Consider the following 288,358-nt stretch of genomic DNA (forward strand, 5'->3'; position numbering starts at 1 on the left):
ATGATCATTAAATTTTGAACAATAATACTTTATGTAATATCTTAATATTGGTTTATTTAACATTGACCTGGTCGGGAGGCCCTTGAGGGTTACACAGGCTGCTTTAACTAAGGGGATAATGGGCCATCCTTTACCCGCACAGGACACCAGGTATGATACATCAATGGTGACTTTAATTTATCGTAAGAGAGATATATATTTCCAAAATTTGATACTGCATGCATGGTGGGATACCATATTGGATGAAGATCTTTTTGTAATTGTTATTTTTCCATGATTGGGATCAGATAGTCATCACATTGATATATTTATTTTTGATCACACACGGGTTATTTGCCTACTCACTTCTTCATTTACACATTTATTACTCATAATAAACTACACACACACTATTTATTTCCTATCCTTCATTACATATGTAAAATATTCTGCCCTTCTCTTAATTTCATATATACATATATATTTATTGTGTATTATCACTTACCATTTCTTATTTTTCACATTTCATCCACATATATATATATACTATTTATTCCCAATCATCCACATATATATTTCTATATACTTTTATATATTTTATTTTTTTATATATAATGTCAATTATGTTACGGTCTAATTTACTTACCATCATTTGCATGTACAGTACCGCTTTATTATTGAGCTCCATTTGTGTCAATACACATTGCTATGTACTCACCTGGTGTCCTGACATAAGGGGTGCGCATGCGCTAAGGTACAACAAAGTTTTTAACAATATGTGATCACATGACGCCTCACGTGACCTTGCGGTCACGTGAGACGCACTTATTCCCGGACACGGCACTATTGCGCATGACAGCAAATATCTAGGAGAGGAGATCATGTGACCACTTGCTGGTCACATGGTCTGTACTTGTGACGCACGCATAGCGGAAGTGGGTGGCGGAGGCGGAAGTTCACGCCGGCTCCACTATACACAGCGTGGTTGACCCTCGATGGCCTCACCTGACAGGTATTATCTAATACATTATGCTGATATAAAAGACCCCAAGGGCAGGTAGACTACAACACCCCTGAGGAAGTCACAAACGGTGACGGAACGCGTGGGGCTTTAGGGGTCCCGTCCCGCTTTCCATCTTTTCGGCTCCTTTGTTTTGTGGTTGCTGTGCACTGGTGATATGCATTTATATACCTTCTCTTTGTACATCGTGTATTCCTTTTTCATTTGATGTTAGGATTATTTATTCGGTGACATAGTTTGATGCTGTATGTGTATTATCTTATTAGTTAGCACCACTGCCTGAGCCATTGTATTGAATTATAGAGGGACGGGACTTTGGTGAGAAGGGGGTTCATGGCCCCTCTCCCATGTTGTAGAGGTTGCTCAATTAAGAGCCTTTTAACTGATTTTAGCTCTTTCTGTCTTTTTTTCACATTTATATGATATTTAATAAAATAAAACATGTTACTTATATGAATATTGATCCTGCGGTGTGCACTTTTTACAGTAAATCTTTACCCTTGTATAGAAAGTTCTTTGCATACTGAGTAGTAGCACCCACTGCATGATTTGGTGAGCCCCCCTATTTTTGTATTAACTTATTGTCTTCAACGTGACGTCACTCGTCATTGGGCCACGCAGCGCATATCAACGACGCAGGGGATGCAACACCAGAGGCCAGAAGCAGCGCGGACCCGACCCCGACAACAGGTAATTATACAACCGGGGATGGGTGAGGCAACGGGCAGCAGCGGCGGCAGTCTCTGGACCCCAGGACAGGCAGGGGCAGAGAAGCCAGCAGCGACGGCATGTCTCTGGACCTGCAAAAGCCGCTGCAGTTCATTGATTTAAAGCGCCCGCTTTAAATCATTGAACTGCAGCGGCTTATCAGCGTATAACACACAGATAGACTTTAGGCTAAAAATTTTAGCTTAAAAAATGCGTGTTATACGCCGATAAATACGGTACATAACTATATAGAAACTCTGGATTCTGTAAAGGGATGTGCATATAATACACAATTGAAAATTATAGTTAGGAAAATACAAACTGTTTTTCTCAGCAGTAATACATGTCAATGTAAAGGAGCAATAAACAAGGCATAATTTCACTTTTCTATTTGTTTTTACATGTGACTCAACAATATGTGACCTAAATTAGAGGTTTTACTTTTAGTATACATTTTATGTACAGCATATTGGCAAGCAATGTCATGTTATCTTGTAGTTTTTGGCTTTACATGTTTGTGCGAGTTAACTGTGGCTGTGGGAACTGTAGTGTGAGCTATAATAAACATACTGGTTTGCAAATATACGATTAACCATTATTATTATTATTCTCATGGCATATAGAACATATCCTCCTGTTCCAAAACTCACACTGTTTGATCTGACATATGCCACAGTTCAGGTGCTGTTTATTTCTGCTATATATGCACTAAAACTTGTATTCACCATGTAGTATGGTAAAGTGGCCAGCTGTACAATGCTTGCTGGAGTAGACAGTATTTGTATGCTAAAAACACCTGTCTAAACCAGTAGATGGTGATCCTGTAAGAAAATCCCTTTACTCAGTACTTCTTGGGAATGATGCCACAAGGTTTGCACACCTGGATTTGGGAATTTTCTGCCATTTTTCTCTGCAAATCGATCCTCTAAAGCTCTGTCAGGGTGGATATGGATGTTCAGTGGAAGACACTTGCAGGCCTCTCTCGTCTTTTTAACCCCTTAAGGACTCAGCATTTTTCCGTTTTTGCATTTTCGTTTTTCCTCCTTACCTTTAAAAAATCATAACTCTTTCAATGTTGCACCTAAAAATCCATACGCTGGCTTATTTTTTGCGCCACCAATTCTACTTTGTAATTACATCACTCATTTTACCCAACAATCTATGGCGAAACGGAAAAAAAAAATCATTGTGAGACAAAATAAAAAATGCCATTTTGTAACTTTTGGGGGCTTCGGTTTCTACACAGTACATTTTTTGGTAAAAATTACACCTTGTCTTTATTCTGTAGGTCCATACGATTAAAATGATACCCTACTTATATAGCTTTGATTTTGTCGTACTTCTGGAAAAAATCATAACTACATGGAGGAAAATGTATACGTTTAAAATTGTCCTCTTCTGACCCCTATAACTTTTTTATTTTTCCGCGCATGGGGCAGTATGAGGGCTCATTTTTTGTGCAGTGATCTGAAGTTTTTAGCGGTACCATTTTTGCATTGATAGGACTTATATGATTTCTTGATAAAAGGTGACCAAAAATGCACTATTTTGGACTTTGGAATTTTTTTGCGCGCACGCTATTGACCGTGTGGTTTAATTAACTATATATTTTTATAATTCGGACATTTCCGCACACGACGATACCACATATGTTTATTTTTATTTACACTGTTTTATTTTTTTTTTTATGGGAAAAGGGGAGTGATTCAAACTTTTAATAGGGAAGGGGTTAAATGATCTTTATTCACTTTTTTTTTTGCAGTGTTATAGCTCCCATAGGGACCTATAACACTGCACACACTGATCTTTTACATTGATCACTGGTTTCTCATAGGAAACCAGTGATCGATGATTCATGCCTGGATCTCAGGCACTGAGCAGTCATTCGGCGATCGGACAGCAAGGAGGCAGGTAGGGACCCTCCGGCTGTCCTGTAAGCTATTCGGGATGCCACGATTTCACCGCGGCTATCCCAAACAGCTCCCTGAGCTAACCGGCATACTTTCACTTTCACTTTAGATGCGGCATTCAACTTTGAACGCCGCGTCTAAAGGGATAATAGCGTGCGGCAGGGCGATCAATGCCGCCCGCTATTAGCCACGGGTCCCGGCCATTGTTAGAGGCCGGGCCCGACCCGCTATGACGCGGGGCCACGCCGTGGCCCCGCGTTATAGATCGGGAGCGGACTCATGACGTACCGGTACGTCATGAGTCCTTAAGGGGTTAAGTGGGAGAACTTGCACAATTGGTGGCTGACTAAATACTTTTTGGCCCCACTAAATTGCTGATAGATCCCATTGATATAGGTGAATTAATGGAATATGGCCAAGTGTATGCAATCACCAATCGCTAATACGTCAGATTTACTATTAGAAGTAAATGTAAGAGGGGAATATAATCTTTTGAATTTGAAACAAACAAAAACCTGCATCATTGTGTTAGCACAATACAAATAGAGATTTATTTTTGAAGTTTTAGATTCTTTTACACAGTGACACACTCTGGGAAAATGTACTAGCATGCACCGATTAAATATACACTGTAACCTGACATTCTTCATTATTTAACAGTTACAGAGATAAGTTGATTAGTTGAAACATTTTATGCTTTGTTTCACATTCAATCATAGTTTTCATTGAAAGAAAAAAATAGAGTGTGATTGTTTTTAAAATGCCAATTCAATTGCTTTCTACGGGGCAAGCTACTAAACAGTATGCAGACTTGATCATTATCATGATGCTGTAAATTTCCACAACTGAACATCTGAGCAATATCCTTGTCCAATAAATTCCAGAGACATAATGTCCTTACCTCCGAGTAAAACAAAATCAGAAACTATCAAGCATCACTGTGAATGGTAAAAACAGCAAACTTACAAAAAGTAATACAAAATCAACAAAACCAAATCAATGAAAACTCAATCAATAGAATGTCTCAGATATAGAAGTGAATATGAGCGCTTTTTGCAAATGTAAACATGTATGCATCTTCAACACAGCATATATTGAGTATAATAATTTAAACATGTATGCTTTATTATTCTGATATTGCAGTATAGAGCATTCAAAACACACGTATCAGTAATTCACCTGTAAACTGCAATTTCTTTTTTGTCTATTTTTCCAGAAACAAAAGTTACATATGGTCTAGGTGGAAAGAGTACACCCCCTTAGCCAGCCACACCATGATTGCAGGGTTTCAGTGTGTTACTATAGCAGCGTTGAAAGTGCTACTTTTGATTGAAATAAAGAAAATCTCTTTATGGGAGAAGCGTCATGTTTGTAGAAATTTTTCTTTAACTACCAAAATCCAATTCTGCTTGCTGACCCTTTTGGAGGATCGGGTGCTCCAAGGCTGCTCGGTGATATGCTGCTCTAGATGTTATGCTCTGAGCATAACCAACTCCGGTGAGCATAACTTATCTGCAACCCTTGCCCATATGGTAATACACTAGGATTGCACTCCTCTCTCTCTTTTTGTCCCTTCAGTTAATTGTAACTCCGTAACAAAGTCTTCCAAAGGTATCTTGCTATAAGACCATGCTAAAAGCCTAAAAGATTGCATACTTGTATAGCAGTGACAAATAATAAAACTAGTTTTATTGGAATATAAAAAAAAACGTACAATAAAGTGTAATAAAGCCCCCTCCCCCCATTTTTTATTATTTACTGCTTTCATCTTGGACATGTATGGCATATTGACAGTATATGACATTAGTGTCTGGGTATGTTCACACATAGCTAATATGCTAAAGATTTTATGTTGTGTTCAGTTATTTTTAGATTGATTTATTCTTTTATTATGACTAAATACAGAATAAAACCTTTAGCATAAAACCTGTAGTGTATATGCTACCTGTGAACATGCCCTAAAAATAGTAAACATAAATATATATATATATATATATATATATATATATATATATATATATAAAGAAGATGGCAGCAGCAAACATTGGTCAAAAAATTGAGTCTCTTAGCGCACTTTTTTTTAATCAAAAACGTGTCCCCCATCCACCACGGGTAGGTGGCCTCATTTAGGATGGGACCCTAACACACATTCTGAGCCTAACACTCAGATACCAACTCATCTCTGCTGGGCATATAGCCTCTGACTGGGTGACATGCTGGATCCATATACAATTTAAAACACCACCTGAGAGAAAGGGGGAGGGGTGCACAGCTAAAGAGGGTGCCATTCCCCCTGTGTAGTAAATACAAGCAAAAAGAAAAATAGCCAGCACAACAACCTAATACACGGGTGCACACTGCTGTGGCAGATACAGAGTATACAAAAAATAAGATGGCAGCAGCACACATTGGTCAAAAAATTGAGGCTCTTAGCGCACTTTTTGATCAAAAACGTGTCCCCCATCCACTACGGGGAGGTGGCCTCATTTAGGATGGGACCCTAACACACATTCTGAGCCTAACACTCAGATACCAACTCACCTCTGCTGGGCAAATAGCCTCTGACTGGGTGACATGACATATATATATGCTACCACTTGAATTATACCTATAGAATGAATATAGTGGACTCCTGGAATGCAGTAACATTTATTATGTAAATTGTGCAAAAGTAGTGTTGCCCATCAGTTGCAATGTCGTATTCCTTAATACAGTATGTGTGTGCTGTGTTAGGAGAAATAAACTGATCAATAGACTGGAATTATACAGATAAGGTTATGTTCACATTTTCATTAACAACAGAAGCTACAGAATTCTGCAAAAGCCATTCAATGAGAGAAATCAGTGGTGCTAAAAAGGCAGCAGTATATTTTCTTTAAAAACTACGGAATTTGCAATAGAGGCTCTGAATGGATCCTTTTACCATGGTAAAGAGCAGTTCGTGAAGAATGATCATGATATGGTGTCTGAGAATACAATTTCTGATTAAATGTTTCAACAAACAAAGCAGCTTCTTTGCCACATACTTTTCAACAATTGAAAGAGACATTCCAAGTATTTCAGACATTCATGAATCCCAAAGGACAAGGCTGCTACCTGTGGAATTTTCCACCATGTATCTAGATGTGAGCTGGCACACACAGCATCATAGACATCAGAGGCATAATAGTTTTAGTACTAATGACTGATCCTTTCATCTTATTTAATGCCTAAATTAATCCTTGTTTTGTTAGGAATTTTGCGATACTTACATTAGATATCTGATATTTATTGGAGTCATTATTGATTAACTTGATTTTTGGTTTTGATGTCCATTACTGTTTGTAAAATGTAACCCCTTAACCCCTTAAGGACTCAGGGTTTTTCCGTTTTTGCACTTTCATTTTTTCCTCCTTACCTTTTAAAAATCATAACCCTTTCAATTTTCCACCTAAAAATCCATATTATGGCTTATTTTTTGTGTCGCCAATTCTACTTTGCAGTGAAATTAGTCATTTTACCCAAAAATGCACGGCGAAACGGAAAAAAAATCATTGTGCGACAAAATCGAAAAAAAAACGCCATTTTGTAACTTTTGGGGGCTTCTGTTTCTACGCAGTGCATATTTCGGTAAAAATTACACCTTATCATTATTCTGTAGGTCCATACGGTTAAAATGATACCCTACTTATATAGGTTTGATTTTGTCGCACTTCTGGAAAAAATCATAACTACATGCAGGAAAATGTATACGTTTAAAAATGTCATCTTCTGACCCCTATAACTTTTTTATTTTTCCACGTACGGGGCGGTATGAGGACTCATTTTTTTTGCCGTGATCTGAAGTTTTTATTGGTATGATTTTTGTTTTTATCTGACTTTTTGATCACTTTTTATTCATTTTTTAATGTTATAAAAAGTTACCAAAATACGCTTTTTTGGACTTTGGATTTTTTTTGCGCGTACGCCATTGACCGTACGGCTTAATTAATGATATATTTTTATAGTTCGGACATTTACGCACGCGGAGATACCACATATGTTTATTTTTATTTTTTTTTACACTGTTTTATTTTTTTTATGGGAAAAGGGGGGTGATTCAAACTTTTATTAGGGAAGGGGTTAAATGACCTTTATTAACACTTTTATTTTTACTTTTTTTTTGCAGTGTTATAGGTCCCATAGGGACCTATAAAACTGCACACACTGATCTCTCATCCTGATCACAGGCGTGTATTAACACGCCTGTGATCAGCATTATCGCCGCTTGACTGCTCCTGCCTGGATCTCAGGCACGGAGCAGTCATTCGTCGATCGGACACCGAGGAGGTAAGAGCCCTCCCGGTGTCCGATCAGCTGTTCGGGACGCCGCGATTTCACCGCGGCGATCCCGAACAGCCCGACTGAGCAGCCGGGATACTTTCAGTTTCACTTTAGAAGCGGCGGTCAGCTTTGACCGCCGCTTCTAAAGGGTTAATACCGCACATCGCCGCGATCGGCGATGTGTGGTATTAGCCGCAGGTCCCGGCCGTTGATTAGCGTTGACCGACGCGATATGATGCGGGATCGCGGCGCGATCCCGCTTCATATCGCGGGAGCCGGCGCAGGACGTAAATATACGTCCTGCGTCGTTAAGGGGTTAAAGGGGTACTCCGGCGCTAAGACATCTTATCCCCTATCCAAAGCTGTCATGCCCCTTCCCATAGGCTTGCATTGAGGGGGCGGAGCCGTTACTTTAAAACGCTCCATTCCCATGATCGCCAGTAATCAGACCCGGAGCGAGCACGCTCCTAGGACTGATTCTAACAGGGTGTTGCATGTGAGATCACGGGATCCCCTGCGGCAGGACTCCCGCGATCAGGCATGTTTTGCATTTTCATTTTTTCCTCCTCGCCTTCTAAAAATCATAACTCTTTTATATTTTCATCTACAGACCAGTATGGGGGTTTGTCTTTTGCGCGACCAGTGGTCCTTTGTAATGACATCCCTAATTTTACCATAAAATGTATGGGGCAACCAAAAATATACTATTTGTGTGTGAAATTGAAAAGAAAACAGTAATTTTGTACCACTTAAAAAATCTCAAACTTTTTTTATCCAAATTAGTATGTTTAAAATCCCTCTATTTTGACCACCTATAACTTTTTCATTTTTTCTTAGAAGCGATGGTATAAGCAGTGGTGTGAGGGCTCATTTTTTGCGCAGTGATCTGTACTTTTAATTGATATCACATTTGCATATATAAAACTTATAAAAAATGTTATATCATTTTATAAAAAAAATTTGGACTATGATGGGACAAAAAACAGAAATTTTGGACTTTTTTTTTTTTTTTTTACGTTTACACGGTCACCAAATGGGATAATTAACATTATATTTTAATAGTTCGGACATTTACACATGCGGCGATACCGAATATGTTTATTCATTTTTCTTTTTGACGCTTTTTGGGGGTTAAATGGGAAAAACTTACATTTTACCCTTTTTATTTGGGGGAGGGGACTTTTCAAAATGTTTAACTTTTTTTTTGGCGACATTTTTTGAAATTTTTTTTTTTTACATTTATTGCAATCAATTTAATGCTAATACTGTTCAGTGCCATGCATATGGCATAGAACTGATCAGTATTATCAGCTATCTTCTGCTCTGGTCTGCTCGATCTTAGACCAGAGCAGAACACCCCAGAAGGTGGCCGGAGGCAGGTGAGGGAACCTCCGGCCGCCAGTACAGATGATCAGATACCCGCGGCAGCGATAGAGACGATCCGATCATCCATTTTAAGTGGCGGAATGCCGCAAATGTTGTGATCTGTATTGATCATGGCATCTGAGGGGTTAATGGCGGACATCGGCACGATTGCTGATGTCCGCCATTACCAGCGGGTCCCCGGCTGCTGATAGCAGCGGGAGCTGCCGCGTATGAGAAGAAGCAGTCTGATTGGTTGCTATGGGATGGGAAACTGTACCACTCTTCCTTTACACAGTTTTTGATGAATCTTCCCCTATGACCCTAAGCACACAGCCAAGACAACACAGGAGAGGCTTAGGGACAATGCTGTGAATGCTCTTAAATGGCCCAACCAGAGCCCTGATTTAAACCCAATCAAAGTTCTCTTGAGAACAGACCTGTAATTTTCATCATAGGTATACCTCAACTATGAGAGACATAATGAGAAAAAAAAATCCATAAAATCAGAATTTTTAAAGAATTTCTTTGCAAATGATGGTGGAAAGTAAGTATTTGGTCACCTACCAACAAGCAAGATTTCTGGCTCTCACAGACCTGTAATTTCTTCTTTAAGAGTCTTCTTTGTCCTCCACTCGTTACCTGTATTAATGGCACCTGTTTTAACTTGTTATCAGTATAAAAGACACCTGTCCACAACCTCAAACAGTCACACTCCAAACTCCACTATAGCCAAGACCAAAGAACTGTCTAAGGACACCAGAAACTAAATTGTAGACCTGCACCAGGCTGGGAAGACTGAATCTGCAATAGGCAAGCAGCTTGATGTGAAGAAATCAACTGTTGGAGCAATTATTAGAAAATGGAAGACATACAAGACCACTGATAATCTCCCTCGATCTGGGGTTTCATGCAAGATCTCCCCCCGTGGTGTCAAAAGGACCACAAGAATGGTGAGCAAAAATCCCAGAACCACATGGGGGGACCTAGTGAATGACCTGCAGAGAGCTGGGAACAAAGTAACAATGGCTACCATCAGTAACACACTACGCCGCCAGGGACTCAAATCATGCAGTGCCAGATGTGTCCCCCTGCTTAAGCTAGTATATGTCCGGGCCCATCCAAAGTTTTCTTGAGAGCATTTGGATGATCCAGGAGAGGATTGGGAGAATATCATATGGTCAGAGGAAACCAAAATAGAACTTTTGGTAAAAACTCAACTCGCCATGTTTGGAGGAGAAAGAATGCTGAGTTGCATCCAAAGAACACCATACCTACTGTGAAACATGGAGGTGGAAACATCATGCTTTGGGGCTGTTTTTCTACTAAGGGACCAGTACAACTGATCCATTTAAAGGAAAGAATGAATGGGGCCATGTATCATGAGATTTTGAGTGAAAACCTCCTTCCATCAGCAAGGGCATTGAAGATGAAGTGTGGCTGGATCTTTCAGCATGACAACGATCCCAAACACACCGCCTGGGCAACGAAGATGTGTCTTCGTAAGAAGCATTTCAAGTTCATGGAGTGGTCCAGCCAGTTTCCAGATCTCAACCCCAAAGAAAACCTTTAAAGGGAGTTGAAAATCTGTGTTGCCCAGCGACAGCCCCAAAACATCACTGCTCTAGAGGAGATCTGCATGGAGGAATGGACCAAAATATCTGCAACAGTGTGTGAAAACCATGTGAAGACTAACAGAAAACGTTTGGCCTGGGGTCATTTCCCACAATAGCTATATAACAAAGTGTTGAGACAAACTTTTGTTATTGACCAAATACATATTTTCCACCATAATTGCAAATAAATTGCTTAGCCACTTTAGGACCACTTTATTTTCCGACCCCGCCGAACGGGGACCGGACCGGGATGCCTGCTGAAATCATTCAGCAGGCATCCCGTGCAAATGCCTGGCAGGGTCCTGAGACCCCCCACGTCAATTCAGATCAGCGATTTGCGGCGATTCTGGGCTGATTGGGTCTCTGGTGACCCGATCACCTGAAAAATAGGAATGAACGGAGCTGTCAGAGACAGCCCGACCATCCTAAAGGATGGGAGTGAGGTGGCAGGTGTGCCACCTCCTCCTATCCCCTACCATTGGTTGGTTAGGACTGACCAACCAATGGCATTTGGGGGCGGGGGGTTAATGTTAATTTCCCCCGATCTGCCTGGCTCTGGATGTCCGGGCAAAGCAAGGGAAGATGGAGGCAGGTGCCGGAGCACCTCAGGATGGTGAGGGACCAGCGATCGCAGTGGGACCAGCTGCAGTAAGGAGGCGGCGGCGGAGAATGGCGTGAAGGCAGCAGTGAAGGCAATCAGTGGTAAGTGATCTTCCTTTCTGCCTTCTAGGAGTTGTCAAACTACAACTCCCAGCATGCTCAGACCGCCAAAGGCTGTCTGGGCATGCTGGGAGTTGTAGTTTAGCATTATCTGGAGGGCCACAGTTTGGAGACCACTATACAGTAGTGCCCAAGCTGTAGCCCTCCAGATGTTGCAAAACTACAACTCAAAGCATGCCCAGACTGCCCATGCATGCTGGGAGTTGTAGTTCTGTAACATCTGGCCCTTCAGATGTTGCAGAACTACAACTCCCAGCATGCCTGGGCAGTCTGAGCATGCTTGGAGTTGTAGTTTTGCAACATCTGGAGAGCTACAGTTTGGACACCACTACACATGCCCAGCATGCCTGAGACTGTCCAGGCATGCTGGACATGCTGGGAGCTGTAGTTTTGCAACAACTGGAGGCATACTGGTTGGAAAACATTGTCTGTTTCCTAACTCAGTGTTTCCCAACCCGTGTGCCTCCAGCTGTTGTAAACTATAACTCCCAGCATGCCCGTTGGCTGTCCGTACATGCTGGGAGTTGTACTGTAACAAACCCTCAGTGTTTTGCAACCAGTGTGCCTCCAGCTGTCGCATAACTGCAACCCCCAGCATGCACAGACAGCCAAAGGGCATACTGTGAATGTTAGTAGTATACTTTCAGATGTTGCATAACTACAAGTCCCAGCATGAAGGCACACTGGTTGCGAAACACAGAGTTCGTTATCTTACTCAGTGTTTCACAACCAGTGTGCCTCAAGCTGTTGCAAACTACAACTTCCAGCATGCCCTTTGGCTGTCCATACATCCTGGGAGTTGTACTTTTGCAACAACTGGAGGCACACTGGTTGTGAAACTTTGAGTTAAGTAACACACTCTCAGGGTTTTGCAACCAGTGTGCTTCCAGCTGTTGCATAACTACAACCCCCAGCATGCACAAATGGCCAAAGGGCATGTTGGGAGTTGTAGTTTTGCGACAGCTGGAGGTTTACAGTGAGTTTCTTGCTGGAAGTTTGAGATGCAGCATATTTTCTGCTGCAGCTCAAACTCCCAGTGGGAAACTTGCTGTAAACCTGTCCATGTGAATGTACCCTAAAAACACTACACTAAACCTACACAAAATAAAAAGTAAAACACTGCATATACATATACCCCTACAAATTTACCCCCCTCCCACCCAGTAAATATGAGAAACGTCTGGCACGGCACTGTTTCTAAAACGGAGCCTCCAGCTGTTGCAAAACAACAACTCGCAGTGTTGTCAGACAGTCATTGACTGTCCAGGCATGCTGGGAGTTTTGCAACAGCTGGAGGCACCCTGTATGTCTTGCATCTGGGTCCGTCCCTATGCAAATCCCTAATTTAGGCCTCAATTGCGCATGGTGCTCTCTCACTTCGGATCCCTGTCGTATTTCAAGGCAACAGTTTAGGGCCACATGTGGGGTATTTCCGTACTCGGGAGAAATTGCCTAACAATTTTTGGGGCGCTTTTTCTCCTTTTACCCCATATGAAAAGGTAAAGTTGTGGTCTACTCCAGCATGTTATTGTAAAAAAATTATTTTTTTCCACTAATGCTTTTCATTTTCACAAATAGCAAAAGGAAAAAAGGACCACCAAAATTTGTAACGCAATTTCCTCAGAAATACCCCGGAAATACAGAAATACCCCATATGTGGACGTAAAATGCTCTGCGGGCGCACAGCAAGGCTCAGGAGTAATGGAGCACTATATACAATTGAGGTGATTTGCACATTGACAGACTGCTGATTGAAACTACATTCCTCACGAATGTAACAAGGGGTATAGTGAGCCTTAACATCCCATAGGTGTTTGACGACTTTTCATTAAAGTTGTACATGAAAATTAAATGTTTTTATTTTTTTTCCTTAAAATGCTGGTGTTATCCCAAATTTTTCATTTTCACAAGGGGTAATAGGAAAAATGCCCCCCTAATTTGTAACACCATCTCTTCTGAGTAGGGAAATACCCCCTATGTGGATGTAAAGGGCTCTGCTGGTGCACTACAATGCTCTGAAGAGAAGGAGCACCATTGGGCTTTTGGAGAGAGAATGTGTCTGGAATTGAAGGCAATGTGCGTTTACAAAGTCCCCATGGTGCCGGAAAGGTGGACCCCCCACCCACATGTGACCCCATTTTGGAAACTATACCCCTCTCAGAATGTAATAAGGGGTGCAGTGAGCATTTACACCCCACAGGTGTCTGACGTAGCTTCCAAAATAGTATGCCGTGTTTTTTTTTGCTGTTCTGTTACCATAGGGGCTTCCTAAATGCGACATGCCCCCCAAAAACCATTTCAGCAAAATTTGCTTTCCAAAAGCCAAATGTGACTCCTTCTCTTCTGAGCATTGTAGCGCGCCCGCAGTGCACTTGACATCCACACATGGGATATTTCCATACTCAGAAGAGATGGGGTTAGACATTTTGGGGGGGAAACAGGGGGGCAAAAACAGCATTTTAGTGACATTTACACGTCCAAATTTAACGAAAAGTCATCAAACACCTGTGGGGTGTTAAGGCTCACTGTACCCCTTGTTACGTTCCTTGAGGGGTTTAGTTTCCAAAACAGTATGCCATGTGTCTTTTTTTGCTGTTCTGGCACCATAGGGGCTTCCTAAATGTGACATGCCTCCCAAAAACCATTTCAGTAAAACTCACTCTTCAAAATCCCATTGTCATTCCTTCCCTTCTGAGCCCTCTAATGCACCCACAGAGCACTTAACATCCACATATTAGGTATTTCCTTACTCGTGAGAAATTGGGTTACAAATTTTAGGGTGATTTCTTGTTTTCCTTTTACCCCTTTTCAAACACTAGGTCTACAAGAACATGCGAGTGTGAAAAATGAAGATTTAGAATTTTCTCCTTCCTTTTCTGCTGCTATACCTGTGAAACACCTAAAGGGTTAACACACTTTCTGAATGTCACTTTGAATACTTTGAGGGGTGCAGTTTTTATAATGGGATCATTTATGGGGTATTTCTAATATGAAGGCCCTTCAAATACACTTCAAAACTGAACTGGTCCCTGAAAAATTCCAAGTTAGAAAATTACTTTCAAAAGTAAAAGCATGTCAACTTTATGATGCCAACATAAAGTAGACATATTGTATATGTGAATCAATATATAATTTATTTATATCCTTATAAGCAGAGAGTTCCAAAGTAAAAAAATGCAACATTTTCACATTTTTCATAACATTTTTACATTTTTTTTTACAAAGGAATGATGCAAGTATCGACGAAAATTTACCACTAACATAAAATAGAATATGTCACGAAAAAACAATCAGAATGAAATTAAAAAGCTTCCCAGAGTTATTAATGCTTAAAGTGACAGTGGTCAGATTTGCAAAAAAATCAAATTGTCTGATTTTTAACCCCTTAAGGTGAAAATGGGCTAAGTCCTTAAGGGGTTAAAAATCAGACAATTTGATTTTATGGATTTTTTTTTCTCATTATGTCTCTCATAGTAGAGGTACACTTATGATGAAAATTACAGGCCTCTCATCTTTTTAAGTGGGAGAACTTGCACAATTGGTGGCTGACTAAATACTTTTTGGCCCCACTGTAAGTCTCACAGACCAAAACCCAATTATCTATCGTGGACTCAACCCCAACCACTTTAATCTGGAAGTGGTTTATTCTTTAGTTAACTGTGCTTTTAAATGGAGGAATCTGAGCTGGTAACTGTTGGTGAAAACTGAGAATTAACTCCTATCTATGAATATCTTTAGGCTCTATTTATATCATATCCGAGCTACAGAGCTATACATGGAATATATGCATCAGATGTCTTATGTTTACCTTTGATGCATTCTGCTGTATAGCCATATAGTGGCATACCCTGGCCATTGCCTACAATGCTACCATCATATAATACATGTGTTTTTACAGTGGCTTACTGAATAGAAAAGCATAATCTGCTACACTTTCCTATCAAGTAAAAAATAATTGTGCTGCCACATATCACCCTGTCAGAAGCCAATAGGAGACTCTTTTGGTCTTTATTGGGTCACTTAGTACCTATAGTTGTGTTTGGCATTTTGTGCTGGGATCTTTCCTGGCATATTTGCTGAATGTGTTTACGTAACGTGATGTGAACATAGGCTTGGGGTCCTTTTAGGGGATGTTCACACTATGTAATTTGGACAGAATCTCCGCTTGCAGAATTCTGCAAGCGGAGATTCCATCTGGCGGTTGCTGCCAAAATACCTCGGCGGTAGGACCGCACGGCACTGCACCGTCACCATTGATGGCTATGCAGTGCTCACGGGCTTCCGCACAAAGAATGAACATGTTCTTTCTTTGCGCTGATCAATTTCAGCGGCGTAATTGTCTGCCACTGAAATTCCGCAGTGTGAAAGGGTCCACGGAAGACCCATTCACTCTAATGTTAGGAGTTCACACCACGGAATTCTGATGTGCAACTCAGTGTGAACATAGACAGCCCCACCAGAGGCAGCAAATGATATCAGCAAGACTGACACTCATTTGCAGAGTCTTTAAAGGGCTCAATCAATTGTGTGGTCACACAAATGATCGCTCGATCATTCATACTGCCCATTGAAATTTATTGTTATTGGCTGTACATCCACTGTTTAGACAGGGAAATGTGCAGCAGATAATAGTGATTTTATTGGCTGCATAAAAAATTTAGTCAGCCGATGGAAAAGTGTTTGCGATTGGCTAATCGCTGGCCTATTTACTAGGAACCATTATTTGCCCAATGATTGGCCCATGTAAAAGGGCCTTTAGTTACATCAAGGATGTCTGCAAAGTCTTAATATATAAAGAACCTGTAAATAATAAAAAAAGCAGATTTTCTACAAAAAGGATTATTCCCTTTATCACAAAGAAACCTATTCTGCCATCTTCAGCATTTCATTTTTAAATTGCAGGATAATTAATTCTGCAAACTGTTACACGTTATAGCATGTTGTACCATTCATCCCATTTCTGAACTCATTGGGTGGGGTAAGATTCCCACATATTGATGTTATCATTTTATATGACTAATGACTAATTGTTAGGACTTAGTCGACTCAGTGTCTTAATTCAACTACTGCTCTACATGCAAATGCACACATTCACCATTTGTCAACCTCTTTATTTTAATCAGTTAATATTTTTATTAATATTAGTTTTTTTTTCTCCTCAAAAATAATTTTATTTTCAATTTTGCTGAATATTTTATGGAAAAATGAACAAAGACATTAGAAAGTACAATTGTTTCTGTAAAAAAAACAAACCCTTATATGGGCCTGTAGATGAAAAAATAAAAGAGTTATGGCTATTAAAGGTCAAGGAGGAAAAAGGCAAAAGTGCAACAATAATAATTGGTCAGGTCCTTAAGGGGTTAGGGGTAGGCACACACGTATCGCATCCACAGCGTATTACATGCTGCAGATGTGCTGATTACCATCCCTAGAGTGAGCCCCCAGCTGTGCCTGTGTGTCCTGCTAATCTGCCACTATGGGGTGACACACGGAGTCGCGCGCGCATGCGCTGTTTACTCAAGGACATCACGGCTGCTCTCCGGCTAGCTCAGGGAGCAGGGGGAGTGGCCACGATGTCTGTGAGTAAACTGCACATATGCGCGCCACGCAGATCCCTGTGTGTTTGCACACTCTAGGGACGGTCATCAGCACATCTGTAGCGTCAAATACACTGTGGATGTGACCCTACCCTATAACAATATTTTTCTTTAATACATATTGATGGCTTATCTTCAAATCCATTGTGGTAATATTTAGAGATCAAGATATGAAAATTGTGCTACCATCTACTGTATTTATCGGCGTACAACATGCACTGGCGTATAACACGCACCCCAATTTTAACAGGGAAATCTAAGTTAAAAAAAATAAAATTTAAAATAAATGACTTGGACTAAATGCCACATCATCCCCCCAACTTCGTTTTCTTCTGCACCTCAGTTTGGTCCTGTCCCCTCCAGTGCCACATCATTCCTTGCCTTTTATCAGTCCCTGTGCCACATTTACCCCTCTCATCGCCACCCCCAATGTCTCATCATCTCCCCATGTCTCATCATTTCCCCCTGTCATAGACCACCACTAGCCATACAGACATTAAGAATTTAGTGCCTCCCCAACCATCATTTCCCCCTGTCTCATCATCCCCCACCCTGTCTCATCATGTCCCCCATCATTCCCCCCTCATCATTCCCCCACCCTGTCTCATCATCCCCCACCCTGTCTCTTCATGCCCTCGATCATTCCCCCCCTCATCATTTCCCCCTATCTCATCATCCCCCACCCTGTCTTATCATGCCCCTCATCATTCCCCCCCATCATTTCCCCCTGTCTCATCAGGTCCCCCATCATTCCCCCTCATTATCTCCCCACCCTGTCTCATCATGTCCCCCATCATTCCCCCCTCATCATCCCCCCACCCTGTCTCATCATCCCCCCCTCATCATTTCCCCCTGTCTCATCCCCCCGTCATGCAGTGGTCTTTAACCTGCGGACCTCCAGATGTTGCAAAACTACAGCTCCCAGCATGCCCGAACAGCCAACTGCTGGCATGCTGGGAGTTGTAGTTTTGCAACATCTGGAGGTCCGCAGGTTGAAGACCACTCTTCCCCTTTCCTTACTTATCTGCGCTTCGGCTGTCTTGCGGGCTGCGGTCAGTGAAGCCAGGGATGTCACTTTTCGGCGGCGACTACAGGAAATGAAAAGTGACGTCAGTGATGAAAAGTGACGTCAGTGACGTCACTCATCTGCTTCACTGACCGCAGCCCACAAGACCCCCCGCCTGACCTGACCTGCCGAAGTGCAGCCAGGTAAGGAAAATAAAAAACTATGAAAAGCAGGAAAAGGGGGAATGATGAGGGAGGGGGGAGTTAGGGAAAATGAAAAGTGAAACTCACTTGTTTTCTCCCGCACTATACACAGGTACTGGTGTGATGGATAGTGCGGGAGACGCTGATTAAAAGGTAGCGCAGATCCGGACAAGGTAGGTCTCATTTTAATCAGCATCTCCCGCACTATCCACCACATCAGTACCTGTGGATAGTGCGGGAGAAAACAAGTGACAGTGCAGGGAGGAGACGCCGCTGGTCACTGATTTAAAGTGGCCGCGGCCGTGCTGTTAATACTTAAAAAGCAGCCACTGCTGCGGCCGCTTTAAATCAGTGACCAGAAGACTTATCGGCGTATAACACGCAGGCAGGCTTTTTGCCTTAAATTTAAGTTTTAAAAGTGCGTGTTATACGCCGATAAATACGGTAAATAGCTGTAAAATATATGTAAGAATTATGAGACATTTGAAAGATTCTCATTTTTAAGCAGTTCATGGCTTGTATTCTGGCAAGATACTTTACTCTTTTTCAACCAAGTTTGCAAAATACACAGCCAAAGTACACAAAGAAGGGTTCCAAAGTAGCCAATGTGTTAACATTTAGCTATTGCAAAAGATCAAAAAATCAATGTTTGGCAAATGATGCAACTGTACAGTAAGTCCTTAAAAAGTCTCTGTTTTCTGGATTACTGTATACTCAATATAATTCAAAAAACATTATCAACATACATTCTTATATATTCTAAGAGGCTTCTTCCTTTGATTTTGTGCGTTAGAGCTTGTGGACTTGTTAAGGGGTAATTATAAATTGTTAATTGTTTTTATATTCTGCTGGGGACAGGGTAAAAATAAATAATACTTTCCTACTTTGGTCCCCTGCAGTTCCCATTCCAGCTTATTCCATCACCTGATCAGGACCTGTCCACAGCAGTGCTCAGCTTGTGAGTGGTTGAGCTGGCAGGTCCTGCTCTTTTCTTGTCTCAGAGGCAGGAGAGGGAGCAGTTGGGGGCCCGGAAGTTATCAGAAGCAGGTAACTCGAGCGGACCAGGTAAACAGGTATCATTTTTAATGTTTATCCTGTTCCTGGCAGAATGTTCAAAAAAGTAAGATCATGAAATATCCCTTAACCTGTTAAGGACCAAGGACATTCCGGTATATCCTGAGTCCTTTCCCTTTCTATAACGTGGGTCGGGCCTGACCTCTAACAAAGGCCGGGACCCGTGGCTAATTGCGCGCGGCAATGATCGCGGTGCCACGCGCATTTAACCCTTTAGACACGGCGTTCAAAGTTGAACGCCATGTCTAATGTGAAAGTAAATCACTGCCGGTTAGCTCAGGGGGCTGTTCGAGATGTCCGCGACGAAATTGCGGCATCCCGAACAGCTCTAGGACATGAGGGGGGTCTCCTACCTTGCTTCCTGGTGTCCGATCGCTGAATGACTGCTCAATGCCTGAGATCCAGACATGAGCAGTCAAGCGGCAGAATCATCGATCAATGGTTTCCTATCAGAAACCAGTGATCAATGTAAAAGATCAGTGTGTGCAGTGTTATAGCGCCTATGGGAGCTATAACACTGCAAAAAAAAGTGAAAAAAAAAGTGAATAAAGATCATTTAACCCCTCCCCTAATAAAAGTTTGAATCACCCCCTTTTCCCATAAAAAAAACCAAGTGTAAATAAAAATAAATATATGTGTTATCGCCACGTGCGGAAATGTCCGAATTATAAAAATGTATCATTAATTAAACCGCACGGTCAATGGCGTACGCACAAAAAAATTCAAAATTCCAAAAAAGTTACCAAAAATATCATGAAAAAATTAATAAAAAGCGATCAATAAGTCCGATCAATACAAAAGTGGTAAACATCAGATCACGGCACAAAAAAATTATCCCTCATACTTCCCCATATGCAGTAAAATAAAAAAGTTATAGGGGCCAGAAGATGAAAATTTTAAAACGTATAAATTTTCCTGCATGTAGTTATGATTTTATTCAGAAGTACGACAAAATCAAACCTATAAAAGTAGGGTATCATTTTAATTGTATGGACCTACAGAATAAAGAAAATGTGTCATTCTTACCAAATAATTTACGGCGTAGAAACAGAAACCCCGAAAAGTTACAAAAAGGCGTATTTTTTCAATTTTGTCTCACAATGATTTTTTTTCCATTTCACTGTATATTTTTGGGTACAATGACTGATGTCATTACAAAGTAGAATTGGTGGCGCAAAAAATAAGCCATTAAATGCAGTTGCAAAATTTTAAGAGTTATGATTTTTTTAAAGGCAAGGAGGAAAAAATGAAAGTGCAAAAACGGAAAAACCCCTGGTCCTTAAGGGGTTAAAGTGAGGGCTTAGCCAATTTATGTCCACCATTTCCTCTGAGACTATGCTAACTGCTCAGTCTGTCAGCATGTAAAATAAGCTACTTATTGTACTACGAGGGCTGGATGAGTTGGTATCATATAATGAAAATTCATAAATAGCAATTTGATTCAAAAACACACAATTTAGAAAAAATAACTTTAAGTTAAATGAAGAAAATTACCCTACTTATTGCATAATAGGTTTATGACATCATTCTTTCATGGTTTATGTAAAATCTGATTTTGATGAAAAATGCTTTTACGAAGTTTGTCTTCAGTACATTAAATATTATAATTAGAGATGGGTGAATCGAATAAGACGAAGTCGAATTCATTTCATAAAAAATTTGATTTGGACCGAAGGCAAATTTTGACTCGATTCTAAATAACAAATTTCTTCATTAGTGATCCAAAAAAGGGATGGAGATACCCTAAAAAAAAATAAACAGTAGTGATGGAAAAAAATTGTATTTAACGAAATTTATATTTTTATAATGACATTTTTATTAATTTTAAACAGGGATCAATTTATGTGGGCGGGCAGAGAACTAAAAATGTAGCCGACAATAATAACAATGTAGAAAGGGGCCATTTACCATATATACTCGAGTATAAGCCTAGTTTTTCAGCACGATTTTTCGTGCTGAAAACGCCCCCCTCGGCTTATACTCGAGTGAACTCTCTGCCTGTCAATCCCTTCTCAGTGGTCTTCAACCTGCAGACCTCCAGATGTTGCAAAACTACAGCTCCCAGCATGCCCATCGGCATGCTGGGAGTTGTAGTTTTGAAACATCTGGAGGTCCGCAGGTTGTAGACCACTGCGGCCTTCGTCATCATCCAGACCCCCCTTTAGTTTTCTACTCATCTCCCCACGATGGGAAGGAAGGGTGAACTGGTCTGTGACATCCCTGCGCATGAACGTCCCTGTGCGTCGTCGTCAAGGCAACGTCACTAGTCCGGGGCCGGCCCGGAGCGGAGAAGAGGGCATCCTGGTGAAGATGGACAGCCTGGAACGACTCCACCGGATGGTCCCTGCAGCCCGGACCAGCTTACCCTTCCTTCCCACCGAGGGGTGGTGAGTAAAAAACTAAAGGGGGGTCTGGATGATGATGAAGGCAGCAGTGGTCTTCAACCTGCGAACTTCCAGAGGTTTCAAAACTACAACTCCCAGCATGCCCGGACAGCCATCGGCTGTCCGGGCATGCTGGGAGTTGTAGTTTTGCCACATCTGGAGGTCCGCAGATGTTGAAGATCACTGATGAAGGGATTAACAGGCGGTGATGATGTATTTCCCACCCTAGGCTTATAGTCGAGTCAATAACTTCTCCTGGGTTTTCGGGTTGAAATTAGGGGCCTCAGCTTATATTCGGGTCGGCTTATACTCGAGTATATACCGTAAATGTAAAAATAATATATTTTTTAAAATTAATTTTGTTAAAGTTTTTATTAGTAATGTATTTTTTTTTAATAATGTGTTTAATAAAGTGTGTGTGTTTTTTTTTTACTTTTTAAACTTTTTATTTTTTACATTTTTAGGTAGTACTACTGCTCCCATCATGGAACAGACTGTTCCATGATGGGAGAAGGAGTACCTGTACTAATAGACAGATTGCCCCAGGTGTCACTCCTGACATCTGCTGCGATCGTCCTGTATAATGTTTAGATGCGAGTGGCTTTCTGCTGCGCTCGCATCTCTGCAATAGATAGGATGATTGCATTGGGTGTCAGGAGTGACACCCACTGTGATCTGTCTTTAACTGCAGGTACTACTGCTCCCAACATAGAGTACACTCTGCTCCATGCTGGGAGCTGTAGTGCCTGCATTAATAGACAGATCACAACAGGTTTCACTTCTGACACCTGTTGCAATCTGTCTATTAAAGCAGGTGTCAGGAGTGTGTGTCAGGAGTGACACCCGGGGTGATCTGTCTATTAGTACAGGTACTACTTCCATCATGGAACAGTCTGTTCCATGCTGGGAGTAGTAGTGCTACCTAAAAAAGGTAAAAAAATAAAATAAAGAAAAAAAAGTGAAACACACGCACACATACTTTATTAAACACAATATTAAAATACATAGCACATTACAGTATTATTCACTATTACAGCCTGGAAATAGTAGTTTTTAATATCGATTTGCCCCAAATTTATTCAGATTGAATCAAATTTTTTTGAAACGTTCGGCAAATCGGGCCAATCGAATTTTTCAAAAACTTGCTCATCTCTAATTATAATGAAGTATGCAAGCAAACAAGCATTACTATATTTCTGATCTATTTTGTGTCAAATATACAGTATATAGTATCAATATATGCTTCATGTTCTGCTGAATATGGGCAGATAAATGTAAAGTTGCAGTTACTGTTGTACCTGACCTTGATAAACTTGTAACTTTTTTCTAGTGCTAATCTATGTTAACTATGAACCAATGAATTGTGTTGCTTTTGTTTCCTATTACGATGACAGCAAACAATAGTTTCTTCCTTCGTAATAAAAGGTCATTGTGCTCTGGTCCTCTTGCTCATTGTCTTGTTGCACTGGACACAATATATTTGTGATGGGACACAGAGTGTGCCTTCTGTGGTAAAATAATGTAAATATCTTCATACAAGGTCACACAAATAGTTGTGTCTAGTATGAAAGCATTTCAAATATCACACATTTCTTTTCGGCACATATCAATAAACTCCTATACCTTATGTATCTGAGACCTAGTCAGTGTCTAGCTAGATTTTTCACATCTACTTGAAGATTTATCTCTTTCTTTTAAATGAATACATTCATTGTAGAAATTTTTGTTTAGTATAACATGGTTGTATTTTATCATTGCAATGTATGTACGGATCATGCATTCTATTGCACTTTTTTTTCTATCTTGCGGTTCCCTCCCCATCCTTCAGGGAGGGTACGACACGGGAACCAGGTTTTGTGGGTGGGGGGAGGGGAGGTTATGGCTTTGTTTTGTTTTGTTTGTTTGTAAAAAACTAAATGTTCAATAGACCTCTGCTAGACCACATTTGCCAAAAGGGTAACCACTTTACACTGCTTCTCCCTATGATTCCACGTATCCATCTTTGCTTGACTTCTGTTACCAAACTGCACTGCTGCATATTTTACCTTGTTGACAACTGCCTGTTATCTCTCCATGCTGTTACTCCAGATATATTTTAACATGTTTCATTGCTCATGACTATTGTACTTTCAACCACTACTGTTTGGCGTGAACTAGTGTGCATGTGAGACAAGATGCCAACTAAATATGTTACACTAGCCAAAGGGAAAAGGGGTGCTATAGGTAATATTTTCCCATCCTATTGTTAAATTTTTCAGATTGGTATTGCAGAAATCACAATTATAACTTAAATCTTGAATCTACAATGATCTCTATTAATTCTCTTTTTAAGATAACATTTTACTACACTACATATGTGTGTAATAATCACCCTGTAAACAAGAGAGGCCATTAGCTATCAAACACCTCTGAAAAAAAAAATCTTCTTAAGTGTCCACAGGATAGGGGATACGTTTTAGATCGCTGGGGGTCTGACTGCTGGGAACCCCCACAATCTCCTGTACGGAGCCCTGGCTCTCCCCCAGAGTGGCACCTCAAGACCCTTGCCCGAAGAGGGGGCCACCACACACCCTCCAAATATCTCTGTGGGAGAACCGTTTGGCATTCTTCGTCTCTCCCATAGAGATATATAGACGGGGCATGGCGGCCCTTGCTTCAGTCGGGGCTTGTTACACTCCACTCTGGTGGAGAGCCGGGGCTCCATACAGGAGATCACGGGGGTTCTAGCGGTCGGATCCGCCGCAATCTAAAACTTATCCCCTATACTGCAGATACTGGATTCGTTTTTTTGTAATGTTTGGTATGAGATTTTTCCTTTAACTTACTTACTAGAGAACAAAGGTTTCCATCTCCTCCTGGGCTACAGGGGTGGAGTTGCAACAACTATTGTAGTAATTGGGCAGGGGCTTGGACATGGGACCATATTTTGCTCTCTTTATATTTTCTGCAAATGCAATGCACAGTTTAGCAAAACTTTAACCCTCTGCATGCTGTAAGAAACTCAGTTTCTGCAGTTTTTACCAGAGAAATACACTGATCAGTAAAATGAGTGAGGATATGCTCACTGTACTGTAGTGCACTTCACTCCACAGTTTGCAGTCTATGGGGCTGCAGGACAGAGACCTCTGAGAGCCAGGGAGTAAATCGTGCTACTACATGTGCTTCTACATATACATGTGCAAGTAAATGATAAACAAGGAAATGCAATAATGACAAGATAACATAAGATGTTGCCAAATTAAATGTTTAATTCATAGGGCAGGATGAACAGGAATTTGTGAAAATAACAATATATATAATACACTATTTAAAATGGTCTTCAGACCATTTTAAACTGCAGTAACTTTATTGAACCAAATTGAAAAACTTTACAATATTTCTGATATTTGTTCTCACTTCCTTAGGTACAGGTAAATGGGTAATGTCAGCCCTCCCTTGCTCTATATTTCTATAGGTGCATGAAAAACAATGTGTTCTTTTTGTAAAATAAGAACATATTTTTAATAATAGAAAAAAGTTTGGATAGTGCTTACCTTCCCTAAACTACTCAAACATGAAGTTTATCTTGTGAAAAGGTAGGAAAACAATTCTAGATTAATACATTGTTTACAGGTTGGATAGATAAGAATGACCTAAACATGCCATCGATACTTTTACGTGGGTAAACTATTTGTTGCCAATAACAACTTTGTTTTCCCATATTGCTTCCTACACTCACAGAATGCGCAAGTGTATTGACTCAAAATGATTCACTGGCATTGGAGGAAAATGAACACTCCTTTTTACATGTTAGTAACCTGAATTCAGGTCAACACACACAGAAATCTTTCCTGGAATAGATTGCAAAAGCCCCTTTATGCTGTACTGCCAAATATACTTTAGTAACTCCGGTCAATCAGTCTCTCTTTACAAAAAGAGAATATGGGAAATGCTTAAAGGGAATGTGTCACTTCAATTGTTTTTACTGATTAGAGCCGGATACTAAAAAATGTGCTTTTTTGTAATATGTTGCAATTTTCTAATTGTATTTTTTTTTTTATTTCATTTATTTGTATATTATTATGGGGCTGCCATCTTGCATAAACTGTCTTTAACAGCAATTAAAATATGCTTTACTGCAAGCCCCATAAACCATAAACAACAATGACCTGCCAACAATGACAACAGGACATGTCCCATTCGCATGAATTTGAAACATTACTGGTCATGCTCTGTGACCTTTTCAGAGGTCATTTTACAAGAAGGTGGATGTTGATCTCTGCTTTGATTGGTGGTGGATCTAGTGTTATCTGTCTACTGGTGTCATCTTTCACTTTAATCCTGTCTGTGATGAGAAGAAAGGCATTATTGGGAAATGATCCCTGCAGAACAGAAAATGCCTGCTTAGTTTTAGGCCTAGTGGCCAGCATGGAAACTGCAACATTTTATGAATATTTCAAAATATAGATAGTAAAATAAAAAATCGAGAAAAAACATCAACAAAAGTTCATAAATTTCTTTTCAAATCAACTGCTGCCAGAAAGTGAAACAGATTTGTAAATGACTTTAATTAGAAAATCTTAATCCTGCTAGTATTTATTAGCTGCTGTATGCTCCATTGGAAGTTGAGTTGTTATTTTCTGTATGACCACAGTGCTCTCTGCTGACACCTCTGTCCATGTCAGGAACTGTCCAGAGCAGGTTTGCAATGGGGATTTTCTCCTACTCTGGACAGTTCCTGACACAGACACAGGTGTTAAAAGAGAGCACTGTGATCAGACAGAAAAGAACACCTCAACTTCCTCTGTAGTATACTGTAAGTACTTTACAAATCTGTCAGTTACAAATCTGTTTAACTTTCTGGAGCCAGTTGATATGAAAAAAATAGTTTTCCACCGGAGTACTCCTTTAAGAAAAAAACTTAAACAATTGGTCAATTTCTCATGACACATTCCCTGCAAGGCCCTTTTAGATGGTCCGATTATCGGGCAAATCAATGTTTACAGGAATGCTTATTCCCAATAATTGGCCTACGCAAAAGGGCCACCAATCAACTGACGAACAGGGGCATCCATTAATTGACTGATTGGAAAGGCCCTTGAGTTACAAAGATACAAGGAAGTGTAGTGTGATGGGGGACCAACATGGAGATATTAGATCCGGCAGGGGAGTAAGTATAGGTTTTTTTCTATTTATCCATTTATCCAAATGGTAGATGTGTCCGTAGTTTTCTATTTACCTATCCCCGGAGCACAGTAAAACAGTGAAAATATATCTCCAGAATGCCTGTTCTAAAGAGGTCCGAGTCCCTCAGGCAATGTTCCCATTTCAGGACCAGGGGTGGAACACTCAGGGCCCCTGGACCAAAAAAAATAAAGGCCCCCTGCGATGCTCTGATGCTGGTCACACTTCTGCCCCTATTCTACCTAAATCCTTCCAACAGCCCTACACACAAAAGAAACTAAATTTTAAGAAACACTTTAAGGTAGGTAAAATAATTTTCCATGTCCAATAATACCAGTATACAAGGAGTAAATATATACCACCACACAATAACTGGATAATACCTCCATACTGTACTACATAAAACCACTATACACAGACCAGTATACTATACAGGATCTATATACAATACTAGCTGAGTACCTGGCATTGCCCGGTTTTTCCTTCCTAATCCTTGTTAAGAAGGAAAATAAACAAAGGAGGAAGCTTTTGACATCATATCCCGTCCTCATATATTGTTGTCATTTCCCAACCCCCTATCCCGTCCTTCTATCCCGACCTCCTTTTCTGACCTCCTATCCCATCCTCCTATCCCGTCCTACTATACCGTCCTCCTATACCGTCCTCCTATCCCGTCCTCCTATCCTGTGCTCCTATCTCGACCTCCTATCTCGTCCTCCTATCCCGTCCTATCCCGTCCTCCTATCTCGTCCTCCTATCCCGACCTCCTATTCCATCCTCCTATCCCGTCCTCCTATCTCGACCTCCTATCCTGATCTCCTATCCTGTCCTCCTTTCCTGTCCTACTATTTTGACCTCCTATCTCGTCCTCCTATCCCATCCTCCTATCTCGGCCTCCTATTCTGACCTCCTATCCCATCCTCCTATCCCGTCCTCCTATCCCGTCCTTCTATCCCGTCCTTCTATCTCGACCTCCTATCCCTACCTCCTATCCCGTCCTCCTATCCTTATCTCGACCTCCTATCTCGACCTCCTATCCCGACCTCCAATCTCGACCTCCAATCCCGACCTCCTATCCCGCCCTCCTATCCAATCCATCTATTCCAACCTCCTATCTTGACCTCCTATCCTGACCTCCTATCCCATCCTCATATCCCCTGCTCCTATCTCGACCTCCTATCTCGACCTCCTATCCTGACCTTCTATCCCAATCTCCTATCCCAATCTCCTATCCCAATCTCCTATCCCGTCCTCCTATCCAGTCCATCTATCCCAACCTCCCATCTTGACCTCCCATCCCGACCTCCTATCCCAACATCCTATCCCGTCCTCCTATCCCGTCCTCCTATCCCATCCTCCTATCCCGTCCTCCTATCCCGTCCTCCTATCGCGACCTCCTATCGCGACCTCCTATCCCGACCTCCGATCCCGACCTCCTATCCCAACCTCCTATCCCGTCCTCCTATCCCGACCTCCTATCTCGACCTCCTATCCCGACCTCCTATCCCGTCCTCCTATCCCGTCCTCCTATCTCGACCTCCTATCCCTACCTCCTATCCTGTCCTCCTATCCTTATCTCGACCTCCTATCCCGACCTCCTATCCCGACCTCCTATCTTGACCTCCTATCCAGACCTCCTGTAATATGTGTACCAGGTATTGAAATATCTCCAGCTGTACGGAAGTTATGTGGGAACATACATTTCCATGCATGGGACTTTAAACAAAAGGCTTGACCCTCACAAATGGGGGAAATTAAGGGTTAAATTAACTATCCTATATTTTAAGTGGACATATAAGTAACATGTGACCAAGTATTATGGAAATATCTCCAGCCGTTTGGAAGTTATTCAGTAACATATATTTCCCATTGACTTGTATGGGACTTTAAACATAAACCCCGCCCCTGGCAAATCGGGGTGGGTAAGGGTCAAATCACCTATCCTATGTTTATTGTTGACATATAAGTAACATGTGTGCCAAGTTTCATGTTAATATCTTTAGCCGTTTGGACGTGATGCTGGAACATACACGCATACATACACACATACATACACACACACACACACGTTGAGTTTTATATATACAGTGACCCCCCGACCTACGATGGCCCCGACATATGATGAAATCGACATACGATGGCCTCTCAGAGGCCATCGCATGTCGATGTCAGCATCGACATACAATGCTTTTTTATGTCGGGGCCATCGCATTAAGTGCTATCTGACAGCGCCAAATGCTTAAGCTGCTGCCGGATAGCAGCTTAATGTTCCCCGTGTGATGCGGTAAGTATTACTTACCCCTCCACGATGCTCCGGGGTGCCCTCCGGGTCCAGCGCTGGTCTTCCGGTGTCTTCTCGGCCCTCTCCGATGACGTCAATACGCTGCTGCGCACGTCATCCAATAGGAATGGCGTACGCAGCGGCGTAATGACATCGCTATGCAGGCCCAGTAAGGCCTTGTGGAAGAAAGCAGAGGACCGGAGAAGACAGCAGAGGACTGGAGAAGATAGCGGAGGACCGGAGAAGACAGCGGAGAGCCCAGCGGAGGCCTGGGGACACCATCTCGAGCGGCGGAGACAGGTGAGCACAGCTTCCTATACTTTACATTGCACGAATCCCTCAACATACGATGGATTCGACAAACGATGGCTCGTTTGGAACGAATTACCATCGTATGTTGAGGGACCACTGTATATAGATAAGTGATTATATACAGGACCATATGGCGTTAGATATCAGCTGTAGACAGGATATGTATACCATATAAGTGCTTATGGTTACAGCAAGGGACTCACAATTATATCTTTTCTGATTGGCGGCATCCTCTTTACTTTTCTTCTCTATCCGGATCAGACCGCCAAGTCCATCTCTTAACATCTGCAGGACAAACATGTTAGACTTTGCATTTTTCCAGTGCCCCCCCCCCTCCTCTACACAATCTTTCCATCTATAAGCCCCTAACTGTTATAAAGCCATCCTTGGTGTCTTGCACAGTAAAAGGGCTGGTAGGTAGGTAGCCAGGTAAATAGTTAACTAGGTAAGTAGATCAGGAAGCCAGATATATAGGTAGGTGACTAGCCAGGTAGGAGGTAGGTTGCTAGCTAGGTAGTTAGGCAGCCATGTATGAAGGCCAGGTATACACATAGTTAGGTAGCCAGGTATGTTGGTAGGTAGCAAGATATGTATGTAGGTAGTTGGGCAGCCAGGTATGTAGGTAGTTAGATAGCCAGGTATGTAGGTAAGTAGTTAGGCATCCAGGTACAAAGTTAAGTAGCCAGGGAGTTAGTACAGTAGGTAGCCAGCACCCCTTCCACCCAGTGGCAGATCCACAGTCTAGTCTTGGGAGGGGCATTATAAAAAAAACACCTATGTAGTTAGTAAGTAGCCCTCCTATTAGTTTAGTAGTTTCTCCCCATATTAGTTAGGCAGGAACATAGTAGATAGTCCCTCACGTTAGGTGTAGGCAGCAGAGTTCCCCCATAGTGGGTGTAAGCAGCAGAGTCCCGTCCCCCCCATAGTGGGTGTCGGCAGCAGAGTTTCCCCCATAGTGGGTGTAGACAGCAGAGTTCCCCCACAGTAGGTATAGGCAGCAGAGTTCCCCCACAGTAGATGTAGGCAGCAGAGTTCCTCCACAGTAAGTGTAGGCAGCAGAGTTCCCCCACAGTAGGTGTAGGCATCAGGGTCCCCCTATAGTAGGTGTAGGCAGCAGGGTCCCCCAACAGTAGGTGTAGGCATCAGGATCCCCCCACAGTAGGTGTAGGCAGCAGAGTTAGAGTCCCCCCAGTAGGTGTAGGCAGCAGAGCTAGAGTTGTCCCCCCAGTAGGTGTAGACCGCAAAGTTAGAGTCCCACTTTAGGTGTAGGCAGCAGAGTTAGAGTCCCCCCCAATAGGTGTAGGCAGCAGAGTTAGAGCCCCCCCCAGTAGTTGTAGGGAGCAGACTTAAGAGTCCCCCCCAGTAGGTGCAGGCAGCAGAGTTAGAGCCCCACCTCCCCAGTTGGTGCAGGCAGCAGAGTGAGAGTCCCTCCAGTAGGTGTAGGCAGCAGAGTTAGAGTACCCCCAGTAGGTGTAGAAAGCAGAGTTAGAGTCCCCCCAGTAGGTATAGACAGCAGAGTTCGAGTTCCCCCATAGTGGGTGTAGGAAGCAGAGTTCCCACACAGTAGGTATAGGCAGCAGAGTTCCTCCACAGTAGGTGTAGGCAGCAGAGTTAGAGTCCCCCCCAATAGGTGTAGGCAGCAGAGTCAGAGCCCCCCAGTAGGTGTAGGCAGCAGAGTTAAGAGCCCCCAGTAGGTGTAGGCAGCAGAGTTAGAGCCCCCCCTCCCCAGCAGGTGTAGGCAGCAGATTTAGAGTTCCCCCCAGTAGGTGAAGGCAGCAGAGTTGCAGTCCCCCCAGAAGGTGTAGGCAGCAGAGTTCCCCCAGTAGATATAGACAGCAAAGTTAGAATTCCCCCATAGTGGATGTAGGCAGTAGAGTTCCCCTACAGTAGGTATAGACAGCAGAGTTCCCCCACAGTAGGTGTAGGCAGCAGAGTTCCCCCACAGTATGTGTAGGCAGCAGAGTTCCACCACAGTAGATGTAGGCATCAGGGTCCCCCAACAGTAGGGGTAGGCATCAGGATCCCCCCACAGTAGGTGTAGGCAGCAGAGTTAGAGTCCCCCCAGTAGGTGTAGACAGCAGAGCTAGAGTTTCCCCCCCCCCCAGTAGGTGTAGACAGCAGAGTTAGAGTCCTCCCCAATAGGTGTAGGCAGCAGAGTTAAGAGTCCCCCAGTAGGTGTAGGCAGCAGAGTTAGAGTCCCCCCCAATAGGCGTAGGCAGCAGAGTCAGAGCCCCCCAGTAGGTGTAGGCAGCAGAGTTAAGAGCCCCCAGTAGGTGTAGGCAGCAGAGTTAGAGCCCCCCCCTCCCCAGCAGGTGTAGGCAGCAGATTTAGAGTTCCCCCCAGTAGGTGAAGGCAGCAGAGTTGCAGTCCCCCCAGAAGGTGTAGGCAGCAGAGTTCCCCCAGTAGATATAGACAGCAAAGTTAGAATTCCCCCATAGTGGATGTAGGCAGTAGAGTTCCCCTACAGTAGGTATAGACAGCAGAGTTCCCCCACAGTAGGTGTAGGCAGCAGAGTTCCCCCACAGTAGGTGTAGGCAGCAGAGTTCCACCACAGTAGATGTAGGCATCAGGGTCCCCCAACAGTAGGGGTAGGCATCAGGATCTCCCCACAGTAGGTGTAGGCAGCAGAGTTAGAGTCCCCCCAGTAGGTGTAGACAGCAGAGCTAGAGTTTCCCCCCCCCAGTAGGTGTAGACAGCAGAGTTAGAGTCCTTCCCAATAGGTGTAGGCAGCAGAGTTAAGAGTCCCCCAGTAGGTGTAGGCAGCAGAGTTAGAGCCCCCTCCCCTTTCCCAGCAGGTGTAAGCAGCAGAGTTAGAGCTCCCCCCAGTAGGTGTAGACAGCAGAGATAGAGTCCCCCCAGTAGGTGCAGGCAGCAGAGTTAGAGTCCCCCCAGTAGGTGTAGGCAGCAGAGTTAGAGTTCCCCGTAGGTGTAAACAGCAGAGTTAGAGTTCCCCCGTAGGTGTAGGCAGCAGAGTTCCCCCACAGTAGGTATAGGCAGCAGAGTTCCCCCACAGTAGGTGTAGACAGCAGAGATAGAGTCCCCCCAGTAGGTGCAGGCAGCAGAGTTAGAGCTCCCTCCCCCTCCCCAGCATGTGTAGGCAGCAGATTTAGAGCTCCCCCAGTAGGTGTAGACAGCAGAGATAGAGTCCCCCCCAGTAGGTGCAGGCAGCAGAGTTAGAGTCCCCCCAGTAGGTGTAGGCAGCAGAGTTAGAGTTCCCCCATTAGGTGTAAACAGCAGAGTTAGAGTTCCCCCATAGTAGGTGTAGGCAGCAGAGTTCCCCCACAGTAGGTATAGGCAGCAGAGTTCCAACACAGTAGGTGTAGACAGCAGAGTTAGAGTCCCTCCCAGTAGGTGAAGGCAGCAGAGTTAGAGTCCCTACCAGTAGGTGCAGGCAGCAGAGTTAGAGTCCCTCCCAGTAGGTGTAGGCCGCAGAGTTAGAGTTCCCCCAGTAGGTGTAGACAGCAGAGCTAGAGTTGTCGGCCCCCCAGTAGGTGTAGATAGCAGAGTAGAGTCCCCTTTAGGTTTAGGCAGAAGAGTTAGAGTCCCCCCATAGTGGGTGTAGCCAGCAGAGTTGCCCCACAGTAGGTATAGGCAGCAGAGTTCCCCCACAGTAGGTGTAGGCAGCAGAGTTCCACCACAGTATGTGTAGGCATCAGGGTCCCCCCACAGTAGGTGTAGGCAGCAGGGTCCCCCAACAGTAGGTGTAGGCATCAGGATCCCCTCACAGTAGGTGTAGACAGCAGAGTTAAAGTCCCCCTTTAGGTGTAGGCAGCAGAGTTAGTGTCCCTCCCAATCAGTTTAGGCAGCAGAGTTAAGAGTCCCCCCAGTAGGTGTTGGCAGCAGAGCTAGAGCCCCCCTCCCCAACAGGTGTAGGCAACAGATTTAGCGTCCCCCCTGTAGGTGTAGACAGCAGAGATAGAGTCCCCCCCCCAGTAGGTGCAGGCAGCAGAGTTAGAGTCCCCCCAGTAGGTGTAGGCAGCAGAGTTAGAGTTCCCCCAGTAGGTGTAGACAGCAGAGTTAGAGTCCCCCCCAGTAGTTATAGACAGCAGAGTTAGGGTTTCCCCCAGTAGGTGTAGGCAGCAGAGTTAGAGTTCCCCCAGTAGGTGTAGACAGTAGACAGCAGAGTTAGAGTCCCCCCCCCAGTAGTTATAGACAGCAGAGTTAGGGTTTCCCCCCAGTAGGTGTAGGCAGCAGAGTTTTCCCCCTCCCCCAGTAGGTGTAGACAGCAGAGTTAGAGTCCTCCCCCCCCCCAGTAGGTGCAGAAAACCGAGTTAGAGTCCCCCAACCCCCCCCCCCCCCCATAGGTGCAGGTAGCAGAGATTCTCCCCTCCCCAGGTTGAAAATTAAAAAAATTATGATCACGCAGCAGGGGCCCGCGTCTGTCTACCTCCACAGTGCAGGTGCCGATGAGTGACGCCATCGGCGCTTGGGGGTGGAGGTCATGTCTCCTCTGTGTAAGTCGCAGATGCGACTCACACAGAGGGGATGCCTTCTCCTGTATGTGCATGTACCACACATACAGGAGAAGGGAGCGCTGTCTGCTGGGGATCCGGAACGAGGGTCCTGGATTTTCAGGAGTGTCCTGGATTTTCAGGAGTGGCGGCAGCAGGCCCTTTACCTGTCCGGGCTCTCGGACAACATCCGTTCAGGCCGGCACATCAGTCCGCCCCTGTTCAGGATTATTGTTTTGCCATGGAGATGTGCATGTCTGTGTGGAGCGCTGGTTCCACTGTATAATTATTGCAGGGCACTTGTATGCAGTCAGGAGAACCATAAGTAGTGTAAGCACCAGGCAAACAATGTAGTACAAGGTAGAATCATGGTCAAAAACAAGGTTGGGAACCGGATGAAGGTCAATGTACAAATTATGTTGAAATGGACAGAGTCAGGAAAGAGTAAACATAGACCAAAAATCTACATTCAGGAAAATTTGGGTCGGGAATAGGAGCGCATTAAACAATAGGTCATTTTCTGATGACACATTCCGTCTAAAAAGTCACCACAGCTTCCAACACAGAGAAAAAACTTCAGAAAGGCATTAACTTATTGGTTAAATTATTCAGTATTCATAGCTTAAGTGAATGGCCATGCTTAAACACCATGCTGTTTTCTTTAATCCTAAGAGGCTAAATTTCTTTATAGGAGCTGTATTTTTCTGAAACAGAGCTCCAAATTGTACTCGATAATAAACTAGTATGCAGAAAGCTCAAAAGCTCTCTCTTTTGGGGACGCAGGCAGCCAGAATTTGGCTGAGCAGGTCATGACTCCTGCTTGTTTTAGGTGACTGGTAAATATACCAGAGAGTGGGGCCCAGAACAGGACATTGTGGGGAATTCAAGCGGTCAGACCAATCAGACACTTATCCCCCATCCAGTTTATTTCTTTGGAGTACACTTTTAACTAAGAAGAGGATTTGGAGCTCAGATATATATGAAATTAATTAGTACAGAATATCGGATTGAAAAGAATGGTATGGGGAAAAAAGGGGGACATAAGATAAAGAAGTAATTTCAAGTGATGTTAAAAGTAAACTGCAGAATATGGATAGCCACAGCCTGCTTTTTATATGTACAGTAGTTAAAGGGGTAGTCCAGTGGTGAAAAACTTATCCCCTATCCTAAGGATAGGGGATAAGTTTGAGATCGCGGGGGGTCCGACCACTGGAGCCCCCTGCGATATCTCTGTACGAGGGCCAGGCTCTCCGGCCAGATAGCGGGTGTCGACATCCGCACGAAGCGGCTGCTGACATACCCCTTCAATACATCTCTATGGCAGAGCCGGAGATTGCCGAAGGCAGCGCTTCGGCTATGCCATAGAGTTGTATTGAGGGGGCGTGTTGGCTGCCGCTTCGTGCGGAGGTCGGCACGCCCCCTTCCCGCGGGCTGTCGGGGCTCCATACAGGAGATCACAGGGGGCCCCAGCGGTCGGACCCCCCGCGATTTCAAACTTATCCCCTATACTTAGGATAGGGGATAAGTTGTTCACCATTGGGTCCACCACTGAACTACTCCTTTAAAGTTTTGCTGCCTTTCTATAGTGTTCTGTGTTTTCATAGAGACAAGGGAATCAGCAGCCTGAATCCTCTGCTAATAAAAATAATTGTAGTAAAAATGCATTACCAATAAGAACAGCCTTAAATCAGGTCCATCTAGAAAGTCCATAATAAAAAAATATAATAATAATTTAATATGAAACCTGCTTTTACCTATTTATTTCCTCATGGTTTAAGAACCATTTTATTTTACTGCTAGGGACATTATGTGTCATGGCCAAGAAGATAACACTGGTATTTCTGCTGAGTGTCTGCAGAAAATACTTGGCTTAACTGTGCAACAAGAAAAACATACAGTACATACTGTCTTCAGTAAATGTGCATTACTGTGCACTTTACAACAATGACATGAAATAAATGTAAATTTATAAGCCTAAAGCCCCCACAAAAACCTTACCAGTCTAATAAAACCGTTACGTGGTTCATGGATGGAGTTCCCCTGATTTTGTTTTTTTAAAGGTTCATATATTACTTAATGAGGTTATCCAATATAACAAAACGTATCCCTTTTCCACAGGATAGGGAATAAGTGTCATATCTTGGGGCTCCTCATGAATGAAAGCATGTCCCCCACAGCAAAAAGAGGTGACTGACATGCCCCCTCCATGTATCTCTATGGGAGAACCGAAGATACAGTGTTCCCCACAGCAACCAATCAGATTACTTCCGTTATTTCTGAAAAAACCTCTATAAGAAACAATTTCTTTGGTTACTATAGATAACTGGTCATGCCTCTGCACAGGTTCTGATACATTGTTCTCAGTACAACTGTAAGCACAGCCATATAGAGAATCACTAGCACTGCGTAGCTATACTTCCTCACAAATAATATTCAAACACGTATGGCTTCAGAAAGAAACTTTCTTTGAGTTGCAATTGTAAAACGCGACAATAAGAGGAGCAGGATTGAACAGCGACAAGAATAGAATAGGCGGGGAATATGTTCACAGGGGCTACAACTGTTTCACACCGCCTGGAGGCCTGTCAAATGGATTTTTGAGACTTGATAAGAAAAGAATATCTCGACCTATCTCCATATGCTTTATTGGAAGTCTCACAATCAGTGGAAAAATATCAAATTTTCACACTGAAAATAATATAAAAGAATGTACAAAAGATTAAAAAGTATAATGCCAAATATGATACATTAGAAGTCAGCAACCCATCGACTGCAATTGGCTGGCTGTGCATCCAACAGATCCCTCATAGGTCATGGACTGAGAACCAGCAGGTTCAGTAGAAGGGGTAGCAGCAAGATGACACTGTTAGAGCAACAGGATGGAGAGTTTAGATTGAGAAGTCTGATCAATGTTGTATTATTTTGTAGCTCTAAATTTCATTTTTAAAAGTAATATGCATCCACAACTCAGTAATAAATAGATCTGATGTTTAGAAGGCCCTTACAAGTTTCAATACTTTCAGACAAGTTTTTTGAATGTCCAATGTCCTTGTTGTGGGACCAGAGTAGGTGAGTTTCAGGTTTATTTGTTTTATTCACCTACTAGCAGAGTACCCAGCATTGCCATTCTTCCTACCTAAACCTTGAGAAAAAGCAACAATGATGCTCTCGTCTTCTCATATCCAGACCTCATATTCTGTCCTCATATTCTGATCTCATATCCTATCCCCATATGCCATCCTCATATCTCGTCCTCACGTTCCATCCTCATATCTCATCCTCATATCCCGATCTTATATAAGGTCTCCACACTTACTAATTTCTGCACCTGCACCTGGATGTTTAAGGGTCCCGGGCAATCTCTGCAGTGCAGGAGTACCATAATAAGGAGATGTACTTGGAGTCTATAAACTTGCATGAGACTTCAGACAGGAAAAAACCCTGCCTTGCGAAAGGGGTTCAATTTAACTATATTTAGCTGTATTTGTAGTTGACATATAATACTATCACGGAATCTTGGATATAATTAGTGTCAAACCAAAAATTACTAATCCAAAAATAAACACTAAAATTTAACTTTTATTATACCTAAATTTAAAGCAAAAAGAAAATAGGGTCCACTAAGACCAACATGTATTAAAATAGAAGGTCCTGATATATATTCATATTGGCATGATGAATTCCATAATTGACATATTATCAGAAAACCAGTTGCTCCCACCAATCAGGAGACTTACAATTAATGGTCCGTTATATGGTTACTAAAGGAAAGGATGGGGGGTAGGGTGGGGTGATGGCAGCGGGAACACTGGTCATCTTATCCCCATCCCCTACTGACCATCATGGTGGACAACCCTGGTCCTAATTTCATCTAATGCCCTTTATTGTCCCCTGACGATTAGGGCAAGAAACGCGTCGGAACACAGCTGGGGTTTTCACCCCACTACCATTTTCTTCACGTCTTGGTCCAGATAAGTTATATGGTTACATCAACTGCTCTGTCTCATTATTTATGTGCTTGTGTAAGACCCTACTGTCGCCACCGGTATATATCACAGTCTATCTATATAATTGTGATCTTTCTCACTATATGTATGCTATATCACGGTACCAATCATGGTTAATGTGTTGTAGGTTTGTAAACCGAGCATGTATCTATCTGTTTTAGTGATACATAGTATAGATATCCTTGTACTATAAAAAAGATCTGAGACTATGTGATACAAACTAGCTGGGTGAGACAGTACAAGACCCCACCAGCATCACAACCGTATATATAGATCTGCTCAGCTGGATCGATAGCTGACAGTAGTGACAACGGACCGTTGTTGTCGTTTTCCTCCTAATAAGATTTTTCTTAGGTGGTACCCTTATGACAGTGGTGACAACAGGTCATTCCAATCCTTCTCCTACCCAAAGAGATAGATGGGCCTAACAAGTGAGACAGAGAGCCTCCTTGTGGTCTATAGCACAGGGCGAGGCTAGTAACAACAGGGGTAGGTTCCAGTACAGGGCCGCCCTTTCTTGGGCGATCACTCCGTCTAGGCTCAGGGGTAGTGAAGGGACCTAGTGGCCACCATCCATAGGCCAATACATCCCTAGGCCCTCCCCCACACCCCACCCTACCCCCCATCCTTTCCTTTAGTAACCATATAACGGACCATTAATTGTAAGTCTCCTGATTGGTGGGAGCAACTGGTTTTCTGATAATATATCAATTATGGCCTTCATCATGCCAATATGAATATATAGCAAGACCTTCTATTTTAATACATGTTGGTCTGAGTGGACCCTATTTTCTTTTTGCTTTAAATTTAGGTATAATAAAAGTTACATTTTAGTGTTTATTTTTGGATTAGTAGTTGACATATAAGTAACGTGCTCCAAGTTTCATCAAAATATGCAACTGTAGTGCCCAATGTGAATGGTGTCTCTCCATACTGGAGCTGAAGATTGCTCGGGACATGAACTTTGGAGGTACACTTTAAAACATCCATTATCCCTACTGAAGTACTGACAAGTGTATATTTATTTTATGACAATATTCATTTTCGTGAGCTATACTATTAAAGGGGTACTTCGGTGGAAAACTTTTTTTCTTAAATCAACTGGTGCCAGAAAGTTAAACAGATTTGTAAATTACTTCTATTAAAAAATCTTAATCCTTCCCGTACTTATTAGCAGCTGAATTCTACAGAGGAAATTATTTTTGGAACACAGTGCTCTCTGCTGACATCACGAGCACAGTGCTCTCTGCTGACAACTCTGTCCATTTTAGGGACTGTCCAGAGCAGCATATGTTTGCTATGGGGATTTTCTCCTAATCTCGACAGTTCTTAACCCCTTAAGGATCAATGACGTACCAGTACGTCCTGAGTCCTTTCCCTTTCTATAACGCAGGGCCACGTCATAGCGGGTCGGGCCCGGCCTCTAACAACAGCCGGGACCCTTGGCTAATAGCGTGCGGCAGTGAACACAGTGAACGCTGCGTCTAAAGTGAAAGTGAAACCATGCCGGTTAGCTCAGGGAGCTGTTCGGAATCGCCACGGCGAAATCGCGGCATCCAGAATAGCTGTTTATACATGAGGAGGGTCTCCTACCTTGCCTCCTGGTGTCCGATCGCCAAATGACTACTCAGTGCCTGAGATCCAGGCATGAGCAGTCAAGCGGCAGAATCACCGATCACTGGTTTCCTATGAGAAACCAGTGATCAATGTAAAAGATCAGTGTGTGCAGTGTTATAGGTCCCTATGGGAGCTATAACACTGCAAAAACAAAAAGTGGGAAAAAAAGTGAATAAAGATAATTTAACACCTCCCCTAATAAAAGTTTGAATCACCCCCCTTTTCCCATTTAAAAAAGAAAACAGTGTAAATAAAAATAAACATATGTGGTATCGCCACGTGCGGAAATGTCTGAATTATAAAAATATATTGTTAATTAAACCGCACGGTCAATGGCGTACGCGCAAAAAAATTCCAAAGTCCAAAATAGTGCATTTTTGGTCACTTTTTATATAATGAAAAAATGAATAAAAAGTGATCAACAAGTCCGATCAATACAAAAAGGGTACCACTAAAAACTTCCGATCACGGCGCAAAAAATGAGCCCTCATACCGCCCCATATGCAGAAAAATAAAAAAGTTATAGGAGTCAGAAAATGACAATTTTAAACGTATAAATTTTCCTGCATGTAGTTATGATTTTTTTCAGAAGTACGACAAAATCAAACCGATATAAGAAGGGGATCATATTAACCGTATGGACCTACAGAATCAAGATAAGGTGTCAATTTTACCGAAAAATTTACTGCGTAGAAACAGAAGCCCCCAAAAGTAACAAAATTGTGTTTTTTTAAAATTTTGTCTCACAATGATTTTTTTTTCCATTTTGCCGTAGATTTTTGGCTAAAATGACTGATGTCACTGCAAAGTAGAATTGGTGGTGCAAAAAATAAGCCATAATATGGATTTTTAGGTGCAAAATTGAAAGGGTTATGATTTTTTAAAGGTAAGGAGGAAAAAACGAAAGTGCAAAAATGGAAAACCCCCTGGTCCTTAAGGGGTTAAAATGGACCGAGATGTCAGCAGAGAGCACTGTGTTCCAAAAAGAAAAGAATTTTCTCTGTAGTATTCAGAAGCTAATCAGTACTGGAAGGATTAATATTTTTTTTAATAGAAGTAATTTACAAATCTGTTTAACTTTCTGGCACCAGTCGATTTAAAAGAAAAAGTTTTGCACCGGTGGACCCCTTTAAGTCTTATTATATTATTTTTATATATCTAAAATGTGATATAGATATATAAGTAATATTCCACAGAAATCTAAACTCAAACCTCATAACATTCTGGAATTTGCCAAAAGAATTGAAACATGTCCACTCACTGATTCCCTTTGCGTCCTTTTGGCTTCATCCATGCAAAATGATTTTAATGACATGATCAGACAGATTCTTCAGATGCTCCATGCCAGCTGTGCCAACACACCATATCTGAGTCTTGTATTTCGTAATTTCCCAGTTTGCGTTTGCCAAAGAACTTGAGTTCTGCATGATAAGCTTTAATGGAATTTCTTTTTCTTTTGTTGAGTTTTTTGTGTTCTAACAACCTTGTACCATTACTTTTATAGATAAAGCATGAGTATATAGATAAAACATGAGTATATAGATAGAACATGAAAAGCTATACAGCTGTAGTGCAATAAATGAATGAAAATATGAAACTATGAAATATATCTATATACTCATGTTTTATCTATATATTTGTGCTAGCAGTGTGCTGCTGTGTTCTCCTGTTGCTGTATATTTAGCCCAGCAGCCTGCACCTGTGAGCCAGGTCTATACAATAGATTGGAATCAAATAGTGCTGGCCAACTTATTCTTTGGTTGTATTACATATACGGGGGAGTGGCTACCTCCATGTTGGCTCCTGCACCCCACCCACCTCTATTAGGTGTATATAAGGTGCCTTGGATGTTTCAGACCTTGCAATGCCTGTTGAACTGTTCACACAGAGGCATATTCATAGTGTAGGGTCCGTCCCAGAATGAGGTCACCTTACCGTGGTGGGACGGTCCACGCTATTTGGCCGCCAAATTCGCAAGCTAAGTACCTCATAATTTCATAGTTTCATATTTTCATTTATTGCACTACAGCTGTATAGCTTTTCATGTTCTATCTATATACTCATGTTTTATCTATATACTCATGTTTTATCTATATCTTTGTGCTAGCAGTGTGCTGCTGTCTCCTGTTGCTATATATATATATATATATATATATATATATATATATATATATATATATATATATATATATAGGCCTGGGCTGAAGAGGAGGAGCAGAGTGCTGACTAAGTGAAAACAAAAAAAGAGGGGGATAGAAAACACAATGTGAATTCAAATAGAGAAAAAAAAAAGACATGGTCGCACATCCACAACATGCACCTTGATCTAAGGCTTCTCATCCACATTTATTAAACTAACAGGTCTTTAGTTTACTTTATGATCATGAAGTGCAAGCCCGCTAGCCACGTCACAGCCACCTGTAAGTAAAGTGTCCCTAAGTTGAGTGTAGAGAAACTACGGCACCCGGTAAATACAATGCACTTAAAACATAAAATGGCACAGCACTGAGCGGTGACCATCACCACCGCTGCAACACCAGCATCCAAAGGGGGAATGACCTACTGGCAGAGCAGCCCTTATGCCACTCAAAGCAGTCTCTGGGTCACACCTCCCACAGATACGATGTCACAGCAGCAATGGATGCCGCACAGCACCGCACCATTTGAATTCCCATTGTGTTTTCTATCCCCCTCTTTTTTTGCTTTTACTTAGTCAGTACTCCCCCTCAGCCCAGGCCTATGTAAATTGTCTGGAAGCTGTAGAGGACCCCATTCTTTCTGGCAGCCTCCCAGTCTCTGACTGGGAGCATATGGTAAGTGAGCTTTTACACCTGTTCACACTGGTGCAGTACTGTGTGGCATCCGTTGCTGCCGTGGCGCTGTGTCTGTGGGGAGGCGTGGCCCGGGGACTGGTTTGAGTGGCATTGGGGCTGCCCTGCCAGTGGGTCATTCCCCCTGTGGGAACTGGTGTTGTGGTGGTTGTGCTGCACCATTTTATGCTAGGGATGTTAGGGACCCGCTTGCACTTCATGATCATAAAGTACACTAACCACCTGTTAGTTTAACCTGATAACGACCATGGACGAGTATAGACGTCCAGTTTGGCGGCTGTTCCCGCAAATGGACGTATATACTCGTCCATTATTCTCGTGGGTGCTGCCCAGTGCACCCACGAGATCGCGGCAGGGGTTCGGCTGTATCACACAGCCGGGACCTTGCTGCACTGCCGGGACCGAAGTAAACTTCAGTCCTGGCGTTTTTAACCCTTACGTCACTTCCGACCGCGGGCTGTAAGTGTTATGACAGAGGGAGGGTGCTGTGTGTGGCCGCGGCTGTCCGGGGCCTGCCACACTGCCGGGAGTGAAGTTCACTTCACTCCCGAGAGTTTAACCCTTACAGCCACGGTCAGAAGTGACCACGTGCTGTAAGGAGTTCTGTCTCTCCTGCAGCACCCCGGAGCATCGCGGGGTGCTGTTGCATACCTGGGCAGCCGGGGGTCCTACAAAGACCCCCAGGTCTGCCCTGGGTATTGCCTGTAGGACGTGCCAGAGGCACATCCTGATATGCTGCCTGCTAGTGAAAACTGGCAGGCAGCATATAACTGCAATGCTTTGGAATACTAAGTATTCCAAAGCATTAAAAAGTTTCAAAATAAATAAATAAAATAAAAGTGTAAAAATAAATAAAAATGTAATAAAAGTGTCAAAAATAAAAAAATAAAAAATAATAATAAAAATACATTTATTGAATGAATCTAATAAAAAAAATGCATAATGTGAAGGATCGCATTGGCGGACATCTGCAGCATGTAATATGCTGCGGATGTCCACCATGTGATCCTACACATTATGCAGCAGTCACGGTAATGAGCTCCCTGCTGCGGCTGGGTAGCTTTGTGTGTCCACTCATAGCGGCGGGTCTCCCGCCGGCAGTCATGAGCGGACACACTGAGCTACCCAGCCGCAGCAGTGATGGATATATTCGCCATGAGCGGGTGCTTATTCCCACAACATGGCGGATAAATCTATTAGGAGCCTTAACTGTCACAGACAGATGCGTTATACTGCTAGACGACCAAGGACCAATCAGAGAGGTCCAGCCAATAACTTGTAGGGGTGCGGTATATAAATGGGGTCACTTGTGGGGGTGGGGGTACTGTTCTGCCCTGAAAGCCAAATGGCGCTCCTCTCCTTCTGAGTCCTACCTCGCGGTTAAGGAACCATATATGGCCTAAGCGGGGGTATTGCCGAACATGGGACAAGCAGCTAAATAAAATATAGTGTGCATTTCTTTCAATATCAGAAGTGATGTACAAAAAATATGTCCCACAAATGATGCATTTGTGAAAAAAAGCTAGTTTCGATTTTTTAACACTGACTTTGTAATAATTCCTGCCAAAAAACTATGGTATTAAAATACTCACAGTACCCCCTAGCGAATACCTTGAGGGGTCTAGTTTTTAAAATGGTGTCATTCGGTGGGGGGTTCCCATGTTCTACTACTTCTCAGTTGCGGCAATCCTTGCTTAGCAAATAAAAATAAGATGTACTTTTCATATTTTCAAAATGTCAAGTAAATTTGTTAGGCCTCTAATACATCTAAAATGTGAATAATAATTAAAAAAAAAAAGTTGAGAAAATAAAGTAGACATATGAAATTATAATGTTTGATAAAAAAATTAAACATTATGTATAAATATATGCAACCTATTAATGTCAAAATAACAAAAAAAATCGTCTTTTTTAAAAATGTAATGGTTTCTTGCATTGTAAATAAAAAAATACAAATGATATCGATTAACTTTTACTATTTTCATGTAGTACAACTTGCAAAAAAAAAAAAAACAATGTCAGAATTGTTTTCATTGGCAAAACATTACCAGAGTTATTCCCAAATAAAGACATACATCCCAGATTTGAAAAAACAGGCCTGGTCTTTGAGGGGCGTACAGGCTTAATTAGCTTGGTCCTTAAGGGGCTAATACATGTTGCTGAGAAGCCTTAGATCAAGGTGCATGTTGTGGATGTGCGACCATGTCTGTTTTTTCTCTATTTCAATTTTATTGATAGTTATGGACATTTATCAACGGGTTTAGTCAGGTTTTCTTTACTATAATTGTCGCAAAATTGTCGCAACTGCGACTACGTGATTTTTCATGCAACATTTTGACTGGAAAGCGAGAAAAGCAAGTTTTCCAAAAATTAACTACGTAGTAATAATTTAAAAATGGACTACGGGTTGTCAGGTATTTATTAACTGCGACAGTCGCAACTGCGCAAAAAAAAAAGTCGCAACAGGGTTAAAAATTGACTAAATTTACTCCAGCTCAAACATGGAGCCGAAAAAGATACTACCAAAGTAAAAAAGGAAAAATTGCTTACGTGAAAGAAAATTATCAACAGGCTGAAACCAGTTGATAAATAAGTCACACATAAGCAAAAAAAAAAGTAAGGAAAAAATTACTAAAAAAAAGAATACATAAGCAAACATTGATAAATGTCCCTCAATGTTACTGTGGAAAAACCTTTCTTTTTTTTAATGCTGACAATGTATTGCACTGTTCCACAATCAAAATGTATGTGTATATGTATGTGCACACACAATTACATATATATATATATATATATATATATATATATATATATATATATATATGCTTACTGAACAGGTGGAAGTAATTTAATTTGATTAATATAATGACACTTTCCTAGCTCTACTCTGGCAAAACCTTTATTTATGTTAATAGCTCCCACACTGTTATGGGAACATGAATATGTGTGATGCTTGGGTTTCTGTTTCCCACATTGATAACAATAAAATCAGAGCTTGGTTTGAAAATGCACATAAACTTGAGATAAAATAGCACAGCTTGCAATGTAGCACTGTAAAGTACTTTTATTTTATATGCTACATGTTACTTCTTATATACCACGCATTCTTTACAATAACCCCTTCAAATAATAAAATACTTTTCAGGTTAGGCTGGGTTCACACCACATTTTTGCGTATCAGGTTTTTGATTTAAAAAAAAATCGGATTCCTCAAAACCTGACTAAACTGTATCAAAGTGTGTGTACAAATTTAAATCCGTACGGTTGAAAACTGTATACGGTTTGAAAATGATGTCAGGTTGCATCAGTTTTTTAAGAAAAAAAAGTAGACGTTTTTAATTTTTCATTCCATTTTGAATAAAGTTTCACTCAATAAAAAAACTGTGCAAAGTAAAAAATAGTATGGTGAAAAGCAGATGGAACCGTACGCACATACGGTTCTGTACGGTTCACATTGATTCCCATGTTTTTTAAAAAAACGTATACGTTTTCCATATGGTTTTTCACCTGGATCAAAAACCGTGGTAGGCTAAGATTTTCGGTGCGGGGAAAAAAAAAACGACAAAACCATACAATTGCAAAACGGACACAACCGGATGCATCTTTGGGCATACAGTTTTCAATGGAGAGTCAATGCATACGGTTTACAATACGGTTCAATGTGGTTTTCACATTGAAAACATATATGGGAACTGAATTGCAAAAATGTGGTGTGAACCCAGCCTTATTTGAGACAAATGTCTAACTGTGATTCTGCTTTTTTCTTATATCTTTAAATAGCCCAGTTAAGTCAGCATAGACCTAATGTTGCGTTATAGCTCCGGCCGCACACGCTGGCTGTGTGCGCATGGTCCCGTTACCTGCTGCTGCCGGCGGCCTGGGACTTGCATCGCGGGACGCGCCCGCATGCGAGCCCCAGTTCGTCACTCACCTGGTGCTTCTCCTGCCCCAGCCTCTGCCTCTCTGCTCCGGCATGCGTGTTCCCGTCCCCAGGGCGCACGTGCGCCGGAGCTTTGAGATTTAAAGAGCCAGTGCGCTCATTAGTGTAATTCACCTGTGGCTCATTGATAAATTCCTCCACCCTCCTCACTTCCCTGCCGAATCTTTGTTGCCTTGTGCCTGAGAGAAAGCATTCCTGAGAGTTGCCTTACCGTGTATCTGATCCTTTGCTCTGTTACTTGACCTTGCTCCTCTGCAGCATGCTTACTGACCTCCTGCTACGTCCTGACTACACTACTTCGCCGCCTGTCTTGACCTTCTGCTATCCTGACTGCGAGCTGCCTTATCCCTCCTGTGCCTTACATCACCTCAGCCGCCTGTGTGGTTGAGCCGTGCCAGGGGTAGCGACCTGGGTGCCGCCTGCCGCAGCAAGTCCATCCCGCTTTGCGGCGGGCTCTGGGGAAAGCCAGCGGCACCTTAGACTCCGCTCCCTGGTATGGTCCGAGTCATCTGCCACACAGGTCCTGTGGATCCACATCCACCGAAGTTCCTGTCTTCTGAAACGTGAGTGTTACACCTAATCCCTTTCTAGTATGGCTGCCGGAGCATGGACAGCTTATGACACTGTGGCAGTACTTGAGCAACAAACTTATGTTTAAGTTTTTTTCATGTAAAATATGAGAGATAAAGGTAAACTATGAACAGCTTCATGAAATTATATGAAATGTTTCCTAAGAACAGCACCACTGTTGTATATGGACTATGGCTTATATTGCTCTGCAGCCCAATTCTGCTTAATGTGACAGAGCTAAAATACTGGGCATAGACCATGGTCAAGAAGGACACTGGGGGGAATATTCAATGACTTGTGTTATTCGTGCTCTTTATTTAGCGTCTCAGTGTTAAGTACACCTGATTTTCCGAAGTGTGTTTGGTCTTATGAAAATATGGGGCCAATAGCACAAATAGAAAACCATTTAACAACAGGTATTTTTGGTAGTAGCTGTGACACTTTGTGCACCAGAAAGTGGTGCTAAACCTTTGAAAATAGGGTGCTAATAGCACAAAAAGCTTAACCACACCCAAACCATATCCCTTTAAAAAAAAAACTGGCTATTAGCAACCTAAATCAGGTGGTAAATATTAGTGTTGCTTGCGAATATTCGCAATTCGAATTTTATTCGCGAATATCGCATATTCGCGAATTCGCGAATATTCGCGAATATAGCGCTATATATTCGTAATTACGAATATTCGTGTTTTTTTATTTTTTCACAGTACACATCACAGTGATCATCCCTCTCTGCTTCAAGCTTATGTGGTGTAAGAAGGCTCTAATACTACTGTGTGAGACTGGCATGCGAATTTTCATATATGCGAAAATTAGCATATTCTAATTTTCACATATGCAAATTTTCGCTTATGCTTTTTTGTATATGCGAATTTTCGCATATGTTAATTTTCGCATACGCGACTATTCGCATATGCGAAAATAAAACGAGAATATTACGAATCTGCGAATATTCGCGAATATGACGAATATTCATCCATATATTCGCGAATATTCGCGAATTCGAATATGGCCTATGCCGCTCAACACTAGTAAATATCTGAACATGTGGCGCTAATAGTGTGCGCCACATTTTAGGCAGTTTAAGCAAAAAAAGTGGTGCTAAATTCTTTGAATCCTGCCCCCCCCCCCCCCCCCCCTGTTTCTATAAGAGTATGGAACGTTTACTTAGCTGGTATCCAAACTGTTGCCCAATTCATGGAATTACTGCTTTCTTTACAGGTTGACAGCCTAGAATACCGATATGGTACCGATATAAACCTCAGATCACATTGCAAAATATGAGTGCTCACACAGCTCCATATAGAGAAAAACTAAAAAGTTATAGAGGTCAGAATAGGATAATTTTAAGCTTACTTATTTTGTCACAAAAGTTTGACTTTTTTTAACCCCTTAATGACCTGGGATTTTTCTGTTTTTGCATTTTCGTTTTTTTCTTACCTTTAAAAAATCATAACTTTCAATTTTGCACCTAAAAATCCATATGATGGCTTATTTTTTGCACCACCAATTCTACTTTGTAATGACATCAGTCATTTTACCCAAAGATCTATGGCGAAACGGAAAAAAAATCACTGTGAGACAAAATTTAAAAAAATAAAATGACATTTTGTAACTTTTGGGGGCTTCCGTTTTTACACAGTACATTTTTCGGTAAAAATGATACCTTCTCTTTATTCTGTAGGTCCATACAATTAAAATGATATCCTATTTATATAGGTTTGATTTTGTCGTACTTCTGGAAAAAATCATAACTACATGCAGGAAAATTTATATGTTTAAAATTGTAATTTTCTGACCCCTATAACTTTTTTTATTTTACCGCGTATGGGTCGTTATGAGGGCTCATTTTTTGCGCTGTGATCTGAAGTTTTTAGTGGTATCATTTTTGTATTCATAGGTCTTATTGATCGGAATTGATTGGAATTTTTTTTCGCGTACAACATTGACTGTGCGGTTTAATTAACAATATATTTTTATAATTTGCACATTTACGCACACAGTGATACCACATATGTTTATTTTTATTTGCACAGTTTTTTTTTTTATGGGAAAAGGAGGTTGATTCAAAGTTTTATTAGGGAAGGGGTTAAATGATCTTCATTCACTTTTTTTCCCACTTTTTTTTTGCAATGTTATAGCTCCCATAGGGGGCTATAACACTGCACACATTGATCTTTTACATTGTTCAATGGTTTCTCATAGGAAACCATTGATCAATGATTCTGCTGCTTGAATGCTCATGCCTGGATCTCAGGCACTGATCAGTCATTCGGCAATCGGACACCAGGAGGCAAGGTAGGGGACCCTCCTGTTGTGTCACAGCTGTTCGGGATGCCGCGATTTCGCCGCGGACATCCCGAACAGTCCCCTGAGCTAAACGGCAACGATTTACTTTCACTTGAGACGCGGTGTTCAACTTTGAACACCGCGTCTAAAGGGTTAATAGCGAGCGGCATCGCGATCAGTGCCGCGCGCTATTAGCCACGGGTCATAGGCCCCGTGTTATAGAACGGAAGCTGACTCATGATGTACCGGTATGTCATGGGTCCTGTAGGGGTTAAAATAGTACAATAATAGAAAAAGTATGTTCATTTTTATATCGATTTAATCATGTAGTAAAGATAACATATCAGTTTTAAATTTCATATTCCATCTACAAATAGTATTTTTTTTTTTGCCATACATTTTATAGTAAAATGAAAGGTGTCATTGCAAGGTATAATTGACTACAGAAAAAATACCCTTATATGGCTCTGTGGATCTCCTAAAGGGCGAGAAGGAAAAAAAAACAAAAATGGAAAAAATTTAGGCCAAAACAAACTGCCTCCTTAATTCATTAAAGGGGTATTCTGAGTTGTAAATAAAAAAAAAAAAAATTTGCTTAGTCTGGTGGAAAACATAAAAAACACATATACTTACCTTCCTTGCTCCCCCACTGCTCCTGGAGCTGGCCCTGTCGCACAGTTTTTCTTGTGTTTGGGATTGTTATGTGCATTGCCTCCTCAGACTATTACAGGCTGAAGCAGGAGAGGGCTATGGTCATTGATTGGCTGAGCAGACAATATATGTGCCGATCCCAAACACAACAAGCACTGGTTCTGTGAGAATAGCAGCAGTAAGAAGTGGGGAAGGTAAGTATATGTGTTTTTTACAATTTCCACCAGGCTGAGCAGATTTTTAGAAAAATGTACAACTCAGATAATCCTTTTAAGCAGGGGTCTCAAACTCCTGGCCCGCAGGCCATTTGCGGCCCAGGCGCTGGGCAGGTGATTTCTTTAGACATTTAGCCCTGCTTCGGGCAAGCAGCGCTAAATGCTGGAAGACTTAACACACCTCGGCACACACTGCTACTGTACCTATATCTCCCTGCTGCAGCCTATCACGAGCCTTTCTGGAGGGATGTGCACGATTGGTGATGTCATCGCATCTGCAGTGCAGGACGCCAGGACACTGACATCCTGTGCGGCACATGGGATGAAGACACCAAACACGCGCATTCCCGCAAAGAAGGCTCGTTTTTCGGCTGCAGCAGGGAGATGTAAGAACCGTTGCTGTGAAACTTACTTAACTTGCCTAATTACTTGCCTAATAAGGGAGGACCTGCTTATCACCAGGTTAACCTATCTTCTTAGGGGGCATAATTGTTTAAATAGGATCATCAGGTAGGGCTCCCCAGTAGGTAGACAGGCCTCCAGATAGATATTACCCTCATCAGTGATGGAGGTCATATCTATCTGGGGGCCTGTGTACCTACTGGGGAGCCCTACCAGATGGGGGTCATATCTATATGGGGGCTTGTGTACCTACTGGGGAGCCCTACCTGATGGGGCTCATATCTATCTGGGGGCCTGTCTGGGGGAATGATGGGGACATTATATGTGAGGGGCGCATGATGGGGGCATTATATGTGAGGGGCTCATGATAGGGGCATTATATGTGATGGGCGCATAATGGGGAATTACATGTGAGTGGTGCATGATGGGGGCATTATATGTGAGGGGTGCATGATGGGGGCATTATATGTGAGGGACGCATGAAATGGGCATTATATGTGATGGGCGCATGATGGGGGCATTATATGTGAGGGGTGCATGATGGGGGCATTATATGTGAGGGATGCATGCAGCCCAGCCTCACCCAGCCTCTACCTCCAGTGGTCCCCAGATCATTTGAGTTTGAGACGCCTGCTTTAAAGGAACCAATCATCAGATTTTACCCTATATAACGCTTGGCAAAGCGTTATATAGGGTAAAATCTTTATCCTCACCATCCCCGGGGGACATTCTTGCCCCCAGGGATGGTGAAGATATAAAGTTATAAACTAGTCACCCCAGCGGCCGTAAGTAGTCCCCTGGGCGGGGAGCTCCACTCACCTACTCCCGTTCTTTGGCCGGCAGCGACGCCCCCTCTGCTTGATTGATGGTCCGTGTCATTGCTCTGCTCACTGAACAGACAGAGCAGAGCGATGACGCAGCCTGTCAATCAAGCATAGGGGCGTTGCTGCCGGCAGAAGAACGGGAGTAGGTGAGTATAATCCAAATGAGAAACTGATATCTTAAAAGGATCATTATGGTTACTTTATATATTCTCCACCCACTGAAACTGTAGTGCATGTCAACTTCAAAAATTCTTATGCATGGATGCATTGAGAAGTGCCATCATTCTTATCTTCAAAGTGTCAAGTGTTTTTGCATTTTCTATTATGCAGGAGATAACAGACAATTGCTCTAGGTGGCAAAAAATAGATCTAAGAGATAGTAAGTTTTTTTTTTAGCCACATCAACTACTGTCAAGGATAAATTATGTTGTAGTAAAGAAGCTGCTATATGGACATGATAAAATATGAAATGACCCATAGTTATGAAGTATTTTTCTTAGATTTGAGGCTGCTGCTAAAGAATCTTGTATTTGGACCTTGCATGAAAGTGACTACACTTGCGGTTGTTACTGTAATCTCATTAAAGATAAATGTGAGAATATATTAATAAAACTGCACACTATTGGAGAGTGCTTAATGGTCGGGCTGGAAAAGACTGAATATATCCCAGACATTTAGACAATCCCTTAAAGTTCCTTCGGTACTGATCCTGCAGGATAGGGGATGAGTGTCTGATCTTAGAGGTTTCCTACTGCTGGGCTCAGCGCCCTGGCTCTCCCCTTGCATGAAGCGACCACCGCTCATTGACCAGTGGTCGACACACCCTCCATGCATCTGTATGGAAGGACCAAGGAAACAGCTTGAATGCTGTGCAGGACTGCTGGGCATGGCAGGAGATCGCAGGAGGTCCTGGCGGTCAGACCCCCCCTGCGATCATATGCTCATATAAGAGGTTCAATACCGGAGTTCCCCTTTAAATCTATGACTCTGTAAAGGGAAATGGGGGTTAAGAGCTCTAATAGAGAACAGAACTCCCATCACTATTGGATATACATTAAAATGAATCACTGAAATCTGGAGTTACACAGTTTAGAGATGAGCATGATCTTCAAACTTGTAACCTGTTGGGACCAGGTGTTGTGATTTATCACTACAACAAAAGGGCTGCTGAATCCTATTCTTCTCAAGCTACCACTGACTTGTCTTGGCTTTAGGAGGAAGAAAATGGGTAATAAATGGGAGGAATACAATAAAGACTACTGTACTGAAAGCAGAAGACTTGAGTACAAATGATAACGCTTACTAGAAAATTCTACACAGTTGTTTCACATAAGATTTCATGAACATAGCCATATTTTAAATTTTTTGGCAAGAATTATATAAAGTTGCCAAACAATAAGGAAAGGTAGAAAATGCTTTATGAAATGTGAACACTGAAGTTTCATTTGGGAAATTACATGACAAATCTGTTTGAATTTCCTCCAAGGTCAATGTAGAAAACATTTGCACATAATACCAAACAAAAAACAATGATTTGTCTTTTTCTTCTCATTGAATGGATTCAATTGAAGCTCAGATATGAATTAATCTGCTAAAACATACTTTTTTTTCCGTATTATCTTTACAGGAATGTATGTAAAAGGATTTGAACATCTGCTGCAAGGGCTTAGCCCTGGTTAATTTCAGAGACATTTGTACATGATTTCAACCTTCTCTATTGGGCTCTACACATATGCTGTTTTTAAATAGTGCAAATATTTCTCATATGGTGATATATTTCTCTTTCAATTTTTACTTTACTAATGTTTCTTTTTACCATAGAAAAAACTCTTGATGTAAATGCCTTTTCCTGTTCACAAACCTGTGGGATGTTGTTGTCAGTTCCCTCATTTGTTTTGGCTTTTTTAAGCCAATACTCCTGGCAAAACTAAATGCTTGCCCAGATTTACTAATATTATCTAAGTCTAAGGCAGTGCAATCTTAGATGGACAAGCTTCAAACGCATCACATTTATCGAAGTGGCTCAGACTGGCTTAGACTGTCTAGTCTAAGTCTATACTTCTGTTCTTAGTGTAGTGCTTTTTTTTGCATAATAGAGGCTCAAACAGTGTAACAAAATGTTGGTACATTTGTGGCACATGGCATTGCAATTTAGACCATACCTCCTTTCCACCCATGCCATTGCCCTTTTTGGATGAGTTTGTGTTCTTTTTGATGCACTTTGGATCACGAATGTGACTAAATTGGTGGCTGCCACAATTCTGGTATGTTTGAGGACTAAGCTTTGGCACAGAAGTCTCAATATCGATTGAGGAATTAAAATTACCTATTGATTGCTCGATTGACACCTTCGCAAGGTTATTGCAAGGTGCAAATGAGTTACTATGGTAGCTGGAGGACTTTAATAAGCCTCCTTGCCTGTTATGTTAAATTTGCTTATTTAGAATGCAATAGCAGGGCGCCAATTCAACTGATGCATTTAATTCCATAACATTGCATGGATCCGTATAAGCAGTCTAATGATTGCTTAATGAATGTCATAGAGTGACCTATAGTTCACACAAAAGTTGCACAACATTGCCACCTACTGGGAAAAATGTAGAGTAGTGTTTTCCACAGAAAGTAGAAGGGACCGTTAGGTCTACTTTAAGAGTTTGGGCACATATCAGGTACATGTGAGTCAAGGTCTATAAAAAACCCTGGCTTCCTGTCCTGGAGTTGAGTATGAGTTACGCTGAGTTAAAAGTGACAGGGTATTTACAAATAGAACCAAAGGGTAAGATGAGAGGGAACTAGTTGAGGACTCCTTTGCACTGAGAAACTGATGCTGCTTGCCTCAAGGTCCCAGTTCAGGTAGCAGACCGAAATTGTGGAATACCTTCCTGGTTGCGCAAGCAGACAGTGTCTTAGCAGGGCCAAGTCTAGTTGGTGTGGGATCCTTTGCAATTTCCACAAGAAATTTAACTCAGTTATACCCTTTAGAAGATTCTGGTCCGTGAGTACTGAAGGGTCTTACTTTAGAGTCATAATCGTTTCTGCAGACTCTTCAGGATATACTCCTCCCTGTGTCTGGTTATCCTGCACCCACAACTCCAAGGCCATCCCGACTTCAATCACCAGCACACAGTAAACTGGGATGTGCTACGAGTATCTGGCTACACGACCACAAAGTGCAGGCCTCCATTGACAAAAGGCTCTGTGTAAGTTCCGGTATTTTAATGTTTGATGAAGAAGAAATTCAACTGCTCTGGTGCTGGAAACATCCTGTTATTCTACTGGAAGTTTCTGAGGTGCACTTATACTTTGCTCATCCTTGCCCACACTGTACTCACTTGGAGGAGCTGTGAGCAGACTAGATTGTGTTCTAGGGTTTGTCCACATTAATCACCCATAAGCTTTTTATGGGTTGTCCTGCTATTACTTCCCCCAAAAATCTGCTGTAATTTGTGGGTGAACTTGACCAGAAGTCTTACAATGTAGTGCAGCACCACCACCACTGGGTGTATTGCATTTTACTGTTCCCATTTAAATCAATATTTCATCTGTGTTATGTTCTGGTTCTGTCTCTAAAAAGAGAGATACATGCTCATTTTTTCCTCTTTATTACCTCATTCCTAAAGTACCTATAGTATACAAGTGACGATTTTCTAGAACCGAGTTCAGAACCTTCACATGGCTTGAGCGTCAGTGCAGTGGGCCACATGAACAACCGTTGGATATTATGCCCTTTACTGAGTTAATCCATCAGCCAAACATCCCGTACTATAAAGGAAGATTTGTGGGGGGTGGCTGATGATTTTTTGATAGATCAAAATGACCCGATCAGTTGCCAAACCAGCGTTTGCTCATTTGTTGGCAGATCGTTAGCCCTATTACACAGGGTTATATTGACTTGTTCAGCCAATAATCACCTGGTGTAATAGGGGCATTAGTAAAAAGCTAGAACATATATAACACCAGAAGCAAGTATAAGGTCAAGTTCTTACTGTTGTGAATTTGATATTATTTTTGATGTGTATTTCATGGTACAGCTTCTTCCATGATCCCATTTGAAGCATTTAAGGGAACCCATTGCTGGATTTGTGCTGCCCAAAGCATGGCACCAAGTCACTAGGAGAGTCTCTGGTGGTTTCTTTCTGCCCACTGGCCCTCATTCATTGATATATCTCTCTCTATACAGAATTATGGAGAGATATATCTATTAAGCCGCTGGGGACTGTCTCGATGTTTTAGAGCCTGGCAGAAGTTATAACTATCATTCCTCTCGATAGGCACAGCCGTTGAAAGTAAATAATATATCACTGTGATAAGGGAGCCAGTCAATGTGTCTTACTCCCCATGGTTTAGGCAGCTTAAACCAGAGACAAGTTGCCTTTAAGTTCCAAAACTGATGTTAACTGGAAAATTACCACACCTCAAGCTCATAGCATAAGACATTATGAGTCATTTGGTAAGTTTAAATATATTTCTGCTTAGCCAGCAAATCATTATGGATAAGAAAACTAATTATAAACTGATGGGAAAAGAATAGTAATACCGCTGCTTTTCTTTCCAATAACATTCACAAGAACATTGATGATCTCCAGTTTGTCTCTTTATGGAATTTGTGACATATTTGGTGTTGTTTTCCAAGATCTGTAAGTACTTTTTCCATTTTGGGATTACAAATAAACACAAAAGACAATTTTGTTTTCACATTTTTTTTTATTATATACATTTTCTTACTATAAAAAAAAATCCCAGGTCTAACTGTAGTATTATACAAACTATTATAGCAAAATATTACTATTCCAATTTGAAAAATCCATCCAAATCACCCTAGAGTAGGATCCCTGAAGTTTTACATAATGTTTCTAGATATTTTAGTATTTGTTGAAAAATATCTAGAATTCAAGTTAGTTTTATCTAATGAAAGCAGAGGAAAAGTGAAACATACATTAAATGATAATAACCAAGAAGTGATGGCACTCATGGATACACAGTGTTCAAACGTTTTATTCCACAGTCAGGTCAGTATACAGGCTGGCCAATGGGCTGTTTCTCGCTCACAATAGCGCTTTCTCAAGACCTCAGTTACTGACCTGACTGTGGAATAAAATGTTTGAACACTGTGTATCCGTGAGTGCCATCACTTCTTGGTTATTCTTATTGGACACTGTTGATTCTTGGATTGAACACCACGGTAAATTAGAGAAGCAGGGATTGAAGGTATGGAGCTGCGGGTTATGTTCACACTGCACTATAAGGCAGGGCCCACTCGCTACTTTTCTTATGAACATTGTATACATTTAATGATGTTGTCAAAGAAAAGAAGTATATACAAAGAAAGCCAGAAATAGAGTATTATCATAGGATTATTCATGGCATTTCAAGGACATTACAGTACATGAACATTGGCTCTTTATTATATGTGTGTAACATTTGAAATCATTACAAGAGGTATTTTCTTATAAAAAGCAGTATATAATATGGCCAATCTTAGGATCAGGATAATTTTACAAGTTCACAGTGGTGTTTTCAGAGGCAGATAGTATCATTCTGAATAGATGATGTATAATAAGATGGCCATGGGATATAGTTAGAAGAAGCACCATCCTCTGTGCAAGTCTCAGTAAACTGGGCATATGGAAAAAATGTCCCCCTCTTCTACATTGTAAACCTAAACGCTGAATGCGAAAAGATGTGATTCATCAATGGCATCAATATTCCTAAGGCTATGTTCACACAGAGTATTTTTAGATGTATTTTACAAAAAAAAAGTTAAATCGCAGAAATGTTGCATCCATATTTGCAAAGTTAAGTCTAAATCTAGAGGTTGTCTGTGCACACAATATATACAAAAATGGACGAAGCATGGTGCAATGAAAAAAAAAACAAAAAAAAAAAACGCCACTAAAAAGGTAAAAAAATGGCTAACAAAAAAATGTAGGTATGATGTTTTTAGCTTTCCCTATTGACTCCACATTAACAACTTGCTGCAGTGTTTTTGGCCCCAGAGAACGCCATGAAGGTTTGAGTCTAGCAGCTTTTAGAGCAGTGCTACCCAACCAGGGTGCCTACCGCTGTGGCAAAACTTAAACTCTCTGCATGCCCAGGCAGCCAAAGCCAATCCAGGCATGCTGGAAGTTGTAGTTTGCAACAGCTGGAGGCACTCTGTTTGGCAAACACTGTTCTAGGAAAACCTATGTGGCTTCATAGTTTCTATGAAAAGTCTAATACTTAGCAAAAAGTAGAGGCAGATTCAATAGAACAATACCTGATTGTTGTATCAGACTATACATAGGATTTGTTTTTAGTCTGTAACAAAGAAGACACCTAGGATATGCTTGCCAATATTTTGCATATGTAATCTATTTGTTTGCTTAGACGATTAATTTAAACTATTTCCACAATAATTTAAAACAGGCTGAAAAAGTAAAAGCACATGGGCCCAAATTTACCAATCTGGTTTTCCCATAGTAACCAATCACATCGCAGTGTTCATATTATGGCAAGCTCTAGTAAAATAAAAGCTGCACTGTGATTGGATACTATGGGCAAATCACACCAGTTATTTTTCTCTGACAGATTCATCTGAATCATAGAGTATTCACACTTTTGTGAGATTACTTGTTCCAGATTATATCTTACACTTCTTCTGCCATGCTAAAAGAAATATATATGATTTTGGTGGCAGTGATTGTCAACTAAAATAGTTACAGTGTAGACTAGAAAGACCCCCAGTCAAAAATAGCATAACCAGGAATAGAGAAAAGGGGCAGTGCTTGCTGAAAGTAATATTCTTTATATGAAACCATACAGGACTATTGAAATAAACACAACTATTTTTATCACCAGCACTAACCATACAAGCTTATAGTGCGGGTGACACTGATTATAATGGTCTTTAATTTCTACCTCCATTCCTCCGCTCTGCTCTTAGGTGCCCTAAGTGCATGGAGACATCCAACCCAAATCTTCCATGTTAACGCCATCTTTATGATGTTCCTCTCCTGTAAGATCTCCCTTCTGAGCAGTGACAATCGCGCATGCAGCACAAAGATGGCCGTGGCTCTAAGGCAGCACCGCTCACCTGCTCACCAGAGAGATCTCACCGGGGAGGAACATATGCATGAAGAGGGCATTAACAGAGAAAATTCGGTCCAGACGCTGTGGTGCAGTGACCTAGGGATTGTCTTGAGTGAACCAAGCCACCTCATTTGTGTATTTAAATATTCTGGCACAGCGAAGGAATAGAGACACGCATTAAAAACTGATCAAGACCATTGTAATCAGCGTCACCTGCACTACAAGCCTATACCAGCAGGTTACTGAGGGTGATGACAGATCCACATGAAAATATTCTTTTGTCATAGGCTCTTAGGCTGTCATCAAATTTACCAAAAGAAAAGCATATCTTCCAGCATATTATCTTACAATTTATGTTAAAAATATCTAAAAGTATAATATTTATACAATTTTATATTTTTGAGTTTTTCCATCAGTGTTGTCTTAGACAATTCTTTATAGATTACTCTTAGCAAATATTGTACTACTTTTCTATAAGTATCATCAATGTAAAAACTGCAAAACTACTTTTAGTTGACTGTAGAATTCATGTTCTAAGGATGTTGTGCAACCAGTGTCCATTACACAAAAAGATTTCAAGCTACCAGAAATGACATAAACTTATGATAAATATGGTGCGTGAGAAAAACTGAATGTTTACAATAAATCATCTCCTAACGATCACATCCTAAGTGTTCTTCATACTTTTCATTCAGTCATTCTGGAAGACATGGTAGTACAGTGAATGGACATTGTTCAGAGATAAGGAATTACCAACTAAACACACAGCACCAAATACCATAGAACTGTTTAATAAACCGAATAAGAACTCTGCTTGGGATTTTTAGGATTTAACAAAAGGAAATCAATGGTACCATGTATATCTATAATATTTCAATGGACTTTGGTAAACAAGAAGAAACATGTTTTACCTTAATCCATTTTTCAGGTACCCTAAAAAATTTGCTAATGTAGCCGCTTTTATAGCATTGTCTAAAGTGTCGAATGCTGTCTCAAGAGAACATTACAAGTTGGTTAATGTAAAATATAATAAGATTAATATAACTTTTTGTATGCTTTGGAGGTTAAAAAAAAATAGATAAGTTACTGTTCATATATATATACATGTATTCCTGACCCTATATGTAAGACTTAAAACCGTTAGACAGACCCAGAGCAAAGTCTGAGACAAATTTGCCTAGGAAACTAATGCATTAGGTTGAGTTCTCACTATGTTTGGGCTCTGTGTTGCTGGTATATAGTTAAGAGTAGGCTGCAATAGAATAGTCAATAGTAGGCTGCATTCCTTCCATTAATGCAAATGGACCTTGTGCCAGTATGCAGCAGTTTGTATTGGCAGACCTTGTTGCTGGTATCTTCACTAAATGCAGTGAGTAGCATGCTTTATAAAAAGAATGTTGCCTCTTTTTTTTCACCTGGAAGAGCCTAAATGTAGTGTGAATATGGCTTTGAAGTAAAATATTAAAGGGGTTATCCAGGAATAGAAAAACAGAACAATTTTTTTTCCCAAAAAACGTTCCCTGTCTGTCTCCAGGTTGGATGTGGTTCTGCAGCTCAGTTCCATTGAAGTGAATGAGGCCAAGTTGTAATACCACACACAACCTGGGAACAGACCTGGAGCTGCTTTTGAAAGACATTAGCTTTGTTTTTCTATTCCTGGATAACCCCTTTAACTCTTTTGGCAAATACAGCAGGCTATTTCTGGTACCCAGTTTGGCTTTATTGGTGTGGGGCTATATATAGCATCCTACCAATATCCTAATGTAAATAAAATCTTCTGTCTGTAATAATCTCTTAGAAAATATAAATAAAATCAAAAGCATGTACCTCTCAAAAGGTGTAATCTCCATCCTTAAAGAGGTACTCCAGTCCTAAGACATCTTATCCCCTATCTAAAGCATACGGGTTAATATGCCATAGCGGGGGTCCAGCCGCTGGGGACCCCCGCAATATTTCATGCAGCACCCGCTCCAGGTCTAATGAATCACGATCCAAGGCCGGAGTATCGTGATGTCACGACTCTGCCCCCTCAATGCAAGCCTATGGGAGGGGGCATGACAGCTGATGGATAAGATGTCTTAGGGCCGGAGTACCCCTTTAAACACAAATTTTTATTTTCATATTTAATATAAATAGGTTCATAATTCACTGTTTTTTCCACATTAGTTTCTTAACATGTTGTGTATGCTACATTTTTCTGGTACAGAACACATTGGGGGTTATTTATCAATAAAGGACTTGGCTTGATCATTTTTGTGGTTTGTCTCGATACGTTTTATCATATTGTCGTGGTGGCCAGGATAAATTTTGCGCAGATCCACACATCCACTCCCAGATCATTTTCTACCGCGCTTTCAGATCATGTCTACCCTGCTTCTGAGGAGCTTGTTTGTCTGTGTGTTTGGCTTTATTTGTTTTAGTTTTAGTTTTAAGGCAAATTAATGTCTAAAAGAAGCTCTGCAAAGAAATTCTCCCTCACATCTGAGTGTTGGTTTGCCTTGGCACAGGCCATGAAAAAAAAAAAAACTTTAGTGATCGAGAGACGGAGGTTTTAGTTGAACAGGTATTTTTTTCACCTTTTTTTTTATTTTGTTATCATCACTTTGTTGGATATTTTGTTAAACTTGGGCACATGAAATTGTGAGATGCTGGCCATTGCCAACAATCTTATTGTTTCTTACATCTTTACCAATCCCGTTCTTGTACCTTAAAAATATATATCTGATTGTTTCATGTGGACAACTGCTTTACTTTTCCTGCACGTTTTTTTAAATTTTTAACTCTTTATGACTTTAAACGTTCTTATTCTCTACCTTATTCTCTCTCTCTCTCTCAAACAGATGGGAGTCAATTGTAGCAAAATTTGCGCAAAAATCAAAAACACACAGTTCATAAATTCATGACCACTGCATCCGTCACTTCAAAAAATGGTCTAGCAACACCAAAAGTTAAAATTGATGGATTTTAGAACTAAGAAAAAAAAAAACACCATAGCGCAAAAAAAACCACAATGCAAAAAATGTAGAACAAAAAAAAAAGCACAAGAGCACATTGATAAATAACCCCCATTGCCTTCATAGGTGCAGAGACTGAAAATAAAATCTGTCTGCCTGTACCAACCACTGGGAGGAGCCTAGGAGGTGACAGACTACCATTCATATGTTATGCTCTATAATAAAATAATATGCAGTCAAGCATCTAGATTTTTAGTTACTTAAATGGGCACTGTCATGAAGTAAAAAAATTGATATGTTGTAGTACTTAAGTACTACAACATATCTCTAATATACTTTAATTAAAAAAAGTGATTTTAAACAAGTTTAAAATCACTTTTAAATTCGGCCACTAGGGGTCGCCCTCCTAGTGGCCGAATGCATTCAGCAGTGACGTCACTACTGGATTTCGACTCATTTCAGCCTGGCAATGAGTCGAAATCCAGGCACTGCTGTGCTCGCTCCCGCCTGTCAATCAAACAGGCGAGAGCGAGCACGCTGATAACTGGGGCTACGCGCATTGGCCAGCTCCACTGGCCTCGCGCGCGGCCCCGCCCGCCCCCGTTACCCTGTCCGGAGGCAGCGCTCGCACTCATTGCTGCGCTGATCCTCCGGATGGGTAAGTCTGATCTGAGGTCTTATATAACTTTAAAAACTATAATAATTATGGCAGCAACATGTTATGGTTAGGATCCGGCAACTAATACTCCCAGCATGCCAACTACAACTCCCAGCATGCCCTGACAGCTGATGACTGTATGGTAATGCTGGGAGTTGTAGTTTTGCATTAGATGGAGGCACCCACCCTAATAATTACATGAGTGTTTCTCAAACAGTGTGCCTCCAGCTGCTGAAAAACTACAACAGCAAGCATGCCCTGACAGCTGTATGGGCACACTGGGAGTTGTAGTTTTTCAACAGCTGTAGGCACATTTAGTTTAGAAATACTGATGAATAATCATCAGGGTGCCTCCAGCTGTTGTAAAACTACTACTACAAGCATGCCCTGACAGCTAACAGCTGTCTGTGCATGCTGGTAGTTGTAGTTTAGAAACAGCTGTAGGCACACTGATGATTATTCATCAGTATTTCTATAATAAATGTGCCTACAGCTAATTCTAAACTATTTAGTGGCGTAATTAAGATCATTGGTGGGGTTTCTAAGGTTTTCTATTGTATTGCCAGTTATTTAGAATAGCTACCATTATTGTAATCGGTCCCGGGTCTCGGCAGTATTATCGTGCACGGCAGGCCGGCGATGCTCCTCTACTCCTCCTCCCTGGATAGCACATGCACAGGTAAACAGGGAGGAGGAGACCCCGGAGCTGCCTGCCGTGCTATTGGCAGATCATCTATGCGCGCTCCCGACAGGAGCGCTGCATAGACGATCTGAGGGCGGAAGCAAGCGCCCAGCAAGGCATCAGTGACGTTGCGCTTGCTGGGAAGCGCTGCTTCCTGCCCTGCTTTATAGAGCAGATTTAGAAGCACTAAATCTGCTCTATTAAAGCGATTTAATTTTTTTTAAAGCCAGGTAGGGGGTTAGGGCTAGATTACTAATAGGTAGGGACAGATTATATTATACATTACTTGGTGGGAGCTACACTTTAAGTATATGTATATGCAGGGTATTTGGATCTCTTTAACTAATAAGTAAAACTTTAAATGCTTTAAAGTTTTGCTATAAAATGAATCAGCTGGACCTAGAATGACATGGTGTTAAAAGGTGGACATTCACATTACTAAAATAATTGTATCTGGATGTATTCTGCATTAGTAAGGCATGACTAATTCTACTGTGGTCATTCTTAGTTAAGCTATATGGAGTATTTTGTGTCATGTGTGCCTGAAGAATATAAATATAACCTAGAAATAACCCTTATAAATCAGTTACACCGTTTCTTTTAGATGGCTCATTATAAAAAACTAAGACAATACAGAGTAAAAGGAGTGGCTCTTGAGGAAACAGGGCCTGTCAAAGTTTGATACTCCTCCTTTTAGGTTAAATCTATTGAAAGAACAATATAAAAAGAAAACTTTTATATGCCCGATTATGTACTTTGATAGGACTACACATCTAAAACTAAAGGTTCTACAATCAATGAGTAAACTGTACAAAAGTCTATTGTATTAGTAAATTTTTCCAAAGTCAGTCTCTTCTAAAAACACATTGTTAATATAGTCATGGCAGCCAGTCCACCAGTGACCAGAAACAACAGCATCTATAACCTAGAAGCATTTCTTCTTGTGCAGAGAATACCTACTAGATGTTAAGATTGCTTATAATATAAACACTTGCATATGTTAATGCATAAATAACAAACCCTAGTATAAAAAGTGTTTTCCTATTCCACATGTTGGTACCAGCAACAGTCTTTGGATTGATCTAGTATCTTGTCTTCCAGTCATCCACACTGGCTTCCAGCTAAAGGCACACATAGAGCATTCCTTTAGCATCACAAGGGTTAGTGGTGTTTGGAGGAAGCGGATGGGTTGTGGATCCAGTCAAATATAATGAGCGACATGCTCCCGATCATGAATATGAAACCGACCACAAGGAAAATAAGAGCCTGTGGAATCAAAATACATTGATGTTACAATAAATGAATAATCATTTCCCATGAGCTTCTTATGTGCTTCTCATTTTATTGAACATTTGTGGAATAAACTGCCTCTAAATTATTATTATACAAAATTACCGATTTACCACTATGTTATTAGATGATTCTCTGAAGACATCATATTTCAAAATATTGAAACACAGCGCCCTCTATTGTTGTTAATTTCCTTGTACTACATTCACATGGACACATTCCATCTTTTCCGCTGTTCCAGGAGCAATGACTAATCCCTGAATTGCTGTCTGTACATTCTTTGGGTGGGTAGTACAACACTAACAGGTTTGAACAATGTTAATAGGTTTGAGAAAAGCGTGATAGGAGCTTGTATGTTTGTTCAGATGTTGAGAAATCGGAAGTCATATCACTTGAGAGAACTTCTTTACGACATATTATTCCATTATACATCATGTAGAAAAGACAGTGGGAAAAGCACTACACTCAACGTACAGTAGATGGCTCCTTGTTATACAGCAGTTACTTAGTTCTACACAAAAATCATGAGTCAAATGGTGTAGTTTGTTGATGCCGACATAGCAGTCACTGCGGGATACCAGTATCATAAAAAGTCCAGGTGCTGGAAAGTTAAACAGATTAGTAAATTACTTCTATTAAAAAATCTTAATCCTTCCAGTACTTATTAGAGGCTGTATACTATAGAGGAAGTTGTTTTCTTTTTGGAACACAGTGCTCTCTGCTGACATCTCTGTGCATTTTAAGAACTGTCCAGAGTAGGAGAAAATCCCCATAGCAAACATATGCTGCTGTGGACAGTTCCTAAAATGGTCAGAAATGTCAGCAGAGAGCACTGTGTTCCAAAAAGAAAAGAATTTCCTCTGTAGTATTCAGCAGCTAATAAGTACTGGAAGGATTAAGATGTTTTAATAGAAGTGATTTACAAATCTGTTTAACTTTCTGGCACCAGTTGCTAAAAAAAAAAAAAAAGTTTTCTACCGCTGTACTCCTTTAACCCTTTAACGACGCAGGACGTAAATGTACGTCCTGGTGATGTGGTACTTAACGCACCAGGACGTACATTTACGTCCTGAGCATAACCGCGGGCATCAGAGAGATGCCGGCATCATGCGCGGCAGGTCCCCGACATATTTGGTATCACCGCGTGCGTAAATATCCGAACTATTAAAATGAAATGTAAATGATCCCGTACGGTGAACGGCGTGAACGTAAAAAAAAAAAAGTCCAAAATAGCTGCTTTTTTTATAACATTTTATTCCAAAAAAAATTTATAAAAAATTTTATAAAAGTTTTGTATAAGCAAATATGGTATTAATAAAAAGTACAGATCATGGCGCAAAAAATGAGCCCTCATACCGCCGCTTATATGGAAAAATAAAAAAGTTATAGGTCTTCAAAATAGGGGGATTTTAAACGTACTAATTTGGTTAAAAAGTTTGCGATTTTTTTTAAGCGCAACAGTAATAGAAAAGTGTATAATCATGGGTATCATTTTAATCGTATTGACCCAGAGAATAAAGAACACATGTCATTTTTACCATAAATTGTACGGTGTGAAAACAAAACCTTTCAAAATTTGCAAAAATGCGGTTTTCTTTTTAATTTCCCCACACAAATAGTAATTTTTTGGTTGCGCCATACATTTTATGGTAAAGTGAGTGATGGCATTACAACGGACAACTGGTCGCGCAAAAAACAAGCCCTCATACTAGTCTGTGGATGAAAATATAACAGATTTATGTTTTTTTGAAGGGGAGGAGGAAAAAACGAAAATGTAAAACTAAAATTGTCTTAGTCCTTAAGGTCCTTAAGGGGTTAAGCAATAGCAATAGATGTCTGACAGTGCCACAAACCCCTCCCCCTCCTCCCTATTCAGGACCAGAATATTAAACTGACACTCTTTTTTTTTTCAAAGAACAGTACTCTCTCCACTGGTCACAACATTGTGTTACACCATAGAGTATATGTGCCTAGTAGTGGTCGTGTGAGGTTTTATAATGTAGTCATGATAATTTGTTTCATTAGACTTACTCCAATTTTTTGTGGTGACCGAAAAGGTTCTTTTTTCACTATTCGTAAATAAAATGATGCAGGAAGAATGAAGATCAACATGGTGGCTGCCGAAGCACCTATTGAAGAGAAAAAAATAAAGGTTTGTCTTCAGTATAGTAAGGTTTTGTTGCTGTAAATGCCTTTACTGTTAAAATGTATGTAATCATATGTAATGTTACCACAGGTTATTCTAAATAACATGACTCATGTTTAAATAATATTTTTTAGGCCTGTAAACATTTAAAGGGAATGTAACTGATACATGTTAGGGAAAAAAATGTAAAACAGAAAATCCCTTCTACACATCTATATGAGTTTGTTTTTTTGTAATGCTGGTGGTGGGCAGCCGCCAGTGTGTGGCGCATCCCGCTGCTGTAACCCTGTAGGGACCGCAAGCGTGCAAAAAACAGTTTCTTTAAGGATCCTGTCCCTGATTCCTGTCCTCCTTCAATCCCTGCAAGGCACCACCTATATGAAAGCATTCCTCCTTTTTTGATGGTGTTTTTGATATGTTGTAAAGCATGTATAACCAATAGGTTTTGCAATTGCTTTCATTAGAACATTTTCAGTATTTCATACTGAAAAAGCCAGTCAAACAACTGCCCCCCTGCCTGCTTGGACACATATTAGTCCTGCTGTGTCCATGCATCATCACCTATGTCATGGACACACTTCCTTGAATGACAGTTGTGAGTGCAGGGCTCACAGCTAGAGGAAATATCCTCCCACTGTCATCTTGTGTCCCGCTACTGTCAGTGAGGACAAGCTGGGAGTTGTAGTTTTGCTAATGCTAGGGGAGATGTGAGCAGACAATATACTGAGGGAGGGGGCGGAGACCTACACAGTGAGGCCACACCCCTTCCTTTGAGAGGAATTCAGACTAGTGAGCCAAATTAAAAGTGTAATAAAAAATAAATAAAGGTGCTAGACACAGAACAATTAGATGTACATGATCAGGATTAGGTACTGAGTGATATATAAAAAAAAATTTTTGTTGGATCTGACAGGTACGCTTTCAACAATAGTGTAGTTTTACTACTAGCAAGGGTATCTGCTGCTGTGCTGATCTGCTGCTGTTCCTGTGTTCCTGACCAAGCCTGTTACCTGACTCTGCCTCTATCTGATCCTGCTTTTACCTTCCTGATTCTCCAATGTATGACCCGGATTGATGACCACACCTCTGCATACGGAGCTAGCTAAACGCCACCTGTCTGCATCTGAGCTTCTCAGCTTTGCTGTTCTAACAGCTCCAGCTCAGCTATAACATCAAGTCTTTTCTACTTCAAGTCTGCTCTGTTCTAATGCCATCTATAGCATCAGCTTTCCCCACCTGCCTGTATTCCAGGTGCATACCCTCAGGGCACTCTGGCCTGACTGGCCAGCTGCCACTTAAATGGGACTACTCCTCTGTTAGTGACCTAGTGTCTCCCCCTGCAGCTAAAGTCCAGCTCCCTGATCCTGAAGTGGGATAAAGCATGACAACCAGGGGAATACTCAGCTCCCAATTTTGACCCAAAGCCAAACTGGTAAATGGCACAGCAGGTCCACACACACTGGGGTATTGCATTTCTGCATCCTGTAAAATTTGCAACAAATCTGCTACATGTTAACCTACCCTTAATGTTCAAACTCTTTGCCCTGTATACAGCAGAGTGTCACTGTTTAATCAAATGGAAAGCATTACCCTTGTGTTAACTAACCTATGAATCCAAAGATGTCCTTAATGGTGGGCACAAATATAACCAAAGTGTTGTTTAAGGCCAGGAGAACAAATGCTATCAGAAAATGCCGTAGTAAACTGAATGGTCTTCCATGAAATAGCAGATTAGTGACTGAAGAACGGATCTGGAAAACAAAACAGAAATTTGTTATGTGCGGATGTAATGTATGAATTATTACTGAATATGAGATGAATTCATGTATATATCAATGCAATGTGTTTTGCCACATAGTCACATTTAAGCAAAGATCTTATATAAAGAATCCCTACAGCGTTTCTAAGACAGTGTTGAACAACAACAGCTCTGCAGCAGCATGTGCACTGAAATTATATTATACTGCTCAAAAAAATAAAGGGAACACTTAAACAACACAATGTAACTCCAAGTCAATCACACTTCTGTGAAATCACACTGTCCACTCAGGAAACAACACTGATTGACAATCAATTTCACATGCTGTTGTGCAAATGGAACAGACAACAGGTGGAAATTATAGGCAATTAGCAAGACACCCCCAATAAAGGAGTGGTTTTGAAGGTGGTGACCACAGACCACTTCTCGGTTCCTATGCTTCCTGGCTGATGTTTTGGTCACTTTTGAATGCTGGCGGTGCTTTCACTCTAGTGGTAGCATGAGATGGAGTCTACAACCCACACAAGTGGCTCAGGAAGTGCAGCTCATCCAGGATGGCACATCAATGTGAACTGTGGCAAGTAGGTTTGCTGTGTCTGTCAGCGTAGTGTCCAGAGCATGGAGGCGCTTCCAAGAGACAGGCTAGTACATCAGGAGATGTTGAGGAGGCCATAGGAGGGCAACAACTCAGCAGCAGGACCGCTATCTTCGTCTTTGTGCAAGGAGGAGCAGGAGGAGCACTGCCAGAGCCCTGCAAAATGACCTCCAGCAGGCCACAAATGTGCATGTGTCCACTAAAACAGACTCCATGAGGGGTGTATGAGGGCCCGACGTCCACAGGTGGGGTTTGTGCTTACAGCCCAACACCGTGCAGGACATTTGGCATTTGCTAGAGAACACCAAGATTGGCAAATTCCCCAGTGGCGCCCTATGCTCTTCACAGATGAAAGCAGGTTCACACTGAGCACATGTAACAGACGTGACAGAGTCTGGAGACACCGTGGAGAATGTTCTGCTGCCTGTAACATCCTTCAGCATGACCGGTTTGGCAATGGGTCAGTAATGGTGTGGGGTGGCATTTTCCTCTATGTGCTTGCCAGAGGTAGCCTGACTGCCATGAGGTACCGAGATGAGATCCTCAGACTCTTGTGAGACCATATGCTGGTGCGGTTGGCCCTGGGTTCCTCCTAATTCAAGACAATGCTAGACCTCATGTGGCTGGAGTGTGTCAGCAGTTTCTGCTAGAGGAAGACATTGATGGACTGGCCTGTCCATTCCCCAGACCTGAATCCGATTGAGCACATCTGGGACATCATATCTCACTCCATCCACCAACGCAACGTTGCACCACAGACTGTCCAGGAGTTGGCGGATGCTTTAGTCCAGGTCTGGGAGGACATCCCACAGAAGACCATCTGCCACCTCATCAGGAGCATGCCCAGGCATTGAAGGGAGGTCATACGGCACGTGGAGGCCACGAACACTACTGAGCCTCATTTTGACTTGTTTTAAGGACATTACATCAAATTTGGATCAGCCTGCAGTGTGGTTTTCCACTTTGATTTTGAGTGTAACTCCATATCCAGACCTCCATGGGTCGATAAATTTGATTTCAATTGATAATTTTTGTGTGATTTTGTTGTCAGCACATTCAACTATGTAAAGACGAAAGTATTTCATACGATTAGTTAATTCATTCAAAGCTAGGATGTGTTATCTTAATGTTCCCTTAATTTTTTTGAGCAGTGTATTATAATGGCCACTTTGCTTTATTGGTAGGGAGCTGTACAGGCTGCTGAAGAATTCAGCTGATAAGCCTTTAAGTGCAATATTTTCAATATATAGGCCCAAATGCAGGGCCGGCCCTACCATGGGACCCAGCACTTTTTCAGGTGCGGCACTTTGTTGCCCCTTTTTTAGAAGTGCCACCTTGGTCCGTGGTCGGGCCGGCCCTGCTACGGCTCATTGTTCTAAAGTGGTGCAACCCGAGCTGCTTGATAGTGCAGCAGCCACTTTAACACAGTGAGCCTCCGGCTGGCCTGGGTTTGACGTGGGATGTCGCGAAAGGGAAGTCCCTCCGCTGACCCGCCTATGAGGATGTCAGTGACGTCACTCATCAGGCGGCTGCCAGAGAGGAGAAGCACTGCGCAGGATAGGTAAGTGTGTCTGTCTGTGTCTCTTTGTCTGTCTGTCTGTGTTTCTGTGTCTGTGTGTCAAGGGGGGGGGGGCGACTATGCTATCTAATGTGGGAAAACTGCTACCTAATGTGGGGAAACTGCTACCCAATGTGGGGAAACTGCTACCCAATGTGGGAGAACTGCTACTTAATGTTGGGAAACTGCTAACTAATGTGGGGAAACTATGCTACCTAATGTGGGAAACTATGCTACCTAATGTGGGGAAACTGTTACCTACCTAATGGTGGCTGCTGCATACCTAATGCTTTTTCTTTTTTTTTTTTTGGGGGGGGGGGGGGGCGAATTTCACTCTTGGACTCAGGCAGCACAATGTCTTGGGCGAGCCCTGCCCGGACGTTATGCATATGCATGGTTGTCATTAGTATGAATTATTTCTTATAACCAATGGATTTACTGACAATAAACTGATGCGTTATATGTACTCCTCTGTGTAAAACATGAACAGAAAATGCTCCGGATAACTTCCTGAGCACAAGTAACATTTCTTTCTACATTTACGCAAGCAAATGGCCGGATGACTTAAGCAAGACGTAAAGCTTTCCCTGCAGTAGCTGAGGAAGAAGTAGGTGAAAGTTCATAAGTGGCTTGTGATAGATTAAATTACCATGAACAAAATGTTATGGGTGTGGAGCGGAAGATTGTATTACCTACAATCTCTAATTTATTTGTACTGGTTTATTGTGTAAAACTGCTGTGTGATATTTATTCATGGAGTTGAAAGAACTTGTTTAGTAATTTATGTCCTGGAATGATATGGGCATTCGCCAAACATGTTTGATGTCCATGAATAATGATATATATATATATATATATATATATATATATATATATATATATATATATAATGTTTACTGTGTCCTATGTGTGACATTTTTATGAGAAAATCTTTGTTATTTTTAATTCTTCTCTTTCAAATGAACTTTTAGTTACTATTGGGTTAACAGGGCAGGGCATTCATTAGAAAATTAAATTTTTGCAGTCTGTTAGCAAAACAAAGGGATATATATATATATATATATATATATACACACACACAAAAGAGCATTATTCATGCTACATTAAAACTATCAATTACTTAGCTTAGCTTATCATATTAGGTAGCAGTGTGGTTAACAGTAATGTGAGCAGTGCATTTGACAGTGTTACAGGGTAAAAGTACACTAAAAATAACCTGATCATATATTGCTATCGCAAATGAGGGAGGGTGACAATAATATTAATACTGCTTGAAAATATGAGGCCACCTGTTTCCTGTTTGTCTGGCATATCCTTTCAGTTCTATTCTAATGTATAGTTTCAGTCTATACCTTAAATGGGCACTGTCAGATATAAAAACTCAGATGCTTTTCATCTTGGCAAAACAATAGTTTTTTTTATATAAATTTCACATTTTATTAAAGAAAACTGCCCTTAAAAATCCCATCACTGGGGTTCCCCATACCTCCAAGGACACAGGGTCCCACAGCAGCATGCGTGTGTGTCCAAGGGTCATGGACACAAGCTGGCTGACTGACAAGGCTGCAAGAGGAACACAGCCTGCAGCAACACTGTTGTAACACAGAGTTTTACCAATCATGTGCCTCCAGCTGTTGAAAAACTGCAACTCCAAGCATGCCTGGACAGTCAAAGGATGTCTGGGCATGCTGGGAGTTGTAGTTCTGCAAAAGCTGTATGCACACAGCTGAAGGCAACACTGCTGCAAAAAAAAGAGGTATCCAAACACTATGGGGGAGATATATCAAAGGATTTAGACTGGTTTTTCTTGTCTAAATTTGTCGCACAGAAAGTCGCAGTCTAAATATGTGTGACTTTTCTTCGACTTTTGCTCTAGAGGATTTTTAGAACATGATGCATGCAAGTCTATTTTAGACGGAAATGCATTGGAAAATGCATTGGTGCTGAATTTATCAAGTGCGACTTTTGTGCGACAAGTCGCATCTGCCCAAAATACGCTGAAATGTCAGACCATGCTGGAGCAGGTCTAAATGCAGTTTAAGCTGTAGACCCTGAAGTCTGAGCACAGAATTTATCAAGGGCTGTGAGACCTTTGATAAATTAGGAGCACAATAGACAGGAGACTGCCACATGCGCTGGTCTATAAGCATACCCAGAATAGACTAGATTAGTAAATGTCTCCCTATACCTTCAACTATTCCAAAACTACATGTCCCATTATTACAGGACTGGCAAAGGATGATACACATGAATGACATAGGAACAAATAGAAAATATATGCATAAAAACACTGTACTTTTAGCACTAAACCTTTTCACTAATTTGCACTAACTTGCTAACAGCCCACCTCTGGTGTGTCCTCCTGAAATGTAGAGAATGAGAAATAACTGTGCACTGTGGGTCTCGCAGGGGCTCAATAACAGCAGTGAAAGCACTAACATTACCCTGTCACCACTCTGAAGGGTCCAAGAAAGCCCTGCACCTTTTTTAAAAAATTGGAAACAACAGGTATGCATTAAAGTATGTATCAGTAGTTCAGTAATATTATACCAAACAGCTTCATATTCTTCAAAGGAAATGTGTAAACAGAAAGCAGAGTCGATCACATTTTTGTTAACCTCTTCCTGCTATAGGACGTATGCATATGTCCTATCTATGGGTACGTTCCTGCTATTGGACATATACATACATCCTGATGACCTCCTGCTCTGCATGACATGCTGCAGGAGACCAGCAGGGGGACCCGGCTGTCTGTCAATCTCAGCCAGGATCGCACTGCAGCTGCCAAGACTGAGATTGCACTGGTCTCGGCAGTGTTAACCCCATAGATGACATGGTCAGAACTGACCACAGAATCTATAAGTTTGACAGGGAACGGGGGCGATACGGAGTTCTTATGGCTGTCATGGCAGTAGGAAGCCAACTGATGAGTATGTAGTAGTAGTAGCCAAAGGCTGGATCACACATGCTAAATATCGGTGTAAGGCCCCTTTCACACTGCCGTTTCTCCCCGTCGAAAACGGCCATCAAAGTCTCCTTTTTCTCTGACTTTAACAGCTTTTATCATGACGGGGAGCAACGGGCAACAACTGGTCCTGGCGGCTCCCATTTACTATTATGGGGGCCGCTGGGTGCCATTGTGAATAGCGGTAGAAAAAGACAGCACAAGCAGTAATTTTTCTCCCGCTATTCTGCCCGGCTCTCCTGGCGGCCGTCACACTGCCGTGTACTAACGGCAGTGTGAAAGAAGATCCCTTTTGGATCTTCTACTAATGTGCACTGAGGATGTGGCTCAGTATTACTTATCCGTGCTCCCTTCTATGAAGCTACCTTGGACTGCTTAACCTGCTGTATGGTGAGCTGGTGATTTTTTGTCTTTATTTTTTAAGTGTTCAAGAAGCCTAATAGTGACAGTTATGCTATGCTACAGTATGGATGCACAGTATAGTATAACAGGTAAAAAAGTAAAAAATATAAAAATAAAAGGCCTCTGAAAAATAAAAGAGGCGATCTGATTGGTTGCTATGGGCAACAGAGCAACTTTTTTTCTGGACAGATTTTGCTAAATCTCCCCCAAAATGTCTATCAATGATTAAATAAAGTGTAAATAATATAAATGCCGCTTTAGCAATAAAGCCGTGTATTATAAAAAATAAAAAAAATATATATATACATAATAGGTATTGCCACTGCACTGTGAATAATGTAGAAAAGAACAAGAAAAAGCAAGAAAATGTATACTTTTGTTCCAAAAGATGGAATACAATTGATCAAAAGGTACCATGTATTGCAAAAATGGTACCAATTAAAAGAACGGCTTGTCACAAAAAATATGCCCTCACACAATGCGGTCAGACGAAAAATAGAAAAGTCATGATGGGACAATGCAGCACAAACTACAACAGCTGTTGCAAAACTACAACTCCCAGCATGCAGTGACAGCAGAAGGGTATGCTGGGACTTGTAGTTATACAACAGCTGGAGGCATACTACTATAACTTCCGGCATACCCTTTGGCTGTCCGTGCATGCTGGGGCACACTGGTTGCAAAACTATGAGAGTTTGTTACTTAATTCAGTGTTTCACAACCTGTGTGACTCCAGCTGTTGCAAAACTACAACTCCCAGCAAGCATGGTCTGTCAGTACATGCTGGGAGTAATAGTTTTGCAACAGCTGGAGGCACACGGGTTGGGAAACACTGAGTTAGGAAACACACAATGTTTCGCAAACCAGCCTAACAGCGGAGGGGCATGCTGGGAGCTGTAGTTTTGCAACAACTGGAGGAGAACAGTTTAGAGACCACTGTGTAGTGGTGTTCAAACTGTAGCCCTCCAGATGTTTCAAAACTTCAACTCCAAGCATGCCCAGACTGCCCAGGCATGCTGGGAGTTGTAGTTTGGCAACATCTGAAGGGCCAGATGTTACAGATCTACAACTCCCAGTATTCCTGGTCTGTCTTGGCATCCTGAGAGTTGTAGTTTTGCAACATCTGGAAGAGCACAAATTGGAGACCACTGCACAGTGGTCTCCAAACTGTGGCCCTCCAAATGTTGCAAAACTACAACTCCCAGCATGCCCGTACAGCCGAAGGCTGTCTGGGCATGCTGGGAGTTGTAGTTTTGAAACTCCTAGAAGCAGCAGTGAAGATCACTTTACAGCGATCTTCACTGCTGCCCCTGATGCCGCTGGCGCCGCTGCCTCCTCCACTTTCCTGCCGCTGGTCCACAGTCCCTTCTGCCTTTGCCGCTCCTGTGGTATGTCCCCCCTGCAGCTTTCGGGGTCCTCTTACCCCGCTCTGCCCTGGACTTCTAGGGGCGGGCAGAGCGGGGGATCTGAGCTTTAACCTCCCAGTCAGCGATCAGGGTTGCAGAAGTTGTCTCCTACTGGTAACAGCGGGACTTCTGCCTGTTAAACCGCGCGATGCCGCACGATGCCAGGTTAACCGAATGACTTATATAAACATCACGATGCGCGAACTATCAGCATAATCTGACGTTTATTTAAGTCATTCTGCGGGAAGGGGATAACCTTTAAAATTTTAGCTTAAAAAAATGCGTATTATGCGACGATGAATATGGTATACATTTTCCCATTTTGCTAATGAAATAAATACAATAGAAATTAACATATTTTGAATTGCTATGTGTGGAATTGTCCAAGAAAGATTACAGGTCAGTTACTGTCAACAAAAAGAAGAATAGAATTTTTTTTTTGCAGCATTCTGATCTATGCATTTATGTATGAGGAGGTTATTTATGACATTACTGATCTCAAATTGATAAGCACAGGGTCTAGTACTTTAGCAAATATTCTTATTTCAAGCCCCAGGCAGAATAAACAGGTGAAAATGTCCATGACCGACATTGGCCGATTTTTTCGATATATTTTTGGGAATGTGTGGTAGAGTTTTCCTCTTTAAGGTAATTATACATTTTAAGTTATGATGAATATCATGTATATGTATACAGAGAGAATATTCCATCACCTTGGAATGTGTAAGTCTATACTTTGTCAACTGCCTTCAAGCTATTTACATTTTTCGGCATCAACGTCTACTACTTGCTGACATTTATCCAGAATGACAGGTAAAACATGCTTTCCTGCATTTATTAAAGTGTGGACAATAGGTCATTTTTTTATGGATTTTTTTAAGTAATATATTCCACAGGCATAATCTGCAGCACTGAATTCTAAATGATAAATTATACATAATAATAACATGTTACCACAGAACTGTGAAAATAAGACATTGCAGTGATGCCTCTGAGCAAAGATTTCTTTTTACATTTTGTGACAACCAGGTTATATTTAGAGCATGTGAAAGGCAATACTGCCATAACAAGCCAACAGCTGCCTTAAATTGTCACAGCGTGGATCCAGTGAACACTATTGCTAAGAATATTCACCTTCATTCTGGAGTTTTCACTGCAGGAAAGCTGAGCTTCTAACATGACAGCAGAGGGCGCTATAGAAAAGTTTTCGTATACAGCTATCCTGTAAGTTATAGCTTCATGCTCCAGTTGTTTACCTACATTTATTCTTTTAGTCAATGTTCACACACCAGTTTGGGTTTTGCAGCCTTTTTTGCTTATGGTCTTTTTTTTTTCCCGCCATTTACGGCTCACAATTAAAGGAAAACTGTCACATATTTTCTCCCGCACTATCCACATGTACTGGTGGATAGTGCGGGAGATGCTGATTAAAACGAGCCCTACCTTGGTCTGATCCGCGCCGCTGTTCGTCTGCAATTGTGGTTTTAATCTCTGTGTATATCTGGCTGTAACTGGCAAAGGCGGGGCTTCTGTGGGCTAACTGACACTGACGTCAGCGCCGCTCATGAATATTCATGAGCGGCGCTGACGTCAGTGTCCGTTAGCCTGCAGAAGCACCGCCTTTGCCAGTTACAGCCGGATATACACCGAGATTAAAACTACAAGTGCGGGCGAACAGCGGCGCGGATCAGACCAAGGTAGGGCTCGTTTTAATCAGCGTCTCCCGCACTATCCACCAATACCGGTGGATAGTGCGGGAGAAAATATGTGACAGTTTTCCTTTAATTGTGAGCCGTAAATGGCGGAAAAAAAAATGCATTTTAACTATTCTTGACCCCAACATTTTTTAGACTCAGCTCTTATAACCCTCTTCTATTGAGTTAGAGACATTCCTTACATATCAAATGAGTTGATGACATGGGAATCAGTGGCGAATTTATAATATATATTTGCCTCTAGATAAATAGATACTTACAGGAAATAATACAATTGGCACCGTCAAGGTTACAGCCACAAGTACAGCCAAGCGAACACAGAGAAGAAGGGTGTCAAATGTATACACTTTTGTATATGTTTGAAGCAATTCATCTTGAACTTCTCCTGCAAAATGTTATTAAAATAAAAGAATATGGTTAGGAAATGAAGGGCACAAATGGTATTTTGTGTGACTTAAAGGGGTATTCCAGGCAAAAACTTTTTTTATATATATATCAAGTGGCTCCGGAAAGTTAAACAGATTTGTAAATTACTTCTATTAAAAAATCTTAATCCTTCCAATAGTTATTAGCTTCTGAAGTTGAGTTGCTGTTTTCTGTCTAACTGCTTTTTGATGACTCACGTCCCGGGAGCTGTCCAGCTCCTATGGGGATATTCTCCCATCATGCAAGGGATATTCTCCCATCATGCACAGCTCCCGTGACGTGACATCATCATTGAGCAGTTAGACAGAAAACTTCAGAAGCTAATAACTATTGAAAGGATTAAGATTTTTTTATAGAAGTAATTTACAAATCTGTGTAACTTTCCAGAGCCAGTTGATATATAAAAAAAAAAGTTTTTGCCTGGAATACCCCTTTAATGGTCAAGCAAATGCTATCAAAATGTATAATAAAGCAACTTACTAATATAATGTTATAAGACATACTGCACAGAACTATCCGTAATAGATCTGCTCTCTGTCTCTGATCCCTCTCCCCTTCTGTTTGCTCAGGGAAAGATCAGGAATATGAAGGTGAAGCTCATATTACTACTCATAGATTTTAAGCCAGAAGAAAGCTTCCTCCTGAATGCAAAACTAAAAAGCAGTAATATGAGCTTCCCCTTCACATTACTGGTCTCTGCCTCAGCAGGCAGAAGGGGAGGGGGTATCAGACTGTATTCAGAAAGTGTGACAGGACATCACAGCTACAAGCCAGTCAGCTCAGCTCATATAGAGAGATATGAGCAGTATGGATAATAACATTACATTATAAGTTGCTTTATTATATTTTGACTCCATACATAGGTTGATTCTTTCGCTTGACAAACCCTTTAAAGTTAAAATGGTTGTTTTGCGAGCACAACCCTCTACATAAATGCATTGCCCCCCTATGATCAGCTACCTATCTGTATTTGGCTGCTGAAACTTTGATATGGCTGAATAAGCTGCTAGTGCCTGCATATTTGAAATGCAGAACAGGGTGCCTTTTCAAATACATGTGTCAATGTGTAATTCCTTTATTATGTCCAAATTCCCTATTAGGACATATAAACATGGATTGTCCTGAGTGGACAATTATGGATGATCTAATAAGTATTTTTCTCTATGATTAAGGGGAGGATTTATTAAGGCTGTGTGCCAGTTTTCTTGCATACATAAAAGGCTATTGTGCAAGCTGTAGTTTTGTGTCTATAGGCAAAACATTTTGCCCATGTTCATATGCAAGTCTATGGCAGAAAAGATTCTTGCTCTAGGCTTTCGACCATCATAAATCTTAATAACGATATAACTGTATTATTACGTGTATAGCATTGTTATTGGATCTTTTATATATGAGGTAGTTATAGAGTACAGTGTGTTTGTATTGGTTGAATACTGAATGGTTGTACTTATTTAGGCTTTGTGAAGTGCTGCTCTTTTTGTACTCTATTTTCCGGACATGTTTCAGTGTTTGTTTTGTCAATTTGAAAGTGATGTGTCTAAAGCTGGCCATACACATAAGATAGCTGAGCATTCAGCAGACAACTCTATCTCCCGATTCCCCATACACATGCACACTCTTCTTAGTTGAGCCTGCATGGATTCTGAATGATAAGTGGTGATGAAATCACTGTCAGACACGTCTGGTAGTGGCTTAGACACTTGCAATAAAAGTCTATGGAACTTCTGGCCATTTTATATATTGCTCACCGCTCATAAAAATATATGGATGTTTCTGCTTACTACCACTATAATGAGTAAAGCAAAATCTCTTGTATAATGGTTTTATAGCAATATTTGAATTATTATTCCTATTAGAATGTAAGCCTACACATTTTTTATGCTAAATCTAGTATTTGATTGATATCATGGATCAAAAAGTTTACACATTTTGGTAACTATGTTTGGTAACTACGTCAATGAAATCTATTGTGAAATCTTAGGGTGGTTCTCTCCAGATACATCCACATCCCTCTGCGGTACAATCTCAATGACTTATTTTAATTATAGTTAGAATGTTCGTTTCTTCCAGGGATTGTAGGCATCAAAACATTGGCTGCTTGCCTGGATTACAGAACAGTACAAAGTGCTCTGGGTTCATAAGTATTAATTCATAGATGCTAAATGAAGGATGTAGCTGAAAGACAATACACTCGGCATAGGTGCGCCACTGGGCAATGAGAAGTTCTCTATGTCCTGAAATGGCTAGTTGCCACTAACCCCTTAAATTAGGCCTGGAAACAATGTTAAATGGTTTGAATGGACGTCTTAGTTCTTTTTGGTATAAGGCTAACTAGCTGTCACTTGCTTTCCCCCCAAAAAAGGTTTGAACTGTCTGTTACCACTGGGGACTCTTTTGTCACATATGAAATGTGCAATAAGCGTTATATCTTCATTCAAGTTCTTCAACCAATGTAAAATTTAATGTTATTTTAGTGTCAGTTGTGGAAAGTATATAACCAACAATAAAATAAGTTCATTTTTAAATAATAAACCATATTAAACCAACAAATAAACCATTATTAAATCAATTTCTGTAGTCATTTTACTGTATAGCATACAACGCCAAGCATAATAAATTGTAGCAGAATGTAACCATTTTTTCACGCTTAACCAGTTTTCATTTATGTGGCGAACCCAGGTGGTGCCAAGTGCATAACTACATGTATTGTAGATGGTCTAAAAGGGTGTGGGCAGCAGAATCTGTCGATGAGCTTTGGCACAACTTGGTATTGAGGTCATAATGATCTCAGTTTCTGATGTTACTTAGTGTAATACAGAGAAGTTGTAAATTTTGGCTACTATATAAAAGATACTTGAACCAACCAAGAGTGAGCACTGGCATATGGTCAATTCCAGCAATAAACTTGAGTAAAATAAATGTATTCTGGACAGCGCTAGAAGGATCTCAACAAGCACAACAATCTATGCTAATGCACTAAATTACAGAAAAAGGGGAAAAACTGTTAATATATATATATATATATATATATATATATATATATATATATATATATATACTAACAATGAAAACAGAGCCTAATTTTGTACAATTAAACACAGTAGAGCAGGAGTGGGGAATTCAAATCCCTGGCATCTGCTTAGCTAGTACAACCAATATTAAAACAAACAACATGACCATTAAAGGAGCAGTCCAGTAGAAAAGCAATATACTCCCTACATGCCCCTTCCATGCATCTCTATGGGAGAGCCAGGGATACAGCATTCATGTAGAAATAGAGACGCATGGAAAGGGCACGTCGGCTACAGTTTTGTGCCATGGTTGACCCACTTCATTCATGTACAAAGCCGGGATGCTGGGTGGGTGATCGTACGGGGATGGGGTTGGGTTTCCCAGCAGTCAGACCCTCCACAATCTGACAATTGTCCCCTATTGTTTGGATAGGTGATACATTTATTTAAAAACTGGACTACTCCTTTAACATTATAGCTCCTCTACTCTCTGTTTTGTCAGAATACAGGTGCTGGCCATAACCTCAATGCTTGTTTCCTGAATGTCAGATAGCACATGATATTAAAGGTGGTCTGCATGTAACATGTATCACTTACCCACACTATAAGATTATATAATATTAGCCATATGAGTTCTTGAACTTACCATAAAATGTAAGGTAACCAAATAGCGCAGCAAGAAGATACATTGTCAGCATTCCAGCTATTGACACATTAGAAACAGTCTGCATTTTTCTTCTGGAACGGCTAGAAAGAGAGGATGAAAATGTATGTCAGGCTATCACGAGACATTGCTATAAAAAGCTAATTACTGAATGCAGAGAGAATCACTCTGTCATCCTCTGGAATACTGATGATCTTAACCTTCTCAGTATATCACTTTTCACTCAGTATTTTATATTGGCTTCTATGTCATGTTATTTATCTTATCAACTGTTTTCTTTTATACATTTCCCATTGTAATATTACATCTAATATAAACATTCTGATATTATTATATACTCTCTTACATTTTATTGTAGCGCCGAACAAAATAATTAATGTTGTGTGAGACTTGGGAAAGGGATAGCTTAAAGGGGTATTCCAGGAAAAAACTTTTTTTTTACATCAACTGGCTCCAAAAAGTTTAACAGATTTGTAAATTACTTCTATTAAAAAATCTTAATCCTTTCAATAATTATCAGCTGCTGAAGTTGAGTTGTTCTTTTCTGCCTGCCAACAGTGCTCTCTGCTGACATCTCTGCTTGTCTTGGGAACTGCACCAAGTAGAAGAGGTTTGCTATGGGGATTTGCTTCTACTCTGGACAGTTCCTGAGACACGTGTCATCAGAGAGCACTTAGACAGAAAAGAACAACTCAACTTCAGCAGCTCATAACTACTGAAAGGATTAAGATTTTTTAATAGAAGTAATTTACAAATCTGTTTAACTTTCTGGAGCCAGTTGATATAAAAAAAATTTCCCCCTGAATAACCCCTTTAACCATTGCCAACTACATCTCCATAGTGCCAAACCCAGCTTTGAGCTGAGGCAGACCGATTACCAGGGATACACCGCCCAACTTGTGTACCAAGGTGCAAAAGACTGTAAAGTATAAATCAGGATCCAGCAGCCCCACTTGTATTAAAATGTTAAATGAAGTATACTTTGTAATACAATTTAATTTGTATGCAGTGCAGTATCAATGTTTTTTTTTTTTTTTTTTAATGGCGTTCTATAGCAGATGTATGTAAATTTTCACTGATTCTGTTTAAATTGGTTACAACAAATGTTAAAACCAAAAGCACTGTGCTTTAAGGTGTACTCCATTTACAGAGAGCTGCCAATATGGCTTTTATTGTACATAAAAAATGTAATAAGCATTCATATTAAATACTCCATTATCATTCCAGTACTTAACAGCTGCTGTATACTACAGAGGAAGTTGTATAATTGTGCTCTCTGCAGACATCTCTGTCCATGCCAGGAATGGTCCAGAGCAGAAGAGGTTTGCTATGGGGATTTGCTCCTTCTCTGGACAGACTCTGACATTGACAGAGGTGTCAGCAGAGAGCACTGTGGTAGGACAGAAAAACTGGTTTAGAGTTCACTCATAAGTGCACAAGGCAGCTAAAGATATGGCAACATTTATCATGAAGCATGCACCTCTTGATAAATGCATCACATTCGTACACTGGCTGGGGTTTACTTAAAGGGGTACTCCGATGCTTAGACATCTTATCCCCTATCCAAAGGATAGGGGATAAGATGCCTGATCGCGGGAGTCCCGCCGCTGGGGACCCCCGGGATCTTGCACGCGGCACCCCGTATGTAATCAGTCCCCGGAGCGAACACGCCTGATTACGGACGACCACAAGGCCGGCGGTGTGTGACATCATGCCTCCACCCCCGTGTGACGTCATGCTCCACCCCTCAATGCAAGCCTACTGGAGGGGGTGTGATAGCATGCCGCCGGCCTTGTGGTCGTCCCTAATAAGACCCGGAGCGAACACGCTCTGGGGACTGATTACATACGGGGTGCTGCGTGCAAGATCCCAGGGGTCCCTAGCAGCGGGACTCCCACCATCAGGCATTTTATCCCCTATCCTTTGGCTAGTGGATAAGATATCTAAGCACCGGAGAACCCCTTTAAAGCTAAGTTCACATTGCCATTGTGCTTGGTCCCGTTAAGGGACAGTTCAGCTCTTTTTTGCGCTGAATGACCCAAAAATATGTCAGAGCACAACAGACTCCTGATGAATCCCAATTGACTTCAATGTGGTCCGTCAGGGATCCGATAGTTTACCAGAGTTTAGTGGAGAAAAAAAAAAAAACTAATTATTATCAAATCATAGGTTTCTACAGGATTTATTCAACTGTTCTCAAAATGAATAATAGTACCTTTTAAGCTCGCTGTAGATTGGTAAGACCTCTGGATGGCACACAAAAGCAAAGGCCAGTATAGGAATAGCATACGCTGTCTGTAAGATATATGGTCAGCCAGTTATTTTCCTGAAGCTAAAAGTTGGAGTGTTCTATATGTTACTAATATGCATATCATATAGTCATAAAGGTCACATAGGTGAAAAAATACATTACATATTGTGGTAAAAAAATTTTTTGGGTAAACAGTCTTAGGCTGGGTTCACACTACGTTTTGTCCCATACGGGAGCGCATACGGCAGGGGGGAGCTAAAACCTCGCACTCCCGTATGCCTTCGTATGCGCTCCCGTATGTCATTCATTTCAATGAGCCGACCGGAGTGAAACGTTCGGTCCGGTCGGCTCATTTTTGCGCCGTATGCGCTTTTACAACCGGACCTAAAACCGTGGTTGACCACGGTTTTAGGTCCGGTTGTAAAAGCGCATACGGCGCAAAAATGAGCCGACCGGACGTTTCACTCCGGTCGGCTCATTGAAATGAATGACATACGGGAGCGCATACGGTCACATACGGGAGTGCGAGCTTTTAGCTCCCCCCTGCCGTATGCGCTCCCGTATGGGACAAAACGTAGTATGAACCCAGCCTTACTGAATGCGCTCTTTGTAATATTATCTTGCAGTAACTGTGTTTGTTTACAGTGTCTGCATAGCATGATATAAAGACAACACAAATAAAGAAGTCACTGCATCTGTACAGGTTGCTATATGGTTAAGGTTTCTGGGAGCCTCCTCAACTTCTGACATAGATTATATCACAAACATAATAAAATGTGTTCAATTTAAATATTAATATTTCAGTTTTTATATTTAAATGGTAAATACATTAAAATACATTTTTGCTATTGCACTCCTTACGGTAAATAAAAAATATTTCTTATATAATTTGTGCTTAAAAAAGCTCAAGAGCACATTTTCCCCCATCTTATACACAGACTTAGGACCAAAGCCCAAACACAGGAAGTGCAGCCTGGAGTGCTGTGGGGGGGGGGGGTGGGGGGGGGGGGGGACGGTGTCCAGTCTCATCCAATCATAGCTCCTCTCACACTTAACTGCCATATGCTGTTGGTTGGACACACACCCCTCAGCACCCCCTCAGTCCGTATATAAGATGGGGGGAAATGTGCTCTTGAGCTTTTTTAAGCACAAATAAAACATAGAAAACTTCATTTTTTTTAAACTGAAGTATATTAGAAATCTTTTTTATTTACCATAAGGAGTGCAATAGCAAAAATTAGTTTTAATGAGAGTGACAATTTAAGATTAGAATTTCTTAAGCAATATGCACTCTCTAGGTGAAAGCATAAGCATTGCAGCCAACTAGGCACTTGAGTGAGATGGTATTTAAAGTGATTGTTCCACCATAGATACTTTCCTCAATATACAGGATAGAGGAAAAATATATAATATGATCATAAGGGGCCAATTCCTAGTCTATAAGAGGTTCTGAAGATAGCAGAGCACAGTGCTTGGCTTTTTTGGAAGTACCAAGAGACAAAGAATTGAGTGGCTATGTCCATACTTAACCACTGCTCTATATTGAAGGGAGACTCACAGATCCAATTCCAGAGATCACAGGGGGACTCCTTGGGAATATAGGATAAGTATTAAGGGTAGGACAACCCCTTTAAAGTGTAGCTATCATTAGCAAAACATTTTATATAATGTAGAAAATAACATTATATGTATATTTGTAATATGAATTGGCTCAAAATGTGTACATTTTCGTTCCTGCAGCTATTGCCTGTGTGTCTCTGTGAGGAAACCAAATACAGGAAGTATGGGTGGACAAGCGGGGCTCTGCGCAGTGAGGCACTATAACACGCCTCCGGCTCACACAGCAGGATAATTGACAAGCTAGGATTCTGCACAGAGCCCTGCTTGTCCTGCCCTCACTTTCTGTATTAGGTCTCCTCACAGAGACACACAGGCAAAAGCTGCAGGGACAGCATTTTTCTTTTAACCCAAAAATATACATTTTTTAACCATTGTATATTACAAACATACATATAATAGTATTATGTACATTACATAAAAAGTCTTTGCTAACAACAGGCAAACTTTAAATAATTATTCTACAGGATAATATTGCCATAATATTCCATAAGATTCTCTGAGAAAATATAGACTCTGTCTCTGTATGAATTTGCAAGCATATATACATATAAAGAGATATCCAACTCCCCGAAAAATCTAGGATAAAACTTGTAGTTTATTTAGTTCATATAAAAAAAAAATGGAAAGACAAGTTTTATCCTACATTTTTCTGGCAACTGGATACCTCTTTATTGTTCTCATCTACTTGTCTCACAAGGTAAGCAGCCGTCTGACTCCCTTCCTCTGGATCTATTATTGGTGCCTGTTCGCAATGGTGGTGAGCTGACATTTTTTTTGTACTATTTTTTATATTCATATTACGTTTAGGAGCCAACAACAAGCTGTAATATGAGCCTGGAGGGGGCTTGCTATCTGTGTAACTTGTTTAGTTAAGCTAGCCCTCTTCTCTGTCACAGCTGACGCCAAGACATACATGTTAGCAACATACAAGCACAAGGAGGGAGCTCTTCACTATCTGAGGCTTTCAAAATGTCACAACTTATAGCAGAAGCATGAGACAGGGAGTGGAACTGGGTGATCTGGGACAATTTAAAAGAATGAGTATTTTTGCATGTTTCTTAGTATTAAAGTTATATTTGACATTTTATTTTTGCAAACCACAGAGCATACATTTTTTGGCATCTGACAATTGGCAATTTGGCAATTTAAAAAACTATTTATAGACAGGACACAAATAGTAAAAGAAACAGATAAAGATTAAAAAAAAACAATACAAAATTACCGCAATTTATGTACAAATAGAAGTTTGTTTCATACACCATTTAAAGTCTCTTTGGTGTGGCCTTCTACTTGTTTACTTATTCATATGATCAAAATTCTAAGACAATGGAGCAATGTTCACAAGATAAAATTATTCTTTATCACAAATACATAATAAATTGGCAAAATACAACTGTGACATTTAGCAGAATTCTTCTTTCTTGTAATTCTCTTTTTGCTTGAAAAATTGGCAGAGCTGTCTTTGGCTAATTGTTTATGTATTCATGACAAAGAGGAATTTTATCTTGTGAACATTGGTCCAGTTCCCTGTATTCTGCATAATGCAGTTTGGTTATATATATATATATATATATATATATATATATATATATATATATTATAGATATACCTGACCTCTTATCCAGACCTCCTATCCCGTCCTCCTTTCTTGACCTCCTATCTCAACCTCCTATCCCGTCCTCCTATCCCGTCCTCCTATCCTGACCTCCTATCCCGACCTCCTATCTCGACCTCCTATCCCATCCTCCTATCCCGTCCTCCTATCCCGACCTCCTATCTCGACCTCCTATCCCGATCTCCTATCCTGACCTCCTATCCAGACCTCCTATCTCGACCTCCTATCCCGTCCTCCTATCCCGTCCTCCTATCCCGACCTCCCATCCTGTCCTCCTATCCCATCCTCCTATCCCGTCCCCCTATCCCATCCCCCTATCCTGTCCCCCTATCCCGTCCTCCTATCTCGTCCTCCTATCCTGTCCTCCTATCCCATCCTCATATCTCGACCTCCTATTCCATCCTCCTATCTCGACCTCCTATCCAAACCTCCTATCCCGACCTCCTTTCCCATCCTCCTATCCCATCCTCCTATCCCATCCTCCTATCTCGTCCTCCTATCCCGACCTCCCATCCCGTCCTCATATACTGACCCGTAATATGTGTACCAGGTATTGAGATATCTCCAGCCGTTCCTTCCGTATCCTTGTTGGGGAGGAAAATAAACAAAGGAGGAAGCTTTTGACTTCATATCCAGTCCTCATATATTGTTGTCATATCCCGACCTCCTATCCCGACCTCCTATCCTGTCCTCCTATCCCAACCTCCTATCCCAACCTCCTTTCCTGTCCTCCATTCCCGACCTCCCATCCTCCTATCCCGACCTCCTATCCCGTCCTCCTATCCCATCCTCCTATCTCGACCTCCTATCCTGTCCTCCTATCCCGTCCTCCTATCCCATCCCATCCTCCTTTCCCGACCTCCTTTCCCATCCTCCCTTCCCGTCCTCCTTTCCCGTCCTCATATCTTGACCTCCTATCCCGACCTCCTATCCCGTCCTCCTATCCCGTCCTCCTATCCCGTCCTCCTATCCCGTCCTCCTATCCCGTCCTCCTTTCCCGTCCTCCTATCCCGACCTCCTATCCCGTCCTCCTATCCCGACCTCCCATCCAATCCTCATATCCCGACCTGTAATATGTGTACCAGGTATTGAAATATCTCCAGCCGTACGGAAGTTATGTGGGAACATACATTTCCCATTAATTTGCCTGGGACTTTAAACAAAAACCCTGACCCTCACAAATGGGGGTAGTTAAGGGTTAAATTAACTATCCTATATTTTAAGTGGACATATAAGTAACATGTGACCAAGTATTATCGAAATATCTCCAGCCGTTTGGAAGTTATGCGGTAACATATATTTCCCATTGACTTGCATGGGACTTTAAACATAAGCCCCACCCCTGGCAAATGGGGGTGAGTAAGGGTTAAATCACCTATCCTATGTTTGTTGGTGACATATAAGTAACATGTGTGCCAAGTTTCATGTTAATATCTTTAGCCGTTTGAAAGTTTTTGTGGAACATACACACATACATACATACACACACACACGTTGAGTTTTATCTATATATATATATATATATATATATATATATATTTAAACAATGTAATGTTTCTTCACGGTATTATACTATAAACCTACCTGTGAATTGAACACAAAATATTTGGGCTGGCATTTATCTTCAGGGTGAGCCTCAAACTCTACTCCACTTCCATGGTTGGTATCCTTGTGCTCAGTTAGACCTGCGCCTTCCTGAGTGTAATCCATCATAAAATTCACACCAGTATCAATTGTGTAGTTTTGCATCATAACTGGGTGCAGATGATAAGTGCTGTTTGTTGAATTTACAGCGTGTTGATCCAAAAAAGGTAATGGACAGGGTATCTGAGTCTTTTTATAGATGACCTGTAATGAACAGTTATCGAGAAGTTAATGAATTTTTTATCAAAGCAAAATGTTGCTACATGATTTTAAATGTTCGTAGTTTGTATAGTTGTATATGTTTTTAACATATTAATTTTAATTGGCTTCTATTTGGTGACTTCTCTATACAGAAGTAGCAGGGAAAAGATGATAGATGCAGAGGTGTTTGTCATTTGACAGATCTCATTTTGATATCAGTTTTTGTCAGTTTGTGTGTGGTTTTACATCAAGCTCTATAAATAAAAGGAACAGGCAAATCTTATATACAGTATTATGCTTCGATTATGTATTTAGTATTCTATGAATCCCTGGGTCAGCGCTGCCTCTTCATACAGAAGGCCTACTAAAGTGTATAAAGTTCAATGACAAACTCAGCTATGCCTAAGTGGAAGTTATTTTCGAAACCATCTCCTTACTGCCAGGATATACTGGTTGTAAATATAGTTGATTTAATCTGTACTTAAGTTTCACTGAGCCTGAATGTAATAAAAAAATTTTTTTTTTAAAAAGGTTGATTGGCCTTTCAAGTGTTCCAATTTTCTAGAGAACTCTGGAATAAGACAGTATAGAGTCTCATTCTAGGGGAATCAGAATCAGGAGACTAAATGAATCAACTTACGATTTATGAGATTTCGGTTCTGCAAATCTTACATTGTGCACCTATGATACTAAGCAGCTACCTCCCTCATGAACAGTAGGCGTGTTTGTGGTTGTTCATCAGTATTTTGTACTTGTGAGACCTCCCCTTATATAGCATTGTAGCTGATCTTCATCATAGTGGGAATGGGTGCCCAACCTGCCCTTGTACCAGTAACCAGTAAGTGTGGCCTTTTCTGTAGATTTTTGAGTGATTTATGTCCATTTTTCTGTGGTTCAAATCTTAAATCAGATTTGTTTAACCTCTTAAGGACCCAGGACGTATGAGTACGTCCTTGGTCGCGGTCCTGCGATATAACGCGGGGTCACACGGTGACCCCGCATCATATCGCGGCGGGCCCGGGGGCGTCATAGTGAAGCCGGGACCCGCCTCTAATAGCGCGCGGCACTGATCGCGGGCCACGCGCTATTAACCCTTTAGCTGCGCGCTCAAAGCTGAGCCACGCGGCTAAAAGTGAAAGTAAAAAGTGCCTGTTAGCTCAGGGAGCTGTTCGGGATCGCCGCGGCATAATCACGGCATCCCGAACAGCTGTAGCACAGGAGGAAGGTCTCTTACCTTCCTTCCTGCAGTCCGATCGCCGATTGAATGCTTCAAGCCTGAGATCCAGGCTTGAGCATTCAATCGCCGAAAATACTGATTGATCCATTCCTATGGAGATAAATCAATCAGTGTTAAAGATCAGTTAATGCAATGTTATAGCCCCCTATAGGAGCTATAATATTGCATTAAAAAAGTGTAAAAAAATCATTAACCCTTTCAATTATCCCTTCACCTAATAAAAGTTTGAATCACCCGGCATTTCCAAGAATAAAAAAAACACAGTGTAAATAAAAATAAAAATAAACATATGTGGTATCTCCACGTGCGGAAATGTCTGAATTATAAAAATATACCCCTTTTTAAACCGCACGTTCAATGGCGTACGCGCAAAAAAATTCAAAAGTCCAAAATAGCGCATTTTTGATCACTTTTTACACCACAAAAAAGTGAATAAAAAGTGATCAAAAAGTCTGATCAAAACAAAAATGGTGTCGCTAAAAACTTCAGATCACGTTGCAAATAATGAGTCCTCATAGCTCCCTGAACACAGAAAAATAAAAACGTTATAGGGGTCAGAAGATGACCATTTTAAACGTATAAATTTTCCTGCATGTATTCATAATTTTTTTCGGAAGTGATACAAATTCAAACCTATACAAGTAGGGTATCATTTTAACCATATGGACCTACAGAATAAAGATATGGTATCATTTTTGCCGAAAAATGTACTGCGTAAAAACGGAAGCCCCCCAAAACTTACAAAATAGTGTTTTTTCATCAATTTTGTCGCACATTGATTTTTTTTCCCATTTCACCGTAGACTTTTGGGTAAAATGACTAATGTCATTACAAAGTAGAATTAGTGACGCAAAAAATAAGCCATCATATAGAATTTTAGGTGAAAATTTTAAAGAGTTATGATTTTTTAAAGTTAAGGAGGAAAAATTGAAAATGAAAAAATGGAAAAAGCCCGGGTCCTTAAGGGGTTAAAGGGGTACTCCTCTGGAAAAATATTTTTTTAAATCAACTGGTGCCAGAACATTAAACAGATTTGTAAATTGCTTCTATTTAAAAATAATAATCCTTCCAGTACTTCTCAGCTGCTGTATGCTCCACAGGAAGTTGTATCTCTTTCAGTCTGACCACAGTGCTCTCTGCTGACACCTCTGTTCGTATCAGGAACTGTCCAGAGCAGGAGAGGTTTGCTATGGGGATTTGCTTGTACTCTGGACAGTTCCTAAAATGGACAAATGTGTCAGCAGAGAGCACTGTGGTCAGACAGAAAGGAAATTCAAAAATAAAATAACTTCCTCTGTAACATACAGCAGCTGATAAGTACTGGAAGGATTAAGATTTTTTTTAATAGAAGTAATTTACAAATCTGTTTAACATTCTGGCACCAGTTAATTTAAAAAAAATGTTTTCCAGTGGAGTACCCCTTTAACTCTAATCATAAATTACAGCTAGACAAGTGCAACAGGAAAGAGAAACATACTTGCCAAACACCTACATAGACAGGTTAACCTTAGTAAATAAGGAATCTAAAACATGTAAAGTTACAGACTACTTAGTTTTTCACTCTAAGTAGAAAGTATAATGATACAGTTGTAAGTAAATTATCAAATAGGAATGGTTTATAAGGCAAAAAAGTATGCAACATTAAATAACACTTACCACACTGACAAAAAAGACCATGCAAGACAAAGAAAATCCACTTGTGTACCCAAGGTAACCTGTTCATGTAAGAAAGAAACAGTCAGACAGGATAAAAGTCATATGGAATAGGGCAAAATGTATACATCATTTGTTATAAGTTATCTGTTTAGCTTGTACTAAATTACCTAAATTCTTCAGAAGGGACAATGGAAGAATAATTATAACAGACACAAATATCACCAGATAGTTTCCATTGAGGTACCATTCCCTACACAGGGGAAACAAAATTTACCAGTTAGAAAAGAATATTTCCCAAACCCAAGTACAGTAAAAGAGCCACCATAGACACATACCCAGTATTCTCTTCCAGATGCATGAACGTTTTTATAACCTCTGGAAGTTCATATTTGACAATAAACAAATAACTTGACATTGCTGAAAAAGGTAAAACAAAGATTAAATGAAAAACTGTTTTATTAACTAAAATTTCCTGCATAGATAGGATTTTAAAGGAAATAAGCCACTGGGGCATGCTTTCTTTATAGAACATCTATATACTGCATTAAAACTAGTAGTTACCATTGCACTTATAAATGGACTTTAAAAGGTGGACTTTAAAAAAAGGTGCTCTGTTCTCTACCAACTGATTCTTCTTCTTCTGGCTCTTTCTAGAATATCTGATGCCTAACAGAAAGAACCGTTCTGATGCAAACGGCTGCAGAGACTTAGGTTTTCTGACCTCAGGGTCTTGCCTACAGTGTTTTGAATGACAATCACTAATGATATTTTGTTTTTGAAGTATATTTAATTGAGGCATGCCAAAATTTATAGTCATATATAATATTATTTCCATTGACATGATCGCCCCGGGTGTCACTCCTGACACCCGCTGCAATCCTCCTGTATAATGTATAGATGTGGGCTGCTTTCTCACATCTAGATAGGATCATCGCATCGGGTCTCAGGAGTGACACCTGCTGTGATCTGTCATTAACTGCATGTACTACTGCTCCCAACATGGAGCACACTCCCTGTTGGGAGCTGTAGTACCTGCATTAAAAGACAGATCGCAGCGGGTGTTACTACTGACACCTGATGCAATCACCCTGTATAATGTATAGATGTGGGCGGCCGGACGCTCTTCTCTGGTCCCGCTGTAGTATGAGTATATGCCGTATATATACCGATTATTCATATTTCCCGCAGATAGCTGTGATTGGCTGGAACCATCTGGCCAATCACAGCTCTCTGCGGGAAATATGAATAAGTGATGTGAATTCTATTCACATCATTGGCCGGCCGGAGTAAAGTGCAGAGATGCGAACGCAGGAGAAAGCCACTCCATCTCTACAATAGAAAGGACAATCACATCGGGTGTCAGGAGTGATACCTGCTGTGATCTGTCTATTAGTACAGGTACTACAGCTCCCATCATGGAACAGTCTGTTCCATGCTGGGAGTAGTAGTACTACCTAAAAAATAAAAAAAAAATAGAGAAAAAAAGTAAACAAACATACACAAACTTTATTAAACACAATATTAAAATACATTACTAATAAAAATATATTATTTTTACATTTAAATGGCCCCTTTCTCCGTACGGAGATGAGCAGCAGAGAATAAACATGTCCTGGCGGTGTGCTGATTGCGCTAGGAGCAGGGCAGCACCGGGAACATGTCCCGCTGCTGCCCTGCTCTAAGAAGATGAGGAGCAGGCAGCGGGAGGGGAAATAAGGACTCTGGGGGGGGGGGGGGGATAAGGATAAGCACACTGGGACCAATGAATTATTATAAACACACTGAGGCCAAATAATTATTGTTAACACACTGGGGCCAATTAATTGTTATAAATATGCATGGGGAGCATACATTTTGGGGTCAAATTAGTAGTTTAAAAACCCCACAGGAGCCCTGAATGGCTCCTCGGTGACAGCCATTCAGGGCTCCTGGTGGTGTTTTTAAACTACTAACTTAAATTGAATTTAAAAGTGAAAGTAAAAATACGCCATACATCGCAGGGGAGCGGAGCATGTTGCCTGCTCGCCTGTTTAATAACTTCTGATTGCATAGGGTCTCAGATGTGAGACCTGGTGTGATCAATCCCTCAGCCCATGTACTACAACCAACATCATGGAACGGAGTCTGTTCCATGATGGGGGTAGTAGTACAAACACTAATGTAGCCTCCCCAGCCACCGGCAGACTCATGCAGCCGGGGAACTACTACTCCCATCATAGAAACAAGTCTGTTCCATGATGGTAGTTGTAGTAGTCCCGGCTGCGAGAGTTCGTAGGCAGAGGTGTTAAAACAGCCATAAAATAATGGTACATGACGGATGTTATAATGTGTCTTAACGGATGAATATGCTGGTTATTTTGACGGACATTAGTCAGCCGTTAGTACCCGTTATTTCATCTCTTATTGTACATCTGTTTTTTATTATACAATAAAGAAAACGGATGTTTAATAAGGGATGAATACTCATAGTGTGAAAGCAGATTAAAATGTAGACTCCATTCTTGGGTGTATAAAAAATTATAAAGCCACCAAAAAATTATAATAATAAAAAAAAATGTCAGTGTTCATTTTTAAACAGGGATCAATTTTATGTGGCCGGGTAGGGACCTAAAATGTAGTCGACAATAATAAAAATGTAGGAAGGGACCATTTAAATGTAAAAATAATATATTTTTTAGAATTAATTAAATTTTTTTAATTAGTAATGTATTTTAATATTGTGTTTAATAAAGTGTGTGTATCTGTGTTTCACTTTTTTCTCTATTTTTTATTTTTTTTTTAGGTCGTAATACTACTCCCAGCATGGAACAGACTGTTCCATGGTGGGAGCTCTAGTACACGTACTAATAGACAGATTGCCCCGGGTGTCACTCCTGATACCCGATGTGATTGTCCTTTATATTGCCGAGATGGAGCGGCTTTCTCGCATCTCTGTACTTAACTCTGGCCGGCCAGTGATGTGAATAGAATTCACACCACTTATTTATATTTCCCGCATATTTCCCGCAGAGAGCTGTGATTGGCCAGATGGTTCCAGCCACTCACAGCTCTCTGTGGGAAATATGAATAGCATATACTCATACTACAGTGGGATCAGAGAATCAGAGAAGAGCGTCCGGCCAGCCGCATCTATTCATTATACAGGGCGATCGCATTGGGTGTCAGAAGGAACACCCGATGCAATCTGTCTATTAATGCAGGTACTGCAGCTCCCACCATGGAGCAGAGTGTGCTCCATGTTGGGAGCAGTAGTACATGCAGTTGAGGACAGATCACAGCAGGTGTCACTCCGGACACCGATACGATCGTTCTATCTGTTGCAGAGATGTGAGCGCAGGAGAAAGCCCCTCGCATCTATACATTATACAGGACGATAGCAGGGGTGTTGTTATGAAGAAATTTGTTATTTAGAATCTGGCCTTTGACTTTGTCAGATTCGATTCGCTCATCTCTAGTTACAACATGAGGAATGCACTTCTGTTAAGTTAACATTGTTTTCGAACTAGTTCTCATAATATACAACATCAAATAAATCACAAACTATTTATATAAACACAAAAACATTGTAAACTCTGTTACTTTAGGTTGCTTTCACAATGTTGTGATCAATTTTAAGCTTTTCTCTAATTCTCTGTCCTATTGCTCAAAGTCCATAATATTTTTTTTTGCAGTGTGCCATGAGTTGTAAGCTATGTTTTCTTTCCGGCTAAAACTTGAGAGGAGAAGCTTAAGGCAGTTTTACATGGGTCAATTATTTGGCGTATTATTCAGTTTCATTACATTACTGCTTTTATATGACTGAAGATGTTTCAGTGGAAGTCCCACCATTATCCACAATTACAGAGTTCCCTCTGATAAGTTTCAGTAGAAGTTTAGAGGCTTTCTGCCTTTTACTTTTATGGAAACAAAAACAAAATAAAGGCCCACATTTAGTAATCAGCCCGAAACCCTAATTGTCTGTTTTTTCCTCAGCAACCAATCACAGCTCAGCTTTCAGATTGAGAAATCTCCCCCAATATGTTTAGCACTAAGCAATGTGATTAGGAACTCACCTCCAATGTTCTGCATAATAATGCATATGAAAGCAGTCATTTTTCCAGGCCATCCAAATGCTTTTTCACCCAATTTTTCATAAATTAGTGAACCTGTTAAAAACATATTTTTTTTAACTAACAATTACTTGAGAAGTCAAAAGGGCATTTATATATAAGTATATTTTCTATTCCCATGCCATAGGGCAGCTGGTATATGAGCACATTATAGTTACAGTTGCTGAAATGCAATAAAAGAACAAGAGGCTCTTCCTTGTGTGATACCCTCCAACAGCTAATTCTAAACAAGTAGGTGAGCCAAGAATTGACTCACCTGGGGCGGTTGTGCTTAGGCCGGCACAACACATACAAAGGCATGAATCAAAGGCTGCAGCTACCTCCTCCGACACGCTGGACTGCGTGTTCTATAAAATCCAAATCCACAACCACACCACCAAGGAGGATAATGGAGCGCTGCCGACAACTTTTGGAAAGATGATATTTATTAAAATATAATATAAAAATGTACAACACGTTTTGAAGCCGGTCCGGCTTCAGAACGCATTGTACATGTTTATATTATATTTTAATAAATATCATCTTTCAAGAAGTTGTGGGCAGTGCTCCATTATCCTCCTTGGTGGTGTGGTTGTGGAATTGGATTTTACAGTTGCTAAAGTGACATTGTGTTTTAATGTTTCCATCAGACATATAGACAAATGTAGAGACAAATTTTCTTACCTCCTTCTTTTGCCGTCTTTAATAAAAGATGGACAGAATAAAGTGATAAAATGGCGACTGCAAGCAGAAGAATCCTGAGGATAACAGAAGACATGTTTTGTTTTATCATATTTTATGTAAAGTAGCTCTTTGCTAATGTGACATATTTTTCAAATTCATCAGAGTGGCATTTTGCAGAACTATATACAAGTACTACAGAAAAAAATATTCAGATGTATTATAAGGACTTTTATTTGCAGACATTTATGCAACATATCTTCCCAACAGGATCTTATTTGGTTGCTCAAAATACTTCCACATTTCCACAAAACCAGTTGTATATGAAAGAGAACATGCAATCTTCACTCCAGTTTCAAATAGTCCCAAATGGACATTAAAATGGAAAAAAAATCCGGCTTTACTTAAAGGGGAGAAAGATATATATATATATATATATATATATATATATATATATATATATATATAAAATGGAGTTCTTTATCTGATTCTTATTCGTGTCCACTCCCTGTCGAGAAGGTCTTGATTCATGTTTCTGACTTTTGGGTTGGTTCTTAATTCCATTGACTACCAATGTTATACTGCCTCTGGAGACAGGGATCCCTTTACAGGTTAAAGTGGCCATCTGGTCTTTAATGCTACTCTATTAGAGGATACACCGAGAATGAAGATACATAGTTATCTACGATCTTATTCAGTATGTTTATATGAAAAGCTGCTTACACGCTACTACTATATTTGCATCCTGCTTTCCAGCCAAAGTTATTGATAGTTCTCCCTATGACCATAAAAACTATATACTGGGCTTAGTACCTCTCCTGTTTTATATGCTGCTTTCTACTAGGAAATTATTGCAGAATTAAAAGACCCACTTTAACACTATGGATGTGAAGAGCACTAACCTTGAGCTGTACCATTAATACTGATATTAACCTTGGAAGGGTACAACGCTTTCTTATCCACAACACCTATTATCTTTGTGCAAACAAGACTGGGCTTAGAGGAACATCTTAACATAATAAGTGAGCTTTAGCCTAATGAGCGATGTGCATTATGCAATGCTTTCCTCAATATCTCATATTAACCGTAATAGATTACTTCTAAGTATATAGGCTACCAGGTGCCAGCAAATACAATTACATTGAGTTCAATGGGTGTGCAAGAGGTTTGGAGAATGACGGTTGTGAGTTTTCTACTTGACTATACCCAGAAAAACATTAGAAGAACTAAAGAATAAAGTCCAAGCTGATACCTGATTTCAACAACTATTAAATACTAACGGGAAGGGCTCAACATTTTCACTATGATCTTTACTCTACTATTTCAGTTTCTTCTCTAAAATTGGTTTGAAAACTGATCTATGTAATTGCCGGGATGGGAAAACATGTTAGTAGTTTAGGCATGTGGACTGTAGCCTGAGGATTCCAAAAGTTGTAAAGAAAATGCAGCCATATCTTATATGTTACATTAGAGAGGAAAAAAAAAGAGACACAAGGCACTCCTATGTGCAGAACCAGTTGATAGACAATGTGGTTTGTCATGGTGCTGTGTATGCTCACCTTCTCCGGTTGTGCAAGGCAAGGCACAACACTCATAAAGACGGATCACAGATGGAAAATTCCCGGCTGCAGCAGACTTTCCATGCTAGCTTGGCGTGTAACAGGTACGAAGGATTCACACAAGAAGTCTTGGAATTAGATGTCCACGCTGCCAGAAGAAGGATCATTTCAAGCTGTGTGGGCCTGGGCTCCCTCCTATCTCGTGCGAGCTCCAATACTCGGGCAGCTCGGGAGGATGACGGCGCCGTGGCTGAGGCTGCTGCTGTGTGGGCTGAGGCCGCGCAGTCTCCCTGGGGAGGAAGTAGACTGCGTGGCCTAAGCCCACACAGCAGCAGCCTCAGCCGCGGTGCTGCCATTCTCCTAATCCGCCTGAGTAATGGAGGGAGGAGGAGGGAGCCCGGGGGCCGCACAGCTTGAAATTATCCTCCTACTGGCAGCGAGAAGTCTAATTCCAAGATTTCTTATGTGAATCCTTTGTTATATGTTACATTGTCATTGTTTCATGTATGTGATTCAGATCAGTAGTTTGAATTATCAGTTAGCAGTACTTACACAAACAATATGATGCCTGTATTAGCCATGGCATAGGAAAGGCCAAGAATTCCGCTGCCCATAATGGCGTTGCTTAGGTTGAACGCTGACATTCCAACCGAAGTGGTTCCAGGATGCTTTTGATAAAAGTAAAGGGAAATAAATATAACTGGAATTTACTTGATTCATTTTCTGCCAAGAGGTCATGGATTTCTCAATCACCTGGCGATTTTTCCTGTGATGTGAGCAGAACTGTAGTGTAGGTGTGAGTTAATAATTATACACAATTCAAACTTATTGACACGGTCCTGCATTTGCTGAGACTTGCTTTGTCAAAGCAACATAGATGATAAGGTCATGCGGGTTAAGGACGATGTTTCACAAGGGAAATACGAGACTGACAGTTTAGACCATGTGTCTGTTGCATGATGTATGCAAGTAGATAGAAAGTTCGGGAAATGTGTATTCCTCAGAAAGAAAAGGATAGTAGAAGAATAAATGTTTCATGAAAATACTGACATATAAAAAAAAAAAATGAAATAGAAGGATACAAACATTCCCAAAATGTATCACTTTTTTTCCTGACGAATAGAAATACTTACAAGTTCTTCTGTGTAGTCATCTAATTTCTTTTTTCCACTGATGCTATTAGTTAGAAACTTTTGACTTTCAGCATCTTCATCAACATATTGACTGTGTAAGAAAGTAGTGATACTTAATATTGTGACTTGTGTAAGGTGCTAGACAGTTTATGAAACAAGCATAATACATAGTAATGATAATAATCATTGTCATTATTTATATGTGGTTAAGAGATTTAGTGGGGGAGACTTAAAGGTAGGCAGACAATGTCATAGAGCTGGTGAGACCTCATTTGGAGTATTGTGCCTAGTACTGGAGGCCATATCTCCAGAAGAATATAAATACTTTGGAGAGAGTTCAGTAAGTATTACTTTACTAAGAGAGTAGTGGATACATGGGATAGCATTCCAGTAGAAATAGCTGAAGCTGAAAATACAACTAAGGAGTTTAAGTATGCATGGCATAAGTATTAGGTTATCCTTTACATAAGATTGGTCAAGGGACTATTCATAGTATTCAGAATATTGGGCAGATATGCCTAATGGTTCTTTTCTGCTGACTCCTTCATCTATTTTGTTCAGTGAAATAAGTGGGAGATCATAATAAAAATGTACTAAGAGACTTTGCAAGGAACTACTTTATTTAGACGAAGCAGTTAAGTATTCAACTCTTACTTGTCAGTTGGGAAACATAGGTAAACTAGCACTATAAAAATGAGTTACCAGGCTGAGTTAAACAGGATAATAATAATGTCTATCTATATTTCCTAAAAATAAATACAATATTCATGGCATCTTCTTTAATCTAAGTAGTTTGAGCATTTTTCAGATCTATCTTAAGTGGAACCCTAATCGTAGTCCTGATAGGTTGAGTTGGGTTTTGGAGCATACGCCAGCTAACTTGTACTCTTAAAATAGCAATGCTTCTGGCAAATTGCTGGAACTCAAAGCGACACACCATTCGCTGTTCAAGACCCTTAAAATCCAATAAGCATTCGCTGCTTGTTATATCTTGTTACATAGAACATGTTGAAGCATATGTAAATGTTTTAGAAAATAGTGCAACTACCATACTAAACCTCAATACCTCAATATAAGCAAATTTTTACAGCTATCAGATGTTTAAAACATTAGTTTACTGCGTCCAGTGCCCAATGCCTGAGAATATTTATTTTATGGATGCACCGAAATGAAATTAGTGTAGCCATGTCATACTTCTATTAGCCATCAATGACTATATGAAGAATGTATAACAGAACAGTGCAAAATGTTAAAGCCAACCATTCTATCCCTTATTTCTTTATAAAATTTCAAATAACGGTCTATTCAGGAGCTCAAAACATACATTTGCAGTATATGGTCATCTGCTATTTATTTCAGGCACATTTTGCTTTTCAGCTTCTTTATAACAGAATTAAAGGGGTACTCCAGTGGAAAACTTTTTTTTTTTTTAAATGAACTGGTGCCAGAATGTTAAACAGATTTGTAAATTAAATATGAAAGAATAGTGTAGCTCACTCAGTGGGAAAATATACCTGAGGTGAACTGGTGTTACCTTCACCTAAAGGTCTATAGAACACAGAAAAAATAGTTGATAAAACAACTAGAAACCAGTCCTCAAGGTATATGTAAGGGTAAAGTAAAGGTAAGGTAAAGAATAGAGAATGATCCAGATATCAATTAAATCAATGTATTTTTTAGAAAGTATAAGGTGGTCACTGGTGTCCAATGTCCCCGCAGGGCCCTTGCATGGGACACAAAACACAGCGTAGAAGATAAAATTAGAATAAAACAGTTGGATAAAATAAAAATAAAAATTATTAATAAATAAAAATAGGGAAAACTTGCATCTATACTTCAGTATCGTGTATTAAATATTAAAATCAATAATTGTCAATGTGCTTTCACTGCTTAGTTGGTCAAATGTCTCTTAAAAGAACAAAAAGAGATTCCAATAGCTAGATACGCTATGCTGACAGCGGATTGTCCTGTATTGTAACAGTCACAGGACAATCCGCTGTCAGCATAGCGTATCTAGCTATTGGAATCTCTTTTTGTTCTTTTAAGAGACATTTGACCAACTGAGCAGTGAAAGTACATTGACAATTATTGATTTTAATATTTAATACACGATACTGAAGTATAGATGCAAGTTTTCCCTATTTTTATTTATTAATTATTTTTATTTTATCCAACTGTTTTATTCTAATTTCATCTTCTCCGCTGTGTTTTGTGTCCCATGCAAGGGCCCTACAGGGACATTGGACACCAGTGACCACCTTATGCTTTCTAATAAATACATTAATTGATATCTGGATCATTCTCTTTTCTTTACCTTACCTTTACTTTACCCTTTGATATCTGGATCATTCTCTTTTCTTTACCTTACCTTTACTTTACCCTTGAGGACTGGATTCTAGTTGTTTTATCAACTATTTTTTCTAGATTTGTAAATTACTTCTATTAAAAAATCGTAATCCTTTCAGTACTATTTAGCAGCTGTTTTCTACAGAGGAAAATCTTTTTTTTTTTTTTTTTTTTTGTGTTGTCCACAGTGCTCTCTGCTGACACCTGATGCCCGTATCAGGAACTGCCCAGAGCAGGAGAAAATCCCCATAGCAAACCTATGCTACTCTGGACAGTTCCTGACACGGACAGAGGTGTCAGCAGAGAGCACTGTGGACAAGACAAACAAGAAATATAAAAAGTAAAGAATTTCCTCGGTAGCATACAGCTGCTAAAAAGTGCTAAAAGGATTAAGATTTTTTAATAAAAGTTATTTACAAATCTGTTTAACTTTCTGGCACCAGTTCATTAAAAAAAAAAGTTTTCTGCTGCAGTACCCCTTTAAGACAGAGCTGTAATCTATGTCTACATTTTAGCTACAGTGTCTACACGGAATATAAGGTAGTCTGAAATACACCTCCTGTCTAATCATTGGTTCAGGCCGCTGCTCTCCTCCTGAAGTCCTGCCTCCTCAGATCATCTGCTGTGCATAAACTGAGATTTAGCACAGGCTCACCAAGAAGCTACTGCATATAGAGATAATTCATATTACAGCAATGGCAAAGGACTGCTAAACCTAGTACACATATATGGAGGCAAAATTTAACAGTGCTATTTTATTCAGTAAATGTATAACTGTACTATGGCAGTATTACATAGTATGGTAAGAAAGACACATCTTATTGAAAATGGACATACCATGCTTAAAGGGAATCTTTCAGCTCTACATCATGTTCAGGACTGCAGATATGAGCAGATAGCTGGGATATATAACAAATTATATATAGGTCTTAGCTAATGCAAATGTATAAAATCATGTTTTCTATCAAAGTTTAAATCGAAAAGAGGGGCCGCTGAGCTGCAGCATGCACATCTTCTCACTCCCCCACTCCTCTTCTCACACCTCCCTGTTTTGCATGATTGATGTAAAAGTCTCAATGCTCATTGCTGGAAGCCAAGCAGAGAATGGTGGAGAAGGGAGAAGATGTACATGCTGCAGATTTTATAACTTTGTAAACAGCCAACAGCTAAGAGACAGGTATGATTTATTTTACCTCCCTATCAGCTATCTTCCCATGTCTGCAGCTCTGAGCATTATATTGAGCTACCATTTAAATATCACCTTTGATGTAGATGTTTACCCCATCTTCTACCTGAAGTAGGGGGTCAGTATTGTATAGTTGACTAGTCAACCAAACTACTCACTCTGCTGAGTGTGTCTATCTGGTATATTTTCCACTGTCACTTTTTAAACCTCATTTGGAAGACACAGACATTATTATTATTGGAAGTACCTTTTCATGGAAGGGAAAGCTCAGTTTGTAAAAGTTGTTTTTACATTTACTCTTGGAGTTTCAGTATGGCATTAGGTATATTATGCTTCCTTAGGAATAACACTTTGGTTCTTATTAATAAACATAGGGGACGGGGTGAATTGTCGGTGTAAATCGAGTTATTGTTCCCACCATTTGCCTGTGTGTATGTCGAGCGTACTTCCCCCAATAAAAAAAAAAAAAGTTTTTCATAAATAGCTAAATAACGTAGATCAAAGTAAGTTTTAAAGTGTGGTCCAGACTGGAGTAAGATTTTTGCAGAAATGCAAAAATATGTAGACCACTTTTAAATTGCCACATTTAATAAATCAGCTACCACTACAAAAGTCAAAGCACATTTGACTACATTCTTAGGGGGGAGATTTATTAAAACCTGTGTAGAAAAAAAGTGATGCAGTTGCCCATAGCAACCAATCAGAACACTTTTTCCAGTTTTCACAAGCCTTTTTTAAAAATGAAAGAAGCGATCTGAATGGTTTCTATGGGAAACCGCATCACTCTTCCTTCATACAGGTTTTGATAAATCTCCCCCTAGGAGTTTTAGATAAAATAATAAGTAATTAGATAAGTGAAAAATGTCACAAAATGTTTGTGGAAGCTGCCGTTTGTGCAACATTTAACAACAAATGTACACAATGTAAAACCTGTGTGAATACAATGATAATTTCCCTCCATTGTATTGGGCATATTCTCAGTTCTAGCAATAATTGTACAATATATGAACCTTAGATTTGCAGTTCTTTTCTATAGCAAGAGCCTTCTATTAACTATTTAGGCTTTACACTTTAATTCACACATCTCACCTGCTCAAAGTGATTTTCTCGACATCCATATCTTTGCAATATCCATCTTCAGTGCTCTCTCCACTGTTGCTTTCATCATCAGGATCTGTGTTGACTTTCTGCAGTTCCATACGGTCCATTTTAAGCAGTCAGCAGTTAATGAATTGACTCGCACCTTTCTTTAAAGTAAACACTATCCTTCTTATTAAGGCTTCTCACACAATGTGTCAGTTTTCAGAACACTTTGTACTGCAAACAAGGCATAAAGAAACCATTACAATCTCCTCAGATGAGCATTGATTACTAATTGAATGTACTTACTACTGTCAAACATGAAAGCTTTTCCAGTTCATAGACATTTTTGCATGAACAAAAAGAATAATCCACTATCTATCTATCTATCTATCTATCTATCTATCTATCTATCATTATTTAAATATTTTAGGTAGGGTGCCTTAAATGCAGCTATTTACTATTACATTACAGTGAGCCATAAAATCTCATGGCTCCCAATAATGATGGGATTGCACAGATGTCTTATGATGTTTGTGTCCACCTCTTCCTAGGTTGGGTTCATACTTCATCTTGGGGAACACATTTCATTTTATTTCTTAAATTATGTGATCAGCATGCTGAAATACTGACATATACTGACTTTCTATGAAATGTGCACAATAGACGTGGTATAAATCTACCCTGGATACCATTTTGTGTGAGAAAGACTTTCTTGTTATACTGTTTATTGTCACGATGCCGGCTGGCAGGTAGTGGATCCTCTGTGCCAGAGAGGGATGGCGAGGACCGCGCTAGTGGACCGGTTCTAAGCCACTACAGGTTTTCACCAGAGCCCGCCGCAAAGCGGGATGGTCTTGCTGCGGCGGTAGTGACCAGGTCGTATCCACTAGCAACGGCACACCTCTCTGGCTGCTGAAGAAAGGCGAGGTACAAGGGAGTAGGCAGAAGCAAAGTCGGACGTAGCAGAAGGTCGGGGGCAGGCGGCAAGATTCGTAGTCAGGGGAGATAGCAGGAGTTCTGGTACACTGGCTTATAAACACACAAAACGCTTTCACAAGGCACGATGGCAACAAGATCCGGCAAGGAAGTGCAAGGGAGGAGGTTAGATATAGTCAGGGACCAGGTGGGAGCCAATTAAGCTAATTGGGCCAGGCACCAATCATTGGTGCACTGGCCCTTTAAGTCTCAGGGAGCTGGCGCGCGCGCGCCCTAGAGAGCGGAGCCGCGCGCGCCAGCACATGACCGCAGGAGACGGGAACGGGTAAGTGACCTGGGATGCGATTCGCGAGCGGGCGCGTCCCGCTGTGCGAATCGCATCCCCAACGGCCGAGACAGAGCAGCGCTCCCGGTCAGCGGGACTGACCGGGAAGCTGCAGGGAGAAAGACGCCGTGAGCGCTCCGGGGAGGAGCGGGGACCCGGAGCGCTAGGCGTAACAGTACCCCCCCCCTTAGGTCTCCCCTTTTTTTTGTCCGGTGACTGCCTCCCCTGGGATGAGGACACCGGGAAGGAATGTATGGTTTCCTCAATGGCAGGCAGTACAGCAGGAGTAGGAATGGGGAGGGATGGCAGAGGGCGAGACCTGGCACGGGGCAGTGTGACACCAGGACGAGGGTCATGAGGGGATACAGAGGTTTGCCTGATGGGACTGGGAGGGGGGGAAAGGCATTTCCCGTGGCAGGCAGAGTCCTTAATGACCTTAGGGGGAGCGGATACAGGAGGAACCACAGGGTCACGGCAGGGATTACTGGGAACCGGTTGAAGGCAGTCCTTGGAACAAGAGGGACCCCAACTCTTGATCTCCCCAGTGGACCAATCCAGGGTTGGGGAATGGTGTTGAAGCCAGGGTAGTCCAAGGAGAATTTCGGAAGTGCAATTAGGAAGGACAAAAAATTTAATTTCCTCGTGATGAGGTCCGATGCACATTAGGAGGGGCTCCGTGCGGTAACGCACGGTGCAATCCAACCTGGCTCCGTTGACCGCGGAAATGTGGAGTGGCTTGACAAGACGGGTCACCGGAATGCGGAATTTATTCACTAAGGACTCCCGAATAAAATTCCCAGAAGCTCCAGAGTCCAGGCAGGCCACGGCTGAGAGGGGAGAGCTGGCTGAAGTAGAGATCCGAACAGGCACCGTGAGACGTGGAGAAGCCGACTTAGTATCAAGAGACGCCACACCCACGAGAGCTGAGTGCGAGCGTGCGTTTCCCAGGCGTGGAGGGCGGATTGGGCAATCCACCAAAAAATGTTCAGTACTGGCACAGTACAGACAAAGATTCTCCTCCTTACGGCGATTCCTCTCTTCCAGGGTCAGGCGAGACCGATCCACTTGCATGGCCTCCTCGGCGGGAGGCCTAGGCGCAGATTGCAGTGGAGACTGTGGGAGAGGTGTCCAGAGATCTAAGTCTTTTTCCTGGCGGAGCTCTTGATGCCTCTCAGAAAAACGCATGTCAATGCGAGTGGCTAGATGAATGAGTTCATGAAGGCTAGCAGGAGTCTCTCGTGCGGCCAGAACATCTTTAATGTTGCTGGATAGGCCTTTTTTAAAGGTCGCGCAGAGAGCCTCATTATTCCAGGATAGTTCAGAAGCAAGAGTACGGAATTGTATGGCGTACTCGCCAACGGAGGAATTACCCTGGACTAGGTTCAGCAGGGCAGTCTCAGCAGAAGAGGCTCGGGCAGGTTCCTCAAAGACACTTCGAATTTCCGAGAAGAAGGAGTGTACAGAGGCAGTGACGGGGTCATTGCGGTCCCAGAGCGGTGTGGCCCATGACAGGGCTTTTCCAGACAGAAGGCTGACTACGAAAGCCACCTTAGACCTTTCAGTAGGAAACTGGTCCGACATCATCTCCAAGTGCAGAGAACATTGCGAAAGGAAGCCACGGCAAAACTTAGAGTCCCCATTAAATTTGTCCGGCAAAGACAGGCGGAGGCTAGGAGTGGCCACTCGCTGCGGAAGGGGTGCAGGAGCTGGCGGAGGAGATGGTTGTTGCTGCTGAAGCTGAGACTGAACTTGCTGTAGCTGTGACTGGAGCTGCTGTAGCTGCGACTGGAGTTGCTGTGTCATGGTGGTCAAGTACGACAGCTGGTGCTCTTGTCGGGCGACCAATGTAGGGGGGTCGGCGGCAGCTGGCAGAGGAACTTCAGCGGGATCCATGGCCGGATCTACTGTCACGATGCCGGCTGGCAGGTAGTGGATCCTCTGTGCCAGAGAGGGATGGCGAGGACCGCGCTAGTGGACCGGTTCTAAGCCACTACAGGTTTTCACCAGAGCCCGCCGCAAAGCGGGATGGTCTTGCTGCGGCGGTAGTGACCAGGTCGTATCCACTAGCAACGGCACACCTCTCTGGCTGCTGAAGAAAGGCGAGGTACAAGGGAGTAGGCAGAAGCAAAGTCGGACGTAGCAGAAGGTCGGGGGCAGGCGGCAAGATTCGTAGTCAGGGGAGATAGCAGGAGTTCTGGTACACTGGCTTATAAACACACAAAACGCTTTCACAAGGCACGATGGCAACAAGATCCGGCAAGGAAGTGCAAGGGAGGAGGTTAGATATAGTCAGGGACCAGGTGGGAGCCAATTAAGCTAATTGGGCCAGGCACCAATCATTGGTGCACTGGCCCTTTAAGTCTCAGGGAGCTGGCGCGCGCGCGCCCTAGAGAGCGGAGCCGCGCGCGCCAGCACATGACCGCAGGAGACGGGAACGGGTAAGTGACCTGGGATGCGATTCGCGAGCGGGCGCGTCCCGCTGTGCGAATCGCATCCCCAACGGCCGAGACAGAGCAGCGCTCCCGGTCAGCGGGACTGACCGGGAAGCTGCAGGGAGAAAGACGCCGTGAGCGCTCCGGGGAGGAGCGGGGACCCGGAGCGCTAGGCGTAACATTTATCAATTGTAGAATTGCTGGGTTACTTGCAAATGTCATATACATAAAGTTTTTTTAATTACATAACTGTTGACATCTAAGAAGTTGTGTATCTGTCTACAAAAAAATATCTATTCAAGCAAGTATTTCATATACCTAAGGGGGGGGGGGGGTATCAAAACTTCTGCAGAAAAAATCAGATTGCTTTAAAAAGGCATCTGAAAAATAAAAGAAGCAATCTGTATGGTCTTTATGGGCGGCAACTGCTCAACTTTTTCTCTGCACAAGATTTTTTATCTGTGATTGCTGTTTAGTTTATTTGGCTGGTTTATCTCATGTAAATCTGCACCTACTTACATGGTGTTCACAATTTTGCACCGAATGTGACAATCACATCACTAATGTGAAAACAGTCCATTTCCTAGGTGGTCAGAAAAGTGCAGACACGGGCCAAAATCTATAAGAAAACCTTAATATTGGGAATGCAGTAAATACCAAGGCCATATGCTCTTTTCGAGTAGTCGAGGTGTAAACATGCTTTAAATGCTAGAAACACAACAAGAAACAATTTTTACAATAGTAAATCTGGGCCATTATTGGTGTTAATGGGTATTTCTCTTAATTTCTATGTGGTCGATGACTTGTTACATGCACCGTAGCTTATATGTTATTGAATTGTTTAGGTAATCGTAGATATATTTGAAAACAAAGCAAAATACTTAATTACACTAATTAACTGGAATACAAGCGCTTCAAATGATATTGAAATTGCTATTATCATGTCATCATAGAGACATTAGAACAGTGTGGACCAATAAAATGTTAAAGGTTGTAAAACACGGTTTTTATTTATTGTTCTAAAAGAATGAATGTGTTTTAGCTAAGAAAATTAACATTAAAATTACATTATCTATTACATGCATGATAACATTACCCTATAACATTGTAAAAACACTCTTAAAAACCGAAGTATATGTGGAGGACAACTGTTGAGAATTGAAATCTTTCAGAAAAATAAAAAAAAATAAAAACAGTACTTACTAATATGTATATTACCAAACAAGTTATATAAGCTTATAAAAATGTTATAAAAAAAAATAAAAGAAAATAAAAAATGAAAAAAAAGCTTATAAAAATAAAAAAAGCAAAAATGTTCTATAATAAATAACATTTTAAAAGTAAACTAAGCATTCCATTTAAATTAAGAGTTAAGTGAATAGAAAATTAAATACAAAAGTATTTACAAAAGTAAGTTCTTAATGTTGTTCCATTATAGATATTTAAAAATATAAAAGAAATAACCAAATTACCAAAGACATTAAATAAAAAAAATTGAATTGTACCTTCAGTTAGTTCAGTTTGCACAGGGCAACAATTTGGAAAATCTTTTTTTTTTGGCCACTCAGACTTGTGAAGACTTTTCCTGTGTCATATAGCAGTGTAATATTTAAAGACAAGAGGGAGTGTAAGTTCTAGACCAATCACTACCAGGATAAAGTACCAAACCCATTCACATTCAAGTTGCGTCAGATTCTGTAGATAAAACCTGCTTACGCCAGACACTGTGTACTCAACAAATTTGGCTGTGTACGTCTTCTCAAAAAAAAAAAAAAAAAAATGGATTTGTGTCCTGAAGCACAGAAAGATAACCAGTAGTTTGCTGGGCTTAATCATTGTGCACTTGTTAACCTATTCATCTCCTGACCTTATGAATTACAACCCTTTAACAGTAATGCTGTGGAATGAAAGAGAACTTCCTATTATCTTGAGTGTCTTTCAAATAATGTCAATTTCTTTTTGTTTCCCCAACACTGTTTAGAAATCATTTTCAAATACCATATTTTTATTAAATTTTGGGGGGAGGGGCAGCATTGAAGACCCTCCTTAAATAACTACACTGGGGAAAGGATACTAAGAGGTCTTCTCACTCGGGAGGACTTGGCATGTCTGCATTGCACACACAGTCTATTGATTTTATTATTTTGTAATGTTTTATTTCACCTGAAGTGGCAGGGCAGGGAAACTGCACCATTGGTGCCAGGGTTTCCCACAAAATTGCCACTGCCAGCTAGTAGAATGACACCCTTTCATTGGTTTGTCTTTGAGGAACACTCCTAACAAGTACAATGTAACTTGAAGGCACTTAACATCTGCAATTTATAATACTATTGTCTTCTTATGTGGCAGGAAACCTTTTGGGTCCCTCATGCACCAGGACCCAGATGTAACTGCTTTTTCTCCACCCTCTATATGTACTCACTGTATGGTACAGTACTGTATTTTAGACACACTTAGGGTATGTTCACACTGAGAAATTGGAGAGGAATTTACTTAAGTAATGCTGCTCGCTTATTCCTCTCCAAGTCAGCAATGAAAAACCCAATAGAGTTTAACTGGATTTATGCTCCTCAGTTCACACTGAGGGTATATTCACACTGCAGAATTCCCGCGGAATTCCGCAAGTGAAATTCCGCACAGTGAACCTTACCATCTGTGTGAATGTTTTTATAGTACGTAAGTAGTAGGGCCTCACGTCTGCCTTAGCGACTACACCTTGCGGATCAAAACTAAAGAAAAATATTTATAAAGGTGCCGTAAAACTTAGCATTTAATTGTATAGCTAGATAAAATTCACCACAATATTAGTGCAATATAATAATACTATCACCAAATAATAATTATAGAAAATTAATGTATGTATCCTATTTATGATGATCGCCTGGTATGTTTAAGCGAACCATTCACAATACATATCTGATTGCATTAAGTATGCGTAAAGATAACCCCAAGTACACCCGACGCGTTTCTGCCTGGTTAAGTTTACTCATTATCACATATATAACCAGGCTTCCTCAGGGGTAACACAACACACAAAGGGTTAATTGAACACTCAAAAGGGTTAATAATCCTATATAGAGAGTAATATGAATGGTCACAGCCTTTAATGACCACATTTATTAAAGTGCAACACTGCAGCTCTAGACCGCTCCAGGTGGAGCAAAAATTAGATTATATTAAAGGACTTGTTCATCCAATGCAAGACACCTCCCCTCTGGGTAACGATAAACCCACTCTGGAATGATACCAATGATAGTACGGGAATGTCTCAAAAATGCCTCCTATATGAATAATTCCAGGTCCACTGTACTGTAAATAGATGTACCAGATAACAATGAACTATAGGAGACCAGACCTGAGCTGCAGTGAAGAAGGCGAACAATCGCGCACGTCCTGCAGTGGCAGGGGACCCGACCGTCTGCCGGGATACACGCGCCATGTGTATCAGTGGCGCGTGTATCCCGGCAGACGGTCGGGTCCCCTGCCACTGCAGGACGTGCGCGATTGTTCGCCTTCTTCACTGCAGCTCAGGTCTGGTCTCCTATAGTTCATTGTTATCTGGTACATCTATTTACAGTACAGTGGACCCGGAATTATTCATATAGGAGGCATTTTTGAGACATTCCCGTACTATCATTGGTATCATTCCAGAGTGGGTTTATCGTTACCCAGAGGGGAGGTGTCTTGCATTGGATGAACAAATCCTTTAATATAATCTAATTTTTGCTCCACCTGGAGCGGTCTAGAGCTGCAGTGTTGCATCTGTGTGAATGCCCTTCCGCGAGACTCGTTGATACTGCGGAATTTCAGCGGTGGACAATTCCGCCGCTGAAATTGTTCTGCGCAAAGAAAGAGCATGTTCATTCTTTGCGTAGAAGTCTGCGAGCACTGCATAGCCATCAATGATGATTGTGCAGTGCCGCGCGGTCCTACCGCCGCCGCCGGCTGCCAGGCTGAATCTCCACTCGTTGAATTCCGTGAGTGGAAATTCAGCTACAAATCCGTAGTGTGAACATGCCTTGAGGAATTTCCGCAAGCGGAATTCCGACGCTGAATTCTGTTACGCATGAAGAATGAGCATGTTCTTTCCTCATGCGGAATCCACGTCTTTGTCCCATAGAAATCAATGAAATTGTTTTATTCAGCCCAAGGCCATTCCATGTGGAATTTGAGTTGAATTTGCGTGTGGAACAGTTTCCTCCTATATATTGCGTGAATTATGTGTGGAAAAAAATGGAAATTCCAGAGTTCCTTGCCAATTAATCAGTGTGAACATACCCTTACACTTTTAGGTCTGATACAGTCAATGCACATTTATTTCTAGCCATAATCTTGTTGTATATGGTGAATTATGAGAATTTATATTTAGAGGAAAATGATTGATAATAATATATTACCAAGGGCTGTACTACAGAATCGACACATGTAAGTAAAAACATGCCATGTTGCTAGATTACTTTTTACAAAGTTAACAATTAGATGTTTATAAGACATGGGGAACATTGTTGGCATTGAAGGATTACTTCAATGCGTATGAAATACCTTTAGTCCAAATGTTATTTTATGAATTAAGTGTTCCATTTATAGTTTTTGAAGACTGTATTCTTTTTTTATCAGAAGAGTGGTCATTAATTTTTTTATGTCTTATTTAAAGTATCTAAATATTCTGATTTCATGAATTTAAGCCTGCACCTCTGACCTATTAGAGAAACATACAAAATGTGTACAAAAGTGTGGAAATAGATATATCAAATTAAAAGAATACCTAATGTCAGTGACGGTTTGATCAGTGTTCACATTAAGTTCACGAAAGGTAACATGTCAAGCTAAGGTCTATGACATAATTCTCTTGATTTTATGACATTTGTTTCAATTAAAGAAGAAATCTAAAAATATCAACTGCAATCCACTACATATTATCTTACCAAGGTTTAGATACCACAAAACTCCATCTGAGAAAAGTAAAAGTTGATTTTAGTGTTATATACTCACTGTCAACTTAAAGAGGACCCCTCAGATCTCCTAAAATGGTTGTTCTAGTAAATAATTGTATACCCTATAAAATTACAATGATATGCTTCATTACTTTCCTTTCTGCTTTGTAAGTTTCTTTCCAATATTTGACCTTAAATGTATACATAAATTGACAACTGGGTGTTGCCATTTTCCCTGTCAATAGTTTATGCCCCTACATAATCTCACCCTGTCAGTGTCCGAATATATTGGAACATGTTGTGTTGACAAAGGGATTGATAATACTGAAGTTATCGATGTGTACATTTCTATAAGCAATAACAGAGGAACAGCATTACTAAAATAGACAACAATGAGTTTTGTCCCGCCCCGGCTGGTGATAGGCTGAGCCGGCTGTCATGTATGGATCTGTAGCTGGCTTCTTACATGACAGTCGCCTCAGCCTATCACCAGCCAGGGCGTGACATCTCAGCGGCCGGTGATACGCCGACGGCTCTGCGGCTTCCCCCTCCCCAGGAAGTGGAATGATGTCACCACTGCCGGACCGTGAGGCCTGTGCCGGACCAACGGGGGCTCGTAGGAAGGTATGTATGAGTTTATTTTGTTTACTTTTGAGGCCCGGGCACGGGCATATGTAAATCGGTACCACTGCAGTTGTCCTTTAAGGACTCAGCCTAATTTTATTTTTACATAAAAATTTTTTCCTCTTCGCCTTCTAAAAATCATAATTCTTTTACATTTTCATCCACAGACTAGTATGAAGACTCAATTTTTGCGCAACCAGTTGTCCTTTATAATGACATTCATAAAATGTATGGTGCAAAGAAAAAAATGCCATTTGTGTGGGGAAATTGATATGAAAACAGCAATTTAGCAAATTTTGGAAGGATTCGTTTTTATGCTGTACACTTTACGGTAAAATAGACATATTTTCTTTATTCTGTGGGTCAATACGATCCATGATTACATACTTTTTTATTGTTATTGTACCGCTTAAAAAAAAATCGTTAACTTTTAAACCAAATTACTGCATTTAAAATCCCTCTATTTTGCTGACCTATAACTTTTTCATTTTTCCTTATAAGCAGCGTTATGAGGGTTCATTTTTTGCACCATGATCTGTACTTTTTTTGATACCACATTTGTATACATAAAACTTTTAACAAATTTTTTATCAATTTTATTGGGAATAATATGTAATAAAAACAGCAATTTTGGACTTTTTTTTTAATGTTCACGCCGTTCACCGTATGGGATAATTAACAATATATTTTAATAGTTTGGATATTTATGCACCTGGCGATACCAAAAATGTTTATTAAATTTTTACTTACACTTTTTGGGGTAAAATGGGGGAAAAATGGGGAAGGGGATTTTTCACATTTTTATACTTTTATACTTTTATTTTTAGACTTTAATAGTCCCCATAGGGGACTATTTATAGCAATACTTTAATTTCTAATCTGTTCAGTGCAATGCATAGGGCATAGCACTGATCAGTGTTATCGGCTATCTTCAACTCTGGTCTGCTCGATCTCAGACCAGAGCAGCAGACACCGGAGGGGACCTCCGTCCACATGAGGGGACCTCCGTCCACCCTTACAGATGATCGAATTGTCACAGCAGTGCTGAGAGCGATCCTATCATGCATTTTTCTGACCGCACTCCCGCAGATGCCTTGGTCTGTATTGATCTCGGCATCTGAGGGGTTAATGGTAGACATCCCCGTGATCGCAGATGTCAACCATTAACGGCGGTAAACTGCTCTGTTTAAGCCGACCATCGATTGGTAAACAACAGAGCAAGTGTTGAAAGAGGGCAACTCACCACGTTAGTAGTTTGAAACAGACGGCTTTATTCTTTAGACATCGGTGCAGGTATGCGGCAGCACTTCGCCTCGCAGGGCAGACGCCAGCCTTGTTCAGGAAGAAGGTGGTAACAATTGTTTCGCGCGTGTGCGCTTCAACAGACCATCCCACCTATCCCGTGAGTGTCAGCTATGTAAGTGAACTTCTGCTGACATCATCCACGGGGAGGTGCTTCAACAAGAGTAAGTGTATTAAAAACATATACTAACGTTAAAATACAAGAACCATAGCATGCAATGTTACAAGTAAACCCTGAGATCGATTCTGTCATTCATTTCAGGTTGCTCTTGTGCTCTGGTTTTTAGAATCCATTTTGCTTCGATCTCTCTTAGTAGTTTTAGATTGTCTCGCCCTTTTTCTGGTGTTATTTTTTTATTCCCATAAATTTTAGTACACTGCTGTCACTATTGTGTGCCATCTTTACATGTTCTATTAGCCGTGGGGAGCCTTTTCCTGAGCAGATGGACCATACATGCTCCCGGAAACGTGTATTTAATGCTCTCACGGTGCTCCCTATATAGAACCGGCTACAAGGACATGTAATCGCATAGATCACGTAACTAGTCCTGCAACATATAAATTTGGTAATATCTTTTAAATGTCCATCTAGCTGTATCTGTTTACCTGCACAGAAAAAAGAACACCATTTGCACCTGCCGCATTTAAAGTTCCCGGTCGGGGAGCTTTTGTCTAACCATGTTTCTTTTTTCTTTTCACTGAATTTGCTAGACACTAGTTAATCTTTTACGTTTTTTGTTCTTTTAAATGTGACTACGGGTTTTTGGAGTCTGACATTGCCCATAGAAGGGTCTCTTTCAATCAGACTCCAGTTAGACTGAATGGACTGTTTAATGGCATCTCTCATAGGACTAAACTTAAATGGGAACTTGAACTTAACGTTCTCGCCAACACTATTATTTTCCAGGCAGCTTTTTTCTTCGAGCAACATCTTACGGGTAGTTTTGTGTGGTTTTTCAAAAGCTAGCTGTAACACATCAGGGGGATACTCTCTATTTTTCAGCCTTAGGGTGAGTTTATTTGCCTGCGCTAGGAAATGCTCATCCGAGCTATTAATCCTGCGCAGCCTTAAATATTGCCCATATGGAATTGCATTCCTGGTATGCGCAGGGTGGTAGCTGGAGAAATGCAAATATGAATTAGAGGCCGTAGCCTTTTGTGACTAGCATTCCATCCTCCACCACCACATCCAGGAATTCCAATTCTTTTGTGTCCCATTTAGAGGTGAATTTCATATTCATGCTATTGTGATTCAAATATTCTACGAATTCGTAAAATCCTCTACTGTGCCATTCCATAGCATGAAAATATCATCCACATACCTGAGGTAACAGTGAATGTACCTCAGGTATGTGTTTGTTAATGAAAAAACATATGATTGCTCAAAGCAAGCCAAGAAAAGGTCAGCCAGGGTACATGCGACGGGGTTACCCATCGCAGTACCCTCTTTTTGCCTAAACCATTGCTCCCCGAACTTGAAAACATTATTTTCAAGGATGAACAGCAAAGCGTCAACTACAAAATTTGTAAAGTTAGTACTTTTTCATGTTGTACCAAGATTTGTCGTATGCACTCAGCGCCCTCCCTCTGGGGGATCCTAGTGTATAAACTTTCCACATCAATGGAAGTGAGGATGAAGCCATCTTGCCAGGAGAGGGCGCTGAGTGCAGACAAGAAATCATTGGTATCAAGGACCAGAGCTTGAATCTCTTTAAGAAGGGGCCAAAGAAGCCTGTCGATGTATTTCGAAAGTGACTCTGTAAGAGACCCCACCCTGGAGACAATGGGTCTCCCGGACGGGGCCTCAAGAGTCTTGTGAATTTTTGGAAGGAAATACCAAAAAGCCTCTTTAGGCATTGTTGGAAATAATTTTTCTGCGTTTTTTTCTGATAGAATACCAATTTCGACCTGTCGCCTAAGGAAAGTATGAAGTTTGGACTTCAGCTTTTCCATAGGATTTGATGTTAACTTGTCATATGTTAAAGGATCCCCTAGTTGGCGCATGGCCTCGGTCACATAGAACGCTTTTGATAACACCAGAAAAAGGGTGAGACAATCTGAAACTACTAAGAGAGATCGAAGCAAAATGGATTCTAAAAACCAGAGCACAAGAGCAACCTGGAATGAATGACAGAATCGATCTCGGGGTTTTCTTGTAACATTGCATGCTATGGTTCTTGTATTTTAACGTTAGTATATGGTTTTTAATACACTTACTCTTGTTGAAGCACCTCCCCGTGGATGATGTCAGCAGAAGTTCACTTACATAGCTGACACTCACGGGATAGGTGGGATGGTCTGTTGAAGCGCACACGCGCAAAACAATTGCTACCACCTTCTTCCTGAACAAGGCTGGCGTCTGCCCTGCGAGGCGAAGTGCTGCCGCATACCTGCACCGATGTCTAAAGAATAAAGCCATCTGTTTCAAACTACTAACGTGGTAAGTTGCCCTCTTTCAACACCTGCTGTGTTGTGACTGCCTTGTGTGAACCTATATTTTCCGAGAGAGTTGTGCACCACCCACGGCCATAGTCTCTGAATAGAGATCCCACATCACCACACACCTGGAAGTAGCAGTTCTGTTTTTCATTGTGTCTACTTGGAACTTTGTATCCTGTTGTGATTTGAGCAAGCTTGTATCTTCCACCTGTGGAGCATGGATAATCCCAATACCGATATGGAAACAGCAGAGACTTCTTTAGGTGCAGGACGCCAGGATGCCAGCCTGTTCTTCAAGCAGTGCAATGTCAATGAACCCTGTCTCTTTTTGAGTACGAAAACTTTCGAATTTAAAATGCAGTCTCTTGCCGAAATATAGGCAACTGCACCACTATTTCTCTACACAGATTTTAACCCCTTAAGGACCAAGGACGTACTGGTACGTCCTTGGTCCTGCTCCCGTGATATAACGCGGGGTTACACGGTAACCCCGCATCATATCATGGCGGGCCCGGCGTCATAGTAAAGCCGGGACCCGCCGCTAATAGCACGCAGCGGCTAAAAGCGAAAGTGAAACCATGATGGTTAACTCAGTGGGCTGTTCAGGATATCTGCGGCGAAATCGCGGCATCCCGAACAGCTTACAGGACAGCGGGAGGGCCCCTACCTGCCTCCTCGCTGTCCGATCGTCGAATGACTGCTCAGTGCCTGAGATCCAGGCATGAGCAGTCATGCGGCAGAATCATCGATCACTGGTTAAATATGAGAAACTAGTGATCAATAATAAAGATCAGTGTGTGCAGTGTTATAGGTCCCTATATGAGCTATAACACTGCAAAAAAAAAGTGAAAAAAAGTGAATGAATATCATTTAACCCTTCCCCTATTAAAAGTTTGAATCACCCCCCTTTTCCCATAAAAAAAAAAAAAAAAACACAGTGTAAATAAAAATAAAAATAAACATATATGGTATCACCGCGTGCGGAAATGTCTGAATTATAAAAATATATCATTAATTAAACCGCTTGGTCAATGGTACCGTTAAAAACTTCAGATCACGGCGCAAAAATATGACAATTTTAAACATATAAATTTTCCTGCATGTAGTTATGATTTTTTCCAGAAGTATGACAAAATCAAACCTATATATGTAGGGTATCATTTTAATTGTATGGACCTACAGAATAAAGATAAGGTGTCATTTTTACCGAAAAATTTACTACATAGAAACGGAAGCCCCCAAAAGTTACAAAATGGCATTTTTTTTTCAATTTTGTCACACAATGATTTTTTTTCCGTTTCGCCGTAGATTTTTGGGCAAAATGACTGACGTCATTACAAAGTAGAATTGGTGGCGCAAAAAATAAGCAGTAATATGGATCTTTAGGTGCAAAATTGAAAGAGTTATGATTTTTTAAAGGCAAGGAGCAAAAAACGAAAATGCAAAAACGGAAAAAAACCCGGTCCTTAAGGGGTTAATAAATCTCCATCTGTGGTATTAAGATATATTACTGGGTTTCTGAAAAAAATGGTTATAAGGGGGAATGCCATAAAATAACAAAAACACAAATTTTCACCTAACAAATCCCCTGCTGCCCCAGAATTGGTACTTGGTCGCAGCATTGATGTCCCCATATGCCTACGTATCCACTGCATACTAAATTACAGAATATTTGTTGTTCTGGTACATCCATTCCAGTACTGTGAATTGTCAGTTCATGATCATGTCCAGTCAGTACTTTTGGCAGGCTCAGAAAATTAGTCAGCAGTAAATAAGAACTCGCTATGTTCATTCTGCTGCTTTATTTTGAGTTTCTAAAGAAACATTTAAAAAAAATAGAGAATTTACAGCAAACCCAGTATGTCAATAAACTTCTCAGAAATGCCATACTATGTTAACAGGGTTTTTTTTTCACAATAAACACTTAAAGGAGTACTGCAGCCAGTTGTCCTTTGTAATGCCATCACTCACTTTACCATAAAATGTATGGTGTGACCAAAAAAATACTATTTGTGTTGGGAAATTTAAAAGAAAACCACAGTTTTGCAAATTTTGGAAGGTTTCGTTTTCACGCCGTACAATTTACGGTAAAAATGATATGTGTTCTTTATTCTTTTTTTCTACTGCATCAACAGGACGACCTGGGTTGACTCCTGCTACCTACTGGCTGGGCAGCAACGCACCATTGTTGGTATCCGTCTAAAGAGGGGTTACATGCCTGTTATTTCCACATTGAGGTGAGCGGCCATCTATAAGCCCCGTGGGGACATCCCCCATTCCCTATACCTCCCACGTATATCCTCGGGTAGTACACGAGGTGCCGCTTGTCAGTCCCTTTTTTCGTGTCTTTCATCATTATTTATTCTTTGGGTCAATACGATTAAAATGATATCCATGATAATTTACTTTTCTATTACTGTTGCGCTTAAAAAAATCGCAAACTGTTTAACCAAATTAGTACATTTTAAATCCCCCTATTTTGAAGACCTATAACTTTTTCATTTTTCCGTATAAGCAGTGGTATGAGGGCTCATTTTTTGCGCCGTGATCTGTACTTTTTATTGATGCCATATTTGCTTATATAAAACTTTGATTACATTTTTATTGATTTTTTGGGGAATTAAATGTTATAAAAAAAAGCTGCTATTTTGGACTTTTTTTTTTCGTTCACGCCGTTCACCTTACGGTATCATTAACATTTTATTTCAATAGTTGGGATATTTACGCACGCGGCGATACCAGATATGTATATAAAATATATATTTTTTACACTTTTTGGGGGTGAAATAAGGAAAATGGGACAATTTTACATTTTTATTGGGGGAGGGGGTTTTTCACCTTTTTTCTTACTTTTTTAAAAACTTTTTTTACTTTTATTTTTACAATTTAATAGTCCCCATAGGGGACTATTTATAGCAATCATTCGATTGCTAATACTGTTCAGTGCCATGCATAGGACATAGCACTGATCAGTATTATCGGTCATCTTCTGCTCTGGTCTGCTCGATTGCAGACCAGAGCAGAAGACCCGTGGAAGGCAGCAGAGGCAGGTGAGGGGACCTCCGGCTGCCATGCTGGATGACCGGATTGCTGCGGCAGCGCTGCGGGTGATCCGATCATCCATTTTAGTGTCCACAATGCTGCAGATGCTGTGATCTGTATTGAGCACAGCATCTGAGGGGTTAATGGCAGACATCCGCGCGATCGCGGATGTCCGCCATTACCGGCGGGTCCTTGGCTGCTATCAGCAACCGGGACCTGCCGCGCATGACAAGAGCATCGCTCCGATGCTCACTGTTATACATAGGACGTAAATGTACGTCCTGGTGCGTTAAGTACCAGCTCACCAGGATGTACATTTACGTCCTGCGTCGTTAAGGGGTTAAATACTGATGTATCCATTATGAATACAATTCATTTTTAAAACATGTACTGCTATATTATTAATAAATGGAATTCATTTATTAACAGCATGATATATGCAGAAAATAGATGTACAACATAATAGATATTCCATCTGCAATCATTATTTTTTTATGTAATTTAGTAGTCTAATAATCAAACTAGATTAGAATAAATTCCTGGATCAATGAGTAATGGCAAGTATTTACCCTAACTTGTAATATTGTTACACTCCAGAAATACATTCCGGACCCTTTTAAACTCTTGAAGTGAGTTTACCATGACCATCTTGGTCAGTAGGTGGCTTGCCCCTGTAGGTAGTTTTACCCCACCTTTCCCCATACGTAATTTGCCCCCTAAGTAGGAACCTCCTGTAGGTAGTGTTAGGTAGCTTGCTCTTCTTATGAAGTTTTCCCCCTGTAGGTAGGACACCCCTTTAGGAGTAGTCTCATGAAAAGAAACTTATCCCTCATCCGCAGGACAGGGGATAAGTTTTAGATTGGAGGGGGGGTCTGAGCACTGGGGCCCCCCCGGGATCTCCTGTACGGGGCTCTGGCTCTCCCCTAGAGTGGTGCATCACGACCCCCATCTGAAGTGGGGGCCACCACACCCTGCCATACATTTCTATGAGGAGCCAAAGAGGGGAATGCTACTTAGCACTACCTACAGAGATCGCGGGGGTCCCCAGTGCTTGGACCCTCTGCAATCTAAAATTAGGAGATACGTCTTTTTTATGATATATCTCCTTTAAAATAGTTTGCCTCCGGAAGGTAGTTCTGTTCTCATAGATAGGACTGCCCTGAATGTAGTTTGCCCCCTGTAGGTAGGATGCCCTTTAGGAAGTTTGTCACATTTAAGATGGACCCCCTCTAGGTAGCTTGCCCTATGTATGCAGAGCCCTCTTGTAAATATCTTGCCTGCTGTACATAGTTTCTCCCCTGTAGACAGGAGGCTCCTGAAAATAGGAAAAATAAACCTACCCTTCAGCTCCCATGCAGTCACCACTGACTTTTCCCGCTTTTAATCTGCAGGCAACTTCTCTCTGCAGCCACTAGAGGCCAGCTAGAAGCTCTTCTACCTCCAGGACATGCACAATTAAGTAATTCTGGAAAATGTTCTAGGTAATGGAATTCACCAATTCTATTCACTACTTTAGTTGCCTGCTATTCACCCAGTCCAGCCAGCCTACTTCTTTCCCTGAATTTTCAGATGAGCAGGGACTTTATTTTTAAAAGTGGTTTGAATGCTAGGCTCAGGGGTGTGACTATGAGGCTAGGGGGCATTGTGTATCAGGCTTAAACTCCCTGAACCTAGCAGTCAGGCCTTTCTGAAATAATGTTCATGACCATCTGACAATTCAGGGTAAAAGTACAAATATATTTAACAAAATAGAAAAATTCCTATATCTTGGGAAGAGGGGGGTGTACTAACCAAGTATAAACAGTTTTGTATTTATGAGGCTACAAAATTATATAAAAAGTTGCATTTTGTATACTATTAAATGATACTGCTAGTGTATACTTGAGCCTCATTTATTTTAAATCTAATAAATCTAGTAGGGTGCCTTTATGGTTCACATTTCCATTTCGATAATTTAATTAAAGAGACTCTTTAAAACTAAATCCTGAAAGTTTGAAAAAAGACTAAAATACTGCTGTGAGAGAATAGCACGATCCAGCATTCATTTAGTCATGTTGAACAGTCAGAAGTACTTAGGAGGCTCACAGGCCAGAAGGGCTTAAACTAGTCCGAAACTATCAATTCAACTCTCCCTTTGACCAACCAAACTTGTCACTTAAGACCTGTGAAAGAAACAAAACAATGTGTGTTGACAAAAACGTTGTTGATGCAAGTATAGGGTGCAGGGGACCTAGTTGTAGTCCACTATATTTAGCTAGAACTTTAACAGTGGAAAACTAATCCTGGAGGTAATGACTCATTACTTTATAGACTGCTTCTAACATCTGTACTGGTACTTGTATGCTACAACTTGCTGTTTTATCATTTAACAGCTTGAATGTTTATCATGTTTATTCTGGGTCACAATGTATGAGGAATCAGTGTCTAAAATTGGAAATCTGTATCATGTCAAAACCTCAGATGATTCTTGAGGATATACCATTCTTCTGGTCTTCTGGTTTCACTAGCATCTGTCTGTGTCTGCCCATGCTTGGGGTAATGATATAGCTGTCCTATGTAGCTATAGTATCACTAATATTTGTATTCTAGATATAATCAATAGTTTGAACAGGGCAGCATGTTGGTAATATATAGATATCCAGGTGCATCTCTTCACATGGTAGTACACTCATGATGATGGGAGAAGAAAAAATACAGTGACCCTCCAACCTACGATGGCCTCGACATACGATGATTAAAATAAGCAATGGCCTCTCAGGGGCCATCGCATGTTGAAGGCAACATCAACATACAATGCTTTTGTATGTTGGGGCCAACGCATAAACGGCTATCCGGCAGCGCTGACTGCTTCAGCTGCCGTCGGATAGCCATTTACGGTACCCCGTGTGCTCCGGTGATGGTCTCCTACCTGTCCTCGGAGCTCTGGAGCGTCCTCTTCGGGATCCCCTCCATCGCCGGCGCTCTCCATCATCGTCATCATGTTGCCGCGCACGCCGTCCCGTCATGCAATAGGAGCGGCGTGCGTAGTGACGTGATGACGGCAACGTGAGAGCGATGATCCCGGGCAGCAGAGACGTTCCAGAGCGGCGGGGACATCATGGGGGCGCGGCGACAGCATTGGAGCGCAACATCCAGGGCAGTGGTGACGAGCGGTGACGGTCCTGAGCGGCGGGGACAGGTGAGTACAACTTCCTATTGTTTACATTGCACGGATCCCTCAACATACGATGGTTTCAACAAACAATGGTTCGTTTGGAATGGATTACCATTGTATGTTGAGGGACCACTGTACACCTACAATTTAGGAACTGAGATTTGGATCCTGGCTTACTTATTCTTACCTGAATTGTTGGGGTTGTGTGGATAGAGTTTTATATTTGTGGGTGGCCCATCACAGTTTCTTTCTATGTAAAGTTCTAAACAGGCTCCAGGGGCGCACAAGCCTGTGATGCAACCAATGAATAGATTAGTGTGCCCACTGCCATTTTAAAAGCACAAAACTACTACTATTGTCTATTAGATTGCATAGAGACCTGAGCTAATACCATTTTGCCATTTTGCCAACGTGTCTGATGTAAAGCATGCTTAATAGTACTTTTTGTTAAGAAAACATAAAGCGGTGCTTTTTGTTGACCAGCAAGTGGCCCATATATCGTTCTTGCAGTTCTTTCACCCTTTTCTTTGTGTCTGCCTTTCAGCCTTTCATATGTACAGTAACTTTCTCTTATTATGCCAGAAGTTGATATAGGAGGAGAACCTCCCAGCAGGAACACTCTGTGATATATATCACTGTTATATATTGCACAGAAGGTTGCACGCAATATTAGATTTACATCTCAGGAGACCAACACAGCTATAGCACTACTTAACCAAATCTTTGCCTCACCCCAACTGACCTTGCAGGGCCAACCAGTCAAGTCTCATATGCCAAATAATATAATAATCCAACCCTGATGGGGCATTTGTAGCACTGTAAATCAGTGTGTACATATTTGAGATACACCAAGTCTAACATATATAAACACTAAAAGTAAAAAAAAAAAAAATCATAATAAAAATGTATTAATTATACAAGATGTACTCATTATGTAAAAACAGGAATAGGCAAAATATTGCCAAGGTCAAGGTCTGTCCATGAATCCACTATACATTTTGACAAAACATCTAAATAAAAATGAATGCGGAGCTTGTGTGCTCGTCTTTCCTGAACTTTGATGTTTAACTTCTGAAGGTGTGTAACGCCACTGTGCCATAGTACATATTTGTCTGCAATCACCTCTTCTAGCCTGTTAGTCAAACATGTTGATGCACAGCTGCCTGTTTTGCATTTCTTCTACTGACAAAATAACGGAATGAAACAAAATAGCCTTTTGAACTTTGTTGGAAATATTGCGGCTTTATTATTTGTCACAGTTCAAAAAGGTTTAGATTTTATTGTATTGTTTATTATATAACCAGTGTAGAGGAAAAGTGGTGCAGTTGCCCATAGCAACCAATCAGATTGCTTCTTTCATTTTTAACAAGGCCTTTGAAAAATGAAAGAAGCAATCTGATTGGTTGCAATGGGCAACTGGGCAACCTTTACTCTGCACAGGTATTGATAAATATCCCATTATGTTCCTTAACCTCCCATTCATTCATTTATACCCAGCCTTACACATTACATCCAGTTTCAATTAACCCCAATACCCATATTTGGTACCCCATTAACCTAGTTCCCATGGTTCAGATTGCCAATTGACCTAGTTTCCATGGTTCAAAGGCTTTCTTAATTACCAATTGACAATCATGAGTAAAAAAGTTAAACCACAACACTGTGACACTCTGTCCCACCCCGGGACTCGAACCACCACACGGTCTGCCATCCACTGTACTGCCGAGACTCTCCTGCTTATCTTACAGTTTTACATACCGTGAGATCCCCATAGACCACAATGGGCCTATTGGTTTCAATGGCCAAAACAATCACAGAGTTAATGCACTAGTGCAGTGGTCTCCAACCTGCGGACCTCCAGATGTTGCAAAACTACAATAAATGTGCGATAATCGCGATTAAAATACGAATTGCGAATATTCGCGAGCAACACTATTAATTAATGGTAATTATACTTACGTTATTATAATAATCTTGAACATAATTTTCTTGAAAGGGATGAATGTATATGCAGAATACTAAAAAGTCAAAGTTAAATATTAAAATTAATTAATATTAATATTAAGAATTAATAAAGAGGTAATTAAAATATATTGCAATTTTTCACAACACAATAATTATAGCTCCTATGCACTAAAATGACAAGTAATAAGGGAAAATTAGGATTTTTAAAGAGAGTTTTCCAAATGCATTGGCCTTTGGCAGAGAACGAAACCCTTCTTGCCTCTGCTGTCTACTTATACTAACTTTCTACATGTACTATATGACATGTTTATGGATTTGTGTGCTGGCTAGTATTTAAATAATATCTCTAAAGAGCTAGAGCAGTGTTTTCCAACCAGTATGCCTCCAGCTGTTGCAAAACAACAACTCCCAGCATGTCCGGACAGCCAAAGGCTATTAGGGCTTGCTGGGAGTTGCGGTTTTGCAACAGCTGGAGGCCCACTGGTTGGATACTACTGAGCTAGAGTGTCTAGGATCCCAGATTGTCTTAAGTGATAAAAACATAATTACTAATATCCATTATTCATGGCGGTCAAGGATGGTTATGAATTAACATAAAAAATATGTCAATGTTTTGGGTGGTTCACTAGTTAACACTTAAATGGGCACTGTCAGATACAAAACTTTTGATATGTTGTAAAGCATGCAAAACCAAAAGGTTTTGCATTTGCTTTCATTAGAAAATTTTCAGTATTTCATACTGAAAAAGCCAGTCAAACAACTGCCCCCACTGCCGGCTTAGACAAATACTAGTCCTGCTGTGTCCATGCGTCATGGACATACTTGTTTAATTGATTGCTGTGAGCGCAGGGCTCACCGCTGGAGGAAAAATCCTCCCATGTCAGTGAAGACAAGCTGGGAGTTGTAGTTTTGCTAATGCTAGGGGAGATGTGAGCAGACAGCATACTGAGGGAGGGGGCGGAGACCTGTACAGGGAGGCCACGCCCCCTCCCTTTGAGACGAATTCAGACTAGTGAGCTAAATTAAAAGTGTAATAAAAAAAAATATATAAAGGTGCTAGACACATAGAAATTAGATGTACATGGTCAGGATTAGGCACTGAGTGATATATAAAAATTATTTTTTTTTGTTGGATCTGATGGGTACGCTTTAATATTTTTAGCTCTGTGTTTCTGGTATAGATCATGCAGTTAAACAATAAAATGTTGTCAGCCTGCAGCTGCTATGAGGGGCCGCTCAATACAGTCATTTATGCTTTCAAATCAGTTGAATCTTGCCTTCCTAGTCTGCACAAAAGTACCAAGAAAGGAATACATACAGAATATATAGTACCATGGCTGCATTACGCTGCCTTGATGACAATTAAATCACTGTATTTAGAGCAGTGGCTGTCACTGTTATTACAATTGTGATATTCACTGAAACAGTGCTTCAGTAAGAGTTACAGAACTATTGATCCCACAGAGCTGAACGCCACAGTGACAATGCGCCCATGACAGCAACAGAGTTCAAAAAGACTAACAACTTCTATAGTTCCATAGGTCACAGTGGCCCCATTCCTGAACTATCCGAAGTAACCCCTTATCTGTAGTGCCCAGAACTGTTCTCACTGTGTAAAATGATTGTTTATTACCAACATTTTGCACAGTTCTAACACTACCAGTCAATTGGGTGCCCTGTCATTTGCACTTGGTTTTGCAGATTGATGATATTTATCCCCATTCCCATGTGGTTCTAAATAACTTGCCAAAGTGTCCCCCTCTTCTCTCACCATGTCATCCAATGTTTGTAAACTTTAAATAAATGTGTTATTCCTATGCTTTCACACAACATCTTTCTACAAATGTACTTATTGTATTTTCCCCATTGTCTAATCTACCTAAACCTGGCATGTCAATCCCGCTGTGTGGACTTATGCTAGACTCGGATCTGTCTATTACTCACTTTAGTCAGTCCTGTTCACATTCTTGTCCCCTGCACTTAACAAACATCTCCAGAATCTCTCCTGTTCTCACAGTTGAAACACCTAAAACTGGTTGTTGCTTTGATTCATTTTCACTTTATTAATATATCTTCTCTTCTTTAAACTCTCCACTCCCAAGTCTATTCTAAATGTCGCAGCCAGACTCATCTTTCTCTCCAGCCGTTAAACCGATGCCTCCCCCGTGTCAGACACTACACTGGTTACCTGTTCAGTCCACAATACAGTATAAAATCCTCAGTCTTACCCACAATGCTCTCCACAATGCTGCACCTCCCTACATCTCCTCCCTCATCTCTGTCTACCATCCTACTCGTTCTCTCCACTCTGTTAATGATCTAACACTAACATTTTCCATAATTTGAACATCTCCCTCCCGTCTCCAAGACTTTGATTGTGGTGCACTAGTTCTCTGGAATGCAATACCCCAAACCCTCAGACTTTTACCCAACAACCACAGTTTTAAATAGGCTCTAAATACACTTCTTTTCAGGAAGGCCTATAATATCTCCTAATTTGCCTCCACTACTATCATTCAGCAGTGTCCCCAGACGCTCTATGCACTTTAAAGGAGTACTCCGCCCCTAGACATCTTATCCCCTATCCGAAGGATAGGGGATAAGATGTCAGATCGCGGGGGTCCCGCTGCTGGGGACCCCCGGGAACTCGGTTGCAGCACCCACCTCAACGGCTTCCGGCAACGCTGGAGGCTTCGGATCCCGACCACGAAAGCGAAAGAGCGTGACGTCACGACTCCTCCCCCGTGTGACGTCACGCCCCGCCTCTCAATGCAAGTCTATACGAGGGGGCGTCATGCCCCCTCCCATAGGCTTGCATTGAGGGGGTGGAGCCGTGACACGGGGGCCGAGCCATGACGTCACAACGCTCCGGCCCCGTGATCGACAGTAATCAGACCCGGAGCAAACACGCTCCGGGGACTGATTTTAACGGGGTGCGGCGTGCAAGATCACAGGGGTACCCAGCGGCGGGACCCCCGCAATCAGGCATCTTATCTCCTATCCTTTGGATAGGGGATAAGAAGTCTAAGCGCCGGTGTACCCCTTTAAACACACAAATTGGCTGGTGACTGGTTCACTCTCCTTCATATTTATAAAACATGGCTGGACCATTGAATACATAAAGCATCTGCTACCATTTTTCTCAAGCCCATCCCTCATAGACTGTGTGCTCTCATGAGCAGGGCCCTCACTTCTCTTGTTTTAATAATCAGTGTCTAATTTAAGTCTATTTTATGTCCTTATTTGTCCCCTCGAAATGGTAAAGTGTTGCTTAATTTTTTGGTAATATATATATAGATAAATATTTATTATGATTATGATTACTTAGAATTGTGCACATGGTTAAGGCACTACCAGCAAAGCAAACTTCTCTCCAGGTTTTCCATCAAAGGTAAAATATAGACAAAATCTCAATGGGTGAGATTTATCAAAACCTGTGCAGAGGAAAACTTGCCCAGTTGCCCATAGCAACCAATCAGATTGTTTCTTTCATTTTTCACAGGCCTTCATAAAAATGAAAGCAGCAAGCTGATTGGTTGCTATGGGCAACTGGGCAAGTTTTCCTCTGCACAGGTTTTGATAAATCTCCCCCCAATATGAATTTTGCACCTTGAGGCACTGCACCACAAGATATATTTAATAAATAGCTGATATGGTAATGTACTTCTGCTTTGTTCCCCCGTATAAAAGATATATAGGGTAGACTATTAGCTAAAAATATAAACCTTGGGGGAGTTTTATCAAAACCTGTCCAGAGGAAACGTTGCTGGATTGCAATAGCAACCAATCAGATCGCTTCTTTCATTTTTGAAAAGGCCTCTGAAAAATTAAAGAAGTGATCTGATTGGTTGCTATGGGCAACTCAGGGACTTTTACTCTGGACAGGTTTTGATAAATCTTCCCCCCAGGTTTCCTGATATCAGGTTTTTTTTTCTGATATAGCCTTAACCAAACTACAATATAGCAATAATGGTACTGTATGTTACTGCTGGCGTCTGACTTCCTTTTCCAAGCACAGGGAGACATATGGTGTTTTCATCCAAAGGTTTTTCCTTTCTGCAGCACAAGCATAAAATAGTCAGCAGTGCAATAACCAGAAAATGACTTTTAGCTGATAAGGCTATCACACAATAACCAATTCTATACTGTATATCTACTAAGTAACTAATACAGTAACTCACATAAGGGAGTACACCCATCACATTTTTGTAAATATTTTATGATATTTTTTATGTGCCAACACTGACACTCTCTTGTAAAGTAATGAGTGCATAGTCTGTAATAATAATAATATTATTTATTTATAAATCACCAACATATTCTGTAGCACTTTACAATTTTGAGGGTACAAATAAAGACAACTATCAGACATTACCATATACCGTATTTTTCGCCCTATAGGACGCACCGGCGTATAAGACGCACCCAATTTATAGGAGCAAAATCTAAAAAAAATTAAGATTTTGAACTCAATAGTGGTCTTCAACTTGCGGACCTCCAGATGTTGAAAAACCACAACTCCCAGCATGCCCGGACAGCCGTTGGCTGTCCGGGCATGCTGGGAGTTGTAGTTTTGCAACATCTGGAGGTCCGCAGATTGAAGACCACTGCATAGGAGGTAATACTCACGTGTCCCCGCCGCTCCGGAGCCGTCACCGCTGCCCTGGATGTCGCTCCATTGCTGTCGCCGTGTCCCCGTCGCTCCGGAACGTCTCTGCTGCCGGCCGGGTATCCTCGCTCTCCGTCGCCGCCATCACGTCGTTACGCACGCCGACGCACGTACGCGACGACGTGATGACGAGGAAGGAGAGTGCCGGCCATACAGGGGATCCCTGAATGGAGAAGACACCGAGGAGGTAGGTAAGGTCCCTCCCGGTGTCCTGTACGCACTAACCTGGACCGAACAGCCCGACTGAACAGCCGGGTTAGTGTCACTTTCCCTTCAGACGCGGCGGTCAGCTTTGATCATCGCGTCTGAAGGATTAATAAAGGGCATCACCGCGATCGGTGATGTCCTGTATTAGCCACGGGTCCCGGCCGTTTATTGGCCGCAGGGACCGCCGCGATAGGGGTGTATTCGCCATATAAGACGCACCGACTTTTCCCCCCCAGTTTTGGGGAAGAAAAAGTGCGTCTTATACGGTGAAAAATACGGTACACAAAATATTCAAACAGGAGGAGTGAGGGTCCTGCTCGCAACAGCTTACAGATACTCAGGAATGAGGGGATAGACACAGGCAGAAGGTGCTTTATTAATGCAATGGTCCAGCCATGTTTCATACATAGGGTAGATGGTTAGATGAAGGAGGGTAAACCAGTCACAAGCTAATCTCTGAATGTCTAAAGTGCATAGAGTGTAACGGGAGACTGTTGCAAATATGGTACTTTTGTTGTTTCCAAGAACCAAAGTGATCATAGGGGAGACCAATTGGTGGATGTTATAGGCCTGAAGATATGTGTATGAAGATATTTGTAACGTTAAAAACTTTGGATGTTGTTTATAAGTCTGAAAGTGTGGGGTGTCACATTTCAAAGAAATGGTGCAGCACGAGCAAAGTCTTGGATACAGGAATGAGAGGTTCGAATTATAGAAGATGTTATTTTTAGATCAGTAGCAGAGTGGAGAGCACGTGTAGGATAGTAGACAGAGACGAAGGAGGAGATATAGCACTGTGGAGAGCTTTGTGGGTGAGGGGGAGTATTTTGTACTTTATTCTGGACTGAACAGGTAACCAATGTAGTGACTGGCACAGAGGGAAGAAGGTATTGGTGTAATGGCTGGAGAGAAAGATGAGTCTGGCTGTGACATTTAAGATGGACTTTAGAGGGGAGAGCTTAGTGAAGAAAAGGCCTATTAGTAAATAGTTATAACGGTCAAGGAGAATGAATGAAAGCAACAATGAGAGTTTTTGCAGTTTCAATAGTGAGGAACAGAGTCATAGCTGCCATGCGCCTCAGGTGCAGTTACAGCCTCTGATAAAGGGGGGACAAATGCGCAGACCTGCTCCCCTATTTGGATTTATTACCTCCCAGGCAGCCTGCTGCGTTAGGCCCTTTAACCGCAATGGCTGCCTGGGAGTAGAGCAGGACATCACATCAGTGATGATGTGTGACGTGGTCCCGGCAGAGAGGAGCATGCAGGACATGCGCCCTCCCTCCTCAGTCTGCCTGTCGCTGAGTCGTGGGGCCGCAAGTCTGAGCTGCTCCTGCGGAATGTAGCAGAATCAGGCTTCATGTGGCAGCACAATGCCACCCACCATTAAGGTAATCCCCTCCACCGGCCTGTCCCCCCATCTGCCTACCCCCATTACACCTACCTGCCAGTGCCACCATATAGTTAACCCCCACCTACCTACCTCTCCCCGACCTGCCTACCCCAATTACCCCCCACCTGCCTACCCCAACCTACCCCCCCCCCCTCCGGCCCCACACACTTAACCATTTCACCCACCTTCCTACCTAACTACTGCACCCTTAAAGGGGTATTTCAGGTTAGGAAAATGTATCCTTTATCCATAGAATAGGGGATAAAAGTTTAATTGGGGGGGGGGGGGGGGGGTTGGGGGATACATTTTCCCAACCCGCAGTACCCCTTAGGACCTTAAAGGGGTAGTCTATGGCTGATTAGTCTAGTAGTCTACAGCTGATTGGTCCTCTGGTCCGTCTTCTTCTTCCTACTTCCGTGTGACGGATTGTCACACTGTGCTTCAGTCTATCCCCGGCCTCAGCGATGTCCCGCCTCGACCGGTGATAGGCTGAAGTGCCGTATGACGATCCGTGCACACAGAAGTAGGAAGAAGACGGACCGGAGGACCAATCAGCTGTAGTCGTGCTCCAGGGGAACGGAGGAAGGTGAGTTAAAGTTTATTTTTATTTTTTTATCAGCCCGGGCGGGGTAGTCTGCACTAGACTACTCCTTTAAAGTATATGTGTCATCCAGATCTTTTTTCAGCCATTATGCACTCGCTGATCTGATAGGAAACATACTGGACTTACCTGGCATCGCTCTTATGGTGTCCCGGTATCACCTCTCCAGTCCTCTGCTGCTGTCTTCTTTCTGGTTGCTCATGGTCAATGCATCAAACCGCAGCTCAGCTAATCACCGGCTAATAGAATGAAATGCAGTGACATGTATTGAGCCCTGGCACTGGTCTTCTTCCTGGTGCTGAGGCTCAATGCTTCACATTGTCGCTCAATTTATCACCGGACATGGCGGGACATCACTGTGGTCAATGATTAGCTGTGACATGTTGACCAGGGGGACCAGGAAGAAGACAGCAGTGGAGGACTGGAGTGGTGATACTGGGGAACCAAGAAAGCTGGGGCAGGTGAGTGCAATTTGTTGTTTTAGATGCTGGCAGCCCGAGCATAAAAGAAGAAATTGCACCACCAATTGTACTTTGTAATGAAATCACTCATTAAACCACAAAATCTACAGTGAAAAAAAAGTAAAATTATTTGAAGGAGGAAATAAACATACAAAAAGCTATTCTGTATGTTTTGGGGGCTTCCCTTTCTACGCAGTACACATTTCAGGTAAAAAATATAACACCTTATCTTTATTCTTTAGGTCCATATGATTACAACGATGCACAATTTACAGTCATGGCCGTAAATGTTGGCACCCCTGCAATTTTTCTAGAAAATGAAGTATTTTTTCACAGAAAAGGATTGCAGAAACAAATGTTTTGCTATACACATGTTTATTCCCTTTGTGTGTATTGGAACTAAACCAAAAAAGGGAGGGAAAAAAGCAAATTGGACATAATGTCACACCAAACTCCAAAAATTGGCTGGACAAAATTATTGGCACCCATAACTTAATATTTGGTTGCACACCCTTTGGAAAAAATAACTGAAATCAGTTGCTTCCTATAACTATCAATAAGCTTCTTACACCTCTCAGCCGGAATGTTGGTCCACTCTTCCTTTGCAAACTGCTCCAGATCTCTCTTATTGGAAGGCGCCTTTTACCAACAGCAATTTTAAAATCTCTCCACAGGTGTTCAGTGGCATTTAACTCTGGACTCATAACTGGCCAGTTCAGAACGTTCCAGCGCTTTGTTTCCATCCATTTCTGGGTGCTTTTTGACGTATGTTTTCGTCATTGTCCTGCTAGAAGGACCCAAGATCTTGGACGCAAACCCAGCTTTCTGACACTTGGCTGTACAGTGTAACTCAAAATCTGTTGGTGATCCTCAGATTTCATGATGCCATGCACACATTCAAGCCACTCAGGCAGCAAAACAACCCCAAAACATCATTGAACCTCCACCATATTTCACTGTAGGTACTGTTTTTCTTTCTTTGTAGGCTTCATTCCATTTTCGATAAACAATAGAATGATGTGCTTTACCAAAAATCTTGGTCGCTTCTGTCCACAAGACATTTTCCCAGAAGGATTTTGGCTTACTCAAGTTCATTTTGGCAAAATGTAGTCTTGCTTTTTTATGTCTCTGTGTCAGCAGTGGGGTCCTCCTGGGTCTCCTGCCATAGCGTTTCATTTTATTTAAATGTCGACAGTTCGCGCTAACACTGATGCTCCCTGAGCCTGCAGGACAGCTTGAATATCTTTGGAACTTGTTTGGGGCTGCTTATCCACCATCCGGACTATCCTGCGTTGACACCTTTCATCAATTTTTCTCTTCCGTCCACACCCAGGTAGATAAGCTACAGTGCCATGGGTTGCAAACTTCTTCATAATGTTGCGCACTGTGGACAAAGGCAAATCTAGATCTCTGGAGATGGACTTGTAACCTTGAGATTGTTGATATTTTTCCACAAATATCTCAAGTCCTCAGACAGTTCTCTTCTCCTCTTTCTGTTGTCCATGCTTAGTGTGGCACACACAGACACACAAAGACTAAGTGAACTTCTCTCCTTTTTATCTGCTTTCAGGTGTGATTTATATATTGCCCACAACTTTTACTTGCCCCAGGTGAGTTTAAAGGAGCATTACATGCTTGAAACAATCTTATTTTTCCTCAATTTTGAAAGGGTGTCAATAATTCTGGCCAGCCCATTTTTGGAGTTTGGTGTGACATTATGTCCAATTTGCTTTTTATTCCTCCCTTTTTTGTTTAGTTCCAATACACACAAAGAGAATAAACATGTGTATAGCAAAACATGTGTTACTGTAATCCTTTTCTGTAAGAAATACTTCATTTTCTGGTAAAATTTTAGGGGTGCCAACATTTACGACCGTGACTGTATGTAGGTTTTGTTCTATTTTACAACTTTTGAAAAATTTGAACTTTTTGTATGAAAATCAGTATGCCTAAAATTGTCCTCTTCTGACCCTATAATTAATACATTTTTCATATACAGGTATGTATGAGGGCTCATCTCCAGCGCTCCCGCTGTGCCCTTCTCCGGTCTCTGGGTGCAATCCTCTTCCTGAGCTGTGGTGTGATGCTTGGGCCTGGAGTGACATCGGGCCCCAGTCTGTCATGCTGCTGCTTAGCTGGCCGAAGTGGGACATCACTACAGTCAGTGGTTGGCTCAGCAGCAGCAGTATGACACACTAGGCCAAGATGTCACCCCAAAAACCTGATTCAGCTCAAGAAGAGTATTGCACCCCGGGACCAGAACATTGCACAGCGGGAGCGCTGGAGGTGAGTATTGAGTTTTTTTTTTATAATGTAGTATGGGCATTCTTCTAATGCCTCCCTGTTACATCCTCATCCAGTATTATACTTCCAGAGCTTTACTCAATATTCTGCTGGTGAGGTCACTGTGGACATACATTACATTACTTATCCTGTACTGATCCTGATATCCTGTAAATCTTTTATTAAAATTTTTAACATAACAATAAATAATTACAAACAGAAACATATCATATCTGACAGAACATAACATGATAATGAATCATAAAACAAACACTATAGCATAAAATACAACACTGGTCCACCCCACACTCATTCCTCCACACAAACAAATACCGTATTTATCGGGGTATACCACGCACCGGCCTATAACACGCACCCTCATTTTACCAAGGATATTTGGGTAAAAAAAGTTTTTTACCCAAATATCCATGATAAAATGAGGGTGCGTGTGTGCGCGTGTATACCCCGATATACCCCCAGGAAAGGCAGGGGGAGAGAGGCCGTCGCTGCCCGCTTCTCTCCCCCTGCCTTTCCTGGGGTCTAGAGCGCTGCTGTCGGCCCCTTTTACCCCCTGGTTATCGGTGCCGCTGCCCGTTCTGTCCCCCTGACTATCGGTGCCGGCGCCGATAGCCAGGGGGAGAGAAGCGGCGCCGACAGCCAGGGGGAGAGAAGGGGCAGCGGCACCCATTGCCGGCGCCGCTGCCCCGTTGCCTCCCCCCATCCCCGGTGGCATAATTACCTGAGTCGGGTCCGCGCTGCTCGGGTCCGCGCTGCTCCGCTGCTCCAGGCCTCCGTCGTTGCTATGCACTGAACGGCGCGGCCCATGACGTCAGAGCACCGCGCCGTGCATAGCAACGACGCTGGGGACCAGCGTCGTTTCTATGCACGGCGCGGCGCTCTGACGTCATGCGCCGCCTCGTTCAGCGCATAGCAACGACGGAGGCCTGGAGCAGCGCGGACCCAACTCAGGTAATTATGCCACCGGGGATGGGGGGAGGCAATGGGGCAGCGGCGCCGGCAATGGGTGCCGCTTCCCCTTCTCTCCTCCTGGCTGTCGGCGCCGCTTCTTTCCCCCTGGCTATCGGCGCCGGCACCGATAGTCAGGGGGACAGAACGGGCAGCGGCGCCGATAACCAGGGGGTGAAAAGGGCCGACAGCAGCGCTCTAGACCCCAGGAAAGGCAGGGGGAGAGAAGCGGGCAGCGACGGCCTCTCTCCCCCTGCCTTTCCTGGGGGGGTATCGGCGTATAACACGCACACAGACTTTAGGCTAAAAATTTTAGCCTAAAAAGTGCGTGTTATACGCCGATAAATACGGTATATACAATACGTACAAGACATTTTCCTATAATAACCATAACACTCGATTAAACTATATACACTATTAAATGTGAATTACCAAAAACCAAATAACTATGCAGAACCCAATACCAAAATGAATAATAATTATATCTACCAAAATATTACAAACCAACACAAACCAAATAACACCACTTTTTTTTTAGGGGGGGGGGGGGGGCCTGAGCAGCACCTGCATCCCATGCCCCCAGTACATGTTACCAGATGTCCATGAACCAGTCCAGGGATTTCTGTATATATATAAAAGCCACAAAGAAACCCCCTCCCCCCTTTTAACCCACCATCCAACCTAAACTAAACCCAAACCCCAGGTGGCATCACACAATATATACACTACATAAAATATACACAGACTAACGATATATACAGTACATAAGTATGGACACATGGACTACAACAATAAATACCAAAACAAATACATATAATGCTATAAACCAAACAACAAAGAGGCTTTTCAGCCACACAAACCCCTAAAGTTCAAGTTCAGCGCCTGCAAACCCTATATTACCATATACCTACAGCACAAAACAAAAAGACTAATGTGCCAGCATCAGCCCATCACCAGGGGGAGACAAAAGGCTAAGGCTCGAGAGGCCCTGTCAGCACTTTGCCTCTCGTACTCCAGAGAACGCACCTTCACCAAGTCACCCAGTATGTTCATAGCCACCTCATCCACAGGGAGGATTTTACGCTGCTTCTACATTAAACACTGTGTGTTCCACGTGTAGTACTTGACCACTGAGCTGACTAGGAATAAAGTGCTCCGGTCCCAGCCTCCAAGGTTTCTGAATGCCCCATAGGCCCATTCCAGTCTAGGCCAACCAATGCCCACCCTGTTGTAAACCTCTGTGTTAAAGGGACAATGAAGCAGAAATTGCTCCATGCTTTCCAGCATGCCTCCACACTCTTCACGGGGACATCCCTGGTCCTTAGAGCTCCTGCACTTCAGATTGTCCCTCACACACAGTTTCCCATGGAAGCAGTGCCAATTCAAGTCCCAAAACTTCAAGGGGATCCTGATAGAATTCCAAAGCCCTAAAACAACCTCCAGATCTCGATTTGGGCAATTCTTGAGCACCAATGGCCTCTGGAAATAAGGAGACATGACCCTCTTGTCAAGGAATTTCCTCGACAGGGTCCTAATCTCCCACATCCCCAGATCCCACCAACGAATAACCTTCAGAACCAGGGTAGCATAAGCCGGGAGATGCCCATGTGGTGTGCAAAGATCCTTCACTTGCACTTCTGTCTCCCATTCCTGGAAGGAGGATACCCACAGAGGAGCTCTCTCTTTCCAGAGGTTTGCAATATTGGTCTTAAAAAAAGGTATTCACTAGGAATTCCACTGGGTTGACCATACACAACCCCCCTAGTCTCCTTGTACAGTAAGTAACCTCCCTCTTCACTAGGCTCAGTCTATTCCCCCATAACATTTGAAAGAACACACTGTAGACCTGGGTCCAGAGACATTCTGGCAACATGCATGCACTGCCCAGATATATCATCAAAGGGAGCAGGAATGTTTTGATCAGGTTAACTCTTTTCCGGAGGGTCAAAGACCAACCCTTCCACTGATCCATCTTCTGAGCATCTTAAGCCTGCTGTCCCAGTATTGTTTGGGGTAATTCCCTTGGCCAAATTCAATGCCGAGGACTTTTGCAGATTCCTGGGGCTTGGGGAGGGCGTCCGGGAGATCAAAACCAGGATCTCCCCCTTCCAGGATCTCCCCCTCACACTTATCCCGGTTGATCTTGGACCCAGATGCCTCAGAGTAGCGGTCCACCTCTGACATCACCCATCTGCCCTCCTGTTGTGAGGAGACAAACACAATAACATCATCAGCATACACTACCACCTTCAGAGCCGGGTCCTGCATTGCCAGGTCCATTCTCACTCCTGCCAACAGTCCACAATCAATCCTCCTAAGGAAAGGATCAATTGCAAACCCCCATAGCAATGGGCTAAAAGGACAACCCTGACTGACACCAGACCCAACCTCAAAAGAGCAGCCAATCCAACCATTTTCAAGTGGGAAACTCTCTGCTCCCGCATACAAGGTCTTAAGCCAATCAACAAACCCCCCTTGCAGGCTATATCTCAGAAGAACAGACCAAAAGTACTCATGGTTTACCCGATCAAATGCTTTTGCTTGATCATAGGACAGCAAGTATCGCTTTCAGTTGCCAGCCGGATGCAAACTCCCCCAGCTGGTTTAACAGCACTTTTGCCAGAATCTTTCTGTCTGCATTGAGAAGTACTATGAGATGCCAATTCTCAATGAGGGATGGTTCTTTACCCTTTGACAGGATGATCAATGCTGACCTCCTCACTTGACTTTGGCAGAGTGCGAGAAGATAGACACTCATTAAATACCTCAATCAAGAGGGGAACCAAAGTGTCCTTAAATGTCTAATAGAACTCAGATGTTAAGCCATCTGGACCGGGTGACTTCATGAGGGCAGGCCCATCAATTGCCATCCTGACTTCCTCTTCCCGGAACATCTCTGTCAAAACATTACGAGAGGGCTCTACTCCTGGTTCAGGGACGGCTTCAGCCAAGAAAGCTGATACCTTATCTCGATCTAGATCCTTCCTTCCCAAGAGGTGCGAGTAAAAAGATCTGAGGACCTCCAGGATCCCTGATCTGGACCTTTTCAAGGATCCTGTACTATCAAACAGTTTTGAGACTAATTTAATATTCACTGACATCTTGCAGTTTCTGTAAGGGCCGGGCGAGCAGTATTTCCAGTAATCCCTCTCAAAAACCAAAGATGCGTATCTGTCGTACTGGCACTTCATCAGCAAGGACTTCACTCTGGAGATATCATCACGACTACCTCCAGTCGAGAAAAGGTGCTCAAGAGAGAGCTGGCGGAAGAATCTCGCAACCCTTTTCTTTAAGAACTCCCACTACTCTGACTTACTGCTACAAAGGCCTGGCAATGGTACCTGGCAATGGAATCCTCAAAGGACTGTCTTATCTCTGCTTCTTCCAAGAGAGACGAATTCAGCTTCCAATAGCCTCTGCCCATCCGGGGGGTCTCTGTGACATTCAGAGAAAAGAAAATTAAACAGTGGTTGGAGAACTCCACCTCAACAACAGACACTGCTGAAGAGACGGCTTCCTCCTTTAAATAAAACCTGTCTATTCTGGACCTACAACTACCCCTATGATAGGTGAATCCCGCGTGGCCTGGGGTGTGCCGGATGTGAACATCCACCAGGCGAGCCTTACTCGCTATGCTTTTAAGGGCGATGCTATCATAAGTCAGCTTGTCTCTAGAACCTCCCATGTCTTGGGGCCTCGTGACAGCATTAAAGTCCCCTCCAAAAACCATCTGCCGACTTGTAAAATATAGGGCTTGATCCTCATAACACTTCCGGTCCCACTTAGACTGTGGGCCATAGATGTTAAAAAGGCAAAGTTCTTGTCCCTTCATGAGGACATCTAAAATCAGACACCTCCCCATTTCTAACTCAATAACCCATCATCATTCTACCACTGTGGTAAAAAGGACCGCCACTCCGCTATACGGCTCCTACACTCTCTTTTCGCCTAATACATAGATGACACGTCTGCTAGCCCGGTCTCCTGCAAAAATAAAATATCAGTATTAATATGGGCAAAAAAAATCAAAGGCCGCAAATCTAGCCGTATCTGACTTAATGCTGACAACATTAACCCTTTAAAGGGGTAATCCAGGATAAAACTTTTTTTTGTATGTTAACTGGCTCCAGAAAGTTAAACAGATTTGTAAATTACTTCTATTAAAAAAATCTTAATCCTTTCAGTACTTTTGAACTGCGGAAGTTGAGTCGTTCTTTTTTGTCTAAGTGCTCTCTGATGACACCTGTCTCGGGAACTGTCCAGAGTAGAAGCAAATCCCCATAGCAAACCTCTCCTATTCTGTGCAGTTCCAGAAACAAGCAGAGATGTCAGCAGAGAGCACTGTTGCTAGACAGAAAAGAACAACTCAACTTCAGCAGCTGATAACTATTGGAAGGATTAAGATTTTTTAATAGTAGTAAGTTACAAATCTGTTTAACTTTCTGGAGCCAGTTGATGTTAAGAAATAAGTTTTTTCCTGGAATACCCCTTTAAGGACTGAGGGTTTTTCAGTTTTTGCACTTTCACTTTTTCCTCCTTACCTTTAAAAAAATCATAATTTTTTTCAATTTTGCACCTAAAAATCCACATGATGGCTTATTTTTTGTGCCACCAATTCTACTTTGTAATGACATCAGTAATTTTACCCAAAAATTTAAGAAAAAACGCCACTTTGTAACTTTTGGGGGCTTCTGTTTCTTTATTCTGTAGGTCCATATGATTAAAATGATACCCGACTCATATACCGTCGGTTTGATTTTGTTGTACTTCTGGAAAAAATCATAACTACATGCACGAAAATGTATACGTTTAAAATTATCATCTTCTGCCCCTTTAACTTTTTTTTTGTTTCCGTGTACGGGGTGGTATGAGGGCTCAATTTTTGTGCCGTGATCTGAAGTTTTTAGCAGTACCATTTTTATATTGATCAGACTTTTTGATTGCTTTTTATTCATTTTTTCATTGTATAAAAAGTGACCAAAAATACTCTGTTTTGGACTTTGGAATTTTTTTGTGCATACGTCATTGACTGTGAAGTTTAATTAACCATATATTTTTACAACTCTATAACATTTCCGCACGCTGCAATACCACATATGTTTATTTTTATTTTTATTTACACAGTTTTTTTTTTATGGGAAAAGGGGGGTGATTCAAACTTTTATTAGGGAAGGGGTTAAATGATCTTTATGAACTTTTTTTCACTTTATTTTTTTTTAAAGTGTTATAGCCCCCTCTAATGGCTATAATACTGCACTAACTGATCTTTTACATCGATCTTTGTTATCTCATAGGATAACATTGATCAATGATTTTGCCGCTTGACTGCTTATGCCTGGATCTCAGCACTGAGCAGTCATTTGGCTATTGGCGATGCAGGAGGCAGGTAAGTACCCTCCTTGTGTCTGCCAGCTGTTCAGGATGTCGTAATTTCGCTGTGGCGGTCCCTAACAGCCCACTGAGCTAGCCGGGAGCAGTTTACTTTCACTTTAGACACGGCAATCAACTTTGAACGCCGCGTCTAAAGGGTTAATAGTGCGCTGCACAGCAACCAGTGCCGTGTGCTATTACCCACGGGTCCCGGACGTCTTTTTTCTGGAAGGCAAAGGAATCTTAGCCCCAACACCTCCTCTACGACGACTCTGCTGCTCCAAAGGAACAGCAGTGCCAACGATCAGAGCCACCGGAGCTCCCGCAACCGACTCTGGCACAAAGCCGCCCCCTCGTCCCATTAGGGAGTGTGGTGTCCTGGTACATCACCTAGTTCTGTACCATCCGTAAGTCCCCTCAGGAAGAGTCCCTTAGGTCCACAGGGCTCTCCTGCAGAGCTTCCCCCATGTTATATTACATGTATTGTAGAAATACAATGTGTGTATTTATTATGTTCATTTAATCTGATTGTTCATTTGTATAAAGTTGCACAAAGTGTATAGAGTGTTGGTGATGTGACCTGCAGTCACATGACATACCCAGAGTTCCAAGCGCACAGGTACCCCAGGCAACTAGCAACCAATGGGCTTTAGTCCAGCCCCCTAGTATATAAGGGGCTGAAGTCTCTTAATTCTCTCTCTTAGTTCCTGGTATTAAAGAAACCACAAAGTCCTGTACTATCCAAATTCATCTAATCTAGGCCAAAGCCTGAAGACCGGCAGCCACTTCTAAACTGTAAGTCAAAGCTACTTCTATAAATCAAGTACCTACTGTCAAGCTCAAGTTATATCGGTAGTACAGTGGCCTACATAATTAATACAATAACTTCAAGTCCAAGCAAGCCTGCAAGGTTCCCTGTGTCCTGGTTACCTCTGTGGAAACTGCATAACTGTAAAGACTGGTTCCTGTATATTGGGGTGCAGTGTCCAACACAGCTTCAACTTCCTGTACCTCCTCCTGGAGCTTATATAAGGTGTTTCTTGTATCCTCATACCCATGGAGGTATTCTGCAACCCGGGAGCTATAGGTGGTTCCAGGCTCCCAGGCCCTAGGCATTCCCCACTGCTTCTCCACACCTCCATGGGCATTCAACCTTGCTCTAGGAGAAGTGTCACAGACCACATTTCCACAATACCTGTAGCAGAACTTGTACTTGCGGTTCCACCGCTTGTAAGAGCAGCCTTGCGGCTACTCTTAGTCTCCACAGGTTCAGGAGGGGTTGGAAATACATTGAGTCGCTCTGCCAGGAGATACAGCAATCTGGTGACCTCTGATACACTTACTGATGGCAGTCCATCAACAGCTGGTCGTTGGTAGTGTTGAGCGGCATAGGCCATATTCGAATTCGCGAATATTCGCGAATATATGGACGAATATTCGTCATATATTCGCGAATATTCGCATTTTCGTTATATTCTCGTTTTATTTTCGCATATGCGAAAATACGCATATGCGAAAATTAACATGCGTGACAATTCGCATATGCGAAAATTAGCATATACTAATTTTCGCATATGCGAATGTTCGCACGCCAGTCTCACACAGTAGCATTACAGCCTTCTTTACACCACACAAGCTGGAAGCAGAGAGGGGTGATCACTGTGATGTGTACTGTGAAGAAAAAAATAATAATAAAAAACGAATATTCGTAATTACGAATATATAGCGCTATATTCGCGAAATTCGCGAATTCGCGAATATGCGATATTCGCGAATAATATTCGCATTGCGAATATTCGCGAGCTACACTAGTCGTTGGCTTCCCCTGCCCCCCATGGACCTGGTTCAGGGATAAGGTGTTGGGATTCTCCTCTCCTCGCTCATACTGGAACACAAGCTCTCTCTCTGAGAAAGAAAGAATGGTGTCCTGCACAGATGACACGGCAGAGCTCAGAGCACACACACACCAAACGATTCACGAAATGACTCACTCGCCACTCACAGGCTCACAGGAAGATGTTCCCTCTAGTGGCCAGACTCCAGAGCTGTACTCACTAGTCTGCTGATGGGGTGTACATATATTATATTACTTATACTGCACTGATCCTGAGTTATATCCTATAATATACTCCAGAGATGTACTCACTATTCTGCTGGTGAGGCCACCTGTACTGATCCTGAGTTATATCCTGTATATTCTTCTTTTTTTTATTTTTTTTGGGGGGGGGGGGGGGGGGGTGCAATTTTCTGGGCTTGCCTCGGGCGCAAAAGGAGCTAGCTACAGCTCTGGTGATCAATTACCAGATTTTGGACATGTTTTGAGGTGCAGGTAACCAGAACGGGAAATGGAGCGCTGCCTGGGTGTTATGGTATTGCCACACACATGGATGAAAATGTCAGGTTTAGGTAGATTAGTCGAAGGAGAAAATACAAGAGGATCAGTTTTAGAAAGATTTACTCTCAGATATAAGGAGGCCATGATGGAGAAAGCAGAGAAACAGTCACGTGTAGAGAAAAAAGAAGAGAGGACCTAACACTGATAGCTGTAGAACTTTGATGGCAAGGGGAAGAGCAGAAGAAGTAGAGCCAGAAAATGAGACACTAAAGGAGCAGTCAGAGAGGTAGGCAGAAAACCAGGAGCTAGCAGAGTCCTTAGGACTAATGGAGCGTAGACTATTGATGAGGAGTTGGTGATTTACCATGTGAAAAGCCACAGAGAGGTCTAGGAGAATCAATAGAGAGAAATTGCCATTAGATTTGGCAGTCAGCAAGCCAATAGTGAGGGTGGTTAGGACAGTTTCTGTGGAGGATGGTGAGCGGAAATCAGACTGTAAGAGGTTATGTTGCAAGTTCTGAGAGAGATAGCGGATTAGGCAGAAATAGACCTAGCATTCCAGGAGTTTGGAGATAAAGGGGAGATAAGAGACAGGTTGATGTTTGGCTGCACAAGACGGGTCCAGGGATGTTTTTTTTTTTTTACTAATGGGGTGATGACAGAATGTTTGAAGGAGGAGGGAAAGCTACTGGAGGAGAGGGAGAGGTTAAAAATGTTGGTTAACCCCTTAAGGACCCTTGACGTACGCCTACGTCATGGGACCCTGGTAGTTAAGGACCCATGACGTACGCGTACGTCCGTGGAAATTCCGGTCCCCACTGCGTGCTGGGAGGGGGCTGGACCGGGGAGACTGCTGATATTGATCAGCAGGCACCCCGCGCAAATGCCCAGGGGGTCATGGCCGATGAATTCACACCGGCGATTTGCGCAATTCCGGGTCATATGGGTCCATGGTGAAGGGATAGGAGTGAGGTGGCAGGGGTGCCACCCGTCCTATCCCTGCTATTGGTTGTCTATAAGCGACGACCAATAGCAGATCGGGGGCAGGGGGGTTAACTTTCAGTTTCCCCGTTCTGCCCACCCACAATAGGTGGGGCAGAACGTGGAAACCAAGGAGGACCGACGTCGGAGTCAACTTACCAATCAGCAGAGGCTGCGGGCGACGATCGACGGTGGAGATCGGTGGGCTGCGATGACGTGTGGCTGGCTCCCTGGATCCTACGGAAGCCGGTGAGTTGCCTAGCAACATCTGGAGGGCTACAGTTTGAGACCACTATACAGTGGTCTCTAAATTGTAGCCCTCCAGATCTTGCAAAACTACAACTCCTAGCATGCCCACACAGCTGTTGCTGCCTGGGCATGCAGGGTTTGGAGTTTTGCAACCTCTGGAGGGCCACAGTTTGGAGATCACTGGCCAGTGGCCTCTAAACTGTAGCTCTCCAGATGATGCAAAACTGCAAATTCCAGCATGCCCAAACAGGGAACAGCTGTCTCGGCATGCTGGGAGTTGTAGTTGCATACCTCCATCTCCCAGCATGCCCTTCGGCGATCAGTACATGCTGGGATTTGTAGTTTTGCAACAGCTGGAGGCACAGTAGTTGGAAAATACTGAGTTAGGTAACAGACCCTAACTGAATGTTTTCCAACCAGTGTGCCTCCAGCTGTTGCAAAAGTACAACTCCCAGCATGCAAACTCCTAGCGGGAAACTCACCGTAACCCACCAGTGAGCATGTACACTAAAAACACTACACTACACTAACACATAATAAAGGGTAAAACACTACATATACACCCCCTTACACTGTTTCCCCCCCAATAAAAATGAAAAACGTATCGTACGGCAGTGTTTCCAAAACGGAGCCTCCAGCTGTTGCAAAACAACAACTCCCAGCATTTCCACACAGCCACTGACTGTCCAGGCATGCTGGGAGTTTAGCAACAGCTGGAGGCACCCTGTTTGGGAATCACTGGCGTAGAATACCCCATGTCCACCCCTAAGCAAGGCCCAATTTAGTCCTCAAATGCGCATGGCGCTCTCTCATTTCGGAGCCCTGTCGTATTTCAAGGAAACAGTTTAGGGCCACGTATGGGGTATTTCCGTACTTGGGAGAAATTGCAGTACAAATTTTGGGGGGCTTTTTCTCCTTTTACCCCTTATGAAAAGGAAAAGTTGGGGGCTACACCAGCCTGTTAGTGTAAAAAAAAAAAAATTTTACACTAACATGCTGGTGTTGCCCCATACTTTTTATTTTCACAAGTGGTAAAAGGAAAACAAGACCCCAAAAATTGTAACACAATTTCTCCTGAGTACGGAAATATCCCATATGTGGCGCACAACAAGGCTCAGGAGTGAGAGCGCACTATGTACATTTGAGGCCAAAATTGGTGGTTTGCACAGGGGGTGGCTGATTTTACAGCGGTTCTGACATAAACGCAAAAAAATTAATACCCACATGTGACCGCATTTGGAAACTACATCCCTCACGGAACGTAACAAGGGGTATAGTGAGCTTTAACACCCCACAGGTGTTTGACAAATTTTTGTTAAAGTTGGATGGGAAAATGACAAAAAAAAGTTTTTTCACTAAAATGCTGGTGTTACCCAAAATGTTTCATTTTCACAAGGGAAAATAGGAAAAAAGCCCCCAAAATTTGTAACTCCATTTCTTATGAGTAAGAACATACCCCATGTGTGTTCTTAAAGTGCTCAGTGGGCGAACTACAATGCTCAGAAAAGAAGGAGCGACATTTGGCTTTTGAAGAGAAAATTTGTCCGGAATTGAAGGCCATGTGTGTTTACTAAGCCCCCATAGTGCCAGAACAATGGACCCCCCACATGTGACCCCATTTTGGAAATACGGGGTATTCCCGTACTCGGGAGAAATTGTACTACAAATTTTAGGGGTCTTTTTCTCCTTTTACCTCTTATGAAAAGTAAAAGTTGGGGGCTACATCAGCCTGTTAGTGTAAAAAAAAATTTTTTACACTAACATGCTGGTGTTGCCCCATACTTTTTATTTTCACAAGTGGTAAAAGGAAAAAAAGACCCCCAAAAATTGTAACACAATTTCTCCTAAGTACGGAAATACCTCAGGAGTGAGAGCGCACTATGTACATTTGAGGCCAAAATTGGGGGTTTGCATGAGGTGGCTGATTTTACAGCGGTTCTGACATAAATGCAAAAAAATAAATACCCACATGTGGAAACTACCGCATTTTGGAAACTACACCTCTCACGGTACGTAATAAGGGGTATAGTGAGCCTTAACACCCCACAGGTGTTTGACAAATTTTCGTAAAATTTGGATGGGAAAATGAAAAAAAAACATTTCCACTAAAATGCTGGTGTTACCCAAAATGTTTCATTTTCACAAAGGGAAGTAGGAAAAAACAAAAAACAAAATTTGTATACCTATTTCTTCTGAGTAAGAACATACCCCATCTGTACACGTAAAGTGCACTGCGGGAGAACTACAATGCTCTGAAAAGAAGGAGCGACATTGGGCTTTTTAAGAGAAACTTTGTCCGGAATTGAAGGCCACGTGTGTTTACAAAGCCCCCATAGGGACAGAACAATGGACCCCCCCCCCCCACATGTGACCCCATTTTGGAAACTACACCCCTCATGTAATATTCACTGTATTAAAAGTCACCAGTAAGGCCCAAAATAAAATTCAAAGATTTTTACTAATGATCACATAAACAATACAAACAATTGTATGTGCTGGGACGGGGAACAGGGTACAGGTGTATATCTAAACTGGAGGCCCTGCCTGTCTAGGAAGGAAACTCCTAATACTAAGTGTGGATGGGGTAGAGGAAGTAAATACAACAAAACATACAATTAGTGAGTAGAACCTCTCTTGCCAATGCGTTTCGCCCAATGATGATAAGGGCTCATCAGGGAGTGAGAGGGATCCACAGTCAGCCAGTCTCAAAGTGAGGTTGGGGTCACTGTCAGTATGGTGTTAGAATAGAAAACACAGAAAGTCTGATAATTAGAAATCAGTTATATATATATATATATATATATATATATATATATATATATATACATACAGGTAATCCATAAGGCATGGGTATTGGTTCAAAAGGATTTCTGAGATGTGTTCCTGTACGCAATTAGGGTAAATTTCTATAGATATAGCGACCCATAGTCCTTTGAATGTACACAAGGCTGACAGCTATCAGGTCTAGATGAGGACCAAAAAAGTAAGGGACAGTCACCCCGAAATATAAAGGGTAACAGCAAACTGCGGCGAGTGGAGTAGGCAGATTAAGATAAGGTATGTATGGTTTAAACTTATGATTTTTTGATAGACAAAGGACCATTGAGGGCAAATGGCTGAAGAAATGGACATTCGCCAGATGTAACAGATGTGAAAGACTGATGCCGGAGTCCGCACACATACACTGCCTGCAAGCCCGGGATAGCTGGCTGACCCCCACTAACTTTATGGACTTTGCACTAACATCATTAACATTACTCTATATGTGCTACATTGTATTGTTTCTCTGTTCTTAGTATATGTTGTGTATCCCACTGTGGATCCCTCTCACTCCCTGAGGAGCCCTTATCATCACTGGACAAAACGCTTTGGCAAGAGAGGTTCTACTCACTAATTGCATGTTTTTTTGTATTTAGTTCCTCTACCCCATCCCCACTTAGTATTAGGAGTTTACTTCCCAGACAGCAGGGCCTCCAGTTTAAATATTCACCGGTACCCTGTTCCCCCGTCCCAGCACATACAATTGTTTGTATTGTTTATGTGAACATTACAAAACAATCTTTGAATTTTATTTTGGGCCTTATTGCTGGTTTTCATAGAGTGAATATTTAAATTGTCTCACCAAGAGACATATCTATATTATTGGTTCTGGGTGCCAGGCATCTTATACCCACACTGTGTGACCCCTCATGTAATGTAATAAGGGGTACAGTGAACATTTATGCCCCACAGGTGTCTGACAGATTTTTGGAACAGTGGTCCGTGCAAATGAAAAGTGTAATTTTTCATTTGCACAGCCCACTGTTCCAAAGATCTGTCAAACGCCAGTGGGGTGAAAATACTCACTGCATCACTTATCACATTTTGTGAGGGGTGTAGTTTCCAAAATGGGGTCACATGTGGGGGGTCCACTGTTCTGGCACTGCGGGGGGCCTTGAAAATGCACATGGCCCCTGACTTCCATTCCCAACAAATTCACTCTCCAAAAGATCAATGGCGCTCCTTCTCTTCTGAGCATTGTAGTTCGCCAGCAGAGCACTTGACATCCACACATGGGGTATTTCCATACTCAGAAGAAATGGGGTTACAAAGTTTGGAGGTCATTTCTCCTATTAACTCTTGTAAAAATGTAGAATTTGGGGCAAAACCATAATTTTAGTAAAAAAAATATTTTTTTAACAAAAAAGTCGTAAAACACCTGTGAGGTGTTGAGGCTCACTGTACCCTTTATTGGGTTCCTTGAGGGGTCTAGTTTTCTAAATAGAATGCATGTGGGTTGCTTTTTGCTGTGCTGGCACCATAGGGGCTTCCTAAATGTGACATGCCCACCAAAAACCATTTCAGCAAAATTTGCTTTCCAAAAGCCAAATGTGACTCCTTCTCTTCTGAGCATTGTAGTTCACCCGCAGAGCATTTTACATCCTAACGTGGGGTATTTCCATATGCAGAAGAGATAGGGTTACAAATTTTGGGGGGCATTTTCTCCCATTACCTTTTGTAAAAATGGTAAATTTGGGAAAAAAACTGCACTTTAGTGAAAAAAACTTTTTTTTTCATTTACACATCCGGCTTTAGCGAAAAGTCGTCAAACACCTGTGGGCTATTAAGGCTCACTGGACCCCTTGTTACATGCCTTGAGGGGTGTAATTTCCAAAATGGTATGCCATCATAGGGGCTTCCTAAATGTGACATGCCTCCCAAAAACCATTTCATCAAAATTCCCTCTCCAAAATCCCATTGTTGCTCCTTCCCTTCTGAGCCCTCTACTGCACCCGCCAAACACTTGACAAACACATATGAGGTATTTCCTTACTCGAGAGAAATTGGGTTACAAATTTTGGGGGACTTTTTCTCCTATTACCACTTGCAAAAATTAAAAAATTTGGTCTACAAGAACATGCGAGTGTAAAAAATAAAGATTTAGAATTGTAACAATTATACCTTATATTTATTCTGTAGGTCCATACGGTTGAAATGATACTCTACTTCTTCTATAGGTTTGATTTTGTCGTACTTCTGAAAAAAATCATAACTACATGCAAGAAAATTTATACGTAAAAAAATCTCATCTTCTGACCCCTATAACGTTTTTATTTTTCCGCGTTCGGCCTGATATGAGGGCTCATTTTTGCGCCAAGTTCTGAAGTTTTTATCGGTACCATTTTTGTATTGATCGGACTTTTTCATCACTTTTAATACATTTTTTCATGATATAAAAAGTGACCAAAAATACACTATTTTGGACTTTTGAATTTTTTTGCGCGTACATCATTGACCATGCGGTTTAATTAACGATATATTCTTATTGTTCTGACATTTACGCACATAGTGGACATTTATTCCACATATGTTTATTTTTATTTACACAGTTTTTGTTTTATTGGAAAAGGGGGGTGATTCAAACTTTTATTAGGGAAGGGGTTAAATGACCTTTATTAACTTTTTTTCCCCACTTTTTTTTGCAGTGCTATAGCTCCCATAGGGACCTATAGCACTGCACACACTGATCTTTTACCCTGATCCCTGCAAAGCCATAGCTTTGCATGGATCAGCATTCTAGGGGCTCGATTGCTCAAGCCTGTAGCTCAGGCTTGGAGCAATAAAACGCCCATCAGACGCGACAGAGCCAGGTAAGGGGGCCTCCACTCGCATTCCTAGCTGATCGGGACATCGCAATTTTATCGCGATAGTCCCGATCAGCCCGACTGAGCTGCTGGGAAGCTTTTACTTTCGTTTTGGATGCGGCGATAAACTTTGATCGCCCTGTCTGAAGGGTTAATAGCACGCGGCACAACGATCTGTGCCGCGTGCTATTAGCCCAGGTTCCCGGCTATCATTAGCAGCCGAGACTGACCCGGTACTGGGATACGGGTGCAGCGCGTACAGGTATGCCCTGCATCCTTAAGAGGTTAATCCTTCCAGTTCTTATCAGCTGCTGTATGCTCAACAGGAAGTTTTTTTATTTTTGAATTTATTTTCTGTCTGACCACGGTGCTTTCTGCTGACACTTCTGTCCATGTCAGGAACTAACCAGGGCAGGAGAGATTTGCTATGGGGATTTGCTCCTGCTCTGAATAGTTCCTGACATGGACAGAGGTGTCAGCAGAGAGCACTGTGGTCAAACAGAAAAAAAATAACTAAATAAAAGATCTTCCTGAGGAGCATACAGCAGCCGATAAGTACTGGATTTTTTAATAGAAGTATTTTACAAATCTGCACAAAATTTTCTGGCACCAGTTGATTAAAAAAAAAAAAAATAGTTTCCCACCGGCGTACGCCTTTAAGTGACAGGTGATAGCAGGGGAGAGAGACTGAACGAAGTGTAAGGGGATAGAGCCACTAGTGTATGTAGTGGGGTGGGAGGAAGAGTGGAGCCTGGAGACTTCATCCTTAGTAACTGGCTCAAAAACTGAGAATGATGAAAAGGAAGAGTGGCAACAATTGGAACCAGAACTTTTGGGGTACTGGGAGAGGATTTTGTGATGAGTGTCATCTATCTTAGTATTAAAGTATGAGGCCAGGTCTTCAGCACAGAGATCAATGATTGGCATCTGCACTTTAGGCCTAAGGATAGAGTTGAATATGTTGAAGAGTCATATTGGGATGTTAGGCAATGAGGAGATGAGACAAGTGAAATAAATTTGTTTGACGTGAGGAAGGGCAGGGTAACAGATTTTTAGCAAGCATGTATAGTGTAGATAGTCTGATGAAGTCTTTGCTTTCCTCCACAGATGCCCAGCACACCTAGGGCATCGCCAAAGAAAGTGTTTCTTTTGAGTGTGCCAGGGTTGCTGCTGTCTGTTTCAGGATATTTGGATTTTGGGGAGTGCTGCTTCATCCAGGGTAGTGTTGAGGGTGTCACTGTAAAGTTCGGCTGCTAGATTGGGGCAGGAGAGGGAAGAAAATTGAGGATAATGAAGACTGTAGAGTGTCTATAAGTTGATTGGTGTTTATAGCACGTAGGTTTTTTGTAGTCTATGAAGTGTCCGGAAGAGGATTCAAGGTTTTGATAGAGATGGAGAAAAGGTTATGGTTAGAGAGCTCATAAGTAGAGCAGTTGCATTGCTAGGGTTGGTCTCACGGGGTGCAGTAGAAAATAGTGTCGCCCCATATATAACCCCCCCAAAGTAATTTTTTGGCCTGTTGTGACAGACGCAATTGGTATAGCGCATTCTGAAAAATTCCAGTATAATAATCAAATATATGAATTGCCACAGAATGGGAAAGTCCTAAAGAAGTTTTCACCATTTAAAACTACAGCTCCCAGAATGACTTAAATGGGTAATCCTCTGGGAAAACATTTTATTTTAAATCAACTGTTGCCAGAAAGTTAAACAGATTTGTAAATTACTTCTATTTAAAAATCCTAATCCTTCCAGTACTTATCAGCTGCTGTATGCTCCACAGGAAGTTATTTTCTTTTTGAATTTCCTTTCTAGTCTGACCACAGTGCTCTCTGCTGACACATCTGTCCATGTCAGGAATTGTCCAGAGCAGGAGAGGTTTGCTATGGAGATTTGCTCCTACTATGGACAGTTCCTAAAATGGACAGAGGTGACAGCAGAGAGCACTGTGGTCAAACTTCCTATAGAGCATACGGCAGCTGATAAGTACTGGAAGGATTAAGGATTAATACAAATATGTTTAACTTTCTGGCAACAGTTGATAACATTTTTATTTTCTCAGCGGAGTACCCCTTTAAGCAGTGGTGAGGTTATGCTGGGAATTGTAGTTTCACTTATCATAACTGTAGAACTTACAAGCTCTGATAGGACATAGTGAGGAGAATACACAATAATATTAGTGAAAAAAGGTGACGTCTTCTCTATAGTCTTCCCTTATCTAATTCAGATGGAGCACACAGCCATGACTTGTTCCAGCTAAATCTTCTCTCTGCAGAATGTGACGTCATCCTCTATATAAAAATAATTATTTTTATAAACCTGCCAGACACTGTATACTCTAAATATAATACTACTATACACTACACTCTTTGAATATAAACCTTCCACACACTGTACCCTCTCAATATAAATCTGCCACATACTGTACCCTCTAAATATAATACAGTCACACACCGTACCCACTGAATATAATACTACCACACACTGCACCCACTGAATATAATACTATGATGCACTGTCCCCTCTGTATATAATACTACTACACACGGTACATTCTGAATATAATACTACCACACACTGCACACTCTGAATATACTACCACACACTGCACCCTCTGAATATAAACCGGCCACACACCATAACCTCTAAATACAATACTACCATACACTGCACTCTCTGAATATAATACTACCACACACTGTACCCTCTGAATATACTACCACACACTGCACCCTCTGAATATAAACCGGCCACACACCATAACCTCTAAATACAATACTACCATACACTGCACTCTCTGAATATAATACTACCATACACTGTACCCTCTGAATATACTATTACACACTGCACCCTCTGAATATAACCTTCCCTAAAATGTGCACCCTCTGAATACAATACCACAACAGATGTTAATACAATACACATCAGTAGCACCCCTCATCATCTGTTAGCTGATGCTATTATCACAGAAGGGGGGATTGGTGGTGTTGCTGGTGTATGATGGGGATGCTACTGCTGGGGGGTGGCTTTGCTGGTGGATGATGAGGGTGCTACTGCCCCCCCCCCCCCCCGGCAGTAGCACCCCCAACATCCATCGACAGGATCATCCTCCTGGTAGTGGCACCTTCATCATCCACCAGCAGGATCTGCTGATGGGGGTGCTATTGTTGGGGGGGGGGGGTTGCTGGTTGATGATGATGGTACTACTGCCAGGGGTGGGGGGAAGCATTAGGTAGGCAGCAGTTCCCCCACATTAGGTAGCAGTTACCCCACATTAGGTAGCAGGTTCCCAACATTAGGTAGTATAGTCCCCCCCCCCCGACACACACACACACAGACACACACACACACAGACAGACGCAGACACACGCAGACACACTGACACACACATACTGACATACACACACAGACACACTCACCTGACCTGCACAGCGTTCCTTCTATCCAGCGGTGGCCTGACGAGTGACGTCACTGACATCCTGATAAGCGCTCGCTGAATCAGTCTGGTCTCTGCCACACCTGGGACCGGATGTGAAAGCCGTCACATCGTGAATGCTCCTACAGTTCCACTGAGACCGAAGCAGGGGGTAACTGTGAGTACTTGATGGCTGGCAACATTTGTCAGCATCCAGAGGGGGCACATGTGCAATAACTTAACTGTGAAGTATTGCATATTGTGCATTACTAGGGCTTGTGTAATAACAGTGAAATGCAATAACTATAAGTGCAATATGTGGAAATTATTGTTTAATATGGACTAAGTGCAATAGATTCCTTTTTTCACAGTGTAATGTTTACAGTGCCTCTTTGATTACCCGAGTGCTATATATTATTGAGTTCACAGAAATATGTGTCTCACAAGTGAATCTGATTTGATTACAGTGGTTATCATTTGTGTAATCTCTCTTGATGACGCTGGGACTACTACCAGCAGAAACGAGTTGAGAGAATTGTATACTGTGTATAAAACTTCTATTGTTATACTCCTAAAGGCAGCAGGAGGGGTGGTTTCCCTTGAGACACCATAAGCATTGTGCTTATTTACCTCTTGTGTGGTTGCCATGGACAACGATTCATTGTGGTGTGAGTACTAACACCACAATGAGTTTCCTATGCAAATTTGGAGCATGTTTTATTGTTTCTTGGTTTGGGGATCACGATCACTTATTATTTGGTGATTTTTTACGGACCAAATAAAATTTAGTTTTAACTCCTTAAGGACCGGGGGTTTTTCCGTTTTTGCACTTTCGTTTTTTGCTCCTTGCCTTTAAAAAATCATAACTCTTTAAATGTTGCACCTAAAAATCTATATGATTGCTTATTTTTTATGCCACCAATTCTACTTTGTAATGACATCAGTCATTTTGCCCAAAAACCTACGGTGAAACGGAAAAAAAAATCATTGTGAGACAAAATTGAAAAGAAAAACGCCGTTTTGTAAATTTTGGGGGCTTCTGTTTCTACGTACTACATTTTTCGGTAAAAATGACACCTTATCTTTATTCTGTATGTTCATACGATTAAAATGATACCCCACTTGTATAGGTTTGATTTTGTTGTACTTCTGGAAAAAATCATAACTACATGCAGGAAAATTAATACGTTTAAAATTGTCATTTTCTGACCCCTATAACTTCTTTATTTTTCCGCGTATGGGGCGGTATGAGGGCTCATTTTTTACGCCGTAATCTGAAGTTTTAAACGGTACCATTTTTGCACTAATAGGACTTATTGACTTTTTATAAATTTTTTCATGATATAAAAAGTGACCAAAAATGCACTATTTTGGACTTTGGAATTTTTTTGCGCATACGCCATTGACCATGCGGTTTAATGAACAATATATTTTTATAATTTGGACATTTCCGCACGCGGCGATACCATATATGTTTATTTTTATTTACACTGTGTTTTTTTTTTTATGGGAAAAGGGGGGTGATTCAAACTTTTAATAGGGGAGGGGTTAAATGATCTTTATTCACTTTTTTTTTCACTTTTTTTTTTGCACTGTTATAGCTCCCATAGGGACCTATAACACTGCACACACTGATCTTTTACATTGATCACTGGTTTCTCATAGGAAACCAGTGATCGATGATTCTGCCGCTTGACTGCTCATGCCTGGATCTCAGGCACTGAGCAGTCATTCGGCGATCGGACAGTGAGGAGGCAGGTAGGGACCCTCCAGCTGTCCTGTAAGCTGTTCGGGATGCCGCGGCTATCCCGAACAGCCCGCTGAGCTAATCGGCACTTTTTACTTTCACTTTTAGCCGCGTGGCTCAGCTTTGAGCACGCAGCTAAAGGGTTAATAGTGCCCGGCACCTCGATCAGTGCCGCGCACTATTAGCGGCGGGTCCCGGCTTCACTATGACGCCAGGCCCGCCGTGATATGATGCGGGGTCACCGTGGGACCCTGCGTTATATCACGGGAGCGGGACCAAGGACGTACTCATACGTCCTTGGTCCTTAAGAGATTAAGGCACTTCTCTTTTTTTTTTATTTATGAAAACCAAGTGAGCAACAGAAAAAAGGTATTTGCTAAAGAAATATTGGTACTAGACACATAAAATGATATATACATGATCGGGGTTAGGTTTTGAGTAACATATAACATTTTTTGTGGCATATGATAGGTACTTTTTAACCCTCTTGGTGCTTGGAATTCACCAGCGCTTCACTGGTTGCCACTGGAGTTCTTTTCCACTCTCTTTTTCACTTTGATGACGACTTCACAGAGCTGGTGGATGTTAGAGACCTTGTGCTTCCCCACGTTCTGTTTGAGGATGTACTAAACTTCTTTGGTCAACCATTGCTAGGCCTGTTCTGTGTTCCTATGGAACCTGTCCTGTTAAAGTGCTGTATGGTTTTCCCATGATGCTGCAGCTCAGTTTTAGGATCTCAGCAATCTTCTTATAGCTCTGGCCATCATTATGTAGAGCAACAATTCTCACACACTACTTTACATTGTAGCAGAGTGTCATTTCTTCATTGTTGTCACATGAAAAGATGTAATAAATTGTTTACAAAAATGTGAGGGCTGTAGGGTCACCAGTAAAAAGGTATGTTATTGGTCACTATGGGTTAAAAACTCTAGGCTTTTTCTGTTCCATTTTCTATATCTTCTGGCCATGTTTCTGCAGTAAGAATGCCATACTGAGAAACCATCTTATAATTGTCATGGCAAGCTAAACATTTTGATACTATCATGCAAAAGCACCTACAGTAGTTGTCAAATTATTGGAAAGTTAGTCAGGATCTATAACCTACTGATGTTTACTATTCTCAAGTTGCAGCACAGTGGGACAATTTTAAACTCCCTCTCCAGTGTCCCACTAGGCCACTACTAGTGGGTAATGGTTAGAATTTCATGTGTCTTAGGCTGCTTTCACACTATAGAAAGTTCCTGCTACTGCCCGTCAGTAGCGGATCCATTGGAAGATAGCAGATAGATAGAGAAAAAATTGTGCTTGTGGCGTCTTTTTCTCCAGCTATCCTCCAGCGGAATAACGGGTGCAATAATGGACGTTAGAGAATCCCATCAAAGTGAATGGGATCCTCTGTGTCCGTTATGCCTCCCATTAGGCTCTGTTAAAATAACAGATGTTAATGGCTGGAAGAAAAAAAAGAGACCCTTAAAGGACATCTATTGTGTAAATTTTTTTTATAATCCCCTGTGCCCGGGCTGAAATAAGAAAAGAAAAAAAACTTTAACTCACCTTCTGATGTTCCCCCGTTGCTCCGATATCGGCATCACGGTCCTCTGGTGCTGGACTTCTTCCTGTTTTCTGGGGACGGTGACTCATAATGCACTCAGCATATCACCGGCCGCAGCGATGTCCCACCTCGGCCGGTGATAGGCTAAGCACTGGAGGACCATGACGCCGATATCGGAGCAACGAGGGAATGTTGGAAAGTGAGTTAAAGTTTGTTTTGTTCCTTTTCGTAGCCCGGGAACAGGAGATTATAAAACATGTACACCATAGATGTCCTTTAAGGACCGTTTGTAACAGAGCTTTATCGATAGTGGGAAAGTAGCCTAAACATGTTAAAATGTTTTAAACTGTAAAATGTTGGCATATTTTATACTGTGCCTTTAGTTTGTACAGGCTTTAAAATAGCTAGGAAGGGTTTCTGAGACACAGTTTTTTCTGGAAGGGAGACAAAGCTTAGTCTTGCCCAACCTTCTCTCTAGAAATGTCATTGTTGTGTTGTGTGCAGAGCAGTGCAGAGTGAGAAGTGAAGCCTGACAGGTGAGATATAGCTGATGACCTCACTAGAGTAGGTCTCAGGCCTCCCTAAGTGATCTTATACTTGTCACCAATGAAAGAAAACCAGGCATGTATTTCTTTCAATTATTTAAGTCTCATGCCTTTCCTTTGCACGTCAAGATCAAGGGGACCCCACAGGGACTTCACCAGAGGACTACTATCACCATCATCACTAAGTGCAAGCCCTATTCACTGTGCAAGGCCAGAGAGTGTGGGAGGTCTGGTGGAAACATCCCAGTCCCACACTGGCCGTGACTAGACTGCGACACACAAAGAATACAACCTTCATGTTTCATCGATTCCACTGGACCTCTGCAATACATACTTCCCCTGTGTTGCTGCACTTAAAGGAGTACTATTTTTGTAAATCAACAGGTGCCAGAAAAGTTTAACAGATTTGTAAATTACTTCTATTTAAAAATCTTAATCCTTCCAGTACTAATCAACTGCTGTATGCTATGGGTTCTTATCTTTCTGAATTTCTTTTCTGTCTGACCACAGTGCTCTCTGCTGACTCCTCTGCCCATGTCAGGAACTGTCCAGAGCAGTAGAGGTTTGCTATGGGGATTTGCTCCTACTCTGGACAGTTCCTGAAATGGACAGAGTTGTCAGCAGAGAGCACTGTGGTCAGACAGAAAATACATTAAAAAAGAAAAGAACTTCCTGTGGAGCATACAGCAGCTGATAAGCACTGGAAGGATTAAGATTTTTAAATAAAAGTAATTTACAAATCTGTTTAACTTTCTTGCACCAGTTGAGTTAAAAAAAAATGTTTTCCACCGGAGTACCCCTTTAACATTGTAATTTTAGGTTATTTTTCACCAGGTTTGTCCTTTATCATGTCTAGTATGGGAACTGCTCGAGTATCTGTGCAAGCTCTGTCTTGTAAGGACGCTTTACAGTTACAAGACATAGCTTGTACAGGAAGAGTGGACAGTTCTTCAAGAGCCTTATACATTAGAACAAGATCTTCTAAAAATTCAGTTTTACTTTACCCTAGCAAACTGTGCCCTTTATGAACTATACAATCATGCCCCTAGTGATCTGTGCCACCATGCTCTTAATGAACTGTGGCATTGTACCCCCTAATCCTAAGGCATCGTTTCTAATCTGTGGCTCTCCAGATGTTGAAAACACCAGGACATAATGGGTGTTGTAGTTCTTCGCCATCTGAAGGGCAACAGATTGGGGAATACTAAATTAAATTTCCCTGGTTATACTCAAGTGCTTTCTTGTTCATGCCCGTGCTCTGGTTTTTAATTGTATCGGCATCCAAAGGACGCTAATACAATTGTATCGCAGATCCAGAATGTGGCGATGACGGCTGCATTGCAATTGTAACCATTTTGACCTGGTGCTTAACCACTGATTTGGACCTGACAGAAAGCCCCTTTTATGGATGTCACAGACAATGTAGGGGTGAAAGGATGCTCTCTGACTATGTTTGAGGGAAAGCAGAAGTCGAACTGGCAGGGCCGTGAGATGGTGGCTGAAATCAGGAAATTGTTCAGTATTACAGTACCGTATATGCCGGCGTATAAGACGACCCCCAACTTTTACAGTTAAAATATAGAGTTTGGGATATACTCGCCATATGAGACTACCCCTCCTACCGCGATGTACGGTACCTTGTATTTCCCCCCACATTAGGTAGGCATCATGTTCCCCCACATTAGGTAGGCAGCATGTTCACCCACATTAGGTAGGAAGTATAGTTCCCCCCACATTAAGTTGGCAGTTCCCCACATTAGGTTGCCAGCTCCCCCACATTAGGTTGCCAGCTCCCCCACATTAGGTCGGCAGCTCCCCCACATTAGGCCGGCAGCTCCCCCACATTAGGTCGGCAGCTTCCCCACATTAGGTCAGCAGTTCCCCCACAATAGTAGGCAGCTCTCCCACATTAGGGCGGGAGTTACCCCACATTAGGTCAGCAGTTCCCCCACATTAGGTCGGCAGCTCCTTCACATTAGGTCGGCAGTTCCCCCACAATAGTAGGCAGCTCCCCCACATTAGGTTGGGAGTTACCCCACATTAGTAGGCAGCTCCCCCACATTAGTAGGCAGCTCCCCCACATTAGTAGCAGTTACCCCACATTAGTAGGCAGCTCCCCCACATTAGTAGGCATTTCCCCACATTAGGTCAGCATTTCCCCCACATTTGTAGGCAGCTCCCCCCACATTTGTAGGCAGCTCCCCCCACATTTGTAGGCAGCTCCCCCCAGATTAGGTCAGCAGTTCCCCCACAATACTAGGCAGCTCCCCCACAATAGTAGGCAGCTCCCCCCACATTTGTAGGCAGTTCCCCCACATTAGATTGGCAGCTTCCCCTAATAGACATACAGCTTCCAGCCATATACAGTGTATGGCTGGAGGCTGTATGTCTGTACTGCCCCCACAGTGTTCCGATCACCGCTCCTCCGGCCCGGGTCACCATCTACTGCTATGGCCTATGGACCATAGAAGTAGGTGCCAGGACCGGGGAGCGGTGACCGGATCACTTAAGATAGCATGGCCGGTCACTCACCAGGCCTCGGCCGGCGCGTCCACCTGCGGCCCTCCTATTCCTGCGCTCCTCTGCCTCTATGGTTGAATGCACAGGAAGTCACTGACGTCCCGTGCGTACAACCATAGAGACGGAGGACCGGACTGCAGGAGGACCGAAGGAGGGTCGCAGGAGGACGCCGGGGAATGGTAAGTGACCGGCGGACATTCTTTTGTCCCGAAAAGATTTTTCGGGACACAGGGATGTCCGGGATAGGAATACCTATGATTATCTGCCCGGGCCGGCTCCCATGTGTGGCTGCAGGCGGGGGCCAGCCAGAGCAGGTAAAAACTAATACTGTATACTAAAAACCAGGGGGCCTCCAGCTGTTGTGAAACTACAACTACCAGCATGCCCGGACAGCCTTTGCCGTGCTGGGAGTTGTAGTTTCACAGCAGCTGGAGGCCCCCTGGTTTTTAGTATACAGTATTAGTTTTTACTTGCTTTGGCCAGCCCCCGCCTGCAGCCACACACGGGAGCCGGCCTAGGCAGATAATCAGAAGTTTTCCTATCCCGGACCTCAATACCCGACGTATAAGACGACCCCCGACTTTTCAGAAGAAAATTCGGGGTTAAAAAGTCGTCTTATACGCTGGCATATACAGTAAGTTTTAATAATTTTACATTTGGGGAACAGTTAAATTAATTTATATGGATTATATTTTTTATGTCAGACCAAGACATCAGTAACTACATTTCAGCTAGATAATAGGCAGGGAATATGAGGAAAATGTTGAACAGCAATTAAAACTGTATATTTCCCATATATCACTGCTAAAATATTGTGCAATAGTTTTGTCAAGATTACTAGCTGATGATTGATTGTAAGAGGTCAGCAAAATCATATACCACTGTCTGTTGCAAGGGGAATAGGATGCACAGTATGTACAGTAACATTTTTGTAAATATTTAATTATATTTTTTAATGTGACACTGAAGAAATGACACTCTGCTACAATTTAAACTAGTGAGTGCGCATCCTGTATGACGCAGAGGTATAGGATGAAAAGGCTGCCATGGCACTCCCAAGGAAATAACCCGAAGTCGTGGGTATTGGTGAAAAATAATTAATTTATTCTTACAGCACAAGAAATCAAAGAAAATAATAAATATAAAGCAAGACACGTTTCGGGATTCACAGCTCCCTTTATCAATTGCAGGTGGTAGCTGTATGGCAAGGTAACAGGTGTACGTGTTTAAATACATAAAAAATGGTGCCAAAACCAGGTGAGCTGGTGATGTCATGTGGGGTAGATGCCGGGGCCAGGTGAGGGCCGGGTATGAAAGACCTATATAATAAAACATACTCAATGAAGGAGCATTAAAACCACATAAAACATGTAAAAAAGCATGGGTATAGTCTTTTACATGAGTATTTGGATGTTCAAACTGAACCGCGAGAAATGTCCGTGGTGGCGACCAATCAGGAAGCTGCCAGCGTCCGTGGGACCAATCAGGAGGCAGTAGGAGGAGGCTGTCATCGCTGTGCAGGGTTACCGCTGTGGCGAAAGAATGGAGACGAGACCCTCGAAGCTGATTGGCCACTTGCTGCGAGAAGGTGAAGAGGTGGCCAATCAGGAGCGAGCCGTACATGGCTGTGTACAGTTACGCTGTTATAGGGGAACATAGGCCATATGGGGATGTAGTCCAAAGATGTGTAAGGGGATAGTGGGCGGGATGCTTATTGGCTGTTCGTGATGTTAGATGAGCCAATTAGAGGGGGGACGCAGTAGAAATACCTCCTACAGCCATACGTCCACACGCTACCCTCCTACACCAGGGACACCACAGACTTCATAATCTCCATCCTCGAGGTTAAGTGGGAAAGTCACTACAGCCTTTTGACTATGGACATTACCTCACTGTACACTATCATTGACCACCACCTGGGAATCGCTTCAGTATCCCACTTTCTTCAAAGCGATCCCACCATGCCACCACTACAGCGCCAATTCATCTTGGACAGCATCCTCTTCATCCTGCAGAACAATACGTTCCAGTTCAACGGCAGCATCTACCACCAGTGCTGTGGCACAGCAATGGGGAGCCGATTCGCACCTAGTCTCGCTAACCTCTTCATGGGACACTTCGAAGAGACTGTACTGTACAGACATGAACTGTTCAAACACTGCATACTGTACAAAAGATACATAGATGACATCTTCATCATCTGGGACAGCTCTAAGGAAAATCTCAACAACTTCCTCATGTCCCTCAATAAAAAGTCCTGGAACATCCAATTCACCTCTAACCACTCAGGGGACTCCATTGAATACCTGGATGTCATTGTCTACCACACCGAGGACAACCGGGTCCAGACTAAGACCTACTTCAAGTCAGTGGATGGGAACAGCTACCTCAACTATGACAGCTGCCACTTTAAGAAGTGGACTCAGAACATCCCCTTTGGTCAATACAAAAGAATCAGAAGAAACTGCACCGAACCCTCAGACTTTGTGGACCAAAGTAGAATCCTGGACCAGCGCTTTAAATCCAAAGGCTACCCCACTTCACTGATCAACCAGAGCAAACTCAAGGCTAGTAATTTCTCACAGAAAGAGTGCTTGAAACCTAAGGTCACCAACAATGACCCACCTGAACATACCCACTCCTTCAACTTCATCACTACCTACAATGATGGCCACAAAAGCATCAAGAAGATCATCACAGACCACTGGAAGACTCTTCTGCTGGACCCCTTCCTTAAAGACATTCTGCCACCCAGACCTAATATCAATTTCAGAAAGAACAGTTCTCTCAAAAATATGCTGGCACCCAGTAAGCTCAAAGCACCAAAGAAACAAACTACCCTGCTGGACACCCCACCTGTCACCGATTCATACAAGTGCAGCAAATCCCTTTGCAAATGCTGCAACAACATTGCGAACAAATGCACCAAGTTCACCTGCAGGATCACCAACATCACTTACCCCATCAAGAGTTTCATCAACTGCAGCACCTCTTACGTAAGTGTGTTCCGGACTTCGATGACCTCCAGATTAAGATGACAGCCCACCCGGACGATGATAAAGTCTGACACCGGCATCCTGACAGCACTACAACACATCCCTCTTCATGATTGGTCGCTGCCAGGACCTGCCCAGCAGCTATTGGTCGTATTCTTCTAAATGGATTTGCCGCCGATGCCTCTAGGAATCTTCCGTAGAGGATATACACGTCTTCATTCTGATTGGCCGCCACCCGGACCGGTCCTGCAGCGATGGCTGACACTTTTGAACTTTTTTCTACCGCCACCAGCGGCAAAGACTTGCAACCCGGACTTATACGTCCCCCTCTGATTGGCTCATCTAACATCACGAACAGCCAATCAGCATCCCCCCCACTATCCCCTTACACATCTTTGGACTACATACCCATACAGCCTATGTTCCCCTATGACAGCGTAACTGTACACAGCCATGTACGGCTCGCTCCTGATTGGCCACCTCTTCACCTTCTCGCAGCAAGCGGCCAATCAGCTTCGAGGGTCTCGTCTCCATTCATTCCCCACAGCGGCAACCCTGCACAGCAATGACAGCCTCCTCCTACTGCCTCCTGATTGGTCCCACGGACGCTGGCAGCTTCCTGATTGGTCGCCACCACGGACATTTCTCGTGGTTCACTTTGAACATCCAAATACTCATGTAAAAGACTATACCCATGCTTTTTTACATGTTTTATGTGGTTTCCATGCTCCTTCATTGAGTATGTTTTATTATATAGGTCTTTAATGCCCGGCCCTCACCTGGCCCTGGCATCTACTCCACATGATGTCACCAGCTCACCTGGTTTTGGCACCATTTTTTATGTATTTAAACACATACACCTGTTACCTTGCCATACAGCTACCACCTGCAATTGATAAAGGGAGCTGTGACTCCCGAAACGCGTCTTGCTTTATATTTATTATTTTCTTTGATTTCTTATGCTGTAAGAATAAATTAATTATTTTTCACCAATACCCACGACTTTGGGTTATTTCCTTGGGAGCACCATCGCAGCCTTTTTTTCCTATATCTCTGCATTACTCTACGGACTCTCCTCTGGGCTCCGTCCTCATGCTGCTGGCCTGCATACTAAGCTACCATCACCGGCAAGGAATACGCTACCCCCACCTGGGTACCCACCTACACCGGCTAAAGACCTACACCGCACCCGGCGCTACCTCTGCTTTTTTCCTCCATTTATTGCACATCCTGTATAAGGCTGGGTTCACACTACGTTTATGTCATATGGGGACCAGATCCGGCTGGGAAATGTGCAAACCGGGCGCTCCCATATCCCAGACGGCCCAGGCCCCACATCTCATTCATTTGAATAAGCCGACTGGAGTCAGATAGTGACTCCGGTCGGCAAATTTTTGCCCCGTATCCGGTTTTCTGGCCAGACTGAAAAACAAAACATACCATGGTTTTCAGTCCGGTCACAAAAATTGATAGGGGGGCATCTCTGAATGAGATGCCGGGCCGGGTCTGGCTGGGATAGGGGAACACCCAGTTTTCACATTTCCCAGCCGGATCCGGTCCCTGTATGACATAAACATAGTATGAATGCACCCTAACAGTGTTTAATCTTGTATCCCCTCAAAATCCCTCAACACACAGATATTAATGTCTAAAGCTTGGCAACAAAAATGAGTACACCCCTAAGTGGAAATGTCCAAATTGGGCATTGTGTGAGCTGCTCTCTCCTCATTCGCACCTCTCCTCTTCGAGACGTAACTCGGGCTTCCCCCATATGCTGAAATCCTCTAGCCTGACGTATCCAAACACTATCAAGACCTTCAGAAGCAACCTGAAAACCCATCTTTTTAAGAAAACCTACAACCTACAATAACCCTACTGTCACTGCACTGGGAACAGCTACTTTTTCTTACCTACTTTTTCCCTCCAATCATAGCTTGTAAGCCTTTATGGGAAGGGTCCCCTCAGGAACTGTGTTTGCATTATGTATGTTAACCGTGATCATTTGTACAGTGCCATGGAACCAAGGGTGCTATAATATTTTTTATCAATATTAATTGCAACAATAATGACACTAAATAACTAACCATGCATCCTGCATTACTTATTCCATATCTGACAATTTTGCAACCTTTCTACCAGTGCTTCAAGGACTTCTTTTTATGTATCTTATATGCCAAATCATTTCTCTTTCTATCACTAAAAGCCTAAATGCACTTGCAATATTTTAGGTGTAAATCTACTAAAATGATAAGGAGCTTTGCAGATGCTTTGACTCGCTGATATAAGTAGCTGCTTTCTGTCTGGCTCCACTATACTGACAGTGACAGCTATTTTTGTTGTTGTGTAAGTGTCATCTAAGCTCTTGCAATTCACTACTCTCTCTGGTAACAGAAAAACTGTTTAGCTGAAGACACAAATGGAGAAGACAACCTTGTGTAACTGATCATTTGTAACCACATGAACATAGCCATCCACCAATGTGTTCAATATTTTATGAAGGTGTTACGTTCGGAATACTGTACATATACAGTACTAGCTAGTATCCTACCTTGTAGCACAGGGGTAACCTCTCTGTATTAACTCAGAGTGTCTCTACTTGCAGCCTTGTCCATGAATCATCTCTTGTCCATGACTCATGGGTAAGCCTGATGCTGCTGCAGGACTGGTTAGTGTCCCAGTAGGTATGGGGACCCCAAGTGGTGTGATTTTTAGGAGCCATTTCAATATTTAATAATTCATATTACAAAAGGTCTTTCATTTTTATTAGTACAACATATAAAAAGATTTGGGATCTGACAGTGCTCATTTAAATGTTCTGAGACAAAAAAAATACATGGCATCAGACAAAAAGCTTATCATGTGCTTATGCTTATGTTACATTTTCCTTAATGGACTTGTTAGGGCTCATGTATGCAATTATATTATTGCTCTGTACAAGATCTGAAGCATTACTCTATGGTACAATACAAAGCACCACATGGTGTCACCCACAGGGCCCGATTAAGCGTGTCGAGTATATGGAGTAGTTCATTGATCAAGGCTCTCCAACTACTTGTGAGGCCCTCCCACAAAGATAAAGGCATTACTTAAACATATTGGGGGAGATTTATAAAAACCTGTACAGTGGAAAAATTGCCCAGTTCCCCATAGCAACCAATCAGATCGCTTATTTCAATATTAAAAGGGCCTGCGCAAAATGAAAGAAGCGATCTGATTGGTTGCTATGGGCAACTTAGCAACTTTTCCCCTGGACAGGATTTGATAAATCTCCCTGCTAAAGCTTTAAGGCTGATAATATATAGCTTGAAATGCATATATGACTGTCAGGCTGGACTCACTTTGTTTTTTCATCCAAGACATCAGAATAAAAAATTTTGACCTTCACAAGTCTGGTTTGTCATTGGGAGCGATTTTCAAATGCCTGAAAGTCCGACATTTATCTGTTTACATGGTAATATGCAAGTTGAAACACCACTGGACCACACAGTCAGCATACAATTCAGGAAGGAGACACATTTTGTCTCCTAGAGATGAAAAAATACAAATCAATCCAAGAACTACAGCAAAAAGATCTTGTGAATTGAAAATTGCTATAACAGGTTAAAACTGCATATGGGGACAAAGGTCTTACTGTCTGGAGAATGTGCTTTAGTCTGATGAAACAAAAATTGAACTCTTTGGCCGTAATGACCCTTCATATGTATGGATGAAAAAGATGGAGGCGTGCAGGCTAAAGACCACCATCCAAATGTAAAGCATAGTGGTGGCAGCATTATGTTGTGTGGATGTTTTGCTGAAGAAGGGACTGGTGCACTTTATGAATTAGATGGCATTATGGGGAAGAAAAATTAAGTCAAAATATTGAAGCAACACCTCAAGACAGCAGACAGAAAGTTCAAGGAAATCAGTCTTCCAAATGGACAATAAACCAAAGCATATGTCCAAAGTCATGGCAAAATGGCTTAAGGGTAACAAAATGAAGTTATGCCAATGTACAGCCCAATGTGCTGGCAATGGGCCTAGAGACTTCATTTGCTAAAATGTAGTCAAAATCATTTTCATGAATGTGTGCATTCCACCGTGCCAATGTGGTCCACCGTGCATAGACCACATATGTATATGATTTGGACTGAACATAGTAAAAAATAGGCTATATGCTCTCAATGACACCCTATTTCTCTCACAGACGTCTACTTGTACATTCTTTTTCCTATGTAATGCTTCTCATGCCCCCCTCTTTTTTTTTAGAGGAGTGCTATCAGACATGAAAGAGCAAAGAGGAGTCCTATCAGACAGGAGAGAGCACAGAGGAGTGCTATCAGAAAGAAGAGAACACAGAGGAGTGCTATCAGACAGGAGAGAGCACAGAGGAGTGCTATCAGAGAGGAGAGAGCACAGAGGAGTACTATCAGACAGGAGAGAGCACAGAGGAGTACTATCAGACAGGAGAGAGCACAGAGGAGTCCTATCAGACAGAAGAGAACACAGAGGAGTACTATCAGACAGGAGAGAGCACAGAGGTGTCTATCAGACAGGAGAGAACACAGAGGAGTCCTATTAGACAGGAGAGAGCACAGAGGAGTCCTATTAGACACAAAGAGCACAGAGGAGTACTATCAGACAGGAGAGAGCACAGAGGAGCCCTATCAGACAGGAGAGAGCACAGAGGAGTGCTATCGGACAGGAGAGAGCACAGAGGAGTGCTATCAGACAGGCGAGAGCACAGAGGACTACTATCAGACAGGAGAGAGCACAGAGAAGTGCTATCAGGCAGGAGAGAGCACAGAGGAGTACTATCAGACAGGAGAGCACAGAGGAGTCCTATCAGACAGGAGAGGATACAGAGGAGTACTATCAGACAGGAGAGGACACAGAGGAGTACTATCAGACAGGAGAGCACAGATGAGTACTATTAGACAGGAGAAAGCACAGAGGAGTGCTATCAGACAGGAGAGGACACAGAGGAGTACTATCAGACAGGAGAGAGCACAGATGAGTCCTATCAGACAGGAGAGAGCACAGAGGAGTCCTATCAGACAGGAGAGAGCACATAGTAGTGCAAGCCCCCCCTCTCTTACTTGACTTTGTCTATGTCTTATATACTTTAGCTTGGACAAAGACATTATTTCTATAGGAAATTTCTATAGAAGGAAATAAAATTTTCTTATGCAGTATATTAGAGAGATTCAAGGAGTACTCTGAACTTGTACCTATGCATTCATATAATATTTGGGTTTTGTATGAATTCACAATCTACAATGCATTGTTTTGCACTTTTTACACATTCAGCAGTTGGTAACAAAACTCGAACAACCCAAAAAGGTTGAGTTTCGTCCCTAGCCATCTCCATTTTTCTGTTTTACAAAGTACATTCCAAACCCTTCTGAACTGAATAGCTCTAGGGTAGAGAACAAGATGAAGCCGCCCTACTGTGAAGAATCTCAGCGATGGGAAACTTGCCCATTATAACACTGACATTGTTGCGTGTCTTTTTTAACCATGCACCAAAATTTGAGTACAGTGTAATACACTATCTCTAAGATACAAAAAGCTAGGCCAACAATGTGCATCATACTATGCAGATGAACACAAACTAAGGCCTGGCCTTTTACAAAAAGACACTGACACAAAGTACAATGCTACAAGTCCTGTGAAGCCTGAGGGTTAATAACTGAACTGCTTAAGAATGCATATTGTATTAAATTCCTTATGGCAGAAATTTACAGTACCATATTGTAAGTAGTAAAATCTTCTTTCTGTATTATAGGCCTCATATAGTTTAGGCTGTGCTCACACTAGCGAAGCGAATAACTTAACATAGACACATAAAATGTCTGGGTAGAAAAGAACCATTTGGCCTATCTTGTCTGCCCAATATTCTGAATACTATCAATAGTCTCTGGCCCTATCTTATGTGAAGGATAGCCTTATGCTCATCCCTATCTTATATTAAGGATAGCCTTATGCCTATCCCTATCTTATGTGAAGGATAGCCTTATGCTTATCCCTATCTTATATGAAGGATAGCCTTATGCCTATCCCTATCTTATATTAAGGATAGCCTTATGCCTATCACTATCTTATATTAAGGATAGCCTTATGCCTATCCCTATCGTATGTGAAGGATAGCCTTATGCCTATCCCTATCTTATATGAAGGACAGCCTTATGCGTATCCCTATCTTACATGAAAGATAGCCTTATGCCTATTCTTATTTTATATGAAGGATAGTCTTATGCCTATCCCTATCTTATATGAAGTACAGCCTTATGTGTATTCCTATTTTATATGAAAGATAGCCTTATGCCTATTCCTATTTTATATGAAGGATAGCCTTATTCCTATCCCTATTTTATATGAATGATAGCCTTATGCCTATCCCTATCTTATATGAACGATAACCTTATGCCTATCCCTATCTTCTATGAAAGATAGCCTTATGCCTATCCCTATCTTATATGAAAGATAGACTTATGCCTACCCCATGCATGCTTAAACTCCTTTACTGTACTTGCAACAGTATTACCAGTGCTCAGATTGAGACTGCAATCTTTCACATTGTGTTGATTTGTAGACCTAGCCTTAAAGTTGCTCCCTTCCAGAAACATTTTGCATGACTGTCTGATAATATATGATCCGTGCAATGTGTGTAAATAGACGTGCTGTACAGTACTATCAAGGCATGACAGTAAACGGGTTGCCTTCGTTTACTTGATGCGTGTGCTGAGTATAACTACTAAATGAAAGAGCACTGCACATATACACAGGTAGATGGAATATTATTTCAGTGGCTAACAGGGGAATTATTGTCATTATTTTGATGGACAGATCCTGGCCTCGGGACACATGGATGTCACATTGTGTATGAATGTTGGAACTGTACCAACCCATGGCACTAGCATGTTTCCCAGGAATAAGCAAGACTGCACAAATCTTTTTGGGGCTCATACACTCTTCCGTATTTCATTCTCATAGCCACATGTTGTTCTTTCATATGACCAATGGTTATGCAGCATTCCATAGCCAAACGCTGTAAAAGGAGAGCCCTGAATGGCTGGCTACTAACTATTTCATGCTAGCAACATGACAATGTGATTAAACACAAACCCACAAAAACACAGTGGAGGGCTAGTCATAGGTGGCGACAAGGCTGTAAATTTGTGTCACCATTTGCATATTCAAGGATACATTGAAGACCAATAAAACCATTCTGAGCCTTGTACCACAGTGTAAAGATTTTTATTTAGTGGGATTAAGGACAACCTGTCAATCAGGTTTTGCTGCATCACCCTATAATGTTACTATTATGAACAGATGAGACAGTCAAGTAGTCAGAGTAAGTATAAGGGCTGAAGATATAGGTAAATAATTAAAGCAATTTGATTTCTATAAGAAAAAGTGCACCAACGATTACTGAAAGGGGTTGCAACATATGCAACAAGTACAGACCTCCTAAGCCTCGCTACGAATCACAATTATCATTGCTTCCAATGTGTTTCTCTATGACCCATACAACAGGTGCTGGAGTTCACTAGGGAAATACATTGGATGAATGGTAAACCAATAAGGGCATAAAGAGGTATAGTACAAGTCTGAAAATATATGCATAATAGACCTTTTGTCAGGGGTAAACAAAACTCAAACTATCTAGGCTATAGAAGCAGTGCTGACCTCATTTATATATATATATATATATATATATAAAAAATATGTAGATCAAGCTACAATATGTAAAGATTGGCTATAGATACAGTAGAATCATCAAAAAACTACTATCAATAATACCACACTATGTTAAGTGTAGTTTTTAACATGGGGTTATATTCACTAATATTGTGGGCCTTTTCATTTAAAGATTAAAGGGGTACTCCAATGGGGAACATTTTTTTTTTTATGAACTGATGACAAAGAGTTAAACAGATTTGTAAATTAAGTCTATTTAAAAATCTTAATCCTTCCAGTACTTATCAGCTGCTATATGCTCCACAGGAAGTTCTTTTCTTTTTTAATTTCCTTTCTGTCTGACCACAGTGCTCTCTGCTGACACCTCTGTCCATTTTAGGAACTGTTCAGAGTAGGAGCAAATCCCATAGAAAACCTATCCTACTCTTGACAGTTCTTGACATGGACAGAGGTGTCAGCAGAGAGCACTGTGGTCAGACAGAAAGAAAATTCATGAAGAAAAGAACTTCCATTGTAGTATACAGCAGCTGATAAGTACTGGGAGGATTGAGATTTTTAAATGGAAGTCATTTACAAATCTGTTTAACTTCTGGCATCAGTTGATTTAATACAAATAAAAAAAAATGTTTTCCAGTGGAATACTCCTTTAACCTCTTGGGTACCAAGCCCATTTTGACCTTAACCTCTTAACCTCTTAAGGACCCAGGACGTACGGGGACGTCCCCGCACCCTGGGCTTTAAGGACCCAGGACATCCCCGTACGTCCTGGCATTTTCCGGTCCCTGCCGCGCGCCGGGCAGAGATCGGAACCGGATGCCTGCTGAAATGCTTCAGCAGGCATCCAGGGCAAACGCCGAGGGGGGCCATGTAGGCCCCCCATGTCGGCGATCGCCACAAATCGCGAGGGAAATCGCCCTTGCGCTCTGCGGCGATACCGGGCTGATCGGGGCTCTGGGACCCGACCGCCCAGTAATTTTGCATGATCCCGGCTGTCACAGACAGCCAGGACCATGCTAAAGTATAGGAGCGAGGTGGCAAGCCTGCCACCTCCTCCTATTCCCTGCGATCCGTCGGTTAGTTAACCGACCAATCGCAGGGGGGGGGGGTCGGTTACTTCCTCCCGCCCTGCCCGGCCCCTGGAAGTCCGGAGAGGACGGGAGGAAGACCGGAGGACACGGCGGGGGACGGGGGAGTGCTGGGGCCCGGCCTCGTCCCTGAAGACCCGGATCCCGGCGATGAAGACGGCGGCTGTGGCGACAGGTGAGTTGATCTTCAGCCGCGGTCGGGCCCTTTACAGCAATGCACGTCGCCGTAAAACGACATGCATTGCTGTATTGGGACCCTGTATACTACAACTCCCAGCATGCCCAGACAGCCCTTGGCATCTGAGCATGCTGGGAGTTGCAGTTTTGCAACTTCTGGAGGTCCACAGTTTTGGGACCATTGTGCCCTTCCAGATGTTGCACAACTACACATCCTCAGCATGCCCTTACTGTCCAGGCATGCTGGGAGTTGTGGTTCTGTAACATCTGGCCCTTCAGATGTTGCAGAACTACAACTCCCAGCATGCCTGGACAGTTTTAGCATACTGGGAGTTGTAGTTTTGCAACATCTGGAAGAGCACAGATTGGGAACCACTGTATTAGTGGTCTGCAAACTTTAGTCCTCCAGATGTTGCAAAACTACAACTCCAAGCATGCTGGGAGTTGTAGTTCGGCAACATTTGGCTCTAAAGATGTTGTCGAACTACTACTCCCAGCATGCCTGAGAATGTTCGGGAGTTGGTTTTGCAACAGCTGGAGGCACACTGGTTGGGAAACATTGTCTGTTTCCTAACTCAGTGTTTCCCAACTCGTGTGCCTCCAGCTGTTGCAAAACTATAACTACCAGCATGCACTGATAGACTGTGCATGCTGGGAGTTGTAGTTATGCAACAGCTGGATCCCCCCCCCTGTGAATGTACAGGGTACATTCACATGGGCAGGGGGCTTACAGTGAGTATCAGGCTGCAAGTTTGCAATGCAGCAAATTTTGCGCGGCAGCTCAAACTCGCAGCGGGAAACTCGCTGTAATCCCCCGCCCGTGTGACTGTACCCTAAAAACACTACACTAACATAAAATAAAAAGTAAAAAAACACTACATATACACATACCCATACACAGCCCCCTCCCCTCCCCAATAAAAATGAAAAACGTCTGGTATGCCACTGTTTTCAAAATGGAGCCTCCAGCTGTTGCAAAACAACAACTCCCAGTATTGCTGGACAGCCGTTGACTGTCCAAGCATGCTGGGAGTTTTGCAACAGCTGGAGGCACCCTGTTTTGGAATCACTGGCGTAGAATACCCCTATGTCCACCCCTATGCAAATCCCTAATTCAGGCCTCAAATGCGCATGGCGCTCTCACTTCGGAGCCCTGTCGTATTTCAAGGCAACAGTATAGGGTCCCATATGGGGTATCGCCGTACTCGGGAGAAATTGCCTAACACATTTTGGGGGTCTTTTTTTTCCTTTCATCCCTTATTAAAAGGTGAAGTTGGGGTCTACACCAGCATGTTAGTGTAAAAAAATAAATTTTTTACACTAACATGCTGGTGTTGCCCTATACTTTTCATTTTGACAAGAGGTAAAGCCCCCCAAAATTTGTAATGCAATTTCTCCCGACTACGGAGATACCCCATATGTGGGCGCAAAGTGCTCTGGGGGCGCACAACAAGGCCCAGAAGGGAGAGTGCACTATGTACATTTGAGGTGATTTGCACAGGGGTGGCTGATTGTTACAGTGGTTTTGACAAACGCAAAAAAAAAAACACATGTGACCCCATTTCGTAAACTACACAGTGGGCTGTGCAAATTAAAAATTTTGTACAGCCCACTGTTCCAAAGACCTGACAGACACCAGTGGGGGGTAAATGCTCACTTTACACCTTGTTACATTCCTCAAGGGGTCTAGTTTCCAAAATGGTATGCCATGTGGGGGTTATTTTGCTGTTCTGGCACCATAGGGGCTTCCTAAATGCGACATGCGCCCCGAGCAAAATTTTCTCCCAAAAAGCCAAATATGACTCCTTCTATTCTGAGCATTGTAGTTCGCCCGTAGTGCACTTCAAGTCAACTTATGGGGTACCTCCATACCCAGAAGAGAAGGGGTTACAAATTTTGGGGGGTATTTTCTGCTATTAACCCTTGCAAAAATGTGAAATTTGGGGGGGAAAACACACATTTTAGTGAATTTTTTTTTTTTACGTATGCAGAAGTCATGAAACTCCTGTGGGGTATTAAGGCTCACTTTATTTCTTGTAACGTTCCTCAAGGGGTCTAGTTTCCAAAATGGTATGCCATGTGGTATTTTTTGCTGTCCTGGCACCATAGGGGCTTCCTAAAAGCGACATGCCCCCGAGCAAAATTTGCTCTCAAAAAACCAAATATGACTCCTTCTCTTCTGAGCATTGTAGTTCATCCATACTACACTTCAGGTCAACTTTTGGGGTACCTTCATACTCAGAAGAGATGGGGTTACAATTTTTGGGGGGTATTTTCTGCTATTAACCCTTGCAAAAATGTGAAATTTGGGGGGAAACACACATTTTAGTGAAATTTTATTTGCATTTTTTTACATATGCAAAAGTCGTGAAACACCTATGGGGTATTAAGGCTCACTTTATTCCTTGTTACGTACCTCAAGGGGTCTAGTTTCCAAAATTGTATGCCATGTGTTTTTTTTTTGCTGTTCTGGCACCATAGGGGCTTCCTAAATGCAAAATGCCCCCCAAAAACCATTTAAAAAAAACATACTCTCCAAAATCCCCTTGTCGCTCCTTCGCTTCTGAGCCCTCTGCTGCGCCCGCCGAACACTTTACATAGACATATGAGGTATGTGCTTACTCGAGAGAAATTGGGCTACAAATATAAGTATACATTTTCTCCTTTTACCCCTTGTAAAAATTTTAAAATTGGGTCTACAAGAACATGCGAGTGTAAAAAATGGAGATTGTGAATTTTCTCCTTCACTTTGCTGCTATTCCTGTGAAACACCTAAAGGGTTAAAACGCTGACTGAATGTCATTTTGAATACTTTGGGGGGTGCAGTTTTTATAATGGGGTCATTTGTGGGGTATTTCTAATACGAAGACCCTTCAAATCTACTTCAAACCTGAATTGGTCCCTGAAAAATTGTGAGTTTGGAAATTTTGTGAAAAATTGGAAAATTGATGCTGAACTTTGAAGCCCTCTGGTGTCTTCCAAAAGTAAAAACACGTACATTTTATGATGCAAACATAAAGTGGACATATTGTATATGATAATAAAAAAAATTGGAATATCCATTTTCCTTACAAGCAGAGAGCTTCAAAGTTAGAAAAATGCTAAATTTTCTAATTTTTCATAAAATTTTGGGATTTTTCACCAAGAAAGAATGCAAGTTACCACAAAATTATACCACTATGTTAAAGTAGACTATGTCACGAAAAAACTTTTTTATTATTAATGTTTAAAGTGACAGTGGTCAGATGTGCAAAAGATGGCCGGGTCCTAAAGTGTAAAATGCTGGTTCCTTAAAGGGTTAAAGGGGTACTCCGGTGGAAAAACAATTTTGTCTTCTTTTTTAAATCAACTGGTGCCAGAAAGTTAAACATATTTGTAAGTTACTTCTGTTAAAAAATCTTAATTACACCATTATAAAAACTGCACCACTCAAAGTATTCAAAATGACATTCAGTAAGCTTGTTAACCCTTTAGGTGTTTCACAGGAATAGCAGCAAAGTGAAGGCGAAAATTCAAAATCTTCATTTTTTACACTCGCATGCTCTTCTAGACCCAGTTTTTGAATTTTCACAAGGGGTAAAAGGAGAGAAATCACCCTAAAATTTGTAACCCAATTTCTCTCGAGTAAGGAAAAGGAAATATGTGTATGTCAAATGCTCTGTGGGTGCACTAGAGGGCTCAGAAGGGAAGGACCAACAATGGGATTTTGGAGAGAGGAAGCCCCTATAGTGCCAGAACAGCAAGAAAAACTAACTAAAAAAAAAACCCACATGGCATACTATTTTGGAAACTAAACCCCTTAAGGAACATAAAAAGGGGTCTAGTGAGCCTTAACACCTCACAGGTGTTTGACAAATTTTTATTTTTTTCTCACAAAAATTCAGCTTTTTCCCCAAATTAAATTTTTTTTATACAAGGGGTAATAGGAGAAAATGTTCCCCAAAATTTGTAACCCCATCTCTTCTGAGTATGGAAATACCCCATGTGTGGACATCAAGTGCACTGCGGGCATACTACAATGCTCAGAAGAGAAGGAGTCACATTTGGCTTTTGGAAAGCAAATTTTGCTGAAATGGTTTTTGGGGAGCTTGTCACATTTAGGAAGCCTTCATGATGCCAGAATAGCAAAAAAAAAAAACACATGGCATACTTTTTTGGAAACTACACCCCTCACGGATTGTAATAAGGGGTGCAGTGAGCATTTACACCCCACTGGCGTTTGGCAGAACTTTGGAACAGTGGGCTGTGCAAATGAAAAATTACATTTCTCATTTTCATGGACCACTGTTCCAAAAATCTGTCAGACACCTGTGGGGGTGTAAATGCTCACTGCACCCCTTGTTACGTTCCATGAGGGGTTAAGTTTCCAAAATGGGGTCACATGTTGGGGGCTCCATTGTTCTGGCACTATGGGGGCTTTGTAAACACATGTGGCCTTCAATTCCAGACAAATTTTCTCTTCAAAAGCCCAATGGCACTCCTTCTCTTCTGAGCATTGTAGTGCACCCGCAGAGCACTTTACATCCACATATGAAAGAAATGGGGTTACAAATTTTGGGGGGCTTTTTTCCTATTTTCCCTTGTGAAAATGAAAATTTAGGGTAACACCAGCAGTTTAGTAAAACACCTTGTGGGGTGTTAAAGCTCATTATACCCCTAGTTACATTCTGTGAGGGGTGTAGTTTCCAAAATGGGGTCACATGTGGGTATTTATTTTTTGCGTGTATGTCAGAACCGCTGTAAAATCAGCCACCCCTGTGCAAATTACCAATTTAATGTATATAGTGCGCTCTCACTCCTGAGCCTTGTTTTGCGTCCGCAGAGCATTTTTCGTCCACATATGGGGTATTTCTGTACTCAGGAGAAATTGTGTTACAAGTTTTGGGGGTCTTTTTTTTCTTTTACCTCTTGTGAAAATAAAAAGTACGGGGCAACACCAGAATGTCAGTGTAAAATGTTTTATTTTTTTACACTAACAGGCTGGTGTAGACCCCAACTATTCCTTTTCATAAGGGGTAAAAGAGAAAATGCCCCCAACATTTGTAACGCAATTGCACAAGGATACGGAAATACCCCGTATGTGGCCCTAAACTGTTTCCTTGAAATACGACAGTGCTCCGAACTGAGAGAGCACCATGCGCATTTGAGGACTAAATTATGGATTGCATAGGGGTGGACATAGGGGTAGTCTATGCTAGTGATTCCCAAAGAGGGTGCCTCCAGCTGTTGCTAAACTCCCTGCATGCCTGGACAGTCAGTGGCTGTCTGGAAATGCTGGGAGTTGTTGTTTTGCAACAGAAGGAGGCTCTGTTTTGTAAACACTGATGTACAATAAGTTTATTTTTATGGGGGGGGCAGTGTAAGGGGTGTATATGTAGTGTTTTACCCTTTATTATGTGTTAGTGTAGTGTAGTGTTTTTAGGGTACATTCGCCCTGGCGGGGGTTTATGGTGAGTTTCCCGTTAGGAGTTTGTGCTGCGGCAGAAAATTTGCTGCAGCTCAAACTTAAAGCAGGAAACTCACTGTAAACCCGCCCATGTGAATGTACCTTGTACATTCACATGGGGTAAACCTGGGAAGAAGTGAGAAGTAAAGAAAAATAGGTAGATAACTAATACAGATAAAGCTAGTTTTACATACAAAAGTAAAAAAAAAGCTGCTGAAAGCTGTAAATCACTGTCTATGTAGAGAACAGAAGCATTTCAGGGTCCTGTACAGTACACACAGTGTCCCAAAAAAGTAAAATGGAGCCGCCCTCACCTGGTGTCCAAAAGAGAAGCTAACCCCAGTACAAGTATAGAGTAGTACAGAACATGTAGTACCTCCTTGTATGGTAGAAAGGTGCTACTAGACAGCCAGTCAGCGCTACCACACAGCTCTTCATTATTTGTGTATTGATCTGTGTAAATGTATTATTTCATACAGCATATCTGACGTGTAATTGGTAGAAATGAAATCACACTGCATTGGCTAAATAGTTGAGCGTTGCTAGGACATGGTACCACATGTGACGTCCTTGGATAAAACTGCTTGACAGTGATGTATCCCTGGTAAAGTGCTGACAAGCAGACTGTTACAATAGTACAGTATTCACTAGGTTAAAGTATCAGAAAGAAAAACTGCTTGTGTTCCAGAGCATACTGTAATCCACTGCACCAAGGCAAGTCACTGCATAGAAATACATCCCGTGACATCTAATCTGGGCTACATCTATAATATGACGACAGAAGACTGACCATAACAGTGTCAGTAGAAAATGAATTATTACTTCTTGGGTAACTCTAGTGCTAAAACCTTCTACTTACATTCTTATCTCATAAACCTCTCATGTTAGTCCAGTGCATACATGTCTGGGTTCAACAAGTGCATTGAAGTGAACATTAGAAGACCTCAACCTTATAAGTATGAAGGACTGATCTAGATAAAAACAACAGTATACCAACGTCACCAAGCTCTGCTTGTAGGACAACAGTTCACCACAAAAAAAACAAAAAAAAAAAATATATATATATACAGAAAGTTTCTATTCTTGCATAGTCTTGCTAAAATAAAAAGCAATAAAACACTTTAAAGGCAGCAAAGAATATTGCATGTTATGAGTTTGCATGCATGTAAAGTATATTGAATATGTATAATAATAATAATAACAATCATTATAATAATAAAGATTCCCTATAATTATTATGATCAATAACTTCTGGTATTCATCAGAAATCACTGATCATAATAAAATCTGCACTGAAATAATAGAGATCACCCACCTTGTCCTGTAGAGTCCACAGAAGATTCAGCAATGTGCCTGTGTTTGCAGACTGATCTTACATTCACTTGCCTTATGCTGATGAGAGAAGGTCTGCCTCTCAGCATCACATTTCACAGAGGGCGAACCTACTTTTAAAGGAACATCCTGTAATCTTAAACTTGCGCAAACAGCAGCAATGCCTCCTTACACAAGACGCTGAGTATTTTTTTCAAATCTAAAATAAATAAATAAATACTATAGACATTGAAGAAGACTATAAACTAGCTTTAGCGTAGATCAAATGACAGTAATGTCATTTGCATTCAGTTAAACATATTTCAAATACTAGCATATAACCTTCAACATCTATTCCACAGTCATTGAAGTGGCCTTGTATTTGCACAGACATTCCCAGCTTAATAGGATCAATTAAAGAGTTAAACATCTAGACCGGGGTATTCCAAACAGTGCGCCTCCAGCTGTTGCAAAGCTACAACTCTCAGCATGCCCGGACAGCCTTTGCTAGACACTTTCTAAACTATTTGGAAACTCAGCAAAGTTAACAATATGTAGGTAAAATTTCCATTCAAATAAAAACATGTAAATATTTGTCTTCAAACTATTTATCTTTGGTGAACATTACAGGGTGAACATCAGATTTATTTGTTTACACTTGGTTTATCATTAATACTAATAATGATGATAAAAATAACAATCATAAAACAATTTTAATAATAATAAAACAATTATGCATAATAATAACAACAACAATAATAATAATAATAACAATGATAATCTTAATAATAGTTGTATAAGCAGTTATCATTTTATTTATTTTTGACCTATTTGTTTTTTAGGAGAATAGATTCTTAACTTCCCTTTTCTGGGAGTGAAAATCAGTTCCATTCACCCAACTGGGGTTGTTTTAGAAGCAAGCATGGATTTCTGCATGTTTTATTGATCTGAATAGGACAGGTACAGACATTTCTGCAACAAAATCTGTCACTTGTGGATCCCCCCACCTTTATTTGCTACTCATTGTTGCAATATTAAAATAACTAGGCAAAACCAAGTAAAAGATGAAATGATTGTATTCAGTAAGTAATTGAAAATGTTATTTGCTGTGTGAAAGACTTTCACTAATGCATAGGCTAAAATCCACTGCAAATCCACAGCAAAATCATGGCCCTAAAGGGAATGTGCCTGCTGAAAAGGACCTATTATTTAAATAAGGTAATTATGTTAAACCTATTTAATAATTTTGTGTTATATTTTTCATCATTTTCCTTTGGATATTATACCATAATCCTGTTTTTACTCTGACCATTGAAGAGGTTATCCATGATAGAACTTTTAACATATTGGCCAGAATACCACCATTAAAAAAAAAAAAAAAAAATAGAAAAAAACTGGACTTACCACCCGCCGCTTCCCTGGTGTCTCTGGTATCCTGCTCCAAATCTCCGCTGTGGTCTTCTTCCTGGTTCTTGTGGTCGACTCGTCAGGCTTCAGTTCAGCTAGTCGCTGGCTGCAACAATTTCCCGCCTCAAAATGGTGATCGGCTAAGCCCCAGCCCAATATGTCACACTGCCACTCAGCCTATCACTGGCCGAGGTGGGACAATGCTGCAGCCGGCAATTACCTGAGCTGCAGTCTGACAAGTCGATTACAACAACCAGGAAAAAGATCTGCAGCGGAGGCCGGAAGCAGGATACTGAGGCATTCGGGGAGAGTTGGGAGGTAAGTCCAGTTCTGGGCAATATGTCAATTTATTTTTTATTTTTATCCCAGATAACCCATTTAAGACTAAAACTATGCTAGGAGATGAGTGAAGTAGTGATGGCTAATGGAGAGAATATAGATTACAAGCTTTAAAGACCTCTTAGATCCCTTCATCCATCATAACGGGACCTAAGAGGTCTTGAATGTTTGCAATCTATATCCTCTCAATCAGCCAATAAAGGTATCATCGCTACTCCACAGGCTAACTTTCAACTGATTAATACTAAGCAGACACAGTTCTGTGAAAATCACTTCCCAGCAGTCTTCTCCTTATCATCAAAGACAGTACAGGGAAAGGATAACCAGTTTTTACATAACACAGGATATTTCACCACTCAAAATAGCTGAAGCTCAGAAGTCTGCCTTCCCTTCCTGCAGAAGGACTTCTGCATAGGTCACAGGGCATGACTAGAAAACTTTTCCATTCATATGAATAGGGTCTTGGCCAGTCCATTGTGTTTATGTCCATGGGGCTTTCATAAAGCTTATGTCTAAATGCTGTTAAAACAGCTAAGGCTGGGTTATCATCAGCATTTGGAGCTCTGCTATGGACCTCTTTTTCCTGATTCTATTATAATGACGGTACTTTAATGGAGAAAAAAAAACCTGCATGTCAAGTTTTTTTGTGTGCTAAAATCACGTCAAATAATGGCCATCAAATGGAACCCCAACAGGTTGGGTTCCATTGATGCCCGCTGTCGCAATCTCCATCCTGGCCCCGTTATCAGTTGTTGTGAACAAATGGATGCCCTCATAATAATGTACAAAAGTTGAACAAAAATGTACAAACAGGAAATTAAAATTGATTAGAAAAAAAGAACTAGCTTAAGAATATACCTATAACCAGTAAAAATGATACATTCTCTTTTGGTAGTTCCCTACTGTTGGGAAAACCTAAACAATAATTTACTGTCCCATTGCACAAAGCTTGATAAATTCCCCTCCCCCTCCCTATAATGTTTGTTGACAATTTCACACTTGAAGGAAACACTCATTCCATTTCTGCTGATAGGAGCTCCAGTAAAGAGGTGTAATCAACCAATGGCTATGAGAAGTATAGTGTAGTTTATCATTGCTCCGTGTCTGTGGGTGGTAAAGGCTTAATATGGTAATGTGCACACTGCTAACTATTGAAAGAGTCCTTTTTTTTTTGCAAATTCAGTGCTGTTCTTTACTATGGGCTTTGTGTGGTATTGTAACTTGGCCCCATGAACTTTATAGAATTTTTAGTGCAATATCAGACCCAGACAATGGACAAGAGTGGAGCTGTTTCTGGAAATAAAACCCCCTTATTCTAATCTTAGATACTCTACTAAACTTCACAATTGTTCAATGTGCAAATTTTGGTTCATACTATTAGAAATAGAGTGTTGTGCCTAATGTGTTTATTGAAGTATATTTGTTTGATTAAATATATTTCCTTGAATTAAACTTTATTTTTTTTTTTGCTGCAAGGACACAGGCCTCAGGAAAGGGATTTCCTGGTCTTCAGCGCTAACACAGCAGTAGAGTAGTCTGGAACAGAGCCAAGGGTCTTTACCAAGAGAGCAAACAGGAATGTGACCGTATGAGGATGAGATCTGAGCATACTTAGGAGAGGAGCTGTGAATTATAACTATTGTAGGAATAGAACAACAGCACAAAGCAGACAATCTGAAGAAAAGTACAAGAGTATGGTAAGGACCAAGGCCAAGGTCAGGATCAGGATCAGTTTTTCAAATGAAATGGTAAAAACACACAAACAGGTTGAACCATAATCGGCAGGCAAAGCATTGGTCGCCATGCATTACGTCATCAGAAGGCGGCTGTTTCTTGCCAACACATGCCAAACAGAAAGGTAAGGTAGGCCATGGCCAAGTTAAGGGCATCTACTACTAACCAAATGAAGTCATTGGCAGGTGCCGGGACACCCCTATCAAACTGGACACGTTTAGTAAATGTCATTGTATGATTTGCTGTCCATCGTTTGGTCATATTGCTCCAGCTTTACTTTTTAATTTTCACTTGCAAATCCTTTATATATTGCAGATGTTTTCCCTTTCATCCATGGCTTTTGTATATGGTATATGTTTTTTCACATAGTGATTTCTCTTTGTGATCATCTGTATAAATAACCACAAGCTGTGCATAAAGAACACAGCAGCGTACAGGCCACAGTTGTGCTAACCTAAAGTGTAAAGTTCATATTATTATACATGGCAACAAATGCTGTTTACTGTTTCTAAAACAGGGTGATCAGTCTACAGCACTGATGTATGAAGGGACAATCTCGACAAAGGGACAATAACATATTTCCAAGGAGGAAAATAAGTTTCCAAAACGTAATATATTGCTGGGCTGAATTTGCCAGAGCAAAAGTTGATCTATTTTGTGAGTCTTTACTCACATATGTGACACAAGGGGACACTTGCAATGCAGGTCAGTTAGGAGTAGTCGTTTTTTTAATTATTATGTCATGTGCAGAGTGGTAGAGTAAACCCATTGTTCCTCATGAACTTAACTTGTTTTTGTGGTTTTAAGTGCAGGAATGAGACCTCAGGACACTAAGTTTCTGTGAACAAACTTTAATGTTTTACTTAAAATTCTTGTTCATATCCAATGCAATGCAGCCTCTGGTAGGATTTTACACCTTTTTAACTATATGAACAGATATTTGGTCACTGTGCCTTTAAATGTTACTTTTGCAACAAATGTACTGAATAGAAAGTCTCTGTGATGGTATTAGCATGTGTAGTGACTAATGCAGATACGAACATAATACAGATGTTCACAGTCCAGTTACCTGTATCTCTACTGTTGAGGATCTACACAGGTTGGCTTACTGTGTTGCAATTAGAGATGAGCGAACTTACAGTAAATTCGATTCGTCACGAACTTCTCAGCTCGGCAGTTGATGACTTTTCCTGCATAAATTAGTTCAGCTTTCCGGTTCTCCGGTGGGCTGGAAAAGGTGGATACAGTCCTAGGAAAGAGTCTCCTAGGACTGTATCCACCTTTTCCAGCCCACCGGAGCACCTGAAAGCTGAACTAATTTAAGCAGGAAAAGGCAGCAACCGCCGAGCCGAGAAGTTCGTGACGAATCAAATTTACTGTAAGTTCGCTCATCTCTAGTTGCAATGTTTTTATTCACAAAATTCTGGTATGCAGAAAAACTTTCGATGACATGGCAGCCACCCAGCACTAACTTCGACCGTAGGTCATTGAAGAGATTAGTGTATGTAGACAGACCCCTTGTTCAACTTATCCTTTTCCGTTTTTGCATTTTCGTTTTTTCCTCCTTACCTTTAAAAAATCATAACTCTTTCAATTTTGCACCTAAATATCCATATGATGGCTTATTTTTTGCACCACCAATTCTACTTTGTAATGACATCAGTCATTTTACCCAAATATCTATGGCGAAACGGAAAAAAAATCATTGTGAGACAAAATTGAAAAAAAACACACCATTTTGTAAATTTGGGGGCTTCCGTTTCTACACAGTACATTTTTTGGTAAAAATGACACCTTCTTTTTATTCTATAGGTCCATATGATAAAATTGGTACCCTACTTATATAGGTTTGATTTTGTCGTACTTCTGGAAAAAATCATAACTACATGCAGGAAAATGTGCACGTTTAAAATTGTCATCTTCTGACCCCTATAACTTTTTTATTTTTCTGTGTATGGGGCGGTATGAGGGCTCATTTTTTGTGCCGTGATCTGAAGTTTTACCGGTACCATTTTTGCATTGATAGGACTTATGGATCGCTTTTGATTCATTTTTTCATGATATAAAAAGTGACCGAAAAAGCACTATTTTGGACTTTGGAATTTTTTTGCGCGTACGCCATTTACAGTGCGGTTTAATTAATGATATATTTTTATAATTCGGACATTTCCGCAGGCGGCGATACCACATATGTTTATTTTTATTTACACTGTTCTTTTTTTTTTTATGGGAAAAGGGGGGTGATTCAAACTTTTATTAGGGGAGGGGTTAAATTATATTTATTCACTTTCTTTTTTTTTTACTTTTTTTTTTGCAATGTTTTTGCTCCCATAGGGGGCTATTACACTGCAAACACGGATATTTTACATTGATCAGTGGTTTCTCATAAGAAACCACTGATCGATGATTCTGCCGCTTGACTGCTCATGCCTGGATCTCAGGCACTGAGCAGTCATTCGGCGATCAGACAGCGAGGAGGCAGGTAGGGATCCTCCGGCTGTCTTGTAAGCTGTTCGGGATGCCGCGATTTCGCCACAGCGATCCCGAACAGCTCCCTGAGCTAACCGGCATGGTTTCACTTTCACTTTAGACGCGGTGTCCAACTTTGAACGCCACATCTAAAGGGTTAATAGCGCACAGCACCGCGATCAATGCCGTGCGCTATTAGCCCCGCTATGGCCCCGCGTTATAGATCGGGAGCAGACTCATGAAGTACGAGGTTAAGAGGTTAAAAAATCTTGCTGCAGAGGAAGTTGTGTAGTTCTATCCAGTCTGACCCCAGTGCTCTCTGCTGCCACCTCTGTACGTGTTAGGAACTACCCAGAGTAGGAGCAGTGGACAGTTGCTTACATGGACAGTTCCTGACATGGACAGAGGTGTCAGCAGAAAGCACTCTGGTCAGACTTGAATGAACTACACAACTTCCTCTGGGACACACAGCAGCTGATAAGTACTGGAAGGATTAATATGTTTTAACAGAAGTAATTTACAAATCTGTTTAACTTTCTGGCACCAGTTGATTTGACATTTTTTTTCTACCTGAGTACCCCTTTTAAGTAGTGTCACATGACCAAAGCATCATTCATCTGATACAATCAATATGCATATTCTAACCCTTGCACTTTGGGAGTGCATTCTATTAATGCAATACAATGCACATATACAGTTTTGCAAATAAACCTATAGCACCACACTTATGTAGTATGCAGAAAATTTTCTCCCAGCCACACAACTTCTTAAAGGGGTATTCCAGGATTATTTTTTTATTTGACTATGCCACAGAGGCTGTAAAGTTAGTGTAATTTATAATATAGTGTCTGTACCTGTGTGTGACGGTTTTCTCACAATTCTTATGTGATTTTCCCCCCAATATTTATTTTTAACAGCATACAAAATGACTGTTGTCTCAGATTTTTCCTAGGACCTGACTCACTAGTCAGCTGATGACAGGGAGACTGTCCGCTTAAATGGGTGGAGCAATCGCTTGGTGGGGAGAGAGATCAATCTGCAACTAATGCAACAGCTTTAGGCACCCTGATTGAAAATCACAGGTCTTTTGAATGAATGCAGCTCATTTATGTTTTAATGGGTGAGGTGGCTGATCTGTGGGTGGGAGGAAAATGGAATTATGGGATTTGTAGTCAAAAAAAGAAAACTGAAACAGTAAATACCAGTTCTCATATAGCTAGCCACAGTATTATGGTAATCTCACAACATAGCCATTTAGCCCCAAGACAAGCGCAGATCCTTCCTAAGCATGTCCATTACTGTCTGCCAGGTCCATTACTGTCTGCTACTAAAATCACCTTATGGTGGATAACCCCTTTAAGAATGGTGGCTGGAACACTGGTACTGGGAGATTACACACACAGGCAAAGTTTCTTAATAGACAGTCATTTTAGATGCCATCAGGATTAAGCTGATTTCTCACATATAATTTGGGATTGTCCACCTATTGTCTCCTATTAGAGGGAGATCTTTTCTTATTTGAATGTTATATTAGAGCATCAGGTTGAATTTATGTATACATAATATTGGGGGAATTCATAGATGTTAAAGATAGAGTGCTTCTATTAAAACTGCTATTTTTGTGTCAAGGTACTTATTTTGAGGATATGGATTTCAGAAAAATGACCTACAGTTGATGACTGGCTAAAATTGATAGAAAGCATTAAAAACTATGAAATTGTTCTTACAGGAAAAGGGAGAAACAGGTTGCAAGTACCTGGGAGGTTTGGAAGCCAGAGAAATTTAGAAAATGGGAGTTTTTCTTTTTCTTTTGATTATTCCTTTTTGTGGCTAATTGATGTTTTGTAATACTGTATAACTAAAATTTAAAATAAATAAATAAAAACATCCTCATTTTCAGCAAAGTCCACCACTGAACCCTTGGTGCAGTTTTTATATTATGTAAAAAAAAAGTCCCAACCCATATAGCTGGTCTTCTGTAATTTTTCAGTTTTTTTTCCCTCTCCGTAATTGGGTACCAGTCATTTACAGTTCAGATGCCCAGGCACATCTAGTTTCTAGAGGGGGAGATCAAGGGGGGGGGGGGGGGGGATGAAGACAGGGGGTGATGATGGGGGTCAATAACTGGCACATGGTGTGATGAATTGACACATGGTGATGAAATGGGGGTGATGACATTGTACAAGGGGTGATGAAGTGGCACAGGAGGTTATAAAGTGGCCCAGGGGAATGATGAAATGACACAGGGGGTGATGAAGGAGGTGATGAAATGGAACAGGGGGTGATCAGAAGCGTAACTTGTAACTTCTGGGCCCCAATGCAGAATCTGCAACAGGGCCCCTTGTGCCAATTATATTACTGGTCTCCTTTGGGGCAGATGAGCTTTGGGGTCCCCTAAGGCACTAGGGCGACTGTTACCTCTGCACCTCCTATAGCTACACTCCTGGGTGATGAAATTGCCCTGAGGGATAGCAGCCACATTTTTAATGGTGATATACTGGTATCATGTTGTAGGACGTGATACCGTGATAGGTGCAATTGGCTGTGCGGCGAGGGGTGTATCACAAAACTATGCATGTCTATAAAGGGTATCACCATCATAAATAGTTTGGAAGGCTCTGGTTTAGACAGTATGCAAGTAATTTTGTCTACCATATACTTGTGAAAGGTTAAAATGACATAGAAACTGTTCAGCTTTTACCAGCAGATGGCAGCCAAAATTACATAGTCATCAGTCCTCAGAGAAGAGAGATGCACAGACCCAGCATCTCCATGTGACTGCTGGACAGAGAAACCCTGCACTACTGTGGTCACCTCTAGCTTCATTTCATTAAAAAATATATATATATACATAGGCCCTGATTTCCTATTGTTAGCTGACCTGTTTTTTGTCAGGGTGTGCACCAGAATTTGGCACATTGCGCCACAAATTGTTTCTGCACCAGCTATCTGCCCATAATTCTGCTAGTACAACTATATTTAACTATTACATGAAACAATGCTTTTTGCAGTATAGAATCACTCTTGAAGTACTTACTACAATGAAAAGCGCTTTTTAGAAATGCCTACCATTTCATTATAGGAGCTTTCCTGAAATTTAGAAAGTTTCAATGTGAATCCATATTGAATAATCGTAGGAACTTCAAATTGAACATGGTCATTGGAAAGGACTAGTCAGGGCCAGAGCCAGCATTTAAAAAATTGTCAACCTTGGGGAGTTTTATTGTGCAGTGGTGCAAAGGGGGGAACCCTGTGGATGCACACAACATGTTGATGGAAAGATGTCAAGAATATTTCAGTTGAACAGACAGGGCACTGTCAAGCAAAGTGCAGTTGAGTACAATGCTGGTCCTCCAATTAATATGTCTGAAGTTACATTGCTCCTTAGTATGTGGGTGGCCATTTCTGCCCGGTCAGGCAGGTTCCCTGGCCCCCCGTATATTATCCCCTATGTTATGTATATAAGAATGTTGTATCTTTAAGAAAGGTTAACATGTGATCCCCAGTTGTCATGTGAGTTGTCATGTGATTGTTACCCAGGAGGTATCAGTGACCAGGTGACTTAAGGGTGACCAATGGGACCCCATCAGAGTCTCCCCCATAAAAGCCCTGGGAGGAGTCTCTTCTCTCTCTTACTTCCTGAGTCTTTGCTGAGGTGCAGTCAAGCCTAAGAGTGTGTCTGGAGTCATAGGGGCCTCAAGTCAAGTCTGCAACCACAAGCTACAAGTCTACAAGTAATCTAAAGTAACAGTTTAGTCTGTCTCCAGTCATGTCAAGTCAGTCACTGTCATCTGTTGTCAAGTCAATGTGGCCTGCCCTAAATTGTCAAAACACTGCAAGTTCCAGCAAGCCCTTAAGGTCTCTGAAGTCACTGGTCACCTCCGTGGGCCCTGCTACACTGTATAGACTGTACCACCTGTCACTCATTAAAGCTACTGTTGTTCTAACTTGGTGTCGGAGTCATTATTGCCCCGGTGCCTTACCCAGGATCCAGCGGTATACCTTTGGATGGTATTGAGGACAAACCACGCCCTGGCGTCACTAATACAAGGCGTTAATGCCATCTTGCTTGATCTGATGGTTGATTCTTGGAGATGTTCTTTTCATTAGCTTTCACTGAAGTGAGTTATGGTCTCGATTTTTATGGCCATAATGCCCATTTTTGGTGTGAAAATCTGTCACGTATGGGTTGGAAAGGAGTGCACACTAATCTCGCCCGCTCCCCTATCCCTGCCGACTTACATATCTGCCCTAAACGACAGGTCCGTTAGATTGAAACCAATTATTGTGTACAACATGTCTTTACCATATACAAGAGAGGGGTTTCCCAATTACACGAGATGGCTTGCACTTGAGACCTTTGACCTCTAGTCCTAGTGACCAGCAAACATCTACCTGACTTGGTAATTTGATTGATTCCTATAGAAAGTATGGAGACACACAATTTTATTGTTTTAACTTCTTTAACTGTTATTACTGTCTTGCTCTTTAACTACAAACAGAGTCCTCCTTGGACCCAATTGTCCCTTTCATCGTAATGTATACAGCGTTGTCCGGAAGAATGAATACGCACCTCCGAATTAAGGACAATATTCATATGTAACACCTGACAAGTTTGATGTCTTACTATGTTATATGTTATATCTCTTATGTTTAAAATTCAATAAAAACATTTTAAAACTAAACGACAGGTCCCTAACCACAAAGACAGTCCCTTCCAGTATACGTGAGGGGCGTAATTGTCAAAATAATAAACTACAATGACACTGACTAGATCCGGGGACAGTGGGATAACAGATAGACTAACAAAATACGACTACACTCTCACACAATAGTCCAGAGTCAACTAACAGCGTCAAAGCCAGGAGAAGTCAAAGTAGCAAGTTGCTAATACCAGAGAGAAGTCGAAATGAAAGCCAAAAGTCAAAGATGCCGGGTTATACAGGAGGAACAGGGAATACACGACAGCTACTGGAGCAAAAATACTCTTTCACAGGCGCTGAATGAGAGCCAACTGCCGGGTTAAATAGGCAACTCACAGGTGCTCTCATCAAGTGGTCAGCTGACCAGCTAGACAGCTAGGTGCAACCTGTCAACAAAATAAACAAAGAACCTGTCAGAACCTTTTAACCCTATAGGTTCTGACAAAATCTCTAGCAAGTAATCACTTTTCTAACCCTTTGTCATATCTGTTATCTCATGATATACAAATTTTAAATATGTATTTGTGATTCCTATTTACATGTGCAAACCATTGGTGTATACATATATTTATACATATGTACATCTATATATCTCTCTCTCTCTCTCTCTCTCTCTCTCTCTCTCTATATATATATATATATATATATATATATGTCACGTATGGCAGGGAAGGAGTGCTCTCTAAGCTTACCCGCGCCCCTGTCCCTACCTACTTGTCCGCCTATTCTAAATGATAGGCCGGCAACTGGTTGACAATCCCTTCCTAATAAAGTGAGGGGAGTCAAATGTCAACACAATAAAATACAATCCTGTCTGTTGTCAGGAGCAACAGGGAAACAAGCAACTAACAAAAACAAACTAAACATACACACATAAAGTCGATGTCAGTCAAAACGAGTCAAGCCAGGAGTGGGAAGAGGTGCCGAATCGCTATAACCAAAGAGAAGTCAGATATGAAGCCAGAAGTCAAGTTGCCAGGTATACAGGACAATAAGGGATTGCTAGCTACTCGGGTAATGACCGCTTTCACAGGCATCTTCCCAGTGTCTGATGCCTGGTAATATAGGGAGATGCACATGTGGTCAATCAGTAGCCAGCCACTCAGACAGCTGGGCGTAACCCGGCAACCTTGCAACAACACCTTGTCAGCACATGTTAACCCTGCTGGTGCTGACAATATATATATGTGTATGTTCTCCTGTATATTATTGAGGCCGATATCCACTCTTGTCTGCACGTTGTTAGACTGTTTTTATTCCTTTTATTCTCATTTATTCTCAATATCATTATCATTAATAAATCCTCTGTTAAAAAAATTGTAGAAGCAGATTTTGTATTAACATTTTATTTAGTGCTGTCTTCAGGACATATACCGTATTTATCGGGGTATACCACGCACCGGCCTATAACACGCACCCTCATTTTACCAAGGATATTTGGGTAAAAAAAGTATTTTACCCAAATATCCTTGGCAAAATGAGGGTGCGTGTGTGTGCAAGCGTATACCCCGATACACCCCCAGGAAAGGCAGGGGGAGAGAGGCCGTCGCTGCCCTCTTCTCTCCTCCTGCCTTTCCTGGGGTCTAGAGCCCTGCTGCCGCAGCTTCTCTCCCACTGGCTATCTGCGCCGCTGTCCATTCTCTCCCCCTGACTATCGGTGCCGGCGCCCCATTGCCGGCGCCGATAGCCAGGGGGAGAGAAGCGGTGCTGGCAATGGGGCAGCGGCGCCGATAGCCAGGGGGAGAGAAGCGGCGCCGGCAATGGGGCAGCGGCGCCGACAGACAGGGGGAGAGAAAGGGCAGCGGCACCCATTGCCGGCGCCGCTGCCCCATTGCCTCCCCCATCCCCAGTTGTATAATTACCTGTTGCCGGGGTCGGGTCCGCGCTGCTTCAGGCCTCCGGTGTGCGTCCCATGCGTCGTTGCTATGCACTGCACGGCACGGTGAAATGACGAGTGACGTCATTGCATCTCACAGCGCAGAGCAACGACGCAGTGGACGCACACCGGAGGCCTGAAGCAGTGCGGACCCAACCCCGGCAACAGGTAATTATACAACCGGGGATGGGGGAGGCAACGGGGCAGCGGTGCTGGCAATGGGTGCCGCTGCCCCTTCTCGCCCTCTGTCTGTCGGCGCCGCTGCCCCATTGCCGGTGCCGCTTCTCTCCCCCTGGCTATCGGCAGCAGCACCGATAGCCAAGGGGAGAGAACGGGCAGCAGCACCGATAGCCAGGGGGAGAGAAGGGCAGTGGCACCGATAGCCAGGGGGAGAGAAGGACATGGGAGCAGGGCTCTAGACCCCAGGACAGGCAGGGGCAGAGAAGCCGGCAGTGACGGCAGGTCTCTGCACCTGCAAAGCCGCTGCAGTTCATTGATTTAAAGCGCCCGCTTTAAATCATTGAACTGCAGCGACTTATCGGCTTATAACACGCAGGTAGACTTTAGGCTAAAAATTTTAGCCTAAAAAGTGCGTATTATACGCCGATAAATACGGTATTGTCTTTTCACTAGTTAATATTCAATAAATAACTTTTCTATATGAGCCTGATTATTCCTGGGTCCAACAACAAAATCTGTAACAGGGTCCCCTACCTACTATGTGCCATTTATAATGTTATCTGACATGGCACATGGCCCCCTGAAGCACCAGGACCCGGGTATGAATTTTTTCCCGGTAACCCCTTGGCTTTAAATCTGATAATCCAGAAAATTGGAATTTGCGATATATGTACACAAATTTACTGCACATACTTTATCTTTTTATTTTCAGAAGGAAATTGTGTCTTGAAGATAAAAGTAAAAAATTATGGCATGCTTAGGTAGATAATATGACTAGTAAGAAGAAATCTATTCCACGGCATAACAAAAATAACATGTTGTCACCAGGGGCAGACTGACAACACTCAGGGCCCCCAGACCAAATAAAGCAAGGGCCCCCAGTCGGCCCCTGGCCACACCTCTGCCCCACCCCTATTCAGACATCAGCCTGATTGGTGATGTCTGGCATTAGCCGAGGGAGTGGGAGCAGGCATTGTGCGCACATGTATGCCTTGTGTCCTAAGGGCTCATTTACACGGACGGATCAGCAGCGTATTTTATGGTGTGGATCTGCCAACAATGAACTGTACAGTGCTGCCTTCATCTGTGTCTGCTCATAGCGGCAATCTGCCGCTATGAACAGACACGCTTTGATGTGAATGTTCACTGTGCACATGCGTAGTATACTCGCACACATCGCGGCTGCTCTCGGCCTAGCTCAGGGAACAGGAGGAGCGGGTGCGATGTGTGCGAGTATACTGCGCATGCGCACGTCGAACATGCACCTCGAAGCATGTCTGATTGCCGCTATGAGCAGACACAGATGGAGGCAGCACTGTAGGGTCCATTGCCGGCGGATCCGTCCATGTGAATAAGCACTTAGGGTACGTTCACACGTACAGGATCTGCTGTATAGTTTCTGCAGCTGATTTGGTTACCTATTGAAGCTAATGGGTTGCAAAGTCATCTGCACAAAATATGCAGCAAAAATATGCAGCAAAAATGTACTGTAATTCATACATATCCATCTAACTGTAGAATGGTAGAGTTTGGGTAGGAATCATTTTGTAAATTTCTACAGAATTCAAAATCCTAGCAACTAAGAAACCTCTTTCAGACCTTGCACAATAAAACCTTGTTGCACCTTTTAAAGGAGTTAGCTGGCAGGAGTTTTATTTTTTCAGATAAAAAACAAACAACTGTTTACCTTCAGCGCTCTTCCAGTGCCTTCAGTATCCTGCTTCCGTCTCCGATGCGATTCGCTTCCTGGGCCAAGTCACGGTGCAGATCAGCGAATCACTGGCCACAACAGTTTCCTACCTTAGGCAGTGGTTGGCTGAGGAATAGTGTGACATGTTGGGCATGATCACCAAGAAAAAGACCAGGTTTAGGGCTCAATGTGTCACATTGACTCTCAGCCCAAAGCAGGACACCAGCAATTCGCTGAGCTGCACCATGAGAGGAGTTTTTATAGTCCTTCTCAAACCATATACAAATTATCACAGTTTATGAAAATACATACCATGATGCACAATAGTTTAAAGGGTAATCTGATATAATTTTACCCTGATGCACTCAATGGCATGTGATGTGCTTAATATATGTTCAATGGGCTAACCAGAAAAAGAAACAACTTGTGTATGGTGTTAAAAAGTATAAAAAAGCAATTTAGTAGTATAATGTTATTAGCATTCAAAGCCTGTGACATCACATCACACAAAGTTCTCGTTCTTGCTCGCCCCTCTCGTCCTCTTCGCTCCGTGAGAGACCAGTAATATAAAAGGGGTAACCTATATTACTGCTCATTAGATTATAATGCCAAAGAAAGCCTTTCATAGTCACAGTAGTTTTCATCAAAACAGGCTCAGAATAGGCTCACTGCTGTCTTATCTTAGAAATGCTTCCTGCTGCCTTAAAATCTAATCAGCAGCAATACCAGTTCCCCTCTTTACATAAAAAGTCTTATTCAGAGCAAACAGGAGGGGAGCAGGGAGAGAGCAGACTGCTTTCAGAGAGTGTGGCTAGATGTCACAGCTGATAATGGAATGTATGTGCAGTATGGCTAATAACATTTTAGTGATTTGCTTTATTACACCTTTTCACACTCTACACAGGTTGGAAAACTCCTTTAAATTTTGCTACACTTGCACTATCAATTCACATTCAGATACGTACTGTGGAAGAGTTACACACATGCATGAGTATACTACCACAGATTACAAATTCCACTTATTTAGCATTATCCAAAGTCAGTTGTTAACACCTTAATTTGATATTAATGTACATAAATAATTCAAACATAAGCTCCAGTTTTGTGATCACAGAGCACAATCCACATTAAATGCGTGCATATATTAAAACAGTCGAGGTTAAATCCTATGCAGATATTTTACATAAAGAAAACTTCAAAAAGCAGTCCACCCCTCCAAATCCAAGTGTCATGCTCATCATGTGTAATATATGGTAGACTATTTGAGAAAACTGGACTGACCACCTCAGTTTGGACACGTTGAACAACAACATTTCTGTACTTCTTTATTGGTTGTTTTCATAGGGTAATTATGTGTGACCTGTTTTTCTCTAGAAGGAAGAACATAGCAAAACACACGTTTTGCCCCTCCAAGACATGCAATATTGCTGTACTTGTGCCCTTAGGGTCAGTGTAATAACCAAAGACACGTCAAGAGCAGTACTTCTACCTCCATGCCTTTTGACTTATTTAGAGAGAGAAATCTGGGAACGTTCTGTCATTGGGCAGAAGAATCTGTAAATGTTACATTATATTTAGAACAGTTATATAACAACAATGATCTTACCTGACCCTACATGTCTCTGCCAGGAAAATATTATTTATTCATATTGGAGCTGCCAGCCAATTCTACAAGAGAAGTGATGTATAGTCAGACATTTTCCTCGCAGCAGGAGTACATGGATAGCTCAGGTCTGCCAGTCAGTATGCTTCTTGAAAGGAGTCTCGAAAATGGTTCCCTTTTATGTTAATGGCAAAGTATTGTTGTGATGAGATACGACCATTAATTTCATAATGGGACATTTATCAAATAAATAATTTTTTTTGTAGCTAATGCAGATGTTCTGAAAATCTTGTGCATTTTTTTTATTTTTTCACACGTCTTAGTTAGGGTTGTTTACACTCACTATGATTAAGAACTGTGCAGTTCGAAATGCGTTGGTGTCTCAGTTGCATTTTTATAACCACTTATTGCTATGTTTTTGCTTTTATAAGATGCCTATTAAAGTTTAAAGTTTTAACGGTACTTCTGAGTAGGTGATACCCCCCACTTTCTATCTTTATGTTTACATGCACATTACTTACAAACAAAAATCCTCAGGATATCTCATAGCAGGTAATCTACAAGTTTTTTGTGCATAAAGTGTTCCGCATAGAGTGCAAATTTCATGCACGAAAACTTGACAATTACATGTTATGAGATATCCTGAGGATTTTTATGTGTAAAATCCGCAGCAAGTATAGTACATGTGAACGGACCCTTGCTGTAACCTGCTTACTCTGCCACACTTTGGCCCAGACTTATCAATCAGTCTGATAAAAACTGTCTGATTGTCCTATAACAACCAATTACAGCTCAGCTTTCATTATACCAGAGCTCATAAAGATGTGAAAGCTGAGCTGTGATTGATTGTTATGGGCAAATCAGACAGTTTTTGTCAGACTGATTGATGAATGTTTTCTTATTTTTATTTGCTGTGACAGGAAACATCTATGGACATACAAGTAGTGCAACATATTTGTGTAACCTGTGCAGGTAAACAGGGGCTTCCATTACATTACAATGGCAAAAACTGTGCTTCCCACTGTTAGACTGGCACAACGTTGAAGTTTATAAAATTAGGAATTAGGCAATGTTTACATGGTGGGAAAATGTGCGGAATGTCCGCACCCAAAACAAGTGTGTACATTCTGCACATTTGACTAACCAGCGGGTGCTAGGACCACTTGGAAATGCAGGACCTAGTACTTGCGGGTTAGTCAAATGTGCGGAATGTACACACTTGTTTTCGGTGCGGACATTCTGCACATTTTCCCACCATGTAAGCATAACCTAATTCCTAATTTTCTCATAGAAATGACTATTCTTTCTTTGGATGTCGGAATCTTTGATTTCAATGGGATTCTGCCACACTGTTCACATGGCAGGATTTCCGCACCAGAAACAATTTTCGCCTGTGTGAACATAGCCTTGGGTGGGAGAATATTGCTCCTTTACATTTCAAATAGTTTTCTATCACTGGACATTACAGTGCTAGGCAGCTCACAAAAACGTAAGCGTTTTTTTTTTTTTGGTCACTAAAGCTGTCCCTAAATTTATATAATTTCCCCCAGTATAATAAGCATTCCAAATGTATAATTCTTGTCAGGAAAGATGCATGGAGATATACAGTTGGGAGAACAAGTATGTAAGGACATCAGAGATACAATTGTAGGCCTGCACAAGGCTGGGATGGGTTACAGGACAATAGTCAAGCATCTTGGTAAAAAGGCAACAATTATTAGTTCAAGATGGCGGTCAATCTCCATGCAAGATCTCACCACGTGGGGCATCATTGATAATGAGGAAGGGGAGGGATCAGCCCAGAACTACACGGCAGGACTTGGTCAATGACCTGAAAAGAGCTGGGACCACAGTCTCCAAGAAAACCATTAGTAACAAACTATGCCGTCATGGATTAAAATCTTGCAGCTCAAGCCAGCGCATGTCCAGGCCCATCTGAAGATTGCCAATTACCATCTGGATGACCCAGAGGAGGAATGGGAGAAGGTCGTGTGGTCTGATAAGACAAAAATAGAGTACAACTCCAAGAACACCATCTTAACTGTGAAGCATGGAAGTGAAAACATCATTCTTTGGGGCTGCTTTTCTGCAAAGGTGACAGGACGACTGCACTGTAAATGTTGGATCTCTGTAACTGCAAACAAAGGTTTCTGTACCAAATATTAAAGGGGTACTCCGGTGTAAAAAATTTTTTTAAATCAACTGGCTCCAGAAAGTTAAACAGATTTGTAAATTTCATAAAAATATTAATCCTTCCAGCACTTATAAGCTGCTGTATGCTTTAAGTAGAAGTAATTTACAAATCTGTATAACTTTCTGGCACCAGTTGATTTTAAACAAATTGTTTTCCGCCGGAGTACCCCTTTTAGTTATGCTTTCCTGATGTATCAAATACTTATATAATGTAATAAATAATTAAAAAAAAATCATTAAATATGATATCTGGATTTTTGTCTTAGATTCCGTCTCTAACAGTTGAAGAGTGCCTATGATAAAAATTACAGATCTCTACATGCTTTGTAAGGAGTAAAACCTGCAAAATTAGTAGTGTATCAAATACTTGTTCTCTCCACTATAGCTGAATAGACATTTCCAACAATATTAATATTTTTCCCACCTGTTTTTACATTACATATGTGCATTGTGTATCCAGATAAAAGGAAAGAAAGCTGCTATTGGTCAGATTATGGTATAGATCAGTGTTTCCCAGACATGGTCCCCAAGTGCCCCCAACAGGTCATGTTTTCAGGATTTCCTTAGTCTTTCACTAGTTACATAATTACGGTCAGTGCATCAGGTATCACCACAATTATTCACCTGTCAAAGATTACGGAAACCCTGAAAACATGACCTGTTGGGGGTTCCTGAATTCTGTGCTTGGGAAACCCTGTTATAGACCATTGGTATCAATTGTAAAAAAATAAAAAAAATAAAATGGTCTTTTGATACCAAAATTTTTTTCAAACTTCATGAAGAAGGCTCAACTTGAATAGTGGCCCTTTTTGCAAGAAGAGTTTAGCTATCTATAAGTAACCCATGGCCGTTATTGTCTAGTAACCCAGACTGACGCTCACCCCTGCTCCAGACTCTATCTCACTGCATTTATAATACATAAAACTGTTCTCTCTAGGAATCTGATTTGTTCCCCAATCAGGTTCTAGAAACACTTTTTTCACAATTGATGACATTTAGAAAAAAAAACAGAGAACCACTTTCATAAAAAATTATAACGAAAATAGATTTAAACTAGCCAAACATTTCTAAAAGATAACTTTTATTTTTTCCAAGCATAAAAACAAATGTCTTTATACAAGAACAAGCAATGATAATATAATGGAAGACATGTCATTGTATAGATAAAAAAAATACCCAAGGTCCTATTTAAAAAAAACAAACAAACATGCAGAATACTTGTAAGTACCACTAGTAAATACAACAACCATGATAATATACCCATTTGTGAGAGGACAGTCAATTGAGCCAGTGATAAATTATTGCCCTGCGTACGTGAATGATTACATAAAAAACAAGTACTGAAACTTACAGTGAGCAACACCGCATTTATCATTCCAGGATGTCAGTGTTTCAAAGTGTTTAGTGAAAGGTATTCTGTTTATGCACAAAGAAAAGTTTAAAATTAGGGTCTGTTCAAAATTCTTTAAAAATGTTTCCTGCTTCAGTGACTGTACTTACAAAAACAGCACGTACTTGTCAAGCTCAGTCATACCACGGTAATATTTTGCAGTCTGCCCACAGGCTAGAAATTTGTTTTAAGGTTATTGTAATATTATTATTAGATAAATGCATCTCCCTAGTAGCCAGAAGTAGACAAAACCAAATATGCTATATTATAAAGTCATTCTAGGCTAAAACTCATAAGACTATTTTTATGTATAGTCATGAACAACCCCTTAAAGATTATTCCACTTGAATGGCATGTTTCTTAGTGTTCTTAAAGAGTACCTGTCACCAAACCAAACAAAACTTTTACCCCAGCCCTAAGACATCTTATCCCCTATCCAAAGGAAAGGGAATAAGATGTCTGACCGCGGGGGTCCCGCCGCTGGGGACCCCCACAATCTTGAATTCGGCACCCAGGGACCCCCCGCGGGACCCCCACGGTCAGACATCTTATCCCCTATCCTTTGGATAGGGGATAAGATGTCTTAGGGCCGGAGTACCCCTTTCATATATTGTTTCTAATGTAATTATAAGACACTTTGCTATTTACTTTCTGTTAAAATGATCAAACTTTATTTACTGCTCAAAAAATAAAAGGAACACTAAGATAACACATCCTAGATCTGAATGAATGAACTAATTGTATGAAATACTTTCATCTTTACATAGTTGAATATGCTGACAACAAAATCACACATAAATTATCAATGGAAATCAAATTTATCAACCCATGGAGGTCTGGATATGAAGTCACATTCAAAATCAAAGTGGAAAACCACACTAGAGGCTGATCCAACATTGATGTAATGTCCTTAAAACAAGTCAAAATGAGGCTCAGTAGTGTGTGTGGTCTCCAAGTGCCCGTATGACTTCCCTGGCTATGCTCCTGATGAGGTGGCAGATGGTCTCCTGAGGGATGTCCTCCCAGACCTGTACTAAAGCATCCGCCAACTCCTGGACAAAGGCGGAGGTAGTGGTCCTGCTTCTGGGTTGTTGCCCTCCTACGGCCTCCTCCACGTCTCCTGATGTACTGGCCTGTCTCCTGCTAGCGCCTCCATGCTCTGGACACTACACTGACAGACACAGAAAACCTTCTTGCCACAGCTCACATTGATGTGCCATCCTGGATGAGCTGCACTACCTGAGCCACTTGTGTGGATTGTAGACTTCATCTCATGCTACCAGACTCCGTCTCATGAAAGCACTGCCAGCATTCAAAAGTGACCAAAACATCAGCCAGAAAGCATAGGAACTGGAGAAGTGGTCTGTTGTCACCACCTGCAAAACCACTCCTTTATTAGGCGTGTCTTGCTAATTGCCTATAATTTCCACCTGTTGTCTGTTCCATTTGTACAAATCAAACAGTTAGTTTGGTCTCCCCCCCCCCCCTGGCCTGGCAAGAGACCAGACTCAGGAAGTACGTCCAGGCATGGTGAGGCACTGCTCTCGCAGGCTTTAGTGACGTTGTGCCTTCTGGGGAACGCCTACTTTGTCCTGCCGGGAGCTCACACAATGTAAGCAAGGGGAAATGTATGATAACATGCTTTTTATAGCTTGTACATTTTTTAAGGGCATGAGGGGTGTTAGGAGTAGTTAGGGATTATAATCTAAGTTAGTTTTGAAAATATGGTTTGTGGTACTCTTTAAGGCCACTTTGGCTTTGCATTTTTTGAGTCTACATCTTTTTATTAGTATTTTTAAGGAAAAAGCAGAAGAGGAATAAGTATGCATTAAATAATGGAAGATTTACACCTCTTATGTGTTTTGGATTTACCCTTAGTTTTGGCTAACAAATACAGGTCTAACTAGGCCACAGCCATGGCTGGAATTTGACTTTTTGAGAGGGATTCTGTCGATTTGGTTGCTAAAATTACTGTTGTATCACAAAATTGGTTACTAGTTGCTTCCACTTTGGTGCCCTATACGGATTTGCTGGCTGTATTTTTGACTCTCGCTGCACTAAGTACTAAGATGGAATATGGTCCCATTAAAGGCTTACTTACATTCACCAGTTATTGTCATTATGTGCATGCTTCTTTACAATCATAATAATAATAATTGGTCAGTGTCAGTATCCTACATGATGCCACAGGGTCACAAAATTGCTGACAACCACATAGAAAAAAAACATGGTTTTCATAAATTGCAACCTTTTCAAGGTGCAAATAGGGGAAACACTTGGGGGGAGATTTATCAAAACCTGTCCAGAGGAAAAGTAGCTGAGTTGCCCACAGCAACCAATCAGTTTGCTTCTTTCATTTTTGAAAGGACCTGTGAAAAATGAAAGAAGCAATCTGATTGGTTGCTATGGGCAACTCAGCTACTTTTCCTCTGGACAGGTTTTAATACATCTCCCCCTTGGTTTTTATGTTGTTTAAAGGGGTTATCCACCATAAGGTGCTTAGGAAGGATCTGCGCTTGTCTTGGGGCTAAGTGGCTATGTTGTGAGATTACCATAATCCTGTGGCTAGCTTTTTGTGAACTGGTATTTCCTGTTTGACTTTTCTTTTTTTGACTACAAATCCCATAATTCCATTTTCCTCCCTCCCACACATCAGCCACCCCACCCATTGAAACATAAAGGAGCCGCATCCATTCAAAAGACCTGTGGTTTTCAATCATGGTGCCTACAGCTGTTGAATTAGTTGCAGATTGATTTATCTCCCACCAAGCAATCCCTCCACCCATTGTAGCAGACAGGATCCCTGTCATCAGCTGACTAGTGAGTCAGGTCTCGGCCGCATTGCAACCTGGAAAAAATCTGAGACAACAGTCATTCTGATGCTGGTAAAAATAAATGTTGGAGGGAAAATCACAGAAGAATTGTGAGAAAACAGTCACACACAGGTACAGACACTATGTTATGAATTAAGCTAACTTTACACCCCCTGTAGCATAGTCAAATAAAAAAAAATCCAGAAATACCCCTTTAACCCCTACAGGACCCATGACGTAACGGTACGTCCCAACACCCTGGGTCTTAACGACCAGGGACGTACATTTAAGTCATGGGCAGTTCTAGTCCCCGCCGTGCGCCAGGCGGGGATCGGAGCGGGATGCCTGCTTAAATCATTCAGCAGGCATCCCGTGCAAATGCCCAGGGGGGTCATCAGACCCCCCCATGTCGGCGATCGCGGCAAATCGCAAGTGAATTCTCACTTGCGATTTGCGCGATTCCGGGTCATTACGGGTCTATAGTGACCCAGTGACCCGGAATGTAAGGGGGATCGTGGGTGTCTAAGACAACCAGGATCCCCCTGAAGCGATAGGAGTGAGGTGGCAGGGTTGCCACCCCTCCTATCCCTGCTATTGGTGGCCTAGACGCGACCACCAATAGCAGATCGGGGGCGGGGGGTTTACTTTCGTTTTCCCCGTCCTGCCCTCCCACAATAGGCAGGGCAGGATGGGGAAACGACGGGGACTGGCGCCGAAGATCCACTTACCTATCCGGGCGGGCGATGGAGGCTGCGGGCGACGGAGATCGGCGGGCGGCGATGACGTGTGGCTGGATCCGACGGAAGTCGGTGAGTTGCCTAGCAACATCTGGAGGGTACAGTTTGAGACCATTAAACAGTGGTCTCTAACTGTAGCCCTCCAGATGTTGCAAAACTACAACTCCCAGCATGCCCAGACAGCTGTTTGGGCATGCTGGAATATGTAGTTTTGCAACAGCTGGAGGGCTACAAATCGAGACCACTATATAGTGGTCCCTAAACTGTAGCCCTCCAGATCTTGCAAAACTACAACTCCTAGCATGCCCAAACAACTGTTTGCTGTCAGGGCATGCTGGGAATTGTAGTTTTGCAACATCTGGAGGACCACAGTTTGGAGATCACTTTGCAGTGTTCTCTAAAACTGTAGCCCTCCAGATGTTGCAAAACTGCAAATCCCAGCATGTCCAAACAGCAATCAGCTGTCTCGGCATGCTGGGAGTTGTAGTTGCGTACCTCCAGCTATTGCATAACTACATCTCCCAGCATGCCCTTCGGCGATCAGTACATGCTGGAAGTTGTAGTTTTGCAACAGCTGGAGGCACACTGGTTAGAAAATACTGAGTTAGGTAACAGAACCTAACTGAAGGTTTTCCAACCAGTGTGTCTCCAGCTGTTGCAAAAGCACAACTCCCAGCATGCACGGTCTGTCAGTACATGCTGGGAGTTGTAGTTTTGAAACAGCTGGAGGTTTGCCCCCCCCCCATGTGAACGTGCAAGGTACATTCACACGAGCAGGCTTACAGTAAGTTTCCTGCTTCAAGTTTGGGCTGCGGCAAATTTTTTGCCGCAGCTCAAACTCCTAGCGAGAAACTCACCGTAACACGTCAGTGTGAATGTACCCTAAAAACACTGCACTAACACATAATAAAGAGTAAAACACTACATATACACCCCCTTACACTGTCCCCCCCTCCAATAAAAATGAAAAACGTATTGTATGGCAGTGTTTCCAAAACGGAGCCTCCAGCTGTTGCAAAACAACAACTCCCAGCATTTCCGGACAGTTGCTTAACTGTCCAGGCATGCTGGGAATTTAGCAACAGCTGGAGGCACCCTGTTTGGGAATCACTGGCATAGAATACCCCTATGTCCACCCCTATGCGATCCCTAATTTAGTCCTCAAATGCGCATGGAGCTCTCTCACTTCAGATCCCTGTCGTATTTCAAGGAAACAGTTTAGGGCCACATATGGGATATCTCCGTACTCGGGAGAAATTGCACTACAAATTTTGGGGGGCTTTTTCTCCTTTTACCCCTTATGAAAATGAAAAGTTGGGGCTACACCAGCTTGTTAGTGTAAAAAAAAAAAAAAAAATTTACACTAACATGCTGGTGTTGCCCTTTACTTTTTATTTTCACAATCGTTAAAAGGAAAAAAAGACCCCCAAAATGTGTAACGCAATTTCTTCTGAGTACAGAAATACCCCATATGTGGGCGTAAAATGCTCTGCGGGCGCACAACAAGGCTCAGGAATGAGAGAGAACCATTTACATTTGAGGCCTAAATTGGTGATTTGCACAGGGGTGGCTGATTTTACAGCGGTTCTGACATAAATGCAAAAAAAGAAATACCCACATTTGATCCCATTTTGGAAACTTCACCCCTCACTTAATGTAATAAGGGGTACATTGAGCATTTACGCCCCACAGGTGTCTGACAGATTTTTGGAACAGTGGTGCGTGAAAATGAAAAATGTTATTTTTCATTTGCACAGCCCACTGTTCCAAAGATCTGTCAAATGCCAGTGGGGTGTAAATACTCACTGCACCCCTTATTAAATTCTGTCAGGGGTGTAGTTTCCAAAATAGGGTCACATGTGGGGGGTTCCACTGTTTTGGCACCACGGGGGGGCTTTGTAAACGCACATGGCCCCTGACTTCCATTCCAAATTTTTTTTTCCCAAAAGCTCAATGGCGCTCCTTCTCTTCTGAGCATTGTAGTGCGCCAGCAGAGCACTTGATGTCCACACATGGGGTATTTCCATACTCAGAAGAGATGGGGTTACAAATTTTGGGGGGTATTTTCTGCTATTAACCCTTGCAAAAATGTGGAATTTGGGGGGAAACACACATTTTAGTGAAATTTTTTTTTTTTTGCATATGCAAAGTCGTGAAACCCCTGTGGGGTATTAAGGCTCGCTTTATTCCTTGTTACGTTCCTCAAGGGGTCTAGTTTCCAAAATGGTATGCCATGTGTTTTTTTTGCTGCTCTGGCACCATAGAGGCTTCCTAAATGCGACATGCCCCCCGAGCAAAATTTGCTCTCAAAAAGCCAAATATGACTCCTTCTCTTCTGAGCATTGTAGTTTGCCCGTAGTGCACTTCAGGTCAACTTATGGGGTACCTTCATACTCAGAAGAGATGGGGTTACAAATTTTGGGGGTCTTTTCTGCTATTAACCCTTGCAAAAAAGGAAAATTTGGGGGGAAACACATTTTAGTGAAAAAAAATTTTTTTTTTACATATGCAAAAGTTGTGAAACACCTGTGGGGTATTAAGGCTCACTTAATTCCTTGTTACGTTCCTCAAGGGGTTCCAAAATGGTATGGCATGTGTTTTTTTTGCTGTTCTGGCACCATAGGGGCTTCCTAAATGCAACATGCCCCCCAAAAACCATTTCAGAAAAACGTACTCTCCAAAATCCCCTTGTCGCTCCTACGCTTCTGAGACCTCTACTGCGCCCACCGAACACTTTACATAGACATATGAGGTATGTGCTTACTCGAGAGAAATTGGGCTACAAATATAAGTATACATTTTCTCCTTTTACCCCTTTTAAAAATGCAAATATTGGGTCTACAAGAACATGCGAGTGTAAAAAATGAAGATTGTGAATTTTCTCCTTCACTTTGCTGCTATTCCTGTGAAACACCTAAAGGGTTAACAAGCTTACTGAATGTCATTTTGAATACTTTGAGTGGTGCAGTTTTTATAATGGTGTAATTAAGATTTTTTAAGAGAAGTAACTTACAAATATGTTTAACTTTCTTGCACCAGTTGATTTAAAAAAGAAGAAATTGTTTTTCCACCGGAGTAACCCTTTAACCCTTTAAGGAACCAGCATTTTACACTTTAGGACCCGGCCATTTTTTGCACATCTGACCACTGTCACCTTAAACAAGATAAAAGCACATAATAACATCACAACAAAGCGGGGGTTTACGGAGAGTTTCCTGCTAGGAATTTGCGCCGCAGTGGAAAATTTGCCGAAGCTCAAACTTGAACCAGGAAAGTCACTGTAAACCCGCCCATGTGAATGTACGCTGTACATTCACATGGGGGGGCAAACCTCCAGCTGTTGCAAAACTACAACTCCCAGCATGCACTGACAGACCGTGCATGCTGGAAGTTTTAGTTTTGCAACAGCTGGAGGCACACTGGTTGGAAACCTTCAGTTAGGTTATGTTACCTAACTCAGTATTTTCCAACCAGTGTGCCTCCAGTTGTTGCAAACTACAACTCCCAAACTCCCAGCATGTACTGATCACCAAAGGGCACGCTGGGAGATGTAGTTATGCAACAGCTGGAGGTACCCAGCTACAACTCCCAGCATGCCGAGACAGCTGTTTGCTATTTGGGCATGCAGGGAGTTGTAGTTTTGCAAGATCTGAAGGGCCACAGTTTAGAGACCACTGCACAGTGATCTCCAAACTGTGGCCTTCCAGATTTTGCAAAACTACAAATCCCAGCATGCGCAGACAGCAAATTGCTGTGTGGGTATGCTGGGAGTTGTAGTTTGGCAACATCTGGAGGGCTTCAGTTCAGAAACCACTGTATAGTGGTCTCAAAACTGTAGCCCTCCAGATGTTACTAGGCATCTACTCACCAGCTTCCGTAGGATCGCCACACCAGGGAGCCGCACCAGGGAGCTGCATCGCCATCCTCTGCCGCTCGCCGATGATTGTCGATGGTAAGTGGACCTCCGGCTCCGGTCACTGTTGGTTCCCCCATTCTGCCCGGACTACTGTGGATGTACAGAACAGGGGAACCGAAATTTAACAACCCGCCCCCGATCTGCTATTGGTCGGTCGCTTGGAGGGGTGGCACAGGGTGATACTTATTTTCCGTGTCACCAGAGACCAGTATGACCTGGAATCGCCGCAAATTGCCAGTGTGACTCGGGACCCAGTCTCAGGGCATTGGCATGTCAGCAGGCAGCCCGGTCCGGTCCCCGCCCAGCGGGGGCAGAAATTCCCAGGGGCATACAGGAATGCCCTTGGTCCTTAAGTACCAGGACGTCAGGGCGTACCCGTACGCCCATGGTCCTTAAGGGGTTAAAGAGAACCTGTGGCCAACCCCCCAAAAATGCATTATTATTACCTAGCTAATAGTCCCCTGACCACAGACCTTTTTTTAAATTTTTTGTATTCACCTTTCCATTCCTGAGATATGAGGGTTTATAGTTTGTCTGACAATTCAGGGAATCAGCCAGATGAGTGTGAAGTTAATTTTTATAGTGGGACTAGCTGAGTACCCGGCATTGCCCAGTTTTTCCTTCCTAATCCTTGTTAGGGAGGAAAATCAACAAAAGAGGAAGCTTTTCACTTCATATCCCGTCCTCATATATTGTTGTCATATCCCAATCCAATATCCCATCCTCATATCTCAACCTCCTATCCCGGCCTCCAATCTAGACCTCATATTCCGTCCTCTTATCCCGACCTCCTATCTCGACCTCCTATCTCGACCTCCTATCCCGACCTCCTATCCTGTCCTCCTATTTCGACCTCCTATCTCGACCTTCTATCCCAACCTCCTATCCCAACCTCCTATCCCGTCCTCCTTTCCTGTCCTCCTATTTTGACCTACTATCCCTTCCTCCTATCCCGTCCTCCTATCCCGACCTCCTATCCCAACCTCGTATTCCGACCTCCCATCACGTCCTCATATCCTGTCCTCATATCCTGTCCTTCTATCCCGTCCTCCTATCCCGACCTCCTATCTCAACCTCATATTCCGTCCTCCTATCCCGACCTCCTATCCCATCCTCCTATCCTGTCCTCATATCCCGACCTCATAACCCGACCTCATATCTCGACCTCCTATCCCAACCTCCTATCTTGACCTCTATCCCGTCCTCATATCCCATCCTTATATCCCGTCCTCATATCCCATCCTCCTATCCCATCTTCATATCCCATCCTTAGATCTCGACCTCCTATCCCGACCTCCTATCCGTCCTCATATCCCATCCTCATATCCCGACCTCCTATCTCGACCTCATATCCCATCCTCATATCCTGACCTCCTATCCTGTCCTCCCATCCCGACCTCCTATACCGACCTCATATCCCGACCTCATATCCCGTCCTCATAGCCCGTCCTCATAGCCTGATCCCATATGCTGTCCCCACATCCCGACCCCATATCCCATCCCGTCTTTGTGAGATGGTGTGCGGCTTGCAAGCCGGACCGACACATTCACCAGGAGATACAGAGCGGAGCTTGTGGAGTAAGGTACTGGAAGTCCCATATACTTGCATGGGACTTAAAACAAAAAGCCATCTTTTATATAAGGGTGTAGGTAAGGGGTAATTTAACTATCATATCTTTTTATTTGACATATAAGTTATTTGTGTACCAGGTATTATTGAAATATCTCCAGCCATACAGAAGTTATGTGGGAACATACATTTCCCATATACTTGAATGGGACTTTAAACAAAAACCCCAACCCTGGGAAATGGGGGGGAGTAAGGGTTAAATCACCTATCCTTTGTTTGTTATGTTTGTTGTTGACATATAAGTAACATGTGTGCCAAGTTTCATGTTAATATCTTTAGCCGTTTGGACGTGATGCTGGAACGTACACACACACATATACACACACACTCACACACATGCACACACACTTTGGGCCTCATTTACTAAGCTGAAACCGACCAGTTTTTGTGTGGTTATTTTGGCGCAGAGTTTCTGAGACATATCTGCGACAGTCTGCGACAGTGTGCACCTGGAAATCCAACAAACCCGACATTGCAGTGTTAAAAGCCTAAAAGGGGGCGCAGTCTGTCGCAAAGGAGGCGTGGCCGGTCCGATTTACTATTGAATTCACAGAAAATCCTGTGGGTAAATGGCTGGAAATATCGACCTAGAAAAAGCTGGTCAGAAAATGTTCACGACTTTTCCCAATAGTAAATAGAGAGGAATCCTGCAAGTCTGAAACAACTTTTCCCACTAGTAAAAACCTGACACTCTTAGTAAATGAGGCCCATTGAGTTTTATATACATAGATTAAATAGCAGGTGATAGGCGGGGAGTGTAAAACATTCACACCCTCTGCCTGTATAATCCCCATCACCCAATACAAACTCAGGAATGAAAGGGTGCATCAAAAAACTGTAGGCTTTTGATCAAGGCTCCCTAAGCTAGTTAATGTATTAAATCACCCAAAACTATAACACTACCACCAGATATAAATCAATCACATTTATATTTCACTCTTTATTGAAAATATCCATATATTAAAAGCATTTAATGGACCTAAATAGGCACCAAAATCAGTTTGTACAGGGAAAGAGAATGGAGGAAGGCAGAGTTAATCACATAATGGCTTATACTAATGCACCCTTTTATCTTGTTGGGTAGCATTAGGGTTTCACCTGTGAGGCCTGCTATAATTGAACCAACCAGGGTGGGGCTTGTAGCTTGTCTACTCCCTCCCATTGTATGTGTGCTTAGATTCACACTGGAGGTGACTGAGGAGCAATCTGCAAGTCGGGCCTATGGCTGCCGTAATTTGGTTCCTGGTTCTATTTATCTGGCCAGGTAGGTTAGTTGATAGGACCCGCACCATTTGAGAAACCTTGGCGTGGTGTGCGGGCTCAAGTGTGTCCTTCATATAAGTATATACTGGCTAATGTCTCAATTTTGCATCAGATTTGAGGGTTAGCTAATGTCATTGTTTACATTAACCACAGTTGTGAAACCACATTGTGATCCATAGGTGCAGGTCCTCCACTCCAACGTAGGTGCACAACTGCACTTGGAGTTGAGCACCTTGTATCACCTTAGATCACATCAATGTAAGTGTTTAATCACATAATGATAAATAATGAATAGTAGAGATGAGTAAACTTTTGAAAAATTTGATTCGGCCGATTCGATCTAAATTTATTTGCGGCGAATCTATATTAAAAACGGCTATTTCAGGACTACACAGAGCCTCAATAGGGGTATAGAACACTTTGCTTTGTTCTAACACGCATAAGGTGTGTGCTGGGGTAGTGCAATAATACTGTTATTCAGAATGAAGTGCAGATTACAGGCATCGCTTTTAGAGGGGGCCACACCCCCTAAATTGCACAGCAAAAACAAAACAATATTTAGCATACTCTGTATTTTCCACAGTAGCGTGCACCCCTCCCTATTCACAGGAGGTTTTTTCAATTGATTGTGGATCCAGTATGTATTCCAGTCAGATGCCATATGCCCAGCAGAGGTGAGTGAAATGAGTGTAAGTGCCTATCCGAAATGAGGCCACCGCTGGGTTTTGAACAAAAAGTGCGCTAAGAGCCTCCATTTTTTGACCAAGAGTGCTGCTGCAACCTTCTTTTTGTATACTCTGCATTTGCTACAGCAGCGTGCACCCGTGTAATAGGTAGTTGTGCTGGCTATTTTACTTTTTGTTTTTGCTGTGCAATTTAGGGGGAGTTGCACCCTCTGTAGCCGTGCACCCCTCCCTATTCACTGGAGGTTTTTTAAATTGATTGTGGATCCAGCATGTCACCCAGTCAGAGGCCATATGCCCAGCAGAGGTGAGTGAAATGAGTGTTAGGGTCCATCCAAAATGAGGCCACCTCCACGTGATGGATGGGGGACACGTTTTGATCAAGAAGTGCGCTGAGACTAAATTTTTTGACCGAGAGTGCTGCTGCAACCTTATTTTTTGTATACTCTGTATTTGCCACAGCAGCGTGCACCCGTGTATTACGTAGTTGTGGTGTTTATTTTTATTTTTTTTTACTTTTTGTTATCGCTTTTAGAATCACTGCCGCAGAGCGGCACAATGACAGAGCCTGGAGGTGGCATCAGTAAGAGGAGACCATATAGTGGTGGAATGACACAGCGTGGAGGTGTTGGGAGCCTGAGGAGACCATACAGTGGCTAAATGAAACAGCGTGAAGGTGCTGGCAGCATGAGGAGACCATATGGTGGCTGAATGACACAGCATGGAGGTGTTGGCAGCATGAGGAGACCATATAGGGACTGAATGACACAGCTTGGATTTGGCTGAAGCATGAGGAGACCATACAGTATCTGAATGGCACAGCCTGGAGTTGGAAGCATCATGAGTAGACACTAGGGATTCACAATCCGTAAGATTAAAATACGAATTTTGAAATTTAAATTGAAGATTTAGGGTAGCTAGCGCTACCATAAAGAAATGTTTACGCCCAGGCCCAGCAGCATCAGTAAACCATATATTGGCTGTATGACACAGCCTGGAGTTGGCTGAAGGATGAGGAGACCATATAGTGTCTGAATGGCACAGCCTGGAGTTGGAAGCAGCATGAGTAAACACTAGGGCTACACAATCCCTAAGATTAAAAGACAAATTTTGAAATTTAAATTGAAGATTTAGGGTAGCTAGTGCTACCAAAACATTTTTTTAGGCCCAGACCCAGGCCCAGCAGCATCAGTAAACCATATATTGGCTGAATAACAAAGCCTGGAGTTGGCTGAAGCATGAGGAGACCATTGAAATTTAAGATTTTTCAATTTAAATTTAAGATTTATATTAAGGATTTTGAAATTGAAATTTCACGACTCTGCCTGACATACTTATTGCGTATAGTCATACGCAATATTGCGTATTTCACGACTCTGCCTGACATACTTATTGCGTGTTTTAAGCTTCACTACGCTTAAAACAGTATTTGTCTAGAACAGCAGCAGGTGTATACTATTGGCTGTCCTTTCACAGTATATAGACCCTTGACAGATTAACAGGTACAAAATAGTACACTACTTAAATGTAGGTATGTGGTATGCACTTATGAGGTCAGAAAAATGTGCTACAATACGCTTAAAAATACTTATTTTTACTTGTTTCCCAGATTCCAAAATTCCCTTACAATCAGAAAATGTCAGAATACCCCGACATTCAAAATAAGAAAATTATACATATGTTCCCTGAAGAAAAGGATCCTTCATTAGATGAAAATATGAGCATTGTGTGTTCCAGTGACTTTAGCTCATCGGAGGAACAGGAAAACATGATACAACTTAATTCTGCAACTTAAGAACCACAGCAAAGAATGAACGACTTAAAGCTTACTGTAACTGAGGAACTTCAAAATGGTAAATCTACCACCTGGGAAAGTCAGCCAATTCCAACAGCCGATGGTCAGTATCCACAGTTCCCTGTTTCTGTTAGTCCTTGGCAATATTCCTTTTATTTCTGGTATCAACATGGCAATAATGCTGGGAGAGTAACTCAAGGATACCTACATGTTTCCTACAATACACAGTCAATATATGGAGACCATATAGTGGCTGAATGACACAGCATGGAGGTGGCTGAAGCATGAGGAGACCATACAGTGGTTGAATGGCAGAGCCTGGAGTTGGCTGAAGCATGAAGAAAGACCATATAGTGTCTAAATGGCACAGCCTGGAGTTGGCTGAAGCATAAGGAGACCATATAGTTGCTGAATGACACAGCCTGGAGCTGGAAGCAGCATAAGTAGACACTAGTGCTTCACAATCCCTAAGATTAAAAGAGGAATTTTGAAATTTAAATTGAAGATTTAGGGTTGCTAATGCTACCATAAAAAAAATTTTAGGCCCAGGCCCAGCAGCATCAGTAAACCATATATTGGCTGAATGACACAGCCTGGAGTTGGCTGAAGCACGAGGAGACCATATAATGTCTGAATGGCACAGCCTGGAGTTAGCAGAAGCATGAGGAGACCATTGAAATGTAAGATTTTTTAATAGAAATGAAAGATTTTGAAATTGAAATTGAGGATTTTGAATTTCAAATTTTAACTTAACTTCTTAAGGACTCAGGGCATAGCTGTATGCCCTGAGCCCGGTCCCGGTGTTTAAAACGGGGTCACGCCGTGACCCCGCATCACACCGGGTCAGTCCTGGCTGCTATTCATAGCCGTGACCCTGGGCTAACAGTGTGCGGCACCGATCGTTGTGCCGCACGTTATTAACCCTTCAGACACGGCGATCAAAGTTGACCGCCGCATCTGAAAGGGAAAGTAAATGCTTCCCGGCAGCTCAGTCGGGCTGATCGGGACATCGCGATAAAATCGCAATGTTCTGATCAGCTAAGACGCAAGCGGAGGTCTCCTTACCTGTCTCCGCGGCGTCCGATCGGGGTTTGATTGCTCCAAGCCTGAGCTACAGGCTTGAGCAATCGAGCCCCTATCTCGCTAATCCATGCAAAGCTATGGCTTTGCAGGGATCAGCATAAGAGATCAGTGTGTGCAGTGCTATAGGTCCCTATGGGAGCTATAGCACTGCAAAAAAAAAAGTGAATTTTATTTTTTTAACAAAGGTCATTTAACCCCTTCCCTAATAAAAGTTTGAATCCCCCCCCTTTTCCCATAAAAAAAAGACTGTGTAAATAAAAATAAACATATGTGGTATCGCCGCGTACGGAAATGTCCGAACTATAAAAATATATCGTTAATTAAATCGCACGGTCAATGGCGTACGCGCAAAAAAATTCCAAAGTACAAAATAGCATATTTTGGGTCACTTTTTATATTATGACAAAATGAATAAAAAGCGATCAAAAAGTCCGATCAATACAAAAATGGTACCGATAAAAATTTCATAACACGGCGCAAAAAATTAGTCCTCATAACGGCCCGTACGCAGAAAAATAAAAAAGTTATAGGGGTTAGAAATGAGAATTTTTAACATTTAAATTTTCCTGCATGTAGTTATGATTTTTTTCGAAGTACGACAATATCCAACCTATATAGGTAGGGTATGATTCTAAACAGTTGGACCTACAGAATAAAGATAAGGTGTTATTTTTACTGACAAATTAACTGCGTAGAAACGGAAGCCCCCAAAATTTACAAAATGAAATGTTTTCTTCAATTTTGTCGCACAATTAATTTTTTTTCCATTTCACCGTGGAATTTTGGGTAAAATGACAAATGTCACTGCAAAGTAGAATTGGTGGCGCAAAAAATAAGCCATCATATGGAATTTAGTGTGCAAAATTGAAAGCGTTATGATTTTTAGAAGGTGATGAGGAAAAAATGAAAATGCAAAAACGGAAAAACGCTGAGTCCTTAAGGGGTGAAGTGGGTACAAAGGACCAAATCTAACAAGGAGTCACATGTCACAATCCAGCACAATGACAGAGCCTGGAGGTGACATTAGTATGAGAAGACCATATAGTGGCTGAATGGCACAGCCTGGAGTTGGCTGAAGCATGAGAAGAGACCATGTAGTGGCTGAATGAGACAGCTTGGAGGTGGCATCAGTATGAGGAGACAATATGGTAGCTGAATGACTGCCTGGAGTTTGTGACAGCATGAAGAGACCATATAGTGTCTCAGTGGCCCAGCTTGGAGTTGGCAGCAAATGAGGAGACAATAGGGCCTCACAATCTCTAAGAATAAAAGATGAATTTTGAAATTTCCATTGAAGATGTAACCACAAACATATATAGGTAATGTCCTAGGCCCAGCAGCATCACTAAACCATGTAGTTGCTGAATGACACAGTCTGGAGCTGGCTGAAGCATCAGTAAACCATATATTCGATGAATGGCACAGCCTGGAGGTGGCTGAAGCATGAGGAGACCATGTAGTGACTGAATGACACAGCCTGGAGTTGGCTGAAGCATGAGAAGAGACCATATAGTGGCAGAATGAGACAGCCGGGAGGTAGCAGCAGCAGCATCAGGAGTCCTGAAAGTGACCCGGTGACAGAGTGGTCCAGTGGGTGGCAGTACCAGTACTCGGTGATGAAGGCGTGTGAAAAAAGGTCTGATGCACAGGAATGTTTGTAACTGGGGAGCAGCACCTTAAATCGGTTTGGCACTATCCATATTTGTGAAGTGTTGGTGTGGCACCATGGTCAATCTACTCTCATGCATCAGGCATTGGTGGTTGGAAATCCTGGCTGATCCATGCCTGATTTATCTTCACAAAGGTCAGTCTCTCCACATTTTTCGTGGACAAAAGAGTTCTCCTGTCTCCCACTGCACTAAACACCCGCTCTGATTGCACACTACTGGCCGGGCAGGACAGCTTTTCCAGGGCAAACTCTGCTAGTTGCGTCCACAAATCAAGTTAACATAGTCCATCAAGTTGAACCTATAAGCCTAATGAGTACCTACTGAGTTGATGTAGATCTAGAATCCATAACCTGTAATGTTATTATTCTCCAAAAATACATCAAGACCCCTTTTAAATTCTTTTACAGAGTCCACCATGACCACCTCCTCTGGCAGAGAATTCCACAGTCTCACTGCTCTTACAGTAAAGAACCCCCCTCTGTGCTGGTGGAGAAACCTTTTTTCCTCAAGACGTAGAGTATGCCCCCTTGTTATAGATACAGTCCTGGGTATAAATAGGCAATGGGAGAGATCTCTGTACGGTCCCCTGATATATTTATACATAGTTATTAGGTCTCCCCTAAGTCTTCTTTTATTTTTAATTAAATAACCTCAATTCTGATAATTTTTCTGTGTACTGTATTCTTCCCATTCCCCGTATTACTCTGGTTGCCCGTCTTTGAACCGTCTCCAGCTCCACTATATCTTTCTTGTACACTGGTGCCCAGTACTGTACACAGTATTCTATGTGTGGTCTGTACAGGGGTAGAATTATTTCCTTGTCATGGGCATCTATGCCCCTATTGATGCACCCCATGATTTTATTTGCCTTTGCAGCAGCTGCCCAACACTGGTCACTACAGCTAAATTTACTGTTAACTAAGACTCCCAAGTCCTTTTCCACGTCAGTCATCCCAAGTGTTCTCCCATTTAATACATAATCCCAGCACGGATTTTTCCTACCCATGTGCATTACATTACAATTATCAGTGTTGAACGTCATCTGCCACTTCCCAGCCCAAACCTCCAACCTATCCAGATCCATTTGTAACAATGCACTGTCCTCTATAGTGTTTACCCCTCTAAAGAGTTTAGTATCATCTGCAAAGATTGCTACTTTACTATTCAACCCCTCTTCAAAGTCATTAGTAAATATATTAAATAGAACAGGACCCAATACTGACCTCTGTGGTACCCCACTAGTAACAGTCACCCAATCAGAATAAGTATCATTAATAACCATCCTCTGTTTACTATCACTGAGCCAGTTACTCACCCACTTACACACATTCTCCCCCAGCCCAATCCTTCTCATTTTATGCACCAACCTTTTACGTGGTACCGTATCAAATGCTTTGGAAAAATCCAGATATACGACATCCAGCGATTGCCCCTGGTCCAGTCTGGAGCTCACTTCCTCATAAAAGTCAGTTTGACAGGACCGATCCCTCATAAAGTCATGCTGATACGGAGTCATACATTTATTTTTATCAAGGCACTCCAAAATAGCATCCCTTAGAAAACCCTCAAACAATTTACATACAACAGAGGTTAAATTAACAGGCCTATAATTCCCAAAGTCACCTTTTGTCCCCTTTTTAAATATTGGCACCACATTTGCCATGCGCCAGTTCTGGGGAACAGTCCTTGTTACTATAGAGTCCCTGAATATTAAAAATAGGGGTCTGTCTATTACATTACTTAATTCCTTTAGAACATAGGGGTGAATGCCATCTGGACCTGGTGATTTGTCTATTTTGATTTTTTGTAGGTGGCACTGTACTTCTTCCTGTGTTAGACAGGTGACCTGTACTGGGGAGTTTACCTTATCTCGCTGTATTTCACCTGGCATTTGATTTTCCTCGGTGAATAGAGTGGAGAAGGATTTGTTTAATATATTAGCTTTTTCCTGATCCCTGTTTATAATTTCTTCCTCATCATTTTTTAAAGGGCCGACACTTTCATTTTTAACCTTTTTCTATTTATATAGTTAAAAAAACATTTTGGGGTCAGTTTTACTCTCTGTTGGCAATAAGTCTTTCTGTCTCTATTTTTGCAGCATTAATCAGTTTTTTCTACATATATTACATTTTTCTCTATAGCTTTTTAATGCTTCTTCACTGCCATCCTGTTTTAGTAGCTTAAATGCTTTATTTTTGTCATTTATTGCCCCCTTAACATTTTTATTCATCCAAATTGGTTTTCTTTTATTCCTGACCCTTTTATTCCCATAATGTATATACATCTTACAGTGAGAAGTTTGACTGCCCAGAAGTCCAGCGGATCTTCAAAGTGTGTTGGCATGGGCATGTCAAGGTATGCCACCACCTGCTGGTTCAGGTTTTGCTCCAGGTGTACCTGCTGCTGATGAGTTGCTTCACCTTGCAGGTGAAGAAAGCTACACATCAGCGACTGCAGACTCAGGCTGCTGCTGTTGGATCTGGTACTGCTCCTGCCACCCCACCCCTCCCCAGCAGCCATGGCAGTGGAGGGTGAGCGCAGGGGGTCCCCCGATTCAGACCTGCAAGAGGATGGACGATGGTACCGATAGGCATCAGCCAACTGACTACATAGGATGTCTCTGTAGTAGGTCACTTTGTCCTCCTCTCAGTGGGTGTAAAAAGGCCCCTATTTTGTGGCGGTAGCGAGGGTCCAGATCTAGAAGTCATCACACTGTAGAATGTTGACAATTCGGCTGTCATTAAGCAAACAAGTGAGCATGCATTATGCCATTTGACTCGGAGGGACTCCCTGCCTCCATATCCACTGCATACTGCCACAGTGTGTCTGAGTCCTCTGTCTTGCCTTCCTTATAACCCTCTAGCTCCTCTGGCGGCTCCTGCTCCTCCTCTCCAGTCAGATTATTAAAAAAAGACCATTTGGTGAAACCTAAATTGTGCTCCACTGTGCCCCTCCCCCTCCTCCTCCTCCAGTATAGCCCCCACAGGGCTCATGTGGCCGTGAAATTTAGGCGCCACGTCAAATGAGACTATGTTGGGGGATACCGTTCTGATGCTGCAGCCCAAGGAGGGTGTGCTTTGCAGTGTACGAGTGGCTGAACTGCATGCAAAGTTTCCTTCCCATTGTTAGGATTTCTTGCAAATGGGGGGAACACTTTAGGAACTGCTTCACAACCAGATTTAACACATGTGCCATGCAGGGCGCATGAAAGCCTTACCAGTCGCAGCGCATGCAAGATGTTCTTCCTGTTGTCAGTCACCATGGTTCCCATTTCCAGTTTTCATGAAGTAAGCCATGCTCAGATTTCTTTACGAATTGCTTTTAGCAGTTCCTCCCTGTGTGACTTTCTTCGCCAAGGCAAACCATGTGAAGAACAGCGTGAAACCGCAGTGCCCTGCACACATGGTATGCTGAAGGGCCACTGGGAATTATCTGGGCAGTAGAGGCTGAGGACACGGTGGAGGATGAGGAGGCGGAGTCTCACACTGTCACAGGACCAACGGCTGAGAGCGTGGAGGCGGAAGCGGCATGACCTGTCCAAGTTGGTGTTGTGGCTGTGCAGGAACCACATTCACCCAGTGAGTCGTAAAGGACATGTATTGTCCCTGACCATAGTTACAGCTCCAGAGGTCGTCGCTGCCGTGCACTTTGGTACACACCAACAGGCTCAAATACTGGACCACCTTCTCTTCCACAAAATTGTGCAAGGCTGGTACTGCCTTCTTCGCAAAGAAATGACGGCTTGGCACGCTCCACCTCTCTCTGAAAGGTGCAGAGTCCACCACTTGAAAAGCAAGGGACTGCAGCACCAGCAACTTGGACAGGAGCACATTCAGCTTCTGCGCCATTGGACGGGTGGGCGCATACTGTTGTTTCTTGGACATGGCTTCGCCGATGGATTGTTGGCGAAATGGCTGACTAGGAGGTTCATCTGGAGCAACAGAAAGAGGGTATGAGGGTGGAGCCTTGCTTAGCTGAATGAGGGAGCGGCGTGCCACTGGTGATGCAGCAGGCTGGACCACTACATCAGAGCCACGGTTCTCCCAGGCCGCTTTATGGTTGGCAAAGCATATGTTGACCCAGATCTGTGGTACAAACATATGGACCCTTTCCACGCTTCTCCTTCTACTGACATATCTTGCATGTGGCTCTGTGAACCTTCACTGGATGCTTGATGAAAAACTGTTAGTCCGCACTAATTGACTGCTACTGCCGCTGTCTCCAGGAATCCCTGTTCCACTACTTCCCGGGAAGGTAGGCTGCCACAAAGCAGGTGTCTCCCCGGGGCAAGTTTGGCTCCAGAATCTCCACTTCTGCCACCACGCTGACTGCCAACCATGCTACCACCTTGCTGGCTCAGCTGCTGCCTCACGGGCAACCTGCAACTCTCTTCTCCTGATGATGATGACGCCGTTTCTGCATGCAGTTTCCAATTGCGATCACCTTCATCATCATCAACAAGTGTCTGCACGTCACTAATGTCCTCCTCAGGTTCCTCAACAGTGTCTGCTTCAGGACCCTGAACCCTGGCAACACCGGCTCCCAGGTCACTCTCCTTGTCCCTACTTGCCCGCCTAGCGACGGAAGCGGCAGACGTCTCCTCCACTTGTTGGCTGGGCAGTAGCTGCTGACTGTCCTCTAGTAGATTGTCCTCAGTGAAGAGTGGAGCTGAACTCTCAGCATGAGATACTTCTGTAGGAGAGGGAACAGCATAGGACAGAGGCAATAGGAGGACAGGGGGTATCAGATGTCACTTGGGATGAAGTGGATGACCATGTTAAGCAATCGATGATGGCAGATGGGTTGCTGGCTGAGACACGACCGCTAGCTGATACCAGGAGCTCAGGCCTCTCGCTGTGACTCCTGCTGCCACTCGCTCCTAGTCTGCTGCGACCTCTGCCTGATGAATTTAAGCCTCTGCAACTCCTCTGTGCATGTCCTGGCACTTTTCTGCCTGACACACTTAGTGCGTATATGAGGGGAGTACAATACGCTTCACTACGCTTAAAACAGTATTTGTCTAGAACAGCAGCAGGTGTGTACTTTTTCCTGGAGTTTCACAGTATCCAAGCCCTTGACAGATTAACATGTTTAAAATAGTACACTGCTTAGATGTAGGTATGTGTTATGCACTTATGAGTGCAGAAAAATGTGATACAGTACGCTTAATAAACGTATTGAAGTTAAACACCAGCCGGTGATTACTTTTGGCTGTCCTTTCACAGTATGTAGGCCCTTAACAGATTAACAAGTACAAAATAGTACACTACTTAGATGTACGTATGTGGTATGCACTTATGAGGGGAGAAAAATGCGGTACAGTACGCTTAAAAAAACTTATTTTAGTAAAACACCAGCTGGTGATTACTTTTGCCTGGACTTTCACAGTATCTTGGCCCTTGACAGATTAACAGGTACAAAATATTACACTACTTAGATGTAGGTATGTGGTATGCACTTATGAGGGCAGAAAAATGCACTACTGCACGCTTTAAAAATTATTTGAGTAAAACACCAGCCGATGATTACTTTTGGCTGTCCTTTCACAGTATGTAGGCCCTTGACAGATTAACAGTCACAAAATAGTACTCCACTTGGATGTAGGTATGCACTTATGAGGGCAGATAAATGCGCTACTGTACGCTTAAAAAAAACGTATTTTAGTAAATCATCAGCTGGTGATTACTTTTGCCTGGACTTTCACAGTATCTAGGCCCTTGACAGATTAACAGGTACAAAATAGTACACTACTTAAATGTATGTATGTGGTATGCACTTATGAGGGCAGAAAAATGTGGTACAGTACACTTAAAAAAAAGTATTTTTGCACAACACCAGCAGAACACAACTGTGCTGCAGCACAAAAAAGCTGTGTACTAAACACAACATTTCACTCTGTCAAAGTCTATTAAGAGTGGACTGCTGGGTATTATACCATCTACAGACTAGCATAACCAGCAGATGATTTGTTGTGGAACAAAGACACAGAATTGCCCTGAAAAATTATTCCTGCTTCCTCTGCTAAGATTTATGAAGTTGAGGCAGCAACAACACACAGCTATCTGCCCCTCTCTGTAATACAATGCTGAAGAAAGTAACTGGGAGGTTTATGGCTGCAGTAAAAATCCTTTTCATTGAAAAAATAATCACTGCTCTCTGTCCACCAGAACACTCATGTGACTAGGATGTGAAACGCTGCTGGAATGAGCTTTTCTGTGTAACACACACACCCCTATGTCCGTCCTATCTGCATGCAGTGCAATGATTGATATGACGAGCCGCAAAATGGCTGCCGAATATATAGGGCTGTGACATCCCAGCAGTGACTGGCTGCAGATAGGCTGCATACTGCATGTGATTCAGGGTCATCCCACCTACTTCCCTTCCCGCCTTCATTCCCACCTTCCCAGCTTTCATTGCCCCATGTACTGACATGTACATCCGCCATGTGGATCAGCCTGGACCGCAGTAAATGGAGTTTAATTAAGCGATTCGTGTGATAGAATCGCAGCGATATTCGCATTTGTTGCAAATCGAATATTTCATGAAATTCGCTACGAATTTGGGTTTGTCAGCTTCGATTTGCTCATCCCTAATCAATAGCTTAGTCTCATTTCATGTATATGCAAGTACATCAATAAAGTGCAAAGAAAGGCAAACTTAGAAAGGAGACCAAGCATAACACAGAAAAGTCCCAGCAAAATACCATTCAAATATGCCTTACCATGGCATAAACCCCAACATATGTTTCGCTCAATGCCAAATTTTTCCAGCCATAGATTCCTTACTGTGAACCTAACCTAATGCCTGCACTGGAAGCTCAGAAAGCGAGAAGAAGAGAGCCAGAGATCAAGAGAAGCTGTGGGGAAACAATGTGACAGGTGAGTAATTTTTTTTCCTTCTTACATGGGGACTAACACTAAACAGGGATCTTAGAGTTGCCCAATACTATATAGGGGCACTAAGGAGCCTAACACTATACAGGTGCACAGAGTAGCCTAATACTATACAGGGGCACTGAGGGATCAAATACTATACATGGGAACAAAGGAGCCTAATACAATATTGGGACACAGAGGGGTCTAATACTATACTGGTGCATCCAGGAGTCTTATACTTTATCTAATACTTGTACCAACCTTCAACCAGAGATTCACATAGATATGGTAGGAGATATGTTACCACAATGCTACATCTTTAGTGTCAGTTACTACCTGTTACTACTGTTCACTTACTGTCAGTTGCTTCAAACTGTCCCTTTAAAGCCCGGGATATAGATAAATATTTTTTACATTTAAATTTTCCAGTTTTTATTTTTTATTTTTTAGCAGATGAGGTCCAAAAGACCAAACCCGAGCTGACTATAAATAGATGTATCTGGTTAGTTATCACCTCAACACTTCAGGAATATCCCAATTGTTTCTGAAGTGAAACATTGATTCTTATGAAACATAAATAATACATTTACAGTAAAAGCATGTTACTTAAATAAATATTTGAAATACAATTTTCTTTGGTCTGTAGTTTAGAACAAAGATTTTTTTATTATTTTCAGATAAACTTCAAATAATGTACAAAAAAATGCTGAGCTTGACCCATAGACAATATTGTATCTGTACAGTACAGATGGGATGTTTGTTAAATACCTCTGGGCAACAGCTGCCAAGCAAATGTTGCAAGACTTTACAACTGATCTTATACCTCATATTGTTAGCCTCTTGCTGCCTAACATCTGTTCTATTGCGTCAGTATGTTGTTTTTTTAATTTTATTTCTGCAAACAAAAATAACAGTAGGGCGCAAACAGGATCATACAAAATGTTTCTGAAGAGTAAAAATATGACAAAATAAACAGCCCAGGGTAGGACTAAAGACCTGTGCCTTCTCTCTACTTGTTTATTTGTCAAAAACTAAGAATTGCCATTGCATCTGGTCTCACACTGAAGTACAACCTAGAAACATCTCAGTTATTCTTGCTTTGTCAAGACCGACCTTACAGCTCAAAGTAGAGAAAATACCCTCATTCCCCTATAGTTTGTTATGATATTATGTATCATTTATATTAGGTTGACTATGATCACTATAATATGATGTATTATAATTTTATATACAGTAGTACTGTGGTTAACTGTACCATACTTTCTTGGATCATATTATATCAAGTTACTGCATGCAGATACAGTATCTCTGTCCACATTAGGGCCCAGTAGGGCATACTGACATCAGTGAGGGGTGTCCCAGAATTGGTTTTGATATTTTCAGATATCCTACTGGAGACATATGAGTTAATAGAGAGTAACCCCCATAAAGGCTACCCAATGTACTAGCCAGATGGAGAGCTGATACACATAGTGCCTCTCGCTTTTGAGGATCTTGGCAATCCATGGTCAACAGCCCATGCATTCCCATTAGAATTGTGTAAAATATTTCTCCTATGTTGGTTCTGCAGGGTATTGACCACTTGATGCCAGGTTCCCCCTCAGATTAAAACTAATCACAAGTGGACCCTTTATCATGGTACTTTTATTAACATCTTACACGGCAACTGAAGGATCCTCTTAGCAAAAAGGGCCTGTCAAAAAGCATGGGAACTTTTCATACTACAATTACAGACTCCATTGTTGTTAATTGGCTGAAATGGAACATATTGTATACAGCTGGTCCCAAAGAAGCAGTGAATTCATAAACTGTATATGGCAACAGACTCAGTGTTTTCTTTTTAGCCTCCCTGTTTGGCACTTTAAGGGACTGTTAAGTTTATGTAATTGTGCAGAGATGAGCGGATGTTTGAAAAATTTGATTCGGCCAATTCGCAGAATTTGGTTCGGTACGAATTTATTCACAGTGAATCACTATTTAAAATGGCTATTTCTGGCCTACAGAGAGCCTGATTTTTATTTTATTTTATTTGAATTTCTTTTAATTTTTTGATTACCCATTCTGGTGAGTAGAGATGCTGGTGAGTAGAGATTCGCCGAACTTTCCCCCAAAAAGGAGTTTCGGGTTGAATTTATTGGTGACAAATCTGTATTAAAAACAGCTATTGCTGCCCTTCAGAGAGCCTCAATAGGGGTGTAGAACCCTTTGCTTTGTTCTACCACGTATAGGGAGTGTGCTGTGTTAGTGAAATAATTCTGTTATTCAGTATGACATGCAGATTACAGGCATTGCTATTAGAATTACTGGCGCAGAGCGTCTGAACGTGGCAGCAGGGAGACCGTATGGTGTCAAAATTGAAGAGAGTAGCCCTGCCCTATCGACCTTCTGGTCCAGAGTCCTTACCCTTATTACCCGCATCACCTCGGTTCTCCAGTGCGGACCCGAACCCCTGCTGCTCTCTATACTGCCTGCAGGGATACCTAGACCCTCTGTGCGACTGATCACTTTTATGCTCTTGGCAGCCAGGACGATGATACCGTGATTATGGAAGACACGCACCGATTCCATTATCTCATCCTGGCTCCAGGAATTATCTCGACTGCATAGAATGGAGGAACTGCTAGCGGAATCCCCAGAACAAATCCATAAATTTACAATGACAAGGTCGCCGTGGATGACTTTTGCATCCTCAGTGGACTATGCCTAACGGTACCTCGCAACCTAAACTCCAAGTCTCTCCTAGTACTGGCCCTCCCCTACACTGACACCATCGACATAACCTCGGCCCCCCCCAAAGGACATGACTGTACCCCCCCAAGGACCATGGGTTGCCGGACCCACACTTGAATCTATCATTGGTTATACGATAGGGACTGATATCCCTATCATCACTGTGAACTTTGTACATGTTGCATGTACTTATTGTCCGATTGATACTTATTACTTGTTCTACTGTTAAAATTCAATAAATTGAAGAGAGTAAATAGATTTTTTCATATAATTTTTGTTTAATTTAATTGGAATTTATTTACATTTGTTTAGTGCTCATTCTGGTGAGCATCGAGCTGGCAGTTCACCACAAGGTGAGCTACAACCTGTTCCAGCCCGTGGCTCTCACTGCCCCTGCGGGGGTCCCCCCCCCCCCACTGTCTTACTCTTTTTTGGAACTGCAAATGTTTAATTTAATCAGTAATGGTTCATTGTGATCGCTCCAACATGTTATATTGGATTCTTGTGGTAACTCCAGAGCTGCTATATGATGTCAACAACCATAGGGCCTCAGTTTTGAAAATATTACATCGATTTTTTTAAATTGAAATGTAAGATTTTAAAATTGAAATTTAAGATGTTGAAACTGAAATTTAAGATGTTGAAATTGAATTTTAAGATTTTGAAATTGAAATTTTAGCTAACACTCTGAAGTTTTAGTGTCCAGGGCCTCGACGTGTGGATACAAAGGATCAAATGTAACAAGGAGCCACATGTCACATGGTGGCACAATGACAGAGCCTAGAGGTGGCATCAGTATGAGGAGACCATATAGTGGCTGAATGACCACCTGGAGTTTGTGGCAGCATGAGGAGACCATATGGTGACCGAATGGCACAGCCTGGAGGTGGCTGAAGCATGAGGAGAGACCATATAGTGGCTGAATGGCACAGCCTGGAGGTGGCTGAAGCATGTGGAGACCATATAGTGTCTGAATGGCTTAGCCTGGAGTGGGCTGAAGCATGAGGATACCATATAGTGGCTGAATGACCACCTGGAGTTTGTGGCAGCATGAGAAGACATTATAGTGTCTGATTGGCACAGCCTGGAAGTGGCTGAAGCATGAGAAGACCATATAGTGGCTGAATGGCACAGCCTGGAGGTGGCTGAAGCATGAGGAGAGACCATAAAGTGGCTTAATGGCACAGCCTCGAGTTTGTGGCAGCATGAGGAGACCATAAAGTGTCTGACTGGAACAGTCTGGAGGTGGCTGAAGGAAGAAGAGAGACCGTATAGTGGCTGAATGGCACAGCGTGGAGTTTGTGGCAGCATGAGGAGACCATAAAGTGTCTGAATAGCACAGCCTGGAGATGGCTGAAGCATAAGTAGACCATATAATGGCTGAATGGCACAGCCTGGAGGTGGCTGAAGCATGAAGATTTCATATAGTGTCTGAATGGCACAGTCTGGAGTTGGCTGAAGCATGAGTGTCAGAATGCAGACTGGTATGCAGAGAGGACATTGGAGGTGGAACCTCTGTGCCAGTGAGGTGATGGCGTGGGCTGTACCAGGGGAACGGAATCTAAGGGGTTACTGGTCTTCACCAGAGCCCGCCGCAAAGCGTGATGGACTTGCAGCGGCAGGTAACCCCCAGGTCGTTCCACCCGATAGCGACTCAACCTCACTGACAGCTGAGACAGGTGCGGTACACAAGGACAAGGCAAGAGCAAGGTCGGACGTATCAGAAGGTCTGGGCAGGCAGCAATGGTTCGTAGTCAGGGGCAACGGCAAGGGTCTGGATACACAGGCTTGGGATACACAAAACGCTTTCTCAGGGAACTAGGGCAACAGGGCACTAGGGCAACAAGATCCGGCAAGGACAGGAAAGGGAAGTTTTTTTTTATATGTTTTAAACTGATTGGGCCAGGCAACAATTAGTGGTGCACTGGCCCTTTAAATTTCATAGAGCTGGCGCGCGCCCTAGAGAGCGGGGCCGCGCGCGCCGGGAGGGCAGTGAAGGAGGACGTGGTGGGTGAGAGACACAGGGCGCGATCCGAGAGCGGGCACGTCCCGCACCTCGGATCGCGCCCCCTCCGGGAACATGGAAGCAGCGCTCGCGGTCAGCGGTGCCGACCGGAGTGCTGCATAAAGAAGCACGCCGCGAGCGCTCCGGGGAAGCAGCGGGACCCGGAGTGCTCGGCGTGACAATGAGGATACCATATAGTGTCTTAATGGCACAGCCTGGAGGTGGCTGAAGCATGAGGAGACCATATAGTGGCTGATCGGCACAGCCTGGAGTTTGTGGCAGCATATGGAGACCATATAGTGTCTGAATGGCACAGACTGAAGGTTGCTGAAGCATGAAAAGTCCATTTAGTGGCTGAATGGCACAGCCTGGAGGTGGCTGAAGCATGAGTAGAGACCATATAGTGGCTGAATGGCACAGCCTGGAGTTTGTGACAGCATGAGGAGACCATATAGTGTCTGACTGACACAGCCTGGAATTTGTGGCAGCATTAGAAGACCATATAGTGTCTGAATGGCACAGCCTGGAGGTGGCTGAAGCATGAGGAGACCATATCGAGTCTGAATGGCACAGCCTGGAGGTGGCTGAAGCATGAGGAGAGACCATATTGTGTCTGAATGGCCCAGCCTGGAGTTTGTGACAGCATGAGGAGACCATATAGTGTCTGAATGGCACAGCCTGGAGGTGGCTGAAGCATGAGGAGACCATATAGTGTCTGAATGGCACAGCCTTGAGGTGGCTGAAGCATGAGGAGACCATATAGTGGCTGAATGGAACAGCCTGGACTTTGTGGCAGCATGAGGAGACCATATAGTGTCTGAGTGGCACTGCCTGGAGTCGGCTGAAGCATGAGGATACCATATAGTGGATGAATGGCACAGCCTGGAGTTGGCTGAAGCATGGGGAGACCATATTGTGGCTGAATGGCACAGCCTGGAGTTGGCAGCAGCAGCATCAGGAGTCCTGAAAGTGACCCAGGGATAAAGTGGTGTGGTTGATGGAAATACCAGTACCCGGTGACGAAGGTTGGGGAAGAAAGGTCTGAGGTGGAGGAATGTTTGTAACTGGGGAGCAGTGCCTTAAATCTGTTTGGCACTATCCATATTTGTGAAGTGTTGGTGTGGCACCAGGGTAAATCTACTCTGATGTATCTGGCATTGGTGAGTGGAAATCCTGGCTGACCCATACCTGATTCCTCTTCGTAAAGGTCAGTCTCTCCACATTTTTCGTGGACAGACGAGTTCTCCTTGGGGTGGCTATGGCTCCAGCCGAACTAAACACCCGCTCTGATGGCACACTACTGGCCGGGCAGGGTTGCCGCCACAAATCAAGTTTGGCTGCCCAGAAGTCCAGTGGATCTTCAAGGTTTGTTGGCATGGGCATGTCAAGGTATGCCACCACCTGCTGGTTCCCGTCCTGCTCCAGGAACACCTGCTGCTGATGAGTTGCTTCACTATGCGGGTAAAGAAAGGTACTCATCAGTGACTGTAGACTCACTCTGCTGCTGATGTAGCTGGTACTGCTCCTGCCACTTCACCACTCCCCAGCAGCCATGGCAGTGAAAGGTGAGCCCAGGGTGCCCCCCGATTCAGACCTGCGAGAGGATGGACGATGGCACCGATAGGCATCAGCCAACTGACTACATAGGATGCCTCTGTAGTAGGTCACCTTGTCCTCCCTCTCTTTGGGTGTAAAATAGGCCCATATTTTGTAGCGGTAGTGAGAATCCAATAAGGTCAAGATCCAGAAGACATCCCGCAGCCGAATGGTGACAATTGAGCAAGTGAGCATGCGTGACTGAGGGACTCCCTTCCTCCATCTCCACTGCATACTGCCACGGTATATCTGGGTCCCCTGTCTCGCCTTCCTCATAACCCTCTAGCTCCACTGGCTGCTCCTGCTCCTCCTCTCCTGTAAGAATAGTAGAAAAACAGCCCAGTTGTCGAAACCTAAACTGTGCTCCACTGTGCCCCTCCCCCTCCTCCTCCAGTTCACCCCCCAAAGGGCTCATGTGGCCGTGAGATATAGGTGCCACGTTTCCAGTGCCCTGACCAGCCACTGTTTCCAAAACGTGTCGTAAGAAAGGAAGCAGTGGAATGACGTTGTTCATCCCGTAATCCTGACGATTTACTAAGAATGTGGCTTTCTCAAAGGGTTTTTCTCTGTTCATGCAGTCAGTACAACATATGGAGGGTGGAATTCCTACGTTGGGAAATGTCACAAATCAGACTATGTTGGGTGATACTGTTCTGAAGGAGGATGTGCTTTGCGGTGTACGAGTGACTGAAGTGCATGCAAAGTTTCCTTTGCTTTGTTAGGTTGTCTTGCAAATGGGGGGAAACATTTCAGGAACCGCTTCACAACCAGATTGAACACGTGCCATGCAGGGCGCATGGCTCAGCCTTACCTGTCACAGTGCAGACAAGATGTTCTTCCCTAGTCAGTCACCATGGTTCCATGTTTTCGTGGAGTAAACCATGCTCCGATTTCTTTCCGAAAGACTTTTAGCAGTTCCTCCCCTGTGTGACTCAGTTCGCCAAGGCAAACCATGAGAAGAACAGCGTGACATCACCGTGCCCTGCACACATGGTATGCTGACGGGCCACTGACACTTGTATGGGCAGTGGAGGCTGAGGACACGGTGGAGGATGAGGAGGCGGAGTTCACACTGTCACAGGACCAAAGGCATGAGAGCATGGAGGAGGAAGTGGCGTGACCTGTCCAAGTTGGTATTGTGGCTGTGCAGGAACCACATTCACCCAGTGAGCCGTAAAGGACATGTATTGTCCCTGACCAAAGTTACAGATCCAGACGTCGGCGCTGCCTTGCACTTTGGTACGCACCGACAGACTCAAGGACTGGCCCACTTTCTCTTCCACAAAGAGTCCCCCACTTGAAAAGGGAGGGACTGCAGCACCAGCAACTTAGACAGGAGCACATTAAGCTTCTGCGCCGTTGGATGTGTTTGAGCGTACTGTTGTCTCTTGGACATGGGCTCGCCGATGGATTGTTGGTGGAATGAAAAAAGTAGGAGGAGCCGGAGCGACAGAAGGAGGGTATGACACACAGCTCCCTTCAGCTGAGGTGGTGGAGCCTTGGCTAGCTGAAAGAGGGAGCGGCATGCCACTGGGTGATGCAGTAGGCTGGACCACTACATTGGAGCCACGGTTCTCCCAGGTCGCTTTATGGTGGTGCATCATATGTTGACGCAGGGCGGTGGTGCCAACATTGGGACCCTGGCCATTCTTCACCTTCTGCAGACATATCTTGCATGTGGCTGTATTAACTTCCTCAGGATGCTTGATGAAAAACTGAAATGCTGCCGAGTAGCTGATTTTACCACCAACAGTCCGCACTAATTGACTGCTACTGCCGCCATCTCCAGGAACCCCTGTTCCACTACCTACAGGAAAGGTAGGCTGCCGTGAAGCAGGTGGTCTTCCTTGGGCACGTTTGGCTCTAGAATTTCCAATTCTGCCACCATTCTGACTGCCAACCATACTACCACCTTGCTGGCTCAGCTTCTGCCTCATGGGCAACCTGCAACCGTCTACTCCTGATGATGATGAAGCTTCTTCTGCACCCGGCTCAAAAGTGCAATCGGCTTCATCATCATCAACAAGTGTCTGCACATCACTGATGTCCTCCTCAGGGTCCTCAACAGTGTCTGCTTCAGGACCCTGAACGCTGGCAACACCGCCTCCCCCGTCACTCTCCACATCACTACTTTCCCGCCCAGCCGAGGAAGCGGCGGATCTCTTCTGCTGACTGTCCTCTATAAGATCGTCTTCACTGAATAATGGAGGTGAACCCACAGCATAAGATGCTTCTTTAGGGGAGGGTACAGCAGAGGACATAGGCAATGGGAGGACAGGAACTGCTCCTGGGCCATGCCAACTGAGTGTCTGAGGATCCCACCGACTGTTGACTGGGGGTGTCAGATGTCTCTTGGGAGGAAATGGATGACCGTGTTTACCAATCGATGATGGCAGATGGATTGCTGGTCGAGATACGACTGCAAGCTGATACCGGGAGCTCAGGCCTCTCACTGTGACTCTTTCTGCCACTTGCCCCTAGTCTGCTGTGACCTCTGCCTGATGAATTTAGGCCTCTGCCATTCCTCTGTGCACATCTTGTCACTTCTCTGCCTGACATACTAAGTGCATATATGAGGGGAGTACAATACGCTTCACTACGCTTAAAACTGTATCTGTCTAGAACAGCAGCAGGTGTGTACTTTGGCTGTCCTTTCACAGTATCTAGGCCCTTGACAGATTAACAGCTACAAAATAGTACGCTACTTAGATGTATGTATGTGGTATGCACTTATGAGGGCAGGAAAATGTGCTACAGTACGCTTAAAAAAATGTATTTTAATAAAACACATACGGTGATTACTTTTCTCTGGCCTTTCACAGTATCTAGGCCCTTGACAGATTAACAGGTACAAAATAGTACACTACTTAGATGGTTAGATAGGTATGTGGTTGGCACTTATGAGGGCAGAAAAATGCACTACAGTACACTGAAAAAACGTATTGGAGTAAAACACCAACCGGTGATTACTTTTGCCTGGCCTTTCACAGTATCTAGGCCATTGACAGATTAACAGGTACAAAATAGTACCCTATTTAAATGAGGGCAGAAAAATGCAGAAAAGTACGCTACTGAGATGTACATATGTGGTATGCACTTTTGAGGGCAGAAAAATGCGCTACAGTACCCATAAAAAACTTATTTTTGCACAACACCAGCAGTATACAACAGTGCTACAGCACACATTCGCTGTGTACAGACTATTAGGAATGGACTTCTGGATGTGTATTATACCGTCTACAGACTAGTTAAGTGGTCCCTTAACATACAATGGTAATCCGTTTCAAAGAATCATCGCTTTTTGAAACTATTGTATGTTGAGGGATCCGTTCAATGTAAATAATAGGAAGTTGTACTCACCTGTCCCCGCCGCACCGGACCGTCACCTCTCATCACCGCTGCCCTGGATGTTGCGCTCCATCGCTGTTGCCGCGTCCCAGTGATGTCCCTGCTGCTCTGGAACATCTTTGCTGCCCGGGATCGTCGCTCTCACGTTGCCACAATCACGTCACTATGCACGCCGCTCCTATTGCATGACGGGACGGCGTGCGCAGGGACGTGATGACAACGATGGAGAGCGCCGGCGATGGAGGGGATCCCGAAGAGGATGCTCCGGAGCCCCAAGTACAGGTAGGAGACCATCACCGGAGCACAAGGGGCACCGTAAACGGCTATCCGGCAGCGCTACAGTACGCTTAAAAAAAGGATTAGAGTAAAACACCAGCTGGTGATTACTCTTGCCTGGCCTTTCACAGTATCTAGGCCCTTGACAGATTAACAGGTACAAAACAGTAGCCTATTTAAATGAGGGCAGAAAAATGTGCAAAAGAAAGCTTAAAAAACGTATTTTTGCACAACACCAGCAGTACACAACAGTGCTGCAGCACACAGTTGCTGTGTACAAAACCCAACATTTTCCTCTCTCAAAGACTATTAGGAATGGACTGCTGGGTATTAAACAGACTAGTATAACCAGAAGACCATTTGTTGTGGAGCAAAGACACAGAGTTGCGCTGAAAATTTATTCCTCCATCCTCTGCGGTTTCTCAAACTGAGCCAGCTTGTTCAAATGTATGAGGCAACACACAGCTCTCTGCCCCTCTCTGTAATACAATGCTGTAGAAAGTGACTGGGAGGTTAATGGCTGCAGTAAAAATTATTTTCTGTGAAAAATTAGGTGAAATGCAGCTGGGAAAAGCTTGTCTGTGTAACACACAGCGCTGTTCTATCTCTCTATCTCTGCAATGAAAGGATGAAGTGACTAGCCGGATTATGGCTGTTGATTATATAGGGCTGTGACATCACAGGGGTGATTGGCTGCTGATCCTGCATCCCACCTACCCTGGTTCCCGCCTTCCCAGAGTTCATTGCCCCATGTTCTCACATGTGTATCCGCCATTTTAGATGCCCTGGAGCCTGGACTGCACTAAATGGAGTTTAATAAAGCGATTTGCGCGATAGAATCGCTGCTATATTTGCATTCGATGCAAATCAAATTTTTCATGAAATTCGCATCTGTAAAAGTTTGGGCACCCTGCAGAATTTATAGCATGCACTGCCCCCTTTGCAAAGATGAGACTTTCCGGTGTCATGGATTGTTCTCAATCATCATCTGGGAAGACCAGGGGATGTCAATGCCCAGACTCATCTGACCTTGTCCCAACAATCAGCACCATGGGTTCTTCTAAGCAGTTGTCTAGAAATCTGAAACTGAAAATAGTTGATGCTCACAAAGCTGGGGAAGGCTATAAGAAGATAGCAAAATGTTTTCAGATGTCAATATCCTCTGTTCGGAATGTAATTAAGAAATCATCAGGAACAGTGGAAGTTAAAGCATGATCTGGAAGACCAAGAAAAATATCAGACAGAACAGCTCACGGGATTGTGAGAAAAACAATTCAAAACCCACGTTTGACTGCACAATCCCTCCAGAAAGATCTGGCAGACACTGGAGTTGTGGTACACTATTCCACTATAAAGAGATACTTGTACAAATATGGTCTTCATGGAAGAGTCATCAGAAGAAAACCTCTTCTACGTCCTCACCACAAAAATCAGCACTTGAACTTTGCAAATGAACAAGCCTGATGCATTTTGGAAACAAGTTCTGTGGACTGATGAGGTTAAAATTTAACTTTTTGGCCAAAAGTTCTGTACTGTACGTTTGGAGAAGAAGGGGAACAGAATTTAATGAAAAGAACCTCTGTCCACCTGTTAAGCATGTGGGTGGATCAATCATGCTTTGGGGTTGTATTGCAGCCAGTGGCACAGGGAACATCTCACGGGTAGAAGGAAAAATGGATTCAATAAAATTTCAGCAAATTTTGCATGCTAACTTGCCTGTGAAAAAGCTGAAGTTAAAGAGAGGATGGCTTCTACAAATGGATAATTGTCACGATGCCGGCTGGCAGGTAGTGGATCCTCTGTGCCAGAGAGGGATTGGCGTGGACCGTGCTAGTGGACCGGTTCTAAGCCACTACTGGTTTTCACCAGAGCCCGCCGCAAAGCGGGATGGTCTTGCTGCGGCGGTAGTGACCAGGTCGTATCCACTAGCAACGGCTCACCTCTCTGGCTGCTGAAGATAGGCGCGGTACAAGGGAGTAGGCAGAAGCAAGGTCGGACGTAGCAGAAGGTCGGGGCAGGCAGCAAGGATCGTAGTCAGGGGCAACGGCAGAAGGTCTGGAAACACAGGCAAGGAACACACAAGGAACGCTTTCACTGGCACTAAGGCAACAAGATCCGGCAAGGGAGTGCAGGGGAAGTGAGGTGATATAGGGAAGTGCACAGGTGAACACACTAATTGGAACCACTGCGCCAATCAGCGGCGCAGTGGCCCTTTAAATCGCAGAGACCCGGCGCCCTAGGGAGCGGGGCCGCGCGCGCCGGGACAGAACAGATGGAGAGCGAGTCAGGTAGGGGAGCCGGGGTGCGCATCGCGAGCGGGCGCTACCCGCATCGCGAATCGCATCCCGGCTGGCAGCGGAATCGCAGCGCCCCGGGTCAGAGGACGTGACCGGAGCGCTGCAGCGGGGAGAGTGAAGCGAGCGCTCCGGGGAGGAGCGGGGACCCGGAGCGCTCGGCGTAACAGTACCCCCCCCCTTGGGTCTCCCCCTCTTCTTAGAGCCTGAGAACCTGAGGAGCAGACTTTTGTCCAGGATGTTGTCCTCAGGTTCCCAGGATCTCTCTTCAGGACCACAACCCTCCCAGTCCACTAAAAAAAAATTTTTTCCTCTGACCTTTTTGGCAGCTAAAATTTCTTTGACCGAGAAGATGTCCGAGGAGCCGGAAACAGGAGTGGGAGGAACAGATTTGGGAGAAAAACGGTTGAGGATGAGTGGTTTGAGAAGAGAGACGTGAAAGGCATTAGGGATACGAAGAGAAGGAGGAAGAAGAAGTTTATAAGAGACAGGATTAATTTGACACAAAATTTTGAAAGGACCAAGGTAGCGTGGTCCCAACTTGTAGCTAGGGACACGGAAGCGGACATATTTAGCGGAGAGCCATACCTTGTCTCCAGGGGAAAAAACGGGAGGAGCTCTTCTTTTCTTATCCGCGAACTTCTTCATGCGTGATGAAGCCTGTAAGAGAGAATTTTGGGTCTCTCTCCATATGATGGAAAGGTCACGAGAAATTTCATCCACAGCGGGCAGACCAGAGGGCAAGGGAGTAGGGAGGGGGGGAAGAGGGTGACGGCCGTACACCACGAAAAATGGGGATTTGGAGGAAGACTCAGAGACCCTGAAGTTATACGAGAATTCGGCCCATGGGAGGAGATCTGCCCAGTCATCCTGGCGGGAGGAAACAAAATGTCGCAAATAATCACCCAAGATCTGGTTAATTCTTTCTACTTGTCCATTGGACTGGGGATGATATGCAGAAGAAAAATTTAATTTAATCTTGAGTTGTTTACAGAGAGCCCTCCAGAATTTAGACACGAATTGGACGCCTCTATCCGAGACAATCTGCGTAGGCAACCCGTGAAGACGAAAAATGTGTACAAAAAATTGTTTAGCCAACTGAGGCGCAGAAGGAAGACCAGGAAGAGGGATGAAATGTGCCATTTTGGAGAATCGATCAACGACCACCCAAATAACAGTGTTGCCACGGGAAGGGGGTAAATCAGTAATGAAATCCATACCAATCAGAGACCAAGGCTGTTCGGGGACAGGCAGAGGATGAAGAAAACCAGCGGGCTTCTGGCGAGGAGTCTTATCCCGGGCACAGATAGTGCAGGCTCGCACAAAGTCCACAACATCCGTCTCCAGAGTCGGCCACCAATAGAAGCGGGAGATGAGTTGCACAGATTTCTTGATACCCGCATGACCTGCGAGATGGGAGGAGTGACCCCATTTGAGGATTCCGAGGCGTTGGCGAGGAGAAACAAAGGTCTTTCCTGGAGGAGTCTGCCTGATGGAGGCAGGAGAAGTGGAGATCAGGCATTCAGGTGGAATGATGTGTTGCGGAGAGAGTTCAACTTCTGAGGCATCCGAGGAACGAGAGAGAGCATCGGCCCTAATGTTCTTATCGGCAGGACGAAAGTGAATCTCAAAATTAAATCGGGCAAAGAACAGAGACCACCGGGCCTGGCGAGGATTCAGCCGTTGGGCAGACTGGAGGTAGGAGAGGTTCTTGTGGTCGGTGTAGATAATAACAGGAGAACTTGATCCCTCCAGCAGATGCCTCCATTCCTCAAGTGCTAATTTAATGGCTAGAAGCTCTCGATCCCCGATGGAGTAGTTCCTCTCCGCTGGAGAGAAGGTCCTAGAGAAAAAACCACAAGTGACAGCATGCCCGGAAGAATTTTTTTGTAGAAGAACAGCTCCAGCTCCCACTGAGGAGGCATCAACCTCCAATAGGAAGGGTTTGGAAGGGTCAGGTCTGGAGAGGACGGGAGCCGAAGAAAAGGCAGACTTGAGTCGTTTAAAGGCGTCTTCTGCTTGAGGAGGCCAGGACTTGGGATCAGCATTTTTTTTGGTTAAAGCCACGATAGGAGCCACAATGGTAGAAAAATGTGGAATAAATTGCCTGTAATAATTGGCGAACCCCAAAAAGCGTTGGATAGCACGGAGTCCGGAGGGGCGTGGCCAATCTAAGACGGCAGAGAGTTTGTCTGGATCCATCTGTAGTCCCTGGCCAGAGACCAAATATCCTAGAAAAGGAAGAGATTGGCATTCAAACAGACATTTCTCAATTTTGGCATAGAGTTGGTTGTCACGAAGTCTCTGAAGAACCATACGGACATGCTGGCGGTGTTCTTCTAGATTGGCAGAAAAAATTAGGATATCGTCCAGATATACAACAACACAGGAGTATAACAGATCACGAAAAATTTCATTGACAAAGTCTTGGAAGACGGCAGGGGCGTTGCACAGGCCAAAGGGCATGACCAGATACTCAAAGTGTCCATCTCTGGTGTTAAATGCCGTTTTCCACTCGTCCCCCTCTCTGATGCGGATGAGGTTATAGGCGCCTCTTAAGTCCAATTTAGTAAAGATGTGGGCACCTTGGAGGCGATCAAAGAGTTCAGAGATGAGGGGTAAAGGGTAGCGGTTCTTAACCGTGATTTTATTAAGACCGCGGTAGTCAATGCAAGGACGTAGGGTGCCATCTTTTTTGGACACAAAGAAAAATCCGGCTCCGGCAGGAGAGGAGGATTTACGGATAAAGCCCTTTTTTAGATTCTCCTGGACGTATTCGGACATGGCAAGAGTCTCTGGGGCAGAGAGAGGATAAATTCTGCCCCGGGGTGGAGTAGTACCCGGGAGGAGGTCGATAGGGCAATCATAAGGCCTGTGAGGAGGTAGAGTCTCAGCTTGTTTTTTGCAGAAAACATCCGCGAAGTCCATATAGGCCTTAGGGAGACCGGTTACTGGAGGAACCACAGAGTTACGGCAAGGGTTACTGGGAACCGGTTTTAGACAGTTCTTGGAACAAGAGGACCCCCAACTCTTGATCTCCCCAGTGGACCAATCCAGGGTTGGGGAATGAAGTTGAAGCCAGGGAAGTCCAAGGAGAATTTCCGAGGTGCAATTGGGGAGGACCAAAAGTTCAATCCTCTCATGATGAGATCCGATGCTCATAAGAAGGGGCTCCGTGCGGAAACGTATGGTACAGTCCAATCTTTCATTATTTACACAATTGATGTAGAGGGGTCTGGCGAGACTGGTCACCGGGATGTTGAACCTGTTGACGAGAGAGGCCAAAATAAAATTTCCTGCAGATCCAGAGTCCAAGAAGGCCACAGCAGGGAAGGAGAAGGCAGAGGCAGACATCCGCACAGGCACTGTAAGACGTGGAGAAGCAGAGTAGACATCAAGGACTGTCTCACCTTTGTGCGGAGTCTGCGTACGTCTTTCCAGGCGGGGAGGACGGATAGGACAATCCCTCAGGAAGTGTTCGGTACTAGCACAGTACAGGCAGAGGTTCTCCATACGGCGTCGTGTCCTCTCTTGAGGTGTCAGGCGAGACCGGTCGACCTGCATAGCCTCCACGGCGGAAGGCACAGGAACAGATTGCAGGGGACCAGAGGAGAGAGGAGCCGAGGAGGAGAAACGCCTCGTGCGAACAGAGTCCATATCTTGGCGGAGTTCCTGACGCCTTTCGGAAAAACGCATGTCAATGCGAGTGGCTAGGTGAATAAGTTCATGTAGATTAGCAGGAATTTCTCGTGCGGCCAGAACATCTTTAATGTTGCTGGATAGGCCTTTTTTGAAGGTCGCGCAGAGGGCCTCATTATTCCAGGACAATTCTGAAGCAAGAGTACGGAATTGTACGGCATACTCGCCAACGGAAGAATTACCCTGGACCAGGTTCAACAGGGCAGTCTCAGCAGAAGAGGCTCGGGCAGGTTCCTCAAAGACACTTCGGATTTCCGAGAAGAAGGAGTGTACAGAGGCAGTGACGGGGTCATTGCGGTCCCAGAGCGGTGTGGCCCATGACAGGGCTTTTCCGGACAGAAGGCTGACTACGAAAGCCACCTTAGACCTTTCAGTGGGAAACAGGTCCGACATCATCTCCAGATGCAGGGAACATTGGGAAAGAAAGCCACGGCAAAACTTAGAGTCCCCTTCAAATTTATCCGGCAAGGATAGGCGTAGCCCAGGAGCGGCCATTCGCTGCGGAGATGACTGCTGAAGCTGTGGTAGTAACTGTTGTAGCATAACGGTCAGTTGAGACAGCTGTTGGCCTTGTTGCGCTATCTGTTGTGACTGCTGGGCGACCACCGTGGTGAGGTCAGCGACAACTGGCAGAGGAACTTCAGCGGGATCCATGGCCGGATCTACTGTCACGATGCCGGCTGGCAGGTAGTGGATCCTCTGTGCCAGAGAGGGATTGGCGTGGACCGTGCTAGTGGACCGGTTCTAAGCCACTACTGGTTTTCACCAGAGCCCGCCGCAAAGCGGGATGGTCTTGCTGCGGCGGTAGTGACCAGGTCGTATCCACTAGCAACGGCTCACCTCTCTGGCTGCTGAAGATAGGCGCGGTACAAGGGAGTAGGCAGAAGCAAGGTCGGACGTAGCAGAAGGTCGGGGCAGGCAGCAAGGATCGTAGTCAGGGGCAACGGCAGAAGGTCTGGAAACACAGGCAAGGAACACACAAGGAACGCTTTCACTGGCACTAAGGCAACAAGATCCGGCAAGGGAGTGCAGGGGAAGTGAGGTGATATAGGGAAGTGCACAGGTGAACACACTAATTGGAACCACTGCGCCAATCAGCGGCGCAGTGGCCCTTTAAATCGCAGAGACCCGGCGCGCGCGCGCCCTAGGGAGCGGGGCCGCGCGCGCCGGGACAGAACAGATGGAGAGCGAGTCAGGTAGGGGAGCCGGGGTGCGCATCGCGAGCGGGCGCTACCCGCATCGCGAATCGCATCCCGGCTGGCAGCGGAATCGCAGCGCCCCGGGTCAGAGGACGTGACCGGAGCGCTGCAGCGGGGAGAGTGAAGCGAGCGCTCCGGGGAGGAGCGGGGACCCGGAGCGCTCGGCGTAACAATAATGATCCTAAACACACCTCGAAATCCACGGGGAATTACATCAAGAGGCGTAAACTGAAGGTTTTGCCATGGCCTTCTCAATCTCCTGACTTCAACATAATTGAAAATCTATGGATAGACCTTAAAAGAGCAGTGCGTGACAGACAACCCAGAAATCTCAAACAACTGGCAGACTTTTGTAAGGAAGAATGGGCAAAGATACCTCAAACAAGAATTGAAAGACTCTTGGCTGGCTACAAAAAGCGTTTACAAGCTGTGATACTTGCCAAAGGGGGCAATACAAGATATTAACTCTGCAGGGTGCCCAAACTTTTGCAGACAAAATTTTTTGGGTTTCTGTTATTTTGAAAGTGTAAATGATGGAAATAAAATCTAACATTTGTTGACATATTATAAGAATGTCTAATCTGTAATTTGATGCCTTTTGGAGATTTTTCCATCTTTCCTTGGCCTCTTTATGCACATTAATACAAATTTTTACCTGGGGTGCCCAAACTTTTGATCCCCACTGTAAGTGTGGGAGTTTGTTTATAAGGGAAATAGTTGCTGTGTACTGTACTGTCAGCAAATAAAGAAATAGGACTGGTTGTCTATGTGAAAGAAACATTCATTTTCACATGTGACTGCACCAGACATCACTGATACGTGATTATAATCTGTAGTTATAACTCAATGAATGCAGGATAGCAAAGAGCACTATGCAAATCCAACAGTCTGTGTGTGCAATCCTAATAGGCACTAGTAAGCATCAGTGGCCGGTGCTATGTTCAGACACTGCTGGAGGTGCTGAGCTGCATAAAGACAACATATATGAACATCATAATGTAAAGAATATAGCAGAAGCTCGCACTTACTGTCGCTTGTGCTCTTTTCTTCAGATGACAGGGGGCATTTCAGGATATTGCAGGGGTGCTCAGAGGCTAGTGACTGCTTTCGTACACAGCCATGTTCTTCTTCTAGCCTCTGAGCGCCCCTGCAATATCCTGAAATGTCGCCTGAAGAAAAGAACACGAGCGACGGTAAGTGCGAGCTTCTGCTTTATTCTTTACATTATGGAGTATCTGTAGTTATCTTCCTTTTGTATGTAAAGAATGGTTATGAGACCTACTAGAGACAAGAGACATCAGCGAGACAATGATAATTGGAAGTGGCTGTCACCCTTGGTGGTGCCAGAGGATCCTAAGAAAAGATGTAACATGCAAAACAATACCTAGGTTTAGTTATGCTTTAGTTTAGAGTAGACTTCTTAAGACTTATTGCTGAATGCAGAGTGCATAATAAAAAAAAAAAATATAGCAGTTAGGGGTACTCCACTCCCCAGCGTTTGGAACATTTAGTTCCGAACGCTGGTGCTGGCTTTGGAGGTCGCAACGCCCCCATGTAATGTCACACTCCACCCCATGTGATGTCACGCCCCCCGCCTCCTCAATGTTAGTCTGTGGGACGGGGCGTGATGGCTGTCACACCCCCTCCCATAGACCTGCATTGAAGGGGCGGGGCGTGACATCACAAGGGGCAGAGTGTGTCCCAAGGGGGCGTAGCGACCCCCGAAGCCCGCACCAGTGTTCGAAACTAAATATTCTGAGCGCTGGGGAGTGGAGTACCCCTTTTACACCATCAATATAATTAGCTGGCATAGTAGCACTAAAAATAGAGTTTACACACTTAGGATTAAGTTTATTTTGACCAATGGAATTAATGTTATCTGCATAATTATATATTTTATAGTAGTATTAACATAATTGTATGTTTTCAAAACTTTGTGAAATGTTTTTAGCAACTATTATTAGTCACAACACAATCTTGTCGATTCATTATGTGGACAGAATTCTAGAGAAGTCTGTGTGATCAACAAATATAAGTGGGTTGCCAGTAATGCCTACCGGGAACTGACATCCAACTCCACACTGGACTTCAAGACTTCAGGAAACTGTTGTTCTTTGCAGTCACCTGCTGACATCTCCTGCCCATGATGCTATTACATAAGTTGACTTCTTGTTTACATGAACTGGTTTAGGATGAAAAAGTAATTTTCTTGAGCAGCTTCTTTTATAGATAAAACTGTTTACAAATAAAATTCTAAAGAAGTGACTTTTATAATAGAAACATTCTTGTTATTGTGTCTTTTTCCAATTCTTTGAATACAGGCCTATGAAGTAACAATAGATATTTTTATTATGTTTGCCATGGTTGTCTTCAATGCACTATAAGATTGATTCCCTGAACTATCTACCTTCATTAATTTATAGTAATACTGGCATGTTTTCATGATAGAAAACAGCATTTCTCTACTGTACCTCAAGCTGAGCACACTGCCGACCCTTCCCACAGCCCACCCACTGATGATTGGCAGATTTCTGTCTGTACACAGTAGGGGGCATATCCCAAAAACAAATTATGTAAATAACGGTAATGTTATTATTCTCAGGGTGTTTTTATGACACATTTTAGTTCAGTGACACATTTTTATGTTGCACGCTAAATATTTACATTTTTGTGTTAATTTAATTGCAAAGAAGATGCAAAGAAAATGCATATCCCACACAACGTGATTGTGTCAGATGTATCGGAGGTGATATAAGAAAAGCTTAGCACAGAACAGTTTTTTAGACTTTCACTGAAAAAACTCTCTGCATATACCTATAGGGAAGGGGGGAGAGGGGGGTGCTCTGCATATACCTATAGGGAAGGGAGGGAGGGGGGTGCTCTGCATATACCTATGAGAAAGGGAGGGAGAGGGGGGGTGTAGCTCTGCATATACCTATGGGGAAGGGTGGGGTGTAGCGCTGCATATACCTATGGGAAAGAGGGTGGGGTGTAGCTCTGCATATACCTATGGGAAAGAGGGTGGGGTGTAGCTCTGCATATACCTATGGGAAAGAGGGGGGTGTAGCTCTGCATATACCTATGGGGAAGGGGGGTGTAGCTCCACATATACATATGGGAAAGAGGGGGGTAGCTCTGCATATACCCATGGGAAAGAGGGGGGTAACCCTGCATATACCTATGGGAAAGAGGGAGGGTGTAGCTCTGCATATACCTATGGGAGAAGAAAAGGAAAGTGGACGCCGCTGATCAGAAAAGACGTAATTGTGAGTCCCAAAATGTAACTGTAATCACTTATATGGTATACACATCCTGTGTACAGCTGATATCTACCGCCATATGGTCCTGTATATAATCACTTATATTGTATACAGATCCTTTATAGTATACTGGTCTGTGTATAGTGGTTTAATTCAGTACAGTATGGCAGTATTATCCAGTTATGGTGTGGTGGTATATATTTACTCCTTGTATACCAGTATTATTGTTCATGGAAATTTACCTATGTTAAAGTGTTTCTTACATATATAAATTTAAATTTATTGTGTGTGGGATTTGGGTGGAATAGGAGCATGGGAGAAGATTGACGAGCTGCAGAGCCTAGCAGGGGCCCTTGCCTTTTTTTTGGTCCGGGGCCCTGAGTGTTGTCAGTCCGCCCCTGGGGGGAGGGGAGGGAGGGGGTGCGTGTGTGTGTGTGTGTGGGGGGGTGCCAAACAAAGGGTCCCGGGTGCCAAATGCTCTAGGTACGCCCCTGAATATCTTGCATAATTGTTTTAACTCCTAGAGGACAAAAGGCTTAAATGTACACCCTTGCCTCCTGGTACTTAGGGCACCAGGGCGTACATTTAAGCCCTGCGAGCATAGACCACGGGTCCCGGCCAGATTCGCTGCTAATGGCAGACATCAGCGATCCAGCTGATGCCTGACAAAAACCCTTTAGATGCCATGATCAATACTTATTACAGCATCCAAAGCATTAGGAAAATTTTGTGAGACTCATTGGACCAACCACAGTGCAATTTCAGGGATCCAATGAGTCAAGATGGTGTCCGGAGGTCTCCTCACCTACTACAGGGTTGCCCCCGGGGGTTTGCCTGTATGGTAGTTAGATAGTGTTCCCCCTGGTAGGTAGAGTGCCCCCTGGTAGGTAGATAGTGTGCTCCCAGGTAGATAGAATTTTCCCTGGTGGGTAGGTAGTGTTTCCACTGGTAGGTAGAGTGCCCCCTGGTAGGTAGTATGCCTCCTGGTAGGCAGAGTGCCCCTGGTAGGTAGTGTTCACCATGGTAGGTAGTGCATAACCAAACATTTATCAGTGTTAAACCTCATCTGTCACTTCTCAGCCCAGACCTCCAATTTATCCAGATCAATTTGCAACTGTGCATTCTATTGTGTTACTCACTTTACAGAGCTTAATATCATTCATATTTGGAGATGGGAATAATTAATATTTAACCACTGTACAGTGACCCCCCAACCTACGATGGCCCGCAACATTTGATAATTACAACATACGATGGCCTCTCAGAGGCCATTGCATGTTGAAGGCAGCATAGACATACAATGCTTTTTTATGTTGGGGCCATCGCATAAATGGCTATCCGGCAGCGCTAACTGCTTCAGCTGCTGCTGGATAGCCGTTTAAGGTGCCCCGTGTGGTCCGGTGGGTGTCACTCACCTGTACCGGCGCTCCGGCGCGTCCTCTTCAGGATCCCCTGCATCGCCGGCGCTCTCCATTGTGGTCATCACGTCACCGCGCACGCCGTCCCGTCATCCAATAGGAGCGGCGTGCGCAGCGACGTGATGATGGCGATGAAGAGACGCAGCAGAGACGGTCTGGGGACGCGGCGACAGCGATGGAGGGCGACATCCAGGGCTGCGGTGAGCAGCAGAGACAGGTGAGTACTGTATAACCTCCTATACCAGTGGTCTTCAACCTGCAGACCTCCAGATGTTGCAAAACTACAACTCCCAGCTTGCCCGGACAGCCGTTGGTTGTCCGGGCATGCTGGGAGTTGTAGTTTTGCAACATCTGGAGGTCCGCAGGTTGGAGACCCCTGTCCTATACTTTTCATTGCATGGATCCCTCAACTTACGATGGTTTCAACTAACGATCGTTCATTTGGAACAAGTTACCATCGTATGTTGAGGGACCACTGTATTGTAGAAATATGTTGTCCTGATGTTGTTACAACTATATATGTACATAAACCATTTTGAGGGTGAGGAGGATCAAATTCCTTGGGGCTTGTGCCCCTTATTTTACAACTTAGCAATACCCCTGGAAGTACTAACACTGGGGTACATCACATTTTGAGCTGTTTGAATGAGATTGTGGCACAATATTCCACCATTCCCCTTTGGATTCTGCCTAGAGTAAAACATTTCTTTACATAAGCCTGATATGTACACACTTTACATACTCTACATATACAACACACTGCTGTTTTCATTGTGAAGCAGTCTAGTGTAATGTGTTTGTTTTCCAGTAAAAACTTTCTTTACTAAAAATAAGAAATATTACCAATTCTAAAAAAGTAAATGTAGCTGTGCTAGTTTTTATTTTCAACGCTCCAAATTAGACAATGGAGTTGGTGAGGACATAGTAACTAATTGAAGTGCACTCAGCTATGATTGATGGGGACTGAGATTGTACTAATGAAGTGGTACTGTGCCAGTGTCTGCAATATATCTGTATATAGGGACTACATAAACTGGAAAAGGGAAATGCGCTCTATTAGTAGTCTATTGAAATAGTTAAAAGTATGGTTCACTTAGGTGACATAAACTACCCTCATGTTTATACAATAATAATGACAACAACATCAACAGATATTCACTAGATGTTTTAGTGATAATGGGAAAAAAGGATGAAAATAAATACCCCTGATTAATACCCATTACAAAATGAACTGTTTTGTTGACATCCAAAATGTTGGGGAGATTTATCCTGTGTGGAGAAGTGGAACAATTACCAATAGTAACCAATCAGATGGCTTCTTTAATTTTTTAAGAGGCCTCTGAAAAATGAATGAATCAATCTGATTGGTTGCTATGGGCAACTGGTCAACTTTTCCTCTACACAGGTTTTGATAAATATCCCTCAATATTTTTTATATAGCAAAAATACTTGCTATTTTGATCTAGTTGATGCAAAACAACACTTGAAATATGCTACCAAGAACAGTGTTTCTCAACTCATGGGTCATGACCCAATAGTGGGTCACCAGTACCATGCCCCCCATGCACCTTCTTTAGGGCTGCCCGCTTTAGTTTTGTTATGTAAATGACTAGAGCCAGGCCGAACCATTAGCATTACTGCTGCACTAATGTGTCAGATGCACCGTGTCCTATGGCGATGGCAGCCTGCCACATTAGGCTATGTTCACACCTTGGAATTTCCATGCAGAATTCCAATAAAGAAATTCTGCTGCAGCAGAGTCCCGTTGAAGCAGGGGCGGATCCAGAGTCTAGTCTCGGGAGGGGCACTATTAGAGTATTTTGTGTTGTCGGACAGAAAATAAGTTGCTGCTTAAGGTACTTACAATATTAAATGTATCATACAGTCCTAACCTTGTTTAAGACTCATAGGCCATGTTCACACGTCAGAATTTACAATGTGGAATTCGGCATGGGCATTCCGCTGTAGCAGAGTCCCATTGAATTCAAAAGGATTCTGCTGCGCTGTGCTCACGGCAGAATATCCACGCCAGATGTTTCCACCACAGAAATTCCGTTTTCTGCATCTGCAGAAAGAATGAACACATTCATTCTTTCTGCAGACACTGCACGGAACGCTTAGCCATCTAGGAGACGGCTGTCCGCACAGAGATTATCCCTGCAGACAGATAGGATATGTTTAAACAGATATATCAATATTACAAAGATCATAAGACATTTTAAGCAGTTTACATATAATATATTAGAATGTTTACATAAACAGGACTACACATAGGACACAGGGTCACACATTTAGTGGGAGATTTATCAAAACCTGTCCAGAGGAAACGTTGACCAGTTGCCCATAGCAACCAAGGCCTTTTTACAAAGGAAACAAGCGATCTGATTGGTTGCTATGTGTAACTCAGCAACTTTTAGACTGGAAGAAAGGAAATTTTGTCTAAGGCAAAGGAAAAAGTTTTTTTTACACTAAGAACAATAAGGATGTGGAATCCTCTGCCTGCAGATGCGGTTTTATTAGTCTGTACAGACGTTTAAACAGCAACTGGATGAATATTTTCAAAAACATAACATTAAGGGATACAGGCCCTGATTTGTTCAGCTTGTTGTGATGCCCGCGCTGTAGCATGTTGTGATGCCCGTGCTGTAGCATGTTGTGATGCCTGCGCTGTAGCATGTTGTGATGCCCGCGCTGTAGCATGTTGTGATGCCCGTGCTGTAGCATGTTGTGATGCCTGCGCTGTAGCATGTTGTGATGCCCGTGCTGTAGCATGTTGTGATGCCCTTGCTGTAGCATGTTGTGATGCCCGCCCTGTAGCATGTTGTGATGCCCGTGCTGTAGCATGTTGTGATGCCTGCGCTGTAGCATGTTGTGATGCCCGTGCTGTAGCATGTTGTGATGCCCGCGCTGTAGCATGTTGTGATGCCCGTGCTGTAGCATGTTGTGATGCCCGTGCTGTAGCATGTTGTGATGCCCATGCTGTAGCATGTTGTGATGCCTGCGCTGTAGCATGTTGTGATGCCCGTGCTGTAGCATGTTGTGATGCCCGTGCTGTAGCATGTTGTGATGCCCGTGCTGTAGCATGTTGTGATGCCCGTGCTGTAGCATGTTGTGATGCCCGTGCTGTAGCATGTTGTGATGCCTGCGCTGTAGCATGTTGTGATGCCCGCGCTGTAGCAGGTTGTGATGCCCGCGCTGTAGAATTTGCAGAAAATTATTTCCAGTATAATAATCAAATATACCAATTGCCACAGAATGGGAAAGCGCTAAAGAAGTTTTTACCATTTTAAAACTACAGCTCCCAGTATGACCTAAGCAGTGGTAAGGGGATGCTGGGAGTTGTTGTTTCACCCATCATTACTGCAGAACTTACAAGTGACTCCAGCTCTGATGGGAAATAGTGAGGAGGATACACGATAATCTCAGTGACTACAGGTGACGTGTTCTCTATAGTGAGGAGAGTACACAATCATATCAGTGACTACAGGTGACATCTTCTCTATAGTGAGGAGAATACACAATGATATCAGTGACTATAGGTGACGTCTTTTCTATAGTCTTTCCTTATCTAATTCAGATGGTACATACCGCCAGGACTTGTTCCAGCTAAATGTTCACTCAGCAGAACTTGATGGTTCCTCACTATGTCAGCGGATTCTGATCCTCTATATGAAAACAATAATCATTATAATACTGCCAAACACTGTTTCCTTTGAATATAATACTGGCACACACCGTATCATCTGAATATGATACTACTACACACTGTACCCTCTGTATATAAAACCGCCACACACCGTACCCTCTGAATTTAAAACCGCCACACACCGTATCCTCTGTATATAAAACTGCCACACACCGTAACCTCTGAATACCGTATATTACTACAACACACTGAACCCTCCGAATATAATACTACCACATACTGTGCTCTCTGAATATAACTTTGGTATGCACCCTCTGAATACAATACCATAATGTATTGTGGTCCATAAAAACCATACTACCCCAAAAATTCCCTATAATATACACTATGGCCGACATGTATAATTGTCTTTAGACTGTTTTTTGTGTCTAAAAATTTTGCAAAAAAGGCGCAAGCAGGGTTTATTTGTGCCTTTTTTGGCACTTGAGTCCACTGATTTTGGCAATACACATGATATGGACGGGTTTTATGAACTGCGTCTTTATGCCCAGACTTAGCTTTTTGGTGTATGTGAAGAGTGAAATTTTAGAAAATGTGTATTCTCCACAAAATGTATCAAATGGTCTGCTACCTTTTAATAAAGTTGGTGCTCCTACACAGAAAAATACTTCACTTACACCTACAATGGTAAATGCCGGCCTATACCTCTGAAATGCAAAACACTCTGTAATAATGCCCCATCAACACTATAGTAATAATGCCCCATCCTGTGCCCCCACATAATATTTATAATCCGTCCTGTTACCCCCACATAATAATAATGCCCTCTTTCCTGTGCCCCTTACATATAATGCACCCTGTCCTGTTCCCCTCACATATAATGATATAATGCCCCCGATCCAGCCCCCTCAGGGGGCATTTTATGTGAGGGGCACAGGGCATTGGGCATTATATGTGGAGGCACAAGACAGCCCCCCCCCCTGACATATGTCCCTGACTTATAATGCCCCCTGTCCTTTGCCCCTCACATATAATGCCCCGTGTCCTGTGCCCCTCACATATAATGCCCCCTGAGGGGGCATTATATGTGAGAGGCACAGGACATGGGGCATTATATGAGAGGGGCATTATATGTGAGGGGAACATGTCAGGGGACATTATATGTGGGGGCACATGACAGGGGGCATTATATGTGAGGGGCACATGACTGGGGGCATTATATGTGAGAGACACATGTCAGGGGGCATTATATGTGGGGGGCACATGACAGGGAGCATTATATGAGGGGGCACATGACAGGGGGGCATTATATGTGAGGGGCACATGACAGGGGGGCATTATATGTGAGGAGCACATGATGGGGGCATTATATGTGAGGGGCACATAACAGGGGGGCATTATATGTGAGGGGCACAGGACAGGGGGGTATTATAAGTGATGGGCACATGACTTTGGGTATTATAAGTATGCAGCAAATGTCAGGGGGGCATTATTTGTGCATTATATGGGCACATGACAGATGCCCCCTGACATGTGCCCCTCACATATAATGCCCCCCTGTCATGTGCCCCCCACATATAGTGCCCCCCACATATAATGCCCCCCTGACATGTGACCCTGACTTATAATGCCCCTGTCCTGTCCCCCTCACATATAATGCCCCATGGCCTGTGCCCCTCACATATAATGCCCCCTGACATGTGCCCCTCACATATAATGACCCCTGAGGGGGCAGGACAGGGGGCATGTGAGGGGCACATCTCAGGGGGGCATTATATGTGAGGGGCACAGGACATGGGGTAATTATATATGAGGGGCACATGACAGTGGGGGGTCCTGTCATGTGCCCCCACATATAATGCCCCCTGACATGTGCCCCTCACATATAATGCCCCCCCTGTCATGTGCCCCTCACATATAATGCCCCCCTGTCATGTGCCCCCCACATATAATGCCCCCCTGACATGTGACCCTGACTTATAATGCCCCCTGTCCTGTGCCCCTCACATATAATGCCCCATGGCCTGTGCCCCTCACATATAATGCCCCCCTGACATGTGCTACTCACATATAATGCCCCCTGAGGGGGATAAGATGTTTTTGCCAGGAATACCCCTTTAAGGCTGCACATAACATATCATAACTGCACTTGGTTTACAGTAAACTGCCCTGATTCTGCCATGTGATATTTGGCCATGAATCTTGTATGTGAAAAAATGAATAAAACCAAGCGCATCATTCATTCAAGCTATACATTTCCATATAGCAAGAGCAGACTGGCAGCAGGAGCCAGCAACAGCAACATTGTGACCCAGATTAATTATTTACTGTGTTATTAGAACTGTTGTTTTCTTCTGCTCAGGTGGCTCTTCCACAATGCCTTTTAGGAAGTCACCTAAGGCCTTGCCACTAGCTACCACTTTAAAGGGGTGCTCCAGGGAAGTACATATGGCTGCACACACCTCCCAGGTCTCAGCATTAAAGACTCATTAGTGCAGGGCAGAAACCACATGGTCTGTGTCTCTCAGGAGGGTGGGGCTGCTTTGAGGGAGGGATTTGGACAGAGACAGTGAGTGGCTGGATGATGTCATGTACGTGACAACCAAAGAAGGAAAACTGCTCTATATAGTTAATACATGATATTTAGACAATTAAATAGGTTAATGAAAAGGAAAATATGTGTAAACTTCTCTTGGATTTGTTGTATTCTGTCTAACTTTTAGAAAATGTTATTTTCAAAAAATTTACAATAAACTGTTTTACAAAAAATAAGTAAATAAAAAGAGCCACTTTGCACCCATATAATTGATGCAAGCTATCTGGACCAGAGGTGCGGCCCTCTATATAAGCTCATAAGACAATGAATAGCGAGGTCCATGTGTTCTTTTCTATCTGGTATATTTGTTTGCTGAATATTTTTCAAGTCCTGAGCGTCAGATTCCAAGACAAGTTAATGTCTGAATAAGTTCCCTTTGGTCCTTCTTCACATTGAACCATTTTTGTTGCGACAGGATACAGCTTAGTGATTTTCATTGCCAAGGATCTCAATAAATAAAAATAATAGATGTTTATTGAAGCTTGTTTCATAATTGTTTTGTCTAGCAAATCTGCTGCTTGTTGGATGTCTGTTTTTGTCTTCCAAATCTTCTACCCTATTAAGTGAAACAGATTACACTTTAACCTCCCCTCGATGTTGTTTTCATATTGAGTTACAGTCCATTTGTATTATGCTTTTGTTTTAACAAATTCTGTGTACACATTCTAAATGCTTCTGGCACCTGTGTTAAACAAAGCCTTAGGACAATGGTGGATAAGATTTTGGTGTGTATGGTGACCTGTTGGCATTCATTTGTTTTCCCCAAACAGGTAAATGCAGCAAATTTCAAAAATTGAATTGCAACAAAAAGTCAAAACTTTTTCTACAATGTTTGATGATTGTTCCATGAAAGAGCAGGGATTGAATTTCCTGAGGACCAAATTCCGGTGGGAGCTGTGATGAATGTAGAGTAAGAGGAAGGGGATGTGCTCTAGGGGGTACTACCAGGCTACATAGCTAGCTACCTACCTATCTGGCTACTTTGCTACCTGGGTAGTTAGCTAACAACCTACCTAGCTACCTACATATCTAAACAACAACAAAGACGTGGTCTCAAATGGCAGGAGGTGCTCAACCCCAAATGCAGTTGTGCATCTATGCTGGGGGAGCAGATCCTGCGCTTGTGGTCTGTTGCTAGGGGCAATCCCCAGCATACAATCTATACAATGGGGGATACCTGCAGAAAACTACAAGTGCCACAATAGAATCCTACACCAGATAGACGGTGTGGATGTGTAACAATTAGAATAATACAGGAATTTAGGTGCACTGATGTGGTAGATGTAAACAATGGCATTGGCTAACCCTCAACACTGATGTTAAAATTGAGACATTAGCCAGTATATCCTTGTATAAAGGACATACCTGAGCCCACACACCAACGCCAAGGTTTCTCAAGTGGCACGGGACCTAACACTAACCTACCTGTACGTGATAAGCAAAACCAGGGGCCAGTGGGCAATTACGGCAGCATTAGGCTGACTCACAGCTGTTGTGCCGAGCGCTCCGGGTCCCGCTGCTTCCCCAGAGCGCTCGCGGCGTGCCTCTGTATGCAGCGCTCCGGTCAGCATCGCTGACCGCGAGCGCTGCTTCCATGTCACCGGAGGGGACGTGATCCGAGGCACGGGACGTGCCCGCTCTCGGATTGCGTCCCGTGTCTCTCACCTGCCCCGTCCTCCTGCTCAGTCCCGGCGCGCGCGCCCGCTCTCTAGGGCGTGCGCGCCGGGTCTCTCAGATTTAAAGGGCCAGTGCACCATTAATTGGTGCCTGGCCCAATTAGTTCCAAGCACTCCCTACAATATATAAACCCACTTCCCCTTCCTGTCCCTGCCGGATCTTGTTGCCTTGTGCCCTGAGAAAGCGTTTCTGTATGTTCCATTGCCTGTGTATCCAGACCCTTGCCATTGCCCCTGACTACGAACCGTTGCTGCCTGCCCAGACCTTTTGCTACGTCCGACTTTGCTCTTGCCTTGTCCTTGTGTACCGCGCCTGTCTCAGCTGTCAGTAAGGTTGAGTCGCTATCGGGTGGAACGACCTGGGGGTTATCTGCCGCTGCAAGTCCATCCCGCTTTGCGGCGGGCTCTGGTGAAAACCAGTAACCCCTTAGATTCCGTTCCCCTGGTACGGCCCACGTCATCGCCTCACTGACACAAAGGATCCACCACCCGTGTCCTCCCCGCTTACCAGCCCGGATTCTGACAACAGCCTCCTCCCAGGTTTCCTGGCTGGGCACACATACAATGGGAGGTGGGAGGCAGACTATAAGCTCCACCCATTCTACTGTTTACCACAAACGCAATGAGGCCTACAAAGAAAAGAACACAGTACCTACAGTGAAATATAGTGGAGGTTCAATTATGTTTTGGGGTTGTTTTGCTGCCTCTGGCACTGGTTGCCTTGAATGTGTACAAGGCATCATGAAATCTGAGGATTACCAATGGTTTTTGGGTCACACTGTACAGCCCAGTGTCAGAAAGCTGGGTTTGCGTCCGAGCTCTTGGGTCTTTCAGCAGGACATTGACCCCAAACATACGTCAAAAGCACCCAGAAATGGATGGCAACAAAGCACTGGAGAGTTCTGAAGTGGTCAGCAATGAGTCCAGATCTAAATCCCATTGAACACCTGTGGAGTGATCTTAAAATTGCTGTTGAGAAAAGGCACCCTTCTAATAAGAGAGACCTGGAGCAGTTTGCAAAGGAAGAGTGGTCCAACAGTCCGGCTGAGAGGTGTAAGAAGCTTATTGATGGTAATAGGAAGTGACTGATTTCAGTTATTTTTTCCAAAGGTTGTGCAACCAAGTAGCAAAACATGTGTTACTGCAATTCTTTTCTGTGAGAAATACTTAATACTTTAAAAAAAAATTCAGGGGTGCCAACATTTACGGCCATGACTGTGTAATCACTATTATGGTATAAAGATCCTGTGTAAAGCTGGTATCTACCTCCATATGGTCCTGTATATAATTACTTATATAATGGGTACAGTGGTATTAGTCAGTGACTGTAAGATGTAAGGAACACTCCTGGGGCACTGGTATTATTTTGCCCTTGACTACTGTTGTCTGTGTATAGGGTTTTTTTTATTGAGTAACCATATGGTGGTATTATCCAGTCATTGTGTGGTGGTATCATTTGTTACAAGTATTTTTTTGTGTTTTTTGAGTGTGTGTTGTGGCATTGAGACAGGTTTGAGGGAAATTAAAGGGTGTTTTTCCCAGTCCTTTATCCTAGCTGAGCTAGCAGAGATGCTCATCAGGGGCTTAATTAATGAGGCCAGCAGAAATGTGGGAAGTCTATATATAAGGAAAGGAAACAGAATAGTCTGGGCTCTCCCCAGAAGATAGCAAGGTGGCTTTGGGGGGAGACAGGGGTCCTTGTGAGGAGCACACAGCCAGGGCTGTGAGTGAAACCCACAACAGTGAAGTGGGCGAGACAAGGATTCTTAGTACACACAGCAATATGCTCCAAACGCTATGTGTGAACAGTGAGTAAAAGGTTGCAGGAAACTTATGTTTTAACTGGCCGGGAAAAGCCCTCCAGTTGATAGTCAGGGTATGCTGGGTTGTTTAGTTAGTGACTGGACGGTCTAGAATTTTGTTTGTTCCTGTGTTCTTTTTTTTATTTATCCTGCAACCTGTCTAATAAAGCTGGTGAGGAGCCAGACTTGCATAAAGAACTGTTGTTTGCTGCTGAATGAAGTAGAAACATGTCATGTGGCTGAGTCAAGGACGATCCCAGACCTATCCCCAGGGTAAAATCCTTACAGTGTGTAGAGGCTGGTCATGGAGGGATTTGGGTGAAATAAGGATAGGGCAGTGGTGTTGCCAGTGGCGGACTTTCGAACAGGGCCCTTGCTTTATATGGTTCAGGGGTCCTGAGTGTTGTCAGTCTGCCCCTGTTTGGGACTGTGTATGTAATAGGCTTGGTTGGCCACCTAACTGTGTTGTAATAGAGATTTGGAATGGGTGGGAGGCCACAGACATCAATTAGTTCCTCTCTGATGGCACTGATGTCTCTGACTAGGAGTTATCTACTTCATCTGAAGGACAATAGAGAGGGATAAAGAATTTTCCCCTTAGATTCCTTTCTGCTGGCAACTCAAATGATTAACTTATTTTCTGATGTTAGCAACCATGTCTATTACTCTCCAGAAGCATTCATTCTCTTGTCCTCTTGCTTTTCTACTAATTAATTCCTTACCCAGAATCCCAACAACAGCAGGGAAAATGTTTGGCAGGATCCTGAGGAAGGTCTGGGTTGGAAAGCATTATTGTCTCCATTGAGCAATTTTGTCACAATGTGACCAATGTTGATTCCTCATCAATGGCAGGTTTGTCAAAACTAAGGGAGCACACATGCATGACATTCTACTCTAGCTTAAAACAAAGAAGAAAAAAATATATACAGCAAAGAAAAAATTGCAGCACTCCAGATTCCAATGCAAAAAGTGTAGGATTTATTAGCCAGGCTAATAAATCCTACACTTTTTGCATTGGAATCTGGAGTGCTGCAATTTTTTCTTTGCTGTGTATCCTATGACCAGTTACCTGGGACAACGAGTTGCTGGCACCCACCACCTTTTTTCCTTTTTGGGTTGTGCTGCTCCACATCTACTCCAGTACTTATCAGCTGCTGTTATGATCCACAGGAAGTTCTTTACTTTTTACATTTCCTTTCTGCCTGACCACAGTGCGCTCTGCTCATCTCCATTTTAAGAACTGTCCAGAGTAGGAGAAAATCCCCATAGCAAACATATGCTGCTCTGGACAGTTCCTAAAATGGACAGAGATGCCAGCGGAGTGCACTGTGCTCGTGATGTCAGCAGAGAGCACTGTGTTCCAAAAAGAAAATAATTTCATCTGTAGTATTCAGCAGCTAATAAGTACTGGAAGGATTAAGATTTTTTTAATAGAAGTAATACAAAAATATTTTTAACTTTCTGGCACCAGTTGATTAAAAAAAAAAAAAGTTTTCCACCGGAGTACCCCTTTTAATATATTCAAATAGATAACAAGGCTAAATCACCTGCAATAGAGCAAGTCAAATGCTATGTTCACACTTGTACAATGCATTGCTGGATTGGAATGGATGAATTTGGAAGTACAGGATGAGTATTCAGTTCAGTAACACCTGTGTAAAAAGGCTTATATTGTTATTACTTGATTCAGTTATTTTTAGCTTTGAGCCAAAGATAATTCCAGCGAGTGTGACATAATTCTTTTTGGATATGTTCCATGATGTCCTTTGTTATTTAATTTTTTAACTGTGGTACATGTGGAATGTTACATTTTTTTTATAACAAAACCTGTGGTTTTGCAAACAAAGCGCACTGTGGGAAAATGAGGGATGTTTGCAACATGAAAGCAGATGGCTGCTGTTTACATGAGATGTTCCTAAATATAAAAAATCTCTACATGTATGAAAAAACAATAGACATTTTACAATTCTCTGGAAGGTCAACATTTACATACAGTATATATACTGTATCTAAACTATCTCTATCTCTTAGTATTTTATGTGTTTTGATGCACTGTAAATAATATGTAAGGCTGACCTAGAACTTTTAATGGTAAGCTTATTAGGTAGATATCTAGGAATGTGTAGCACATGTTAATCATAGCAGCACAGTAGGTGATAGATAGGGATGAAATAATCGCATCTGACAAATCCAACTTCGTTCCGAATTTTAGGAAAAATTTGATTTGCAACGAATGCGAATATCGCTGTGATTGACTTCATTAAACTTTATTTAGTGCAGTCCAGGCTCTAGTGCATCTAAAATGGCGGATCCACATGTGAGGACATGGGGCAAGGTATCCTGGGAAGGCGGGTAGGCGGGATGACCCTTAATCCCATGCAGCATGCAGCCTATCAGCAGCCAGCCACCCCTGTGATGTCACAGCCCTATATAATCAGCAGCCATCATGCGGCCAGTCACTTCAGCCTTTTATTGCAGAGAGAGAGAGGGACAGACAGTGCTGTGTGTTGCACAGAAAAGCATTTTTTACAGCAGCTATTCCCCTCCCAGTCACATCAGCGTTCTGTTGCAGAGAGAGGGACAGAGAGCAGTGTGTGTTGCAAATAAAAGCATTATTACAGCAGCGATTCACCTCCCAGTCACATCAACGTTCTATTGCAGAGAGGGACAGAGTGCAGTGTGTTGCCCAGAAAAGCTTTTTTTACAGCAGTGATTCACCTCAAGTCCAAATCCAGCCTAGAAGCACTGATAGGAAAGTGAGTGAGATTGACAGAGAGAGTGCAATTTTGGGAGTAGTACACAGCGACATTGTGCTGCAGCACTGGTGTGTACAACAACTGAAAAGTTAATAGTAGCCAGCCAGTTAGGGTGAGCAGAGCACTAAACGCATATTTTCCTCTATTAAGTGCAACCTGTGCGTACATCTAAGTGGTGTACCACTTTGTTCCTGTTAAAGTCTTAAAAGCCTAGATATTGTGAAAGACCAGACAGAAGTACACACCTGCTGGTGTTGCAGACAAATACTGTTTTAAGCGTACTGGAGCGCATTGTCCTCCCCTCATAAGTGCATACCACATACTTACATCTAAGTGGTGTACCATTTTAATCCTGTTAAAGTCCTAAGGGCCTAGATACTGTGAAAGGCCAGCCAAAAGTGCTGGTGTTGTAGACAAATACTGTTTTAAGCGTAGTGGAGCATATTGTACTCCCCGTATATACATACCAAGTATGTCAGGCAGAGAAGTGCCAGGACGTGTACAGAGGAGTGGCAGAGGCCTAAATTCTTCAGGCAAAGGTCACAGCAGACTAAGGGCGAGTGGCAGGAGGAGTTGCAGCGAAAAGCCTGAGCTCCCTGCATCAGCTAGCGGTCGTGTCTCCGCCGGCAACCCATCTGCCGTTATTAATTGGTTAACTTGGTCATCCACTTCATATCAAGTGACATCTAACACCCCCAGTCAACATTCAGTGGGTTGTAGAACAATTATTTGTTTATATTATATTAAATATATATTTTTTAAATGTAGTCACATGTGGATTACAGATGTCGCTATTAGAATCACTGCCGCAAAGCGTTTGGATGTGGCAGCACGGTCGGGAGACCATATGGCGGACAATTGAAGACATTAAAGAGTTGTCTTAATTTAATTTTAAATAATTAAAAAATGTTATAATCATATTTTAGGACCCATTGGAGGGCAAGCCTGGTGCCAGCAGCCACGGTTATTCAAGCTCAAAGTAGTGGAAGTGTTAAGATTTTTAAGTAGAAGAAAATTACAAATCTGGAAAAAGAATGTTTTGAAAGCAACGGGTGGAAAAACATTAATCTCAGAATTCCCCTCACTCAGGTTTATGGAACTGATTGTTGCAGAAATGTCTACAACTTAAACTGCCCCCCTCCCCCCCTTTAACCCCTTGGGGACGGAGCCCATTATGACCCTAAGAACAGGAGCATTTTTTGCAAATCTAACCACTGTCACTTTAAGCATTAATAACTCTGGGATGGTTTTACCTATAAATTTGATTCCGTGATAGTTGTTTCGTGACATATTCTACTTTATGGTAGTGGTAAATTTTCGTCGATACTTGCATATTTTTTGGTGAAAAATTAAAAAATGTGATGAAAAATTTGAAAATGTTGAATTTTTCTGACTTTGAAGCTCTCTGCTTGTAAGGAAAATAGACATTCCAAATAAATGATATATAGATTCACTTACACAATATGTCTACTTTATGTTTCCATCATAAAGTTGACATGTTTTTACTTTTGGAAGACATCAGAGGGCTTGAAAGTTCAGCAGCAATTTTCCAATTTTTCACAAAATTTTCAAAATCGGAATTTTTCAGGGACCAGTTCTGTTTGAAGTGGATTTAAAGGGCCTTCAAATTTGAAATACCCCACAAGTGACCCAATTATAAAAACTGCATCCCTCAAAGTATCCAAAATGACATTCAGTAAGTGTGTTAACCCTTTAGGTGTTTCACAGGAATAGCAGCAAAGTGAAGGAGAAAATTCAAAATCTTCTTTTCCCTGTCGTCCTAACCAGCAGCACAAGTGGGGTGTTTCTGCCCCTGTGAAGCTGGCAGGACGGTGGAATTTTTAATTCCGCCCAAGCAATTAACATAATTGAACCCCCCATATAAGGCCTCCTCCCCAGGCCATAGTGCTTTTTTTCTGTCCTGTGCTGGACAGCAGGACGGGGCAGGCTCATTAAGCCTGCCTGGATTTATACTTTTTATACATATGTTCTGCAGCGTGGCTGCTTTAAGCTTGGGCTTTTTACAGGTCTGACCTGTGCTTATCTCCTTGCAGCGTTCGCTGTGCTTCTCCGGTTGCGGTGCTCTGTGTCAGTGCATTCCCGGTGCGGATATGCGCTGTTTGGGAGCTCCGTACCTGGTCAGTGATTCAGGTCGGAGCTCCGCTCTGAGATCGCTGTAACGGCTCCCCCCTTTGGCGCTAGCAGTGTCACGTACGCGGCCGGACGCCGGGACCGGAAGTGCGTCACTTTCCACTTCCACGTATTCTCTGGTATTCTCTGATATTCGGAGTTTTCACTCCGAATATCTACAGGACCTTTTCTTTATTATATCTAAGCCTGTGGTAGGCTTATATTGGCTGTTATTATTTAGATTTTTGTGTAGGAGCGCTTTTGACCTGGGAACTAGTTTCCCTTCCTGTATGTCATTTCCGGGGGTGGAGCCTATTCAAAGTTGGCGCCATCCCCTTCCCTATATAAAGCAGCTCTTGCCTGGTTAGGGTCTCTGCTGCGCTCAGCTAGACCCGTGACTGCAAGACTGGTGTATTTCATTCAGCTTGTTTTCTTCTCAACTAGGCTTCCTTGCTTAGGTGCCGCCTATTTTTTCCTATCTTAGGGTGGGGTTTTAAAAAAAAAATTTTTTTTCCTTAACGGTTTTTCTCTCTCTATCTTTATAGAGGATGTCTACTCCACCCTCCGGTGACCAATACTCCGGACATAAGGCGTCCTCTAAAAAGCGTCACCTTACATGTGCCGATTGCGGCACTCCTCTTCCGGACACCTATGAATATAATAAGTATCCTGGATGTCACCCTCCGGCAGATCCTGCGGAACCTACCATCCAGGACATGTTTGTATGGATGAAAGAGTTCATGGGGAATTCAATAAATGAGATTAAAAGCTCCCTCTCTGCCAAGAGACCTAGGACATCTCCTAGTCCCTCCTCCATTGTAGAATATACAGCCATGTCCGTGGGAGACCATTCGGAACAGACAGTGGAAGAAGTCATCTCCCCCTCCATCTTTCCCGTTGAGAAAACTCAGCGTTTACTAAGATCCATCCGGTGAAGGGACCAGGATGCGGATCAAGGGGAAGCCTCAACATCCACCCCTAAAGAACCGTTGTTTTTTAAAGTGGATGACTCCTTAAAAAAGTTAATGACCACTGAGTTGAAACATCCGGACAAACCCCCTGTCCTTACTCGGAGGTTTAAGCTCATGTACCCCCTGGCCGAGATGGAGTCAGAAGCCTGGGTCCCACCCCCCAAGGTGGATTTGGCTGTTACCAGGATAAACAAGCGCATCCTTGTTCCTGCGGACAGGAAATTGGACTCCCTGCTCAGGAGAAATTACTCTGCTCTGCTATGGTGGCCATTGCCTCTAATGAGGTGGCCAATTTCATCAAGGATCGTATTCTAAGGATCCAGTCCGACATCGATGGTAATGTCCCCAGAGAAGACATTTTGGACTTGTTCAACACCTTGCTACTGGGTGCTGACTTTCTTTGTGAGGCCACTTAGCAACATCTAAAATTGGCCGCAAAGTCTATGGGACTATCCTCTGCAAGCAGACGCCCCTTCTGGTTACGCCCTTGGGTGGCAGATACCACCACTAAGATAAACCTTTGTGCCATGCCTCTTGAACCCAATAGGCTCTTTGGGTCCGAGCTGGACCGAATTATGGAGGGATTTGCCAACAAAAAAGGCAAGTCCCTTCCTGTGCAGACCTTTCGTGGCCGCGGTAGAGGCAGAGGGGGCAGATCTCTGGGCTCCTCTGGGACCCAGAGGCGCCAAAATCAAAGATCTAAGCGTGGTGGCGGACGCGGTCGGGGCAAAGACCGCAAGTCTGAGCTATGACTCTCACCCAGATCCCACCAACGTCTCCCCTCTTCCTTCCCCTCCAGAGGTCCTGACAGAAGTTCTGTATCTAGTTGTTTCTCCAGTAGGAGGCCATTTGAGTTTATTTCTCTCCGATTGGATGAAGGAAATCCAAGATCCTTGGTTTCTAGAGGTAGTCCGGTCGGGCTACAAAATAGAATTTGTTTCCCCCCCACCAAGGAAATTTTTGCTAACAAAAAGACTCCCTCAACCAGAACAATCCATTCTGGAGGAGTCGGTACTATTGTACCTAGAGAAACGGGCCCTGGAGGAGGTTCCTCCAAACCAGAGAGGCCTGGGAGTATACTCCCCTATATTTTTGGTACCGAAACCCTCAGGCATTTGGCGAATGATCATAGATCTTCCCTTTCTGAACTGTTTCATAAAGAAAAGAAAGTTCAGAATGGACACTATTCGGTCAGTCACCAGCATTCTGAATCCTCTAGATCTGATGGTCACCATCGACCTCAAGGACGCCTACCTGCACGTCCCCTTACATCCTGCTCAAAGGAAATTTTTGAGAATTGCTGTCACCATAAAGGGTATGGTAAACATTATCAGTTTGCCGTGCTGCCCTTCGGGATCTCTTCCTCTCCCCACACCTTTACAAAGGTTGTGGCTCCGGTTGTAGCCGCCTTAAGGTTAAAAGGCCTGGAAATCATCCCTTACCTAGACGACTGGCTTCTAAAAGCCGCATCTCTAGACGTACTGCAGTCTCATCTTCAACTGGCTCTGGATTTTCTCCAGCATTTAGGCTGGATCATAAATTGGGACAAATCAGAGATCGTCCCCTCTACCTCCAGAAGGTTTCTGGGGTTCATAATCGACTCCTCTCACATGACCTTATCTCTGACCCCAGAGAGGAAGGAGAAAGTCGTAAGAGCCGCCGAGTTCTTAATGGTTCCCCAAAGGGTCTCCATCAGAACTCTGATGAAAATGCTAGGCCACATGTCAGTGTCTGCAGAGGCAGTACCTTGGGCCCTATGGCATCTCCGTCCACTTCAAAATCAGCTCTTGAGTGTCTGGAATCGCAACCCCAAAGGGTTGGACAAAAGATGTTCCCTGTCTGTCGAAGTCCGTGCATCCCTCAGATGGTGGACAACTCTGTCAGACGGGAAGTCCTTGATTCAACCTCATTGGATCATTCTGACCACGGATGCCTCCCTTGTAGGCTGGGGAGCCCATCTGGACAAAACTCCGGTACAAGGTACCTGGACTTCTCAAGAGAGACTCCTCTCTTCCAACATGAGAGAGTTGAGAGCAGTCTGTCTAGCTCTCTATCACTTCGCTCCCCTAGTTCTAGGGCAAGCGATAAAAGTCAGTTCAGACAACACGACTGTAGTGTCTTACCTAAACAAACAGGGAGGCACAAGGTCCAAAGTTCTCCTCGAGGAGACCGGACTAATTCTCTCTTGGGCAGACACCAATCTATCCCACCTCTCAGCAGTTCACATCAAGGGGGATCTCAATATAGTTGCAGACCGTCTGAGCCGCGGTCTTCCAGTCCAAGGGGAATGGTCCCTGAACGAGGATATCTTCCGCAAGATAACTCGGAGGTGGGGTATGCCAGAGATAGATCTCATGGCAACTCGTCTGAATGCCAAGACGCTCTGTCCATTCCATGGAGGTTCAGGCTGGCCTACATTTTCCCTCCACTGTCCATGATACCGAGGGTATTGATGAAAGTCAGGCAAGACCAGACCTCAGTAATCGCCATAATACCATTCTGGCCAAAGAGGTCCTGGTTCACCCAGCTCATGAGGATGAGTCAAGGGTGTTATTGGAGGCTTCCCCACGTGCAGAACCTTGTGTCTCACAACACAGGCTCGTGCCTAGATCTGAGGAGACTCAATCTGACAGCCTGGAGATTGACAGGACCCTACTAGGTAGTGGTCTCTCATCGGAGATCTTGAGAACTCTTGCTCACTCAAGAGCAGCATCTACTAATAGAGCTTACTCCAGGATAAATCGGATTTTCCTACAATGGTGTGCTAAGAAAGAGGTAGTTGCCTCAGATCCTCCTCTTTCTGCTTTGCTTCAGTTCCTGCAGGATGGCCTTAACAAGGGTCTTAGCCCACCCACTCTAAAAGTGCAGGTTGTTGCACTCTCTGCCTCTCTAGGCAGATCTTTATCTCAAGATCTCCTAATCAAGAGGTTCCTCAAAGGAGCCGAAAGACTTAAGCCTACAGTCCTTAGGCCTATTCCCCAATGGGATTTGTCTGTCATTCTCAAGGGGTTGAGTTCTCCCCCCTTTGAGCCTTTGGACCAAGTGGACTTTAGGTACTTGTCCCTTAAAGTCACCTTTTTGTTGGCTATAACCTCAGCCAAGAGAATTGGCGAGCTTCAGGCCCTAGCGGCTTTTGAGCCTTATACTCTCTTTTTACAAGACAGGGTCTTGTTGAGATATCTACCGACCTTTGTTCCCAAGGTACCAACCTTTTCCAATATTAACCAGGTTATCTCCTTACCAGTTTTGTGCCCAGACCCTTCCTCTTCTGAGGAACCTGCTAACCATTCCTTGGACATTTCAAGAAGTCTCAAGATATACATCTCAAGAACTGGTGAATTCAGAAGATCCGAAAACCTTTTCATTTCTTTTTCAGGACGGAACAAAGGTCTAAAGGCCTCCAAACCCTCTCTGAGTAGATGGGTCAAAGAGGCAATCAGGGAGGCATTTATAGCTTAGGAGCTAACTCCTCCTTCTTTTGTTACTGCCCACTCTACCCGGGCAGTTGCTACCTCCTTTGCTGAAAGAAGGTCTGTTCCACTAGAACAAATTTGTGCTGCTGCCTCCCGGAGCACGCACAACACATTTATCAAACATTACCGGGTTAATATCAAACATATGGGAGAGCTGGCCTCTGGGCATTCCATCCTAAGTGCCGCTCCTCCTTAGTCCCTCCCTATTTGTGATGGTTACTTGCTAAGTCCCCACTTGTGCTGCTGGTTAGGACGACAAGGAAGCGTTAATTTCTAACGCAAATTTGTTTTCCCTTAGTCCTAACAGCAGCACACAAATTTCCCGCCCTTGTAGTTTGTATAATTTTGCATGTTATTGAAGCACTATGGCCTGGGGAGGAGGCCTTATATGGGGGGTTCAATTATGTTAATTGCTTGGGCGGAATTAAAAATTCCACCGTCCTGCCAGCTTCACAGGGGCAGAAACACCCCACTTGTGCTGCTGTTAGGACTAAGGGAAAACAAATTTGCGTTACAAATTAACGCTTTTTACACTTGTAAACATTCAAAAACTGGATCTACAAGAACATACAAGTGGTAATAGGAGAAAAAGCCTCCGAAAATTTGTAACCTAATTTCTCTCCATTAAGGAAATATCTAATATGTGCATTTAAAATGTTCGGCGGGCACAGTAGAGGACTCAGAAGGGAAGGAGCAACAAGGGGATTTTGGAGAGTAAATTTTGCAGACATGGTTTTTGGGGGGCATGTCACATTTAGAAAGCCCCTATGATGCCAGAACAGCAGAAAAACCCCACATGGAATACCATTTTGGAAACTACACCCCTCAAGGCACGTAACAAGGGGTCCAGTGAGCCTTAACAGCTCACAGGTGTTTGACGACTTTTCGTTAAAATCAGATGTGTAAATGGAAAAAAAAATGTTTTCACTAAAGTGCAGATTTTCCCCCAAATTTACCATTTGTACAAAAGGTAATGGGAGAAAATGCCCCCCAAAATTTGTAACCCCATCTCTTCTGAGTATGGAAATACCCCATGTTAGGACGTAAAATGCTCTGCTGGCGCACTACAATGCTCAGAAGAGAAGGAGCGCCATTGAGCTTTTGGAAAGAGAATTTGTTTGGAATGGTGGTGTTACGCCGAGCGCTCCGGGTCCCCGCTCCTCCCCGGAGCGCTCGCTACACTCTCGCTATTGCAGCGCTCCGGTCAGATCCACTGACCCGGTGCGCTGCGATCCTGCCTCCAGCCGGGATGCGATTCGCGATGCGGGTGGCGCCCGATCGCGATGCGCACCCCGGCTCCCGTACCTGACTCGCTCTCCGTCGGTCCTGTCCCGGCGCGCGCGGCCCCGCTCCCTAGGGCGCGCGCGCGCCGGGTCTCTGCGATTTAAAGGGCCACTGCGCCGCTGATTGGCGCAGTGGTTCTAATCAGTGTGTTCACCTGTGCACTCCCTATGTATACCTCACTTCCCCTGCACTCCCTCGCCGAATCTTGTTGCCATTGTGCCAGTGAAAGCGTTTCCTTGTGTGTTCCTAGCCTGTGTTCCAGACCTCCTGCCGTTGCCCCTGACTACGATCCTTGCTGCCTGCCCCGACCTTCTGCTACGTCCGACCTTGCTTCTGTCTACTCCCTTGTACCGCGCCTATCTTCAGCAGTCAGAGAGGTTGAGCCGTTGCTAGTGGATACGACCTGGTCACTACCGCTGCAGCAAGACCATCCCGCTTTGCGGCGGGCTCTGGTGAACACCAGTAGTGACTTAGAACCGGTCCACTAGCACGGTCCACGCCAATCCCTCTCTGGCACAGAGGATCCACCTTCTGCCAGCCGGCATCGTGACAGTAGATCCGGCCATGGATCCCGCTGAAGTTCCTCTGCCAGTTGTCGCCGACCTCACCACGGTGGTCGCCCAGCAGTCACAACAGATAGCGCAACAAGGCCACCAGCTGTCTCAACTGACCGTGATGCTACAGCAGCTACTACCTCAGCTTCAGCAATCATCTCCTCCGCCAGCTCCTGCACCTCCTCCGCAGCGAGTGGCCGCTTCAGGCCTACGACTATCCTTGCCGGATAAATTTGATGGGGACTCTAAATTTTGCCGTGGCTTTCTTTCTCAATGTTCCCTGCACTTGGAGATGATGTCGGACCAGTTTCCTACTGAAAGGTCTAAGGTGGCTTTCGTAGTCAGCCTTCTGTCTGGAAAAGCTCTGTCATGGGCCACACCGCTCTGGGACCGCAATGACCCCGTCACTGCCTCCGTACACTCCTTCTTCTCGGAAATTCGAAGTGTCTTTGAGGAACCTGCCCGAGCCTCTTCTGCTGAGACTGCCCTGTTGAACCTGGTCCAGGGTAATTCTTCCGTTGGCGAGTACGCCGTACAATTCCGTACTCTTGCTTCAGAACTATCCTGGAATAATGAGGCCCTCTGCGCGACCTTTAAAAAAGGCCTATCCAGCAACATTAAAGATGTTCTGGCCGCACGAGAAATCCCTGCTAACCTACATGAACTCATTCATCTAGCCACTCGCATTGACATGCGTTTTTCCGAAAGGCGTCAGGAGCTCCGCCAGGATATGGACTTTGTTCGCACGAGGCGTTTTTTCTCCCCGGCTCCTCTCTCCTCTGGTCCCCTGCAATCCGTTCCTGTGCCTCCCGCCGTGGAGGCTATGCAAGTTGACCGGTCTCGTCTGACACCTCAAGAGAGGACACGACGCCGCATGGAGAATCTCTGCCTGTACTGTGCCGGTACCGAACACTTCCTGAAGGATTGTCCTATCCGTCCTCCCCGCCTGGAAAGACGTACGCTGACTCCGCACAAAGGTGAGACAGTCCTTGATGTCAACTCTGCTTCTCCACGTCTTACTGTGCCTGTGCGGATATCTGCCTCTACCTTCTCCTTCTCTACTATGGCCTTCTTGAATTCCGGATCTGCAGGAAATTTTATCTTGGCCTCTCTCATCAACAGGTTCAACATCCCGGTGACCAGTCTCGCCAGACCCCTCTACATCAATTGTGTTAACAATGAAAGATTGGACTGTACCATACGTTTTCGCACGGAGCCCCTCCTAATGTGCATCGGACCTCATCACGAAAAAATTGAGTTTTTGGTCCTCCCCAATTGCACTTCTGAAATTCTCCTTGGACTACCCTGGCTTCAACACCATTCCCCAACCCTGGATTGGTCCACAGGGGAGATCAAGAGTTGGGGTACCTCTTGTTTCAAGGACTGCCTTAAACCGGTTCCCAGTACTCCCTGCCGTGACCCTGTGGTTCCCCCTGTAACCGGTCTCCCTAAGGCCTATATGGACTTTGCTGATGTATTTTGCAAAAAACAAGCTGAGACTCTACCTCCTCACAGGCCTTATGACTGTCCTATTGACCTCCTCCCGGGCACTACTCCACCCCGGGGCAGAATTTATCCTCTGTCCGCCCCAGAGACTCTTGCTATGTCTGAGTACATCCAGGAAAATTTAAAAAAGGGCTTTATCCGCAAATCCTCCTCTCCTGCCGGAGCTGGATTTTTCTTTGTGTCCAAAAAAGATGGCTCCCTACGTCCTTGCATTGACTACCGCGGTCTTAATAAAATCACGGTAAAGAACCGCTATCCTCTACCTCTTATCTCTGAACTCTTTGATCGCCTCCAAGGTGCCCACATCTTTACCAAACTGGACTTAAGAGGTGCTTATAATCTCATCCGCATCAGGGAGGGGGATGAATGGAAAACGGCATTTAACACTAGAGATGGACACTTTGAGTATCTGGTCATGCCCTTTGGCCTGTGCAACGCCCCTGCCGTCTTCCAAGACTTTGTTAATGAAATTTTTCGTGATCTCTTATATTCCTGTGTTGTTGTGTATCTGGACGATATTCTGATTTTTTCTGCCAACCTAGAGGAACACCGCCAACATGTCCGCATGGTTCTTCAGAGACTTCGTGACAATCAACTTTATGCCAAAATGGAGAAATGTCTGTTTGAATGTCAATCTCTTCCTTTCCTAGGATACTTGGTCTCTGGCCGGGGACTACAAATGGATCCAGACAAACTCTCTGCCGTCTTAGATTGGCCACGCCCCTCCGGACTCCGTGCTATCCAACGTTTTTTGGGGTTCGCCAATTATTACAGACAATTTATTCCTCATTTTTCCACCATTGTGGCCCCTATCGTGGCTTTAACCAAAAAGAATGCCAATCCTAAGTCATGGCCTCCTCAAGCGGAAGACGCCTTTAAACGGCTCAAGGCTGCCTTTTCTTCTGCTCCCGTGCTCTCCAGACCTGACCCATCTAAACCCTTCCTATTGGAGGTTGATGCCTCCTCAGTAGGAGCTGGAGCGGTTCTTCTACAAAAAAATTCTTCCGGGCATGCTGTTACTTGTGGTTTTTTTTCTAGGACCTTTTCTCCGGCGGAGAGGAACTACTCCATTGGGGATCGAGAGATACTGGCCATTAAATTAGCACTTGAGGAATGGAGGCATCTGCTGGAGGGATCAAAATTTCCAGTTATTATTTACACCGATCACAAGAATCTCTCCTATCTCCAGTCTGCCCAACGGCTGAATCCTCGCCAGGCCAGGTGGTCTCTGTTCTTTGCCCGGTTTAATTTTGAAATTCACTTTCGCCCTGCCGATAAGAACATTAGGGCCGATGCTCTCTCTCGTTCCTCGGACGCCTCGGAAGTAGAGCTCTCTCCGCAACACATCATTCCTCCTGACTGCCTGATCTCCACTTCTCCAGCCTCCATCAGGCAAACTCCTCCAGGGAAGACCTTCGTCTCTCCACGCCAACGCCTCGGAATCCTCAAATGGGGTCACTCCTCCCATCTCGCAGGCCATGCGGGCATCAAGAAATCCGTGCAACTCATCTCTCGTTTCTATTGGTGGCCGACTCTGGAGACGGATGTTGTTGATTTTGTGCGGGCCTGCACTGTCTGTGCCCGGGATAAGACTCCTCGCCAGAAGCCCGCTGGTCTTCTTCATCCTCTGCCTGTCCCCGAACAGCCTTGGTCTCTGATTGGTATGGACTTTATTACAGACTTACCCCCATCCCGTGGCAACACTGTTGTTTGGGTGGTCGTTGATCGATTTTCCAAGATGGCACATTTTATTCCTCTTCCTGGTCTTCCTTCAGCGCCTCAGTTGGCAAAACAATTTTTTGTACACATTTTTCGTCTTCACGGGTTGCCCACGCAGATCGTCTCGGATAGAGGCGTCCAATTCGTGTCAAAATTCTGGAGGGCTCTCTGTAAACAAGTCAAGATTAAATTAAACTTTTCTTCTGCTTATCATCCTCAGTCCAATGGGCAAGTAGAAAGAGTTAACCAGGTCCTGGGTGATTATTTACGGCATTTTGTTTCCTCCCGCCAGGATGACTGGGCAGATCTTCTACCATGGGCGGAATTCTCGTATAACTTCAGAGTCTCTGAGTCTTCTTCCAAATCCGCATTTTTGGTGGTGTGTGGCCGTCACCCTCTTCCCCCCCTCCCTACTCCCTTGCCCTCTGGTTTGCCCGCTGTGGATGAAATAACTCGTGATCTTTCCACCATATGGAAAGAGACCCAAAATTCTCTCTTACAGGCTTCATCACGCATGAAGAAGTTTGCTGATAAGAAAAGAAGAGCTCCCCCCATTTTTTCTCCCGGAGACAAGGTATGGCTCTCCGCTAAATATGTCCGCTTCCGTGTTCCCAGCTACAAATTGGGACCATTGGGACCACGCTATCTTGGTCCTTTCAAAATTTTGTGCCAGATTAATCCTGTCTCTTACAAACTTCTTCTTCCTCCTTCTCTTCGTATTCCTAATGTCTTTCACGTTTCTCTTCTTAAACCACTCATCATCAACCGTTTCTCTCCCAAACTTGTTTCTCCCACTCCTGTTTCCGGCTCCTCGGACATCTTCTCCGTAAAGGAGATACTGGCCTCCAAGAAGGTCAGAGGGAAAACCTTTTTTTTGGTTGATTGGGAGGGCTGTGGTCCTGAAGAGAGATCCTGGGAACCTGAGGACAATATCCTAGACAAAAGTCTGGTCCTCAGGTTCTCAGGCTCCAAGAAGAGGGGGAGACCCAAGGGGGGGGGGGTACTGTTACGCCGAGCGCTCCGGGTCCCCGCTCCTCCCCGGAGCGCTCGCTACACTCTCGCTATTGCAGCGCTCCGGTCAGATCCACTGACCCAGTGCGCTGCGATCCTGCCTCCAGCCGGGATGCGATTCGCGATGCGGGTGGCGCCCGATCGCGATGCGCACCCCGACTCCCGTACCTGACTCGCTCTCCGTCGGTCCTGTCCCGGCGCGTGCGGCCCCGCTCCCTAGGGCGCGCGAGCGCCGGGTCTCTGCGATTTAAAGGGCCACTGCGCCGCTGATTGGCGCAGTGGTTCTAATCAGTGTGTTCACCTGTGCACTCCCTATGTATACCTCACTTCCCCTGCACTCCCTCGCCGGATCTTGTTGCCATTGTGCCAGTGAAAGCGTTTCCTTGTGTGTTCCTAGCCTGTGTTCCAGACCTCCTGCCGTTGCCCCTGACTACGATCCTTGCTGCCTGCCCCGACCTTCTGCTACGTCCGACCTTGCTTCTGTCTACTCCCTTGTACCGCGCCTATCTTCAGCAGTCAGAGAGGTTGAGCCGTTGCTAGTGGACACGACCTGGTCACTACCGCCGCAGCAAGACCATCCCGCTTTGCGGCGGGCTCTGGTGAACACCAGTAGTGACTTAGAACCGGTCCACTAGCACGGTCCACGCCAATCCCTCTCTGGCACAGAGGATCCACCTTCTGCCAGCCGGCATCGTGACAGGTGGTCAGGGGCCATGTGCTTTTACAAAGCCCCCTGTGGTGCCGGAACTGTGGACCCCCCCCCCCCACATGTGACCCCATTTTGGAAACTACACCCCTCACGGAATTTAATAAGGGGTGCAGTGAGTATTTACGCCCCACAGGTGTCTGACAGATTTTTGGAACAGTGGTCTGTGAAAATGAATTTTTTTATGCATTACATGAGGGGTGTAGTTTCCAAAATGGGGTCACATGTTGGGGGGTCCATTGTTCTGGCACTATGGGGGCTTTGTAAACACACGTGGCCTTCAATTCCGGACAAATTTTCTCTTCAAAATCCCAATGGCGCTCCTTCTCTTCTGAGCATTGTAGTGTGCCAGCAGAGCACTTTACATCCACATATGGGGCCTTTTCTTACTCAGAAGAAATGGGGTTACAAATGTTGAGGGGCTTTTTTCCTATTTTCCCTTGTGAAAATGAAAAATTTAGGGTAACACCAGCATTTTAGCAAAAACTTTGAATTTTTCATTTTCCCATCCAAATTTAATGAAAATTCGTCAAACACCTGTGGGGTGTTAGGGCTCACTATACCCCATGTCACATTCCGTGAGGGGTGTAGTTTCCAAAATGGGGTCACATGTAGGTATTCATGTTTTTGCTTTGATGTCAGAACCACTGTAAAATCAGTCACCCCTGTGCAAATCACCAATTAAGGCCTCAAATGTATATGGTGCGCTCTCACTCCTGAGCCTTGTTGTGCGCCCGCAGAGCATTTTACGCCCACATATGGGGTATTTCCGTACTCAGGAGAAATTGCGTTACAAATTTTGGGGGTCTTTTTTTCCTTTTACTGCTTGTGAAAATAAAAAGCATGGGGCAACACCAGCATGTTAGTGTCAAAAATTTTTTTTTTTTACACTAACAGGCTGGTGTAGCCCCCAACTTTTCCTTTTCATAAGGGGTAAAAGGAGAAAAGCCCCTCAAAATTTGTAACCTAATTTCTTCCAAGTACAGAAATACCCCATATGTGGCCCTAATACTGTTTCCTTGAAATACGGGATTGCATAGGGGTGGACATAGGGGTATTCTACGCCAGTGATTCCCAAACAGGGTGCCTCCAGCTGTTGCTAAACTCTTAGCATGCCTGGACAGTCAGTGACTGTCCAGAAATGATGGGAGTTGTTGTTTTGCAACAGCCGGAGACTCCATTTTGGAAACACTGCCTTACAATACGTTTTTCATTTCTATTGGGGGGGGGGGGGGGGACAGTGTAAGGGGGCGTATATGTAGTGTTTTACCCTTTATTAAGTGCTAGTGTAGTGTTTTTAGGGTACATTCGCACTGGTGTGTTATGGTGAGTTTCCTTCTAGGAGTTTGCGCTGCGGCAAAATTTGCCGCAGCCCAAACTTGAAGCAGGAAACTTACTGTAAACCTGCCTGTGTGAATGTACCCTGTATGTTCACATGGGGGGGGGGGGGGGGCAAACCTCCAGCTGTTTCAAAACTACAACTCCTAGCATGTACTGACTGAGGAGTTGTACTTTTGCAACAGCTGTAGGCACACTGGTTGGTAAACCTTCAGTTAGGTTCTGTTACCTAACTTGGTATTTTCCAACCAGTGTGCCTCCAGCTGTTGCAAAACTACAACTCCCAGCATGTACTGACTGACCGTGCATGCTGGGAGTTGTAGTTTTGCAACAGCTGGAGGCACACTGGTTGGAAAACCTTCAGTTAGGTTCTGATACCTAACTCGGTATTTTCCAACCAGTGTGCCTCCAGCTGTTGCAAAACTACAACTCCCAGCATGTACTGATCGCCGAAGGGCTTGCTGGGAGATGTAGTTATGCAACAGCTGGAGGTACGCAACTATAACTCCCAGCATGCCAAGACAGCTGTTTGGGCATGCTGGGATTTGCAGTTTTGCAATATCTGGAGGGCTACATATTATAGACCACTGCACAGTCATCTCCAGATGTTGTAAAACTACAAATCCCAGCATGCCCAGACAGCAAAGAGCTGTTTGGGCATGCTAGGAATTGTAGTTTTGCAAGATCTGGAGGGATACAGTTTAGAGACCACTGTATAGTGGTCTCAAACTGCAGTCCTCCAGCTGTTGCAAAACTACATATTCCAGCATGCCCAAACAGCTGTCTGGGCATGCTGGGAGTTGTAGTTTTGCAACATCTGGAGGGCTACAGGTTAGAGACCACTGTAGCCCTCCAGATGTTGCTAGGCAACTTAATGGCTCACGTTGGATCCAGGTAGCCGTCCTCTTCTGCCGCACGACGTCGCCGCCCACCGATCACCGTCGCTCCGCAGCCTATGGACAGGTAAGTGGATCTTCGGCGCCGGTCCCCTTTGGTTCCCCGTTCTGCCCCGCCTATTGTGGGTGGGCAGGATGGGAAAAACAAAAGTTAACCCCCCGCCCCCGATCTGCTATTGGTGGTCCCGTCTAGACCCCCAATAGCAGGGATAGGAGGGGTGGCACCCCTGCCACCTCACTCCTATTCCTTCAGGGGGATCGTAGGTGTCTTAGACAACTGCGATCCCCCTTAAATTCCAGTCACCACGCTCCGATCCCCGCCCGGCGCACGGCAGGGACCGAAATTCCCACGGGCGTATGGAAACGCCCTTCGTCCTTAAGTACCAGGACGCAAGGGCGTGTGCATACGCCCTTCGTCCCTAACTTTGATGACTTGTCACATATAATACTACATCTTTTTTTTTAAGCTTGTATTTGTTGCACTTGCATGTTCTGTAATCAGGGCAGTAGCTCCGATGAGGCAAGTGAGGCAATTGCAAGGGGGTGCAAGGGGGGTCCAGCACACATTACACTGTGGCATTGATTCCCAACCAGGGTGCCAGGACACTCTGGTGGGAGATATGGCGCTAACATTTTAAGATTTTTCTGCCCAGGCCTGCGCATATGTCATTTGTGAGTCGTTGCAGGTTCTACCCAAGAGAATTTTCTAATCTCTCCTCAGGAGCACAAAGAGCTAGCAACAGCTCTGTCTGTATTGCACAACTTGTAACAATGTTTAGCACTTATCTGATCTCTGTTACAAGAGCCTTTTGCAGTTTGCAGACTTTGCTAAGGCTAGGTTTCCACTTGTTTTTTTTTTGTACACCTAAAAATCGCCAGCAAAAACACCAGAAAAACTGCAACAGGTTTTTCCTGAGTTTTGGCAGTTTTTCTGGCATTTTTTCTGGCGTTTTCCCTGGTGTGTGGAACCAGACAAATTTGTCCCCTGTTGCAGTTTTCTCACTGCCTTCAGGGTACCACTCTGTGGGTCGGATGCTGAGCGCCCGGTCCACAGAGTGTAAGGAGATGAGAAGGGATGTACAGCATCACTACTCGCCTCCCCCTGCCGTATAGTGTACAGGGGGGCATAGTGTACCCATGTATACTATACAGGCACCGGGAATCCTGTCACCAGACTGACAGGACTCCCTGCTCCTATAGCCCCTTTGGGCGGTATGCAGAATATACAGCTATCTATAGATAGCTGTATATAGTGTATACAGAAGACAAGGTCCACTTACCTCCCTCATTTCTGTCCCCGCGGGTCGGTGTAGCTCCGCCCCTAGTGATGACGTCATTAGGGGCAGAGCTACAGACATATTCAGGCTAGTCTGAACCTCTGTTCACATTGTCCGTTTTGGATAATGGGAACAGACCCTTCTGCCAGTGTCTACCCAGACAGGGAGACTCCAGCTGTTGCTAAACTACAACTCCCAGCATGCCCAGACAGCCAAAGGCTGTCTGGGCATGCTGGGAGCTGTAGTTGTGCACCAATTGGAGGCTCACTGTTTAGGTAGACATTGCATTATGGGTGCTCTCCCCTGCAGAGAGTGCAAAAAATATCCTAACCTATTTTTCTGTGGGTTTTTTTCTTCTCGTTTCAGATCCGTGCATACAGAGGATTACAACGGATTCAATGGATTACGACAGATGAACTTAATTTTTTTAAATTTTAATAAAATTGTTAACGAGGGCTGTGGGGGAGTGTTTTTTAAAATAAAATAATTTTTACAATGTGTTGTGTCTTTTTTTCATTGAATATTCAGGCTTAGTTATGAAGGCTGTCTAATAGACGGAATCCATTACTAAGCCGGGGCTTAGCGTTAGCCCCAAAAACAGCTGGGGCTAACCCCAAATTATTACCCTGGTACCCACCACCACAGGGGTGCTGGGAAGAGCTGGTACCAACAGGCCCGGAGCGTCAAAAATAGACCTCCTGGGCCTAGGCGGTAACAGGCTGGCGTTATTTAGGCTGGGGAGGGCCAGTAACAATGGTCCTCGCCCACCCTGGTAACGTCAGGCTGTTGCTGCTTTGTTGGAATTGTGCTGAGAATAGCCTTTGGCTGTCTGAGCATGCTGGGAGTTGTAGTTTAGCAACAGCTGGTGTCTCCCTGTCTGGGTAGACACTGGCAGAAGGGTCTGTTCACATTATCCAATACGGACAATGTTAACAGAGCCTTATACCCTTGTCAGCCTAGATCGCGTCTGTAGCTCTGCCCCCTAATGACATCATCACTAGGGGCGGAGCTACACGGACATGCGGGGACTGGAAGGAGGTAAGGGGACTTCTCCATCTTCTGTATACACTATATACAGCTATCTATAGATAGCTGTATATAGTGTATACCGGCCAAAGGGTTAACCTACACTGTCCAGCAGTGTAAGTTAACTCTTTCCTTGCCCGGCTGGCTTAGCGCACCGCTCAGCAAGGGGTTAAGTGAGCCAGCAATGCGTATACTGTAACACTGCACACACTGGGACCTATAACACTGCACACACTGATCTTTTACACAGATCACAGGCATGTATTAACACGCCTGTGATCAGTGTTATCGGCGCTTGACTGCTCCTGCCTGGATCTCAGGCACGGAGCAGTCATTCGCCGATCGGACACCGAGGAGGCAGGTAAGGGCCCTCCTGGTGTCCTGAAAGCTGTTCGGGACGCCGCAATTTCACCGCGGCAGTCCCGAACAGCCCGACTGAGCAGCCGGGTCACTTTCACTTTAGAAGCGGCGGTCAGCTTTGACCGCCGCTTCTAAAGGGTTAATACCGCACATCGCCGCGATCGGCGATGTGTGGTATTAGCCTCGGGTCCCGGCCGTTGAGGAGCGCCGGGACCGACGCGATATGATGCGGGATCGCGGCGCGATCCCGCTTCATATGGCGGGAGCCGGCGCAGGACATAAATATACGTCCTGCGTCGTTAAGGGGTTAAATCATTCAATTAAAATGCTGATTTGACTCTGAGTAAGGTTTGTGTTTATAATGTGAAAGTGTCCAAAACATTTAATCATGTTTCAGTCAGGCTTCAGTTTTCGAGAACCTTTGTAATTTGCAGACTTTGTTTAAAGACGTTTTATAATTTATGAAATTGCCACAAATAAATTCGGATCTAACCAAATTTTTTCGGAAAATTCGGCGAATCGGCCAAATCACATTTTTCAAAAATTCACTCATCCTAGTTATAGTTGTAAGACATGTGGTATCAGAAATTTATGTCATGTCCTATGGAGAACCATCACAAAAAATCAGCACTGTCCTTAGATGTCGTTATGTTACATAGGGCAGGGTCATTATTAAAAGCCATGTGCAATGCAGTCTATAAGCATGTCTATTAGAATGTTATTTCCTCATGGTATGTAATATATGTAGAAGCAGTTAAAGGGGTACTCCGGTGACAACCTTTTTTCTTTTAAATCAACTGGTGGCAGAAAGTTAAACATATTTGTAAATGACTTCTATTAAAAAAATCTTAATCCTTCCTGTACTTATTAGCTGCTGAATACTACAGAGGAAATTCTTTTCTTTTTGGAATGCTCTCTGATGACATCACGAGAACAGTTCTCTCTGCTGACGTTATTATAATAACAACACTTTATTTATTGTAGTCCTTAGTGGGATTTGAACCCAAGTCCCCAGCACTGCAAGGCAGCAGTGCTGACCACTGAGCCACCATGCTGCCCTTAGCATACATCTGTTATGCATTATTCTGCAGATCAACATTTTTATATTTGGCTTGAGGTGCTTTAAAAAAAAAAAAAAAAAAAAAAAAAAACAGATGACACTCATTCCCTGCTGCCCACTGCTGCATCCTGCTTGCTCTGTAGTGTTGTCCCTGCAGGAAGTGCCTGTTCACCCTATCACTGACCACAATGATGACCTGCTTCAGTTAGTGTTTGGTTTTGTGGACAGTGTCTGCTAGGACAACACTTGTCAGGGGAAACAAGAAGCAACACAGAGCAGCAAGGACCAGGAGCACTAGGACAAGCATAGGCAGTTGATCAGGGACAGGTAGGTGTGGTCTAACTCCTTTAATTTAATGACTGCTAATACATCTTTTTATGGCGGTCATTAAGGGTACGTATTACAGCCTACCATATTTTTATGGGAGGGCTGAAATACGGTGGTGTGGGTCTTTTGTTCAGGAATTGAGGAAGCTCGGCTGTCAGCATGACTGCTAGGCCACCATTATAATTACCAGGAGTGGAGTATAACCCCTTACATGCTGTAGTTAAATCATGACCGACGACACAGTCTATGTGCACCATTCACCTCATTGGCTTCTCATCTACATGATGGCTGGTGCTGATTAAGCCTGCCATGAGTGTCTGTGTACCCAGGTACACTCTTTGTCAGAGTTATGCTGACAGACAGAATACTCTGCACTTGTCACTTTGGGCAGGGATGAGTGCAGCACACCCACAGCCACTTTCTATGCCTACTTGAGTATCCGCCCTAAACGATGGATCCTCAACTGGATGGTGGTTTCTGTTCTCAGTAGGTGCAGTGGCGTAACAAGGTCCAAAAATAATAAACAACACAGTATAGACATAGTGAGGCAGGTTAAGGGACAAAAGGTTTATAGGCAAAGCACAAGAAACAAAAGACAGATGAAAAGCACACCAACAAATAGAGAGCTGGGACCAAACCAAGATAGCAGTAAAGATACAAAATCAATAAGCAGAGAATTGTAATTTCACAAGCTAAGGTCCGAATACACAGGATCAAACAAGCAAGGAGTATACAAGAGCTAGTGCAGAGGAACTGAACAAAAGCAACTTCAGATGCAAACTAATGGGGAGTTTATGTGCAGCTGAGAAGGCCGTAGATGCTGAGACCAGATGTAATTGGCTCTATGACCAAGCCTGCTGATAGGCCTGGGCATCATCAAAACAACGCATTTTGCTTCAACCAAACACAAAAAAATTCATCCTTAATTCCTCCATGCTCTGGTGATAGTGTCCTGGCCATTACAGCCCTATACTATAGGCTTATTTTTTAGCTTTATTTTTGTTATCTGGGTTTGGTAACACTAGCTTACTAATTATATTTTAAGCTAGTTCTTATTAGTATAATAGTTAAATTCCCTACAGGTATTTTGCGCTATAAAGCAGTACTCCGGTAAAAAATAACTTATCCCCTATCCACAGGATGGGAGATAAGTAGCTGACCACTCTGTCCCCCCCAGTGAGGAGCGCCTGTCGTCTACCGGTAGATTGCACACGCTCCATTAATTTCTATGGGAGTGCCAAAAAGGCAAGAGAGCTGTACTCTGATGTTTTTGGCACTCCCATAGGAATGAATAAAGCACGTTCTGTCTGCAGCAGGAGCTCCTCACTGAGTGCCAGTTCCCATCCCGATGATCGCACATGCACGCAGGGGGGTGCATTGGGGGTTAGGTGGGATGGGTTAGGGGTTGGGAGGTGTCAGCAGATGGACCTCCCGCAATCAGCTACTTATCCTCTATTCTATGGACAGGGGATAAGTTATCTTTGGTCAGAGATCTCCTTTAAGGGGTTTAGTGTAGCATTGAGATACTGGTTTGTATTTTGCACATTTTATATTTAGAATAGATTACACTGGGCACTTTGTATTGCTAGATACTAGACATTGGTATATATGTATATTTCTTTGTATATTGGTGGCATTACTTGTTTTCCATATCTAGCTGTTGCCTTTTGTTATATTTGCATGGGACCACACATTTGGCGATTCATGCCACAGCATGGGGTTAAGTATAGAAGGATTACATTCCTCCACTTTTTGCATGTTTTAGTAGTTTTAAATGCTGTTGTATTTGTGTATGTCCAATAAAATTATCTTTTTTTTTTACATGATTTTCGGGTGTGCATTTTCATATAGTTGTCAGCTTTTGTTTCTTCTTTGTATACACAATAAATTTGTGGGAACTCATCGCACCCAGGGGTGTGTTATTATATGACGGTGCCCATCTTTCACCTTTTTTCTGTCTAGAACCAGATCCTACTCATTCCAATACTCCCCTTCCTCCTTATGGGGTGACAATTTGTCTGGGTGTGTGGTATGAAATTTTCTTCCTAGGGTAGGAACATGAACCGAGGAAGGAGGAACCTATGATCTGTCCTTTGGCCCATAACCCTTCCAATGGACCAAGTACTAAAGAGAGTAACTATCTATTATGTTAGAGAATTTGTACTCTAACTCATGATTTACCTCAAAATAAGAAGGAGTTCGTTGTGCTGGAAACAAAGAGTAAACATGGAGTAAATAACATAGAACGGTGTTCTATATTCCCAAGTAATTAGGTAAATTAAGTTTATAACAGACAGAATGAATAATCTCTTTTACTTCATAAGGCCTGATGAACCATGGAGCCAGTTTACCTAAGGATACTCTGTCAGGCAAATTTCTAGCAGAGAGCCAAACCTTGTTTATCTCCTATCTAAAAACTGGAGTCACAAATAAGTCTCTTCTTTTTACTGCTGTGAGATGACGTGCATGTAAATGGCTATGAGTGAAGATTACGTGTATTTAATTAATGTGTGCTTATAGTTCTTTTCTGATTCTAGGAAGAACCTCTATCCACTCTTGGACAGAGGTATATCAGCCTCTGTATAGTGACTTATCATTTAAACCTAGAGATAGGTATGTGTTGATTTTAACAGATTGATATCTTTGAGGCATTATTCAGACACATTTTTCAAGCAAGTCAACCTCACAGTTAGGCTTGATCTTTGTTATTTCTCCTTTTTATTCATTGTAGCTTTGCAGGATTATTTTTACCTCATTTCTGTTTAAGTACTAGATGTTACATGCAATGAAGATTACTTGTGTATATCATTGACCATGACCTGGTTGATGCATTTTTCCAGAAGCATGAAATGGCCCATGTTTTCATAAAGAATTTTTAATCAAGGTAGAAGACCAGCTTCACCTATCAGCATATGAGAAGACATTGTCAGATTCAGCACCTTTCCTGATCAAAACTACTTTTACTCTCCAGTCTTCAAAAGAAGTCAACCTCAGGCTGCTTCCCATGGGTTTAAAACAAAGTAGACAACCAACCAGCATCAACTTTTGGCTTGTTCCTTTACGATATTCGCACATTTGCCAATCAGAAATGCAGCTAAAGCTTTTGTTAAAAATTGCTTTTACTGAGCTGCTTTGGGAAATTGTTCATGCAATGGGTTATGTGAAGAGATTATGTTCACACATCACTGGCAATGGCTTTGTTGATGGAGTGTTACAGAGGAAGTATGAAATGGTTCTTTGATGTTCTCTTAACTTGTTAAGGACCAAGACATACAGGTACGCCCTTGCTCCCTGGTACTTAAGGACCAAGGGCTTACCTGTACGCCCTTGGCATTTCCGGTCACCGCTGTGTACGGGGCGATGATCAGAACGGGATGACTGCTGATAAACAGCAGCCATCCCAGGACCTTGTTGGCGATCGCCGTAATTGGCTGGTCAGTTCTGACCGGCGAATCACAGCTTTTCTAGGCTGGTCAGGTCTCTGGTGACCCGATTGCCAGGAAAATCAGGGTGATTGGCACTGTCAGAGACAGCGCCAATCACCCTGAAGGATAGGAGTGAGGTGGTAGGTCTGACCGGCCAATGGCAGATCAGGGGCAGAAACAGGGAGGGTTAAAGTTACAATCCCCAGCTCTGCCCACGTGTGGAAGTCCGGGCAGAGCGGGGGGGGGGGGGGGGGGGGGGACAGTGGCAGGACAGCAGGGAGACAGCAGGAGGACAGCAGAAGACAGCTGGAGAACAGCAAAGGAGCAGCAGCTTACCAGTCGGTGAGCTGCAGTATGTAAAGTGATCCGGAGTGCTGCGGAGTGATCCGAAGGCTGCAGAGTGATCTGAGTGATCCACCGTGACCCTCTGGAGGATGCAAAACTACAACTCCAAGAATGCCCAGACTGTCCAGGCATGCTGGGAGTTGTAGTTCGGCAACATCTGAAGGGCCAGATGTTGCAGAACTACAATGCCCAGCATGCCTGATTGTCTAGGCATGCTGGAAGTTCTAGTTTTGCAACATCTGGATGGCCACAGTTTTAAGACCACTGCAGTGGTCTCCAAACTGTGGCCTTCCAGATGTTGCAAAACTACAACTCCCAGTATGCACAGAGTGTCCAGGCATGCTGGGAGTTATAGTTCTGCAACAACTGGCCCTCCAGATGTTGCAGAACTACAAATCCCAGCATGACTGAGCTCTCTGGGCATGCTGGGAGTTGCAGTTTTGCAAAATATTGAGGGCCACAGTTTGGAGACCACTACATAGTGTTCTCCAAACTGTGCTCCTCCAGCTGTTACATAACTTCAACTACCAACATGCCCTTCAGCTGTCAGTGCATGCTGGGAGTTGTAGTTTTGCAACATCTGGTTGGTCGGTTACCTAACTTAGTGTTTCCCAACCAGTGTGCCTCCAGCTGTTGTAAAACTACAACTCCCAGCATGCACTGACAGCCGAAGGGCATGTTAGGAGTTGTAGTTATGCGTAGTTCTCTTAAATGGGCACTGTCAGTATTTCATACTGAAAAAGCCAGTCATACAACTGCCCCCCCGCTGCCTGCTTGGACACATTCTAGTCCTGCTGTGTCCATGCATCATCACCTATGTCATGGACACATTTCCTTGATTGACAGCTGTGACCGCAGGTCTCACAGCTGGAGGAAAAATCCCCCCACTGTCAGCTTGTGTCCCGCTATTGTCAGTGAGGACAAGCTGGGAGTTGTAGTTTTGCTAATGCTAGGGGAGACGTGAGCAGACAGCATACTGAGGGAGGGGGCATAGACCTGCACAGTGAGGCCAGGCCCCCTCTCTATGAGAGGAATTCAGATTAGTGAGCTAAATTAAAAGTGTAATATAAAATAAATTGGCAGCAAGAGGAGACCATTTAGTGGCTGAATGGCACAGCGTGGAGTTGGCTGATGCACTAGTACACTACACACCAGTGCTTCACAATCCTCCCCCAAAAAACAACACAATATATGAAATTTTTGACAAAGATTTCTCATAGGTAGCACCCGCTATCCAAAAATGAGAAATTTCCAGACAAAGGCCCCACCTCTGCGGCATCAGGAACCCATATATTGCCTGAAGGACACAGCCTGGAGTTGGCTGATGCACCAGTACACACCCGGGCTTCACAATCCCCTCCAAAAAACAACAACATTTTAGAAATCTTTTAAAGAAATACCTTTGTGTAAGAACAAGCGCATATCCAACAGTTCACAAGACTCTATAATGCAGGACGGTGGACCACCAAAAGACATTCTTCTCAAAAATAATAAACTACACAATGTTTGAATTTTTCTTTACAAAAACTAATTCAATATGTGTGTAAGCGCATCTGTCTCCAAAAGATCAGATCACCAAAGGACTTTTTTCGCCCAAAATGATGAAGCAGAGTTAATCCCTGTCCGTATATATATATATTTTTTAATTTTCAGAAAAAAATCACACGCAACAAGAGTTCCGTTGTGTAACGATTAGCATTCTGGAAAATTCTACTTTATTACCGATAAAATTATCAGTAAATTTAAAAAAAAAACACTACCCAAGAGTGTTTAATTACCCCATACATTACAACAGGAGCAGTCAGGAGTAGGCCTCAGCAGTACCCAAGAGGCTTTAATAACCCCCTACCTTTGCACGATCAGTTGCGAGATCGAGCAATACCAGGTGTGTTATGCCCTCAGATTTCCGGGGCCGCAGCTGCGCTCCACTGAACGGATTAGCGTGTCTCTATCTTTCAAGGACAGGTGCGTGTTGCACGCTGAAACCAGCTCGTGATAGGGATCTGGGATTGCAATTATTTAAAACCTTAAAACGAGGAATTACCAGTAAGTGAGGGTCATAAGCTGGCGTTGATTAAGTCCCTGCCCTTTGTACACGCCGGCCGTCGCTATAAGCGATTGGATTAGTTAGTGAGTTGGTTATTGAGATCCTCGGATCGGCCCAGGCGGGGTAGGAGAAGGCCCTGGCAGAGAGCCGAGAATTTAACGATCATTGTTAAAATTTGCATTAAGCATGTATTTAGCTACTCCTAAACATCCAAAAATGTAAGGCCAAGGCCAGAGGCACCAGGGAGGCAAGTAGTTCCTGAAAGACACAGAATGAGTCTGGATCATGCATTTGCAGTAAGGGGTTTTCATAACCCCTTACATTTAAAGATCAATGTTTACATTTGCATTAAGCATGTATTTAGCTACTGCTAAACTTCATAAAATGATAGGCCCAAGGCCAGAGGCACCAGGGAGGCAAGTAGTTTGTGAAAGACACAGAATGAGTCTGGAGCAGTCATTCGCAGTACCCAAGAGGGTTTCATAACCCCTTACATTTAAAGATCAATGTTGACATTTGCAATAAGCATGTATTTAGCTACTGCTAAACTTCAAAAAGGTATAGGCCCAAGGCCAGAAGCATCAGTTTTCCCCATATTAGGAGCATAGTTGTCCCCCAGATTAGGCAGCATAGATGTCTCCCAGATTAGGCAGCATACATGTCCCCCAGATTAGGAGCATAGTTGTACCCCAGATAAGGAGCATAGTTGTACCCCAGATTAGGAGCATACTTGTCCCCCAGAGTAGGCAGCATAGATGTCCCCCGGATTAGGAGCATGCTTGTCCCCCAGATTAGGCAGCATAGATGTCCCCCAGATTAGGAGCATACTTGTCCCCCAGAGTAGGCAGCATAGATGTCCCCCAGATTAGGAGCATACTTGTCCCCCAGATTAAGCAGCATAGATGTCCACCAGATTAGGAGTTTAGTTGTCCCCCAGATTAGGAGCATAGTTGTCCTCCAGATAAGGAGCATAGTTGTCCCCCAGATTAGGCAGCATAGATGTCATCCAGATTAGGCAGCATAGATGTCCCCTAGATTAGGCAGCATAGATGTCCCCCAGATTAGGCAGCATAGATGTCCCCCAGATTAGGAGCATAGTTGTCTCCCAGATTAGGCAGCATAGATGTCACCCAGATTAGGCAGCATAGATGTCCCCCAGATTAGGAGCATACTTGTCCCCCAGAGTAGGCAGCATAGATGTCGACCAGATTAGGAGTTTAGTTGTCCCCCAGATTAGGAGCATAGTTGTCCCCCAGATAAGGAGCATAGTTGTCCCCCAGATTAGGCAGCATAGATGTCCCCCAGATTAGGCAGCATAGATGTCCCCCAGATTAGGAGCATAGTTGTCCCCCTGATTAGGCAGCAGAGTTGTCCCCCAATCAGCGCGGGCCGGTCAGAGCCAATCAAAGGGCTGTATGTGGCAAGCGGGCCGTACAATGCCCAGGTCTGCCCCAGAGGGTTTCATAACCAACCACAATAGATAACATTTTGTTGTAGGAGCATGGTCAATCTACTCAGACCCATCTGTCATTGGTGGCTGGAAATCCTAGCTGATCCATCACTGATTCATCTTGACAAACGTCAGTGCCTCCACATTTTTAGTGGAGAGACGAGTTCGCCTTGGGGTGACTATGGCCCCAGCAGCACTAAACACCCGCTCTGATGGCACACTACTGGCCGGGCAGGACAGCTTTTCCAGTGCAAACTCCGCTAGTTGCGGCCATAAATCGAGTTTGGCTTCCCAGAAGTCCAGCGGATCTTCAACGGTTGTTGGCAGGGTCATGTCGAGGTAAGCCACCACCTGCTGGTTCAGGTCCTGCTCCATGTCCACCATGTCCATGTCTGCTGATGAGTAGCTTCACTATGCGGCTGAAGGAAGCTACTCATCAGCGACTGTAGACTCAGGCTGCTGCTGATTGAGCCGGTACTGCTTCTGCCACCCCTCCCCTCCCCAGCAGCCGTGGCAGTGGATGGTGAGCACAGAGGGACCCCCGAGTCAGACCTGCGAGTGGATGGACCATGTGGCCGATAGGCATCGGCCAACCAACTACGTAGAAGCTCCCTGAAGTAAGTCAGTTTGTCCTCCCTCTCAGTGAGTGTAAAAAAGGCCTCCATTCTGGGCCGGTAGCGAGGGTCTAATAAGGTGGAGATCCAGAAGTCATCGCGCTGACGAATTTTGACAATTCGGGGGTCACTACGCAAGCAACTCAGCATGCATCATGCCATTTGTGACAGTGACTCGCTGGGACTACCTGCCTCCATCTCCACTGCATACTGCCACGGTGTGTCTGGGTCCTCTGTCTCGCCTCCCTCGTAATAACCCAAAGAGACTATGTTGTGGTATACCGTTCTGACGCTGCAGCTCAAGCAAAGTGTGCTTGGCGGTGTACGAGTGGCTGAAGTGCATGCACAGTTTCCTTGCCATTGTCAGGTCGTCTTGCAAATGGGGTGATGGGGTGAAGACTTGATGAACTTCTTGACAACCAGATTCAACACGTGTGCCATGCAGGGCGAATGGTTCACACTTCCTTGTTGCAGTGCGGCCACAATGTTCTTCCCATTGTCGGTCACCATGGTTCCCATTTCCAGATTTCGTGGAGTAAGCCATACTCGGATTTCTTCCCTAATGAACTTCAGCAGTTCCTCCCCTGTGTGACTCCGTTCGCCAAGGCAAACCATGTGAAGGACGGCTTGACACCGCTGTGCCCTACACACGTGGTACGATGAAGGGCCACCGAGATTTGGACGTGCAGTGGAGGCCGAGGACACGGGGGAGGAGGAGGAGGCGCACACTGTAAAAGGACCAACTACCAGGGAGCGAGAGCGTGGAGGAGGAAGCGGTGTGACCAGTCCAAGTTGCTGTTGTGGCTGTGCAGGAACAACATTTACCCAGTGGGCCGTAAAAGACATGTATTGTCCCTGCCTGTAGTTACAGCTTCAGACGTCGGCGCTGCCGTGCACTTTTGAACACACCGACAGGCTCAAGGACTGGCCCACCTTCTCTTGTGCAAACTTATGCAGGGCTGGTACTGCCTTCTTCGCAAAGAAATGACGGCTTGGAACTCTCCACCTCGGCTCTGCACAAGCCATCAATTCCCTGAAAGTTGCAGAGTCCGACAGTTGGAAAGGGAGGGACTGCAACACCAGCAACTTGGACAGGAGCACATTCAACTTCTGCGCCGTTGGATGAGTGGGCGCATACTGTTGTCTCTTGGACATGGCTTCGCCGATCGATTGTTGGCGGAATGGCTGACTACGAGCGGAAGAAGCAGGAGCGCAAGAAGGAGGGTTTGACACAATGCTCCCTTCGGCTGAGGTGGTGGAGCCTTGGCTGGATGACGGAGGGAGCGGATGGCCACTGGGTGATGCGGCAGGCTGGACCACTATATCGGAGCCATGGTTATCCCAGGCCGCTTTATGGTGGCGAATCATGTGTTGACGCAATGCCATGGTGCCGAGATTGGGACCCTGGACACGTTTCACTTTCTGCCGACATATTTTGCATGTGGCTACGCTAAGGTCCTCCGGATTCTTTATGAAGAACAACCACTCCGCAGAGTAGCTGATTTTCCCACCCGCAGTCCGCACTATTTCACTGCTATTGGCGCTATCTCCAGGAACCCCTGCTCCACTACCTCCCTGAATGGTAGCTTGCCGAGAAGCAGGTGGTCTCCCCCTGGCACGTTTGGCTCCTGAATTTCCACTACTGCCACCACCACGCTGATTGCCAACCGTGCTACTGCCTTGCTGCCTCATAGACAAAGAGCAAATCTCTTCTCCTGATGATGATGAAGCCCCGGCTTCTGCACCCGGCTCACAATTGCGATTGGCTTCATCATCATCAAAAGATGTGTGCACGTCACTGATGTCCTCCTTGTGTTCCACAACAGTGTCTGCCTCAGACCCTGAACAATTGAAACACCGCCTCCCACGTCACTCTCCGCATCACTACTTGCCCGCCTTGCGCATGTCTCCTCACATTCTTGGCTGCCCATTAGCTGCTGACTGTCCTCTATTGGATTGTCCTCAGTAAATAGTGGAGCTGAACCCAAAGCATGAGATACTTCTTTGGGAGAGGGAACAGCATAGGACATGCTCCCGGGCCATGCCAACTGAGTATTGTGTCTGAGGAACCCACCGACTCTTGACTGGGGTTGTCAGATATCACTTTTGATGATGGGGATGAGTGTGCAAACCAATTGACGAGGAGAGATGGGTCGACGACACGACCGCTGGGTGTTAACGGAAGCTCAGGTCTATTGCTGCGACTCCTGCTGCTACTCGCCCCAAGTCTGCTGCCAACTCTGCCTGAGGTATGTAGGCCTCTGCCCCTTCTCTGTGCACGTCCTGGCACTTCCCTGCCTGACATACTTAGTGCGTCTATGAGGGTATAGAACAGCAACAGGCGATTACTTACGACTGTCCTTTCAAAGTATATAGGCCCTAGACAGAATAACAGTTACTAAATAGTACACTCCTTTGTTGTATGTATGCCCTTTGCAATGATGAGCGCACTGGTATGCGTATTTCTACGAAGAAAAAACACTTTTTTTTTAAATACACCAGCAGGTGTATACTAATGTGTGGAATAGCATTGAATTTAGCACAGAGACAGAATAACAGGTAGTAAATAGTACACTACTTGGTTGTATGTATGCCCTTTGCAATGATGAGCGCACTGTTAAGCGTATTTGTACGCAGGAAAACCTTTTTTTTTCTTTAATACACCGGCAGGTGTATAACGTGTGGTATAACACTGAATTTAGCACAGAGACAGAAAAAAAGGTAGTATATGGCACGCTATTTGCTTGTATGTAGGCCCTTTGCAATGATAAGGGCACTGTTAAGCGTATTTGTACGCCGGAAAAACTTTTTTTTTCTTTAATACACCGGCAGGTGTATAACATGTGGTATAACACTGAATTTAGCACAGAGACAGAAAAAAAGGTAGTATATGGCACGCTAATTGCTTGTATGTAGGCCCTTTGCAATGATAAGGCCACTGTTAAGCGTATTTGTACGCAGGAAAAACTTTATTTTTTCTTTCATACACCGGCAGGTGTATAACGTGTGGTATAACACTGAATTTAGCACAGAGACAGGGTAACAGGTGAAAAATGGTAAAAAGGCACTAAAGTCTACACTAATATGACTTATTTCTGAACAGCAGCAGGACCCAACAGTGCAGCACAACAACAAAAAAAAATCCAGGGATTAAACCCTAAATTGCACTCTGTCACACAATTCTGAGCAGCAGAAGATTTGTGGAGCAAATAAAAATAAACTCAATTGGGCTGTAAAATGAGGAGATAAGATGCTTCAGAAAGTTCAGGCAGCTTGGAGATCTGTATGAGGCAGCTGACAGCTATCTGCCCCTCTCTGCTGCAATGCTCAATAACGTGAATAGGAGGTTTCGCAATCAATGATCCTTCTCAGTGTAACAGCACAGCACTCTGCACTCCTGTCTTTCCCTAATGCTGATGTGACTAGCAGTTGCAGTGTAACGCTGTGGTATGAGCTATTTACACACATGCAGTCCCGTCCTCTCCATCTGAGTGCATAGATGAAATGAAGAGAGGCAAGATGGCCGCCGATTATATAGGGGCTGTGACATCACAGGGGTCAGTGAACACTGATAGGCTGCATCTCACATGTGATTCAGGGTCAGCCCGCCTACCTTCATTCCCGCCGCTGTTTCCCGCCCTCCCATAATCCCCTGCCCCATGTGAATCTGCCATCTTATGTCTCCAATAGCCTGGAACGCTGTAAAATGGAGTTTAATGGAGCGATTCGCGCGATAGAATCACGGCGATATTCGTATTCGTTGCGAATCAAATTTTTCATGAAATTCGTAACGAATTCGGGTTCGTCAACTTCGATTCGCTCATCTCTAATCATAACCCTGAACCTTTAAACATATTCAAAGGAAACATTCAGGCCAGGATTCTATAGCAATCTGATAGAAAAGGATCAATGGCCTATTTTCACCAATGTTTAAGATACAAGTCAAAGTAAGTAAAATTGTGTTTATAGTTGTCTTATTCTTGGTATCTTTTTTTATTATGACTATATATTGTTGACTAACTTGATACTTTGCAAAGAAGTAAAGCTGTCTGCTCTGTACCAACGACCTGCAATCTTACAATCGGACCCGCCGGTCCCGCCGCGGCTTCACGCAAGTAATCCAAAGAGGAAAAGATGTCAAGCGCTGGGAATGCACTTAAAACTTGCTTTATTTGCTTGACAGGTGTCACAGTACCTTCTGAGGCCAGTAGCCAAGTACAGCCATTGCTATACCTGCTACAGATAAGATCCCCAAGATAAGAAAGAATCCCGATAAAGAGTACTGACGAATTTTCCCCCTGACAATTCCATTTTCAGCTCTTGTGGCCCCGTCTTACAGGATTCTTCTCTGGAGGTGGTGAAGTAGGCTGAGACAGAAGATGCTGTAATCTGGCTGAATCTTACCTCTTCAAGGCTGTCAGTCCAGTTATAACTCCTCCAGTTTCTATCATAGTTCCGTCTCAGATTCTGAATAGAGTGACACAGCACCCTTCACTCAGCTTGATCTCTCTGGCATCATGGAGGTGGGGGGCAGGATGGAGAGCTCCTAGGCTGAGCCCTGACACGGGTTTCTAGCAGGCATAACATCCAGCAAGTGGTTGCCAAGGCTGAGCCTTCTGACCTCCTGACTGTGCTCTCAGCTAGGATGCATCTTTGAGATATCTTCATTATCCATGATCCAGTGGTCACCTTTACAAGTGGCAGCAACGGAGGATGCCAAGTTTTAAGTGCATTCCCAGTGCTGGACATCTTTTCTTCTTTGAACTTGGTGCTTTGTGTATTTTTTTTTCCGTCTGCAAGGGTCTATTCCCACTGCAGAATTTCTACCTGTGGAATTGCGCGTGCAGAATTCTGCCTGAAATTAAAGCCCATAGACTTCTATGGGATTCCGCACTCCCATTCACACTTCTGATTTTCCACTTGCAGTAGTTCGGAATCACATAGAAGTCTATGGGCTTTAATTTGAGGCGGAATTCCGCAAGTGGAAATTCTGCTGTGTGAATAAACCCTAAGGCAGATAATTCCAAACCTTGAATTGGATCCAAACCCCTGGAAATAGAAAGAGAGAAATAATAAAACCCATGACCCAACTAGTTAGTAAGAATATTATTTCCTTTGATATAACTTTTAAAGTTGAGATTGCCTTTTTTGTATTACTAACTGAATTATTATGTTTTAGAAGGAAACTCAACTGACAGCGGATGAGAAGACATTGTCAGATTCTGCACGTCCCCCGATCAGTCTTAGAAAAAAGTCAAACTCAGGCTGATTCACGTGGGTTGAAAGCAAATTAGAAGACCAGCTTCAATTATTGCTCGATCCTGTAAAGTAGTCACACTTTTCACAGTCATAAATATAGTAAAAGCTCTTGTTAAACATTTCTATTACTGAAGTGATATGAAATAATTTGATTTCAAGGGGTTATGGGCATCAATTCTAGTGCATTGCATTGACCATGGCATAGTTGATGCATTGTCCCAGTGGAAGCAGGAAACTGTTCTTCAATATTTTTTTTTGGCTTGATACTTTGACATTTTTTTCTATAAGGTGGACATTTCCTAACCTTTAATATGATCCAAACTCCTGGGAAAAAAAAGTGTGTGGTGATAAAACCATGACCCCACTGGTTGGTGAGCTTTTTTTATACTCCACTATTCTACCACCTTTGATGCAATTTTCAAAGACAATAACCCCACTGGTTGGTGAGCATTTTTTTTTATTTCACTATTCTACCACCCTTGATACAACTCTGAAAGAAGACCACATGCAATCATCATGCAACTGAAAGCTGAAAAGATTGTGATTGATATAGCATTTTTTGACTACTAACTAATGACAGCATATGAGAAGACATGGTCAGATCTACAGCTTTCCTGATCAAAGTAATTCCTTCTCTACAGTCCCTGAAAAAAGTCAGCCTCGGGCCATTTCATCTGGGTTGAAAACATGGTAGAATGCTAGCTTCCACTACTGCCTGCTTCCTTAAAGCAGTACTCCGCCACTAGACATCTTTTACCCTATCCCCCCCCCCCCCTCCCCCTTGCACGCGATTTCGGCACTTTGCTCCATGCCGGATGACTTGCGATGTGGAGCGGAGGCTCATAACGTCACAGTCACGCCCTGCTCGTGACGTCACAGCCATGCCCACTCAATGCAGAAATACAATAAAAGTTCTTGTTAAAGATTGCTTTAGTGAGTAGCTGTGGGATGATGTGCATGCAAACGACTATGGGCAAGAATTAAATTGTCCATGGCATGGTTCATGCATTAACATAGTGGAAGCATGAGATGGTTCTTCATTGTTTTTATAAGGAGCATTGTTTTTATAAGGAGCTTTATTTTAGTTTTTTTTTTTTTGTTGTCTCAAGAGTCTCAAGCGTAAAAGTCAAGAGTCAAACTGGATGTCATTGACTGGCTTTCAGTGAAAGGAGATGGGGCATGTTAAAAAAAAAAAAAAAAACGTGTGTCATTTATGTTATAGCAATAATAATCGCATGTTTTTTTTTTCTCACCACATTTTTATAGCTCAGTTGTGTCGCTTTGACAATATGTGTGGTTTAAGTTTCATGCTGCCTTTTACCATTTCACAGAACAATAATAACCATATACCTCAAGAGAAATACCAGGGTTAAAGGGGTACTCCGGTGGAAAACTGGTGCCAGAAAGTTAAACAGATTTGTAAA

General features: G+C 43.1%; 1 protein-coding gene and 1 long non-coding RNA gene across 21 annotated transcripts; one reads left to right on the forward strand and one right to left on the reverse strand.

The window, feature by feature from the left end:
• Positions 1 to 57,301: 57,301 nt before the first annotated feature.
• SLC38A4 (solute carrier family 38 member 4) lies at positions 57,302 to 220,177 on the reverse strand. Of its 18 annotated transcripts, none has more exons than XM_056573992.1 (21): positions 220,117 to 220,177; positions 193,808 to 193,869; positions 177,808 to 178,023; positions 128,174 to 128,243; positions 124,182 to 124,240; positions 103,041 to 103,268; positions 98,420 to 98,510; positions 97,839 to 97,954; positions 95,731 to 95,804; positions 95,011 to 95,103; positions 91,294 to 91,375; positions 91,126 to 91,208; positions 90,959 to 91,017; positions 87,805 to 88,068; positions 82,950 to 83,029; positions 80,717 to 80,817; positions 76,894 to 77,018; positions 67,840 to 67,984; positions 66,119 to 66,216; positions 63,100 to 64,063; positions 57,302 to 61,716 (listed from the first exon to the last, which is right to left on the reverse strand). In XM_056573992.1, exons 6-20 carry the CDS (start codon positions 103,157 to 103,159, stop codon positions 63,959 to 63,961), a joined length of 1,635 nt encoding a protein of 544 aa, XP_056429967.1. In that variant the 5' UTR covers positions 103,160 to 103,268; positions 124,182 to 124,240; positions 128,174 to 128,243; positions 177,808 to 178,023; positions 193,808 to 193,869; positions 220,117 to 220,177; the 3' UTR covers positions 57,302 to 61,716; positions 63,100 to 63,958. The 18 variants fall into 18 exon arrangements, with proteins under 18 accessions (XP_056429967.1, XP_056429966.1, XP_056429969.1 ...); XM_056573991.1 differs by lacking the exon at positions 193,808 to 193,869 and adding an exon at positions 219,702 to 219,836 and having other exon boundaries at positions 220,117 to 220,159; XM_056573994.1 differs by lacking the exons at positions 124,182 to 124,240; positions 128,174 to 128,243; positions 193,808 to 193,869 and adding an exon at positions 219,702 to 219,836 and having other exon boundaries at positions 220,117 to 220,159.
• On the forward strand, positions 127,775 to 185,783 carry LOC130369163 (uncharacterized). 3 transcript variants are annotated; one of them, XR_008892687.1, is made up of 4 exons: positions 127,775 to 127,842; positions 178,646 to 178,763; positions 181,026 to 182,185; positions 185,482 to 185,783. It is a non-coding gene; the product is annotated as an uncharacterized LOC130369163 (long non-coding RNA). The 3 variants fall into 3 exon arrangements; XR_008892688.1 differs by lacking the exon at positions 185,482 to 185,783 and having other exon boundaries at positions 178,646 to 179,021; positions 181,026 to 182,335; XR_008892686.1 differs by lacking the exon at positions 185,482 to 185,783 and having other exon boundaries at positions 181,026 to 182,335.
• Positions 220,178 to 288,358: the final 68,181 nt, after the last annotated feature.

Source organism: Hyla sarda, chromosome 4 (genome assembly GCF_029499605.1).
Source record: "Hyla sarda isolate aHylSar1 chromosome 4, aHylSar1.hap1, whole genome shotgun sequence".
NCBI lineage: Eukaryota > Metazoa > Chordata > Amphibia > Anura > Hylidae > Hyla > Hyla sarda.

Coding starts and splice junctions, on each gene's coding strand:
- SLC38A4 (XM_056573992.1), bottom strand. CDS start 103,159: ATGGACCGTATGGAACTGCAGAAAGTCAACACAGATCCTGATGATGAA. Junction 77,019..80,716: donor TGGTTACCTTACATTTTATG/GTAAGTTCAAGA, acceptor AACATTTTGCAG/GAGAAGTTCAAGATGAATTG. Junction 67,985..76,893: donor TGCCAATTGTATTATTTCCT/GTAAGTATCTAT, acceptor TTTGTTTTCCAG/ATCCGTTCTTCAGTCACTAA.